The sequence below is a fragment of the Pimephales promelas genome, chromosome 22 (genome assembly GCF_988280905.1).
Source record: "Pimephales promelas chromosome 22, fPimPro1.hap1.1, whole genome shotgun sequence".
Lineage (NCBI taxonomy): Eukaryota > Metazoa > Chordata > Actinopteri > Cypriniformes > Leuciscidae > Pimephales > Pimephales promelas.
Window position 1 is genome coordinate 24,689,047 of NC_142790.1, and position 239,221 is coordinate 24,928,267.

Below are 239,221 nucleotides of genomic sequence, written 5' to 3' on the forward strand. Positions count from 1 at the left end.
TTTCAGAGGTGTTTGTAACTTCTTCATAAACATTGAGTCCACTGCTAACGCTGTCGAAGTTACGACAGACACGTAGCCACAGCTACATTTTAGCTAAGTTAAGTGATTACTGATTATCGTCGGTTGGAGATGAATGTAAATGTGCCAGTGCAGCAGTTACTTTAACGAGTACACAATCTAACCAAAAACACATCGATGAGGGAGTACCCATTTGCAACTATGAGTGTGGGCACTGTTAGCTAATGTGGATTAGCACATATTAGCCTGAAATACACCCACACCGCCCGCGGTTAACACACCTCAACGGTGGTGCTCAAGGTGCAGGCCAATTTCTCCTCATCCAGCGTGCTTTACACGTGTTTGTATTAACAGGAAAACTTTGTATTTGACTGTGGCACATTCACACATCTCACACCAACACACTTTGCAGTCATTCCAGTTGTTCCACTAATATTTTGGCAAGAGAGGTTAACTTACCAGTATTTTAGGCTATCTAACCATCACAATTAGTCAAAAGCTGTTTTATCATGGTAAAGCATAGTTAAGGCAATTATTCGGCATAGATCCTCTTTCACAAAATTGTATTTTATGCATTTGTATTTTACTCATAACCCAAATTTCATATTCATATTGCTCTGTAATTATTTGGTACAGATGTCTAACTTGATATATTTATATCAATTTTATGGATGCATTTAAAAAATATTTAAGAGAGAACAGTAGTAGACATGATGTTTCAGATTATTTTCAAAAATTCTGTGATGAACTAAAGTTAACCATTCTTGTCTTGTCCAGCAGGATAATCTTCATTTGTATTTTAAGTGCATTTTTTAATGGATTTTATCAGGCTTGTATTAAAAAGTCTAGATGTAAACTAACTTTATTTATTTTTATTGACAGATGGGATGGCCCTGTAAATTGTGCAACACTGTGGTACCAGGAAAGAGGGCCATTTTAAAGCATTATAGACTGCATCTATGTCTGCATGATGCAACATGAGCATCTATGTCTGCCGTGAGCCAGATGCAGTAGGAATCATCATTGAGGGAATACCAGTCCTTACCAATCTTGGAAACCTGGCCAAAGCATGCTGCTTCCTGCTTGGGTTGACATATGCACTTAATCTTGAGTATCCATCCAAGCTTTCCAAAACATTTGAGGTGTTTCAAACGCTTTTTGTGGGACTTGACACACTGCGCCCAAAACCAAGCCCCAAGTTCATGACCCTGAAAAACTGTCACTGCACTTGTGAACAGCTGTTTTCTTTGTCTGTTCAACATCATTGCAGATTGGACATAATGAGTGTTATGTCCAATATAACATTGGTCCAATATAACTGAATGGGACAATGGACATTCAGGGTGTTGTAATGGTTTATCCTTGTCATGTTTTATCTGCACAGGTCATACTTCCTAGTGTAAAAAAGTAATTATATTTTATACACACAAAAAAGACCTGCTGTTAAGCTGCTCTTTAAAAACTGGTCAGTAGGTGAGATCAATGAGATGTTTGACTAAAGATGTTTCAAAATATTCACACACGCTGTGAAGGTATTATGCCAAGTTGAGGTCAGATGGTCATGCTTGTGACCTGTAATGTTAGTGTTAAAATGTTTCAGTGTTGTGCTCACACAGTTCACTTCAAAATGAAAATTCTGTCATTTACTCACCCTCAAGTGGTTTTAAACCTGAATGAATTTCTTTTCTCTACAGGACACAAGGAAGATGTTTGAAGAATGTCAGTAACCAAACAGTTAACTGGACCCATTGACTTTCATATTAGAAAAAAATAAACATATTAGAAAAAAATAAAAAGACTACGGAAGTCAATGGGGTCCATTGACTTAACTGTTTGGTTACTGACATTCTTCAAACATCTTCCTTGTGTTCAGTAGAAGAAAGAAATTCATACAGCTTTAAAACAACTTGAGGGTGAGTAAATGAAGAGTTCAGATGCAAAAGCCTCTAAGTGCCATTTGAAATTTTCTTCTAGAATGATCATTTTTATCAAGCTTGTATATTTAAGTTCAGTGATTTCACTTAAATGGGAATGATAATTACCTATTAATTGTTATTTAAGTGAAATTACTGAACTTAAATATACAAGTTTGATAAAAATCATCATTAAAGAAGAAAATTTCAAATGGCATTTAGAGGCTTTTGCATCTGAACTCTTCAAATGATAACAGAATTTTCATTTTGAAGTGAACTATCCTTTTGAAGTGTTTTACTAACCTACTATTTACAAGCAGCTTGAAGCTGAGGTCATGTTTTGTTTAATACATGAATACAGAAGTTCTTGATTGGTTATACTATCCAGCTCATTCCCACTATTTGGATATGGCATGTGAATTGTTAGAAAAATAGCAAGTGCCTGTTAACTTGATATTAAAATGTTTTAATATTATGTATGTACACACAGTAAATACTGTGAAGGTGTTCTTCTAACCTGCACTTTATAAGTTGAGGTCATGCTTTTTTTTAATGCATGAATAGATGTTATTGATTAACACCATCCTGCTCATTTTGAATTGTTACTTAATTTTTAAAATTTTATAACATTATGTACACAGAACTGTACTGTGAAGGTGTTCCACTAACCTGCACTTTATTTGCTGAGGGCATGTTTTCTTGAATGCATTAATACCAATGTTTACTGTCCAGCTCATTGCTACTGTTTTGGATATGGAAATGATTTAATAAATGTTGGAAATTGACACAGAAGCATCTATTTATTTGAAGCTATTTACACTTTCAAAGCAAAGAAAGGGCAAGTTGATCAAAATTAATAAATCAGAACATTATCTACTTATTTTTTTCACTTAAAAGTTACCTATTTTAATTAAGTCTAATGTGTATAAAATGACATTTTCTACATTGATGGTACTCAATTTATTGGCTTTTTCTGAAAATGCTACTTAATATTTTTGCATACATTGAAATTCACATTATTAAGTTGAATTTACTCAAAATATCAGTTAGTTCACTAAACTTGAAAAAAATAGTTGGAAAATGTTGTCTTAATTTTATTGAGTTAGATCCAAGTAACAGTTTTAACAGTGTTTGACTGACTCCATTTTAACATTAAAGAGAGAACAGTTTCTGTCATTTTAGGGTGTCTGCATGGTAATCAGCTGCTAACACACACAAGCTGCTGAAACCCCGCCCTCTGCAGCAGCTCATTTGCATTTAAAGGGCCGGGCACAAAACGGCGTGTTTTTTGCAAACCCTCAAAAAGTGACAACTTTAACAGACCGTAAGTGTACAGACCGTTTAATAAGAAGATGCTTTATAAAGACGTTCACTTCGTGTATACAGGCGGCGCCATCGTTGGAAAACAGTCTCGATACGTCGGATAAGTTCAGAAGTTCGCTGAACTTCATACAGTTCAACACACTTGGCACATTGTTCAGGGATCGACTTGTCGAGACTGTTTTCCAAAGATGGCGCCGCCTGTATACTCGAAGTGGACTGTCTTTATAAAATATCTTATTAAACGGCCTGTACACTTACAAAGTTCTCATTGCTTTGTTTTGCATGCGTGGACCCTCATTATGTTACTATGTTAGTGTGGGGCTATTTTGAGCCTTGTTAGTGGTATTAATTTTTTTTTTTTGCTTACTCCATGCCCCGTTAGCGTTATAAGCTAAATATTTTTTTACATTCGATTACCATGAAAACAAATCCCAGAGAACGGTCAACTAGGTACCGATGTTTTATTAGACCAAAGGTTCATTTTGCGCCGGAGTTCTCCTTTAAATACAGGTAATAACCATGGCCGTGTCCAATGACATCTATACATGTTATGCATGATTAAGTGTGTACAGATACTTCTGAGGTCACTGTATATTTAAAGGTCATTACTGCAGAAATCTAGATGATTAGTTTCGCTCACAACTTTGTTTAAAATACTTCATTCATTATATGTTTTTAATTAGATTCAAGCTAACCTAACTAATGAAGTCATGCAGATAACTTCATGTAAACAAAATACAAACTTTAAAACAGTAATCACTTCTCAGGTGTTTATAAAAAAACACTTAATAAAGCACATTAATAACCCACCTACACCATTTTAAAGGCCATCCATCTACAGTCATTTCACTGAGAAGTACGGCAGAAACCTACACTTTAAAGTTAAGTTTCATTCTACTTCGATGTGGAGCTGAGAAAATGAGTTGAACCTTATCAGAAAAGGTTGGTTTTGAGTTTAAAATCGTTCGGGGAAGCCAAACAATCCAGAATCCAACCTACTGAATCCGTCCGTTTATGTACTGTATTGTCTGATTACAGTAATCTCCCCACAGCCTGTGTCTCTCACACACACTGTTATTATTTAAGACCCGCGGAGATAATAGCAGCCGTGCTCGGAAATGGCTGTGTACATCTTTCCTCCCGGGGGCCACTGGGGCTCCTAACCTGAGGGAGCAGGAGTGTTTTTCCTCCTCTCTATTGTGCTGTTTGTCTTCGGTGGTCTATCTCTCTGTCTATCTGACTGGGTCCCTGTTGAATAGGGTCAGAGGTTCCTTCAGCCTTTACCATTAATCACAGCCACAGAGCTGATATCTGGGAAGTGGGGGGAGGGGTGTCAATCTCGTTTCCTTTTCCTGAGAAAACACCGGCTGCTCGTCCCCTCCCGTGTCCCCCAAAATCCAGTCCAATCCAGCAGGTCAGGAGCGGATTTATCCCGCTAATGAATCCAACCTGAGCCCACAAATACAGGTAGCCTCACAGGTCACCAGCCAGTAATTGGATAAAGGATCATCATCAAAAGCTATTACCACTCATGGCCAAATAGGAGCACCATGGTCGGCCATTACAATGAGACGGGTATAATTAATCCACTGTGCTCTTCAGACACCCAAAAGAGCTCATTTTAATTCAACATCAAGGATTAATTCAACTAAAACACGCTGCAAGCTAAAAAACAAGAAAAGAATAGTATGTGTGCGATTAGACGTGTGGTCATGTGGAGATCAATGGAAAAGTAACTGTATTGGAGACTTTTTATATGGCATTTCTTTTTTTTCCTCCACACTTTAAACTGGAAAATGTAATTATATATGCAATATATAGGTGTGTTTGACCCCCCTTTGCTTTCAGAACTGCCTTAATTCAATGTGGCATTGATTCAACAAGGTGCTGAAAGCATTCTTTAGAAATATTGGCCGATATTGATAGGATAGCATCTTGCAGTTGATGGAGATTTGTGGGATGCACATCCATTCGTTCCACCACATCCCAAAGATGCTCTATTGGGTTGAGATCTGGTGACTGTGGGGGCCGTTTAGTACAGTGAACTCATTGTCATATTCAAGAAACCAATTTGAAATGATTCGAGCTTTGTGACATGGTGCATTATCCTGCTGGAAGTAGCCATCAGAGGATGGGTACATGGTGGTCATAAAGGGACGGACATGGTCAGAAACAATGCTCAGGTAGGCCGTGGCATTTAAACGATGCCCAATTGGCACTAACGGCCCTAAAGTGTGTCAAGAAAACATCCCCCACACCATTACACCACCACCACCAGCCTGCATAGTGGTAACAAGGTATGATGGACCCATGTTCTCAATCTGTTTACGCCAAATTCTGACTCTACCATCTGAATGTCTCAACAGAAATCGAGACTCATCAGACCAGGCAACATTTTTCCAGTCTTCAACTGTCCAATTTTGGTGAGCTCTTGCAAATTGTAGCCTCTTTTTCCTATTTGTAGTGGATATGAGTGGTACCCGGTGGGGTCTTCTGCTGTTGTAGCCCATCCGCCTCAAGGTTGTGTGTGTTGTAACTTCACAAATGCTTTGCTGCATACCTCGGTTGTAACGAGTGGTTATTTCAGTCAAAGTTGCTCTTCTATCCGCTTGAATCAGTCGGCCCATTCTCCTCTGACCTCTAGCATCAACAAGGCGTTTTCACCCACAGGACTGGAAATCCACAGAAACCCTAGAAATGGTTGTCCATTAATCGGACTATTTCTATTGTCGAAATTAACTCATTGAATCTCTGATCTATTTGTTTTGGTTAAAACGACTTTAGAGTGAGTAAACAATGACAGAATTTTAACTATTACTTTAAGCCCGATGATAGGCAGTCCAGACCGCGGTGTCCAAATCATATCACTATAACGTCCATAATCCTTATCTCGCAAAAAATCATGAAGCAGTAGGGCTCCAAATGCCTGGTTACATTTGATTACTTCAACAACTAATCTAAGAAATAATTAGTGTAGGTGAGGAGTATGTTTTGGGTCATGAGCAAAGCCAATCAGACAGGATGAACATCCATCCAATCGTGATGAGACAGAAAATGAGGTCACGATGGCGCAAACAATCGAAACAATTATTCTACAGCTGCTGATATTCCATCTTTTCTGAGCGCGATAAGAGGCCCCACATGAGGGTGGGTTTATTGATCTGGGTGGAGTGTGAGATGTCTGATCATTGCAATAGTCATTATGCATGGGCTGGTTTCCCCCCTGCACTTATTAAGCTGCTTCGTTTTCTACCCGTTTCCATCAGAGCTCATTAAAAAACAATGCGGAAGGCCTGCCTATCTCAGCGTGCTGGTTGACTGCACTATAAAAGTCAAGAACTCATCACTTCCAGTGCTGCGATAAGCCCACGGCACAAATTGAAACCGCTTTGATTAGGCCTTGTGGAAGGCTCTCTCTCTCCTTCTCTTTTTCCAGTGGGCTGCGTATCAAATCTCCCGAGGGTCGTCTGAGATGGATCCATGCCAATCCTTTGGCCACAAACTACTCAGGTCCTTTCAGAACATGACCTGTGGTGCACACACAAACTAACAGTGTGAGGTCCAGTCGTGGCGCCTAATGTATTCAAAAGCCCTCTGGCGGTGTGCTGTGTGCATACATTATCTGAGGTGAGGAAGTCAGACTGGATGTTGAATGTTGACGTCTTTGGATTTCTGGAGCCTAAGGGCTGCTCGGACTGACTTGATGTTGTAAACGCCTTAAAGACCTCCCAAACTTTCTCATGTCAAAGATGAATTTCTCTTTTCAAATTCTGAGGCTTTGCTTTTCCTTGTTGCATGGAACCGCACGTATTTGGCTAGAGGAAATTGCCCAATTTTGGGCCAAGCAGATTCACAGAGTTAAAAGCCTTCACAATCACCTCTATTAGCACCATAAACAATGTTTTGCTACACACTTCAAATACAAGATGTAATCAGATGAAATAACAGGTCAATTCACAAAGATCCCCAAAAAATGAGGTATGAGGGGGCAAGGTCATGGAGGGGTTTGAAGATAAGCAGAAGAATTTTGTAGTTGATCCAATAAGGAACAGGAAGCCAGTGTAAGGAGTGGTGTGATGTGGTCAGTTGAACTGGAGCTGGTGATAATACGAGTTCTGAAAGGACCTGTGAATTGTGTTGGGAGAGAAAGGGGCGGAGGTCAAAGTAAGCAGTCCTAGTGAAATTACTGATGTGGGGGCCAAAGGAAAGTCCACTGTCTAGAATGACGCCAAGACTTTTGACTTGGGAGGCGGTGGGAATCGGAGAGCCATCAACTGATATGGTGATGACTTTTGGAGAGTATGGCCTTTGAACCAATGAAAATATGCACCTCAATTGTAAAAAATATTGACATCAACCAATAAGATTGAATATCAAAAAAATATAGAATAAAGTCATAAACAGTGGATTTTTCCCCACATAAAGATAAAAAAGCATCTGAAACCAGCAAAGATGCATATATATATAGAGAGAGAGATAGAGAGAGAGATAGAGAGAGAGAGAGAGAGAGAGAGAGAGACTTTGTTTTTAATATTTTGTTGGTTCTCTTGTTTTTTGCATTTGTATATCATTTCTTTGTATGACATCCGGGCCAAAAAATTATGTCCGCACAATTTGGCATGTTTCATTGATTTGCGATATCCCAAATAAAACTATTAACGCCAATTTATTAAGGTTAGGATTTTTAGCCGTTGATCCGTTTCATTTTAATCTGCTTTAAATTAGAATTTAATAAATTATACCTTGTTTTATATTGTATAAATCAGCAGTTTTATATTGTATAAATGATTTATATTGTATTATTTACTTTTATTGTATTATTATATTGTATTATTACTTGTTTTATATTGTATAAATGATAGGGCAGATACATATTTTGTATAAATATGCAGCAGAGAAACTATTTAGGATTTATTGTTGTTTTGACAAGGTATAATTAGTTTTGAAAGGTATTATGGCTGCCAACTTGACCATGTGCAATTAATTTTCCTGAAATTCTTGAAATAAACGTTGCTTATTTAATTTCATTCAATATTTTGACTACTGAAACCTTTACCGAGAACTGTAATTTAAAAAAAAAAAAAACGGATGTATAATATAACTGCAAAACAAATTGAATGATGTGTGCAGCATAAACTCACACTGATTGTACAAAATGGTAGTGGGGGTGTCATAAAATGGTCTCCATGGTTACTACATTTTCCAAATAAAACGCATAAGTGCAGTAAAGCTTCCTCTGGGACTCTTGTCTTCCTGTTGTAGGCCCCAGACTGACAGCCCTTAAACACTCTGCATGCATTCATTTAGTTTTAGCATAATGCTCTTTTCTTTATTATTATCATGTAGAAGAGCACAATTACCTATTCCAGTGTGTGTGTGTTTTTATACTGATGTGTGTTTACCGTAAAATGTGTGTGGGAGAAGTGGTCCAGATGCAAATCATGCATGGGATTTGCATTTAAAACAGTTGCTGATAAACAAGCAATTTCACTTAAACCGAGGAGAAGACACAACATTACATGCACAGCTTTTCTCACTGCTCCAGATAGGGCAGATACATATTTTGTATAAATATGCAGTGACCCTAAAACCAATTTCAACACTTATGCCACTTAAAAATGGATGAATGTCTGCATTATGAAAGTGTGCTTGCTTCCGAGAAATGCCACATGGATTTATATAATTCAATGACATTTATATATTTTAAATGCGGCCTAAAGATTCAATAGCTTACAAATATTCCTGGTTTTCACAAACAAGCCTTAAAGGAATAGTACACCTAAAAATTTTTATTTGGTCATTAACCACCATCATGTCGTTCCAAACACATAAGACTTTTGTTTATCTTCAAAGATCTTTTTGATGAACTCTGAGAGCTTTCTACGCAACTACCAGGTTGACCATTAGAAAAGTTCATAAAGAGATCGTAAAACTAATCCAAATGAATTCATGCAGATTTATCTTCTAACTGGTCACTTTTAGACAAGCTTGTCATAACTGAGCCTTTAAAATACAGTAAGTGGGACTGAATCGGCAAACAGCTTTTCCAACATCATCAGCATTTGTAAACGATACAGTAGCAAACACATCCATGTCCGGTCAGGACCACCACTGACCCGCTAGCTAGAAACTTTCTAACTGTTAGCCTACTCCTTCCCATAGTTAGTTAATGTTACAGTTCTGCAATCTTGACAAGGCGTGGTACTTGGCACAGCTTGGCATCTTTTGGTATGTAAATGAAACAGACTGGAAGGATTGCAGGGGGTTTGAATCCCCCGCCAGACTCGACTGCCGCGGGCTGTTTGTATATCTGTTCAGCGCACTACAAGGGGCTTGTCTGGTTCCCTGCCAAACAGAAGCCCTGACAAAAAAAACCCCATAAATACAAACATACAGTATCTCTGTCGCCACACATACATTATTCAAAAGACTAGGGTGGCAAAACTCAATGGACCCCAAAATATAGTGTAATCATAGTCTAAAAACGCTGGACTGCTGAGAGATCAGTTAGAATTAAAACTGCTCTCAAAACTAGGCAAAATCAGATTCTCGTCTGTTAAGGAGGGAGATGTGTAAACTTACCCCAGAGGATGAGGTTATTCTGGGCCGCGAGTGGAGATTTCTTTCCCACACCTACTCACAGATATGAGGAGCCTCTGCTTCTCCGCTCTGGGGCTTCAAAAAGCTCTCACATGATTGACTTCATCACCTATATAGGCTACTGTGTAACTCTTTTAGTTTATTCTTAGCTAAAAACACTTAGTTCTTTCAAAAACATATGTCCTCATTAATGTATATTTACTTCGTTCAAGTACTAAAGTATTCTCGTGAGTGTATAATATGTTGTTGAAAATACATAGGCCTACGGGTAAGGGGTTCTAATGTCAGTCGCCATGTTGCCTCTCCATCTTGAAAGTACATTAGCCAAAGAGGGACATACCTACCTGTTAATTCAAGCTTCGCCTTTCGCGTTTATGTTTGAGTTAACACTCATGGACGAGGTCGAACTGGAAGCCACGTTAATCTTGGACTAGGAATTCGATATCGGAATTGATAGGAACAGAAACTAATTTTCACTGGATGGTATCATATATCGTTTTACCGCTATTTGGGGGTAAAATAAATCACTTAATAAAAAATTCCAAACCCGAACTCAGAACACTCTCGTCCCATACACCGCGCGACCCAGAGTGTGTCCGCAGGTGGAAAATAAGTTAACCATTGCAATAGGTTTCAGTAACCAAAACTTATCCCGTTTACGGATTTGCGAAATAACTTGTAGGCAAGACCCTATTGCCTTACACATCTCCCTCTATGACGGTGAGAGACACATTTTTACATTAAGCAGTAAATGAACCAAGAACATCTGAACTAACTTGAACGTTCACACATAACTTTACTATCGCAAAAACTTAAAGATCTAACTGAAATAACACATAAATCAACTCTCAATAAACAATTACCCATAATGCACGCAGCTCCTTGAAAAGCTAAAAAAAAATCACCCCTCTACTGCCTGCAGTACAGTAAAATTCCACAAGATGTCAGAATACACGTATCAAAATAGATACAACAGGTTTTCAAATAATACTATTTCTTAGAAACTCGTCTATCAAATATGATACGTGCTGCTTTAAAGTGTTAAGCCTTATCCGTTAAACCAGGGTAAATGTTAGTAGTTCAGCTACAGTTTTATTTAAAAATAGACGTAAAATGTAATTCGTACCATGCAAATATGGAATGTGATACTTGATATAAGTAATGGATTAAAATGGCGTACTGAATAAACTGTCCGCATGGATCCTGTTCTTTCCGACAACAAAGCACTAGAATGAGATGTAATCACGATTTGAGAAGAAGGACATTTCTGATACGTGAAGGCAACATTTAGTCTGCAAGTGCTTAGCTCTGATCTACCTAAATTTCAGTTATAGCTCCACAAACAAACCAATGGTTCATGGCTATTTCAAAGGAAGCTTAAAAAAGTTAGGCCTAAATGGTTAGGTCAATATCATCCTTAACTCTTTTAAATGATAAGTGACTTAGGAAATGGTCAGTTATTAATCATCATCACCGATGAACAGTAATGAAAGAAATTACAATTTGCATATATAGAAAAGTGCACCACCTGCTGGTGTGATCTAGAATGTGTCAGAAGTGAGAAGCAGACAGGCGCGTTTACTTGGAGTTTTAATTTGGTAAAGGTCAGATTTAAAACAACAAAAATGGGTTACAAATTGCATTTAGAGATTTTCTTTAGTCAGGAACACTCACTCGAAGAGCACAGTCAGCAATACATTAGCATACACACAGACAAAAAAGCAGTTTGCACAAAATAAATAACATCATTTTAAAATTGAACCTGACCACAGGATGAATATGGAAGAGTTGAAACACAATTGTATATGATTCATCAGATCAATTCATGACCAAACCGTTTCGCGAAGCTACAAACGCTCACAGCTGCCAATCGCTCTGCATATGAACTAAAACACTCAATAACTTTCCTTTGAAAGAGAAAAACAACCAGCAGATATGTTTAACCTCTGGGTAAGTTCAGATAGCTAGCTTTCAAGTTAATAACCATCACTCAAAGAGTAAAAAAGAGATGATTGTCAGCAATGAATTCAGAAACTTTATGAGCAGAAAAAAAACACTGATTTATTTCGCTCTGCAACAGAGGATATTAACAACCTGTATGTTTCTCGCTGTGCAGTTACTTGCGAGGATTCATGTTAAAGTCAGAACTCGAAGAAGTTGAGCAACAACCAATCTCAGAGAACGTAGAACACAGTTTCTAGTATTTTGGTACCAAAGTCTTATAGCGGTGCACAAATGATAAAACTGTGTTTCTACGACGTCCAGCGCCACCAGGCCACCTTCATCCGATCCCAGACGGCCCCCATAGAATCGATGGCCGGACGCACGTCCAGGATGGAGAACTGGAAGGTGTCTTTATCGAGGTCCCCGTCGTAGTAGTCAATGACATAGCGGACTTCCTTTCCGCACCGATCTACGATCCAATCGTGTCGGTCGAACGGCAATTCATATCTACAGGGAAAGATAGCGGAGAGAAATCAAGCACTCTGGAGTGTTTTAAACACAACATGAGAAGGATCCTCTGGGATTCACTTTTATATCTCACCCCATCCAGTGACGTATTCTGGCTCTGGGAGAAAACTCTTTGGCTTTGCCCCCGAATCTCTTCAGAGATGGACCGCATGGACACTCGCTGCCAGAAACAAACATGTGTTTGAAACTAACAGTAGTCTAGGGCGCTATGATCATTCTTGCATACTTGGCAATTTGTAAAAACAAAGCAGATCACGCTGCCAGTGACCATCAAATGACAAACAGAAGGCGACTAACACAATTATCACCTCGTTTATCTGGCAGCAACAGGGCTGCAGAGGTGATGATGCAGCTTTTATTCGTGTTAACAATATAAAGACAGCATTGGAACACATTGAAGTACAGCACAAAGTCTGTTATACTCACCAAGGCTGCATTTATTTGATCAAACTACTGCAAAAACACTGATATTGTTTCGAATAAAATTACTTTTCTATGGAAAATCATTTCTGCCATGGAATAAAGCATTTAATTTCAGCTTTTTACCTCACAATTCTGACTTTTTTTCCTCACAATTCAGTTTTTATCTCACAATTATGTCTGAATTGTGAGATAAAAAGTCAATTACCTTTTGTCATTTTGAGTTTATATCTGGCTTATGAGTTATTTTCTCAGAATTGTGAGATGTAAACTTTGATTTGCGAGGAAAAAAAGTCAAAATTGTGAGAATGATGTCCCTAGACTCTCACAAATATTTTTTCTCAGAATTGTGAGATATAAAGTTTGAATTAAAAATTCGTAATTACCTTTTTTTATTTTCGATTCCATGCCGCAAACAAGCTTCTATGCGTTTCTATTTTAATATTTTGATATATAATTTATTCCTGTGTTATTTTTTTTTTTTCAAGATTCTTTGATGAATATGAAGTTCAAAAGAACAACATTCATTTTGAAAAGTTTTGTAAAATTATAAATGTCTTTACGGTCACTATTGATCAGTTGAATGCATCCTTGCTGAATAAATGTATTAACTTATTTTAATTAAAAAAAAAATACAGTAATACAGCATTGCTCTCTGAATCAGACGGTAATGCCTAGTTCACACTACATGATTTTAAAATGTCGGGCTGAACTGTGCAGTTCACACTAAATGACTTGCTCTCAGTGAAATCATGAGTGTTCAAGTTGTTTAGCTGTTCACACCACACAACACAACGTGATTGATCCACAACAGGACGTAACTCACTACACAAGTTAACAACGCACTACACAGAGATACAACCACGATCGGATGATAAGAGCATATCATTTGTGACTCAATGAGAGCTGTTTCAGTACTATAGTACGGTCTAAATCCTGAAAATAATCAAACAAATAACGAGTTGACAAAAACACGATTCTATCTGGTCTAGAAACCATGTTTTGTCACGAAAAACCACGCAATAAAACGAACCAGAAATGACGCGAAACTGCAGAGAAGAACACAACACGCGAATATGGACGTCAGACAGAAACTAGTGCTGCACACTGTTTGCTCGACGATCTGCTCTGAGGAAAAAAAATGCAAAAAAGAAAAAGTAAGATTTACCTGGTGTCCTCAACCCATGCGTTGCTATGATTGGCTGTACTCATGACATCACTGAGATTGAGTCGCGCGACTGCTCGAGATATCTAGCATGCTAGATATTTTTCTGAGCTCGGTGACCTGTCTGCGAGCTGTCTGCGAGCTGTCTTTGATGCGTTGTTGGCTCTTTCACACTATCGGATTGGCGAGCGTTAATCGTCCGCTAATCGCCCGCGATTTGCACGCGATAACACCCTGACTTGTCGGCGACTCAACGATTTGCAAATCGGGCTTAAAATCACGTAGTGTGAACTAGGCTTAAAGTGATTTCAGTCACTGATCATGTGAAAATGAGAGTTGTGTTGCAGTCACCTGGCATGAAGGGCTTCCCACTTCAGGATCTCCTGCCAGGCTTGATCGTTGTTACGATTGTGGATCTGGATTATATTAGACATGTCTTTGGGTTCAAGACTGTCATCCTTCCAGCGCCACCTAGCAAAACAACAAATAGCAATTAACAGGAATTCATGACAACAAAAAATATATCAATATACATATTTTACACACACACACACACAAAACACATTATTTGTGCCTTTCCGAATACGGTATTAGGGTTCGGCTCCACCCCTAATACATACAGTATATACATAAATATATTATTTAAAAACTTTTTAGTAAATAAAAAAGTATGTTTATATATATATATATATATATATACACTTTTATTCAGCAAGGATGTATTCAATTAATCAAAATTGATACTTATAAAAATGATTTCTGATATTCAGTGATGACACTGAATACTGGACTAAAAGCAGCTTTGCAATCACACAAAATTACTTATTTTAAATTAATTAAATGAATATTTTAAAATATAATAAAATAGAAAAGTTATTTTAAATTGTAATAATATTTCACATTATTACAGTTTTTACGGTGTATTTCTTCAAATAAATGCAGCATCGTGTTATAATCTTATATAACCATAAGAGAGTTCAAACATTTTAACATTAAAATAAATGTTACTGAACCCAAACATTTGAATAGCATGCCAAACCATTACTGTTGTCTCTTTCTTGACATTGGAGAATAATGTACTATGTTTTCTATATGGGTAATCATGTTACAGCACTCACAGACTTCCTGAAACTAAGCTAAATGACATATCAGCTCTTCAAATCATAAACACAGTGTATCTAGTACTAAAACATGGATTTAGGAATCTTTATACAAGCGTATACTTCTGTACATAGTACAGCACGCCGAAACTCACCCCTTCCGCAGCATGGCATTCCAGAACATCTGTTCAGAAGGATAGACCCAGTTCTGGTCTGCGCCTGATCGAGGGATTTTAGACTCCTCTCTTTTGATGGACAAAGGGAATGGCTGGTCCGGGGCGGGCAACTGGTTTGGAGGGGGCATCTGTGGTACACAGAAAAGCAACATTAACACGCATAAGCCAAAAAAAAAAATTAATCTTATTCACGGAAGTGCCCAGCTCACCATATTTGTGGGATCGACGGCTCCTTCAGAAGCTCTCATGGGACATTCAACAAACTCGTACGCTCTTTCCTGGTGTGCTGGGCTGGCCGGAGTCGTCTGAGCCTGATGCATCGGGCACTCAGGAGGAGGAGAGCCTGGGTTTATATTGCAAATTAGTACATACAGTCCTCTGATATATAGCTCATGATTCCAGATGGATGGAGTTTGACTCACTTTTAGGGATCTCTTGATGCATGGGACACCCAGGGGGTGGGGTCGCCCCACCAAAATGAGCCGCTGACATTGCAGACTCTGCCCAGATATTGGGGGCAAGACTGGATACAGATGCACCCATGATGACAAACACCAGTGCTGAAGAGATTAAGGGCACCCTGTTACATCATTACTTGTGTTAAGCTGTTCAAAATATATATCACAGCACATAAATTTAAATATTTAAATAAATTGCTGAATAATGTTAAAGGGACAGTTCACATTGACTTTCATATTATTTTTCTTTAACACTATGGAAGTCAATGGGGTCCATCTACTGTTTGGTTACCCACATTCTTCAAAATATCTTCTTTTGTGTTCAACTGACGAAAGAAGTTCATACAGGTTTGGAACCAATTGAGGGTGAGTAAATGATGACATAATTTTCTTTATTTTTAGGTGAACTATACCTTTAATGGAATAGTTCACAGTCACACACACATTAAATTAATAGTTTATCCATACTTCTGACAAAAAAAAATGGTCATACAGTTTTCATAAAAAAGTCAAATTTGTGGGGTTTCAATATGTTCATCAAATTTAGCTTGTTGTTTTTAGTTATGAAAAGAAGTGACATTTGGAATTATGTATGTCAAACCTCACGTGATAGTTTGAAGTGTCATATTTGAATATAGGCAAAATATCTCTCATGCCATGCTATCATTTCAGAAGACTTATATTATAATATATATAATATAAGAATATTATATGGAATATTATATGGTACAAATGGTATAAACCATTATAGTGCTTTTTATGGCCAATTAGGAGCTGGTCACCACTTAATTTCATAGTTTGTAAAATAACATCGTAAATATTCTGTCATACACATTCAGAACAATATTCCAATGTTGTTTCGGGTGAACTATTATAAGTTAACGTTACCTTTCACTATTCTTAAAAGTGATCTTTAAGAGACAAAATGCTAAAATGTAGTAGTTACAAAATAAGTTATATAACATCATCCATACAGTCATGTAAAACAATGTTACTGAATACAAAATCACATATTCCACTACAAACTCTATTATAACAACCAGCTTTTTAAACATTACAATCTCGATTTGAGAGCATAACTCACCTTTCTGTGTCTCTTATGAGAGGATCGGACGCTCTGCAATGTCAACGTGCACCACTACTTCCGTTTCACCCAGCATGCAATGCGCGCGGGCGGGACGAAGGCTTAGCTCATGAATATTAATTAGTCAATGTCCATGATACATTTTTTTAAATAAGAAATAAGAAAACAATATATATATATATATATATATATATATATATATATATATATATATATTACAGTACGTACATTAATAAAACAATATGTGAAATATTTAAAAGCATAACTCTGAGATTTTAAAATCTCCATTTTGTGTGCTTTCTAGTGCACTAAAATTATGATTTTGTTTAAAAAGGAAAAGTGTTTAAAATATAGGAAACTGCATATTACTACAAACCGAACTGAAGAAGAATGGACATACAAAATGATTACGGATCAAAATGAGCATATTGCTTTATTGAGGCAAATGGCATAATTTCACAAATTAAGGTGAAAGAATAAACATCAACATAAACAACATCGTCGTTTCTCATGTACAACATGCACTTTCCTTCAGTATGTGGGACCATGATCCCTGTGGCCACTTTAAAAACATGTAAACATTTACATGGCAACCATTTCCTGTGACAGTATGGAACGTATCAGTAATAAAAACACATACAGTCATGATGCATCTCAACACATTTCATAAACTAAAAATAAATGCTGAATAGTGAGCGTTGAGAGCATTTCCCAAAAAATCATCACAACTGAAAAAGTACAATTCAATATTGTCTTCTTGGTAAAACAACGAACAAACTCTTGAATGACATCATAGATCAATCCTGTCAATGACCAGCAACAGGTCATTACAATGAATAAACGGCCTTCCCTTGTTTTCCTTTGCTTGCTTCATGTTATACTTGAAGTGTTAAAATGCATGTCTGTAGACCGAAAACGTACCGAAACTCTTTGTGTGTGACCACTTCCTTAGGCTAGCTACTTAATATGCAAAATTAAGAACAGACTTCAAAAAGCCATTCATACTTCTGACCTTTGGTTGCAACATTTGTCAAACTAAAAAGAAAAAACAATCAAAGTGATAATCATTCATCCTTTACATTAGTATACACTGAACCATGTGGTATAAAATGACACTAGAAGTAGTAAAGAAAAGATGTTTATTGAAGAAAATAAAAAGGCATTTTAAGTGATTGAATGCAAAGGCAAAAATCACAACATGGATTCCTGTATAACTCGTGCCAATAAAAGACCATTCTTCGTAGGTCTGTCTCTCAGAACAATGCATTTCAATATTCAAGTACCAAATTCAATGAAAACATGTTTCCACGCAAATCGATGCAAGCCATCTTTCAAAAATCAATAAAACTACTCATGCACTCACATCTGTGCCGCCACTGAATGCATGTGTTTACAGTATGATTAATCTACACTATATCTGTCTTACATAGTGACTATGAATATGAAAATGAATTCATATAGGTATCTCTGTATTGTGAATCTCTCATATGCTGTATATCTACTCAGATACATAGATTTTTATATCTTTCTGTTAAAAAATAATAAATATGTCATACAAACATTTCCATGCCTTCCCAGTGTACAACTGGATCAATAAATTAGGTACGATGCAGGAAAACTAATCGACACCGGCGTCGAGAACCCGAACATTCACGAGCTACGCAACCCAAAGCTCTTCTGAATTTCCTTTTAGAACCCATTTTTAAATCAAAATCGATAATTTACGATCATTATTAATCGAATATACTGTACACAAACGAAATTCAAAATTATTATTGTATGTTCAATAAAATTTCTATGTACAATGCAAACATTCAGAGAACAACATTGCCGCATGCAATTAACTGTACAGTGCGAACAAATCTTGACGTCTGTTTCGTGGAAACACAACGGAATCCGAACGGAATCTGGAGCGAGTGTAAACCGATTTCATTCTTAAAACAGTTTCGCAATGAGAAGAGTTCACTGCTCGTATCTGGTATACATAGAAAACATTTTGGCCATTGAAACCCACATCGACAGTCCATCATTTCCTCAGATAAAATAATCAAAGTACAGCATGGCGGTGGAGATTCGTCTCGAGTACACTGATCCCGGTCGCTGCTTTTCCTGGTTTAGTGCAGTGTAGTTGTGTGGCTGAAACGTTCACAGTCAATATACGCGGCTTTGAAGTAAACGTGAACATCAGGTGACCGCTTGGCCCCTCCGCACAATACAGTGATCGAGGGAGACGGACTGAACTTTGATGAATAAATAACGTGGTTTACCTGCCCACAGTTTGAAATTAGAAACGTACAGTAAAATACAGTTCAGCCGGTGCTCTTGTATCTGCTGTACGGTCTTAAATACAAACACAAACTAAAAGTGGGCGGCCAGTCTTTTCTGGTGTACTAGAATCTTTATTTGACACTTTGTCCGAGTTTTCAGGTCATAACTCTGAGAAATATTGCTCTGGGGTGGTTTTCATTCTCGACCGGTCACTATCATGCAATAGTGTCCACTCGCTTGAAGACCGCGACAACGACCCTGTTCGTGAACAAAATTCGAATGCCCTTCAGGCCCGTTTGCTCAATCGGTTTTTCCGTTCTCCTGGATCTCAGGTTTGAGCCTCCTGCTGGATTGCAGGACTTTGTAGCAGCCTCGGGCGATCTTATGCATCCACATGACGTTCATGATGTCCAGACAGATGCTGGAGAAGATCCAGGCGCTACGGCCACCGAAGGTGACCCTGTAGAAGGCCTCCGTGCCGTACACGGAGAACATCCGGCCGTAGTATACCGGCATGACGGCGATCCGCACCAGGAAAAACACGGCCGCCATCAGGACCCCGTTAGCCATGTTGGGCTTGGACACTTTGGGGTAACCTAACACTTCAAAGAACCAGCTGGAAAACACAGGTGAGCAGAGTGACATGTGGTAAAGTCACAACATTTCTGTCATTTCTTATTACTGACAGCATGAAATGGCATTTGATACATTTAAAGTTTTTCCCCTACAGTGGCTCAAACTGAACTTCCTCAAGCGACGAGAATACTTCTTGTGCACAAAAACAAACAAAAATAACCACTTTATTTCAACTATTCATTTCCTTCTCTGTGGGCCTCTAGTCAGTTAACGTAGTGTGATAGCGTAGAGCTAAGTCACACGTAGGCTCACTATGGGCTCTATGCACGGCGTTATTTCCGGTGAAGCATTAGGGATGCTCGATAACTTCCGCCGATCATAGAGTCCAATGCAATACAGAGAATTTATATTGAATTTTATACTCCATGGTTATACTAATGAAACGTTAGTCACAAAAACAGATAAAACAGACACCCCTCGTTGTGTTTATGCTTCTTTTTAAAATTATATTAAATAAACATAACTATATATAAAATTACATCTAAACGTATGTACGTTTCGTTTCAAAGACGGGAGGACAGTAAATATTGAAGACTCTGCCATAATCCCGTTTTCTCCGGTTTTCCTCCGCTTTAATCTACACAACCGGAAATGGACGAGCATCCTTACGTCAAATGCGGAACTTATGCGTGCATATAGCCCATTGGCCGTGTGGTCATGTGTATGATGCGTGTGACGTACAATAACAGAAGCTTACGCTGTTAAACTAGTAACCTCCTGACTCGAGGCAGAGAGAGAAGTAAATGAATAGTTGAAATAAAGTAGTAATTTTTGTTGTTTTTTGCGCACAAAAAGTGTTCTTGTCGTTTGATGAACTTAAGATTGAGTCACTTGGACTATTTTAACGATGTCTTTAATAACTTTTCGAGGCCGGCAAGTTTCAATCCCTCAGGAAGCCTATGGACTAGTATGGAGGAGTGATCCAGCTCTCAGATTTCATCAAAAATATCTTAATTTGTGTTCCGAAGATGAACTGAACAGGGTTGGAACAACATGAGGGTGAGTATATACTGACCGAATTTTCATTTTTGGGTGAATTATCCCTTTAAGCCAATAAGTGCTCCTCTGCCACTATCTACAGGTTATAGAGGTAATTTCATGTCTTTATTTTTAAATAAAAAGCATTTGTTGCCAAGTTTTGGTGTCCCAATATCTTGAAACTTTTAGTTTTGAAAATGGAGGCCATCTTTGATAGATGAACAAATAATATTTTTGGTCATCACATTAACAAACAAAAAAAATTTAAAACTGGAAAATATTTAGAGTGTTGGAAAAGCGTGAAGCACTTCAAGGCTTGAATTTCACTCTCAAAAGGTTTTACAAACCAAGAAAAAAAAGTCCTGCCGGTCCAGTCTGGAGCCCTAAAGTAGATTTAAGTTCTTAAAATCAATGCTACGCATACAGGGCCGTGCAGAGTGTTTCTCAGGGATAGGGGCACAAAAAAGTGGCGTCCATTACTAAGAAGTAATTCCAATATAACAATTATAACCAACCCTTGAGAAACCTCAACAAATGCATATGCATTATCATTGTTAATTTCACACTGAAACATTTTCCTTAAATTAAATTCCTTCAATTTCACACTTAAATTTTGTTTCCTTAAATTCCGTCAGGCGATTAATTATATTATAAGCTATTTATTTGGTTTACGTTCTGATCTCAGAAAAGTTTGCCGGTGTCGCGGCAGCAAGCTTTATGCATGCGCGCGCTTGAGCACTTCATTTATATTTTAAATGCTCATTATTATGGTTTAGTATTTCTCCCGACTAATCAACTAATGACTTAAGTGAACGACTACTAGTCAACTAGGCTAGTCGACCTTTATTCAGGAACATTTTCTGAAAGGGTAAAGAGTGTTAATTTAGATTTCCTGTTGCCTTTAATGGCATGTAGGCAACACTAAAAAGTTTGCATGTAAAATATTCTGAACTTTAATCAGCCAAATACCCACCGTTGGTTTACACACGGTGTGGAAAACTCTGCTAGCAGACGGAAGTTAGCAAAATAAGGCAACATTCCTTGACCCTGGAAACATAAGGCAAAGAACAAACAAACAATGACACAGACACGCGTTATATAGAAAGGCACAGGCTCATGAATCAGCTCCATGAACAATCCCAATCTCTCCTGCTGTCAGGTACCACAGTAATTGCTTGGGTGCTGAGTTATGAAACATCACTCTGACAGACATGAAAGAAAAGCAGAACACAGAAAGGTCTCTTTTTTTAATCAAATAATGTCTTTTAGTATTTACTGCCTATATTTAGAGTGCTATTTTTAGTGAATATGGCGAGAAGTTACTTGCATTGTGAGTAAAAATGATAGATTCATGATAATTACAGTGAATATGTTAATATATCAAATGTAATCATGTGGTAAAACTGAGTTTTTTGTTGATTTTGACCCTGTAACTGATATTTGTCCCTGGAAACAGATCTAACAAATTAAAAGTTGATTATAAAATCAGAAACCAAAACCTTGTGGTCAATAATAACAGTCAGCACTTCAAATAAGCCACATTATGTCCGGCACATACAGTCTGAGTCCAAATATCTGAGACCACTAGTGAAAATTCGATTTTAACTTATTCACTATAAATTATGTCAGATAATATTACTGAAATTATTATAATTATATTATTATATTATTATTATAAACAGTATTATACACATACATATAAATAAATAAAATAAGAATTTTTTTCAATTGAATTTAAAAAAGGTACATGATATGACATCACATAGGCACATTAGCGAATCTTTACAAAGTGGCATGCATAATAGTGTTTTTATTTATTTTCGTGGATCCGTGTGAACAGGAATCATTTCCACAACGTTGTCAACTGTACACGAAAAAAAGCAAAGGAAAAACCTCTCCGTTTTTAGTACATCTTTGTCATGTAAACGTATCCCTTAAAGGGATAGTTCACCAAAAAAAAAAAAAAAAATGAAAATTTGGTCATTTATTTACTCACCCTCAAGTTGTTCAAAACCTGTATGAAGTTCTTTCTTCAGTTGAACATAGGAAAATATATTTTGAAGAATGCAGGTAGCCAAACAGTTGCTGGACCCCATTGCCTTCCATAGTATGAAAAATAAAATACTATGGGGACCATAGTGTTGTGTTCAGAACAAATGGATACAGGTATGGAAGAACCTGAGAGTGAGTAAATGATGACAGAATTTTCATTTTCAGATTTGCAATGTGGTCTCAGACTTTTAGATCCCACTGTATCAGTGCAGCAATGGTCAGACTCAGCCATGCATGTTTTGTCAGAGAATGAAGCCTTTCCTTGAGTCTGTGCCAATGAAACATTTTCGCATCTCAGTAACACACTTACCTTGAAGGCTGCGATTAAAAAAAACACATTAGCATACTTACTGCAAAATGGACCACACATATCAATAAAATCATAAAATAATAATCAGGTTGACTAGCAGATGCATGCTGGTACCCCTAGGTACTGGTAAGTCCATACTGTAACTGGGCTTCAGTAACTGCTCAGAGTTCCATAACAGCAGAACAGCAGACAAGACAGGAGAGAGTCCATCTAGATCAGCCAAGCCTATAGCCCTCATCTCCTAACCCGACTAGAAGTGACACTGGTAGTTTTTGCATGAAGGGTTTTGCTGGTCAAAGGAAGTGAGGCTGCGTTATTCAAGAAGTCATGTTAGGTGGGACAGAGACAGACTGACAGACAGATTCTTGGAAAAAAAAAAAAAGGTGCAGAAAAAAAAATGCAAAAAGAACGAACGACAAAAGCAGCAACAACATTTAAGACTCGTTGGACATGCACTATGAGGAACAAATCGCACGACACACTGACAAATTAATTCAAAATACTAACGTTTGATAGACTGTTAAGGTAATGTGCCAGCGCTAAACATAGCGGATCGCTTTGCTCTTAATATGAAGCACAATTATTAAACGCTGAAAAGATTGAGGGGGTTTATTATGCTTTAATGCTCTAAAAAGAAGGCGAATATTATCATTTTGCCTGGGAAGTAATACGTAATAACAAAAAGACACTAAAAAGGTTCTGCTTTGAACACTAATAGCATTTCTAAACACAGTGAAACAATAACAACGAATGACATTTCGAACGACAGACTTGACTACTCAGTGAGACCCAACAGAGACTTCCAGATCTATACATCTATGATCATGTAATAATTTAGAAAAAGGCAGTCATAAAAGTGACCAGTGACAGTATGGTCTACATCCTGACAACAAAATGCACGTTCAGGTTTTGAGGCGATCCTCAGTTGCATTGAATCAAGGTAATTAAGGTATACAAGCAACAAAGCCAGGAATAAATATCATCAGTCGCTGCCCCAGATGCATATTTCGGAATCAGAGTTTTGTTTTTTTGGTGATTTTTTAGAAAATGTACACACTATTAAGCCACCAGATATCATTTGTCATGGTCATTCTACATAACGTGTGCCTTTTGAGTCTCTGTTGTTTAGTAATACATCAGTGGAATTTTAAATTATTGGTATTATCATCAAGGAAGATTACAGCTGATCCTAAGTAATAATACGCTACGGTATATAACAGTTGTTAACAATTCATGCGTTAGTGCACACAACGTGCAAGCATGACCAAGACAAATATATGTTAGTTATGTCAGGTCACTCTAAAAATGATATTAATGACTTGAACAAATAAAGGCTTATGCCAACTATATGCATATACTGTTTAGTGAAAAGATATCTGTCCTAATATTAGCATAATATATATATTTTTATATAAATGAACTTTCTAATACCTAAACTTTCTAATAATTATCTATATCCTGAAAGTGAGCTGTGCTTTGCAACACAAGTAATGGGGCTGACGCAATATGACAAAACAAGATCATTTCGATTAAAACGCATAGTGAAGTTGAGTATCTTCATTCATTTTAAAGGGAACAATCTAATTGTCACATCGCATCAACCCTGTTACCTTGCTGAAATGACAAATTAATATTAGGGCTGGCAAACCAAAATAAAAGTTTGTGTTTACATAATATATGTGGGTGCACTGTGTATAATTATTATTATTATTATTATTATTATAAATAAAATATTATTTACATATTATAAATAATTTATAAATAATTTATATATGATATAAATAAATACACACACATGCTTGTATATATTTAAGAAACATTTTCATGTATATAGATTTATATCTAATTTATATTATATATAAATATAAATGTTTTATATATAAATAATACTTTTTTCTAAAATATACATGCATGTGTGTGTATTTATATATATAAAATAATTATACACAGTGCACCCACATATATTATGTAAACACAAACTTTTATTTTGGATGCGATTAATCACGATTAATCGTTTCACAGCCCAAATTATTATATATCAATTTAGCTTGAAATGGCACAACACAATTTATTAACAATCTTTGTCTGATATACTGTTAAAAATATAAAAAATATTACTAAAGGCACCCATTTCACAGAATCACCTATGCCAAACAACTGAGCATCAACTGATGCCGTTTTAGGTGTTGTTTTCTTTCAAATTTCGATCAAAAAGCACAACGTGTGCAACAAGTTTCCCAGTTGTGCAACATTGTGTATCTAAATGCGTAGTTATTTAGAATTCAGTTGAGGACCAGATCAACCTGTTATTCTGCAAAACCTAAGTGTGGATTATCAATAATCTCGACACAGCCCAACAAACAAGTGCGTTCACGCTGTTACTCATCCTGCAGTTGAGATGTGGATGTTAGGTTTCAGAAGAGAGAGTTTTTAGGAGGAAGATCGGCTCAAAGCAGGGGAAGGTATCAGAGCATGCACACGGGAAACCCTCCAACGGCACCACAGGAGCAGCGAGCATCAACACATGCACACAATCCGGTGCAGTCTGGCCCGAGACCAAGACCGAGACCGGGCCACAACTGACCGCTGAGAGTGGGTCAGTGAGGTAGAAGAGGAGTTGAAGAGGAGAGAATGGACTTCTGCATAACCGTCAATGAGCATTCCATGCAAAAAATACCATCATCATCATCATCATCAGCTACAGAACTTGGTACCTAGAGGGTAACCGTACAACTGAACCAAGAGTGAACAGCAGTGGGTGGTGTAGTCTAGTGGTTAAAGATCTGGACATTTGGAGACCGTTTTAACAATAAACTAAGGATATAGTAAATAGGGATGAGCAAAAAATACAAGTTTCCTAGAAACTGTTTACATAAAATATGTTATTGTGCTGAGAACTAGATAAGAGCACAACAGAACAGGACAGACTGCATAACTTAAATTGCAAAAAAACTAACTCTTTAACAAATATAAGACATCAGCCTGAATGTGTTGTATGTAAAGGACAGCTGTACTGTGCAAACTAATAAAGATTTTTAAAAAAACCTCACCGAATCAACTAATTAGTTGGATTGCTCATCCCTAATTGCAAATATAAATAACTTTGCATACATTAGTAAGAAGAAACAAGGCCCTTATTTCTTCAGAGAAGGTCACAGCTTCAATATGGGGTCATACTTTGCTTTAAATATCCAAAGATCACTAAACCAGAATGAAAATGTGTGGTTATTTGAACAATAACTCCTGGACATTTAAGAAATATAATATGCAGTCAGCTAAATAAACCCTAGTACATTGATACGAGATTCCCTCGTTGTGGTTTCTGCTGTTCATTATCCTGCTTATTACTCTGCTCCTTGCATGCATAGATGAATAAATAAAGATTGGGGTTTAAATTATGTGGGAAAAAGAGAGACAGATTGTAATGAAACTAGCTCCTGGTGGCCTGCTCCTGTCATTATACAAATATATTTGCTGCAATTTGCCTGCGGTGCCACAGAAACGACCAATCAGAAGTATTCCAGTAAGCCAGCAGCTAACTTTCACTTTAAAGGGTTAGTCCACCCAAAAATTAAAATTCTGTCAGTAATTAATGGGTCGTCATCTCAGTTCGTGGTCCACACGGAAGACAATTAATAGTTAAATAAAGTCGTTATTTTGGGTATTTGCGCACAATAAATATTCTCATCGCTTGATGAGCCACTGTAGTCACTTGGACTATTTTAACAATGTCTGTACTAACTTTTCTAGGCCGGCAGATGCAATTACCTAGCAGCCAATGGAGTGAGGCCGCTTTCATATTTCATCAGAGATATCGAAAGTCTTACGACAAAAGGGTGAGTAATTACTGACAGAATTTTCATTTTTTGGGCGAACTATCCCTTTAACAATGTTGGAGGAGTGCTCTGAATGCTCAACGTGTGCTATACATTTTAAAAAGGTGACATGTGTAATAGTGAATGTAATGACACAAATGGGATAAATCCTTCTGAAGAAAATGACTTCCAGCAGAAATCTGTTCATTATGTTCCTCTGTTTATAGGGAACACAGAGCTTTCAGCACCAGCTGCACACCTGACACTACCACTGCTCACTCTTGGTTGTCTCTTTCCCATCTTGCCTGCATGTTCTGTTATGGGACAACAGGGAACTCACCAGTACAAAGTAGTAAGCATACAATGCCGCCAGGTGGTGGATTACAAAAAACTTGTCTCCTATTGCTCTCCAATAGTAAAATATAAGCAGCAGATCTGAAAAACACACAGAACAAAAAGGCGAGAAGAGTCAGAACTACTTTCAGGAATGGGAATTTGCCAGTTTTAAAAGTGACTTAATACATTCAAAGAGCTACTTTTCGGTTTCCATATGAGATTGTTTAATAAGATGGCCACATCTCACATTGACATTCATATAGGGACTTTTGAAGCACCAACAATTATGTCTCTGCTCATTTTAACCTTGTTTCAGAGCATTCCTTAATGGGATACAACACCCAAAAATTGCAATTCTGTTATTAATTACTCACCCTCATGTCATTCCAAACCTGTAAGACTTTCGTTCATCTTCGGAACACAAATGAAGATCTTTTAAATGAAATTTGAGAGATTTCTGTCCCTCCATTGACAGCATAAAACTAATCCATATGAATTAAATGGTTAAGTCCATATTTTCTGAAGAGACTCGATCGCTTTATATGATGAATAGATTGAATTTAGGCTTTTATTCACATATAAACATTCAACTCACACATCATTTGTGGTAAACGAAAGCTCGGACATGTTCGCTTGACATGCGAAAACCATTCCCGTGTTACGCTGGTTCGATTGAACTACTGTTCATGTTCGCTGATCAATGTTTAAATGCGAATAAAAGCCTAAATTAAATCTGTTCATCGTATAAAGTCATCAAGTTTCTTCAGAAAATTTGGAATGAACCGCTCCATTCATATGGATTAGTTTCACAATCTGTTTATGATCTGTTTATGAACTGTTTATGAAGTGGTAGTTGCGTTTGGAACGACATGAGGGTAATTAATGAAAGAATTTTATTTTTTGGGTGAAATATCCCTGTAAATCTCGACCAAGATCAGATAACTTTGATGGCCGTTTTTTTTTTTATATTTGGTTGATTATTTTTTTAATGCAAATCAACTTATATGCCCCTAACCCAGCATTAATCATAAGAATATAAGCATTTTCATAAATTGAAATAAATAAAACAGACTAAACGTAAAATACTTCATAATAAATGTATCATTTGAAATAAAAATTTAAAAAAACTTTACAATAATGTCTTGTTTCTTAAAATGAATCATCTAAAACCAGGTTAAAAAGGCCACATAGATGGTGAAATGTTCCTAGAGAGACATTTCTTTTGTGAAACTGGACTGACCAACAACTTAAAGGAGTAGTTCACTTTTTAAAAAAACTTTTGCTGATAATTTACTCACCCCCATGTCATCCAAGATGTCCATGTCTTTCTTTCTTCAACTGAAAAGAAATTAAGGTTTTTGATGAAAACATTCCAGGATTTTCTCCATATTATGGACTTCAATGGGAACCAAACGGTTCACGGTTCAAATGAGTTTCGGTGCAGCTTCAAAAGGCTTTAAATACCAAACGAAGAATAAGAGTCTTTTCTAGGACCCTTACGAGTCATGACTCGAAAAAAGATTTTGAACAGGAGAGTCACAAAAATGCATCACAGATTTTATTTATTTTTTCAAATGACCGAACATTTTGCTAGATAAGACCCTTATTCATCGTCTGGTGTCGTTTTTAAGCCCTTTGAAGCAGCAATGAAACTCATTTGGACCTTGAACCATTTGGTTACCATTGAAGTCCATTATATGGAATGTTTTCATCAAAAACCTTCATTTCTTTTCGACTGAAGAAAGAAAGAAAGACATGGACATCTTGGGTGAGTAAATTATCAGCAAAAGTTTTTTTAAAAGTGAACTACTCCTTTAAAAATGTATATCACATATCATTAAAAATATATCAGAAACTCCTAAAAATGCAATATGGGGCAAGAACAATGAATTTTCAAATCAACCTCTTATAAACAATTAAAAATATTCTGCATGTCTATGCACGATGATATGAGGATATGAGGCTCACCAGATATGAGGTAGCCTGTAGTAATGCTCACGTTTATCTTCACCAGAGTAGGATCTCCCCTGTTGTGGTAAAGATGAGAACAAGGCACTGAGATTACTGCAAGACCATGTTACAACAGTTACTGAAAGCGTCCTGCTAGTCTGTAAAGAGCGGTGCTTTCCCAGCATGCAGTGTGGCGGGTCGGTCTCGAGGGCAGGGCGCTCACCATACGGGGTCCCGATTGACGCCCTCATCGAAGAACAGGATGTAGAGGCAGAAAAGGCCGACCAACAGGGCGTGGAGCGTCGACACTGTCCTGCACACACACGCAAGGGAAAGGGTTTAATCACACATGATAGTGGGTTGCTTCTCCCGTTGAGCCGTGTCAAGTTGAAACAATCGAAACCGAGCAATTGACTGCTGTCAATCAACCAGATGCTGTGTGCCCTACATCTAAAGATCTCCTCCAGCTGGCTGCTCTCTTGACAGCCGCTGAAATGAGCAAATGATCACTGCTATCTTCCCTCAGTTTCTTTCTGCATACACAGACATTAGTCAATTTGAGTGACAGCTTACAACCTGCTCTCTGTAGGCTCTCCTGATAAGACATTTAACAGTGTCCACTGCAAATCCACTGACTATTTTCAACATACTGGCAGTTAAGAATGGCTCTTAGCCTATAATTTCACATTATTGTAACGGTGTATGTATAATTGTAATTTTACTGTAGTGTGATTCCTAAACAAACGACTCGGTTCTTCTCAGTGAATCAAAAAGCAGTTGCCTAAATGATTCCTGAGTCTGAGAGTCACTTCTTTTTAATGTCTCAGCAAAGTCCAATTCCTAAACGAATTACTCTTATGTTATGAGCCAGGTTTTTTTTTTAATAGAGAATCAAAAACATGCAGGTCATGCAGTGATTCTTTTCAGTGATTCAAAACAATAGGGTGCAACCAATTTGATTCTTCGACAAATGACTACTACAGAATGTAAATTTGTTTTGTGAATTTTAAAACACAGTGCAAACTGCTGTCAAAATGATTCATGAACATTAGTATTTCGAGTTCTTTTTAATGACTCAGAACAGTCAGGACTGAGTCACACAGTAAAGTTCAATTCATAAACAAACGACTCTTTGAGCTAGTTCTTTTTAGTGAATCAAAGCATACAGAGCATGCAAAGAGTCTTTATATTTGGTTGTTTTTACTTAAATAAAACCATACGGTGCAACCAGATATGAAACTGATTCCTGAACAAATAAATATTTTGAGTTCTTTTTTAGTGAATCAGAATTCCTAGCTGATTCCTAAACAAATGACTCTTTGAGCTAGTTCTTTTTAGTGAATCAAAACATACAGAGCATGCAGAGATTCTTTATATATTTGGTTGTTTTTACTTCATTAAAACCATACGGTGCAACCAGATATGTAAATGATTCCTGAACAAATGAGTATATCGAGTTTTGTTTAGTGAATCAAATTTTCCTAGCTGATTCCTAAACAAATGACTCTTACGAGCAAATCAAAGCCGGTTCTTTTAAGTGAATCAATCCATGTGCCTAAATGATTCCTGAATGAATGAGTCAGTTCTTTTTAGTGACTCAGAAACACACAGTGTGTGACCTGTACAGTCCATTTCCTAAATGAATGACTCCGAGGTAGTCCTTTTTAGTGAATCACAAACATACAGTGCATACAATGAGTCTTTTCAGTCAGTTGTTATTAATGAATCAGACCTGCACAGTGCAACCAGACATAATTCCTAAAAAAAAATGCAACTCTAACACTAGGTTCCCGAGAGGCTGGGCGACAGTGTTTTTTTTTGTTTTTTTGTTTTTTTACCCTTTCCCAAACCACATCTCAACCAAGATAAGTGTCTGATCTGGATCATGCGGTAGACCACAATACCCAGATAGCAAACTGACATTGAATCAACGTGGAAACATGACATCGAAACAACGTTGATCTGACATTGTTTTGCTCATCGAATTAACGTTGAACCAACGTCAGACGCGTCATTCTTTCAAAACTAACGTAAAATCAACTTGAAATCAACGCGTTGTTTCAACGTTATGAAAGCAAACCAATTTTCGATTTTCATTAGCTTTGAAGAATGCCGCGTCTGACGTGGGTTCAACGTTAATTCGATGAGCAAAATCAACGTTGTTTCAATGTCATGAGAGACGTCGTTTCCACGTTGATTCAATGTCAGTTTGCTGTCTGGGTACAAACTAAACGCGGACAAATTAAACAAGGATGTCTACATCCGATCTAAGTTAAGTATTTGAACGTTATCTTTAAAATCTCTAACGTAACGTCTAACGTTCGACGTACATTAGAAAACATTAACGTTAGCTTCTAGCTGCGTTGTACATCATGTCACTTAGCTTCGCTAACATATCTGTAAATAACCGAGGTAACAAATGTTAACAATGTCGTGCTGAATGATTCATGTAAATACCGTAGCACCAAACGGTGATGGCAACGAAATGCGGTTTATCACGTTTACACTGTGACGACCTGTACATTTTTGCCTGGAGCGGAAGCTTTTCATCGACCTTCTCAACAATAAAATTATTAATATAACCCTCAAATGCATAGTTAAGGCCCTTTAGGTGACTTCAAGATGATATATAATCTTTCTGTCTCCAAAAATCACCAATTGCCTCCTGTGAAGTGTCTCCTATTGTGACAGCTGCATAGCTCCCGCGCCCGAATGTTGACTGATTGTCTGAGTGAGTGGAGGGGGCGTGGCTTAGCCATAGGTCAATTCAATTCTTCTGCTTACGTTTAAGTCACTCAATGGTCTTGCCCCGGCCTATCTCTCTGACTTACTTTCTCCTCATACTCCCCCTCGAACTCTACGATCTTCTGGCTTCTATGTGAGCAGAGATTTCGTCTATCTTCTATGGGCGGCAGGTCTTTCTCTGTTATCGCCCCAAAGCTTTGGAACTCTCGAAAACCCAAAACACATTTGTTTAATCAGAATTTCAGTCATGGAAATGTTAATTTGACATAACTTAGGCTCCAATCATTTTTGCATCTCTACTCTAACTGTACACTAGGCTGTCTATAATTAATGTGTGTTGTCTTTGTTTCTATGTTTGTATTGCAAACGTAATGCGACTTGCAACTGCAATCGCTCATTACTTGGACTGGGCAAACGTCCATTGTCCATTTTTGTTGTATTTACTGTCATTGTGAAGCGTCCTTGAGCTTAGGAAAGGCGCTATATAAATTTAACTCATTATTATTATTATTAAAATCAACAAGCATTTCTTCATTACCTTGAGTTCCACTCGATCTTCTGTTTGTGGGTGAGTTTGAGGAAGCCAGGGCTGATTCTGGACGACACCCATGGGCTCACGCTGTGAAAGAGCCACTGAAAGGTGCAAAAACTCACCACCGAGATGAGCAGGATCAGCTGGCTGAAGGGGTCCATGGCCACCCGACCCCACTGGAACAAAAAGAGCATAGTAGACGTTTGAAGTCGCTTCAGAAAAAGACATGAACATCAACGTGCCGTTGAGATCACACGACGGAAAACACCAGCCAGGAGAAAGTAAATGTTTAACAGACATGCCCTCTGCCATTACGGTGTTAGTGAGGAAAACCAAATGAGGTGATATAAAGCCCAAGTCTCCATCTCACACTCCAGACTCAATCATTGGTTGATGATATTTACTGCAGCCAGGCGTGACGTAGGAGTTTGTTGACCATTCCAAAAGACTCCAAAATCTCAGATATTCTGGTTACACAACCGTTCTGTATATCAACAGTGGGCTTTTGTTAGTAATAAATGACAATACGCACATAATCCTTGATGGTAGCGCTGTATATACACATCATACTGACTGAGCTCAGATCTAAATGTCAGCCTTCTCCTAAAGGTGAAATCATACTGGTGTTTAAGAAAAAAAGCAGTTTGAACACTTCCTCTTTTAAGCCTGGCTCATTGTGCACCAGAAAAACAAGTCTGTCCCCTTTGAAGCTCATAAGGAAGCAGTGATCCATAATGATAATCCTTTGGCCAAAATAATCACAGCATTCCAGCTGGGTTTAGTAGGAGTAAATCGGCACAGAGTAAAAGACAGACACTGTATTCATGCTCACCTGAGCTATTCTCACTTCCTGTAACAAGAGTGTTTACTTTCTTCCATATATGGTGTGGTTCGGTAGAAATAAAAGCCACAGGGTCAACATTCAAATTGTCAGCTGGACTAAATCTAGTTACACCTTTCATTTGAGAACAAGTATTAAATTCACGGCATTAAGTGCGTGTTTGTGTGTTTTTAACCCTTGTGCATCAATTAAAAAAAAAGTTACACATAGGTACATGGAGGACAGAAATGTCTGTGTCATAAAAATGTGATGCTTCGGAGCACAGACTTAAGTTTGGTATCATTTTAAAGAAGACCCTTCGCAGATTATTGCTGAAGCAAAAAAATAATAATAAAAATTATATAGGTATAAATTTATGAAAATTATTTATAAAAATTTATATAAAGTATATATATTTTATAAATCAGGTTGAACTCAAAATGGCAATAAAATCAAAGCCATAAATCTAAAATGGTTGTGTTCCAAATTTGAGGATGATATCTCAAAAAATGAGCTTTCGGTAACAGTTTGTTTGGGCATAGTAACATGTTTTCCTCATTGGGTGCCAGCAAAAACCCACTGGTGCTCACAGTGATTGGATTTGTCTTACAAACACACACATATAGTAACCACACTCTGACATCCATACCAACACACCCACACAAATATCTTTGCATAAGTTATCCAGTTGGCTCTATAATATGCCGAACCAGAAAACAGGAAATAAAGTGATATTTGTTTTATAGGCCAAACCTAAAAAAAGGCACCATCTGAAAAAAAAAGTCAAAAATAAAATTTTGAAGCCTTGCCAACAGAATGAAAGCCTCTTAACAAAGAATGCATAATTTTATAGTTAACTGAACCGGGGATTAAAAATTGCAGTTTTAATGGTTCAATGGGGACATTTTTGTCCAAAAGGCGCTGAGAGGGAGTATTTTTTGTACCTAATGCAAAAAATATTTTTTTGAAAACGACGGATTTTTTGCAGTTAGCTTTAGCTGCCAAATTTTTTGCAGTTAGCTTTAACACAGGCAAAGTGATCAAAAAAAAACAAAACTGAAAAGGACAAAAATGTCCATAAGGATGCACAAGGGTTAATGTCACCTGGAAAAATGAAATTTGCTAATTTGATTCTACTGATTTTAAATATTTATTTGTATATTTATAACATACTGATTCAATATTTTTGCTGAAAAATACTGTGAAATAAACTGTTGTACACTAATACATAAGCCATACAAGGATGTCCTTGACAAATAAAAATTCTAAAATACTCTTGGAAGCAGCATTATTTTACAAGACATCTTCCACTGGCCATCTAAGTGCTCATAACATTTCCCGCTGATCTACTCTCATGACCTCTGGCCCATAATGGCTAATGGAAAACATGATTTGCACTCTTACCTAAGGCTACAAGTGTTCAAAGGACGATAGAAATATACAAAACATGAACCCTTTCAACTGAGAGTGTGGTGAAAAGAGTCTGACACAGATTTGAAAACCACAAAATTGCAGTTTTGTGGCTTTTAGACAAGGTGTTCTAGCTTTGAGGTCATTTACTCCGAAGAGTACTAAGTTCAGCAGAAATATTTATTTAAAATGTATTCTTTGAGACATTAATGATCCACCTTGTTCACATGTGCCATTTGGAACAGTGGTGTGCCATTTATTTGATAAGGTGCATTCATTGCATAAAGATTAGAGCCAGACCGATATATCAGCCGGCCGATATTATCGGCCGATATTAGGCATTTTCCATAATATCGGTATCGGCAGTTATAAATGGCCGATAAATTAATATTTAAAAAATAAAATAAAAATTAACAAAACACGCTTTAATCATCTCTCCTTGGTGTGTTATATTGAAAATTTATGTTTTACAATTTGCGATATGATGTTATCTATTGCTAAATTGTGGCTCATCATAGACTAGCTAACTACAAAGCTAGCTAATGCCACTATCATCAGTGGAAGACCGCCAACGTCAACATTAATGAGCTTGGAAATCACAATGGACTTTTTCTGCCTAAATAAAGTAATTATTACTGTATTTATAATTAGAATATCTCTAGTTACAGTCCCTGCATTGTAAAATGTAAGTTATAGTTGCGAGGAGTGAACATTTAGACATAGACAAAAAGTATAAAAACGTGTCTTGTGCAGAAAAGTTAGTTTTTCTTTTACACGTGTGTGAAATCCAAAAATATTTAATAAAAAAATAAAAAAATAAAGATAAAGATGTGGTGAGTGTCAAAATAAAGGTCCCTCATTTATATACATGTACTAAATTTGATTCTTGGGATTTTTAGAATTGATGTTGGTTCATAAAAATGAGAATCAATTTAAATCAAGAAATCATTTTTTTTCACCCAGCCCTAAATGTAGGCCCTTTTGTAGCAATACAAAAGCCAGTTGAAAACTGCAGAAGCATAAACAATAGAGTTGATAGTAAGCGAACATGATTCACTAACGATCTATATTTTAAAACATGGCCAAAGAACTGAATGAGATGTGCAGTGACGTCACATCAGCACATCTCCTCATGGGGTGATGGGAGTCAAAAAACAAGCTGTGACTAAATTTAGATGTTCTTTATGTTGCAATAGGCTCCATGCACACATGTCCACCCAGTCAGGGGGAGGGGTGGGGGTGGGGGTGGGGGTATTTACAGTCGCTATACAGGTTCACGCTGGTTGTGAAGGGCAGGCATCCAAAGAGGTCACAAAAAAATGTATAGCAATGGCTGTGACACAACAGGAAGTTCAGCAGTTCTTACAGATGAACACGTGGTGTGATAGCATGTCTTCTGCTGTGTGTGCATGTATCATAAAAAAAAACAGTAAAAGTCTTCAGTGGCGGAAAAGTGGGTAGATTGAGATGCTTTCCATTCAGATGTACAGGTTTATCATGAAGAAGGCAGATCATAGCATTGATAGAGCTGCATTGCTGCCATGCTTTAGTGAATGCATCATACTGTATATTAAGGAAAGCAGTGCCGCCTTATGAATGAAAGATTAGCTGAGCAAAGCAAAGCTCATACAGCAGCAGAACGGATCAAATGAATGCTTTAATAAATCCATGAGGAAACTGCAGAGCAAAAGTACATACATATACAAAATGATTCAAAAACTCATGATATTTGTAAAATTATGTTTGTCTTGAAAAGACGATAGAGGACATGGACATGTTTTACCATTGCCTGATGGTTGTACCACCAGACACCAAAACTTTTGTTGAAAAATGGCATTAAAGTTTTTTTGAAACAAAACATTACTACAAATATTGCATTTCTACGAGATTGTCAAGTGTTTTAAACTATGTACATTAAAAAAAAATCTCTTTTCATTTTTTATACACACGCGCACACAGCAGCTCCCAAAACTGAAAGTACACCAAATAAGGAAGAGCAGAATAAAAGACCCCAGTAGAAAGTTTATAGAAGTCAGAAACAGAGTTTAATGAAAAAAATCTCAAACACTTCCGCAAAACATGTGCTACAGTTAATATTTATTTATTAGATAAAGTAAAAGTTGATGTTTTCAAGTCACAAACCTAAACAAAATGTTTTCTTTCAAACTCATGCATCTTCAATACAGAGTCGACCATATATATCATATTTAAATGTTAAACTCAGACATTGGCCTTTAAATGTCATTTTAAAGCCTTCATTTGTCAAAGTCGGTCATTTAACTTCGACTGATATACTGCATTGAACCGCATAGCTTGTGTAACAAATGCACATATCTATATTTTGCTTAGCTTAGATGAGCATTTTATGAAGATGGGCGCGTGTCAAATATACATCTCCTGCAATTCAGCACTGACTATTTGATAACACATAATGGATCATTGCTATGAACGGAAATCGACTCGTGTTGTTGTTAACGTTACCCACATGCCTTTCTTTAGGCCATATCACACCGCAATGCTGGCTAAAACACAGCGCGTATGCCATAAAATATTGTTTGATATCATCATGCAATACGTATTAACCCATATGCTTACCTCTTATCAATCATCAATAGTGTCTGTTGGTTAGTTGTGCATGGTGTCTGAAAACATTGGGGTGATAAAAATCCGTGTTTTTATCCGTCAGTCAGTTTTTTCGATTCTCCTCTCTCCACGGCGATATGAAATGCATGATTTCATATCGAACAGAAACGAAAGGTCCTTATAATATTCTCAATCTACGATGTGTGAGGGTTTTATAAACGCGAGTCGGTGAGAACATGTTGAGGATGATTGAAACTCATGATGGCTGTATGTGGTAGTGGCGAAAGGATCCAATTTCAGCTTCATTCTTAAAGAGATATTCACACACACACAGGCTGCTTCTGGTGGGAATTTTGATTCATCAGTGAGTCGAATCTTTTGAATCCGACCAACAAGATTCGTTCGGATCGAGCCATGTAAAAGAAAAGATCGAGCTAGGGAATTTCTGCAGGATACGTGATCATACGTCGGTTACGAGTAACTGAATAATTCCCTCACTGATTCAAAAAAAAAAAAAAAAGAACCAACCACCTGACAGTTTAATGTAGCTAATGTTAACCAATAAACCTTGCTGGTTTCTTAAGTTTAATAATTAATCTGCTATGTCATGTTTATGACAGTTATCTTAGTAGTGTCAAGTTGTCACGACAAAGACACTGGCTCAGTTATGTCAGGCAGGTTATGATGTATTGGTTTATGTCAAGGTGACATAACAAAGACAAGATATCACTCAAACAATGTCATATTTGCATTAAAAATGACATAACTGAGCGAATAACACTTAATGACAGTTGTCACAAACATGCATAAAACTTCCTTCATATTCATAATATGTCATGATTATGAAGGTGTCATGTTATGCACACCCCTTCAAGTTAAGTGTTACCGATAATTGTATAAGTATTATGTATATAGGCTATTGTATACCGGTAAGTGGGTCTACTTTTATCAACCAAAAAATCTGATTTGGATAATCATCTAGAAAGATTTTAAGCTATATTATTTTTTCCCACAAAGCTAAAAATAGCTAGGTCAGAAATATATTTCATTGACACACCATCCATCAGTAGGATTACTCCTCTAATCACCATTCTCATTATTAACATATTTTAAGGATATTTTCTTTTTTCTTCTTTTTTTTCTTTCTTTCTTTTTTTTCTTTCTTTCTTTTTTTTTTTTTTTTTTTTTTTTTTTTGTCATTCATGATTTTTGGCCTACTGGAAATAGAGTGAAAAGGATTTCCCATGACTGTGCTTTCACCTATATTAAGCAGTCCCAGTGTCAGAAATGAAACATAAAGGCACAATGCTTGCTATAAAACACCTTTTTGTCACTTTTGGTGGCTTTATTTATGCCCTTGATCATTTCTGACCCATGCAAGCCACTTTACAAAAGACTAAACTGAGGGCAATTTTCCAGGTATTTTTCACCAACTTGGATTATGCTATAACTTGAAGTTGGGTATGTAACAGAGGCCGGCTAGTGAGAACGAAATCTCGCTTTTGGCGCTCTTTAGCTTCCTTGTTAGCTCGTAAGGGATTACACATTCAGACAAAGTTCACATTATATTGACCAAACAAACAGGTGGGATGTTCAAATGTTGACCCCTGCCATGTTAAACTAGGGCACTAGTACAGCTCTCACACTTGGCAGAATGTCCTTAACACACATGCCAAAGTTGCATCACACATGTTACCATATCAGGACAACAGACAGGTGCCAAACCATCATGACAGTCGCCAAGAGGCAGTCTATAAGCCACAATACATAGTTTTACCGTCTACGAGTTTTACAGACACCCAAACACGAATAATTGAAAGTGCAACTTCTTTACTGACCACCAGAGAGCAGTCAGTCTACAGTGGTGTGATTACCATTTTGAGCAGAACTAGAATAGCACAGATTTGATACGGCATTCTTATTTTCCACATTATCACGCAAATTATTACAGTAATCAGATTAATACAGTACATTTCATTTTCTTGTTGACTATCCAAAAAACTAATTTATGGTTCCAGGATTAATCATGCTGTTTAAATCCGCTCCATCATGATTTTCCTGCATGTGTGTCACTCTCCTCCCTCCACTTCATTAGGCCCCATGCGGAAAGGATTCCATTCTCCAGACCTTTTCCTGAGGAAATAGAGTGGGCTAACTTAGCTAACACGTACAGGAAAAATGAAACAGGCCTGACTAATAGGAATGTTCTTTGAGCTTTAATTTTTATTAATAGTCTGTGCTGTCTGCCAATGTACAATGTGAAATTTCTAGAACTCCAGCTGCCTGAAGACAATTATAAGTGTTGAGTTATGAGTTATAATTCTGGAATCAATTTTGGGGCCTCAGGAGGGAAACATTATGAGTGGATAGTGTTGTTGCATAAATCAGGCTCAATTTTATATTTCACCAGGACTGACTTGGTCATGTTAAAAAATACTTTTAATTTTTTTATTTCTATTTTAATTTAAAATATATATATATAGCCTAAATTACATTTGTTCATCATATCAAGTGACCGTAGCCTATCTCTTCAGAAAATATGGAATAAATCACTTAATTCATATGGATTACTTTTATGAACTCTTTATGAACTTTTTGAAGCGTATAAGTTTCAGTTCTCAGATTTCATCAAATTCATTTGTATTCTCAAGGTGAAGTAAAGTCTTACGGGTTTGGAACGACATGAGGGTGAGTAATTAATGACAGAATTTTCATTTTGGGGTGAACTATCCCTTTAAGGATGAGCACTAACAAATCAAAACTACTTCTGTTCAGTCTTGACAAACTCTAAGCAAAAACCAATTGTTTAACCAGAGGAACATTCCTCCCTCCAAGGAGAACAGGCGCACAGTTACAGACAGCCCTTGGTTAAGCACTCAAATACTGATGTGTGTGTAAAAGAAAGAGAGCAGTGGTTTATGCATTCATAGCAAGGTTATGTAATGTTCCAGAACCTTTGCATTACTTAGACCAGAGAGGTCTGGGCTCTTCAGCTGGATTCCTCTTCAATAAAGCCGTTCAAAATGGCTCTCATGCAACAGACTGGACTCTTTGGCAAGATGCCAGCCAGCCACCCAAAAAAATACAGTAGGAAGGTCTGTTTTTCTTCCAGTGGATTCACTGCCAAAGTGAACGGCCATTTCCTTTCTACCACCGTGTCTCAGAATTTGTTCACATGTGTGCTAGTCTTCCCTCTCGACGTGCGAGGACATTCCTCACTGGTTGGGGATTTATCTCAGAGTACTTTTATAGAAATTGAGAGCATGTCATAATCCCCAGGGCCATAAATGCCTGTGTTGTTGTAAATCTAAAGTTAATGCATCTGGAAATATGCTTCCATTGCTTTCAGATGACATCCACCAATGGGTTGCATCTAGAATCTTGGAAATCAACGTTCCAAATGGAACCGAAAAATGTTTTGTAGTCAGTAGATAACACTGTAAAAAAAATCAGGCCTACAGTAAAAATTATCAGTAACTTACTGGCAACAATTAGCCTGTAAGTTACTGTGAATACATTTTACAGTAAGGGTACTGTACTTCCATTTATAGTATTTTATGTATATACCTTGAAATCAAAAACATTAAACACTGTGATTTTAGTTTTATTTACAGTAACTTACTGGCTAATTGTTGCCAGTAACTTACTGGCTAATTGTTGCCAGTAAGTTACTGTGAATACATTTTACAGTAAGGGTACTGTACTTTCATTTACAGTATTTTATGTATATACGGTGAAATCAAAAACAATTAATCACTGATTTTAGTTGTATTTGCAGTAACTTACTGGCTAATTGTTGCCAGTAAGTTACCGTGAATACGTTTTACAGTAAGGGTACTGTACTTCCATTTACAGTATTTTATGTTTATACTGTGAAATCAAAAACAATTAAACACTGTGATTTTAATTGTATTTACTGTAACTTACTGGCTAATTGTTGCCAGTAAGTTATGAATTAGTTTTACAGTAAGGGTACCGTACTTTTATTTACAGAATTTTATGTATATACTGTGAAATCAAAAACAATTAATCACTGTGATTTTAGTTGTATTTGCAGTAACTTACTGGCTAATTGTTGCCAGTAAGTTACTGTGAATACGTTTTACAGTAAGGGCACTGTACTTCCATTTACAGTAGTTTATGTTTATACTGTGAAATCAAAAATTAAACACTGTGATTTTAGTTGTATTTACAGTAACTTACTGGCTAATTGTTGCCAGTAAGTTACTGTGAATATTTTTACAGTAAGGGTACTGTACTTCCATTTACAGTATTTTATGTATATACTGTAAAAATCAAAAACAATTAAATACTGTATAATTTCTCTTATGAATACTGTTCTTTCGAAAACCGTCTGAGCAGGAAATAACCAATCAATCAATATTTAAAGAAACTATAATGTAGGATCATGCAAGTTTTTAAAATTCTAAGAACCATTTAACTAAATAATCAATTTTCTTTCAATGAAAACTGTTCCTAAAAAAACATCTTTACAATTAATTTTGACTATTGCACTACAAGAAAAAACCTGATCCTCATCAGTATTTTTCTCGTTTTCTAGTACAAATATCTAAACATTCTTACAGTGTTTAGAAAGTAAACATGGTCAATTTATCGATTTCAAGCTTACCTAAACTGAAAGACATTTTATTAAATCTTCTTTTTTATATATATTTACATGTATATTCAAACATTACCCATGTGATCTCCACTGTATGGCCCCTGATGAAGTCCAGGATGATTATAATTCAGGCCTGTTGCTGTTTTCCGCCTGTTAATAGAACAAACTATTTGACTAATTGGTTGTAAAACAAAGGAAGTCTTACCTTCTCTTTTATAAGCTGACTAAATGTGAGAAGGTTCACATCATGCTGGAGAAATGTGGCCTTTATTGTTCAGAAGCTGATGTCATAAACTTAAAGTCCAGAAACCAGAAATGCTCTTACTTTGCTGTAAATTCACCTTCGTCTGCCTGGGCGTCACTACGAAAATGACTTTGGGCTTCATAAAGATAACATATGATTCTCAACTCAAATCCAGCTGTTTTAGATTAACGGGAGGTACTGTAACAGAAACTCCTTTTAATTAATAAAGAAAACCTTTGTGCATTCCAATATACAGCATGATTTTCCTTCTCTCCGCTAAGAAAAGATCCCTCCCTTTCAGAGTTGAGTGTCTGGGGGATGAATTGAGATGGCTAGGGGCCACTGGTTTGGATTTGAAAGCAGAAGAATCAATACTGAAGTCTTCGTTCTGAAAACCGTAGAGTCTGAGCGGCCAGGGAATGTGAGGGTTCTGCAGCAACAAACAAAAAAAATATCCACAGGCATGTGAGGAAGTCTCAGATGTCACAGACACATGGTTTCAGCTTGTATCCAGGGAAATTTAAACTGGGAGAGCTGCTATAAACCATCTGCGGTTCTCATTAAAGCCCACTTCTCAATCTTTCACCTACAATAATGATCGTAATAATGTGTAATATACATTTAAATTGATAAAATGGTTTGGTTAAAAGAAAACCGAGGCAATCTGAGCACAGACAAAACATTTTAAAGCATTTCTATAGACCAAACGCAGCCAGATTTGAGAAAAATGGGCAGCTTTGATCAGATTTTTTAGCTTGAACCAATTTCATATTGGGCCGGAGAGTCACAGAAACAAAGAATCTTCGCCCACGTATCCACACTGATCTTTCACCAGGCCTGTTTTCTCACCAGCGAGGATTGAAGTACATGGCGATCAGCAATTCCTCCAAGCGTGCTTGTCTGGATCAGTATATCTTTGTCCTTCATCCTCTCCCCCTCGGTTCATTCCAGAGCTGGTTGCAGTGAAATTGCTAATGAACTCCAGGCTGTTTCCACTTCTTTTATCCTTTATTGTTTTTGGGTCCACAACGTGCCTCTGACCACCTTTATTATATTTCATTTTGGGACATAAAATTCAGTAGACAGCTACTTTTATATGTAAAACGTACCGTTTAGCAAAGCTTATATCTTAGCTTTACATCATTTATAATCAGATACTATATTTTCATTATGGGTTTTGGTTTGCTATGCGTAGGAGTTCTGGTTGTTTTTGAAGTGTTCTAAATGGTTTTTGGTGCATTGCTATGTTCGAATAGATTTTAGTGTGTTGCTATGCAGATGACGTTACATGTTTAAAGGAGTAGTTCACTTTTCAAAAAACTTTTGCTGATAATTTACTCACCCCCATGTCATTCAAGATGTCCATGTCTTTCTTTCTTCAGTCGAAAAGAAATTAAGGTTTTTGATGAAAACATTCCAGGATTTTTCTCCATATAATGGACTTCAATGGGAACCAGTTTCAGTGCAGTCGGTTCAAAGGGCTTTAAGCGATTCCAGACGATGAATAAGGGTCTTATCAAGCGAAATGATCGCTCATTTAATAAATAAATAAAAACGTTTACGTTTTATACGCTCAAATGCTCGCCTTGCTCTGATCTGTGATGCGCGTTCGTGACTCTCCTGTTCGAACTCGTTCATCAAAATGAACAAATCTTTTTCCGAGTCAATTCGTTCCCTTCATACGTTGAATGAATCAAATGGAGTGGTTAAATCAAAAACCTTTCTTTTCGACTGAATAAAGAATGACATGGACATCTTGGATGACGTGGGGGTGAGTAAATTATCAGCAAAAGTTTTTTCAAAAGAGAACTACTCCTTTAAAAGGTTAGGTGCCCCAAAAAAATGAAAATTCTGTCATTAATTGTTCACCCTCATGTCGTTCCAAAGACTTTCATTTATCTTTGGAACACAAATGAAGATGTTTTTGATGAAATCTGAGAGCTTTCTGTCCCTCCATTGACAGCTACGCAACTACCACTTTCAAGCCCTATAGGTAGTAAAGACATAATAAGTAATTCACATGCTTAGTTTTTGAGTAATTAATGTAAGAATTTTCATTTTTAGGTGAACCCTTTAAGACTTAGTATTAGGGGTTTGTTTGAGCAATAATAATAGCGATGCTTGGCTTTACAAACACCACTAACTCATGACAAACTCTAAAGCTTTGGCACAGTGATGACTGCACATGGTTTTGGCCCCGGGCTCCTCAATAGCAGCATGACTCGGTATACAAAAGCTGCGGCACCGGTTAAGTTCACGTCTGCCTTTAAAGGCTTTCTGTGGTTGCTGGGGTAACAGTCTTTTTCGGACCTTCTCTATAATTGAGTCTTGCGTTTTTGTCCCGGATTCCACAGCCAGCACAAAGCACTGATTATGCCGGAGTAAGTTAGTCGGGAGGGGCAGGGGGCAGCCCTTGAGTGAATGCCATTGCTTTCTCATGAAGCCGATTGTCCTGTACGCACGGTTATACTTTTATATGGTCCTCCCCTCATGTGGACCCACTTATAGCAGTTTAACAAAGTTCACTGACGCCTAATTTTAGCACTAACATGCTACTTAAATTAGTAGACTCAGCTCTTCATTTATGACTGGAACCACGGGTGCTTTTCTGAAGCAATGAACTTATGCAATGAACATATTATTGGCCCAAATCACTATGGAATCTCAGAATGATCCAGAATACAACATGCACGTTATTTGATGCACATATAAATCCTCTTCTGCTCTTGATTCGAGCCTGCAGCCTCAATCCAGCTCAAACTAGTGCAATACTTCTGGAACCATTTTACCATTCCGTCATGTTTCGGTTGACCATGTGGGCCATGAGAATGGAGAAAGGTCACGGCATGGGAAGCGTAATTCAATTCAGTGGTGCACCAACCGTTCCAAATCCCTCCACAGACGTCTGAACTCGGTAAAGTCATCGAGTGCAGCATTTCATTCACTTAATTGAAGGTTTAGAATGTAGAGACGCAGAGCATTATTCCATAATTCCAACAAATGTTTTCAGTAATTCATTTAAATATATCACGTTCAAGCACAAAATACAGTCGTTCCACGAATTGCTGCACAGACACCGACTTGCTCTACTTTAGATTCTGGTTTTCACCACTTTGTGTGGTTATATAACCGTTTCCAGAAACTCTGGGCTATCGACACAAGGAGCAGCTTCCAAACGCCTCTGAGGCTAGCCTCAAAAACACAAGATTTATGGCTCCGCTGTGATATTCGGGCAGAGTCAGCGCACATCTGAGGCTCTGTGCCACTTCAATTCACCCTCATAAAAGATACAAGAGCAAAGAACCAAATAAAAATAAAAAAATCAGGACAGTTTCTGAAACCACACCTCTGACTGCTAGGAAAAAATGTCTCATTTAATCCTGATTAAACTGAAATCAATTAGGATTTATAGATTATCAAGCAGCTATTTTAAATTTAAATGCAATAATGGTCAAAACAATACACGTACATGGAGAACCTACGCTATCTCACGACCAATTCGTACGAGTGATTCAAAAGTGGCTAATTCATACGACCTCACTCGTATGAATTCGTACGATTCGTCTAAACCCACGTGACGGTTATGTTTAGGGGCGGGGTCAGGGGTAGGTCATTCGTACGAATTGGCTAATTCGTAAAATATGTACGATTTAACATAATCGTAATAATTCGTACGAGTGAGGTCGTACGAATTGTTACGAATTAGCCACCTCGTAAAATTCGTACGAATTCCCGTAAGATCGGGTTGGGAGAACCAAGTATTGAAGACATTTAATACTTTATCTATAACATAAAATTTATTCATAAAAGAACCATATAACAGAAGGTTTATAATGAAAAGCAGGGCAATAAATACAGTGGGAAAGATTTTTTTTTTTTTCCAAAATCATGGCACAAAAAAAAACTAAGCAATAGTGAAAAGTTTTTGGTCGTCCAGTCAGCTAATCTTTAAAATGCTAACATTTGTAGCTTGTAAAATTTCCAGGCAATTCAATGGAATGACTAAAGAAGGAATGTCTTCGGTCCATAGCAGTCTGTGAGAGCGGGATTTCAATGGTGGTTCTGTGATGCAAGGCCAAAATAAAACTCAAAAGACAAGGCATATGGCATAAAACAAAGAATCATACTGCAAAAACTAGGTAATTCTCTTTAGAGTTCTCCATACTTCATAAAAAACACTTGATAAAAGATCAGTTTCGCCATTGTTAATGTGGTCACATTAGCGATATGTCAGGGAAATTTTGCAGGCAAAAAAAGGTCCATTGTCTCTTGTCAATAGCGTAGCGATGTATAAAGCACCGCGTAAACAGAACTCATTTTCAAACCGAGCAGCTTAAGCACGAGTGAAATTTGCATGGGGGACCTTTTTTGCCCTCAAGCAAACCTCAAGAGGACTTCAATTGGAATGACTGGATTTCACCCGCAAAATTTCACTTGAGCTACGGTAAATGTGACCGCACCTCTAGGATGGCGGATTGTAGATTATATCTCACCACTCACGATCATTTTACCCAAACACATGCGCTGGGAGGGGAAGGGTAACTGTGAGAAGCAAAAGGAATTGCAAAAAAAAAAAAACTTGCTCTGTTGATATACATGGTTGGTGTTAATACTGCTTTGACTAACAGCGCAGCAGAGTTCTCTAGTAGTCGATACCCTGGTCATTGTAGTGCCCTCTGTACTCGTCGTGGTAATCGCCCTGGAACTCCTCCTCCTGATATTCAGCCTGATAGTCACTATCGCTGATTTCTGAGCCATTCGTGCCTGTGCCTTGGCTGCCATTGGCGTGGATCATGGGCTCCGTTGGGGTGGCGCAATACTTGGGGTCGTAAACCTGCCGTCCCAACCCGTACACGCTCATGCCCTTCTGAGAGGCCACCTTATTGGTTCCCATTTGCAATGAGATAGTGGAGTTGTCAACTGGTTGCAGAGCTGCCTTCTGGTCATAGATGTCCCTCCTGGTGCCTGGGGCGGACATACCAGCCTGGAGAGAGATAGACAAGAAAAACATGTCATTTTCGAGTTTCGACTTGACCTATTTGTGTGCTATCTTGTTGGTATGAGTCAATCTTTGGGAATACCTGGCTGGCTCCTTTATTGGTGCCCATTTGCAAACTGATGGTGGTCTGGTCGTAAGGTTTCTCTGTCTGTGTCTTAGGGTCGTAAAGATGTCTCCTGGTGCCGTAGGCAGTCATACCAGCCTGGCTTGCACATTTGTTGGTTCCCATCTAAAACGAAAGTCAGAAACACTTCAAAAATCACCTGTAGATGATCCTAGATCCTCTTCAATCAACCTTAATCTTTATGAGCTTGATTCTGGTTGTTTAGCTGTTTGATTCTAGATTTGGTTTAGTAATATAGAGTTTTAGGTTTAAACGCCACAATGGGCGATCCTTGATCCATCACTATTGTGGCCTTTAGTAGTCACCTAACCGGAGGTTATTCCAGTCGCTTTGTATAAAAGTCATGAATAAGTCATTCGTAATACGCCTTCCCTTAATGCCCTGTCACAAATCAACTGAGGGAACACTGTGGTCAGGCTTCCTTTAAAAACAATGTATGATATTCATCCAGGAAAAGTGCTTATAACCTGAAGTCCGATGACACACTGGCCAGCCTTCATTTTCTCCTCATCAAAATGTCTCTGCTGCTTGTCTGCGTATTTCACGCCAATGTCGACATTTGTTTCCATGCCTTTGGTCTTTGCCTGTTGAAAAAGAAATAAAACGTTTCATAGTTGCAAAATAATATGTCTAAAATGCCAATTTCTGGGTTTTACAGAATATTCAACAAGACTAAAATTTAGCAGAATTGAAGGACTAGTAGACGTACCATACTGGCCAAAGCGAGAAGTGTGGTCTGGACTTGCGTCAAGTTCCCGTTTTCGAAGAGGTCGTTGGCCTCAAAGATGTCGTTGGGCTTCAGCCCGTAGGCTAGGATGGCTTTGATGAAATTCCCAAGGTTCTCTAGCTGAGGGATTAATGGTAACAGTAAGGGTGTGTTTCTCAAAAAAATTAATGGTTACCTCATTTTAAGATAAAAGAGTTAGAGATGAATGGGTCCAATTTTTCTTATACCATAGGGTCTTTATACATTTGTTAGGAGCTTCTTCTTTGTGTGTCATGTTTTCTCAGCTCAGAGCTGCCTTTCCTACTATTTGCCAAGAATTTGATTCGAACACTGTGTTGTGACTTACCGTAAAACTTCAAATAATAGCCGAGTCCCAAATAGACGCCTGTCTCTTTTACACGCCTGGTGTGTCTGCAGGTTTGGGCAAATAGAGGCCGGGTCTGTTTTTTAATCGTTTTTTGGTGGCCGTCAACACAAATGTTTGCCCCAAAGCCTTTTTTGATCGGCAAGTGATGTCGAATAGAATGACTGCTGCGCTTGACAGAGAGCGCCCCGGCCGCTCTTGCTCTCTCTCTCCCTCATATTAACCAAAATCATATTCATATTAACCAAAATCAATTGACGCGATAGTAAAAGGTCGGAAGATTCACATGGAGCATTTGGAGATTTTTAGAGATTAGAGACTCTAGGCCTACTCAGTGAACAACATATCAACACTAAATAATAAAGGCCTGTCTCATAAAAACGCCTGTCTCAAATACAAGCCGGGAAAATAAAAGCCTGGGCTACTTTATTCTAAGTCACTTTGGAAGAAAAGCACTTCTCACTTTTTTAAAGGGACTGATGTGGATGAAAACAAAGAGCTCAAGAGTCTCTAAAACATTTACCTTATGCCAGTTTAACTGTGTATGGTTTATTTTCTTTATCGATCCAGGCTGAAGCTTGTTTATCAATCTGAAAAGAATAAAAATAGAATAATTTCAGTTCATTTCTTTTCCATATCCACCACATATATAAGCATCCTCTATAGGCACATTGAAGGTTAAGTGTGTAATTTCGGTGCTACTAGCATCACCAAACTGAATTAAGAAAATAATGATTGTTTCAAACTAGTTTTCTGCCATTGGTCAGTCAAACAGATAGTCCCACCCCTAAATTAATGTCATTGGTTGAGCCACTGTCATAACTTCTGGCCGGTACGCTCAAAAAGTCATATCACCTTGTGGCCTAAGACTGGTTGCCCACTGAAGTTAAGCAGGGCTGAGCCTGGATGGGAGACCTCCTGAGAAAACCAGGTTGCTGCTAAATGAGGTGTTAGTAAGGCCAGTAGGGGCGCTCACCCTGTGGTCTGTGTGGGTCCTAATGTCCCAGTATAGTGACTGGGACAAAAAGCACCGTCCTTGGATAAGACGTTAAACCGAGGTCCTGACACTCTGTGGTCATTAATAACCCCATGGCACTTCTTGTAAAAGAGTAGGGGTGTAACCCCAGTGCCTTGGCCACATTCCACCCATTGGCCCTTGCCAATCATGGCCTCCTAATAATCCCCCTCCACTTAATTGGCCCTATCACTATCTCTCCTCTCCACCTGTAGCTCCACTTTAGGATGATGCACACTGGTGGTGGTTGAGGAGAGCTCCTCTGATATGATTGTAAAGCACATATGAAAGGGCTATATAAATGCCTCATTCAAACAAGCAATGTTATGATAGTCTGACAAAGCCAATGTTTAGTAGGTTTAGCTGGTCAGACAGGTGGCCAGCTGAAAAGTGCCCAAAACCACTCTAAAAACTGACCAACTCTGAGAAAATCCAAGACCAGCAAACTAGCGTATGTTGTTTCGCAACTCACTCGCACAGTATGACGCCATCCTTAAGGCCTTTCTGAAAGCTGTCTCCGATCGGCATGCCAGTCACCTCCTCGATCCAGAAACGAAGCTCCTCCTCCTTCTGTAGGTCATATTTCTGTGCGATCTGAGGAGAAATAAGCCACTCGGTGATTTGGCCAATACACATCAGTCAGTTTATGAATCAAACCAGCTCTGCAGGATCATAGTTATGCATCCAAGACGATCTTACTTCAGATTCTATTCATGTGTCAGCCTGCATGCTTATCTCAACTACTGTAATGTCAATACACTTTGCTGACACTCGCACACATGTTTGACGTCAAAACACAGACGTCTTTGCCTTTTGAAAGCTGCATTAGAGCAAATGGAAAATCATCAAATGCAGCTTAATCAAATCAGATTGCCAATAAAACCTATTTTCTGGCTTTATGAATAGAACGGTTTGCCTTTAAAGCATGTGATGCAACACCGTCATGCGATTCCAACAGCAACAGAGCATAAAATCCCCACAAAGAGTCGCCCCATGAATCTATTCTGGCCGTTTCGCTCTTTCTCAGGACTTTTCTGACTGTAAATAGCAACGTTGACATGCTGACATTGAATAATGTACTCTGTACAACTACGACTAGCAATAGAATAAACCGGATTTTACAAAATGTCTGATTGGAATATGAGAGTTGTTAGCATCCTATGGCATTTGATGAGGTATTCGGAGGGGTTTTGAGTGCATTGCTATGGGGTTGCTAGATAATTGCTTACTCTCAAAAGAACCCATCCTTGTTTGGTATTCTGGACATAAATATGGCCTCAGTTGTCAATCCAGTAGGCAATAAAGTAAGTTTAATAGTAGGGTTTAGTAATTGGTTTATTCAAATAGCAAACCCCAAGTATGAGTAATAGTAAAAGCGAAGCATGCCGCAAGCACTTTCAATTAATACAGACCCTCAAAGTATGTTTTTCTTCATGAGTGCTATGCTAAACACTACTTCGGCTTCAAGTACAAATTTTCAAAAACAGATTACATGATTTTTATTCTGTTAATAAATAAAAAGGGCTTTAAATGCTTCAGTTTACACACTCACATTCAGATTAAACCCATTTAAAGAAGCTATTAATATGTGTTACAGGAAAGGGCTTTTATCACAGAGACTCCATTTCAAGTTCAGTGTTCAGGGTCAGACTGAACAAAGACAAAGCTAAATGTGGCCATCAAGACTGATCATGAAAGAGAGGGACAAAGAGACATAAAGTACAGGGAAAAGGGTGGAGAAGATATTCTCAGCAGTTGGCGTTGGACAGAGGCTCCTGGAGATCCTGGAGTCTCACTGTACAGCCAAAACATGATAAGAGCTTTCCTCGCGTCCTTCAAGAAGCAGTCTGCTATCTTAAACCTTATTTCCAGCACAAACGCAGTCCTAACCCTTCAGATTTTACACAGAAACTCTTCCTTAGTCATCTTAGTGTTTAGCTTTTGTTTTAGGTTCTATGCTAATTTCAAGACCTTCATTTCCTTCTCAGAAGTGGAGGGAAATGTGCGCCAACAACAGCAATATTTTTTTGGTCATGGTAATATTATGTTTTGGACAAACTGCAAAAAATGATTCTGTTTCTGTCAGGTAAAATATGTGGTTGGTAAGATTTTTTACTGTTTTTGAAAGCTTATTCTCACCAAGATTACAATTAATAACAATTTTCTATGTGAAAACATTTTAAAATGTCATTTATTCCAGTGATTTTCAGCATCATTACTCCAGTCTTCAGTGTCCCTTCAGAAATCATTTTATTATGCAGAGTTGAAACATTTATTATTATTATTATTAGAGATGCACCAAAATGAAAATTGTAAGCCGAAACCAAAACTGAAAATTCTAGATGCACTTGAAGGAAAAAAAGCTTTTTAAAAAATATGTATTTTATTTTAAATTAGCTTTGTATAACTGTATTAATATTAGAGTTGTTAAATGAAATTCAATCATTTTAATGATACTTTAAAAAATACAATCCAATAAATATAAAAAGTATCTAAAATCTAAATAATGAAGCCCTACAAAGAAAACATACGTTTTCTCTGGATTTTTTGAAGAATAGAACAGCATTTATTTATAATAGAATTTTTGGTTACTTTGTAAATATCTTTACTTATGATCAAATAGTAACATTAAAGATATTTGAATAAAAGTATTTATTTCCATCAAAATGTCTTACTGAACCCAATAATTGTTCAAGTAAACAAAATTAACATGAACTAGAGAATTTTATTTACATTTTTAAGGGATAAATCAGATGGAAATAGATCCTCAGGGAAATGATGTGGCACGTTTTCTGAACAAGTGCCATGAACACACTATGGTATTTGAATATGATACTAAACATTATGAAAGAGTGAACAATGTCTCAAAATGTGTTCAGAATCACCAAAGTGATTTCAGTATGATACAATAATGTTTCAGCTCTAGACTTTATGCCAACAACTGTCTCATTTGTGCCTATTTTTATTTCTCCTAAGGGATTTTAAGATATAGCTTGGGGCCCATAAACCTCCATAGAAGGTCGCAGAGCAAGCTGAAGATCAATAAGACATCCTCCCACACTAAAGCCCAGCAGTCAGAATGTGAGACCACTAGGAAAAAATGGTGTGTGGGGTGTTGTGGCAGTTCACTTGTGCAATTTGAGGTCAGCCGAGATGACTTTTCTCCTATAATGACAGACAAAAAACCTAAACCGTACACAGTCTCTCATCTTTGAAGAACTGCACAACTTTTGCTATGCTTCAAATAGTTCAAAAGAGCGCGGGATGATTTCAGATGTAGTGAGAGACAAAGAACGTTATATCTCTGATATAATGAACCATTGAATGGGGTGATTTATAGTGGACACAAATGGGAAAAATCAAAACTGACAAAAAGGAGGGGAGAGTTCCAGAGGAAAGATTGGAGAACCATGTGCCTGTCTTGTCCTTCCAGTCCACTGGGAAACCAGCCAGTGGTAGAAAAGGAAAAAAAAGAGAGAGAAAATGTGGAAAAGTGACCCTTGATGGAGATGTTGGAGGCATTTGCAGAAGAAGAACGTTCTGGAAGGTTGTGGGCTGATCCCGCTGGAGTCCGACCTCTACGTCTCCTCCCCCACTCATAATTCTGAGAGCTTACTGATGACGGCACAAAAACCGAGCAAACATTGTACTGAAAAAGGTCAGGAAGTGAAAGGGCTCTCAATGTGACACGATCAATTCGACACACAGCCCCTCAGAGATCGATAAAACAGTGATGACAACGGAGGGAGGAGAAGAGGGGTGACCTTTTCACCTTGATTTTTTAGTCTAACAACACATACAAACTATAGTTTAGCAACAAGAGAAATACATCTACAATCCTCATACCCAATCATATTTGTTTAAAAAATAAGCATAGTTTCTATTATCAAAGTCACTTTACGGAATGATTAAGAAATCTGCAAACTTTACTTTGCAAAAAAACTTGTTGGACAAAAGAACGCACTCACTTAACCTTCTTCTTCTCTGACTAATATTGAGTATTGTGCTGAAATCAATCATACATGCCCATTTATTTGCATTTGAACAACTAGTTCAGCCAGCATTAGGCAATATTTAACCATGTGCTCTGGAAACCGAGCGGAACAGACACTGAAAAAGAACTGCTTAAATCACAAAATGCAAGACAACATTCATCCTGAAATACAGTAGAAACTAGATTTTCACATTTTGTGTTGAACATGTGTGGAATATTCACATTTAGCAATGCTAGCGGCTATAGCCAGATGTTAGCTGAGTGGTTGCCAAGTTTGATTAACAAAAGCAGCCCAATTGCTATTCAAAACCAGCCACGGGAAAACCACGGCAAGATTGGTGATAGATTGTGCATTGCTAGGTGGTCGCTGGGTTGTTCTGAGGGGTTGATAAGTGGTTACTTACTGGCTTCAAATCAAAAGAGCCCACCTAACAAGATTGTTTTTATATATATATTTTTTATTGTTTTTATATATATTTATATGTAAAAAATATACCGCAATTCTAGTGCATTGCTAGTAGGTAATTGCTAGGGCGCTCTGATTGGAAGGTGAGAGTTGAGTGTAGAGCAGCACGATTATTTCTTAAAAGATTGCAATGTCGATTCAAACACTCACGCCACCTTATTCCTAAATGACAACGATTCGCTTGTGTCTATTAAACATTTGACAAAATCCCACCAGAACATTCAGATCTGCGTTGGCGCTGAGCCAGAGAGAGCAGTAGTCATGTATAGGTATGAAACAGCTTCACAAACAGACTTTAACCACATATGATTATTTCTGTTACAAATATTCATATCAAAAAAGTGCTGGGATAAATGTTTTTACTGATGTCTGCGGTAGCGAGCAAAATAGAGTAAATAACTTTTTGAGAGTAACTTGGCGCTTCATTGTATCAGTAACAAATAACTGTTAAAAATTAAGTTGCCATTGAATCATTCACTCAAGAGATTCGTTAAACGCAGATTCGATGAAACAAGTGAAGACTTTACGTGTGAGTCATTGAATCAATCATTAAAAAAACAAAAAAAACAAACAAACATTAATTTAAATTAATATCTTTAGCAGCACTTAACATTTTGCCAGAACTTCGAGAGGTTAGGGTTTGAAACAAAAAAATCGTGATTCTCAATTGATCCAGAATCATGCAGCTACTAGAGTGTTTGGATTGATTGCTCGCTTATTGCTGAATGTTCTGGTGGGATTTTGCTCAGTGCTTTCTAGACGGCAGTAAGTTAAAAGAACCCTTCCTAACTGGATTTTGTGAAGAAAATGGTTGCTAGTTGTTTGCTATGGTGTTTTGAGTTATTTCTAGGGTGCTGATAGCCTAGAAATCTAGACGTACCCTAGCGGCATCAAAAAATATTTTGCAGCCAGTGTGGTCTAGCAACTCTCCGTTGGCTTTCGAAGTGGAAAAACCAAACTCTGGTCAGGCCAATCACATCGTGTATAGAGCTGGTGGGCGGGCTTAACACAATGACGGCAGAGTTTTCCATAGGTGATTTCCCTGCTCTTTGAAAACAAACAAGACGCTGCTGGCGAACAGCGGTCCTTCGATTCGGCTTTGGCCGCGACTCTGGATGACTTGGAGTTGAGAGAACGTCACTTAAGTCATTCTTAAAAAAGGAAGATGTGTTCGGAGTTTTGATGACCGGATATGGCAAAAGTTTAATATATCAATAGCGCCGCTGGTGGAAAAACGCATGGGACTCACTCAGCCACAGCCATTCGTTGCTCTGGTTGGTTAGCGCTATCCTATGGCGTGCAGAGGGATATTGAAAGACAACCTTTTATCCCGCCCCTCCGAATGAGGTATGCCAATTGTGAGTTCCCAGACCTAACATCTTGATGTAGGTCTGGCTTGCCAGGCTAGGGTGCTGATGTATTTTGCATAGAAAATTAATAGCAATAAACCTTCTCCTCAATAAACTGTATGATTTTATATCGTTCATGCGTGCCATGGGATGAATTAAATACCAAGCAGTAATAATAATGATGACTTAATCAGCACCAAATATAAGACAATAGCTATGTTTCCAAAGTTGTGAATTTAACTTGGGAATATTGCATAAAACATTTGCCAATAAAGCAGCGTTTCCATCCAGTGAGTCGAAGAGAAAAAAAATAGCTAAATATCACTAAGAAAAGTAGAAGAAGCCACTGTATATGATAATTTCCATATATATTATATTACTTGTGTCTCAGAGCACGCAGACGAAACACAAAAAACTAATTTTGGAGGAAGATGCCTGCTGTTTGGGAATGCGGTCATGTAAGACAGTTTGACGACAGACTTTGCTCAGGCGTTTCAGAAAACAGCATTTCAGATGCTGAGCAAAAAGATCGGTCCACTGGTTAGTCCAGTTAAGCCGTCCCATTATGCAAAGTCACATGATTTATTTGATGCGGATCGAGGAATTTATTCTTCAAATGTGTTTCCATCATAGTTTATGCGCATGCTTTCTTATCAGATCAATTGCCTCCGACTGAAACAAACGCATACGTTTTTTATGCACATTTGTGCATGTTGGTGTTTCCATCCAGCATGTGATATCCCAAAATGTGCATAAAAATGAGTGGATGGAAACACAGAATAACACAAAAACCACAAAGCTCAAGCTCAAAGTGCAAAAAAAAAGGTTCAGCTAAAAGTTGTTGTCTGTGAACCTTCTTTGTGCACTCTAAAAGACTTTCAGACCTTGTATAAATGTTGATAAAGGCTTTTTAAAGATTTTTCTTTTCAATGTTTGCACTGTTATAAGATCCTGCTGTACAACAGATGCCAAACAATAGCCTCAGGAAAACACACTTTCCTGTTCTTCCTAAAATGGCAACACAGGGTTAAATCACTGTGGCCACACTTTGCAGAGCCTCGTCCAATCCTAGAAAATATTGCTGATCAGCACATCGCGGGGAATGTAATGGCCCCTCACTGGGCCGGCTGCCCATCAGCAGTCACAGTATGGCAGTAAAAGTGTTTTTACACCGAGGATCAAGATGGAATGTGGCATTAGAGAGCGACGGATCAAAGCCGTCAGGTTAACCTAGTCTGGGTTTACCCAAGAACCACCATGACCTCCCCATTCTGACCCACGGCCTCTACCAGGACACCGGTGCTTGAGCTATGGGATTGGGAACAGTAGCGTAATTCAAAACTGCAAGACGTATATGGACCCTAAGAAAGATACAGAATGAGATGAGAGCCAAGAATAATTAAAATGTACACTCTAAAAAATGCTGGGTTGTTTTAACCCAATTTTGGGTCAAATATGGAACAAACCCAGCCATTGGGTTACATTTTTAAATTACATTTAACCAAATGTTTGAGTTTGTCCATATTTGACCCAAAATTGACCCAGCATTTTTTTTTGTTCTGAGTGTATTAAACTCTGAAAAAGTTGTATCAAGGTCTGTTGAACCACATCCAAACATTTCAAGGGGAATTCCTGCATATTTAATGCTCTGACAAAATAAAAGTCTTGGAAGCAACATACAAGACAATGTACACTCTAAAAATGCTGGGTTGTTTTAATCCAACTTTGGGTCAAATATGGAGAAACCCAAATGTTGGGTTAAAAATGTAATTAAAAAATTTAACCCAATGGCTGGGTTTGTCCATATTTGACCCAAAGTTGGGTTAAAACAACCCAGCAGTTTTTAGAGCATATTAAACAAACTACTAAAATCAAAAACATTTCTATAGAACATTGCCTAAGGCTTCCAAAAGCTCACATTCAGGAAAGGCCGTTCTGCTATCCACTACCTGGGGGAAAACAACTCATATGATTAATATAATGTAACACGAATGGTCACAATAAAAATAGGTTGTTAAGTGACATCTTTTCCATGTGTAAAAATAAACCAGCCTGAACAATATCTTCATTGTGCAGATTTTAAACAGAGGATGATGCTTTGGCAACAACCCTGTAATGAACGACCCCTTGTGTCTGCTGTTACATAACCAGAGAGGGTCATTAATTTGATAGGTAACATCCCATAAAACATCCTATCCTATTATCTGATTTGTTGGTATTTTAAGGAATAATTCTATTTGACAAGGTGGCGTGATTCATTGACATTTACAGGCTGATGTACTGGGAGTCTAACATTTTTAAATCTCACTGCGAGCTTTGACTTTTCCAAAGTTCAGCTTGCAGGAAAACAAAGGCAGAAAACAGCTCTCGGTTTTCAGCAGAGCAAGAGTGCTGATGAAACTCAAGAAACGGGACAAACAAGTCTTTGGAAATCACATGACCTATAAAAGGTTTGAAACAAACATGGTTAAGAACGTTCTCGTAGTTCCAGGTTAATAGTGCTTGAAAGGTAGGTATTTATTACATGAAGAGCATAACAATGTTTGCTTATAAAAAGTGTATTGTTTATTCAAATGTGCATGCCAATCAGGTATAATGAGCCACTAGGATGCATTAAAGTGACAGTAAAGATATACACATCATGTTACAATAAAATGTGACACTGAAGTAATGATGCTGAAAATTCAGCTTTGCATCACAGCATTTAAATTGAAAACTGTATTAATTTCACAATATTACTGTTTTTCTGTATTTTGATCAAATAAATGCAGCCCAGATGAGCATAAGAGGCTTCTTTAAAAAAAAAAAAGGATTAACCTAAAACTTTATGTGCTGAAAAAAAGTGAAATGAATAACATGCTTTTGAAATAGAAGGATTTTACACATGCTGAATATGCTTTAAATCAACAAAGAGTCAACAAATTCTACTAGTACACACCAAGATCAACAGCTCTTTAAAAAAGGACCTGTAAGGATGCAAGGGACACTTTTCCTGTAGCCTTTCATTGTCCAGACAAGTAAAATGGAAAATAAGTCATGGATTAAGAGGGGAAATTGTGTAATGGAACTACTTTCCACTAGAAAATCAGTTGCAATTTTAGCCACATGCTTTTCATTTTACACATAAAGGACCCAAAAATTTGAATGCTGTCATCACTTACTCATTACTTTCATATGTCTTTCCAAACCTGTATGACTTCAGCTGCGGCACAAAAAAATGAATTTTTGAGCAACATCCTGGCTCCTCTTTACAATAATAATTTAAATTAGAGTTCTAAAATGGCAAGAAAGCAACATGAAAGTATCATGCGTGTTCTGTCTTCTGAAGAAATGATTGACGCCTTCATAAAAGTTTATTAATAAAAAGTAGCAATATGTGAATTATTTGAAGTTTTACAAAACAATTTTGATCCTTATTCACCGTCTGGTGTCGTTTAAAGCCCTTTGAACAGTTTGCACTGAAACTGTCTTTTGGACCTTGAACCGTTTGGTTACCAATAGAGTGCATTATATGGAGAAAATGCTGGAATGTTTTCATCAAAAACCTTAATTTCTTTTCGACTGAAGAAAGAAAGACATGGACATCTTGGATGACATGGGGGTGAGTAAATTATCAGCAAAAGTTTTTTTTTTTAAAGTGAACTACTCCTTTAAATATTTGTGTGTTTGTCACACAAAGATATAGTTTCAGAAGACCGGAAAGTTGATGAAAGGTCATAAGGGTTTGAAACATGAAATTACAAAATTATTTCTTGTAAAGCATCTGGCTGAAAAAGCAACATTGTTTCTTTGAGCTAAAGAGGTCATTATCACAATGCACACTTTGACAGTTCATAGCAATAAACTGAACTCTTCTGAATGGAACAGGATTATACACATCACAGCTGTTCCGGCAACGTCGTCACATTTTAGGAATGCTTAAAATTCCAAGATGAAATGCTTACTTCCGAAGGGGTTGGATGAAAGAAGGACAGATACCAACCAGGATTGCTCACTTCAGAGGTGAAATATTAAATTGTCTACCAAAAAAAAGATGTTTACTTTAATTGAACCCTTGAGCTGAAAGCTAAGATTACTTTATCTAAAGTAGCTCTTTAGCAATGATGATGTCATGCCTGAGAAATTTGCATGGCGGTGTCCTTCTTGACCCTGATTCACTGGCTTTACTATCTTTACACATAATCCTTCCTGTCTGATTAATATGAGGGATAATATCATGAATAAATCACTAGAAACAAGATTTTAAACATTCTCCATTATGTTTTCCCCAATTTACCCTCCTGTTACTTTTGATCGGGATGTTTTCACTCCAACAACTTGTTATATGACAGTCATATTACAAATCTAAAACATGGAGATGACCTCTGACCAGCTCATCTCTGAAATGGGCAATCTAAAATCAACTTGAGGAGAAAATGTCTCCTTTCTGATGTTGCATGTACTCATTTTTTTAATCAGAATTTTTTTTATTGGGGGATGCCTATTAGCACATTTTCCATTCTATTCTTAACTCAAAACACAATAGATAATATTAAACATTTAAATGAAATATTATTAACCTATTACGTATTATTAAATGTGCCATTATTCAAATTCACTAGGATTCAAACTCCACGTAACGTTCATGGCCATGCTTAAGTCTTACATAATAACACATTGGGCAAACAAAAAGATAGTTTAGCAAACTAAATACAAACAATAAAATACTTTTAAAGATATCCAACAGTAGTTTTCCCATCTTATGATACCACATCGTATAACCTGAACCACACATAACAAAAACGTATACATACATAGGGCCTAGGCTAAATGAACATTCAAAACAAAGAATAAAAGTTCAGTTTACCTTGTTTTTAACCTCCGCAGATAGCCCGTAGGCTGGTCCCTTGTTAAACTGGGTCATGATTCACTTTTTGAGTTTTCTCCTGAAGTCAATGAACTGGCCAACAGAGAATGAGAGAAGTAAAGTCCTAAAGCTGAAGTTAAATTCACAGTACAGATGATTCGGTGCTCCGTGTGAATGAATAATCCGCGCGCACAGTTAGTTTACACACACAACAGGCACTCTCTCGCTCGCGCAAAAACTTCCAGCTACTATCGCAGATTTGGGGGTGGAGCGAAGTGACTGACGCGCCTCTACAGCCAATCAGAAGCCTAGGCTCGTCTATTGTTTCCCTGGCTCTTGGTGGCCAAAGTTATAGATCACTTGGCAAAACCATTGACCGAGTTCCTGTTTGCTGGAAAACGGTCGCTTATCTCTACAACTGTATGGTGTAATAATCCTTTCTTTATCTTTTTCGACGTTTTTTTGTGCTAGTTTGATAACTAGCTACAATAACACTTTAAGCATTTTACTGTAACTTTTTAAACTAAAGTTAATTTGTGAGGTAAATTCATGTGAGGTGAATTCAGATATGACTATATTAAACTAAACGGAAACTATATTAATACAATTTATAAATGATGAGTTCAAAATTATTTATCAATAATACATATCAATTAAAAATAGTTAAAACCAATAATTTGTTTTAATATATATATATATATATATATATATATATAAATCATTTTATAAGATATTTCTAACTATTTGACTGTACACTGATCTGCTTATTGATGATTAATTAAACATTACATCATTTAATATTATATTACAACATAGGGCAAATTTATTAACAACAACAGAAGCTGACCAAGTGCTTTCTAGATAACAATGAAAAAAAAAAAAAAAAAAAAAAAATTAAGACACCAGTCTTGCCCTGTAACTATGGTACACAATTTTGACACTAAAAATGGTTGTGGTTTGTGTAAAGCATTGTTATCATTATTATTTCCTGAAGGGAATAAACCAGTTTTGATATTAAAAAAAGGCAGTAACAACAATTCATAACTAGAAATCAAACACACAACAGACACATACAGGCTCTATATGGATCCAATTTCTGCATTATCATTTTCCGTGTCATCTAGTATAGCTTTAAATAACCAGTTGACGCTTTGAGTGAAAAAACAATATCATGGAGGTGGTTTGTCAAAGGAGATCAGTATCTTTTGCTGTCACGTAACCTGTGCTGAATAAAGAAAACATGACGACATTTTTTCTAAGGTTGCTTTCTATTTGTGAATATTTCTAATCACTTACATATTTAAGATTAAGCAGAATAGCTGCCTGTTTGGAGGTGTTGTCCCTGACAATTTGATGCATTTTATCAGACATTGAAGGCCTGTTGCCAATTGAAATCAATTCCAACATAGAATAAAGAGCGAAACTGAGGGGACATTCTGCATGGTCAACTGGGAAAGATATTGATAAGAGCAGATTTATTATGTATACTAACCAGTCAGTCAATGAGAAATAAAACAGTTCCTATCAGGTCTTTCTTGATAAGAGTCTGTAATGGGCTATATGCACGCATAAGTTCCGCATTTGACGTAAGGATGCTCGTCCATTTCCGGTTGTGTAGATTAAAGCGGAGAAAAACCGGAGAAAACGGGATTATGGCAGAGTCTTCAATATTTACTGTCCTCCCGTCTTTGAAACGAAACGTACATACGTTTAGATGTAATTTTATATATAGTTATGTTTATTTAATATAATTTTAAAAAGAAGCATAAACACAACGAGGGGTGTCTGTTTTATCTGTTTTTGTGACTAACGTTTCATTAGTATAACCATGGAGTATAAAATTCAATATAAATTCTCGGTATTGCATTGGACTCTATGATCGGCGGAAGTTATCGAGCATCCCTAATGCTTCACCGGAAATACCGCCGTGCATAGAGCCCATATATGACTAGGTTAGTCAGCACGTTACTGTCTGCAAATCCAGGCGATAAGATGCACAGAATGCATATGAGCATGTTAAATGTTTTTTTTTTTTTTATTATATTTTTTTTTTATAAAGATTAGGATTTCAAACTCAATCTGGATTAGTTCTAAATTTACAATATAGTCTTTTATGTTTCTTTTAAACTAAATCACTTTTACTGTTGGCATTTGGTCTGTACCCCCTCTCCAAAAATGCACTTAACCTATTTCTCTGTGGGCAAAATAAATGTAATTTTAATTTCTGCATCCATACATCCATGCTCATAACCAAACTATACATTACATCACATACCCGACAGACATGTCTGATTGGATTGGATCATCCATTCACACATGTTCAGAATCGTCACAGTCGAGGATCTCTATGCTTAGAAGTAAATGACTAAGTTACCTGCATGAACTTGTCCTGGCAAACAAAAGAAACCATCAGGGTATGTTCTACCTCCTGCAACAGGTATAAGAGAGCCACAAAGAGTAACAGGAAATTACAGAGCATTAAATAAAATCAGTTTTTCCATCTCTTCTAAATGTTTAGTCTTAACTCACACAATTTCCGCTAAAACCAGCCACACGCCAGCACAGGAAGAGATCAACAATGAAGTACTGCTGAATAAAGTAGTGAGCTGGACAATATTACGCAAAATTAATATTGCAAAAAAATGTATATACAGTACATACACATGAGGTATGACAATCTAAACAAGTCAAACCTTTGAAAGGATCAAACCCAAGCCAATTATTATCTTTTCGTGCAGGGTTGGAAAATGCTGAAACTATGAATGGAATTAGAAGCACCTGCACATGTAGGTTTCGTTTGGTTGACTTTTCAAGGGCGTAAAAGGTAGAAAAGGTGTAATGTAGGATATTTCATCAGCCCATTGTGACTGTTTGGCATTAAAAAACAACAGAAAACACTGATGCCGTTGTCGTAGTTGTGTATTCAGCACATCAGTAACTGCATTGGAATGATTCGCATCAGCTTCACCGAACAGTATCAAAACGCATGTGATTCTCAGATGAATTCAAAACCGATATATCTTGCAAAAAGAAAACGAGGTTTTCTGTAAATGTTCTCCTCACACCAATCTCCCTAGGTAGATGGACTTCGGGTATTTGTCTTTCAGTGGTGCCCACTGTACAAAGAAGTAGTCAGAAAGGTAGTAGACGATCTTCCCAGATAGAGAGAGTGTCTCCACGCGACAGATGCTCTCCACATAGACGATCAGGACTCTTTTCAGGCCCAGGACGCCCAGGAGCAGCCCAGCGGCACACAGTGGGACACACGTCCCAGGACCGTTACACAGCACCTGAAACACACACAAAAAGATTTAATTAATTACCTGTAGTCAACGCATCATGACTGACAATGAACAATATTGTTTACAGCATTTGTTAATCCAGGTTTATGTTCATTTATAAATATACTCACTGCTCACTCACTGTTAATTCATGTTTGTTCATAATGCAATAGTCAGTGTTAATTCATATGATTTCAAATTAAACAACCAAACTAATTAAATGCTGTAAATAATATTGTTCATTATAAGTTCATCATTTTATTTATTAAATGTTACACAATGAAAATTAATAATGTCACATTTTTATATTTAGCAAGAATGCTATAAATTAATAAAAGGTGACGGTAAAGACATTTACGTTGTTACGAAAAAATTATTTTAAATAAATTTCTATCAAAGAATTAAGAAATAAAAATATTAAGCAGTTTTCAGAAAGTGTTTTCAACATTAATAGTGATAAGAAAGATAATTATTGAAAAGCATAGTGTTTCTTGAGCCCCAATAATATAAACGTATAATTAATATAACAATATAAACTTGAATTATTTAAAAATCCATAAAATTAAGATTTTAAAATGAAAAAATGTTAATGAGATTTTAAAGATAAAATATTTTAATACATTTTAAATAAATAAATACATGTAATAGTTAACATCTCAACTTTAACTCTTTATTATTTTGAACAGAAATGGGTTGTCACAGTTGTTTTCTTTTTATTTTACTGTTGTTTTGCTGCAATTGGAAGTGTTGCTTTTCTATACCGTATGCTATATAATCCCTATAAATGGAAAATAATGGTATTTTTATTATACATTTGTCTTCACATTTCAGGTAACCTTGTTGACACACACTTTGAGAAACACCATTCATTTGGGAATATACAAGTTTCTGTGAAGCTGCTTTTGGATTTTGGAAAGCAGTACACTGTAAAAAAATATTTTTGGTTTAACTTAAAAAAGTAAGTAACCTGGTTCCCTTAAAATTGTAAGTTCATTGAAATGGAAAAAGTGAGTTAAAACAATGAAGGAGATTGATTTAATCATCAGAAACTCAAAATAATAAGTTATCTGAACTAAATAAATTATTTAAGTTGATTTGACAGAAGAAAAATGTTGTGATAACAAATCTTAAAAATATTTTTTTACAGTGTATAATTAAAAAGAAACTGATTTGACTTAGGGTATAGGACACAAAAACAGAAAGACGCCTGCACAAAGTATACTTCTATACTTCAGTCCTCTGAGCTAGAGAAATATGAGCTTTCTGGTTCAAAACTGAAGACAGCGAGCGGCACAGGAAGGCGGTTAGACTTCGGTGGAGACGAGCCATGGGGTCTGGAGAAATCATCTTACACCGACTGCTCAGACACATTAACACTGGAAAAATCCAGCCTCCGTCTGCTCAGAGCCGAAACTGATACGACGCAGGAACCGAGGACAACGACCGAAGTGAGAACATCAGAGGTGAGGGACGCTTCAGTTCTTCCCCTTCAACTCATTTCTGTCTGCTTCAAGGTCCACTGGTGCTCGGATTCAGTTTACTGCCAGTTTCCAAACAGTCTAAAACACTCCATTTCCCATCCAGCACCTGGAGACAGATGAGCGATGGGGATGGGCACGGACGGACCACCAGGTGGGCGATCGGTCTCGGCCCGTGTTTACATTTCACACACACCTGTGAATTCACCTCGGGGGATGAGATCACTCTCACCCAACAGAGAGACGCTGACTTCAGCTCTGAAGGGCTGCTGGATTGTGTACAGAGATTGGTGAGTGTTTGCTATGGGAAAAGGCCAAACCGTCAGAGTGCTATTTGAGTCTGTCATCAGAGTGGTGCAAATTTAAATGGCCATTTTGTGAAACTTCAACACGACATAAATCAAACGTCAGAAAACTCAGGCTTTGGGCTGTTGGGCACTGAATGTGCGTAAGAAAACAGCTTGTTTTTCTCAAATCTCTTTATGGAATAAGGAGAAGAAAGCCTAAGAGTGAAAGCTGGATATGAGGCCCTCTCTTTTTAGCCTCTTCCGCATTTTCCCAAAAGAAACACTTGGCACTACCAATCATGAACTGAAACACTTAAGCTAAACATCACTGTTGACTCCAATAAAAATAAATCTAAACAAACATAGAAATAGCTGCATCAATAGTACAATCTAAAAACGTTTAGAGAATATTTGTGTGTGCTACGTATTGTTATTCTCATACTACAGTATGATGGAATTAGTAAAGCAAAAATGCAAAATATCTAACTCTATTTTTCTCAATATCAGCACAACTGGTGTAAAATATTTTGTGTAATCTGACTCTGCAGTGTCTACAGGTCGTAACAACAGGTCTTTAAATATATTAAACATTTTAGTACTAAAAAATGGATAAACGTATATTAAATAAATAAATAAATAAAAAAGAATACCAATCTTTTTAGATATTACTTTTTTATAATTACATAATACATATATTTATATATTTATTTACATTTCCAAAGCTCAAGATATATATATTTTTTTATAAAATATACTTAATTGCAGTAATGTAAATTAAATTATATATATATATGTGTGTGGTTATATATGTGTGTGGATAATATAAAATTTAAATAAAATAAAAAAAAATCTTAACAAATTACATAAGCTTGGGCCAGCATAAAAAATAAAAATAAACATTATTTTTGAGTCCTGAAATGTCTAATCAATCATAACCAAAACCACTAGTTCAAACCTTTCAACTTCACCACATAAAAACGGCATTAACTCGTACAAGCAGCGAGTCATACAATCAAAGTGAAAATCTTATGTGATCAATCAATATCTGTGCGTGTTTACTTCTGGAGTCATTGTTCCTGTGATGACATCACTGTGAGTCATATTTGTGTCACAGGTGCACAGACAGGCGAGGTCACCCGAGGGAAGCCGAACTACTGATGAGGTCATCCAGGTGAGGCCGGTTTATTACAGAGCAGCTCCAGGTGAGATTAAACTGTTACCAGGTTTTGTTACTTCTCTTCTCAGGCTTCTGATGAGTCAGCATAGACCAGACTAAAGGTGTCAGGTCTATAAATGACAGACAAGTTCAATCTGAGTTTTGTTAAACAGTAACAGACAAAAAGGTCAACAGAGTCTTATGATTTAACATGATGGGTGGATGGACTGATAGAAGGATGGATGGATGGATGGATGGATAGATGGATGGACGGACGGACTGATGGATGGATGGACCGATGGATGGACGGAAGAATGGATGGATGGATGGACCGATGGATGGATGGACGGATGGATGGATGGACCAATGGATGGATGGACGGATGGATGGATGGACCAATGGATGGATGGACGGATGGATGGACCGATGGATGGATGGACGGACGGATGGATGGACCGATGGATGGATGGACGGATGGATGGACTGATGGATGGACCGACGGATGGATGGACCGATGGAAGGATGGACGGATGGATGGATGGACGGACGGATGGATGGACGGACGGATGGATGGACCGATGGATGGATGGACGGATGGATGGATGGATGGATGGATGGACGGACTGATGGATGGACGGACGGATGGATGGATGGACAGATGGATGGATGGATGGATGGATGGACGGATGGACGGATGGATGGATGGATGGATGGACAGATGGATGGATGGATGGATGGATGGATGGATGGATGGATGGACGGATGGACGGACTGATGGATGGACGGACGGACCGATGGATGGATGGACGGACGGATGGATGGACGGATGGATGGATGGATGGACGGACTGATGGATGGATGGACCGATGGATGGACGGAAGAATGGATGGATGGATGGACGGACGGACCGATGGATGGACGGACGGATGGATGGATGGACGGACGGACCGATGGATGGACGGACGGATGGATGGATGCATGGACGGATGGATGGATGGATGGATGGACGGACAGACCGATGGATGGATGGATGGATGGATGGATGGATGGATGGATGGACAGACGGACGGACGGATGGATGGATGGACGGACGGATGGATGGATGCATGGACGGATGGATGGATGGATGGATGGATGGATGGACGGACAGACCGATGGATGGATGGATGGATGGACAGACGGACCGATGGATGGATGGACCGATGGATGGACGGAAGAATGGATGGATGGATGGACGGACGGATGGACAGATGGATGGATGGATGGACCGATGGATGGATGGATGGATGGATGGATGGACGGACAGACCGATGGATGGATGGATGGATGGACAGACGGACCGATGGATGGATGGACAGACGGACTGATGGATGGATGGACCGATGGATGGACGGAAGAATGGATGGATGGATGGACGGACGGATGGACAGATGGATGGATGGATGGACCGACGGACGAATGGATGGATGGACCGACCGATGTATGGACGGATGGATTAGGTAGACAATTTAAATATTTACTTTATTATTTACTAAATTTATTATTTTATATTATTTACAGAAGGAACTTGTCATTTTGTCATTTCACTTTGGTAAGTTTTGATATTGTATTTGTGAGGATTATACACCTACTGTTTGCTTACGAACATTATTTCAAGCAGATCCTATTTTATGATCTATCCATCACTGATTCTCATCAACCGATGGAGGAACATTAAATAAATAAAACATATGGAGCTCCGTCCACTGAGCTTTCCAAACCATTTCCAAATAAGGCTAAAATGAAACATATGGAGTGCTGGGGTGCACAAACAAAAAACCAATGTGCAGACTCAGAGGAACAGTGAGGAGTCTCTCAGGAATGTGTGGGACGTCCACCGCACAACATCCAGACCCCCGTTATTTGTTATTGTAAATCGTACAAACCCCCTCCCCCCCACACAAAACCTATTTAAATTCTTTAAATCGTTTTCCCGTATTCAGTCTCATTTAGGACTTGCGTCACAATTTGACTCGCTCATGAAACAGACTCCATTTTTCCGACAATCAGCACAATAGCAGAATAGTTCATTTGATCAAGTCAACAAGTTAAAATAGAAGCAAGTGTAATCTTGTCAAAGCGAGTGTAAGATGAAGAAAATAAAGAGCAGAAATCATAGCATTCAATCCTTAGAAGCGTCATCCTTTATGTTAACCAAAGAAAACATTTTTACTTTAATAATTATTTTGTGTGTGATTTGAGCTAAAGAAGCAAAGTATATAATTCAACTGTTGTCATTTTATTGCTGATTCTAAATAAACGGTCGAAATATATATATATATATATATAGCCCCGGCCCTTTTCAGAGCTGCGCTCGTTCGGTTCTCTCTTCCGGTTTGTATTTCCACAGAAGGTAAGATCTTACAGATTTATGAATGAACCTCTCGTTTTTAAAATCTTCCCGGTCGACTGACATCTGTTATGATATCCGCTTTAAACATTACAATGCTCATGATAACATTCACTAACTCTACAATAAGCAAATCCACTTCACCAGCTACATACTGGTCTTCGACAACGATGCCATAGAAATATACAGAGCTACTGAAAAAAAAAACTTCTAAACATGGATGCGAGCTTCTTTCTCTGGCCCATAAGGTTAACAGATTTCAGATTAAGATCTTACAGATTTCAGTCTAAAAATGAGCTTACTTGCATAGAAAATTGATTTGTAATGTCTTTAAAGAGACAGCTAATGAGCTAATATGTATGAATAATAATAGAAAAGTTATACAAATGTGAGCACTTCAGTCTAACTGACGTATTGATGATCTGAAACTGTAAATAACAGTGATCAGTAGTATTCACTATTAGCTGCTCTTCACGGCATGCAGAATCCCTGCCGCTTGGCTTGTGCTGACACATCTGGAGCTCATGAGTAGTATTGAGTAGCCATGACGCACTCATTTCCTTTTATGGCTAAAAGTGGACTGAATCCACCCCCTCTTCACCTCCGGATTTCAGACCTGACCCCCCATTTCCCCCAACTCCACTCTGGTATGTGGACGAACGGGCCTCAGCTCCTCACCCAAATGCTCAAGTTTGGTTAAAACAAACAGCTGACATTCGAGTCACGCTGAAGGACGCTCCCTCACCGCGCAGACACAATAGGGGTGCCGGACCCCCTAAAGGAGATCTTAGACATTGTTTGCTGGACTAAAAAGGAAATCCTGCTGTTGAAGTCCAATGGCGGATCAAAGGAAACCTGGTACTTATATTTTAATCACACATTACAAATAAACAACTGTAAGCATAAAATATATTTAAAACATATATTACGTTTTATACTTAAAACATAAATAAAAAATAAAAAAATCAACTCTGGAAATGCCATAATTGCCATATTTACATGTATAGACCATTTCACAAGATGTAAACAACACTGGTCCAGAAGCACTTCCTGTTTCAGTTTGTAACTGTTTTCTTTATTTCACATGTAAAGAAAACATCTTAAAGATGTTTGTTTAACTTTTTGATTCAGTTTTAAATGTTCTGTTGGTTGTATTTTATCCCAGCTTTTATGTAGTGTTTAAAAACTGAAACAGGAAGTGCTTCTGGACCAGTGTTGTTTACATCTTGTGAAATGGTCTATATTACATTTTATTATATAAATATTTTTTAATTTTAAAAAACATTTTTAACAACAATAATTGTGTCCAGATAGGGTAATTTGTACTGTTGAGACACGTGCTAATTGTAATTAATGAATCAGTGTTGTTATTAAACTAAAAGTTAGTTTTAACTTAAACTAAAAGTATTTTTTTAATTCATTAATTTAAATAAAGCTGAACTAAAATAAAATATAAAAAAACTTAAATGAAAATTTGAAATATTGCCATGGCAGCTCAAATTAATTGAACTAAAAATAAATGAAGGCTATCCAAAAATATATATATAAAAAAAAAAATTAATAAAAATGGCAAGATTACTAAAATTTTAACTAAAATGTAAATAAAATAATAAATTGAACTAACATTATAAAATAAACTAAAACTAATTCAAAATGCAAAAAATATATAATAACAATACTAAAATAACTATGCAATGAATGTCACAATGCAGAAAAATCTTAGCCATATATAATATATCATAAAAAATATATTACAAGTAAAAATAGAATATCAGTGTAGTTATTAAACTAAAAGTTAATTTTAACTAAAACTTAAAGTATATTTTAGATTCATTAATTGGAATAAAGCTGAACTAAAATAAAATACAAACAGTAGATGAAAACTTAAATGAAAATAAGAAATATTGCAAAGGCAGCTAAAATTACTTAATGTGACTTAAAATGAAATAAAAATAAATTAAGGCTATGCAAAAATATTATAAAAATGGCAAGATTACTAAAACTTTAACTAAAAGTAAAATAAAATAAAAATTGAACAAACTATGCAATGATAACTATGCAAATAAGTAAAAATAAAATAACTACGCAATGAATGTCACAATGCGGAAAAATCTTAGGCATATATAATATATTATTAAAAAAAAAATATATATATAAGTAAAGTATGCAATAAAAGAAATTTGTCTAATCTCTTTTACCATGAAACTAACATGACAACAGATCCAAGTCAAAAAAGGCCCCAATCATTCTTCAGTTTCCTAGAAATCTGTAAACCTCTTTCCCATTAAAAAAAAAACTCGTCTGAATGGAAAAGTGGGAAATGACGTCAGCACGAGGAGAGCGGGCTAATGAGAGCTTAACAGAACACTAGTGTGGTGGTCCGTGAGAGATCTGTCTGGTTAGCCCTGACCTTTGAGCTCTACTGCTCAAGCACTGCAGCGCGGGCCGCTTAGTCATGCTCCGCCTCCTCTCAGCTGGTCTCCACGGCAACACAGAAACCCGAAACTGCTTGGCTCCGAGTGAGAGGAGTCAGGCCGCTGGGCCAAGGAGCCAGTCAGGTCTCGCCACATCCTGAGAACAAGACCCCTCGGCTGCTCCGCTCACAACCCTTCATTACACAACCACAGGAGGAGGAGGAGAGAGAAAGAGAGAGAGAAAGGGGCTCTGGATTATGGATCATTCCTGAAAAAGGGCTTAAACGCTGCCCATCCCTCTCTTTTTTACTAAATCAACCCCCTCTCTTACTTTTTTTTATCTATCCCTGAGTGTTTTCCCAGCAGCTCTCTCTCTTTCTCTAGCTGAAGACAAGCAGAGAAACAGCAGGATTAGTGTTTGCTTATACAGCAGATATGTGATAGTCTTATCACCTGCTGAAGGAAAAAATGTCTTTATCACCTGCTTAAACATTCCCTCTGCTGCTGTGTGACATGTTTGTGTTAAAAATGTCATCATTTACTCACACTCGTGTTGTTTAAACCCGAATGACTTTCAAAAGAAGATTTTGTCCGAACAACATCGGAGCCTGTCCTAAAACACGTGTAAATCTTCTTTTGTGTTTCGCAGAACATAGAAAGTCTTACAAGTTTGGCATGAATAATGACAGAATTGTCATTTTTGGGTGAAATATCCCTTTAATATTTTGGTTAGGGATTTTAGGGCATTTCAGCGAAGCAGTTTCTTGTGCACTAGACAGAATCTGTGCTTGAGGAAAGCACCACAGATCTCACTCACAAACCTCTTATTAATGTCAACATGCAATGGCATATGAAACCAATTTTACGTCCGACGCATTTCAAAGTGAAATAGTACACTGCCCGACCCCAAAAAAGAGGAAATCGTAGCTGCTGACATGAAACCCCGCCCACTGCAGCAGCTCATTTGCATTTAAAGGGCCAGGCATAAAACGCTGCGTTTTTGCAAACCCTCATAAAGTGACAAATTTAACATGCTATATAAAAATATCTGGGGTATTTTGTGCTGAAACTTCACACACTCTGGGGACATCAGAGATTTATTTTACATATTGTGAAAATGGCATTTTACCACCCCTTAAAGAGTCTATGATCAGATCATCATTATTGCAGTGATTATTATGTTTAAAGCATGTACAATTTACAATATCATCACTTTATCATTGGTCAACGCAAGAGTCCAGCACTCTGTAAAGTCTCCTCCTGCACATCCCAAAGACTTTCACTGAATTTAAGGTCATGCTCCCTCACAACCATTCATTCACAATTTGAGCCTGATGAATCTTGACATTGTCATTCTGAAATATGGGCATGATGTGTCTTCCAACAAATCGCAAACACATTGCTTCTGTATTTCTCTGGTCAAACCATTCAGGAAAAGTACAGAATTTGGACTACGTTTCGCAGATGACATGACATATTTATAAAAAGCCGTTTTCCAAAACAGTGCACAGGATGTTTGAATTCTCAAGGTTATGGACGTTAATCTGAAGACACGGAGTTACAGAGATATGCTTTAGAAAGCACATTTAAAAAAGATTAACAATATGGTACAATAATAACACAGTATAATACATTTACATGTTACTTAAGCTGAATAATAACACTTACTTAACTAGTGTCTTCTGTAAAGCTGCTTACACCTGAACTGAACTTTTATCTTTTTTTGTGTTTATAATTGATGAACTTTGCAACATTGACAGCTATTGAACTAAACTGATACAACACTGAACTAAACGGAACAGAATGACACTATTGTCCAATACACTGTAAGTGTAAAAAATATTGATGGTTTAACTTAAAAAAGTAAGTAACCTGGTTGCCTTAAAATTTTAAGTTCATTGAACTGGAAAAAGTGAGTTAATACAATGAAGGAGATTAATTTAATCATCAGAAACTCAAAATGATATGTTATCTGAACTAAATAAATTATTTAAGTTGATTTGACAAAAGAAAAAATGTTGTGATTACTACACTGTAAAAATATTGTTGGTTTAACTTAAAGTAAGTAACCTGGGTTGCCTTAAAATTTTAAGTTAATTGAACTGGAAAAAGTGAGTTAATACAATGAAGGAGATTAATTTAACCATCAGAAACTCAAAATAATAAGTTATCTCAACTAAATAAATTATTATAAAGTTGATTTGACAAAAGAAAGTATGTTGTGATAACAAATCTTGAAAATATTTTTTACAGTGGGAGCTGCTAGAGATTAAATTAAAGTTGTTTTAATTGATTCATAATTTTACAACATTAACACTGTTATTTTCCCGTTTATTAATGGGAAGATACTTTGAAACAATCTGTACTGTATAAAGTGTTATATAAATAAATGTGACTTGTCTTTACTACTTAATAACATATTCGAATCTGGTAATGCAAACTAATATTCATCATATCCATAAGTATGTTTGCAAAATGTTTATACTTAAATTTGAATAAAAGGCTCAAATCATACTCAAAATAGAGCTGGGCTTAGGCATGATCTCATAAATATGTTATGATGTGCTATTTCTGGAGGGTGTTATACAGAATACGCTGCAGAAAAGAGGAAATGAATACTTAATGATGATATGAATGAGAGGTGAAGTTACCCACCATATCCGGCTGAAGCCTAAAGACCAACGGTACGGATGACATCAGAGCGTTCAGGGAGCTCAGAACGGAGGAACTCCATGACTGACGAACCTCCCGACTGCGAGGAATCCAGTGGACAGTGAACTGTGTACAGTAAATCAAGGAAAACATGACAAATGAGTGAGAATATAAGCAGAAAAACATTCCCACTAAATGAGGGAATATGATAAAGTTAATATCTATCTATCTATCTATCTATCTATCTATCTATCTATCTATCTATCATTTCAAATTCACAGTCATATAAACATAAATGAAAAGACAAAGGAATTGCTGCCATCTGCTGGTCAAAGTAAGACAAAACCAATGAGAACTTTAGAGTTCCACCGAAAAAAAGAGGTTTTTTGAAGTATAAATATGTTCAGTACAGATCCATCACTTATTCTGGAGTAATGTTGATGTCTTGATTGTCCAAAATGTGTTCTGTGATTTTTGGGTTTTATATGAATGACAAGAATCTAATCAAAGTAGTTTTGTATTAACCTCCTTTTATTAATTGGAAAGTTGTATATCCATAAATGTAAATATACAAAGAGTAAACCCCGCTTTGACATCTTCAAACAAGAACTGAAGGTGCACTTAAACACAATCTCAACATCTGTAAACAAGACAGCAATAAAAGCATCTAAAAATTTGTACCATGTTTATTATTCTTTCATTTTTGTGCCCCCACTTTTTTCTTTTTCTTTCTAAATAACTTTCAGTAGATAGACCAGGCTTCTTTATATCATTTTTCTTGTTAACTATTGACCTATAACTTGTTTATTGTCTGAAATTTTGTCTGTTTTTGTGTCTAACATTTAAAAAAAAAAAAAAACTATCACCTGAGAGGTTGAATCACTTTTCTTCCGCTCTGCTTCAAAAGTTCGGATCTTCTCTTCACTCATTTTGTCAGTGTCTGCGATCACATAATGTCGAGGGTTATACGACTGAGATAAACTCCCCAACAGACGGATGACTTCTGTTGTGTGTCCTCCTAGGTGAGACAGAAAAGAAACATTTAAAGTCAATAATATAATAATAATAATAAAGGATTATTGTTGAAATATATGCTAGTTGGCGAATAAAATAGATGTCACACCTTTATATTAATATCACAACATTAAGTTAAAATATACAAATGTAAAAATTAAATGGAAGGATGAATCTATATATCCATCTTCTATCTGTCACTATTTCTTTCAGCAACTTTTATCACATTAAAGTTGAGAATGGAATGATTTGCACACGTACAGCTGCTACGGAAAGTCATAGGGGACAAAAAATTACATTTACATTTTCACTGGCGTTTAGAAACATTGTAAATTATTTTTGGGTGAAATTAAATTGTGCTTATTCAGTTTTAAAGTACAAAAAAAGTAAAATACACAGTAAAATTGAAAGATTTGTAAAAAAAAAAAAAAAAAAAAAAAAAAAAATCACATAAGAGTGAGTTTCAAATAAATGATACTAACGTTCTTTCGTTTTGAGCTTATTTTCCAATCCCTTTAACTAACATCCCTCCTGCAGGAAGTGGCATAATATTGGAGGATAACAACAACACAAATGGATTTCATGATTTTTGTGATGTTTTATGGTATTAATTGCTATATTATTATGTTGCTGTCTATGCACGTACGCTGCTACGAAACAAACTACCCTCAAAAACAATAATGTTAATTGGTATATATATATATATACTTATATACTCACTGTAATAAACTATGCTATAATATTACACGCACAAATACATAAATACACATACATACTGTATAATATTTTACTCTGTAAATGCTGTTTGCAAGGTTGATTCTCACCTGATCCAGCCACCACCAGAACTGACACAGAACCCTTCTGTCCTGGTTTATATTCCGATCCATGTCGCAAAATCCCAAATAATCGTAAAATAAACACTATTATTAATACAACAGCAGTGAGAAGGACACCACTCACCACACCATACAGTAATGCCATCATTTACCGAACTAACGTTAAACGCTATCGGTTACTGTCTCAAAACGTTATTAGACTCATGTTCGTTAAGAAAGAACGCACATTTTTAATTTAAACTACTTTAAACTAAATCTGAAATAAGTGCTGTAGTTTTGGGGTTTTGAGAATGGAATGATTTGCACACGTACAGCTGCTACGGAAAGTCATAGGGGACAAAAAATTACATTTACATTTTCACTGGCGTTTAGAAACAGCGACGCCTACTGACCACTTGGATCAAATGACACAAAGTGTGTAAAGTATACGTGTTGTTGTTTTTTCTCTCCAAAGTTTATTATTTAGAGTATAAATAATTATTATGTATCCTTTTAGTCAAGTAAATATTTTCCGGTTTTATTTTTGAACGTCATTTCTGCACGAACCATGACGATTAGGCCTAACCAAACATAAACAATATTCTGCTTGGAATCTTTCCGATGAATGTAGCCTATTTATTTAAGCTTCCCTGAGGTTCTGTGGGAAGTTCTCGTGTTTGTTGTTGTCTCATGGAAATGGTCCTCGGTTGTTTTGTCTATGCTCTGGAAGTGCTTCAAAGCTCAACATGCCACTTGAATGTCTTGTAAACTGGCATGGCATAAATATTTACTAGTGTGAAATTATTTCTGCATAATTTAGACTCACAGCTCATTTTTAAATAAACGTTTCACTATTTGCTTCCTGCTGAGTTAGCGGTCTATTCTGTCATTTAAAGGTTTCATGATGAAACACCATGTTGGTTATTTGTCATTGTCAGTTTAATGGCTCGATTGGGCTGCGTTATTGTAATCAGATGAGACACAGTCTCAGTAAAAACTTTTCAGTCAGCCAGACCACCCGCAGCTGTAACTGTCTGCGATTTATAAAGGGAAAATCGTTAATTATCGTCTCACATTGTTCAACAATGGCTCTCAAGATGTCTTAAAACATGTTCAGGTCTCTTTTGTTTTTCAGTTTCTTCAAGTTTGCATGGTTTGAGATGATTTGGTGGGCTGTTGTGGCTCAGAGGAGTTGACTTTTCCCGACCAGGGCTGAAACATTACATTAGTGTTTTCTAGAATTTTACTGTCTATCTACTTGTGAATTTATTTATTATATCTGTATAAGTGAATAACGAGAATTTTGGATCATAATAGTTAAAATGAATTATGATTTATTATTAATGTTGTTGTTATTATTATTAAACAATACATATAACACATAAATACACAAATTAATTGTTGTTTTACCTTATACACCCAATTAGATGGCATTTAAGCTTACAAAAAATGAATATTCCAATAACATAAAAATAATTCTACAACATAGCTTCTTTTTATTTTCTGACATTATAATTTGCCAATAAATATAAGATCATAAATAAATAAATGCACAAATAGATTATTGTTTTCCATTGTTCACCCAACAACATTTATGATTACATTGAAATGTAAGCTTGAAGGACCAATACTTAAAAAAAATATGATACTAATTTTTAAATAATAATATTTATTATTATTATTTAACAATATATATAATGAAATAAATAAATGCACAATGCGATATGAAATATTTCCTTTTTCATCCAATATATATATATACGTATATAGACAATATATCATGATATTGGAAATTAAGCTTGAAGGATACAAAACATAATAATAATAATAATAATAATAATAATATGACAATAGTAAATTATTACTATGATTTAATATTATTATTATTAAGAAGAAAAATCATTATAGTCATGATATTAATAATTCTAATAATAATATCATTAAAACATTAATAATAATAACAAAAATAGTTTACCAAAATACAATAATAAATTATAATAAATGTTAAATAAATATATTTATTAACATAAATGCTAATTGTGTTTAAATGTTTTTATTCAGCAAAAGATCCCTTTTTTATACAAACAAAATAATACAAAACAATACAAAATGTAATCCAACCCATGCAATCCAAAAATGCCATCCAATGGTAAAAGCAGGTAATGAAGGCATAGTATTATTAATCACTAGCTTGCAGAAAAGAAATAAAAGATTCTCACAATTTTTTTTTTTTTTCAGAAGTGCTAATGGGACAAAATTTCTTCACTGAGGTTGTACTTTTGCTATTTTTTCCTCTCGTTTCCTCTCATTTGACTTGGCCAACAGATAATTGGCTCGAACTGAATATGCTTGGATTGAATTGCCTACGACCTGTTTAGAGAATCAGTCATGCTCTGATTAATAACTATGCAATGTTGTTGGTCAGACCTTCAATCAGGCATCAGCTCTTGGACTTTATTTGTCCAATGTATTTTCTGAGTCCAGCAAGATTCCCACAGCAATGCAGCCAACTGGCTTTTCTTTTTTAAAGGGTCATTCTCAGGGCATGAGGAATGTTAGCCTGTAATAATTCTCAAATGTACCACAAGGGGACAGACTGCACGGGGCATTTTGGTTCAAATTCCACAACATAAGCCTTTGGACTAAAATAGAGTCTCATGGCAATTAGAGGAAACATGCATTGCTTTGATGTTAAAGATCATTTATATATATATATATATAATCTCATATCTTCCTCTCTCCCAAAGTTTAATATCTGCTAAAAGCTTTTTATGTCCATGTGCCCTAATAAGGAATGCCTTACATCAATAACGAGAATGTACACACTGCTTGAGAGACTCTGAACTTTGCACCAGATTCCAGACAATTACCGTTTCCGTCATGCAAGGCTAACCATCACAACACGACACTTATGTACTTTATATCTCTCACTGACTTTACTCAATCATTTCTCCCTTACAACCTCTGTTCTCTGTCCAGAAGCACAGCAGCATCATTTGAACTAACATACTGTAGGGAAACTGGGGCTAGTTGTCACACAGTGACTGAGGTTTTGGGTTAAAATAAAGTCCATTTGTGTAAATGCTTGTTTTCTTTAGCAGTAGTTTCATATGTTAGTTTCTAACAACTTTTTTCACATGCAATGGAACATGGAACTTTTTTGATAAATTCTATTCTCCAGTCTAAAATTCTAGGGTCAAAGGGTCAACATAAATTTATCATAAATGTCAGGTGTCACTTTATTTGTCACACAATTTGTTATAGTTGACATTTTTTACACCTGGGGGGAGGGGGGGGGGGGGTTATAGTGTATGTATAGATATAGATATAGATAGCTAGATAGCTAGATAGCTAGCTAGCTAGCTAGCTAGATAGATAGATAGATAGATAGATAGATAGATAGATAGATAGATAGATAGATAGATAGATAGATAGATAGATAGATAGATAGATAGATAGATAGATAGATAGATAGATAGATAGATAGATAGATAGATAGATAGATCCTAGATAGTGTAAGTGTTAAAAAGCTTATTTGTAGCAAATACTTTAAAGTAAATATGCGTACAAACCTTAGTTTTAATAAAACAACCCCAACTATTCAACTAGCGTGACAACTAGCCTCAGCCTATTAAATCACAAAAATATGAAATATATTTATTTTCAATTTAATTTCAGAGCAGATCATTAATCAACTGTAATTCGAGACTCAGAAATGAATATGCTGAGATAGACTGGCAGATTAAACACCAAACCAGTTTCTCTGGATTTATACATGCCAAGATTCCTGTTGCAGGTTGCCATTATATTTGCACAAAGCTCCTATTGTAAGTGCATCTTGGCAAAAGCACTGCAGGGTGTATCCAGTCCTCGGGGAGCAATACTAAGCAGCGACCCTCCGAAATAACACACGGTTTCAAGAGTCAAAGGTGAGGATCGGGTGCCTGACAATGAACAAGTTTTAATTGCAATGGTATGAGTCAATCATTACCTGGCTCATTTGTTTCGGCTTTATTCATGTGAGTTTTGCTTTGACTGGCAGGATGGAGCAACTTTCAGGTTGACACACCTGTATGCTTTCTGCTGTGAGAGAGGGGTGACTGATGTTTCATATTGATAAAGGAGAAGTATCACGCCCAGCCTAGTCCCTCGCTTCTGTCATAATTCCTTTTAAGGAGTTTAGGATGTGGGCTTAAGTAGGTCACTCGCCGACCATGGATATGAGCTTAGAATCATTGCTAAAGGTCCCCATAAATGTGTTGACGAATTGGATTTAAACTAAGCAAACTAAAAACTGATAGGAAAGGATTTTCTGGCATTGCAACTCCCTATTGACCTATTAGTTCTTGTCAAAAAGTTTAGTTCATTAACTAATGTTAAGGTTTCAAGGTGTTGATGTCGTATTTATTGCATCATATTCAGTACAGACTCTAAACTTGCATTCAAAAATGTTCAGTTACTTAGTCATTCATAAACAGAATCAAACCACACAGCTAGATATTAATAAAAGGCTTAATTGCTTAATTAGAGATTGAGGACTGTAAGAAAAACACCTCCATATATGAACACAGTGAGGTGTCATTCTGAAGTGCTTCATTAATAGCTCTTTAATTACTCTTCAGTGTCAGTTCCCCACACACTCACATAAGCAAGCAGTGACTCCTCTTGGTCTCTCAGTCTAATAATGCTGCAGTGAGAACGGTGATGTCATGAACCGTCAGCAGCTCTGAGTGGACGGCTGATGACATGAACCGTGATGAAGAAGCTTCTGGAATGCAGTGACCCCCTGAGGCCGCCATCTTGTCCACGCCTGATAAAGATGTCACTCTTCAAACCCGTTCAGGATCGTGGTGTCTACTTTGGCACTTACCTGCCATTCAAGGATGTTGTTTAAGAGGTTTGTCCTTATCTAAGCTATTGTGAAACCAAGGCCAGTTCATATTTCCCTTTAGACGTTCCCCTTGAGGCCCCAGATGATTTTGGCTGAAATGAGGGATTCGGAGACTCCTTCACAGGAAACTGAAGAGATTTTGCAGGACCAGGGTCTGAAGTATTGTGAGAAAAAGCTGAACGCTGGACAGAAGTGATTTAGACATGAGCTCTAGAGACCACAGCAATTATGGCTACGTTCACACTGCAGGCTGAAACGACCTAATTCCGATTTTTTTGCCCCTATGCGACCTGTATCTGATTTTTTCATGACAGTCTGAACGACACAGATCCGATCTTTTCAAATGCGACCCAGGCCACTTGGGTATGTGGTCTAAATCCGATATGTATCCGATCTTTTGAAATGCGACTTCAATCTGAACGGCCAGGTCACATATATCCGACCCGCACGTCATTGCAAGCACCTGTAGCCAGCCAATACACGCTAACTCCAACGCGTTTCCTCACTGTTATGGGCCACTGCAGACGTGTCTCTTCCCCAGTGTTGTGCCTGAACGCGTTCAATGAACGATAGTGCATGAACGCGTTCATATTTTCGCGTATCATTCACGTTTGCCCGAAATAAACGTACTGTATTACTGCCTGATGAGCATTACTGTGAACACGTTCATTCTGGTGAACGTGCGCTCTCTGTCAGTATAACTTTGTACAGTAGGGTGCCAGATATAGAGCCTTCCAAGCGAAAACCTGGCTAAAACACATGTGAACATGCCTTAAAATGTAGCGAATAACCACCCAATCTGGCAACACCGCGGCCGCCGGTGACAAAGCAAGGAGCGCCGCGGACACGCACTATCAATTAAACGGGTTTTATGACGAGGTCGGTGAGGATCGGAAAAATCTTACATTTATGTGCAAACTGCCCGTCGATAAAATAATTATTGTCTGTGTTTGTATATGGGCTGTGGCAATAATAATAAAACAAAAGCTCGCAACCTATGAAAAAAAAGAACTATTCTGCAAACAACAAGTGACGTCTTGGACCGTTGATTACTCTTCTGCGCATGCGGGTCACTTCTGGGTCATTTCACGTTCACACAGGAGATCACAAAAGGTCGCATTTAATTGGAAATGTGAACGGCCTTGCAAAAAAATCGCATTTTTTCAAAAAATCGGAATTGAGCATTAAGCCCTGCAGTGTGAACGTAGCCAAAGTGAACGTGGCGTGTATGTTTACGCAAAAGTCATGATGTCATGTTGGATTCGTGGTTAGCTGGTTTAATGCTTCACACGGTTTTCTATGATTTTCCAGATATGAGAAGTACCCAAGCCGGCCACCCAGAATTTCCACACCAAAACCATATTTCTAGTTCTAGTAGTTTCATTACTATTTTTAACCATAAACTACAATGAACAGAATATTGAGTCACTCAAGGAGGAAAACAAACACCTCAATGTTATTCAGAGGCCCAAATGGAGCAAGTATATATAAGTTATTCTTACATTTTTTTATTAAAATCATGAAATATTTCACAGCTTAAAGTGTACCACAGAATAATATTGCCATAATATTGTGTAGAGATGTTTATTTGTCTTTGCTAATAAGCTGTACTAAATTAGTATTCAGGGTTAAGGATTTAAACTCCTATCCCTAAATATATATATGTATACAAACACACACACACACACACACACACACACACACACACACACACACACACACACACACACACACACACACACACACACACACACACAAAACAGATATAAAAAAAAACTTGTAGATTTACAGAACATCATAACAACCACCTAGCATTCACAACACCTTAACCAAGAAGAAAAGTTGCCAGCATGTGGTGGCCCGTCACAAAAATGATGTAAGAATTTATCTTTTGTATCTGATGGTTCAAGTCTAAGCATTTAAAGTTTATTTGAGTCAGAAAATTGAAACGCTGTCTGGAAAGCAGACACACAAAACAGTTAGGCTATAAAACACGTATAATTTATTTACGTATATTTAACAGGTTTAAAAAAATACCTTGTAGATTTACAGAACATCATAACAACCACCTAGAATTCAAAACACCTTAACCAAGAAGAAACGTTGGCAGCATGTGGTGGCCCGTCACAAAAATGATGTAAGAATTTATCTTTTGTATCTGATGTTTCAAGTCTAAACATTTAAAGTTTATTTGAGTCCGAAAATTGAAACGCTGTCTGGAAAGCAGATGATGACAAAGCAAGCTCCAAGAGGAATTCACAACTGAAGTGGAAGGATTTGACCCCTTTGGAGGCCCCTTTGAGCCCCAACACAGCCCACTAGCTCAGTGGATTTTCCCCTAAAGTTCCTCTAATCTCGCCATTTAATAAGCAGTCCAGACACATACCGCTTTGATGACAAAGACTATTAAAATGTTGGTTTAATTATTTCAGACTGACCTGTTTTGTGTTTGCTTAGCACCAACAACTTTCTTTATACCCTTTACTCAAAGTACAAAATGTCCAAGATTTGAAATGAACCGGTCACTATTTTTAAAGGCTTATTGCGGAGGGACCGCAGCTGTTTGTTACTCATGGAATGCCGCTCACCCCAGGAGAGCTACAGATCTGAACCTCTGGTCTGAAGGTCACTGTCAAACATTTTTTTTACGTTCCCAGATAAACATATTAATCAGGATAGGCTTTTTAAAATCGTGAACTGATGTAGGCTAGGCTACAGCCAATTTTGTGATGGTAGAATATGTCAGAGCTTATCTTAGTTTTGATAATCACTTTTGACTTCATCGTTGCACTTATCAATAGTCTGTTTCATATTGAAGCCAAATAAAATGTAATGTGCTCAGATTTCACACACCCGTCCAAAATACATCAGTAGCTGTCAAAATTAGTTATTTAAAAAATATATATATTTGCACATAATTCCCTGTGGGCACAGATAACACGTTAAATTCAGCTTTGATGAGGATACGTCTGGGTTCCTGTAATGAGTTGCTGAAACATGCTCTTATTTTGAATTTTCGAATTTAACAAGCGAGGACAAAACGGTCTGTTGTATAAAGTGAAGCGATATACTGTAACCTGTTGCAAATTCTGTGCTGAGAAACCTTTCTTCACGCATATTTCAACATTTTAACGATTGAAATTATTTCACTTCGACGTCGACACAGGACTATATTACATCGCGGACGTAGCCTATCGTCGTCATGGCTACCTGGCCTACTGTGTTCGTCTTGTTGCTTGGACTACTTTCAAAGATCCCTCCACTGCACACATTTTGATGATACATTATAAAAATTATTCCACATAATTTCTTGGATCGTTTGGGAACATTTTATTGATTTATTGATAATTCCCCCAAGCCCACCCCCAAATATTTTTGCGTAAGTCGTTTAAGTTAAGCTCACATAAAAGCATTGTGGTAAATGTGGCATATGTCCTGTAGACTATGAAAAATAACCATGATTTCCTAGAAGATATAGGCTACCGCTTGTTTAAAATTGTCTCAGACAATGGGAAAAGAAATTACCGTTATAACAATTCAAGGAAGTCAGACACTTGATCTTGATGAGGCAACTGTAAACCCCTGAAAGTTTCAACTAGCCTACTTCCACAATAACTTGAGGAGCTGTTGTGTGTTTTGGAACTTCCCCATCACTTATACTATAGGCATTCAGTCAAAATCAATCAATCAATCACTCTGTAATGTTCCATGCATGAATCTATTTCCCAGATGACAGCAAGTTCAGTGTTTTTACAAATGGTCTGACAAACTAAATAACAAGCCCATGTAAGCACAATGAGAATGTATTGTGTTATAATTAGCTGTGTGACTGGGATTAAAAGGGATGGACAAAACCGATCAATGATATTCATAATGATACCTCTTATCATAATAAACATTATATCAATAAAAAGCCATAATTAAAATCAGTTAGGCCTAATTTGTGTTTCCCCTTCATTAACAATAAAATATTACAATTTCTATATAGTTTAAATATATATCAAATTCCACAAAAAACTATTAGCCTAAAAATAAATGTAGCTATTTAGCTTCGGCATTATTTGGTGAAATGAAATAAGCTTTTTCAATTACTCTCTTTCATCAAGAACAGAAACCTTATTGATATATGTGCAGTGAAAAAAAAATAAGATTTTCACACATGCATAATACATTTCTAGTGCACTGAAAACTTGTGTGTGCGAACGTGTCACATTTATGGCTGTCTATGCACACACAACCTACAAACATACATTTTTCACTTTGAAGCTTATGATTCACAATGATTTTCATGCAAATGCATTCGAATAATAGGCCTATGTAACTAATAAACTGCATTGATCATATAGGTCACAAATATTGCTATTTCCTGATCAATCTGCCCATTCATATAATTAAGAGATTATGAAGAGAGCAAGATGTGTATCTTCTCAGTAGTTGTATAACATCCAGGCAGTGAGCCATGAGACGCATGGGAAGGCGTCTTCCTCCAATTAAACAAGAGACTCAGAGGGCCACTTAAGCCAGAGGTTTGTATTCCAGACCTGATCTTACTTTGCGTGCTTGGGTTTTCGGGAGTTACGACATATTTACACATCACTAAGAGGTGAACATGATACATCCTGAAACTTAGAGGTCAGAGAGTTGATTTGTCACCTTGTAAATTCTCATGTCTTTGGTTCAAAAGCACAGGCGGTAACATCAAGGTAGCAACTTTGAACCCAACAAGTCTACAAGTCTTGCTAACGTTGTGGCAAGGCTCTCTCAAAGTTATGAAAAAGCATTCTTTCTGTAATGTTAATAAAACATTCATTCAAATTAATCTGGTCTTCAAAAATGTTCTCAAAAAGTCAGCACAGCAAGTTTTTTTTTTTACTTAATGGGAATGTTAGCAAAATATATTTTTGTAAGCGGAGTAGATGCTTAACCTCACTGTAAAAAATGCCTGTGAAATCTACAGTTATTTACTGTAGATGTCACAGTAACAATACTGTAAAAGATTTTTACAGTAGAATATTGTAAAGTTTACAGTAAGACCTTAAAAATCACAGTAGTTCAAGCATTACAGTGGAAATCACAGTAGTCAAAGCATTACTGTAAAAAATCACAATACAGCCACTAAAGTACTGTAAATAGTAAAGTAAACTACTGTAATTTTCCTTTTTTTATCATATCTTTCTTTATAACCCTTGTGTTGTAACTTGTACTCTGATGCACCTGCTGCATGAGCTTTCTATATATATATATATATATATATATATATACTATATATAAAGAATTTAAATATCTTTTGTTTGTTTGTATTTGTGACTGTAAATGGGTGTTAACAGGGCATAAACATATTTAATCCTTATCTTAAACTTCTCCAAATTCTCCCCTAACAATATAGGCTTCATAAATGCATAATTTTTTGAGATATCATATAATCCTCTGATTTGAAATGAAGCATGACCATTGGTTATAAGTTGCAATAGTATTCACACTTTTCTATAAATATTAACACATGTAATAAATATATTCTTAATGTTGGTTGTTTTTATCTTTTAGCTTAACGTTATATACTTCAATATTAATAACATTTGATTAATCATGAGTTTTGAATTTGAGCCAAAACTCTCAAGCTTTCTAAGTATGTTTTGATTAATGCATCTATTCAGAATGAAGAAACCTTTTTATTATGTGTAGGTTATGTGTGCATTACTTTCCAAAATTGGGGCTGCCTGGTTAACTCATAAATACGTAACATGGGATTTTTATTTTACAAAAATCAGTGTTTTTATATGTATATATGTATTTTCGAAAGCAGGAGAGATAAATGTGCAAGTTTCCAGAGCTGTTTCTGAGCTGCAAGGCGAAATCAAAACGCCGTCAGAGTGGGCGGGGTTTAGGCAGTCAAAGCTAGAGTCTGTTAGAAAAAAGCGCGAAAGAAGCATTTGAATTAGTGATGGGAAGTCCGGTTCTTTTCCGCGAACCGGTTCTTTCGGACAGTTCGTTTTAATGAACCGGTTCAAAAAACCGGTTCACCAGTTCTTTTACGTCATCACGTAATGACGTCAATTCTATCATCCCGGCGGATAAAAATACTTCAAATTAAAGGCATTTGTAATCACAACTTCAGTTAAATAATAGTATGCATTGTCATAATCATCTTGGATAAGTTTCTTACATTTTGAAAACGAACCCTGCTGCAGCCTAGGCGATGTGCTAACGCGGATGTTTTACATGTTTTAAATATATAAAATGCATAAATGGTCTTCATCATTTTATTTGTTATTAAATAAACTTACATTTCGCCGATTCGCCCTCTCATTTAAGTCCTGGGTTCACCCGTACTACTGCGTGCTCATGTATCAGCACAGGATCAGCCGGCCGAAAGAAAGTTCTGTTCAGAGACGGTGCTATCACGCATGCGCAGTATCTCCAGCTCATCGGTTCTCCGTATCGAACGTGTCCGAAAGAAACAGTTCTCGGTTCTGTACTAGTGATTCAAGAACTGCAACAACCAGTTCTCGACTCGAGAACCATAGCTGTGTGCTGAGCTGAAACCTGAATATACAGCCGACAAAACTAAAAAATCGATGCATGTCTGTCTCCAATATAGCCTTCTGTAGCCTATACAGTATACATCATGTTTATAATGTGTTAACATAACGAATTAAACATATATGTTTAATTCGTTATGTTAACACATTATTTACTAAGCAGTGCACCAAACCTTGGCAAGAGTTTACATCAATGATTTATATTGTTACTTAGAAATTAAATGAGCTGTTCCTGAAAATATTATTTTAGTATAATAAATGTTTAGTAGTTAAACAGTTTTAGAATCCAATCATTATTTCCAATCGTTAAAATAATACAGTGATACAGTAATGTGATAAACATGTTTCCAAAATGTTTCATTTTGTTACACTTACTGATATGTTCAAGACATGGAAACGTACATTTCGTCCCTCAGAAAAAAAAATGCACGCATGCTCAGCTCATCAACTCATCAGTTCTCAATATGTCGAACGTGTCCGAAAGAAATTCTCGGTTCTGTACTGGTTATCCGACCGCTGTACCTGTATGTTCGGCAGTACACGCATGCGCAGTATCAGCTGCTCGTGCTCACTTCTCTCAGCACCAACATATGTCTCCGTTCAGTGAACTTTTTGAGTTACTGAATAAAATGTACTAATGGATATTGGTTTATTTCGATTCGGAGGGACTGTCAGGCATGTCTGAAAGTGAGTAACTTTAGTAACTTGTGGTTTAGCGCTGACGCAAGACGCGAACTGTTTCGAACGATTCAGTCCGATTTAGTGTACTGGTTCGACCGGTTCACTAAAAAGAACCGGTTCAAAAGAACGATTCGTTCACGAACCGGCCATCACTAATTTGAATTTCTGTTTCGTCGTCAGTGACAGAAAAGCTAAGTTAATAGTCGAATTTACGTTTTCGTAACAGCCTTTAACGTTAAGCTCCGTTAATAAGTCTAGTATTTTTCAAATGTGCGTTTCTTTATACACGGCTTTGTCTTGTGGTTGTAACGTTATTTATTTTGTTTTCGTCTTTGTGTTGATATCTTTCACTTTTTGCCTGAGAGGAATTCAGCGAAAACGTTTCCGTGAGAGCGCCGACGGAGACGTTTTTACAGCCTTTAAACGTTATTAGTATTAGTTAGCCAACAGTTTACCTAGTTATCGGTAGCTAGCTAGCCAGGAGAATATTTTTCCCCCACCCGTTGCCTCAGCCGGAGTTTCCATCTTGGGATCGCGGATCCTTCACCAACTGCTAATGGGGATTCGGGACTTCCAGAAAATCAGTAAGTTAAGTAACGTTAACTTTACGTACCATTTTACACCCCCCAACATAATGCAGGTTGACAAGCCTCCAATTGTTCAAGTAAATACAGGTTTGTTTGTGTCAGGTTTATGTTATTGGTGGTTGAGCATTTTTTCTTTAATAGACCTCACCTCACAATAATAACGTTAAGTTATAACATGGTGCTAACGTCTATCTCAATTATTGGTTAAATGCTGGGTAACTTAACAGTTAAAGTCACTGTTGTCCACTGTGTGAACAATATTTTAATTAAGAGAAAATTGATGTAACTTAGAGTGGTAATTGATAAAGTTATTGTGGTAAGTTACTTAGTTTTTTTATGAGTAAACATGCACAAACCTAAAGAGAAAAAAAAAGGCTCATTGCTTTCTTATCAACAATTTTTATAAAGCTTTTTCTATCCTAGTTAGTTACCTTCTTTCGAGTGACTCTTTATCTTTGCTGGCATAGGAGACTAACGGTACCACTCCCTCAGATGTAGAAGAGGCCCAGCTGTCTCCTCCCTATCACTCCAAGGATTATCATGCTTGGTAAGTTTCACATTCACTGTTAACAAATCCTTAATGTATTAACTTTATGCACAAGCAAAGCAACGTTTCTGGAAAACACTAGTGAATGCAGAGTTTGTGTCGTGCCATTCTCTGCACTAGTCAGCAGTCACTTCAAAAACTTAAGTTATGTGGAGTAAGTTACTCTCTTATTTTTAGTAGCCACCTATAATGTCGTGATTACTATTTCAGATTGCTTGCTATGCCTGTGTCACTCATTGTTTTTCTATCACCAAACCAGTAACTGCTATTTAAAATCCTTAAAATTCACCTCAAAATGAAAGTTTCCGAATAATTTACAAGATATCCATGTCTTTCTTTCCTTCCTCAATGAAAGAGAAATGACATTTTTGTAGGAAAACATTTCTAGATTTTTCTTTGAATAATGGGCTCCAGTAGTCCAACAATTGTAGATAAAAAGTATATAAATTATAATTTTTTTTTTTTCAGAAAATGACTGATCATTTCGCTAGATAAGACCCTAATCCTCAGCTGGGAACCTGTATAGTGCGTTGAAGTACTTCAAAGACCTTTGAAACTGCATTCATTTGGACTTTAAAACGTTGTTTACAATTGAAGCCCATTATCCAAAGAAAAATCAAGAAATGTTTTCGTCAAACTTAATTTCTCTTCCACTGAGGAAAGAAAGACATGGATATCTTGGATGGCATTAGGGTGAGTAAATTATTAGGAGATTTTCATTTTGAGGTGAACTAATCAATCCTTTAATCCACTGCTTCAAAGATATGTATGCTCCCTGCCCTGTTTTTACAATAATTTATGTGGAAAAAATCTTTTATTGAATGTATCGCTATGAAATATAATTTTTGTGATGACTCTTGTCTTTACTAAGGAGAGACTGCAAAAAAATGGATGCTGTCGATCAAGGGGAGGGTCGTAACCCCACCTGGTGCTCACATGGTGGACTTCACCACTGCCTTGGCCGCTCTCTTCGCCTGTTACGTATTCAACCTACAGTATTAGGTGGAAGCCAGCACAACACTGGAGTTTGATCAGAGGTATTTTTATATTAAATAATTTGATTGCAATGTAAAAGCACATTGACAATTGAAAAGCTGTTCAAAATCATCTTCTCCCTTTAAAATGTTATGTAATAGGTAGGGCCCTATGAAATCCATTTTATTTTTTCCCAAATTCCGTTTTATTTTTTCCCAAATTTCGTTTTTTCCGTTTTAATTTTAGGGAATTAGGTTTTTTTTTACCCTTGACTGTTATTTTAGTTGTAAAAAATAGTATGCTTTTAAAGTTAATGATAAAAATCTATTAAAAAAATAAAAATAAATTAGGAATGACCTTAAATTTATTGAGGTAATACAGACAATTACTCAGTAGCCTTTTCAGGACAAATACTGCATGATGCAACATAACACTGCACTCTTCAAGTAACAACAAAATATGGTTATGAGCTTTAAACTGTCCAGTAATATAAATTATATTAGTTTATAAGTTTAAATAAAGTCACACTCTGTCTCTCATGGAGTTCGCTTCGCCTTTGTCCAGTCCGGCGCCTCAGACAGACGTGGTGTGCACGTCGTGTGTATGTGTGTGTGTGTGTGTGTGTGTGTGTGTGTGAGAGAGACGCGTGAGTGAGAGAGAGACGGAGGGAGAGCGGGGAAATACAACTGAATGAATACGCTGCATGCTTTAAATAGTGTTAAAAACCGAAACGCAGTATGTGGCGGCGAATTAAGTGTGGGAAACACTGCATAAGTCACGTGCGAACTGCTCGGCACTGACGGCTTATACCGTTGAGTTTCTTAACTTTTAGTCGACGAAAGGAGAGCCGCTTCGCCATGCTTTCATTGTTTTGATTTCGTCATTGGAGCTGAAATGATGGGTTGGGGGGTTGAGTCGTCCAGATTTGCTTCCCCCGGTCTGCATTTTCAACAGACATACGTTCTTCTCCCACACAAAAACAGAATTTCAAACCAAATATGTAAAAATCCACGAAATTCCGCGTTAACACTAGATTCCGCGTTAATTGGCCAATTCCGCGATTCCGTCCGCGATTTCGTTATCGCGGAAATCATAGGGCTCTAAATAGGGCTGGGCGATATGTCTGAAAACTGTATCACGATATAAGTGTTTCATATTGGTTGATATCGACAATTATTGATATTTTTATGACCTATATATAAGGACCATGAGAAAAATATATTACATTTAAACATTTTTATTTTAAACCTAAAGGATTAGTTCACCTCAAAATGTAAATTTCCTTATAATTAACTCACCCCAATGGCATCCAAGATATCCATCTCTTTCTTTCTTCAGTGGAAAAGAATTTAAAGGAGAACTCCAGCGTAAAATGAACCGTTGGTCTAATAACACATTTTTACCTAGTCAGCCGTTCTCTGATATTTGTTTTCATGATAATCGAATGTAAAGAGTTTTATCTCTAAAAACTGTTTAGATTATAACGCTAGTATATGGGGACAAATAATAAGTAAGATCTATCGCTAGTTAATACCACTAACAAGGCTCAAAATAGCCCCACACTAACACCAAACGGCATTCGTGGTTCGACTTGTCGAGACTGTTTTCCCAAGATGGCTCCTGCCTGTATACGCGAAGTGGACTGTCTTGATAAAATATCTTCTTATTATACTGTCTGTACACTTACAAAGTTCTCAATGCTTCGTTTTGGATGTAGGGACCCTCATTATGTTACTATGTTAGTGTGGGGCTATTTTGAGCCTTGTTAGTGGTATTAACTAGCGATTTCTTTTTACTTAGTCAATGCCCCCATATACTAGCGTTATACACTAAACAGTTTTTAGAGATAAAACTCTTTACATTCGATTATCATAAAAACAAATCTCAGAGAATGGTCGACTAGGTACCAATATGTTATTAGACCAAAGGTTAATTTTGCACTGAAGTTCTCCTTTAAGAACTAATCCTTTAAAGGGAAAATTAAGCAGTCAATCAAGTTTACAAGATTTACTAGATGGATTTCCACTATAATCAACAATTATATAAGACACATGACAAATGTAAACATATAAAAGAAAAAAAGTAAAAACTTAATATCTTTCGCCGCCAGGGTGGCGCCATTGCGCAGTATTCTAACATGTGACGTAACGGGGTTGGTTGGCTTTAGTTAATAGGCTTTGGGCAGTGAATATCCCAACATCAAACTGTTTACACCACAGTGTTTTGACCGCGGACGACTAATGTTAGGTACAGTTATTAGACAAAAAGACAATGTCTAATGTTATGTTGACAATCTGCACTGTGTTCACGTGTTCAAACATTGTTCACGATGTCTGCCATCATATTCCCGTCTCGTCAACACCATGTAAGTTACGTTGCTATGTAGAGCAACACCATGTAAGTTACGTTGCTATGTAACCACCACCGGTGGTGGTTTGGGGCGAAGAGCGGGTTTGAAATGCTAACAGGTGTCAGTATGGCTGTTGAATTGCGATGCCCACTGTGTCAGAGTCCATCTGCTTTCAAGAGGTTGATCTTGACCATGCGTGGTCAATTCTGCATCACTGGCACGCACGTTTACCATGCTATACCATCTATACTAGTTAAAACTCATAAATAACTACAAATAACTAATGTTAGGGTAATCTGTTATGTTTTGTTGCGTGTTTCTTAAAAAAATAATAATAATATATATATATATATATATATATATATATATATATCGGCCGATATATAGGAATATCGGATTTTAAAACCAACAAATATTTGTAGCGGTATCGGCCTTCAAAATCCTTTATCAGTCGGGCTCTAGTTAAAATAACTGATCTGTCACGAGACGTCTGAATCGGTGTATAACAAATTGGTAACACTTTACAATATGGTTACATTTATTAAACTCTAGTTAACTACATTAGTTAACATTAACTATTAATAAACTGCACTTCTACAACATTTATTAAACTTTCTAAATGTTAATTTCACCATTTACTAGTAGCCTAAATTATTTAAATAAGTTGTATTTGTTAAAGGAACACTCCACTTTTGTTTTTTATTGGCTCTACAACTCTCCCAGAGTTAAACAGTTGAGTTTTACCGTTTTCGAAACCATTCAGTCGATTTAATGTGTTTTCTTCTTTAATTTCAGGGCTCCAAATAGGATTCTCTGTCTCCAAGGTCAAGGCATGCAAGAGGCCATAGACCTTTGCCAAGTGGCAGGGGAAGTTTATTTTCCTTTCTGTTTTAAATGTTCATGCAAATGTTAAATATATATTTTTTTAATGTTCAATGTTTTATTTTATTTCAATATTGCCATAATGTTATTTATTGCTCTTTAGAATGGGGTAATCAGTTATTTGCACAACTTCAAAGTAGTTAAATTTTTTGACTGTATTGTATCAATTTGCATTATTGTTCCATTATAGCAACTAGTCATACGGAACTAGTGAATGAACTAGTAACAGTTTGCTCTGTAACTTTACAAATCTTGTAATGAAATAGGCTCGTTGTATCAATTTGTATTAGCCTATTGTTCCGTCATAGCAACCTGTCATACAGAACTATTGAATGAACTAATAACAATTTGCTCTGTAACTTTAAAAAAACGTTTTGTAAAATTTTCTTCAGTCGTAAATTAAAGGAACACGACAACTTGTTGGGACTTTAGCATATTCACTGTATCCCCCAGAGTTAGATATATCTCGTGCATGCTGTAACTCTGTCTGACACACCCACCGCTAGCCTAGCTTAGCACAAAGACTGGGTCTAAATGGCTCCAACTAGCATACTAATCCCAATAAGTGACAAAATAACGCAAACATTTTCCTATTTACATGTTGTGATTTGTATAGTCACAGAGTGTACAAAAAATAAGGTCATATGTGACACAGCCATCTTTACCGTATAAATATTGGGAACTATATTCTCAGAAGGCGAAGCACTGCTACTTGGGCGGAGTGATAACCGCAGCACCCGAGACGCGTTATGGAGAGGAGCAGAGAGTTCGTTCAGAGTTGGAATAATAGAGTCAGCAATTACTAGATAGTGAAAGCATAGTTTACAATCATGGGTGTTCGCTGTATTGTAAAGAGCTGCGACAATAAATGGGAGACCAGGTAATGCCATGATGTTTCAAAGAATTCCGAACAAAAATGCATCCTGACTAATAAATATCACAGGTCAGCATTTTTGTTTGGAATTCTATGAAACATCATGGCATTACCTGGTCTCCCATTTATTGTCGCAGCTCTTTTAAAATACAGCGAACACCCATGATTGTAAACTATGCTTTCACTATCTAGTAATTGCTGACTCTATTAATCCAACTCTGAACGAACTCTCTGCTCCTCTCCACGGCGCGTCTCAGGTGCTGCGGTTATCACTAGCAGTGGTTCGCCTTCTGAGACTATAGTTCCCAATATGCGGTTAAATGATGGCTGTGTCTCATATGACCTTGTTATTTGTACACTCTGATTTATACAAATCACAACATAAATAGGAAAATGTTTGCGTTATTTTGTTACTTATTGGGATTAGTATGCTAGCTGGAGCCATTTACATCCAGTCTTTGTGCTAAGCTATAGGCTAGCGGTGGGTGTGTCAGACAGAGTTACAGCACGCATGGAGATGAAAAAGGTATGTAAGGATTTATCTAACTCTGGGGGATACGGTGAAAAAGCTAAAGTCCCAAAAAGTCGGAGTGTTCCTTTGAATATAGCAACAGTAGAATAAGCATGATAATAGACTTCACGCCATTAGACTATCTAAAGTTAACACTCCGCTGGGTGTTGTGGCCACATTACTTGCATAGAACGTGCATTAACTTTGGATGGTATAATGGCATGTTGTCCAATGTCCATTATCCCTTTGTTGTACCTGTTTTGTCATTTCTGTTCACCAAATCTTTTTAAATAAATAACTGTTAACAATTTTCTTATTGTCTGCAGTTGATTGCAATGTTTTAGAAAAATGGGTGTTTCTTTTAATGATGGCTAATATTAAATGATAGTGATATAGTATTTAAATTGTACAGTGAGAAACTGAATTTACAGTGCTTAACCGTTATCTACTGTTTATAGTACTGTGTTGCATACAATACATAAAAAACAGTGCTTAATGTTTTTTGTATGTAAATTAAATTGAAATTTTCTTCTACAGTAAAACAATGCTGTAAATACAACTAAAATCAAAATATTTCAATGTTTTTGATTTCACAGTGTTTACATAAAATACTGTGAAAAGTACACTACCCTTACTGTAAAACGTATTCACAGTAACTTACTGGCAACGATTAGCCAGTAAGTTACTGTAAATACAACTAAAATCACAGTATTTAATTGTTTTTGAATTCACAGTATAAACATAAAATACTGTAAATGGAAGTACAGTACCCTTACTGTAAAGAGAATTCACAGTAACTTACTGGCTAATCGTTGCCAGTAAGTTACTGTAAATTTTACAGTAAATTTTTTACAGTGCTGTGTCGCTTTTAATTTGAAACTTTATGAAAACTAAAGCTCAGTTGATAACAGGAGGTGTCTGGTTTGAACCCCACAGGGATCAAGTTTGGCTTTAAGCAAAGCTCTGATCAGACAATTGTCTGTGCAACTAGGCCGTCTGTTCCCACTGCGCGTTATATTTCATCTGTAGTAGCTGTAATGCATTGCCACTCAGCAAGAAAGTTCAGAGGAAAAGCCCACAGTAGCTGCATGTTGAATCTGGTCTGTTTTTGTACAATGAATCAGATTAACCCCCGCAAGGAACAATACATGCATATTTTCCCGATGTCTGCAATAAGTAAATAAGAACTGTGCATTCCTTATCAAGCGTGTCCAGCAAGCTACAGCGTGTTCTGAGAGAACATTGTGACATTAAAGCCGTTCTGATCTACTGTATCATGCGGAGTCACTGTAAAAGAATGTATTTTTTATTTGCTGTATAGGCTTCCCATCATGATGTTCATAGTTAATGTCTTTAAAGAAACAGTTCACCCTAAAATGAAATGTAAAAGAATCACTTATCCTCATGTCGGGACTCTCATCAGCACATTCATGAGAGAATTTCTGATGTCCGACTTGTGAAGCAGTCGATCCTTGTCATTGAATTGGTTGATCCAGGTCACAAAACTGAATGATTTGTTCACATATTGAACCAGTCAATCTGATTCTGATCCAGTATGACTTCAGAAGATTTTTATACTGACTGAACTGTGTGTGTGTGTGTGTTATAGATATCTATATAAAGGCTAGATGTGTCATGGCGGAGTATTTATCGTCAACACCATCTTGTCACAGACAGGCTTTCTGGCGGGCTCTGGTATCTGATGTAAGAAATACTCTTATCTCGTTGAAATCTTGACGGATTTACAAACGGTTTGGTTTCTTACAAACGTTATTAACGTGGCTATAATTCTGGATGATTATTTATTTATACACTTATTATTCATAAGTATGCAGTATCATAACTACATCACTGCCGTTAGATACAAACCAGACCGTTTGAAAATCGGTAGAAAATTGAGCAAGTTACGGTGATTTAAAAAGTACATGCACCATCAAAACAATGTTACCAGTGAGCGAGCTGCCTGTGACAAGATGGCCGCCAAGTGCTGACGTCAACCTCCATTGGCCAGCAGCGCGAACGACACATCTAGCCTTTATATACATATCTATGTGTGTTACACTGTTCGATGAAATCAATACTTGATTCTGATTGGTCAATCGTGCCATCTAGATGTTATTCCCCGAAATTGAAGCCATCAATATATGCTTGCTTGGAACGTTTTTTTTCCCTTCAGGGAGGTTATAAATTGTATAGGCTATATATATATATATATATATATATATATATATATATATATATATCCAGGGAGGATATATATATGAAGAGTTAAGATGCAAAAGCCTCTAAATGCCGTTTGAAATTTTCTTCTTTAATGATGATTTTTATCAAACTTGTATATTTAAGTTCAGTAATTTCACTTAAATAATAATTAATAGGTAATTATCATTGCCATTTAAGTGAAATCACTGAACTTAAATATACAAGCTTGATAAAAATGATCATTCTAGAAGAAAATTTCAAATGGCACTTAGAAGCTTTTTGCATCTGAACTCTTCATATATATATATATATATATATATATATATATATATATATATATATATATATATATATTCAAAATCAATATAGCAATATCAATATCCAAAATAAGCTAAACTATCCCTTTAATTTTAATGCATATTAGTGCATGGGAACAAACAAAGGTCATCAGAAGATTTCAGTAAAACTAGTCACATCTTATGGGTGTGAATTAGCATCATTAATTTGTTCATGATAATGACTCCTCGTCTTTTATTTCATGTTTAAATTTTTCCAAGCAGAAGTGCTATACGGTCATCGTTTTATGTTTGGTGGAGTAAGCTTTGCCATATTTAGGGGAGTGATATGTGTCAGTTCCGCTATATTAGACATTTAGTGTGTATTGAGTGTGTGTCTGACTCATGGCACTGCTGGAAAGCTTTGTCATTTGATAATTTGTTGTGATGTATTCTTGCACAGTCGCCTTTTTAGGATAATGTTTGGTTAGGTTGCAGCTTATCAATAGCCAGTGATATATAATATGTGTAAAATACTCAATTTGCACAGCAGTGATCACTCTCTAGGCACATAACAGCCATTTAACCATAAGACAAGTGTATTAGTGTAACATCAACAACACGTACATTGCTCATAGTCTACCTGCAGATGTTCATAGCTGTGTTTTGTCTTTTGCTCTCTGTAAACCATTATTTGTTATTGGCCTCCTAGAGGGAGCAGGCTAAGATCTGAAGCTTTTAACTTCTCTCCAAGATTCCCCAGGATTAGGAGATGAGGAAAGGAAGGTTAATCAAATAACAATGAAATTTCCTTGCTCATTAGCTCAAGTGCAGTCACAATGGCTGAGAAATGTGGACGTACCAGTAACTTCGGAGCCAAAGAAGCAGTTTTGCATTGTGCTCGGCTAGTGTTTCTCATGTTTTGTCCTTGTATTGTGGCATTTGGTCAGTACAGAATCGTTTCTGATTGAGGATGTTACACTCTAAAAATGCTGGGTTGTTTTAACCCAATTTTGGGTCAAATATGGACAAACCCGAAATGTTGGGTTAAAAATGTAATGTAAAAATTTAACCCAACGGCTGGGTTAGTCCATATTTGACCCAAAGTTGGGTTAAAACAACCCAGCATTTTTTAGAGTGTATATACTCTGTAGAAAAAGTCCTGCAGGGGATCAAACAAATATATACAAAAATAGGATTTGCTTTTAAAATATGAAAAATTATATTTAATCATTTTTTAATATATATATATGATTTCCGCTATAAGAAAAAGATTTCCTTAATGTTTTTTTTTTTTTATTCTATGAACACTGTTTTTTTTATTTTTACAGTGTTTACCACCATCGTTAATGGCAGCAATGTAATTGCTCTTGGTCGTAAACCAAAGTCCTCTAAAGTGTACAAATGCAGTCTGCCACAAGTCTAGCCACATGTAAAAGCATGCGGTCGGTACAGATGTTAGTTTTCTCGAGGGACCCGTGATGGGGTGCCTGTTTTGTTTCTGATCAGCCACTTACAGAGAAGTGAGTGCAGAATAACAGCCTAAAGGCTTTACTAACAAACAAAAGAGTTGTAGTGTGGGAAAAATGCGTCTGGACCTTCTAAAAATAACAAAAGCAGCTCTTTACATTTAAATAGGTTTTTTACCAAAAATTTTGCTTGAGCAATAATTTGGTCATGCATTCAAACATAAGTTATATCAGAGACTTTGTAAATAAATGTGAGATCAATGTACATCTCATGAAGCCAAACGCATGATCCTTTTTTTTAAATCCCCCAAAAATTAAATGAAAAAGTCATTCTCATGACCATGTTTTAATCCATTCCACAAAAAATTGAATTTAGAAAGGCCCAGCAATAACTGTCAATGTTGCATGTAAAGCCATGGATGAAGTAATAAATCAACATCTAAGGCATTTTAGCTACTCATCAACTACAGTGAGAACAGGGCACAGATTCAAGCCAAACTAAATATCTTTCTGATTTCAAGAGAATGCCAGTAAGATCATGCCAGCCTGCCAAGAATGATAATGGCAGGACCACATTCTTGCGCTTGTGATATTATGTTTCTCTTATACGCCTGAAGTACGTTTGTTAAGATTCATCTACTAACTTGAAAGAGCTGGTGAATGCCAGTTTGTGTTTATTCATTTTAAACCAAGCATTTAAATAACCTGTATTCTATGTTTATGTGAACCGTTGGGCGCTGAAAGACATTTTCTGAGAAGTCTTTCTTACTGAGCTATACATAAAGCTAAACATTGTTATATATATATATATATATATATATATATAGTAATATGGTGAAATCTTAATACAATTAAAAATAACTGTTTTTTATTTTAATATTTTTAAAAATGTAATTGATTCCTGTAATTTTTAGCGTCATAACTCCAGTCTTCAGTGTCACATGATCCTTCAGAAATCATTCTAATATGATAATACAGCTCAAGAAACATGTATTATTATTTTCATCAATGTTAAAAAAAGTTTTGCTGAATAATATTTTGGTGGAAACCGTGATAGTTTACCATTCAAAACATTGGGGAGTAAGAGAAAAATAAGAAAATAGTAATTTTAGTAATATTTTATACATCAAGGATACATTAAACTGATCAAAGGTGTCTGTAAAGACATTTATAATGTTACAAAAGATTTATTTCTCAAATAAGTGCTGTTCTTTTAAATTCCTATTCATATATATATATATATATATATCATCAGTTTCCGCAAAAAATATTAAGCTGCAAAAATTAAGATTTATATATCCTTCATATACATATCTTAAGATGGTAATGTGTCCATTAGTCTAGTAAAGTACTAATTTAAAGTTTACTAGTTTACTAATTAGTAAAGTCCACTTCGTAGGGCACTATTAAGTGATTTGGAACGCCTTCATCTGATAGTAGAAAGAATGTAAATCTGTTCACTTGTTATCTGTCCTGAGCCTGAAGATAAGAACAGAGCTGCTGTTCGCTGTTTGACTCCGAGCCCGCAGCTTTGAATGGAGTGAGTAATGTCTGTTCACATGTGCAACGATCCCAACAATTAACATAACTGTGAAAAAAATGCAGCTCTTGTTATTTATCACAGGCACTCCAGCCTCTATTTGGACTAATAGCATGAAGAGTTGATAGATGAGACCCAGAGTTAAACAGGAAGTTGCTTCCAGACCTGCTATAATGGTGCGAGTGATTACAACAAGATATGCCGTGTGAACCTTCAGCCGATGTCGAATTTCTGGAAGATTAATATGGTTGGGTTATATGACCTATATGGAATTATTTATTCATTGGCTGTGTATGCGTCTGGTGATTCAGGTTATCAGGTGTTTACTTTTTACTGTAAAAGCCTATCAAAAGTCACTAAAGTTTCAGGTTGTCTTCGTCATGTCCTTATCAGAACGGCACGGAAGTCTGATTAGGGATGACACGCGTGAATGAGAGTGTACCAACGTCTGGGTAAATCAAGTGTAGCCTGGACTGGAGACCGTCTCTCAAAACATAGGGGTTAAACTCACAGCAATATGTGCTTCATATTTTCTCTCCCAACTTTCCTCATGTGCCCACAAGAGTGTTAGCAAGAGTGTCATGAAGGCATGAAAAAAAAAGGCAGGAAGGCATTTGTTTCACTCCTAAAATATATAAAACATTAAATTCTTTGTAGGTTGAATATGAACCTGAGAAAAGGATGAAGGTGCAAGCCAACACGCACAAAAACCTTTTAACAAATCTGTCATCGGCCCAAGGGACTTTCCATTGATGCATGATTTATTGATCCTTAAATTAGGATGTTGTTTCCAATTCAGAGAGCAAATGCCATGGAAATACAGGAACATTCTGAAACAGGAACAATTTGGTTATGCAGTAAAGTTGACCTAATTTTCCAGCATGACTTTTGTTAAAGGAATACTTTATCCAAAAACACGCAGTCACAATTTACTCATGTTGTATCATCGACATCGTCCACGAAATCATGTTGATCCAAACCTATGGTGTTATTTAAAACTTTTTCTTTTTGGTTCTCCAAATCCTTCAAGATCTGAGACGCTATAAAGTCATTATAAATATCACCCTTCCCATATATTTTATATATTTAATTGGTGCTCATTCTCCATAATTTCATATTAAGATGCAGTCATAATGCTCAAATAAAATTATGTTAAGCAAAGTATTAATTTGAATACAAATCGATCATCTTCAAAAACATGTATTTTTCATTATTTCCATTGTTTTGATGCCTTAATTCACTTTACAAAATAATTGATTTGAGTTTTTAGAATTTTATCATAGTAATAATTTAGGTTATTAATATTACTAATAATTCATTTGTTGTCCTTTTTCCAGTAGTTTTATGTAGCAGCCTTTAAAAGGAAACACTTGCAGAAAGGTTATGTCACTCTGCAAAGGTCAAACAAAAAGCATTTTTTGGTTAATGTTTCTTAGATGTTTTCCTAAACCAATCATTTTTACAGTATAGGCTTGAATGTTTTCTTAAGCGGTGTGTGTGGGTTTTTACAGTGTTTAAATGAGTTCAGCCAAACAAACTCTGCCTATTGTTTCAGACCTCACATCCTCTCACAGGTTTCTCCAGGACATTTGAGATGATCTGGTTAATCAGAGAGGTCAGAAAACCCCCAGAGGAGAAATGGTTACTGCAGAGGAACAAAAATGGACTTCATTCACATGAGGACTACATGTGATAATCCCATTTCTGTTTTCTATTTATCCAAAACTCATTAGTTTTAATACTGGACATTTGGAGAAGTCGACTGTTTGTTCCATTTCCCATTAAATAATCTAAAGACTTGTATTATTAGTTCTGCATACTTTCAACAAACCCATAACCTTAAAGTCCCCATGAAATCAAAGCAATTGACATTTTTTGGCTCTATGTTATGTTAAAAAATACTTTAGCCTTAATCAACACGCTTGTGTGCTCCAAAACAATGACAAAATTCACATTTAGAAGATATAAGCATTCAAACCTTACAATCTCTCACTTCTGTCCAATCAAATGCTCTCTAGTGTCCCCGCCACCAAATGAAGCTGCTGCTAAAATTGGTCACTTGTTCACATATTTACTATTTTCTAATGGCACATAGTGCACTGTATAGGGAATAAGGAACGATTCAGACAGTGTAAATAGACTTCCTATTGGGACGTTTCATATTAGTGTTACTTCAAATTTTAAGGCAACCAGGTTACTTACTTTTTTAAGTTAAACCATCAATATTTTTTACAGTGCATGAAGTTGACGCTGACGTCATGAAAAAGATGCACAGATAAAAATGAATTGAGTTGATTTTTTTTAACTTATGTTAAACATGATAAAAGTCCACCACTCAGCTTATGCATCAACCTTATTGTTTAAATTTGTTTATTAAATTCATTTTTAAGCATTGAATTTCCCTGCACGCTTGAAAAGGGTGACGGAAAACTGTCTAAAACGATTCTCAAACAGGAAAGTGATGAGGCTTACAAGAAAACCTGTATTTTCCAGTCTGATCTTGACTCTTAGTGGTTTTGGGTGAGTTTCTCTGGAAGCGGTGAGTCCTGTGAGTGTTTTAACATGCAAAGCCACACGCGAGAGTGGGGTACCAGCTGCTCATTAGCATAAGGATCTGAATAGGCAAGATCCCTGCTGGCATTCGAGGTGCCAGCATCACATACACTTGAAACTGGGACAGAAATGAAGTCATACTTCCTGGAATACCAAATCATGAGCATGCCGTAATTGTTTTGTTTTGTCATGGTGGTCATCAGAGGGGCTTATGTCCATAATTAGTTGAAAGCCATTTACATGACACAATGCATGATTACATAATCGTTTCTGTCTCATCACTTCAAATTATGCCTTTATTTGTCAATAAAATAAAATAAAAAATAAAAAATTTCTTTCATTATTTTTCAGTGCACATATGTGTAAAGAGTGACTAAACACTTCAAATGATGTACTGGTCAGTTCAAAAGATCAGTTTGTGTTTAATGAAACACATGTGTTGGAAATTTTCATTATTTATTTTTATATCTGTCACTCTAAAACATGATGGGTTGTTTTAACCCAATTTTGGGTCAAATATGGACATCCCCAAACGTTGGGTTAAAAATGTCATTAAAAATATAACCCAATGGCTGGGTTTGTCCATATTTGACCGAAAGTTGGGGTGAAACAACCCAGCATTTTTTGAGTGACAGAAATTGACTTTCAAAAATAAACCAAATCTGAAAAAAAAAAAAAAATCAACATAAAGTATAAATTGTACATAGTGTGACATCTATCCCCAGCTTTCCAGTCACTATAAATATGATTTATGTGCACTATGGGTCAAGATTAAAATGTTATATTAATTCAATATCAGTGAACAATTATTAAATTGTTTCTCTGTGGCGGTTAATTTCAAAGCAACTGTAATAAACTATTAATAAACTAAACTAATACAGTTCAATAAATAAATGTTTAAATAAAATAATTAAAAACAAAGAAATGCATATTATTCTATAATTTAGTAATATATTAATTTCCTTTCAAACCCGCGTTATTTAAACGCCAATGCTCTTGTGTAATAGCAGTAATAGGCAACTGTGTCAATACGGAAATCCATATATGGTCAAATGCAAAAGCGGACAGACCCACTTGTTCTAGAGGGCGGGGCTTAATTAGTCTCACTCGGATCCCAACTGCTCTGACTGGGTTTGTTGCGCTCACACACACAATCAGGAGGACTTTATAAACCACTTGGGAGCAGGATACTCTATCATATTTTTATCTTACCTGGTTAAAGGAGTTTTATTTGGTCTACGCACTGTAGTTGGATTAGTATTGTCACCTTGGGACAACATGGAAAGCAACAGGCAAATGAAATTTCGCATGCTTGTATTGGTCCTGGTTTCATTTTTCACGAAGGCTTACGCCTCAGGTGAGTCTCTTACCTGTGACAATGAGTGAATTGAGTGAAATGAAATGTTATGTTGACCAGCTATTTAACAATTTCTAACTTTAGTTATGTGTTATTTAAAACAATCTAATTGATTCATTTGCTTTGCTCTTTTTATAGGCATCTTTCCAAAAGCACAGAGAGTTGCCTGGTCCTCTTTCAATTTTAAATCCATGTTAACATGGAGTCCAAAACCAACGAATTATTCCTACACTGTTGAATTTTTAGAGTAAGTCATGGTTTTTATTAAAATACCCTACAGTTTTTTGCCGGGTTGTTTATTATTACAGACATTGTTCTGCATGCAGTATTATAGGCTAGCTATCAAAAATATGCAGGAATTAGCAAAACCGGATTGAATTTAAAAATGGAATTTGTTACATCACATAAAAAGATATAGTCAAAACACAAAAGAGAAAATGGTCTAAATATTTTAGTCTCCCCAGTTTAATATAAAAGTGAAATGCACACTTTATGTACTGCAGGCCTATCTAATACTTAGATCATATTGATTCTGACCAATCAAGTCATAATTCATTGATTATCTCAAAAGGTTTCTCACTGTGTAATCTCAGCATGGCCATAAACCAATAAAAGTGTCTGGCGTATGGGCAATATAAGTGTATATTATAGATTTGTTCCCATCTATTTAACATGTCAAAATAATTTCTGCCTTATACTCAAATTTCTATCAATGTTCACCACTAATTTAATCAAAAGTGGACAAAAAAGTGAATTGGATTTAACTCTGCAGGTTTTTAAACAATTTTTTAGGGCAACGATTAAACTTACAATTTAAATGTCAGACACTCTTTAATTAATGTGTAACCCATAAAAACCTTTATGGAAACCCCCCCCCCCACACACACACACATTTAGTTAGATTTGGCAACTCTAGCATAGTTCCACACCCATGACTTGTTACAGCAGGCACCAACCTGTCACTGATTCTCATGTAATGTAATTTATTATATCCTAAAATTGTATTTACATGTATCTAAATGTCTGTGTAAATTATTGTAGACTGGGCCAGGACAGACAACGGACGCCACACTGTATCAAGTCTATGGAAACTGAATGCGACCTGACTGCAGAATTAACAAACCTAAAGGCCAGTTACAACGCCGACATCCTGTCTGAACCCATGCGGGGCGTCTCCTCGGATTTGGTTGAGTTCCCGCATGTCACTTCTGAGAGATTCTCCCCTTATTTTGACAGTCAGTATTCTCAACAACCAACTTTCCACTCTATTTAATGACATATTTAAAGATGAACCATTGCAAAGATCTTCTGCTTTGATTTTCTTTCAGCTGGCATTGGCAGACCAGAGTTTAAAATAGAAGTAAACAAAGACGAGAGGAAGACGACGCTGCTCGTAACGGATGTCCCCACAGCTCTCTTTAATGATCTTAATGAGAGACTGAATATTCGAGATGTTTTTGGGGACGACCTGCGTTATAAGGTTATCTACAGGAAAGCCAAGAGCACAGGAAAGGTTAGTGTTGTCTGTAAAATGTATTATCTTTCATCATTTGTTCTTTTCGGATCACTTTTGACACATTACAATTCAGATTTATACTATTTTAACTAAATAATGAACACAAAGTCATTTAACCGTTTTAGCACCTTGCATTATATATATATATATATATATATATATATATATATATATATATATATATATGTAATTTTTTTGTATATATATATTTATTACTCGCCATAATATAATAGTGCACAATATAGACATGTCAGCTACAAAAATATACTATAGTTACTATATATAACTATAGTTCTGCCAAATAATCTATACTACTCTTTAAAAGTTTCAGGCCAGTAAGATTTTTATTTATTTATTTATTTTTTGCTTGTTTTTTTAAATAAATAGATACTTTTATTCAACTAAGATGCATCAAATTGAGCAAAAGTAACAGTAAAGACAAATGTTACAAAAGAATAAATTAAATACATATTTTTCTCGATTCCATCAAACTCAAAGAATAAAAAATTTATCAAGATTTGCACAACAAATAAGCAGGCAGCAGCACAACTGATTTCAACTTAATAATAATAAAAATAATAAACATTTCTTAACCTGTAAACCATCATATTAGAATGATTTATGAAGGATCATGTGACACTGAAGACTGGAGGAATGATGCTTCAAATTCAGCTTTGTCATTACATGAATAAATTACATTTTGAAATAGAAAAGTGTTATTTTAAAATAAAAAAAATATTTCACAGTATTATTGTTTTACTCTATCTTGCTAATCAAATGAATGCAGCCTTATTTCAAACACTTTTTAATTTGTGAACATTACATGAGATCTACATGAGTTAACGTGAAGTTACAATGATTGTATTAACCAATGTTAACAAAGGTTAATAAATACTGTTGCAAGTCTATTGCTATGTGTTTAAACCTTACGTAATGGGACCTTATTACACTTTATTTTAAGGTGTCCACAGTAAAATAAAGTGTTACCTATATGATACACTCTCAGAAAAAAAAGGAACAAAAGCTGTCACTGGGGCTGTACCTTTTCAAAAGGTAAACTTTTGTCCATTTCAGGTGCTAATATGTACATTTCAGGTGTTAATATGTACATTTTTTGGTGCTAATATGTACATTTCAGGTGTTCATATGTACATTTTACGTGCTAATGTGTACATTTCAGGTGTTATTTTGTACATTTTAGGTGCTAAGATGTACATTTTGGGTGCTAATATGTACATTTCAGGTGTTGATATGTACATTTCAGGTGTTCATATGTACATTTTACGTGCTAATATGTACATTTTAGGTGATCATATGTCCATTTTAGGTGTTAATATGTACATTTCGGGTGTTAATACGTACATTTTAGGTGCTCATATGTACATTTTGGGTGTTGATTTGTACGTTTCAGGTGTTCATATGTACATTTTAGGTGCTAATATGTACCAGTATGGTACCAATATGCAGCCTTTAGGTACAAAAGTGTATCTTTTGAAAAGGTACAGCCCCAGTGACAGCTTTTGTACCTTTTTATCTGAGAGTGTACAGTACATTATATGTATTATACATAATTTTATGTGTTTACCTCCTCAGAAAGAGATGATCAGTAAAAGCAGCACCATTGAGCTGACAGATTTGGACCAAGGAGTGAGTTACTGTTTCAACATTCAGGTCTACATCCCCACCCGCGCTCTGGACAAACAACACGGGAAGCTCAGCCACATCCAGTGCTCTCCGGAAGATGGCACGTCATTCTTTGAAGGTAATGCTTTCACTCTTTAAATAACAACACTTAAAAATGGTCCTGTCAGGGATTTTCAGCACAACTATCCCAGCAAACGTTGGGAATTTTGTCTGATAGGGAATGAATCATTTTCCCAAAATAGACTCACTCCCCTGATCTGGACTCTCGCTGAAACGCATGTGCCTGGATAGCTGATATAGTATCATATCAGAGGATTATATGGACTCTATTAATGTGTGATTCACAGCGCTGAGACATTTTAATGCAACCCATAATTGATAAGAAATGTCTGTTGGGCGGATTATGATAGTAACTTGTCAATGAATCATATCAGCGTCTGGGGACCAATAGAACTGCAACATTTCTGTGGTGTCCAATTAAACTCATTTAATCTAGTGTTTGTGACCATAATGACGATGATGTAATGTTTTCGCAGAGTACGGCATAGGTGTCATCGCTGGAGCCATTTTGATTATCATTCTGGCAATAACAACAATCATTATTGTCATTGTGATGTGCTACAGGCGAAGAAAGCAACAGAAAAACACAGGAAAAGAGGGATTACCATTAAACGGCGTGTGAGGAATGTGGATGCTCTTTTTGGTACGTCTAAATTAGACCCTCCCTTATGAAGGGAGGATGGTGTGCCGTTTTTCTATTAAAAAATAGTGTTTCTGTGAAACTTCAAAATGCAGATATGTTAGACATATAATTTAGCAAGACAAGACCTTTATATTGTCAGGTGGCGGGTTATTTAGTCTGGCACTGAAGTGTACTGTATAAACTTTTTATAAGCACTGCCTCTTTCAGCTACTTGCTAACAAATGGAAACACTGTACGATTTAAGAGAGATTTTTTGTACGCTTTTGGGAGAATCAAAATCGGATATTATTTTATGGAATGAAAGAACTAATTTATTTTTTTTAGCTAAACTGTATTCGTTTTTAAAGTATTTTTGGTGTAATAGTGAAACGCTATTTTAATTTAGGTTTTATCACATTGCAACTGTACATGGCTAACCATTAATCAAAAAAATTATGTTATATCGGGGGTATTGTTGCCATTTTGGTGCATAAACTTTATGATTATGCTTTAGACCTGTGAATCCAGTGGGAATGGTACACACACAAATAAATATAGACATGTGGACTAATCAGCATTTAGATCTTTGCCTTTATATTTTCTAAGAACTTTTTATATAACAAAGAACATGTTATATATAGAAAGATCAAACTCAGACACAAAGATGTTAAATGGCTCAATGGCGCCCCCAATTGTCAGTTAGTAGAGTTACATTAAATGTGAATTAACTGACAGGTCCAAATTGTTTTGTGTGTGTGTATATGAAGAGTTCAGATGCAAAAGCCTCTAAGTGCCATTTGAAAATTTCTTCTAGAATGATCATTTTTATCAAGCTTGTATATTTAAGTTCAGTGATTTCATTTAAATGGCAATGATAATTACCTATTAATTGTTATTTAAGTGAAATTACTGAACTTAAATATACAAGTTTGACAAAAATTATCATTAAAGAAGAAAATTTCAAATGGCATTTAGAGGCTTTTGCATCTGAACTCTTCATATATACATTAGGGCTGTGAAACGATTAATCGCATCCAAAATAAAAGTTTGTGTTTACATAATATGTGGGTGCACTGTGTATAATTATTTTATATATATATATATATATATATATATATATATATATATAAAAATACACACACATGCTTGTATATATTTAAGAAATATTTTCATGTATTAGGATTTACATATAATTTATAATATATATATAAATGTAAATATTTTTTATATGTAAATTATATATTTTTCTTAAATATACCTGCATGTGTGTGTGTGTGTGTGTATATATACAAAGTGTGCCCAAATATATTATGTAAACACAAACCTTTATTTTGGATGCGATTAATTGCGATTAATCGTTTGACAGCCCTAATATATATATATATATAGGGTGTAACAATTTGTCATGTCACAATATATCGCAATACAAAAATGCAACAATATGTATCGTGGATAGTGACAATATGTTTTGTGTATAGTTTTATTTTTTTAAACCCAAAATAAAAATACTATGTGAGAAAAAAATGGAAGTTTTCAGAGTTTTAGTGTCCGTACTACATGAAACTACTATATAGAATGTATAATAATGCAATGGGGGAATATTTGCGGGTCTTGGTTATGCTAAATGTCTTATGTGACCAGTAAAAAAATGGGCAATATTGTTTTAAATATATCTAGTCGGCGACAGAGTGCAAGCATATTTGTCTAAAATAATTCTGTATTTTCAGCTTCAAAATTATGAATATTTTTATTCTAGTTTCACCGTTGTCTGGTGCATTGGATCCAAGAGTATTCATTTACACTCACAGTTTAATATACAAATTTAGCATTTTAAACAACAGTACATTTGTTTGTTTACCTTTTATCATATGTCTTGGTGTATCGCAATAGTGTCGTGAGTTCAGTATCGTGATATGCATCGAATCGAAAACATATTTGTTGTATTATTTAAAATAATTACAAATTTATTAAATGAGTCAGGAGTTCATTCAGTCACAACTCTGATGAACTGAGTTCAGTGAACAATTCATCAGACTGATTCAAATGGAAACTTATTCCTTCTGAAATCATATTACACTTTACTAAAAAGAACCAGTTCATTAATCTGACTACATTAATTGTGCTGCATGTTTTTGAAACCCAATTGGCTCAAATTATTCGCTAGTGAATCAGACAACATTGGTCGCATTGTATGTACAGTTTCTTTTGCATAACATCCAATAGAGACTGCAAACTTGCATTCGAAACTCTGATAAAATATGATTTTGCACATAAACGTAAAATAATTTTTTTTTGCAATAATCTCAGCAAATCACTTTTTATGAAATATAAATGTTTTATTTCGTTCACCGCAAACTAAACATGAATTTAAATAAAATATAAAACAGAATTAATAGTGCAATAAAAAAAGGACTTTCGCCAAAGTGACTGGTGTCTTCATTATGCTATAATAGCCGCTTTCTTAGGCCTCGTTTACACTACATGGTTCAAGTGACCCAAATCCGATTTTTTCCTCTCATGTGGCACAGATCGGATATGATCAGTGAACGAGTAAGCAGGAAAAAAAAACGCATGGATTCCGATTTTCTCAGATCGGATTCAGGCCTCATTCATATGTGGTAATAAATCGGATATGAATCGGATACGTGCATTTGCGTGTGCCATGTAAGCAGACAAATCGGATATTCCCCGGTAATGCGAGTCGTACGTCATTAAAAAGTGCGCGATGGATGAAAGGATACACACAGTCGAGCAATGCGGAGGTTTAATGTCTTTTGAGTGTTTGGGGTGAAGAGTGCAGGCAAAAATGCAGGGTTATTACAGAAATAAACCAATTTTTGAAGACATTTCACGAGATATGAGGCATCGTTTTAAGTGCTCGTGGCTACAGTGCCTCCCCTCTTTTTTTCTCTGCCGTACGAGACCAATGTTTTGATGACTTAGCCTATTGAAATATTGTGGAAAGAAAACACTGGATAATTTTATTCGCATCTGCATCCATTGAATTTCGTGCTGTTTTGCTTAATTTCATCAATTTCAGCAGTGTATAGTGTAAATGCAAAAATCGGATATGGGTCACTTTTAAAAGATGATGTAAGCGGGTCGTCAAAAAATCGGATTTGGGCATCAAGACCTGCAGTGTAAAGCCCTAGAGAAAGGGAACAAAAAAAGTCCTCGCTCTAGACTAGGTACTGAAATAGTTATAGGAACTAACGTTACGGTCTGAGGAACTAAAAAAATCCCCAATTTAGTCCGGTCGGAACACGAGAAAAAAAGGTTATAGGAACTGCAAAACAAGTCCCTCCGGTCGGAAAGCGGCTTACGATGTCAAAGTTGGACTTTGCGCTTAGGAACGGATGTCTGGTACACACACTTCCCGTCTGGCTGGATGTAACTTATCAACATCTCATTCGTACCGACCTCAAAGTACACAAACGCTCCTGTCGTCTTATTCACCATGTTGGAGAAAAGTTGCCAAGAGGACGGGAAGCTGTGCTTGTGGCCGGCGTAAATATCCTCTTCAACCCCAGTTCCGCTGACAACATACGAACTGCCGTCGTCTTCTCTGATGAACTGATGAAACAGAAATCATATTTATAGTGCCACTGCATGCTGATTGGTCAATACAGTAACAGCCATAATGCATGGAAGTCACTTAGAAGTCACTTTAATATAATACAATACAATATTTTATTAAAAAGCTGTTCCACCACGATAATGTGATGTTCAAGATACCGACCTGCAGACTGTGGTCATGACCACACAAATATAAAGAGACTCTGTACTTCTTCAGAAGGGGCCTGAGTTTGGATACCAGGCACTTAGTCGGCCCATGATGGCCAACGGACCAGACTGGATAGTGACCGGCCACTATGACGAAATCTGACCTGAGGATTAGAAACCAAACAAATGCATTTATTATAAAAGCATTTGATGAATATCAACTTTGTCATGTGGAAAACAGCTGTGAGTGCTTGCATGCGCATGCCGCTTTTATTCTCGCTGGGATTTTGACTGTGTTTTTCCGCTGCGCGTGTGAGGGCATGTGTGCGGCTTGAGTTTAGTTTTATCTGGATGCTAACAGTAAACACAATCCTCTCAGGCGCTTAACCTTTCGTCCTTTTTCAAGATCAGTTGGGAAGTGTTCCCTCGTAAGAATTGTGTTTTTAATTTATAAAACTGGGCAATTAAAAAAGGTTTGATGTACATTTATTAGCACTAAATATTTAAACTGTCCTTGTAGGAGTCAGAGCTGTAAGATTATTTAACCATGTAAAACTAAAGCTGAAATATGAAATAATGGTCACAAAAAAACATTTATTTTTTAAACGGAACAGTGTATTGAACCTTTAGACAAAATAATATACATCAGGCTTTTATGGCCCATAGGCTAATAGTATGACAGTGAGAGTCTCTAATATATAAATATATATATATATATATTTTTTTTTTATTCTGAGCAAAAATATGTGGTATAGATGTTATTTAAATGACCAAAAAGTAAAAATAAAGTCTGATTCCATGAAATAGAAATCAGTAAGATTATCATAACTGTATAAATATAGAGCATCTAAAAGGCACATGGTGGATGAAAAAATTAGAGATGGAGGGGGTAAAAAATGAGAAACTTTGCGTTCTCTCGCAAAACACAAAAGTGAGAACACAAAAAATATTGGCATATAATTATAATAATTTCTTCAGAATTCTATTTTCTCTTTAAGAGCTCCATTGTATAACTGACTACTTACAAAAAATGCATATCACTATCAGTTGTCACTCTATCTCGCAATAATATGTGTTAATAAGATGATATTTAAATGCTTATTTATGTTAAAGCTCTGTAGTTTTGATTATGGGGGCAAAATACAAAATGCAATGCAAGATTGAGAGACGTACAAATGAACAATCATCAAAAACCTGATGTATATTTGATACATTTTAGTCTAAAAAAATTCTTTCTCAAAACAAATATGCATGAAGTAAACCTAGAAGTTGCTTCTGTTCAGTAAATATTCATTAATAACAATATGAAATGTATTCTTACCTTTACTTATAAAAAAATTGTTATATATTCCTCAGCAAAAAGTCATGGACCACAATGTTTTACTAAAGTACTAAAGGTCCTCTGCTTGCAAAAAAGTATAAACTCCCAAACACTGATGACAGAACACATATTGTATTTTTTCAGTTAGGCCTTTATAGGGTTAAACGTTTCTTCTTTGTGTTTCACACAAAACATAGCAGCATTTATGTTGACAATAATGACAGAATTAACTGTTGGGTGACTTCGTCTTAAAGACTTGAAGTCATATTTTTAGAAAAGAGCGTTTTCCAGGTCGTATCAGGGATTTAAGAGAATGTGAGGGTGGATCTGAGGCGGTGAAAGAGAATAAGTGAAGGAATGTGACAATGGAGGAGTGAAAGGAGTGTGACAGGTCAGAGCCTTTAAAACATGCCCTAAAATTCCTGTTACAGGACTAATATTTGCTCAGTAAAAATCAAAACACTGGATTTCAGTGTTGTTTGTTCACCTATAATACATATTGTGCAAGTGTTTGCATTTGTGTGTTAATTAACTACTGTTGTACTAATATCTCACTTGGTATTTTGAAGTTTCTGCTCGATCCACTGTAGCTGTAGGTTAGCAGCAGCGTAGTCCTCGGGACCCACCGGGTAAAGCCCGTCATACGTGTTGCCACACAAAACCACCGTGTCGATCATCAGGACTGTGACGGACATGTTGCTGTGAGGAACCTTGAAGTTCAGCTCGTAATAGAGGTCGGGGTAGATCCTGCCAAACATTAACAGCAGCTCACTGTGGTCGCTCATGTTTACATTTCTTAATGCATAGATTTTGACCTTTGACCTCTGACTCACCATCTTTCAGATCTGTTTGAGTAGGCGATCTGGGCTGACACGTTTCCACGGTGATCGTGATTTCCTGCTACCAGGTACCATGGCACGTCCATCAGCGCGGGATGAGAGAACACCCTCTCATAGGTAGACTGAAGAATTATTAGAGCCTCATTAGAACATCATTTATATTTATGTATATTAAACATTATAATATTAAATTATATATAGAAATTATGTGTGTGTATATATATATATATATACACGCACACATACACACACCCACACATTTTATATATAATTGCATATGTAAATCTAAAGTATGATATATATATATATATATATATATATACACAGCTCTGTGTGTGTGTGTGTGTGTATATATCTGTGTGTATATATAATATACACACTTTATCAATGGACAATGACATAACCATCTGAAACCTCACTGTACCATGGCACTTTTTTGTAATATTTGTATTTATTTATTTGTGTATATATATATATATATATATATATATATATATATATATATATTAAATATTATAAATAAATAAAAGTAATCATTATTAATAAAATTTAATGTAATGTATATTTTGCTATTTAAGTAAAAGTAAGTAATTTTTTAAGAGATGTAAATGATTTGTGCATATAGTACATTGGTAGAAAGCACTTCAATTAACAATAACTTTATTTACACTGATGTAAATGTGGGGACAGGGAGCCAACCAGTTTTACTTGTGCTTACTTTGGTCCTACTTTGGTCCTAACAAGTAAACCAAATAAAATAGCATAAAATAAAACACCATGGTTCATTCATATGGAATCATTCAGTACTATATTACAGATTTTATCAATGGACAATGACATAACCATCTGAAACCTCACTGTACCATGGCACTTTTTTGAAATATTTGTATTTATTTTATAGTTTTTAAATGTGTTTAGGCCACTAATAACAATTACTGTAGTTGCATCAATATAAATATGGTGACAACAATGAGCCATCCAGTTTTATTTGTGGTATTTGAAGGCAAAAGCTTGAGTGTGTTCTGTTCCTCTACCACTAGAGGGATCTATTTATCTTTCACACACACACTATATCACATGTCCTGATGGTGTAAAGACTAAAGTACTCTGGACAAGGTCCCACTGTCTGTCTCAACCTAGTTACATCATCAAAACCAGACATCAAACCTTGAATTTACAGTATACTGTCTGAAATACATGTCAACCTGAGGAAACCTTGTATTTTACATGATGGATACCTCAAAACAAAAGATTTGTGCGCTTAAAGTCAACATGACATTGACAAATCATGTTCTTTTTTAAAGGAATATTGCAGTATTTATTATAAATTGTTTTTAGACCGCTATTTTTTTTTTTTTACTTTTTTTTTTATACCGCTATACACCGCTATTTTTTAACTCATGTACCCTCATAATCCTGAATCAAAATAACTTCCTCTCCCTCTTGCAGCAACAACAATTGATGTGATAATGTGTTAACTGGCATGAGGGCGGGGCAACCTGTCACTCACATGAGATCGACCAATAGCAAACTACAACCATCCAATCAATTCCAAATAGACAAAATCAAGTCCAGCCCACATATAGGGAAGACACAGTTTACGTTTCATGGCAACTTTAAGAAAGAAATGTAGGAGAGGAAACCTTAAAGCGGGTGTCATCTACATCCCTGACCCCATTGAAGTAGAAATGATCTCCAAGACTGAGGACAAAATCCAGACCTGAGCTCTCAGCAATTCTGCCCAGCTCGTTCGCTGTGTCCAACTCGTGTGGCGTGTAGTAGGGGTACAAAGGAAGTCCACCCCAATCTCCAATCCCAACAAACCTTAGAAAAGCTGGAGAGAAATAAGACTGATATCAAAGCACATTTACTGTACATGCTAGATCACATGGAAGATTCTCACTGAACCGGTTTGCACTAGTATACGATTATACTTCCTGATGTTTAAAAAAATTGTAATCATAGAGATGGTGGAAAAAATACATCAGAAATACTCTACCTTGTTCATTCGCCTGACATGGGCTGAATATCTGAAGGCAGGAGATAAGAAGGAAGGACAACCACGCCATTTCATGCCTTCTGATGGCTCATCTGATCCTGGAAACGGTCACAGTGTAAAGAGACACAGACACTGACAAGCCACAAACAGCTTAACACCTAAAAGGAAATAGATGTGGTTTTTATGACAAGCTTCCTGTTTTGAGTACCGAATGAAAGAGTGAAGCACATGATGCAGAGGGCAATGTTCAACAGTTTACACTGTAAACAAATGCATTTTATTATCAGCTATCAGAAAGAAGTGCTTAAAAATACAATAGCAATATTAGTAAAACTACTTATAATATATTAGTTGTTCCTGGTAATAAGAATTATTCATTTGCTACGAGTTGTTATTTTTAATTGTAATAAAATTTATAATTTTTTAATAACAAGATCAGCTACCAAAAGTGTATGTTAATAATTAAAAAAAATAAAAATAAAAATTATTATTTGTAACTGTAAAAATTATAACTGTAGTATTTTTAGATTTTTACTTATATTATCATTTCAAATAATTTTTAAGATAATGATTTTTTAATTACAACAAGAGTGCTTAATCATAACCACTAGTATGATTATAAATTAAATTTGTAATCATATAAAAATGTATTTTTCTTTATTAATGCTAACTATGATTTTAAATAAGAATATTAACCATTTTACTGCACTTACAACAGTGTGTCATATATATTATTAATAATAAATTGTTAAAAACATTATTAAAAACACGAGTGCTTAATAAAACAAATCATTAAACTGTTATTAATTAAAAAATAAATCATATCTACTTTTCATTTTTCAAATATAAAAATCATATCATTTTTATATATTTTAATAATAATCAATATTTCACATTTATAAAATCTTCAGTGTTACTATGACAACCACAGTTAATCTGATATTCTGTTTAGTGATCCATTTGTAATACACCAACCTTTCATATGATATCAAGCAGATGTGTGTGTTTTGCAAGGCTCTGGATAGAGTTAACAGTAGATCATTAACACACACTGAACAGCAAGTCATGCACACCCTACGCTACAAAACCATTGCAGTCTTGATGAAGTGCTTGTACCAAATGGTGATCCGGTACTAAAAAACATAATAATCCCAAAGACAAAAACTTTAAAATAAAAAAAATAAGATGGACGGTAGTTTAAAATATCAAACTGCACAATTCCTTAGTAGCTATTACCTTTGCCCAATAAGATGTCTGAGTTTGTGTTTTATCACCTTTGGCCAAGAACGGGTGACTTTAGGTAAAAATTCATTGTCGTGTGGAGGGTGAAAAGTCAAAGGAATGTCTAATCTAAATGACCTTTCACTCACATTCTATTATGTAAAAGATCAACATTCGTCTCTTCAAAGTTATCCTAAAGTAACCAGCCTCATAATGTGCAATAAACCAGTTCAAGGGAATTGACACACTCTCTCGACAGACTGATCTCATGAAGTAGCGTGTGTGACACGCCAATTCGTATTTCCATTTTTGGCGTGTTTTCAAGACGCATAATCGCTTTTCAGCGTGTTTTTGAACGCCGTTGACTTAACGTTTTATAAATATATGACTTGCCTCAACCCCGTCCCAAAACCTAACCGTCACTGGGGTTGATGGCATTTATGACTGTTCCCTTACCATCCTAGGTAAAAAAAAGATATGACTTACCTCAACCCCATCCCTAAACCTAACCGTCACTGGGGTTAATGGCATTTATGACTGGAGATTTGACGTCGTGTACAGACACGCGGAATGACGCGGACGTTAATGGCGCAAACACGCGGATACACGCGGATAGCTCAAAATGCGTAGAGATAACACGCCACTTGACTCGAAAGTGGCGTGTATGTTTACGCAAAAGTCATGATCGAAATCATCAACACAATCTACAACCGTTTCTTCAAGACAAAACAAAATGGCAGACTTCATAGTATCAATCTTTTTTTAATGAAAACTTACAGAAATGTGGTTCATTTGCTTGATGCGTGAAGTGCTACGACAATGACGTTTCATACAGTTCTTACGTGAGAAAGATTCCTTTCACATCAAGAAATGCCAACAAAGCTGGAGCAAACAAGTGCATAGGCAACCTCTCATCGAACAGTTGATTCCTGGTTTTCCCAAATCACCATGCCAGGTAAAGTGCACCAAAAAGCAACTCGCACACATCCAAGACGCCCAACCATGCTGCAGTGAACACTAAGGCCACTTAGTAGCTTAAAGAATTCATAATGAAGGTTTATCTGATGAGAAAAAGGCAATAATAGTTCTAACATATTAAACGTTCGGTTCAGTCCGCTGGCATTGATTTGTTTGACCCTATACAGACACATTTCATTTATTAAACAATTTAGTACACAGAAACAAGACGTATTTCCTTGATGTACGTTCTCATGCGTACTTAACGGATGTCCTTTAAATTGGACTGCTTAAATTACAAAATTATGTACAATCGTTGAGGACAAAAGTAGTGTTAATACATTTCTAAACACATTTTCATCCCATAAAGGTTATTGGTGATTAAAAACAAACTCCTAGATTAGGTTGGCATGTGACTCCTTCAGAAGTAAATAGCTAGGGCCCCTAACTAGGGCCGCTGATCGTTTAGTGCTGTCGCTCCTCTTTAAGAGCCAAACTCCACAGTTTCAGGGGTGATGAGTTTGAATTCATAGTTTCCTCTGCCGTCCATGTGGAGGTAGTGCTGTAAAGTAAAAAGGACAATTTGTGCTTAAAGGAGTAGTTCACTTTTAAAAAAACTTTAGCTGATTATTTACTCACCCCTATGTCATACAAGATGTCCTCGTCTTTCTTTCTTCAGTCGAAAAGAAATTAAGGTTTTTGATGAAAACATTCCAGGATTTTCTCCATATAATGGACTTCAATGGGAACCAAATGGTTGGTCCAAATGAGAGTTTCAATGTAGCTTCAAACGACACCAGACGATAATTAAGGGTTCTATCTAGCGAAACGATTGCTCATTTAAAAAATAAATAAAAAAGTTTAAGTTTTATAAGCACAAATGCTCGCCTTGCTCTGTTCTGTGATGAGTGTCCGTGACTCTCCTGTTCGAACTCGTTCATCAAAATGAACAAATCTATTTTCGAGTCATGACTCAAAGGGTCCTAAATAAGACCCTTATTCATCGTCTGGTGGTTAAAGGTTAAAGCCCTTTGAAGCTACATTGAAACACTCATTTGGACCTTGAACCGTTTGGTTCCCATTGAAGTGCATTATATGTAGAAAATCCTGGAATGTTTTCATCAAAAACCTTAATTTACATGGACATCTTGGATGACATGGGGGTGAGTAAATTATCAGAAAAAGTTTTTTTAAAAGTGAACAACTCCTTTAAAGTGTAAGGTCGGTAATCTTCAACTCGCTTTGTATCGTTACAATGTTGGTATGATCAATGTTCACAAGAAATTCATGCTTATTTGTCAGAAAAGTCGGCCGAATGAAGTAAAACCCACTTCAGGGCTTTCGTGAAAACTATATATTATTACATATAACATTTTTTTATCCCCACCCAAAGGCAGTCGGATCGACTGAGGGTTATTAAAAGAACAGATATTATAAGAGTAGGGTTATCAATGAAAATTGTATCGTATTTTACTCTACCCACAGCATTATGGTAAAAGTGGAACACTATGCCAACAGTTTTCCTTCTTGTACGAAATGGTGTTCTTCCAAATCAACTGATGAAATGGCAGTTTCTTTCAGTTTGTACTCCTCCATTGGCCTAAAACACAGTGTCATCCAGTTTGAAATGAGACTACAAACACCGAGGATTGTATCCTTCTCTGGAATCCTAACTCAAGCGCTCAATGTTTACTCTTTGAATACTTGCACCTGGGAACAATACAAGTCGACAGCATTGCATTGACTAAAAGTTTGCTAAGAAGTATTTCCTACTCAAACAAGGCACTATTTGGATACCTTGGATGGTAACATGCCCAGTGCATCATGGGTGTTGAAGTTTTCCTTACTATTTTCCTAACAAACTGTTCAAAGGGCTTTAAAAGATTCCAGACGATGAATAAGGGTCTTATCAAGCAAAACGATCGCTCATTTAATAAATAAATATCAAAGTTTAAGTTTTATAAGCTCAAATGGTCGCCTTGCTCTGTTCTGTGACGCACGTTTGTGACTCTCTTGTTCGAACTCGTTCATCAAAATGAACGAATCTTTTTCCCAGAGTCATTTGGTTCATTCAACGAACGGAACGAAACAAAAAAGATTCGGTCATTTTGATGAACGAGTTCGAACAGGAGAGTCACGAACGCCCATCACAGAACAGAGCAAGGCGACCATTTGAGCTTATAAAACTTAAACTTTGTTGTTATTTTTTTTTTTTAAATGAGCGATCGTTTCGCTTGATAAGGCCCTTATTCATCGTCTGAAAACGTTTAAAAGCTCTTTGAACCGTTTGCAGTTTGTACTGAAAGTGTCTTTTGGACTTTGAACCGTTTGGTTCCCACTGAAGTCCATTATATGGAGAAAAATGCTGGAATGTTTTCATCAAAAACCTTAATTTCTTTTCAACTGAAGATAGAAAGACATGGACATCTTGGATGACATGGGGGTGAGTAAATTATCAGCAAAAGTTTTTGAAAAGTGAACTATTCCTTTAATTGACAGCCATATTGTGTTGAAAGCTCATTTTGTCAGCCATGAAGTACGTTAATAAATATTGATCATGGAGCAGCATCACTGATCTTACCTCATGATGCTTCCACAGGGACTTTCTGTGTGAGACTGTGAAAAGGGTGATGCCAACCTGCCAATTAAAAAGAATAAACCACACAAGCAGAAACATTTCAGCAAAATGTTCTGAAATATGAAGGGGAAATTTCTTTAGGATAGAGAAATCTCTTCAACGCAGATGTGATGCGATGTCCGGTACCTTTCTGCAGTGACTGTAGATGAAATCCTCCACGTCTACGCTCACGGCACTGGTGCACTCATCCAGGATGGCAAACTGGGGCTTATGGTAGAAGAGCCTAGCCATCTATGCAAAAAAACATCACTTTATAAACCTTAAACATCTCTAAATTCTCATTTATAAACATTTAAATCTAATTTACTAACCCCAAAGAAATGCTAGTACAAATTTCTGACAAATTAGATTTCAGTGTGGGCGGGGCTACGCATTGGAAAATTACAAGTTGAGAACTCTTTAAAGAAAGATGTCATAAAAATTGTAGAGATTGTAGAATCTCTAATTTATTACCTCAATACTACGGTGAGGTAATTCTGACAGGATGTGCTCAGTCTAAGGGTGGTAGTGTAATAGTATTGTAAAACATCTGGGCTTGAGCGCAAATTCTTGTGCAGTGGCTCAAAACAGGATGTTAATGAGGTGAAAAACTCAGTAAGCAATCTCAGTGACTTCTGTAAGTCACTTTGCCTCACTGTATGTCAGACTTTGTTGAAAATGTCTTTGTTTACCGCCATTCTCTGCTTCTCTCCTCCACTGAGCACATCCATCCAGTCCTGAACCATGTCCCAGGATCCCTCTCTCTCCAAAATGTGTCCTAACTGGACATTATCCAGGTACTCCTTCAGCACCTGCCACAAAAAAACAGGACGATGGAATGAAAATGTTAAAAACTAGACATGGATCATTATAAACTTTTTAGAGCCGCAGGAATTTAGATTGTAAAAACTAGTTTACAGTACCTGGTCAGAGATGCCTTTCTTCTTTTGGTCCTCATGGGTGTCTGGGTAGATCACCTGATCCCTCAGTGTGCCAAGGGTCATGTACGGCCTCTGAAAGCAGACAAAAAAAGGGAAGTTATTCAGCTGTTGTGGTCCACTCAGATGTTCTGCTGAGAAAGGAGGGTTTTTTTTCACCTGAGGGACGTAGAAGAGCTTCCCCCTCTCTGGTTTCGTCAAACTCCCACCGAACAGTGGCCACAACTATAGAGAGAGACAGATTGAGAGGACAAAATGGAAGAGTTTCCACAGAGAGCCAAGAACAAGGGCAGAATTCCAGTCTGAGTAACACCGAAGTGCTCACCTCTCCAAGAACACGGAAAAGTGAACTCTTTCCACACCCATTGGGACCACACACCAAAACATTGGCTCCGGATTTCACCTTTGAAGAGCAATACAAAATGAGATGAGCACACATTTCAAACCAGACTAAAGAGGTAAACAAGGTAATTGTTAAATTAAGTTTACAAATAAGTTGCAATAGCAAAATATACAGTCACAATTATAAAAAAAAGTTGCAAATGGAAGAAAAAGTCACAATTGCGAGACGTGGTTCTAATTTAAGGTACAAAAAAGTTGCAAATGTAAGATATGAAATCATCTTGTGAATATAATGATTACAAGAAGAAACAATTACAAGAAAAAGTAAAAGTCGCAAGTACGAGAAAAGAAACAAGAAACAAAGCTGCAATAGTGAAAAATAGTCACAATTACAAGAAAAAGTTGCAATTACCAGAAAAGTTGCAAATGTGAGATGAAATCACACTGCGAGAAACAAAGTTGCAATATTGAAAAACAGTCGCAATTACAAGTAAAAGTCGCAATTACAAGAAAAGAAACAAGAAACAAAGATGCAATAGTGAAAAACAGTCGCAATTACAAGAAAGTTGCAATTACGAGAAAAGTTGCAAATGTGAAATGAAATCACACTGCGAGAAACAAAGTTGCAATAGTGAAAAACAGTCGCAATTACAAGAAAAGAAACAAAGATGCAATAGTGAAAAACAGTCGCAATAACAAGAAAAAGTTGCAATTATGAGAAAAGTTGCAAATGTGAAATGAAATCACACTGCGAGAAACAAAGTTGCAATATTGAAAAACAGTCGCAATTACAAGTAAAAGTCGCAATTACAAGAAAAGAAACAAGAAACAAAGATGCAATAGTGAAAAAGAGTCGCAATAACAAGAAAAAGTTGCAATTATGAGAAAAGTTGCAAATGTGAGATCAAATCACACTGCGAGAAACAAAGTTGCAATAGGGGAAAATTGCAAAAATCAACAATTGTAAAAATCTAAGTAGCAATTATGAGAAACAGTCGCAATTACAAGAAACAGTCACAATTTCGAGGCACAGAGATAATTAAAGTTGCAATTATGATAAAAGTTGCAAATGCAAGATATGAAATCATCTTGTGAATGAGTCGCAATTATGAGAAAAATTGCAAATGTGAGATATGAAATCACATTGCGAAAAACAAAGTTGCAATAAAAAAAAACGTGAAATTACAAAAAAAAAATATTATATGAAATCATGAAACGCAGTGACAATTAAAGGTGCAATTACAAAATTTTTTTACAAACACGAGATCATTAATCATCTCGTGAAACTCACAATTGCGATTGAAAGCAGCAATTATGAAAAACAGTCACAATTACAAGAAACAGGTCACAATTGTGAAATGCAAAGAGATGTAAAATTATTGGTGATCAAAATTGTGAGAGAAAAGTCATGAGCTGACAAAACTATCAAATCAAACCATGTAATAACCAAGTGGAACGCACCTCAAAGCTCAGATCTCTGATCAGAATGTCTCCATTAGGAGTAGCCAGGGGTGTGTGTTCAAACCTGATGAGAGATCGCACATTAAATTTATCATGACGGCGAAGCACTGAAATCGAGAGGACTGAGGGAAGCTGCTCTTACTTGATGATGTGGTCTACGTTGATGATTCTTCCACTTCCAGGGATCAGTGTGAGCTTTTCTGAAGTGTCTGCTCATGAAAATCATAAACAGTTAAAAAAAAAATCAACTACGTATCTCTCTAAACTTTGTTTTGGAGCTTGAGAGTTTCAGAAGCTTACCTTTCTCGGAATGAGACACCATGGTGCGTTCATATTTCCCAGAATTCAGCTCTTTCAGGACCCTCATGAGCTCAGTGATGCGAGCAGTGAAGCTGAAGGGAAAGACAAACTAGTTTTATAGCATGTACACAAAGTCATGTTTTTAATTAAAATTAACTTGATTAAACATGCTGATGCGACATGATGAGGACGTGTGAACTTTTACCCTGACAGACGTGTCATTTCTCTGCCTGCAAGGACGATTCTGCCCAACGCCTGCGACATACGCAGCAGCATACGCCCACTCTGGTAGTAGTCCTGCAAGAGAACATGGATAATCAAGCCCCGTTTCATGGATAATCAAGTTTTTCTCGGAAATAGGATGCATTGTGAATGCAATCAAGTGCTACTACGAACTACTGTGGGAATAATCAATGTCAGGTGTGAAGTTTTACCTCCAGTAGTTCAGCATGGGAGCTGTTCAGGTGTCGAGGGTGAGACAAATCGAGAAATGGACGACTCACCACTAAATACCCAACAACGGTCGCAAAATCTGGAACAAGAGAGAACAACTGTCATCTTTTAAAGTCCATGTTCATGTATATTTATATGTTATCTTGGTAAGATAATGAAACTTCCTCTTACACTTGGCGATAATGCTGTCCACCATACCCATGGAGAAACGGAAAAAGATAAAATTGTGCAGATGATCGACCTGCAAACAAACAGTTCAGCCAATAAAGTCAGATATCAAGATTAATGCCATGCAAACCTTCATTTTAAGGGTTTATAATCGGAGACATTCAGATTATAGGTCGATATTAGATTTCATTGTGGATGCTCATTAAAATCGATTTTGCATGATCACAAAGGTAAATGCTGAAAAAAACACTAATAATGTAATAACACTGCTAAATAATATAATACAATATTTTTCATAATGTACATACTAATGTTGTGAATCCTTAAACATCTGATTTTAGTTATAAGTAGTGCTGTTAAACCGATTAATCACGATTAATCGCATCTAACATAAAAGTTTGTAAATACTGTATATACACACACACTACACTGTATATATGTATTAATGCTGTCAAATCGATTAACATAAATGCATATCATTAAAAAAATATGGACATTAGTAATGTTGTAAAATCTGTAAAACAGTGTTTCTGATTTCTCAAGAGATATAATCCTACAGAGTTTGATTGAAAACAAAGCCGCAATAGCCTTGATATTTAAATTAATTCACAATACATTTTTAATTAAAAGAATTCATAAATAAATAAAATATACATATATAGTGCTGTCAAATCGATTAATCACATCTAACATAAAAGTTTGTAAATACTGTATATAATGTGTACACACACATACACTATACTGTATGTGTTAGTGCTGTCAAATCGATTAACATAAATGCATATCATGAAAATATGGACATTAGTAATGTTGTAAAATCTGTAAAACAGTGTTTCTCATTTCTCAAGTGTTGATTTTCAGGAAATAATCCTAGAGAGTTTGATTGAAAACAAAGCCGCAATAGCCTTAATATTTAAATGAATTCACAATACATATTTAATTAAATGAATTAATAAATAAATAAAATATAAATATATAGTGCTGTCAAATCGATTAATCACGATTAATCGCATCTAACATGAAAGTTTGTAAATACTGTATATAATGTGTACACACACACACACATATACACTATACTGTATATATGTATTAGTGCTGTCAAATCGATTAACATAAATGCATATCATGAAAATATGGACATAAGTAATGTTGTAAAATCTGTAAAACAACATTTCTGATTCTGAAGTGTTGATTTTCAGTAAATAATCCTACAGAGTTTGATTGAAAACAAAGCCGCAATAGCCTTAATATTTAAATTAAATCATAATACATATTTAATTAATTAATTACTTAATAATATATAGTGCTGTCAAATCGATTAATCGTGATTACTACAGCTCAGATTGATATGGTCACATACTCACCAGTTTCTTGAAGGTTGCATGAATGGTCTGTTTCTCCCTGACATTTCCATTGTAGAACGCAATCTCCTCACTGTAATACAAGTGTGCATCCAAATTTGAGCACAAACATTTACGGTAGACCAAACTATACCGTTAGATAGATACAACTAGGAAAGGTCACCTGTTTGTGATGAGACGAGAGTTGACGTATCGGTATTCTCCTTCGTACTTCTGTTCGGTCACCGTCATCTTCCCGATCGGCCTGCGCAGACGGGTCAGGAAGAGGCCGGAGATGAGTAGGTAAGCCATCATAGTCGCGGGACCCTGTGCAAAGAGACCAACAGATCTTCAAAATAAATATCCAGTGGCATTTATCCAAAGAAAAATTTGACATCGCCTTTCCTAAACTCACCTGAGCTCCGATTGCGGTTGTCAATTTGAATATGTACAAGCCGATATCCAACAGTGGCTGGAGAGGGGAGGGGGAAGAAAAAAAAAATAGTTAAAAAATCGTTGCAAACACAGTTTATCTAAATAAAAGAAACATCTGCTCTTGAAGGGAAATTAAACCTGTTATTTTAGACAAAAGCGTGTTGTACCTTGCTGAGGTTGGAGTAAAGCTCCACAACACTGTTACAGAACCTTTCCACATCCTGCGTCAGCAGCTGGTCAGCGTTAGCAATGCGGTTATCCAGGTTTCCCATTTTGTAGTACGTATATCCCCTAAGAACCCAAAGATAGTGACATTAGTAATTACATTTTCTTCAGATTATCATCAGTCCTATCACTCAGTGAGGTAAAGTTGACTCTCCTCAACAATCTGGTGTCCTTATTTACATTGGCTGATATTAGTTTAGTTACTTAAAGTATTTTTCATATACGTTTACATTACCTTTGTACAAAGTGGTCAGTTAATAGTTTTAAGACTAAAATTTTTAATTAATCTCAAATTGAAAGCATTTTAAATAATACATTAATTAATTTTTTTCACAAAAATGAAGATTTACACAGACGCATCAATTTTAATAAATCATAATTTAGTACATTAAAACAAAAGCATAATCCAGTATGAGCAAATATTATAAAAACGCACTGCTTGCGAAAATAGCATTATGCAGATTTTCCTTTTTGTAAAGAATATTTAAGTTGGAACATTAGTGCCTTTTAAACATACAGTCTTTATGGGAAATTACTATAAAGAGATTATATGTGAACAACAGGACCTTTTCAAAAATGCCGGAAAATCAGTTCTGACAGTTTGACAGTTATGAGAAGTCGTAACATTACCGGTATGATGCTGTGTGTGAACGTAAGAAGTTTGTTTTGGGGAAATCATATTTCTCTGTCTGAGCTATTTATGGTACATTCCACTGCTTTTAATGGTTTTTCTAGAAACATGTCCTAGACGAACACGGCGAAAAGACAGAATGCCTTTGCATGTTTGTGTGAACAGCACGTTTGTGCATTTACCGAAAAAGTCGTTTTGTAAATTTAATGCTAATTTACCGGCATTGCTGTGTGAAAGGGGCAAATGTCACGGCTGTGATGGGTCTTACTTCAGGTACTCATCGTAGAGATGTTTGGTTAGTCTCACGCGAAAGCACAGCTTCAGTTCATTCAAGCCCAACTTCAGGAAGTTGTTCACCAAGGCAATCTGAATGATTGAAATGAAACCATTGAAATGTTTCTAGCATGCAGCTCACTTACTGATATTAAACAAATGTCATAAAAGTGCTTTTGTCAACAGGAAGTACATGTTAAAGGAGGAGTTCACTTTTTTTTCAAAAAAAAACTTTTGCTGATAATTTACACACCCCCATGTCCAAGATTTGCGTGTTTTTATTTTTTCTTCAGTCGAAAAGAAATTAAGGTTTTTGATATTGTAATTTTATTTCTATAATAATGGTTTGCAGATTAATATTTTACCCTTTTTGTGTCCTGAAGTAATGACCCTATTTCTGTTTCAGTTCTATGAAAAGCAGTGGGCTTATTAAACAATGCTTAGAGAGCATTTGTGTGTGATTTGAGTTAAACTTAAAGAGAATGACTTGTTTAGTTGGCTCTAAGTTCATTAAAACCACTATTTCAAAAGCTGAACTGATTTTCTTTTTTTATATTATAGTAAGAATATGTATAACTCAATGTTTTAACTAATTTAAAAATCTGAATAATAGATCCAAACTTACTGATTAGCCGGAAAAATAATCGACGATTAGTCGATTAATCGTTCTAATAATCGTTAGATTAATCGATTATCAAAATAATTGTTTGTTGCAGCCCTTTGTTTGATAAAAATATTCCAGAATTTTTCTCCATATAATGGACTTCAATGGGAACCAAACGGTTCAAGGTCCAAATCAGAGTTTCAGTGCAGCTTCAAAGGGCTTTAAACGACACCAGACGATGAATAAGGGTCTTATCTAGCGAAATGACCGGTCATTTCAAAAATAAATAAAAAAGTTTAAGTTTTATAAGCACAAATGTTCGTCTTGCTCTGTTCTGTGATCCTGGAATGTTTTCATCAAAAACCGTAATTTCTTTTCGACTGAAGAAAGAAAGACATGGTTATCTTGGATGACATGGGGGTGAGTAAATTATTAGCAAAAGTTTTTTTTTTTAAAGTGAACTACTCCTTTAAGGTTGTTATTGGGAAGCAGTTTTAGTGTTGAATTCAACGATTAGACTGTCAATATTCTCAGAACTCCTCTGACTATTAACAATTACTACCGACTCTGATAAAAAGCAGAAACTTACAATTGGCATGGCCGTCATAAAGTTGAATAAATACTTCTTGAAACCTTCAGTGGATCGCCCAATGATTGCACTACAAACCACAACGTGCACACAAACATATGCAGACATGGTCAGAGTTAATGCAGAAGGGAATAAACACACATCCAGCCATTTTTTTTTTCTTCATGAAACACTAAATGAATGCAAATTCTTTTTAAGGAAGCACACATTTGTAGGCCAGAGGAGATCTGAAAAGTGAGCATGTGAGGAAACACAATGGACAGGTTCAGTGATGTAAATTACATGATGCCACCACATCTGTAACAATACATTATTTCACAGCACATGAACATACAGTAAATTACCAAAGGAATGACAGTCAGGTAGGAATAAAAGTGCCACTTGAACAATTTGATACATCTGCTAATGATTCCACTGTCAAAGATTTAAAAATACAAAACAAAAAAACAATATTTATCTGGGTTCCTGGCATATATTTGACAGCACTAACAAATTTGAAGTCCAGATCTACGCAATACCTTTCAATCATAGTGCCGTTCTGAATCATCCAGACGTCGCAATAGGTCCGAGTCACAAGCATCACTGCGATCAGGAGCAGGTACCATGTCTGTGACACACACACACACACACACACACAATAATGAACTGAAATAATTTACTTATATTTAGCAGATTTACTCACATTATTATTTAAAGGTTTGGAGTTGGTTACATTACTCCAGTCTTCAGTGTCACATGATCATTCAGAAATCATTTCTTGCTGCTCAAGAAACATTTCGTAGCCATTACATGGGGCACATTAAAGTAGGTTACAACTCTCACTTCTTTACACAGCAATCTCGGCACCATAATCCCGAGGATCCGTGCAATCCGGATGAAAAAAACCTTGTCAACAGCGGCTCTTTCTTTCTTGCCATCTTTCTGTTGGTTTTAAAGCACAAATGTTGAAAGTCAAAGGCAACTCATGGAATATAGTCTCACTCAGCCAGACCTTGAACTAAAGATCATGATGGACACCTAATAAGTAATAATAAACATGAATAGTGGAAATCTGTAGAGACTGCAGTGCAGAATAAAAGTACAGACAGTTCTATTCAAGGATATTCAATACCTCAATTAAAACTCTGATCCTTAATCACTAAACCCAAGTAAAAGACACATGTGGTTCTCTCACCTCACTGTTCAGATCATTGGGAGAACCCTTCTTCCTGTTGAGAATGATGAAATAGATCACAAACAATAGTAGATGATTAGGTCTAATCAAATTGAATATGAAGTGTTACAGAAATATAGTGCATTTATTTATTTTTTTGGTGAAAAGTATACTAATATTCAGAAAGTTTGAGCATAAATCTTTTTTTATATAATGCAAACTGTGGCATCAATTGTCCAAAGAACAATGTCCTTTATGAATGAGCCCTTTGTTGGACAGTGAGACTGCAACAATTAATAATCTTGTTCAATAAACTTATTCATCTTTATTTAAATGATTGAGTTTCAATATTTAAGAATGATATAGACTGCGTCTTAAACCCTACAGAGCTTCCTGCCTATACAGTACATTTGGAGCATGGCAGTTATATTAGAATTTGACACATGGCCATTAAACTACCGGTACAGTAAATTTGCTGGGGTCACTCTGACAGTGAACTCAGAATGCATTAGACACTTTATGTGCGTTTTTGCATACCTGTTAAGTCCAGCGGATCTTCTTCTCTGCTTTAGGAAGTATAAAAGGAGTAGGACACCGCCAGCTACAGCGGAGTTCTTCGCTGTCAAGTACTTACTGACGGCCGCCATGTTTCCTACTGAGACAGTCAGGAGAACAGCGCCACACACAAACCCGGAAGAGAGAGAGAGTGAGAGAGAGAGAGAGAGAGAGAGAGAGAGAGAGAGAGAGAGAGAGAGAGAGTGAGAGAGAGAGAGAGAGAGAGAGAGAGAGAGAGAGAGAGAGAGAGAGAGAGAGAGAGAGAGAGAGAGAGAGAGAGAGAGAGAGAGAGAGAGAGCCCTACCGGCTACCTTACTCATGATGACCTCATCATCACACCATCATCATGAAGTGACCGTGTTTAACCCTTTTTTACAGTCTATGGTTCATGAAACCGTACATATTATTGACATGCGGGAGATAAAGCCTAATGAATTAATTACCATGTTAAAGTAACAGTGTTACTCGGAAATTACAGATTCTAATTCTCTTTAGTAGATTTCCCTTTCAAGAGTTTCAAAGTATGATGATCGATCCACAAATAAACACTACCTTGGGTTTAAACAAAACACCTTAAAAAGACAGAAGAAAAAGACAGAAAAAGATCTTCATAGCTTGCCTTTCCTAGTACTAAACTGAATAACATAGTTTTCCATTTTTGAAAGGCAAAGCTATAGGCTACAAAGAAAATTGTTGTATGTTGTTGGAAAAATGTATAAATGCATTTTAATTTTTAATGGGCCTCTCGTTATCATGCTTTAAATAACCAAAGTTGACATATCATCATTATATGTCTGCAATTAAATTTGTAAATATTATATATCTGATTAGTAATGTTACTTAGCCTACTCTAGAAAATAGTAGCGTACAACGTAAATCCAAATATGGGTTTGAACAATTAATTGTTGCTTTGTATGCAAAAACTTTTTTAAAATTGAGACAAAACCTTTCCAATTTTATTCATAATATCTTAAATATGTTACAAAATATACATTAGGCCTACAACTGGATAGGAGTAAAAATTGACCCACAGCTAACACGAACGTAAACACATGACTACTTTTGAACATATAGTGGCCTATTTCATAGCATGCGATTTTTTAAAAATAAAAACAACCATTTAGACCAAATCTAGACATAAAAATGTAAAGGCTATTACATAAAAAAAAAAAAAAAAAAACATCTTTCCGCTTTGTACCAGATGCGGAAGTGACGCACGGTGCGGCCAGGGCTCGCTGCTGTGCGTAGCGTTCGCTCCGACGTAGAGCGCGAGACAGACAACATCATCAGACGCGAGCGAAATACTGGATTAATTCGCAAGCTACAAAAACAACCAGCGACCGTACGTACCCACAGTCACTATCCGATTAATATGCATAGCTTTAGCTGCCCACTTGTGCGAGATTTAGTTTTGGGAAAATAAGCGGATGGATTGAGGAGTGGGGCATGTAACGTTAACGTTAGTGAATTGGGATAAAGTGGGGATGCGAGATGCTGCTGTTGGCCTGTAACACCGAGCCGCTGCGCTGCGTCCTGCGTGCACAATGTCACGTCTATTATTATGATGTGTTTGCGCATAAAAGCACGGTCGTCATATGCAGTGATGCTAAAAGCTAGCCTTTTATCCTTGCATGTAAAATATTAATTGGCCGACCGGTAGAGTCAGTTTACAATCGGGACTTCAGGCTAAATTGAAAACCACACTTGTGTTTCAGAGGAGGCACGAATACGATGCGTTATGCACATTTGCTTTGAATCTGTTTTTTAACCCCCTCTGCAATTACACGTCGGTGAATGTTTTAAATCTCATATCTCGGATGAATTCGACGTTGCATGTGACATTGGCACGCGATTTAACACGTTCCTTTTCATAATCTCGACAATTTCTTGATAGGCCATTGAGTAACACATGATCTTATCTTTTAACATGTTAATAAACTCATGCAATCCATTCAAAATCTGTGAAAATATGTGTGGCTTTGTGTTTCCAGACATCAATTTGATTGACAGGTCTAGAGAGGATGGCTTGTGGTGTATAGAGGAACTGAATTCATTAAAATACCTGTTTCACATGATAAAACTGAACCTTGGCAAAGCTTTTTTTTCTTTGTTCTTACCAATACTGATATGTATTATATTGTATCCAATAGCCAGTATGGATAACTATTTTAATAATTTCTTAAACATCCACGTATGAGACACATCATGGCCATATTCCAGGATGACAATGTGAAGATTCATCAGGCTCAAATTGCATTTTCACACATGAATTGGCTCTGAGTCCAGACCTTAAATTCAGGGAAAGTCTTTGGGATTTGCTGGAGGAGAGCGCTGGACTCTTGCATTGTCAATTCAAGATCTTGACCAAAAAATGTATGCACCTCTTGATTGAAATAACATCACAACATTTATTTCAATCAATAGGTGCATACATTTTGTGGCCTGTAATTTTTCAAAAGAAAAGTGAACCACAATACAACTGTCAAGTAATAGGTCATTGTTTGGTTGAATGTAATTTTTTCTACTTCCTTCCTCTTTAAAGGTGCAGAACGATAAACACCATGAACCCTGTTTATAACCCTGCGTCAACAGGGGTTCCTTATGCCAACCCTAAAGGAATAGGATACCCAGGTAACCAGAGATGAGCTCTGTCTCACTTGCATGCAATCGATAGGAAACGTTTGCAGTTTTCGCACTATATACAATTAAGTTCCAGCACATTGTCTTTGTTGTTATTGTGTATTGCTGTGATTTTTATTCATTTATTTATTTCTCCAGCGGGATTTCCTGTGGGTTATGCAGCGGCAGCTCCAGCGTACTCCCCCAGCATGTACCCTGGTGCTACTCCAGCCTTTCCTACAGGTAAGAGAAGTCCAAACTCGTTCAACTAGGGCTGTCAAACGATTAATCGCATCCAAAATAAAAGTTTGTGTTTACATAATATATGTGGGTGCACTGTGTATAATTATTTTGTATATATGTATAAATGCACACACATGCATGTATATTTAAGAACAAAATATTATTTATATATAAAATATTTATATTTATATATAATAAAAATTATATATACATCTATACAGTATATACATGAAAATATTTCTTAAATATATACAAGCATGTGTGTGTATTTATATATATATAAAATAATTATACACAATGCACCCATATATATTATGTAAACACAAACTTTTATTTTGGATGCGATTAATCGTGCCCTGCATTCAACTTTACAGTGTTTTTGAGCCAAAACACAGCTGTTAATAATGCAATGAGTTATAACAGGGCTCTCCTTTGCTCAGCCAAGAAATATTTCCATAGGTTTTGATTTTTGCTGTTTTAAGAAGCTAGAAAGTAGAGTTCTTGGAGTTTGTTTTTAATTATTTTTCTTTAGCGTTTTGTGTTATTATATATCTCAACAGTACAGCATAAAGACAGTCAACTTGAAATGACATGCACTGCCCATTTTGCTTTCATAATATTTAGTGATGCACCAAAATTATTCTTTTTTTTTCCATCTAAGTTTTCATTTAGAGAAGTTGAAAATCAAATGTTTTTAATAATCAATTTACTAATCAAATGTATTTAATAATAAATAGTCAAATAAAAACTGTTGTAACAGTTTTATATCAACTTTCTAATTATAGGCCTATGAATATGTTTCTACTCCAGTTTATTGTTGAAATATAAATATTTAAATGGTGGCTGTAAAAAAAATCTTGCTTTCATGACATTTATTCAAACATATATTAAATAATAAAGGCAATAGGTGATGTAATAAATAATATAATGAATATGTAATATAGTGCAGTCAAAACAACATTTCATTTGAATTTTCTTTTTTAAATTGACAGAATCAGGCTTGGACTTTTTCATTTTAAAAGTAACAAAGCATATTGCCATCATTGGATGGTAGGTATGCTATAAATAATGTTAAGTTTTGTTCACTCATCATCTGAAAACAGCATATACTAAAAGATCCCAGTTCATCAAAATGAAGATTGATTAAAATCGACAGATCGTTATTGTCAATCTAGCTCTAGCTGATCCACATTGGGTTCACGAAATAGACTCTGAAACAGTCAACACACACCATCGGAGAAGCGCTAAATCATGACACACATGCTGATTTTTGGACCGGATGAATATTTTTGTTTGCCAGAATTTTGGTGCATCACTACTACAAAATTGGGTGGTACTTCATTGTATCCATCTACTTTTATTCATAGGGTCATGTGTGATGCTCACTTTTTCTATTTTCTTTACCTCTTTAAATGCATTGTCATCCTTACAGGTTATGCTCCCGGGACCCCTTTCAAAATGTCCTGCTCCCCAACAACAGGTGCTGTACCCCCCTATTCCTCATCACCCAACCCCTACTCTGCTGCCGTCTACCCTGTGAGAAGTCCCTACCCCCAGCAGAACCCCTACGCACAGGTAAGGCGATGTAACCATGAAATAAAAATTTACAATTCTTATTTTTATGGAATTTTTCAGTATTTTTAAAGAATGATTTATCAGTATTTAAAAAGAAAAATTCTAAATAACTTCCCCTCCCTCTTGCAACGATTTCTCTGATGACGTGTTTACCGGTACGAGGGGGGGACAACCTGTCACTCACATGACATCACAGTAATAGCAAATGACAACCATCCAATCAACCCCCAAAGGACAAAATCAAGTCCCATCCTAATTTTTTTACTTGTTTGACAAGTCGTTTTACTCAGATTTATTGGTCAATAGGAAAAAAAATGGTATCGCAAATGTTGTTTCATGCTGAGTAATGTCAACCCTGGCCTGTATTTTAAGATGTTAGATGTTCTTTCCACAGCAGCAAGGCACTTACTACACACAGCCCCTTTACGCAGCGCCGCCGCATGTCATTCATCATACAACGGTGGTCCAGCCCAACGGCATGCCGGCGGCCATGTATGCCCCTCAAATTCCCCCACCCCGTCCTAATGGAGTCGCCATGGGAATGGTTGGAGGCACCACCATGGCGATGTCAGCTGGTGAGTCTCATGGAAATAATCAATGGAAATTCATCTAATTGAACAAAAAAGGGTGAACATATTTTTTTCCTTCGCAGGGACGTTATTAACCACTCACTCTCCAACTCCGGTCGCGCCCCACCCCTCAATGCCCACGTACCGCCAGCCCGCCACTCCTACCTACAGTTACGTGCCGCCGCAGTGGTGAACACGACACTGTGAGTGCAAATCCCACGTTTACCAACTCTTAAGGTGCGCTCACATGTGTGTTCGAATTGGGTTGACTGACAGACAGCTGCTTAGTTTAAAAGTGATTCCTGTGTGAGCTTTTCTTCATACATTACTACTAGGGCTGGGTAATAAATATCGATTTCTCGATATTAATCGATTCTCATTTTTACGAACCGATATCGATTCTTAAATCTCAAGAATCGATTAGTCATCCTGTTTCATTTGAATGAATGGAAACATTGTCTCGCGGCTGCGCGCATCCAAAAAATCGCAATAATCTTTGTCCTTTGTTACTATTGATATGAAACAAAGTTTCAATTTTCAAATCACGTCCATTTTCTTTAGAAATTCAAAAACATAAATAACGTTTTGGCGCTGTGGAGTGAGATCGCTCTGGCGCAGCTCAAGAGAAGCAGCACCGCTGATCTCTCTTCCGGGTTAATAATACCAGTTACAGCGTGAAATAAACATGAATGAGCATCTGAAAGTGTGTTAAAAGTTAGAGTACAACTTATCGAAATCTGTATCATGTCACATTGATTCACTCAATCAGCGTTTCAACCGTGGAAAGACGTCATATTTACCTCAGAAAACCCACATAAACTCGTTAGTCAGCTAAAAAAAATAACTCTATAGGAGCATTTTGCTAAATATACACTATATTACATGTTCATTATAATCTTAATGTTCTTCAATATTGAATGCATATTTGAATAAATCTGGCAAATTTTTATGACAGCCACCATTTAAATGTTTGTATTTCATATAATCTTCCTATTATAAAAATAAATAAAAGTGTAATTTAAGTGTTTCTATAGCTACAAAACACCTTCATATTAGGCTAATGAAGCCTAAAGGCTACAACTAGACTCCCATAGTTTACAGCATTAGTTAAGAGATTTGATTTCCTTGAGAAAATTTGCCATTTGTTGTAACTGATATCCAAAATAATCAATATTGAATCGGAATCGAAATCGAATCGAATTGCAAGCTTGTGAATCAAAATCTAATCGAATTGTGAAATTTGTGTCAATACCCAGCCCTAATTACTACACTATTTAAAATAGATACATTTTGCCTGTAAAATTTGCTAATGTGATCACACCTTTTTTGAGTTTATCAGGAGTTCTCGACTCTGTCCCTCGAGATCCATTTTCCTCCAGAGTTTACTTCTGACCTTCATTAAACTCACCTTTCTACAACTTTCTAGTAATCCTGAAGACTTTGATTGGCTTATTCAGGTTTGTTTGGCCTCGTTTACACCTGGTATTGAGATGTTTTTTACAATCGCATCACAAGTAGATTAGGGAGACAGTCAGTCATTCGACCACGTGTTTACGACCACGGGCGAATGCGTTTTTGACTACCTCTGGAAGTGTTTGAAAGTGGACAAGCTCAAAGTGTTTTAGACCCTGTTTACACCTGTATTTAGCACAGTCCACTTGTGATCCGATCAACCGAAACGCATCTTAATACCAGGTGTTAACAGGGACTTTGATTAGGGTTGGAGATAAACTGCACAGGAAAAATGGATCTCGAGGGCCAGAGTTGAGAATCCCTGGTGTATACACTTAACAAAATGACATGATGATGTTGTCCCTATTTGAAATAATTGTCTTTTTGTCATCTTTAGGTCAAAAGATGGTAGTTATGCATTCTCACTGTCCAGTATTTTACAATTGGAGCTGACACTACAAGTGCTATCAGAAAGTTGCTCTTCCTTCCAAACATAATGTGAATCCGACTCCAGTTGGAAGATGAAAGGAAAGAGTATCTTCCCAGTTCGGCTCTGTTACAACTTCCCATCTTTCACTCATTCTACGACATATCTCACGGCCGAAGAACAGACTCTTCATGCTGAATTGTGTTGTGTGAACTGTCTTGCAGTTTTTAGCTAACTCTTTAATTGGTGAAACTGGAAAGGGAGTTGGAATTAGTTTTAATTGGAATACCTATTGAATGCATGTATATATTTAAAAAAAAAAAAAGGCAAAAAGAGACATAAAGTAATAATTCCATCAGCAATGGCTCATTCTACCACATATGACAGATGCAAAACCATCAGCAGTTATCTCAAGCAAAAATCCAAAGGGATTGGGAGAAAAACAACTGTACATTAAATGCAATGTCTTAATTGTTATTTCATACAAGATATTAATAACGTTAGCATTTAAAATAACTTTTTTTTTGTTTGTTATTTTTCCTGGTTTTAATTTGGGTATTTGTAACTGCAGGCATGGTTCGTCTTCTCTGGGTGACGGTGTGTTTGTTACTGCTTTGCCCCGCTTGAAGACGAACCCTTAGGGTTTGTGCCTCCGCTTCATATGCCTGTTTTTAGTTGATAAGTTTTATCACTCTACACGCTCTCGCTGCAGTTAATTGTTGCACTAATTGCCTGTGTGTGTACATAAATTGGTTGATTGAGCTGTATTGGTGCTGAGAGCATGCATACTCATTTGTGTACCTCTGGCTTGGTTTTCTTAACTTTTAAAATTTGACCGAAAAAAATTACATTGGAATCGCACTGAGTTTGCGAAATTTTAAGTGGTAAATTGTTTATGTGCTTAATTCAAGAAAAAAAAAAGCTCAATTAAGTTGATTTGATAACACTACTGGTGGTTACCTTTGAGGAGAGGTGAATTTGAATTTAGTTATTATTGACCCAAATCTCTACATTGCTTGTTTCCTCAAGATTACACAGTATGTAACTGAATTTCATTGTCTTTTTACTTTAAACATTGCCTATGTCACTTCGGTTAAAGAATGTTTTGTAATGTTTAATGTGTTTTTGTTTTGTATTTTCAAAAAAGACCAACAAATAAATACAATAATAAATTACGAGTTTTCTACTTTTACTTTTGATGTGTTCGATAATTAAGGTTCTTATAAAGAACCCCTATCAAATGCCCTTTTTGAAGGACAATTCATCAAATCTGTCTAAAATGTTGTGAATTTAAAAAAAATAATTGTCTAGTAGTCAAACATGATTGGAGAGAACATGGACCGATTCGAGAACGTGATTTATTCCAACTTCAATCACTGGATATCGCCATTAGTCCATCCATCAATTAACTCTATTCGTATAATAGAAAACATTCAAGACAATGGTTTATTCTGTTTTGGACTTACTTGATTAAATTTCTAAAAAATTGTAGTGCAGGTAACGTTAATATAGTTTTACTGCGCGCGACTCAACTTTTAAACATTTTGAGCTCGCGCTTGACCGAACAAAGCAAACCGCTCGCGTCGCCTCACCGTGGACTCGACGACGGATTTGTGTATACAAACTACTTTCTCATAAAAAAGAAGGTAAGAAATTATTTTAAACTAACGTTACAATATTAGAAGACATTCGACGAATACGTTAGCTTTTCTGTCCCGTGACCCATTTTAAAACATTTAAAGTAACGTTACATCACAAATTTGTTGTGAGAGGAATAACGTTACGTTATCTTCTAACACAACATTTACTGCGAAACATAAGTTAGCCAGTTTAAACATTCAGTTCAATTCATCGATACTCCTCACAACTTATAATATTTATTTATAAATTACATCCTAATTTAGGCTGAATCTCTGTTCAAACCACTATGGTTAACATTATGTTTTGTATATTGTTCTATTATTATTATTTGTTTATTAATTGATCTGAGAAATGTGCTCTTTTTATCTCTTTAGTGTAAAGCAGTAGGCTATGGATGCAGCTGATGGAAGTAAAAAAATCACTCCGTCTGCAGAAGATGCTCAGGTAAAGTTAACTGAATTCTAACAGTTACCGTTACAACCAAAGAAGGTAACAAGTCACTTCCCGTTGCTACAACTTAAAAGTCACCGTCTGCCATAACTTAAGGGATTTTAGTTTAAATTAAAGGGTAATTTTGTGTCCAAAATTTAGGGTTTGTCCTAGATGACGCACTATGCACTTATACAACGTATGCTGTGTACTCAATATGTAATGTTAGTGTATGTTACAAGGTTGTGTCATTCAACATTGGAGTCTTTCTTCAGCAGCGTTGTTGGTTCCAGAAGTAACGTTAACGTTAAGCTGTATTTTGCCATTCTTTTTCCCCTCATAAGGATTTGTAAAAAGTCTTAGTTAAAGAGTTATAAGCCATGAACCAAGTCAGCTATGGGGTGAATCATAACATTAGAAACTTTGATTTGAAGCAAAAACAAAACTAGCAGATCATCTGGGGACTTTTTGCCTTCTTTTTATGAGTACTCTGATTTCAGACATACTTGTCACATACTGTTTTTTCGCCGTTTTCGGATTGCAGCCCAAGTCTATTCAGTATGTACATTTTAGGCAGACCCATAGACCACAATGCAACACGATTGAGACGTCACAGTAGATATTATTTTGACATACATTCAACTGTGTGGTAATACTCTACCTTAAGCTGACTTTTTAGTTTTACACATTTATAGTGTCACTCTAGTCTAGGGCATTCCATTTATTGTAAACACATTGCAAGGGTTACGCCAGTAGAGGGCGCTCGTGCAATTTGAACAATAATGTACATCCGAGTGAACGAGTTGGAGGGAAGTTAGCACGGAAGGGCTTAATAAATGGACATAAATGCAGTGTAAACACTACTCGCACTACTACAATACTACAAAACTGCTCAGAATAGTGCACAAGTACTCGAATTTGGGATGCACCACCTACCACCTCTGGTCACAGGGGTTCCCTTTAAAAGTCAACTGATTATTTTTAATTGTGCACAGTCTCCTCTGAACAGCTTCACTGTTATGTAGTGTCTCTGAGTGACTGAGTAAGACTGTGGGTTCAGACGTTTGTGACTGTGATCTGGTCGCGCATGTAGGTGGCAGGTGGAAAAAAGCGTAGGAATGACCTTTTCTGATTTGGAAAATCATATGTGTGTGTGATCTAAACCTCACAGATTACTGTAAGTATTCATCACAAGATCACCATAAGGTCCTTCTTGTAGCCTATATGTAATATACATATATGTCAAGTAGAATTCAGGGATTCAGAAAAGTTTTTAAGGAATAGTTAATAAAAAAAAAAGTATTCTGATGATTTACGTTTTAATAATCAAAACCCTATTTCTACTCAGGCATCATCAGTAATTTTTAAAGATGAAAACCCTGACGGGGATCTCCCAGACTCTTCCACCAGTACAGATCTGAGTGATGGTCTAAAAGGTGAAGATGACGCTGAGGCATCCTCAAGAAATCTTTTCAGCAACACCAATGCAGGCCCTTTCAGTGAGGCCTTTCAAAAGCATTTCCCATGCACAGTGGCCCCAAAACCTATTTAGACACTTTTGGACACACTCTTTAGTTTCACTTTAATGTTTAACAACCAGAAAGTTTTCAAATGCTTTTTGCAATTTTAAATCTGTTTTATTATTTAAAACTCAGCAAACCTAAGTATGTGAATGCACAGCCTTGTCCTCATGTGACTTTTCTTTGTTTTATTATTCTGAAGTGTCAATCAACCAGAGCGGCAGTGTCCAATTGATCCCCTGTCATCAGAGATATGAAACCTTCACTTCATGGCCTAGGTCTCCCATAATGCAGTATGCTGTCCACTCCAGCAATGGCACCTACCTTGTGTCTGAAAAAAAGGGCCAAGGTAATGATGTTGTCATTTATTTCATTCATTTGGATTATACTCATTTTGTTATAATACCATATAGACAAAACTAAGTATTATGGAAGTGAATGGCACCTTAGATTTTGAAGTCCAAAAGAGCGCAACCATCCGTCCATCATAAAAGTAATTCATACAGCGCCAATCGATTAATAAAGGGTCAGACGCACTCGGGCCAGAGGTCACTCTTGTGCCCGAACTGGACTCACATACGGCCGTTACCAGAAGCCAGTGATTATAGTTTATAAAGTTCTAAATATGGATATTTTTCGCTTTTCTTCAGAAGGCCTTCCTTAACCTCCTGGAGCCTTATAGATTATTTTTATGATGCTTTTTGGAGCTTCAAATTCTCAGGGTCTTTTCACTGCCATTATAAAACTTGGGTAATTCTTATAAGAACATAGTGAGAATGATACCTTTTTTTTTTACCATTAATATTATTTTTGTTTGCCTTTGACATTGGCATTATTTCCATTACAATTAAGTAACGAGAATAGTTTTGCAAAAAAAAATCTTAGTTTTCCTAAAAAATAGGTTTAATTATTTTTTTATATACAGTTTAGAAGTTTGGAGTTAATAATATTTTTTAATGTTTTAGAAAGAAGCCTCTTGCTTCTTAAGAAAGATTATCTTGAAATAAAATATTGTTGTTTATTTCTGTGACGGCAAAGCTAATATTTAAGCAGCCATTCCTCCAGTCTTCAGTGTCACATGATCCTTCAAAAATCATTCTATGCTGATTTTTTTTTTTTTTTTTTTTTTGTAACAGTGTAAAAGTCTTCTGTGTTGCCTTTGATCAATTTAATGTGTCATCTTTATGCCCCAACAATTTGTATGGTATTTTATTTATTTCTTTTTTATTTTTGGGTGAAATGATCAGTATGTTCCTGACAGGTTTCATGCAATTCACAGCCTTACAAAGACCTTTTGTGCATAAATTCATGTCAGCACTGCTTGCTTGAAATGAAAAGCAGGCTTTCCAAAACAATTTCACATTTCTGTTAAAACCATAATAGAAAACACAATCTAGAGACAGTCTTATACATAAAAAAACTGCCTTTGCTTCTATACTCTGCTTCGGTCCGCTTCACTGTCTGATGTGTGACGACAGACGGGGGTGGGGGAAGGAAGGGCTGGCTCTGCTAGCCACTGCGTTACTGACATCAGGAGGCCAATGATGTCATAGTGATGTCAATGGCCCTGACAGTGACTGCACACTTAGCTTGTGGTTTGGGCATTATTGCATGCTGACAGCTGAGAGAGACAGACTTGCTTTCAGCTCACTATATGGCTGTAACTGGAGATGAGACAGAATCAGGTACGTTGGCTGTTTCTTGTGGTAATTTTGCTCTTTTCACCGCGTTTAACAATACATTTAAAGATTGCATTTAAAATACCTCCGTTTATTTTATCCTCGTTTTTATCCTCTGGATTTGGTTGTGTAATTTTAAATTTGATTTGACAGTGTTCAAAAAATATGAACAGACAATCAATATTTCAAATGCTCAAACAAAACTTTGAAGTTTTGATAGAGACACACACAGAGATGGTACTAAGAAAATGATGTAGGATTTTCTTGGGTATCGAATCTGTTTTCTTATTATATTCTTCGTATGAGTCATCTCTACAGCATGCAACAGGCTAAAAATTAAATTTTCAAATAAGTGATTTTACTGCTCCCTGTTGAGTCCCTCTGTTACCCTTACTTGTTTCTTTCAGCACCACTGTTGCTCTCTCTCTCTCTCTCTCTCTGAAACGCATGAATGTGCTGCCCACTCACAGTGCAGCTGACGTCATCTTGTTTCCTGGAATTGAACACCAGCAGGGAAATGTAAATGCTGAACAGAAAATAAGATGTACATTGACGTCAGTTCAGAGTCATGCTGTGAATACAAGCAGCTCCTTTTTTGCGAGAGCAAGACTTCTAAATTAATCATCTTTTAGACTGTGCCACAGTCTCCAAGGAGACGACAAGAAGCAGAGACGTAAAGATGTGTTGTTTATTTTGCTTTTTAATTGTTCATTGTTCAATTCAAATGTATTTGTTCAGCGCTTTTCACAATACATATTGTTTCAAAGCTGCTTTAAAAGTGCATTTCAGAAATGTACACCGCTTTGTAAATTTATTTAATTGGTTTCAATGAAGAGAGATCAAAAAGTAAGAACTTTCTGTCATGCAAGTCTCCCATGTGACCTGCTGCTTGGTGTGATATGTGACTGTGACCACATAGTTTTGCGGCTTTTAGTGGAAATTGATTCACTCTGCTTTCAAAAGAGCATGATGGGTGCATGTTGCAATATGCACCACAGATATGTAGGAGACTTTACTGGTGTGAAATCCAGTTTATAACCTCACCATGAGTAGATCTGTTTACAGTCTAACACTGTGACATACTCAGCGGCAACACAATGTGTTTGCTGATCTCTAGTGGGTATTAATTCAATGCCTGTGGACCTTTGATTCTGTTGATCCTCAGACCTGTTTAGTAGCATGGTGATATTCATGGACTCATGCTATCAGGCTCTATTGTAGAAATTCTCAATATGAATACAACCTACTAAATCTGACTTCTTCACCACGGACAATTTAAACAACTTTCATTTGTTAATAATAATAATAACTGAAGATAATTCCCTGAATACTTACAATCCAATCCAATACTTCCCTGAAGGATGGTGACGGCATCTTTAGCATCTATACACTCCGTCCTTCTCAGGTGTCTGACACAGGATCATTTAATGCTAAGAGTATTACAGCCTCACCCTGAGGTCGGCTCTATAATCTTTTAGAATATACTTGCCATGACTCCCAAGTTGCTCTTTGCAGGAATGAAGTTTAATTCACAGTCAGATCACTGTGATTGTCACAACAACCAAGTGAGTCTCCTGGACCTGAATAGAAAGATACATGTACATTTAAATCATACATTTGAGTAAAAATCAATGTCACTCAAGTCTTCTTCACTGTGATTTGTGACAGTAATTGGTTTGTAATGATCTAAAATAATCATATGACTGATAGTTTTACTATGTTAAGCACTTTTTGGGTAAGTATATATGGTCTTTAACCTGAGCATCCATCTGTCTGCATTTCTCTGTACATTTATTGTTGAAAATACCCATTACATAAAATATTTCTAACACAACTCCATGTCAGTATAATCTATATAAATGATAATAAGATATATAAATTATATCTATTTATGCTTAAAGTTATGCATGTAAGAATATGGAGATGTGTTTGCATTCATTCTTTCTATTTTAAATTTGAGACAAGTACCATGACAAATATATTCAATTTCAAATTAACCACTGATTGTTTTATCATGGAGATTAGCAATTGCAACTCTCTCAACCACAATGACATCTAAATGTCACCACTGGTATGCTAGTAGAGTTTGTCTTGATAATATCCACCCTCTAGCTGTCATAGGGATAAAGTCATTAATCTCTGCTCGACCTAATTGACATGTTTGTTGCAAACCATCAGGGGTCCCACTCATCCTGGTAAACCTTGAATTTTATAATTTTTTTTAAGAGGAAACTTACCTAGAATAAATGTCCTGGAAATGAATTAGTTGTTTTTGTTGAAAGTTTAACTTTGCTAAAGTTTCTTTTCAGATTTATTTATTTTTGTATTGCATACACAGTGCTTTTGTATAAAAACAATAACTCACTCATTATCTTGGTTATAAAGTGGGCACAAAAAAGCTTTAGAACACTTCTTTTTGTGAAATATTTTGTTTGAAATCTTGAATTAAAATGGTTTACAAATGTTTCATATTTTGCCTAATATGCTTATGTGTTCATAGCGTGCCATTAGTGTCCAAATGAAGAGTTCAGATGCAAAAGCCTCTAAATGCCATTTGAAATTTTCTTCTTTAATGATGATTTTTATCAAACTTGTATATTTAAGTTCAATAATTTCACTTAAATAACAATTAATAGGTAATTATCATTGCCATTTAAGTGAAATTATTGAACTTAAATATACAAGTTTGATACAAATCATCATTAAAGAAGAAAATTTTAAATGGCATTTAGAGGCTTTTGCATCTGAACTCTTCAAATACACTCTGAGACCTCTGTATATAACCAGAATAGCAGTAATGCCCAGCACAGCCATAACAATAACCACAACAATGTACTGTTATTGCTTAAATAAACAATAAAGGTGACCTGGGACCAATGTGAGAGAGAGATTTGGGTCATATGTTGTAAATAGTTGTATTCATTTGTAAAGAAAACATACAGTTTATTGATTATTATAAATATGAAAATGAAATATCATTTTTGTGCCTAATAAAAATATTAGCAGGGTCATAAACTCACTTGCCAGCAAATAAAAATATTCTTGTTTGTGCCAACATGTCAAGTAAATGTTTTCTAATAAAAATCTTTGAAAAGACCTGTTCCTCTATAAACGGATGTGTGTGTGTTTTTACAGCCACTCCTGGAGGTATGTCTGCATATCAGGTTTCCTCTCCGGTGTCTGGTCTTTCCCAGGTGAATGACAGCTCATCCGGGTCTCTTCCCAGCCCTCAGCAGCTGGCTGAGGACGTGTCACGCAAGAGGGAACACCGGCTGATGAAAAACAGGTAATGCCCAGGCATCCTTCCCCATTCCAGGAGAACCACCACTGTTTTCTGAGCATGAAATCATTATATCAGCCTATTCTTTTTGCATGATTTTACAAGCAGCTTTTCTGTCTTGGTGTGTTGCTTGGTCTTTCCATCAGCTCTTTCTGCATCTGAGGCCTCACAAGTTCTTCTGTTGCATCCATTGGCCTGCTTTCAGCTTTCATGCTTGTTTCAGCTTGGGTTTGAAAGTGATGTCTCGGTGTGTGGAGCATGTGCTAAAGGCCTTTGTTGTGCATTTAATGGAATCATTTGCGCTGCCCATGCACATCTTGTATACCAGTACTCACAACTCCAGCTTTCCTGGTTTGGACTTAATTTGCGTTTCCATGCTTGCCATGATGATATTCTGCATTTCTGACTTGCATGAAGTGGGACCTGTAAACAAAATGTAAGATTTACAGGATTCATGCTCACAGAGCCTCTCTGTTGTTGCTTCCAGGGAAGCTGCCCGGGAATGCCGGCGGAAGAAGAAAGAATATGTCAAATGTCTCGAGAACCGAGTTGCCGTGCTTGAAAAACAAAACAAGATGCTCATTGAAGAACTCAAGGCTCTTAAAGACCTATACTGTCACAAAACCGAATAACAGTCCATTGCAAGCCGAACACTAAAGACTATGTCGTTTACAGAGCTGCAACAAATTGGCAAACGAGCTTTTCACACAGTGTCTAGACACCGCTCGTAATATTCGATAAGATGACAGCTGCATGGTTGTGTTGTCCCGCGTGCGAAAGATGGTGACGTGTGCATGTGTTTGCTGGAGGCCCGAGGCGGCTCCAGAGACAGTCAATGTGGTGTGTTGCCCGTGTTGCTTGTGCTTTTTGCAGGAGGGCGGCCAAAGAGTACAGGCGCAGGCAGAAGGAATATGTGCGGAGCTTAGAGTCACGCATCGCCATGATGGAGAACCAGAATCAGAAAATGACGGAAGAGCTGGACAGTCTAAAGGAATTATACTCTGGGAAGTCTCATTCATCTTAGTGGCATACTACTGCTGCTATCTGTTTGTTTTCGGTTCCTGTTTTACTGTATAATATTGTTGTCATATGTGTGTTTTCTATCTTTTGTGAAAATTGAACAGCAGACCAGCACTGCCTATGCTCATTAGGCTTTTTAAAAAAATTATATTGATATTGTAAATTATATATTTCAAATGTTTCAAATCTACTTTAAGATAATTTTTTTTTATTCATAAATACTCCAGTTCCAAAATGATTATAGCTAGTGTATACTTGCTGTAATAAATGTAATAAAAAGAGATATGTTGCTTAGATAAACTGATGAGTTTTTGTGTTTATTGCTGATTATGGCATTTTAATAAAGTTCAGTCACTTTTAAAAACAACGTAACTAAATAAATCAAATACTTAAAACGATTAAAGATTGTTTGTAACAAGTAGAGTAGATCAGCACAGGTTTATCTGTTTTTCTGTCCGAAATATATATGGTACTTAGTTTTTGTTTAAATGATTTATCCCTGTAACAATTTCTTCCCCCAATACTGAATTACTTTGCTTGCTTTCAAGATATTTCTGGAATGATGTCAAATTAGTTGTTACCGCCTGAAATCACATAACCTACCTACTGCTCACGGTCTAATTTGAATTGAAGAAGTAAGACTAATTACTACTGCAAAACATTGCTGAATCCAAACCCACTACTTTTACTTTGTGGAGACACTCCTACTGACGAGCTGTCACAGGCCTAAGGTCACAGTCGGTTCCTACTCTACCGCGCATGCGCAGTATTGCCAGCAGGGCGGATCAACGGTCCCAGTCCCACTCCCTCAAGTACGGATCAAAACAGTCCAACTACGGCTTGCATTTAGGGTCTGGGGACTCGGTTGTTCTTCTAAACATTTATAACAGCCAGCCTCACATCGTCGAGGAGGTTGAGACACAAGGAAAGAGAAACCAGACTAAACCAAAAACTATTAACTCTGTAACGTTACACAGTCAGACACCAACAACCCCGAGGTAAGTTGAGCTATTCAGGCTATTTTCATGGCTCAAAATCGAGATCCTCTTGGTACAGTATTGTAGTGAGCGCAATTATTTCCGTAGCAACATGAGTATTGCATAATGTAAGAAGAGACGTCATTGTAAACATAAATGTGTCTCTAGCTGATCCATATCTAGCTAACGTTATACCGTATGTAGCAAAATCAAAACTGCTTTAGTTTAACGTTACATTAGTTTAATAGATGAGGAACGTTAGCGCAGTAACGTTAACCTTTTTTATTATTATCTGCCACCTTTTTTTATTCATGCTCTAATTTTATTCTAGTTTTAGTTATTTTAGATCAATTATGTATTTTTACATGAAGATAATCAAACTTTAGTTCATTTAGTAGCGTAGTCGACATCACTTCATGAAAATCAGCAAATAGCTGAAATAAAATATGTTTCTTGTTTTTAATATTTTATTTTAATATTTAATTTCAAGTAACAATGCCTAAAGCTATTTGTGAGAAGTACGTTAAGTTACTTTGGAGTTCATTTTGGCTAGTACATACCATGGTATAATGTTACCTACTTAGTGTTAGAAAACATGGTATATTGCGATCTGGTACCCTACTTTAGTTTACTGTAAGGATAAATACATTTTATCACTTAATGAGCATCTATTAAAAGTCGTGAACATCAATGATCTGTGATGAGATCTGACATGAGATGACTGATTGCTCAAATTTTCCATTCAAGAGCCTCCATTGCTCCTCACACACCTCCTCTCATGCTTAAAGAGATAGTTTCTATATCTATAACACTTTATATTATAGATATATTGTGATATTTGGTTACCACAATAAGTTGGGTTATGTCATGTGTGACTTGTAATGTTAGAGTGCAAATGAGATGTTATGACCTCAATCAAAGTATGCTAGCAGAGAGAATGCAAACTACCACTATCAGTTCAAATTAAACATCTATTTGCAACTAAACAACAACAGCAACACTGAATGCATCCTTTATTGATTCTAAACTATATTCACATTGTCATTATTTTGCTACATAACCAGTTGGATTATAAAAGAATGTGTTCTGACAAGTCAGATTCATTCAAACAAACACGTGGCCTCAGCATGGGAAACTAAAACTGCACTTATACTCAAGCCAGAGTTTCAGACTCATTATCCAACCCCTGTACATGTCTAGGTGCTAAAAACTAGCCTCAAAACATTAAGGAGGCTTAAATGATGTTTGACCTTATACATATTGCTTTTTGGCCTATTTATGTAGTGGTTATAGAGGCAACATCGTGTTATAGAGCACAAAGGGAAATACAGAAACCACTGGAATGTTCCTAATTTGACTTTTTGCCAGTTTTGTGGCTTAAACATCCTTTTTATCACACATGCTTTCAGTTCCCATGGCACATTCATCAAGTCCTATGGCAACTCAGTGTGTGTCCAAGGTGGAGCTGACGGTCTCCTGTGACAACCTGCTGGATATGGATGTGGGGTCCAAATCCGACCCGCTGTGTGTCCTGCTCAATGCATCTGGAAACCAGTGGTTTGAAGTCAGTCGACTTGTTGTGCAAATTGTTCAAATGTCTATATTTAATGAATATTTAAAAATAGTTTTTGTTTCCGTAGGTCGCTAGAACTGAGAGGATTAACAACTGCCTGAACCCAAAATTTGCCAAGAAGTTTGTCGTTGATTACTACTTTGAGATCGTTCAGAAACTCAAATTTGCAGTTTATGATATTGATAATAAAACCATCGATTTAAGTGATGACGACTTCCTGGGCGAGTTTGAGTGCTCGTTGGGTCAGGTAAGACATCCAAGCATTCATGTTTTAATTATTTTTTAACATTGTCTAATGTGTTTTTCCCCCTTTTTTTCAATTTTTGTACAGATTGTTTCCAGTTGCAAGCTGACGAGACCTTTGGTGCTGAAGAACAAAAAACCTGCTGGAAAGGGAACAATTACGGTGACTGTTCTTGATATTTAACATCATATTCACAAGGACTAGTTTTTCAGGATTCTTTGATAAATAGAAAGTTCAAAAGAAATCAAGCTTAGCATTAAACTAAGAACAGAACCATACCGCCAGTCCAAACTGTATGTCACTTTTCACTTTTGATGAATTTAATGCTTCCTTATGAACAAAAGTATTAATTAAAAAAAAAATGCTGACCTTTTGAATGGTACTTTATGGATTTGTCCATATGATCACCATCGTGTTGTAACAGCAAATATTTGATCACTTTAGATCAGTGCAGAGGAAATCAAGGACAACAGAGTTGTGAATTTTGAGGTGGAGGCCAGAAAATTAGACAAAAAGGTAAGACGTGAGTTTGTAAATTCTCTTTACTTTTAAATGATAAAATGATTTCGATGTCTAAATGTGGGATTTGTTGCAGGATTTCCTTGGAAAATCAGACCCGTACCTGGAATTTTACAGGCAGACGGAAACAGGCTGGCAGCTTGCTCACAGAACTGAGGTGCATTGTGTGTTTGTATGTAGATGTACACAAAATAATCGGTCAGGATAACTATCCTATGTGTGCAGTGCAGGCTGATAGTCATGTTTGTTACTTATTTTTCCTGGTGAAAGTGTCTTGCCTCAGGCTATAATGCAAATCGATTTTTCAAATTTGCAAATTCATCTATGGTAGCTTAATATTATAATATTGACGACATGGCTATTATCTACCAACAAACATTTAATTGAATTAGCATATCCATTAGGTAAAACAGTAACCAATAGGTTAACGTTACTATAAAGACGCTGGCTTGTAGACGTGAGCTACGCAATCTTTTGACGTTTGAAAAAAAATAAAGCCCCTGACACTATATTCATAAGACATGCTGAAATATATGCCAATGTACCTGGGATGAAGACATTTCACACACAACACTGGAGTCCGCCCAAGATGTGTGAACTCCTTCCTTCTGCAGAGTTCAGGGGTATCGCTTGTCAACAAATGCACGCGTGTATTCCCTAGTAGTGTAACCATGACAGATTTTACAACAGTAGTAGAAGACAATATTGTTTTCCAACTGTAAGGGGACCCCAAGAGCAAAATTTCAAAAATAACATAATGCTGCTTTAATAAATCAGTTTGAGATGCATTATTTTTGCTAAATTACATTGATCTAAGGACTAATTAAAATGTTTCTCCGATATTTTGGTTTATTTCCAGATTCTTACGTACTAGGGCACGCACGCACATGCACACTCTTAAAAACGGTGCTTTAAATCTCTTGACAAACTAAAAAATGTAAATAAAAATTGCATGTATTTGAAATGAAATGTATAGATTGCACTGAATGTCAGCTTGCTTATTTTTTTCCAAGATAAGGATTTAAGTCAATGCAACAAAACCACGGGTCGAAAGCTGTCGTCACAACCACACAACTTTGTGATGCTGCTTGCGAATGTACATTGGAACTATGGTTTCTGGAAACACTGACTCGTTTCAACGTTGCTTGCGACTCGTTGACTCGTTTCAACGTTGGCTAATGATGTTTTGAGGAAACACACCCCAGAGCATTACTGACAGACTGGGAAAAGAGGTGCTGCAACAATGTCAAATATGTGAAAAAGAATGAGGTTTTGAACATTCAAGCATGAAAACCTATTCTAGTAGACCACAAAATAAAATCAACACTTTGAAAGAGGCATAATAGGCCCCCTTCAGTTCAAAGTCCTTGAATGGTTGTTGTTAATGTTTATTGCGAGTGTTTATGGTTCTCTTTCATACCAGGTGGTGAAGTATAACTTGAATCCTTGCTGGAGGCCTTTTAAAGTCCCTCTACGGTCTCTTTGTGCCGGGGACATGGAGAAACCAATCAAGGTAGAGTCTGCGTTTATTGGTAAATATTTTTTAATGTCAAAAAGGCTCCCTGTTGCTAACACTAGTGTCATATGAAATGCTGGCCTCTTAGATGAATATTCTGTAATTGTTCTGGCTTAATTGCACAGGCTGTACAACTCTGGCTTTGCTTTGGCTTGTCAGACAGAGGTTTTTTTTGGTGGCTTACAATCAGTGTTTTTGATTTTTCTTGCAAAAGCGTCTTAATGGGAAACTCACTGTCAGGATACAAGAAGGTATTTTTCATCAGAATGTCTGATTCATAAATGTGTGTGTCTCTGAATAGCTGCTAGTGTGTCTTTCATAGATCAGTAGAAGGGAGCTATCCTGTCAAACTGTTGTTTCCTGAATGAGGTCATTTCATGTGGGAACTCTTTATCTACTAGTGGAAAAAATGGCATTTGTATCGGAAAATTTGAAACAAAATTTGACTTACATTTTCATTTGAAAGGTTTATGCTGAACTTAAAGAAACACAACCAATTAACATTTATGCTATGGAATAAAAAAGGTAATTGCGACTTTTAAAAAAAGTCAAAATTGTGAGATATGAAGCCGCAATTATGTTTTTTCTCACAATTTTAAGTTTGAAAAACTTCAGAATTCAGAATTACCTTTTTTAGTTTTTTATTCCCTGGTGAAAACAAGCGTCCATAATACCCAAATGGTTCAAATAAGATAAAATAAGAATAAAAGGTGAATTAATAGGACTGAAGTGAAGCGAAGGCCAAATATCGCAACCCATACTCGGAATTTGTCCTCTGTGTTTAACCTGTCCATGTTAGTGCACACACATTGAGTATTGAACAAATACACACACACTGCAAACCATGGACACAGTATTTAGAATCAAACCCGCAACCTTCGATTAACAAGTCTGACTCTCTAACTATCAGGCCACAGCAGTAAAATAACGGACAGAAAGTGGAGGGTCAAAGACAATTTTTCTGGATATGTTTAAGTCATTGAAAAAAGTACATGAACAGGAAAAGCATTTTAGTATAATTTCGGTCAAATTAATTTATTTATTATAACTCATTCAAATGAAATGGTGATGAATGGTATATGTGAATTTGCTGATAGAAAAGCAAAATTAATTAAATAGAATCTATAAATATATGGAACATATGAAATAATATTATTAAAATAATACTAATAGTTTGAAAAAATAAATAGTGTATAATTGTATTTATTTAAATGTTATATTTGACTAATAAACGTTAAACAGTTACTGTAAATTGAAATTCATATGATATAACTGCATTCACAATACTGTTAATTACTGTATAGCAAGTCATGTACAAATTACGCAATTTCCTCAGAAAGACTCGCTGTTCTACAAAAGGATTTAGAGAAAAATGCTGCTTTTTCTAATCTTATGTAGACAACAGTGGAGATGGCCGTCTATAACATCTTTCATACATTTATTCACTTAGGCCCTGTTTACACCTGGGATTAGTGTTGGTCGATCAGATCACAAGTGGACGAGGGGGCGATATCGACTTCAAACCAAATTTGGGTCTTCGGCTGACAAAGTTTAAATCCTGTCTGGCTATTGCGTTACCCACAATGTTTACCCGTCAGGTCAGTAGGCGGAGAGTAGGTGGTATTTTGTGTCGGTTTGAACGCATTTGACCACATGATCGTTTTCCCTTCGTAAGCAATCTGACTTTTCGCTCAAAACGTTTTAAACCCCATCTACACCCATATTCAGCGTCGTCTACTTGTGATCCGATTGCCCAGAACACATCTTAATACCAGATTTAAGCAGGGTCATCGAGCTAACCTGTTTGGTGTGCTGTTTTGCTGGTGTCTAACTAGTTTTTGAAAATGAAGAGAAGTGAGCGACCCATAGATCTGTGCTCATCTATGGTTCTTCATTTAGTGGGCTTTTTTGCATGACCTCTCTCAATTCAATTCAATTCCCTTCTCTTTTATTCTCCAATATCATTCACCTAAAATCATGCTGTATTTTTCAACCCCCTTTTTAGGTTGAATGTTACGATTATGACAACGATGGATCTCATGATTTGATAGGGATTTTTGAGACCAATATGAAGCGTCTTCAAGGGGCCACCCGCACAGCTCCGGTGGGTCATCCTGAACACACTTTTGATTTCCGTACCCGATGAATGTGTGAAGGTTTCTGAACTTTGTCTCCCGCAGGCCGAGTTTGACTGTATAAACAGTAAGAAGAAACAGAAGAAGAAGAATTATAAGAACTCTGGAGTTGTGAGTGTGAAAGTTTGTCAGGTATGGTGACATTTCAAGCATACTCGTCTGATTTCATTTTAAACATTTCGTACACGACATTATACTGCAGAACGCTTCTGGACATGTTTGTTTGATGTCTCAGATTACCAAGGAATACACCTTTCTAGATTACATCATGGGAGGCTGCCAGATAAATTTCATTGTAAGTTCTACATCAGTTCTACAGAAAGTATAACTTTAGCTATTAACATCTGTATGTTGCTTTATATTTTCATATAAATATGAGAAATGTATTTTCCAATTAAAATGTTGGAACAATATAAATGTGTTATTTATTATGAAAACAACATTAATAATAATAATAATTCATTACATTTATATAGTGCTTTTCTCGACACTCAAAGCGCTTTACATAGAGAGGAGAGGGGAATCTCCTCAACCACCATCAGTCTAAATTACCAATAACCACCAATAATACTAAATTACTCAAATAAAAGACATTTGACATTTTTTATATTTTATTTAGTATTGTTTATCATATATATATATATATATATAAAGACAAACTTTTGCATAGAATTATATTTGTTTGTATTATGTCTCTATGAATTATATTCCGTCATGTTGAGCTATATTATAAAATTATTATATATATATATATATATATATATATATATATGATAAAAACTGTATAAATGATAAAAACAGTAATACTACTAAATGACTAAAATAAAATATATTTGACAGTTTTTTATATTTTTATTTTATTTCATATTTATAAAAAGGCATTAAGGCAAACATTTGCATAGAATTATATTTGTTTGTATTAGGTCTCTATGAATTATATTCCTTCATGTTGAGCTATATTATTAAAACAATTATTAAAAAAAAGAAAAAAATACAGGATATATGATTAAAAACTGTATAAATTATAAAAACAGTAATACTACTAAATGACTAAAATAAAATATATTTGACATTTTATATTTTTATTTTATTTATCATATATATATATATATATATATATATATATATATATATATATATATATATATATATATAAATGCATACAATTATAGTTGCATGAATTATGTCTCTATGAATTATATTCCTTTATGTTGGAGCTACATATTATAAATATGATTTTCTTTTAATTATATATATATATATATATATATATGATAACTCTATACATTATAAAAACAGTAATAATACTAAATTTAAATATAAATACTTCTTTATTTGTTATTTATTGTATTTTTGATGTACAAAAAGACAGGATTTTTTGCGAAGACTTATATTTGTATGTACTATATCTTGATGAATTCTATTCCTTGATGTTGAGCGAGGTTACTCGTGTCATACCCATGTGGTCCACATCTCCTCCAGGTGGGCATTGACTTCACAGGGTCAAATGGTGACCCCAGGTTTCCTGATTCCTTACATCACATCAGTCCTCAAGGTGTGAATGAATATCTCTCAGCCATCTGGTCAGTTGGCCTGGTGGTTCAGGACTATGACAGGTACAAGGCTGTCAGTTAAATATTTTAATTCACCCTACATTAAAATCAACAACATATGCCTCATGCTTTTTTTCATATCCTATAGTGACAAAATGTTTCCTGCTTTTGGATTTGGCGCCCAAATTCCTCCTACATGGCAGGTAAATGAAAGTACTGTACATCTGCTGTTATTACTGTGACAAACTCCCAGAAGCCTCAGTTTAGTATTGTTTTTTTCCCCAGGTGTCGCACGAGTTTCCTCTCAACTTCAATCCTGCAAATCCATTCTGTGCAGGTATGTTACAGTAACAAAATCAGTTTTCAACCCTCTGGAGGACCAAGAAAGCGATTGACATAACAAGAAATGGCGTGTGTGATCTGTTCCCGTAGGTGTGGAGGGAGTGGTGGAGGCCTACAGGATGTGCCTACCTCAGGTCAAACTTTACGGCCCTACGAACTTCTCTCCGATTATTAACCACGTGGCTCGTTTCGCACAGCAGGCTTTACAGCAGAAGACGGCGTCGGTGAGCTTCAAGCCAAACTCAAACGTGTGATCCGCTGGTTCTTTGATGCCTCTCTGACTCCGCCCCCTGTCCGTTTCAGCAATACTACGTCCTGCTGATCATCACGGATGGAGTGATCACAGACATGGATCAGACGCGCACGGCCATAGTCGCCGCCTCACGCTTGCCCATGTCGATCATCATCGTGGGCGTAGGCAAAGCCGACTTCACAGACATGGAGATTCTGGACGGAGATGACGGACGCCTGAAGTCGATCACGGGAGAAGCGGCTGTGCGTGACATCGTGCAGTTTGTGCCCTTCAGGAATTTCCAGAACGTGAGTGGAAAACTGGTTTGAGGAGATTTGTGCACAAACTATTTTGCGCTAGCTTTGCTTTGTTTCGCTTTTTTTCTTTTGGGGTCAAACTCAAGCAGCTTTTGGTGTTTTCTTAGGGATTCTTTTTCAGATCTACACTACCGTTCAAAGGTTTCGGGTCAGTAAAATGCTCTTATGCAAGCCGGCATTTATTTGATAAAAATTCAGTAGAACAGTGTTATTATGAAATTTATTGCAATATAAAATAACTGTTTTCTATTTGATTATATATATATATATATATATATATATATTTTTTTTTTTTTTTTTTTTTTATTGCAGAACTTATACAAAAATACCAACACAGGGAAGTAAGGCAAGGTGTACAAACAAACAAACAATAGTACCTAACAGAAAATAAGCATCCTGGGTATGCATACATCAAATTATGTAATACATAAAAAAAAAAAGATCTATTTGATTATATTTTAAAGTGTAATTGATTCCTGTGATGCAAAGCTGAATTTCAGCATCATCACTTCAGTCTTCAGTGTCACATGATCCTTCAGAAATCATTCTAATATGATGATTTGATGCTCAAGAAACATTTCTTAATTAGCTTTTCTGAAACAGTTGTGTTTTTGTAACAAATGTTTTTTCGTTACTTTTGATAAATTTGATGCATCCGTGCTGAATAAAAGTGTTTTTTATTTATTTATTTTTTATAAATCTTACTGGCTTCAAACTTTTTTTTTTATTTTGAACGGTAGTGTACATTATTATGTTTTTGGCTGCATAGGATTTTTAACATTGTTGAAAATGAACTAATTGGAGTATTATTTCATCTTTAGCAGTGATACTCCAATAATGTTTATATGTTCATTTTTGTGATCTAAACATATAAAAATATAAACGTGATATGCTTATTTCCAACATTTTTTATTTATTTAATTTTTTTGCTTATTCATGGTGGTCATCGCAAGGAATATATCAATTCAGGTTCTAGATCAATTCAGCAATAATGGGTTTTTAATGATTCATGTTTGGGGAAAAAATTCAATTCAGTTGCCAAGTGATTCGATAATTTTCTATAAAGTTAATAAATATGAAATAGTTCTTGCAAAAGGTATATATTTTAGAAGTTGCACATTTAAAAACAGCAGAAACAAACAAAAGATGTAACATCTCATTTATCAATTTATTTTTATAAAATATGTGTCTAAGATGAACTAGCTAAAGTGTTGCGCTGTGTGTCTTTGATTCATTTGGCTTATAAAAATCATTCGTTCAGGAATTAGACTGCATTCATTGGCGATCAGTTCAAAATCGGTGGATAATGTCGAAGAACATTAATGGAACCAACCGTCTTTCATAATTCTTTATAGCAGTAGACACTGAGCAGAGCAGAACTCAAGACAAAGTAGTGTTTTAGTCCCTTAAAGGAATAGTTCACTTTTAAGAAAACTTTTGCTGATAATTTACTCACCCCCATGTCATCCAAGATGTCCATGTCTTTCTTCAGTCGTAAAGAAATTAAGGTTTTTGATGAAAACATTCCAGGATTTTTCTCCATATAATGGACTTTAATGGGAACCAAACGGTTCAAGGGCCAAAAGACACTTTCAGTACAAACTGCAAACTGTTTAAAGGACTTTAAACGATTCCAGACGATGAATAAGGGTCTTATCAAGTGAAACGATCACTCATTTAAAAACAAACAAAAAAGTTTAAGTGACTCGTTCGTGACTCTCCTGTTCGAACTCGTTTATCAAAATAAACAAATCTTTTTTCATGTCATTTGGTTCATTCAACGAACGAAATGAACGAATTGACTCCAGAAAAGATTTGTTCATTTTGATGAACGAGTTCGAACAGGAGAGTCACAAACGAGCATCACAGAACAGCGCAAGGCGACCATTTGAGCTTATAAAACAAACTTTTTTTTTTTTTAAATGAGCGATCGTTTCGCTTGGTAAGACCCTTATTCATCGTCTTGAATCGTTTAAAGCCCTTTGAACAGTTTGCACTGAAACTGTCTTTTGGACCTTGAACCGTTTGGTTCCCATTGAAGTGCATTATATGGAGAAAAATCCTGTAATGTTTTCATCAAAAACCTTAATTTCTTTGCGACTGAAGAAAGAATGACATGGACATCTTGGATGACATGGGGTTGAGTAAATTATCAGCAAAAGTTTTATAAAGTGAACTACTCCTTTAATACCTATAGCATGTAATGGCTTGTAGCGTCTCACCTGTACCTTTGTGTCCATTTCATTTCAGGCCTCAAGGGAAATGCTTGCCCAATCTGTACTTGCAGAATTACCACAACAAGTCACATCCTACTTCAGCTATATAAACCTGCCGCCTCCACACGAGCCAATAAACTCATAGACATGTAGGGCTCTCTTCTTTATCTGCACCTGACCTCTGCCATGCACCTCTCTGTGTGAATGTTTTTAATGCACACCAGCACTCCTCAAAGCATTCGGCTGTCAGACAGGATGTTGTATTTTCTCAAACTCATCTGTGTTATTGAAAGTAGCCATCATTGTTGCAGGATTAGTGGTCACGGATGCCATATTTGTCCTGAAACGGCATCACAAAGGACGGACGTTGAAAGATAGTGAAATGCAAGGCATGGGGGGTTTCTAAAGCATGATGAATTTATGTCGTATTACAAATGTGGAAGTATTAGTTTCTATAGACACAGCTCACGTCTGTCTGTTTGGCTGCCCTTACTTTGTTAGCTAAACTATACTTTGGTTTTGGACCTATTGGATTAATACTATTGCACATTCATTGGTTTAATACTATTACTTTGAGTTAGGGAGTAATCCCTAACCAGTGTTATTATTGGTAAAAAGTGAAGCAATATCCATTAGCATGACAAACAGGTTCATTTCATCATGACATGACTGCTGCATAAGGTTATTTATGTTGTCTGGCCTTTCTTGTTACCATCTCAAACCATACTCTGCTGCTCATAAAAGGAAAATACCATGACTAATGTTTCTCTCCCCTCTCTCTCTCTGTAGTCTCCCAGAGAGGAGCTCGCTAAGTGTGTTCTGGCTGAGGTTCCTGGTCAGATCGTCACCTTTTTTAACATGATGAAGATTCTACCTCCGAACTCAAACACCCAAGTGGATGCTCCAAATTAGCCGACACACTGAAGGTCATGTTGCCAACAACTAAACATCATCATCATCACCACCATAATGTTAACCTAACTTTAGGCTTTCTTGAAGAGATTTACCACTTGGTTTGAAAATCAGTTTTAAATTAGTTTTTTTTAACAAAATCGTTGTATATTTATTTGTTTTCATGTGCCAAATTATCTTGAAATGGTCTATTATTTTTGTTTGTAAAACTAATTATCTTACTATAAATGAAAACTATCAGTTACTGGAAAACTCCCTTAAAATTAGGGAAAATAATTGTTAGTGTTGTTGGTGGGATAACCAAATACAGTGGCGATACGCAGGCATTTTAAAGTTTATTTCCAGTCATTCCTGCTAACTATATAACAATACAGTCAGTTTACAGTCAGCATTATTATGTCTTTAAATTTGTCATTTTTCATTATCATGTACCTTATCATATTTTTTATATTTGTATAGGATTTTTTAATCAGTGCCTCGCAAAGCTTATGCATAATGTCATATTGGTCATGCTAATGTATCAATATGACATTGCATTAATCATGCAGTGTATATAACGTATAATGTGCCTGATCATTTAAGTTGCAGTGCCTATACAAAAAAATGGAGATTATATGGCAGCTTACATGCCAAGTTTGACTGTTGACCAGAATGCACTTAAAACTTTAGACACAGAGTAATGGTGATTAAATATAAATCTGCATGTACAGAAAGTTAGAAATACTGACATCTGGATGGGTCAATGATCCTGTCAAGTGCCTGAAAACGTAAGTTTAATAATAATAAATATAGCTGCGAGCTGCAATTATCGGCGTTCAAATGCTTTAAGACCATCTATGCTGTTAGGGTCTAGGCCAACCAGAAATGTAGAGCTGACAGCATGATGACATAAAATATCCATGACGGAGAATATGTTATAACGTATACAAAAAAAGAATGAAAGGCTTGAACAATAATACTTAATACAAGCTTGCTTGGACACACACATTTTGTTGTACATATAGATATTTGAAATAAATCTTAGGCAATTAAAGGTGCATTGCAAATTTCCTCTGTATAACACAATTTTCAGGGTTCACATTAATCATTGTGGCACAATTGTCAAAACTGAGAGCTCAGTACAAATTAAGTGATAAACTCTGACAAAATATGATTATTTGTTGCAGATTTAGATATTTAAAAAAAAAAGGCTTATTCGACATTTTAATGACGTAATTTTCAGGTCTTGTTGCAATCGTAATGTGGAAATTTTGGAAAAACTACCTTAAATGAACAATTGAAGTGGAAATTTAACTAGTTTAGTGACTAAAATGAGCCAATGATTGGCCCTCTACTGCCATCTGATGGTTTAATGGCAATTTAAGGGAATATAACACTATAATCATATAGGAACATTGTAATTTTCATGTTTCAAACTGTTATAGAGGCATATTTTGCTTGATCTGCCTGAAATTTTAAATGCTTGTTTAGAGTCATATGTCACATGAACTTATTTTCAAGAAGAGCTGAGCATTTCTTGAAGAGATATGGGCTTTCAGGGACACTTGGTCAAAGACACATTTGAAAATGACCTTGTTATAGCCATCCAAATGCAAAAGTTGAACATTATTCAATAATTATTGATCCAGAGAATTGTACTGTATTGGTTTTATTCAGATTGAGCAAAAATCTAGGACTAGTTCGCAAAAGTAGGTTTTTAACATAATCACGAATATTTAATGAATGTTTTGTTTGACAGCGGTGGTTCGTGAAGAAAAGTTGTTCAGTATGAGGAGATCTATCAAATGATATGTATATTGTGTGGATGTGGGAAACACCAGGTGATTACAGAGGTATAAAACTCACTAGTGCCAACTAGTGGCCAATTTCTTATTCTCAAAATTCTTATAGATCTCTAGGGCCATGAATTGAACATGTCCATCGAGCCATTTAGTAAAAGTGGCTCCACACATAACACATATTATTCTACGCCCCTTAGCAACCGTGAATCAAAATTTCGAGAATCTTTCTGCGTTGTTTTGATTCCAATCGGGCGAAAAACCTTTCGCAAAAGTAGGTTTTTGACAAAATTCAAAAGCGGAAAAATTTCCTGGCAGAAATCAAATCGGAGATTTACGTTTTGTTATATCCTATCATAGACTGTAAAAAAGATGGACGACGCCCATTCGCTCTCTTCCATTGGTCAGAAGTGAAACCGCCAGTGTCCCGATATGGCGGTGACATCTTGGAACTTGAGTCTGCGCAGTAGCGATTTCGGGACCAGACATGCGCAGTCATGAGCAGGAAATAAAGGCCCCGCCCTCACTCTCGCAGAATCTAGAATTTAAATAGTACGATACGATATGATAATTTAAACCTTTGATCCCTGTTGTGCCCCCTATTGGCCAGTCAGGGTCATACCTTGTCCCAAATTGAGGCCTACCATCTGGTCAAGATTCATGTCTCTACGCCTACGTTTTTCGGCAGAAGAAGAATAATAAAAATCCTTCCAGTTACAATAGAGTTTCAGCACTATGTGCTTGAAACCCTAATAATAAGAATATCTGAAACGATAATCAGCTTTTTAACTGTTTAAGATGCAAGTTCATTTTACATTTAATCACAATGTCTGTACCAGTCCATTGTGCGCAATTAGCGCTGAGAGAATTGTATTAGATCATCTTAATTGTATTTAATCAAAGCATTTTTTTGTTCGTCAGATATCTTTGTGTCGGCATTATATAGGCCATCATAATAGTACAATGTAAAGTGTCAACTCAGTGCAAAAAGTGTCATGTGTTTTGCTGATGTACGTGTCTTGCGTCTGTGGGCCTGTAGCATGCCTTGTTCCACATACAGTAAATAAAACTCTGAAAAGCACCATTGTTTTATTTTTTTTTTCAATATTATTGAGATGAAAAGGATAAAGAATCAAGTTGACACTAAAATATTACATAATTTTTATTGTTTTATATAAAAAAAAGTTGAACTATTTACAGTATATGAAGGCTCATCCACCATGACTCTGCTTACAGTGTTGAACCGGTTGAGTAATATGTCCAAAATTATAGTTGAAAAGAGTCTGTCACAAAACCTGAAACCACTAACAAAGTCAGTATTTACAGTTTTTTTCAATCATATTTTTGTAGATGTGAATCCAATCACAACCAGCGGTAAAACATCAGAGGAGATGGATGAATGAGAGATGGATAAATTTGATAACGTAATGGATGGATGGATGCTACTGTATATGGATGAATGAATGGATAGATGAATACATTGATGGATGATGTAATCGACGAGTGGATGGATGGATATATGAATGAATGATAAAATGGTGGATGGATTGATGGATGATGTAATGGATGGATGAATGATGTAATAGACGAATGGATGAATGAATGATAAAATGGTGGATGGATTGATGGATGATGGATGAATGATGTAATAGATGAATGGATGAATAAATGATGAAATGGTGGATGGATTGATGGATGATGTAATTGATGAATAGATGAATGATAAAATGGATGGATAGATGTAATTGACAAATGGATGGATGGATGGATGATGAAATGAATAGATGGATGAATGATGAAATTGATAGATGTATCATGTAATAGATAGATAGATAGATAGATAGATAGATAGATAGATAGATAGATAGATAGATAGATAGATAGATAGATAGATAGATAGATAGATAGATAGATGCAATTCATGGATGGATGGATGGATGGATTTCTTATCCGTTTTTTTCTGCTGCTGCTTGAGCCTGCTTTAAAGAGAAATGTTATTCAGATCTCTAAATTATTAGTATGATTTGTAAGAATTGTTGCAGTTTTAATCATTCAAATTCCACGTGCTAAATCCAAACCTTTAGCAAATCCACTGACATACACACACTGCATTATAACTCTGACCAGATCATCACATACCTTGAGTTTGTCCAGAAAACCTCCTTTCCCGAAGCCTCCAAAAGCACGTAACATTTTGGGAGTGGGAGGTTTTGCTCCGAACATAGCCAGTCCTTTCTTCCTTTCTCCTTCATCTTTTACAGGAGCAGTTTTACCTTTGGCCTTCATCAGTTTCCTGAACAGAGAATGAATCGTCCCCTATTGTAGCCGTTGCATTTGAAATCTGTTCGTGAAGAAAAGGACTGACTGTGACTCACCGTCCCTTCTTGGCCAGCACCTTCTGAGACTCGGGATAGTGGACCAGGATGTCATTGAGATCTTTCTTATCCAGTACGAAGAGGTTAGCGAATCCATGAGCCGCTACATTTGCTGTCCTTCTGTTGCCTCCATCTTTTGCTGACTGTAAGAGACTGAAAAAATGAATTTCCATTTTTAGAGTCTTGCTTTATCACTTAATCACTGTACACTACCGTATATAGATGTCGTCTGTCCCAGTACCTGATCTCCCCGAACACACAGCCTGCTTTTAATGTCACGAACACAATCGTATTGTCCGGCCCACCGATGACCTGCACCGCTCCGGCCTTAATAATGTACATTTCTCTCCCAATGTCACCCTACAGCAATGGAGAACATATGCCCATGAAGTAAGGAATAATTGACGACGTTGAAATAGTTGAAAAATCACGACGCAAAGCATTATTTTTCGAATAATTCATCCGCCCGGAGTCAATTCTGCTATTACGGTTAACTACTATATGGAACTGTAATGCGGTCAAACCTGCCTGGAACTACTTTAACCATACGTTTCCCTGAAAATAATTGCACACATTTAAGCGTTCAACAGCCCCGTAATATAAAACATAATATCAGATACAAGAACGATTATATCTGATGTTCTCACCTTCTTGCACACAAAGTCTCCTGGCAGGTACACAATGGATTTCAGACGTAATAACATGTCCACAAGCATCTGGTTGTCACAGCCCTGGAAAAAATATGTTTAAAACAGCAAAAACGAATATGGATTTACTTCATCAAAATGCAGCAGAATAGAAACTGCTGGCAGCAGTAGGAAGCAATAGTTTTTTTTTCCTTCCACAAATCTTCAGTATAGAGCCTCAACAGATGAATGCAGTCTTTACCTTGAAGAGGTCGATCTTCTGGAAGGTGGCGAGGTTGATATCCACAGCGATGGCTGTTCTCATCACCAGAGGCATCTGTTCCAGTAGCTCAGACTCATCTGAGGAAACATTGGAGATTTTTGCAGCTGATCCAGAAAAATAGCTACTACCTCTATTAATTGAGATGTACATTAAGCACTTACCCAGCATGCCCTGGGAATCCCAGGTGTAGTTGTACCAGGTGCGTACTCTGTTCTGCACCAGTTTTGGAATGGTGTAGGTGTTCATATACGCCACACAGCAGTCCATGGAAGCGCGGAAGTAGGTCTGACCCGCCGTAGCCGCTCCAATGACATCTCTCATCTGAATTTAAACAGATTTAGATCATGTAAACAACTTCCAGTCACGTGACGTTATTAATCTGGGTCATCCCCTCTTCTAAGAACGTTTGGCTAAGGTTCCCGATCAGGTCTATGAAAGCTCAAAACGTCCAGTTTTTAAATGTTTTTTTTCTTGGTAATAGGAACGGTATAGGAAATATTTAATTTTATCATTTTGCAAACACGGGAATGTTACTTTCAATGTTATTTGAACATCCTAAAATGAGTAGTAACATAAAAAAAGGGTTAGACAAACATATAACCAAAACATTCCAGAAAAAAAAAAGGTCAATGTTTTGAGATATAATTAAAGATCAGATAACTTTGAATGAATGTTCTATTAACATTACTGGAAGAAGATTTGTTCATAATTTTAAGAGAACCTTGCCAAAACTTTAGGAAAGTTCAAAGTTCTCACCTGTCCAATCAAGCTAGAGAAGACGAAGACTCCCGTGAAGAAGTTCACCAGCTGGAAGATGATCTCGAAGAGTGTGTGGGGCTCAGGAAGACCTCCGATAGTGATCAGCGTACGCGTAGCAAAATAATAACAGCGGAGATACCTTGGCATAGAAAAATGACAAAATGAACAGTGCAATGTTTATATATATATATTAATATTTTATTTTGAATGTATTTAATTGTATTTATTTATTCTGTTTTAATTATACAAAAACAATATATATATATATATACATATATATATAGTTTTTGTATATATTATATTAAACAGTATATATATATATATATATAGCATATAACATATATATATATATATATATATATTAAACAGTATATAACAATTTAACTTAATATGTAATTTCATTTATTTTTATTTATAAATACTTATTTGGAAATAATGTCAAAAAAAAAAGGTCATACGCATTTCCTTTTCCATTATATGTCCATTTCGTGCTGCCCAGCCCCTCGTATTCGGATGCTACATAGTAAAGGCAGGCGTTGATATGGAGGCAGTAGAGCAGATATCCAGTAGTGCGTCCAACTCTGAAAAAAGGCCAGCATCACTATTATTATTATTATTATTATTCATACAATCAGGTATAGGTTTGAACACATTAACCCTTGCCATTTGTTCAATACTGTTTTGGTCACTAATGATAATGCTTGGCAAGAGGTGTGCTGTTACTTTTCTTAGTCAGACTTATCAATTTCACCTGGTGGGTGATAAAATGGGGGGATTTGTCCTTACACATATCGGAGGAGGACCCATATCTAGACACCCGAATATCATAGAGACTTGTTGGGACAGGATAGTAAGCAACAACATCGCAACACCCTTAAAAACAATAATTGCATATAGAAATCAAATATTTTCAGACATACCTCCAGATATACGCCTTAGTCATGATGCTTTCCAGACGATCGCTGAACTCAAAAAAGGATTGATACTAAAAAAAAAAAAAAAGAATATGCACATTATACAGAGCTCATTACACACCACACAGGGGGCCATTTTCCCTGAAGAGATTCTCACTAATGGGAAATCTCTGTCATCATCAAGTCGTTTGGCAACATTAGCTTCAAAATTTGATATGGAAATTCAAGTAATCTGAGGGGGAGGTAGACTATCAGTTGGAATCAGAAACAGCTCATCCCATAGTTTTGGATTCAAAACAGTTACGAAGCTGCTTATTCGACAGAAGGACAGTAACTTCTGGTTCAGAAGGTTTATTTGCAGAGTTGTGGAGGAAATACTGGATCCTCAGAGCTTTGAGAAAGGAACAATGCAGCTGTACAGAGTCAGAAATGAGCTCAACCAATATCTCCACGAATAGCAGATTAACCTCCAACACGTTTACACTATAGCCAGCCTTCTTCTCTACAGGGATGGATTGTTTCGGGACACTTATTAATTGGGCTGAAGCAATGAGAAAAGATAGGGAACCCTAGTAGCGAGAACCCTTCACTCCCGCATGACAATGGAGGACATTGCTGTTTTGGTCACAATTCGTCCCTGGCACTGATGGACTTCAGTTAGATGCGTGGTTTTAGTCTGCCAAGGTCATTTCATTAAGTTGACTTGAGGTATTTTGATATGTAAGATGTGTGTGTGGATCAAGTTAACCACACCTTGGCTAGCTCCACATGTTGAGTCATCTCAAATAAAGGCAACTACACTCTCAGAAAAAAGGTACAAAAGCGGTCACTGGGGTTGTACCTTTTCAAAAGGTAAACTTTTGTGCCCAAAGGATGCATATTGGTACCTTAGTGGTATATTAGCACCTTAAATGTACATATTAGTACCTAAAATGGACATATTCGCACCTAAAATGTACATATTAAGACCTAAAATGTACTTATTAGCACCTTAAATGTATATATTAGCACCTAAAATGGACATATTAAGACCTAAAATGTACTTATTAGCACCTAAAATGTATATATTAGCACCTAAAATGGACAAAAGTGTACTTTTTGAAATGGTACAGCCTCAGTGACAGCTTTTGTACCTTTTTTTCTGAGAATGTAATAGAACTTAGTGCATTATATAGACATTATATATACACACACACACACACACACATACATACATATATAAATGAAGTTGAATAACTGACCCGAAAAAAACGGTTCATCCTAAAGAATGAGTTAAACCCAAAGTGGAAACACAGCAAGTCAAATGGTATGATGCTTATCAGGTCTGTCTGTTGAGAGAAAATAAAATCATTTTATATACTAATTAACATATAGTAATTAATTATTTGTATTATTTTTTTTACACACCTGATATCTGGTAGATTCTCTGTAGTTCTGTTTTGTCATTATTCTGTCTTTCTGAGGAAAAACATTTGTTTGAGTTGAAATCCTAATGTCGCGATTTGAAAGGTGTAAGGCGCAGTCGATAAAAAGACTTACTATGATGTCTCCTGCTTTCACAAACTGTAAGCGTGTCTGAAACATGGTGATGTCTATGATGTTCACCAGGTCTGCCAGGACATCGAAAAAGATCCAGAAGGGGATTGACTCAGGCGTGTGGTACGGGAAACACAAACGTGCCGTGGCGAGCCAAACATTATAGTTGAAAGCGATGGTGACGACACAAAGCCATTTAATATACCGCCGATCTGATGAGAGAAAATCGTATTTCGGCCAATGTTTTATACTTTAAAAGCCATCTTCTGTAGTTCTCATAGTGTCCTACCTGTGAAAGGGTCAATGGTTGTCCCCAAATATGAGTCCATCTTGTCTTCGAAAGGTTTGAGAAGTGTGTCTATGCATGTGCATTTGATTTTAGGGCAGATAGCTTCGGCCTCCTCCTTATCAGCCTGCTCCTTCTCAGCTTTCAGCTTTTCCTCTTTCTCCTTCTTTTCTTTCTCCTCTTTTTCTTTCTTCGCAGCAGCTCTCTTAGCATCATCCTCTTTTTTCTTCTGCTCAGCCTCTTCTCGCTGTATTCTCTCCGCTTCCTGCTTTCTGTTCCAGTCGTCCTTTCGATAAACCGGTGCTGGAAATCAAGTTCAGAAACAGATGGATTAAAACCAGATCGTTTTTCATGATTTTGCTGGACAGAACTGGTCATTTATGGTCATTTGATAGTCCAAGCTGGTCTAGATGGTTGATCAGAAGGACTAGCGGCTGGTTTTCACTTGGTAGACAATTCTTTTCCACTTAAAGGAGTAGTTCACTTTCAAAAAAACTGTTGCTGATAATTTACTCACCCCCATGTCATCTAAGATGTCCTCGTCTTTCTTTCTTCAGTCGAAAAGAAATGAAGGTTTTTGATGAAAACATTCCAGGATTTTCTCCATATAATGCACTTCAATGGGAACCAAACAAGGTCAAGGTCCAAATGAGAGTTTCAGTGTAAACTGTTCAAAGGGCTTTAAACGAATTCAGACGATGAATAAGGGTCTAATCTAGGACCCTTCGAGTCATGACTCAAAAAAAGATTCATTCATTTTGATGAACGAGTTCGAACAGGAGAGTCACGAACGTGCATCACAGATCAGAGCAAGGCGAGCATTTGTGCGTCTAAAACTTAAACTTTTTTATTTATTTTTTAAATGACCGACCATTTCAAAAGATAGGACGCTTATTCATCGTTTGGTGTCGTTTAAAGCCCTTTGAACAGTTTGCACTGAAACACTATTTTGCACCTTGAACTGTTTGGTTCCCATTGAAGTCCATTATATGGAGAAAATCATGGAATGTTTTCATCAAAAACCTTAATCTCTTTTCGACTGAAGAAAGAAAGACATGGACATCTTGGATGAAATTGGGGTGAGTAAATAATTTTTATTTATTTTTTTAAAGTGAACTACTCCTTTAAGCTGGGATGACCGGGTTTTTCCAGCAGGATGAATGAGTCAAACTGTTTAAATTCACCATGAAATTAAAACTGACAATCCTTATTTTTTATGGAACATTGCAGTATTTTTTTTATAAATAATTTGTGCTTCGTAACCTTTAATCAAAATAACTTCCCTTCCCTCTTGCATTGACTTCTCTGATGACGTGTTTCCTGGCACGAGGGCGGGGCAACCTGTCACTCACATAAGGTTGACCAATAGCAAACCACAAACATCCAACAGTCCAATCAATTCCCAATGGACAAAATCAAGTCCTGCCTTTTCTTTCGAGAAGCCATTTTAATTGGACATATGTCATAATTTAGAAAAAAAAGACTATTGCAACTTCCGTTTCAAGCTGACTTTAAGAATACAAGCTCCTTGAGAAACAGAGAAATGAGAAACACCAGCTAGATCATTTCTTTATCTTTATTCATACTCACTGACGGGTGGGCTGCGCTCTGGGGACGAGGCATAGGGGTCAATCACTTTCTCCTTATAAAGCTCCGTCCTCTCGCGGAGTTTCTTCACAACATCTCGCAGCTGGTCGTCAGAGTATCTGTTGATGACGATGGGTGGAGTAGGTGGTGGAGGTGCTCCTTCCTCACTACATGAAGAAAGAGACAGGAATGTAGGCTTAAATAAAAAATCCCTAGTTGTAGAAGTGGTAATGGTGGCGGTGGTTTTAGAAGAAGTAGACAAAGTCGTGAAGATATAGGTTTCCTGTTCTAAATCTGAAAGCTTGATTAATCAAGAATATTTTAGTCAAGTCAAATGTATGATTTTGTATAGGGCAATACACGATTTTTAAAGCAGCTTTACAGAAAATCATTATTTCAAAAGAGGGAAACACGCACAACCACAGCCAACAAATCTATTCTGAGCAGTTCCTCTACTCACAGCCTCAGTCAAACATTAGCAGGCGAACTTACTGTAGATGACACCTTGTACTAGTATTCACAATCTTTAATTCTGAAGACATGTCAGTTGTGGTTGTTCTTGATGAGCTGATGCTATCCTGTTTATTGCAGTTAGCTAAAATGGGCCCATATGGTAAATTTAGTCTTACTCAAGACATTAGGATCATCACATACAGCACTGTGACTGGAAAATGGGGACTGCTTAGTGCTAAGAATAGCTATGTACTGACACAAAAAAACAAAATAACAGTATAAAACAGAAACTTCTGTTTCCCCGTGAGACCGTTCCCATGATCTTCTTAAGTCACAAATACAGCAGATCCCCTAATCTCCTTTCAGCTACTTTTGGAGTCACACGCTGCACATCCATACAAGCCAACAGTGATACGATAAAGGGCCAAAAGTCACATATTTCAATTGACCCATTCAAAAAAAAAAAGTCTAAAATAATAAAAAAGCCACTATATATCTTAAAAAAAAAGAAAAAAAGTTGCTTTTTGTATTTTAAGAGTAAAATGCTTGAGAGTCTATGATTGGATCATTATTGCAGTTATTTTTATGTTTCTGCATGTTATCTGTTTAGCAACAGTTCTTCTAACACTAATCCAAACTCATTTACAGGTTGTCTAAACTCTTACCCCTCTGCAGCTTCTGCTCCAGGATTGGCTGGATCTGCAGATTTGGCCTCTGGTTTAGGGGGCTCTGGAGCAGGAGTCGGAGCAGGAGCCGGTTCTTAAAAAGTACAGACCTGAATTAGACGTTTTGAGATACTGAATATTTGATATTGCTAATGTCGAATATCTGCTAATTTCTTGATTTGCACATCAAGATAAAACACCTAACAACAGTATATGTGTATGTGTTTGCACACTTTACATGTTAAAGGAGTGATGAACGAATTAACAAATCTTTTTCCGAGTCAATTCGTTCATTTCGTTCGTTGAATGAACCAAATGACATGAAAAAAGATTTGTTCATTTTGATGAACGAGTTCGAACAGGAGAGTCATGAACGCGCATCACAGAACAGAGCAAGGCGACCATTTGAGCTTATAAAACTTAAACTTTTTTTTTTTTAATGAGCGATCATTTCACTTGATAAGACCCTTATTCATCGTCTGGAATTGTTTAAAACCCTTTGAACAGTTTGCACTGAAACTGTCTTTTGGACCTTGAACCGTTTGGTGCCCAGTAAAGTGCATTATATGGAGAAAAATCCTGGAATGTTTTCATCAAAAACCCTAATTTCTTTCTTTTCTTTTTTTTTGACAGAAGAAAGTATGACATGGACATCTTGGATGACATGGGGGTGAGTAATTTATCAGCAACATTTTTTTTTAAAGTGAACTACTCCTTTAAGACTCCTTTTTAAGCCTCAGCTTTTCCTGACATCCTAGTTAACTACTAAAGCATTCTAATACTTTTTTTATGATGATACTGTACATTATGCATTTTCATTCAAATATTGATGGATCAAGAAAATATTAATCATACCTATAAAACAGTCGCTCTTAAACAAAAATGTACACAGTGAATTGTAGTTTCCCTTAATGGAACATCATGAAGACTCACCAGCAGGCTTTTCCTCCTCCTTTTTCTCCTCATCTTTCTTTGCATCTGACTTTTCCTCCTGTGAACACCAGAGAAAGATCTTTCTTTTTTTTCCCTCACAACTCATTGAAACTTCAGTAGCCTGATGTTGACCTACAGTAGCGGTTTCATTTATTAATATATGACAATAGCTGACAAATAATACATGTAAGTAAATATCCACCAGTTACTTTTTTTTTTTTTACAAGATTTTAGATTTTAAAAAAGTCAAATATAATTTTTTTTATTACATTTGATATTTTTCCACAATTCACACACAGTCTTTTGGTATGGCAAATAATGTATAAATGTATACAAATATTCTACAAATTATTATGGGGTCACAAACTCTAGATGCATTAAAAAAAATAATAGAAAAGAATGAAAGGAGTCCACTGTATAATTTACCTTGTAATCTTCTTTAACGTAGGTCATAAATAAATACATATATTTTAGTATATTCAAATAATGAAGATTTATGTACTTATAAGTGTACTTAAGTACATTTTTAATTACATTTATGTACTTATAAGTATGCATACATGTACTTATAAGGCTTGTATGTGATGAGATAGTTATGGAGAGCTAAATGTTGGTAAGAATGTGATTGTGTATTATTGTGACATAATGCTAAATGCTGTTTGTACTGTTTGTTCTCAGGACCCCCTCGAAAACGAGATGTTACATCTCAAGGGGCTATCCTTCGAATAAATTTCAAATGCTATGCTCTAAATATTTTGGATTTGTCTCTTAAACTAGTTGCAAAGTTAAAGTAAAGCACTGTCCAGACAACATCTCACAAGATTTCCTTTTTAAAGTGTAATTATCACACAATCTCCAAAAGATAACTGGCTCTTTTACATAAAATAGATGAATGGCTCGGGATCCTACCATTCACATGAAAGTCAAAAACATTATTAAGTAAATCTCCATAGCTTATTCAAATCACATATTCATTAAACCAAGCTCTCGTTGAGCTGTGCGTGAAGGATGATGGCGTTGTTGATGTGCTAAAGCCAGCTGGTCATACCTTAATCGGACCAGCAGATGCTGGGGTCGGAGCCGGAGCCGATCCCGGAGCCGGTGCTGGTGTCTGTGGTCCTGGGACCTGAGCTACTACTGCCACAGTATTGGGCCAAAAAATCTTTTTCAACGTGCTAAACATGGTTGTTGCACTGCTCGAAATCACATTCCGATTTATCCCTCGGCTCCTTAACCAACTGTCGCTGATTTGTGAACTCCGACCTGCTCAATTAATTCTTAGAGCCCTATTAATTCCTTCTTAGAACCAGCCCATTTCCCATGGTTCACCACAGTTTGACTGACCTATCACAGGCCTTCTCACTTGCAGTCATCCAGTCACAACCCTTCCCTTAAAATTACACGTAGAGGGTGTTGCAAAGGGCCACCTCTTTTTGTAAAGCCAAGATAACATGCAATGACTTTTGATTGAGATGTAAGATATTTGCTTTTTTCAAAGTGTGCTAGACAAGTCTTTAATAGTGAGGTCAGACTGACAGGCTATTCTGGAGCTGTGAGCTATTCTTTCTCTGTACTGTATTTTTGCTCTGGGTTCACATTTAGAATGACCACTTAGTTAATTAAAACTCTCAATGTCCCTGCCAGACTAAAGAGATTAACTGTGAGATCTCACGGCAGACTGACTCGACTACTAATCCTTGGCTAAACGAGAGCACATGTGAACTCTCAAGTATAAATACTTGATAGATTATATGTTATATGTAGTGTTATTACATTTTTTGTGCATTGAGAAACTCAATATGCTTCAGAAATGAGGTCCAATGTACTATGGAATTTAAAAAATTATTTTTTATTTAGGTTCCAGTACAAAATAGTCTACAAACATACTGTTGTGGAAGGATGGTCGCAATCTCAATGCATGTATAAAGCATATTAGCTCTTTGGGTTTGAAAAAAGTGCATTACAAATAAAATGTTTTATTATTATTATTATTATGTATCACTATTAACTGGACAAGTACTGCAGTTGGCAGGGAAAGGAGCTCCTTTTCAAAACTTTTAGAGACATATAAAAATATTTATTTAGTAAAATACATGACAGTAGATGATTTCAAAATGAACTAAAAATCCTCAAAGATAAATATTTAATGGATTTCGTGTGATTATTGACGTTCTTATGAAGCTGCAGTCTAAAAAAAAAATAGATAGAAAGATAGAAAGAAACCAAAATGTAACCAAGCTGCAACATTTTTATTTAGTATACACTACCACTCAAAAGTTTGGGGTCAGTAAGATGCTTTTGGAAAAAAAAAATCTACAAATACACAGTAAAAGTAAAAACATTAATATATTATTACATTTTAAAATAACTTTTTTTATTTCTAGTTTCAGTCATTTATATTTATGAAAAGCTGTATTTTCAACATCATTACTCCAGTCTTCAGTGTCACATGATCCTTCACAAATCATTCTAATATACTGGTTTGCTGCCCAAGAAACATTTATTATTATTATCAGTGTTGAAAACAGCTTAATATTTCCGTAAAAAAAACTGAATTTTGATGAAAAGAACGTTCAAAAGAACAGCATTTATTTTACTTTGATCAGTTTAACGAAAAATCTTACCGACCCCAAACTTTAACATATATTTATATATCTGAGAATGTCTTACCTTAAGTCTGTCCATAAAGCCTTTTTTGGAGAACGGACCTCCTGTAAAAGCACGCAACATTTTTGGAGTTGGAGGTTTTTGTCCAAACTGAGTCAGTCCTTTTTTCTTCTCCTCGTCGGCTTTAGCAGCAGGAGGTGGACCCTTGGCTTTCAGCAGTTTTCTGTGAAGAGTGTTAACTGGTATTTAAGATTTCAACGTTGGTAGTACATTTTAGTTCATGTACACTCTTAGAAGAAAAGGTTCTATATAGAACCTTTAAGGTTCTATCAGCGCTACGTATTTGGAACCCCTAAAAGGTTGTATACACTCTTAAAAAGGGTTCCTCTGGGTTCTATATAGAACCCTGGGGTTCCGTACTTGGCCAATAGAACCTTTTACCAAAAAAAAATGGTTCTATATGGAACCATTTTGGAGTTCCATATATGAAGCGGGGGATGGAACCATTTCTGGTTCCAAATAGAACCATTTCTTCTAAGAGTGATAGGCTAGCAATGAGACCACACCCCTCTCGCCTAGATTATAACACCAACACATCTACTCCAGCCGGAATAACATTTAACTCAAACAGAGAAATTTCAAGCAGGCTGAGAGATATTTGAGATTGTGATTCTTGAGATTCGTGTTCTTTTAAATGAATCAATCAAACCCTTTCAGTAAGAACTGCCCTTTCAGTAAGTAAGGTGTGTTCTCATTTACTGGTGGTCTTTAAAATTTCACAGCCAAAACCCAGTCAGAAATCATCGCGGTCTTAAGTTTTGTGTCAAGGTGAAAAAGTTGTTCAAGTTCTGACCAACAGAAAGCTGCAGGGGTTGAAAGAAACCATATTTACCGAACCTTGTTTTAAAAAGAATATTTTAAACGATTATCTATCTTGTTTTAAGGATATTTAGACAAATGACAAAAAAAAATGTTTTACTGCTCATCTACATGAACTTCTGCTTAACAGAATAATGTGACATAACTCACCGTCCTTTCCTGGCCAGCACTTTCTGAGACTCGGGGTAGTGAATCAAGATGTCATTGAGATCTTTCTTGTCCAGTACAAAGAGATTAGCGAATCCATGAGCCGCTACATTAGCAGTTCTTCTGTTTCCACCATTGGCTGAAGATTGTAGCAGACTGGGGATGATTATAAAAACACATGATATGTCACATTCATGACGTGTAGCTGTAAAAGCAGATTCTCATTTGAATACCTCACCTGATCTCCCCGAACACACAGCCTGCCTTTAGAGTCACGAACACAATCGTATTGTCCGGCCCACCGATGACCTGCACCGCTCCGGCCTTAATAATGTACATTTCCTTTCCGATGTCACCCTGTGGAGAACCAGGTGTGTGAGGACTTGATGTTTTTGGTGTATATGCATAAATAAAGGGCAATAAAGCTCACCTTCTTGCACACAAAGTCTCCAGGCAAGTACACAATGGACTTCAGCCTCAATAACATGTCCACCAGCATCTGGTTGTCACAACCCTGTTTCAAAAAAACTGCAGAAACATCAACCAACTGACCATGTGGAGCAGATCACTGTCCCTTTCCTTCTCTAAATCAAGCCCACCTTGAAAAGGTCGATCTTTTGGAAAGTGACGAGGTTGATATCCACAGCGATGGCTGTTCTCATCACCAGAGGCATCTGTTCTAGTAGCTCAGACTCATCTGAGGGGAAAAAAAGATCCTTAAATCAGAAGGACCCCGCTGTCATTGCTACTCATTTCAGATCATTTTAAATTTAAGCTAAGATTTTACCCAGCATGCCCTGGGAATCCCAGGTGTAGTTGTACCAGGTGCGTACTCTGGTTTGAACCAGCCTGGGGATGCGGTTTGACACCATGTACGCCACACAAGAGTCCATAGATGCACGGAAGTAGGTCTGGCCGGCAGTTGCTGCTCCAATGACATCTCTCATCTGTAACGCCAAAGATTGAAGGGATAGTTCACCCAATAATGACTCAACCTCAACTTTTTCCAAACCTGTATGAATTTATTTTGAAGAATATGGGTAAGCAAGCAGTTGATGGACCCCATTGGACCAAAAATACTATGGATGTCAATGGGGCTCATCAACTGTTTGGTCACCCATATTCATTAAAATGTATTATTTTGTGTTCAGCAGCAGAAAGAAATTCATACAGGTTTGGAACAACTTAAGGTTGAGGAATTTTCCTTTTGGGGTGAACTATCCCTTTAACGTCTATACTGTAGGCCTACATCTGATAGGGATGCACCAATATTAACATTTTAACTAAACGTTTCCGATAAAATTTCATGTTATGGTCGATAACTGATGAAAGACCTATATTAAAATTATATACTATTTTGTCAAATTAAATTCAAAATACAATACTAAAAAACTAAAATCAACCGTCTGAAATGCTACAAATGAATTTAGGCTTCACAACATATGATATACGGCATTAAAAATGGATATTCATTTGTATTAATAAAAAAAAATGTTTTATTAGTTTAAATATGTATTTTGAAAAATGGTCAATTTTTATTTTTTAATAGAAATGGTTCCATCCCCTGCTTCATATATGGAACTCCAAAATGGTTCTATATAGAACCATTTTTTTGGTAAAAGGTTCTATTGACCAAGTATGGAACCCCAGGGTTCTCTATAGAACCCAGAGGAACCCTTTTTTTAAGAGTGTATAGAACCTTTTAGGGGTTCCAAATACGTAGCACTGATAGAACCTTTTAAGGTTCTATATAGAACATTTTCTGGTGACTTTAAATAGAATATTGCAGTATTCATTATAAATTATTTATCCTTGCTATCAAAGTGCCCCCATAATAATCTATAATTAAAATAACCTTCCCTCCCTCTTTTAACGACTTCTCTTCTCTGATGAAGCGTTTACTCATGTGAGGGCGGGGCAAACTGTCACTGTCACAGAAAACAATCCAATCAGTTCCTGATGTCCAAAATTAAGTCCTGCCCTACATGTATTTGTGTTCGAAAAGCCATTTCACTCGGATATAGTCATAATAGCCAAGAAAAGACTATCACAACATATCTCCAATATCAATATCCAATATGAGCTCATATATACACAAACAAACAAACAAATAAATCTCAATATTGTGTGCATCCCTAACATCTGGTAAAGATGTGGCACTATATACCTAAGCTTACTAAGCCAACAGGAACACCATAACAATAAATCAACATGGTTACTGAAGGAAGAATAGGTAGAGCTGAATACTATTATGATTGGCTGCCTGGGATTAAGGGGAGGAGCTCATGATGTTTACATCATCACATCAAATACCTGTCCAATCAAACTTGAGAAGACAAAGACACCAACGAAAAAGTTTATTAACTGAAAGGAAATCTCAAAGACTGTGTGAGGCTCAGGCAAGCCACCAATGTTGATCAGAGTCCGCACAGCAAAATAATAACAGCGCAAGTACCTGTGAAAGAGAAAAAGAGAGATAAAGTTAGTGGCTTCTTCAGTCGCTAAAGAATAAAAATATCTTGCATTTGTATCTGAATCAGTATTAGAGATTCAAACGTATTACAACAACGTCAAAACAGCAGACATCAAACACTGAGCAAAGCCAAGGCCAAGCGGGGGTTGTTAGAGCCTCAAAAGTAAGAAGAAGAAAAAAACAAAAACAATAGAGCACTTCAGGGGCATAAGCTTTACAGACAAAAGCTTTGGAGACGAAATGTCTACCTGGCCAAGAATGATGGACAAAAATAGGGCACCAAAAAAATAGTTGGTCATCTGAAAGATCTGACCGAACATGGTCTCAGGGAAAGGAAGTTCTGCGATCATCAGGAGGGATTTCTCCGCATAGAAGAAACAGCTCAGGTAGCTACGAGAATATGAAAACCCCCCAAAACCTGCAATTACTGCAAACTACATTTTGCAATTAAATTCTTAAACTTGAACTGTAAATGGAAGGAAGGAAAAAATAACATTAAATTGTCATTTCAAACTCATTTAAAGGTAATGCATGTTTTGTGTTAAGTTTTTTTTTACCTTAAAAAGGGATTGTTCACTTTGAAATAATTTTTTGGTATGTTTTAGCTTACCTCAAGGGCATCCAAGATGTAGGTGTCTTTGTTTCCACAGTATTTTAAATTTTGATATCTGTCGGTCATATAATGGAGGTCTATGGTCACCACCTCAAAGAGCGTGCACAGAGAAGTCCACATTAAACGGGATTTAATGACTCATAAATATAAGTACACACTGATGGCCTAAGACACAAAACGAGCGGTTTGTGTGAGAAAATGAACAGTATTTCTATCGTTTTCACTTCTTGTAACCAACAATATAAATACTGTTCGTTTTCTCACACAAACCGCTCGTTTCATGTCTTAGGCCATCAATGTGTACTTACATTTACGAGTAATTAAATCGTATTTAATTTGGACTTCTTTGTGCATGCTCTTTGAGGTGGTGACCATAGACCTCCATTACATGACTAATAGACACGAACGGTTTGACCTAAAAATATCAGAATTGAAACTACCGTGAAAACAAAGACACCTACATCTTGGATGCCCTTGAGGTAAGCTAAAACATACCAAAAAATTATTTCAAAGTGAACTATCCCTTTAAATACTTAGTTCTTTGTATGACAGATTTAAGTACTTTGTTCAATGAATGACAGATGGGGAGAGAGTGTTTGGGAAACCTCTTTGAATCATCTTTATTTTTGCCTTTTTGTTGTACTGCCACACACACTTTACCTTTAAAAAATAGACAAATCTGCATATTCTGAATGAATCAGAAGGGTATATGGAATTACATACGCGCTGCCATTTCCACTGTAGACCCATTTGGTCTTGCCGATCCCCTGGTAGTCAGATGCCACATAGTAAATAGAAGCGTTGATGTGGAGAATAAACAACAGGTATCCAATAGTGCGAATTACTCTTAAAAAGAGCATAAGAGAATTGTGGTTACAATGATTTATTTAATTAAGAACATCTTTTACATTTCACTGCAGTTCCTGAATTTCAATTTAGAGAGCAAACAGGATGTAGAATTTAAAATTTGAATTTGAGGAGGAAGAATTATAATGGAAACAAGTTAAAACAGAGTTGTGCGTTTCATTTACTTGTTAAAAATGTTTTTGGGCCATGGTGAAATAATACACAATGCTCTAATTTTCCTCAAAATCTTTAAAAAGGAGCAAAACATTCAATTTTTTTTAATGAAATGTAGTCATTTTGTAAATTGTATTTTTTTCCCCCATCCCTGCTAGAGCAAGATCAACTCTTAACTAGTAAAGACGTGGTTACACACCTCCAGATGTACGCTTTGGTCATTATACCTTCAAGACGGTCACTGAACTCAAAAAAAGATTCAAACTTTAAGGAGAAAATGTAAACAAAACAAAGAAATATAATCAGTTCATGAATAATTAGGCATCTCATAGCCAATAACACAAAACACAATCATTTATAAAATCCGCAGTGTTCATTATTACCTTCATCAAACGATTGATCCTGAAGAAGGACTTGTATCCAAACAGAAAACATAACAGGTCCGAAGGCAGGACGGATATTAGATCATTCTGAAATGACAGGAAATCATAAATAAATACTTTGTGGCTTTTTACAGGGAGATAAATTTATATTTTAAAGATGACCGTCAAATAAAATATCTGCAATACCTGAAATCTTGCTGATTCCCTATATTTCATTTTAATCACAACTCTGTCGTACTGAAAGAAAATTATGAAATAAAATAAAAAATGTTAGAGCACTTACAATAGAAGTCTATGGGGCAATAATACGTATTAAATGTTGCTTTATATAAAATAATTAAGCATAAATATATCCACCTGTTTCCAGGGGGCGCTACTGTAAAATATAAAGTGGGTGCAACTTCCAGGCAGGCGGCGGAAGTACAGTAGCATACCAATGGTATTTTGTGTGCTACTGTATTTGGCGAAGAGGCTAGGTGTTTTTCGGATAATGTTTTACAATTTAAACTAAGTCGTAAACCTTAAATAGAGATCGTTACGGAGCTCAGGGACAACAAAGTGCCGTTTACGGTTGTACTTAGTCCTATAACCGGACTAAACTAATTCAGTGGCAAATTTTTATTATCCAACAATCTTGGACTAAAGATTTTAAGTGAAGGCTACTGTAAAGCAACATATTCAGAACACGAATGACACACAGTAAACATTTCATAGTATATATAATATAATATATAGGCTATATTTCTCACGTCTGTGAGGCATATTTCGGTTCATTTATGAGACGAGCTGCAGTTCAAGCGCCGGCGCCTCCGTGTCTTGATTAAAATCTGCTATATCTTGTATTAAAGAACTCATCAACGGTATTTTTGTATTTTCATTGCATTTTTAATTGATACAAATTAAATAATACATTTTAGTATAAATATTAATGATTAATCGATAGTCGAATGAATGAATGAGTGTCACGTCTCGCTTGTTTAAGACACGCCCACTTTTGACGCAAGGCCTCATGGGACGTAGGAAACGTGTGGATATTTTCCAGAAATGACAGTAAACATAAAATGAAACTATCAATAAAGTGTGTTAAAAATAAATGTTTTCTTACAATAATGTCTCCTCCCTTACAAAACTGCAGTCGAGGCTGGAAAACAATCATGTCGATGACATAGATGATGTCAGCAATGATGTCCAAGGTGAACCACAATGGAATGACCTCCGGGTCATGATATGGGAAGGCCATACGGACTGGTATGAACCACAGGTTATAGTTAAAGGCAATGGTCACCACGCTTAGCCAAGTGATATACCTGCGGTCTAATGGAAATCACACGAAAAATGTAAAAAATCGGAACATTTTAATACTTTCGTCTTTTGGGCAAACGTAATTTTGTATTCTTATTCCATGTTTGTGAGGAGTAACCTGTGAAAGGATCGATGGAGCCGCCCAGTCTTTTGTCCACTATGTCCTCGATGGGCTTCAGAAGGAAATCTACAAAGGTGCATTCGATTTTTGGGCAGATGGACTTGTCCTCTTTGGCTCCCTCCTCTTTCTTCTGGTCATCCTTCTTCTCCTCCTTTTTATCTTCTTTCTTTTCCTCAGCTTTTTCTTTTTTCTTCTCCTCCTCCTCTTTCTTCTTCCTTTCCGCCTCCTCTTTCTTTTTCCTCTCCTCCTCCTCTTTTCTTTTCTTGTCCTCCTCTTCTTTTCGTTTCCTCTCCTCCTCTTTCTTCAGGTAGTCGTCTTTTCTCAGGACAGGTGCTAGAACAAGCACAAAATAACTGGTGTGTTATATTTAAGTATTGGTGAATCTCATGCCATGCTATAATGTGGCAATATGTAACATTTACGAATCATTCAACTGTAGTAGTGATTAATTGCAGAGGCATTGATTTGTACTCACTGACAGGTGGGCTGTGCTCTGGGGAGGATGCATAGGGGTCAATGACCTTTTCTTTATACTGATCAGTCCGTTGGCGGTACCGCTGAACAATCTCGATGAGTTGAGCATCAAGAAGCTCACTTATCACAATGGGCCGGGATTCGGGGGCAGGGGCCACCTCACTTTAACAATCACATAATGAATGACAAGAAGGTGAAATTATTAATGTATTAAAATTATAAGTAACTGCCACTATTACATAAAAATTACAAATTTACATCTGAAAATTGTCACACTTTCACCTCAGTGAAAAACAGAATTATGCTAATGGCCTTAATGGAAGTCTATGGGGCAAAGCTAACTTATTCTAGGATTTTTTTTCTGGGAAGTAGAGATTTAAACCTTGTGTTATTTTAATAGTGTTTTATATTAATTCCTCAAAGCAAAAATAAATGTTATATAGGCTATGCTGTGTAGCGACCTTACGATATGACCAACGTAACCTTAATCGAATGAACTTCCGGTTAATTTTCTTCGGTAACGTAAACAGGATGAGTTGATGAGTTTGATGACAGAAATTGTAATGACTGATTTAAAATAAATATTAGTAAAAGTGAGTACAATTATCAGTTTCATTTTAACACTTATAATGCTCACGTTTTTGTAAGCCGTGAATGAATTAATTCTACAAAATGTGTTGTTTGAGGTGTGAAGCCGTCTACATGCTTTTAATTACGTATTTTTACGTTGACCCATAAGCTTCCATTGGATCCGTGTAAACACGACTTTAGTTTCTTCATACAAACTAAGTGGACTGTGAGATCACCCGAGTTGAAAGGCAGCATATGTCAGCATGTAGGTCAACTAAACAATGATCAACGTGATGTTTACAGGAGCTGCAACTGTTGATCCATATTTAGCCTGTATATGCCGACCTCTACTGGTCATAACGGAGCATTACAACGTGGGCGGTTGAAGAACCATGTCTCTTATTATGCGTGTTATAATTATTGAAAATAAATCAGTCTAATTTAAATTCAGTTCCAGTGAATGTGAATATAATTTGAGGATCATATCCATCATAAAACCACTATGGCATTTCCTCATTTTGGTGTCAACGTTATTTTTGTTCTCTAAACTTAAGTAGCTCAAGATACCAAACACACCGCAAATCTTTTAATCTCCTCTCAGCTCATGGTCTCATAATCTTGCCTCTATTGGACACTCTTGGTTCTAATGTGTGCACAGGCAACTCACTCTCATGCTGTTCTGTCAATTACTGTGAGTCCTTTTCAAAACAAAGAGAGCCTGGTTAATTAGCCTTTATTAATGAAAGCTTATCAATCGCACTCAGGACATCAAGAGTGTCTCTTGGCACTTGCATAGCAAAAACAATGATTTATATAGCCTAAGTGAATGAAAACAAAATCTACCCTGTTTACTCTTGCCGTTATATTAAAAACCTTTTGACCAAATTGTTACTGGATTTATCAGATAAAATGTTTCTAGTAATTTACCCTTCAGCAGGTGGCTGGCCATTGGCTGGGTCTGCAGGTTTTTCCTCTGGTTTGGGGGCCGTTGCTGGTGCTGCGGTCGGGGCCGTCGGTTCTGGAGCCGGGGCTGTCGGTTTCGCAGCTGGTTCTGCTGCTGGAGCTGGAGCTGGAGCTGGGCCTATGAGGTATTTAGAAGCCATTACAAACATTACTGCTAAACAACCTGTGACAGACTGTAAGAATTATTTCAAATGCCTCTCATCTGGAACATATCTTCTGCAGGTGCTCAAGCAATGAATAATGAGATAATTTAGAGGATAATTACAATGATAACAGACGACTTACCAGGGCCTTCATCATCTTTCTTGTCTTGATTTTCCTTGTCTGCAGGTTTTTCTTCCTGCTGGGTGCAGAGATTGATCATTATCCCAGAGCGGTTTTGCAGTTATGAAAACATTCTCATAAATGACATATGATGGCTTCCATTATTTTAAATTACTCAAGCACCTTAAGCTATAACTTTTACATTTTTAAATGATGTTAGAACACTGTTGGTGCTTTACATGGTGTTTCACATAATAGCAAAGCACCACCAAACATGTTTATAAAGTTAAGCAATGTATATAAAAATATACAGTAATTGTAATATTGTAAAACTGTTACATAATCATATTTCATAATAAAATGATTTTAAAACAACACATCTATATATGTACATATGACAAAAAAAATGTATTAAACATTTAGACATACACTACAGATTATCTATACAATAGCCTACTTGAAAATTATACATGTATAGATTTTATATTAAACGCTTCAGTAAATGTGCTATATACCGAAATACATTTAAAAATGTAATAAATAAGCAGCATAAGAAGCATTTATCATTATTTGTGAGCAAAAACATTTTAATTAATAGCTAGAATGCCCACTTACTTTGGCAGGAGCCGGGACAGGAGCTGGGACAGGAGCCGGTGCAGGGGCTGAGGCCGGGGTGGGACCCACAGTTGGACCCCCGAAGATCTTCTTCAGCTTGCTGAACATGGCAGCAGCGTCCGATGAGATCGCTGTTGTGTTTATCCTTCTGCAACCACTGCCCCAGTCCTTCTAATGTTGCTGCCTGATGCAATTAGCACTTTTAGACCACTAATACCCATCTGCAAACAGACCTCAGAAGTGAGTCGAGGCCACAAATCATCTCAGTGTCTGTCATCTGCAGACCGCGTCCCAAACAATGCATGCCTACAGACACAAATTTGATACATGTTTTAATATTTCATCAACTAGTTATTATACTATTTTATAAAGTTATAAAATATGGAAAAAGTCATACAAAAGGGAAGTAAAAGTGCTTGTTTCTGGTCAGTTTAAACCATATAGTTTGATTCACAGTATGTTTCCCAGTAGTGTTCGCAGCCTTTTTAAGTCTCCATACAGTTCAGAGAATATCAGTAAATTGCTATAGCTTTGAGCAGATTTCACTGGTGGACCCGTGAGCTGTTCTGCTGGATTAGTTCGGCTCATATGGAGCGATGGACCACTTACTTAATTAAACCTTAAAGCTTTTAGTTCAGCTGAGGGGATTTACTGTTGTGGTTTCATAGGGAACAGACAAGGCTAACAAGAAGAAGGAAAGATGTCTTTGATCTCACAGGCCTTCCATCTCTTTATTCTTTCCCCTTTTCTAATTTAGAATAGAGACATGTTCATTTTATGTTTCTACGGGCTTAAAAAGAATAGAATAGTTGATCACCTTCTATTATTTAAGGACAGCCTATATGTTGTTGTTGGTTGTCATTAACCAAATATGATTAAAACGTTTTTAAATTCTAGTTTAAAATGTCAAATGTGTTATTTTAGTAATATTTATATAGTCTTTATTAATATTTTGAACTAGCTTATATTTTTATATATCAGTTTTCGTTTTGATTTGAATTTTCATTTATTGATTAGAAATTTTGTAAAATAGTCATTTTGTTTTTGTTCCTTTTAAATATTACACTTTGGGGTTTATTTATCTTTATTTGCTACTTAGACTCAAATGTCAAAGTAACATTTCAAATTTTCCCTTAGTTTCATCTAATATATATATCAGCATTCTTTTAATTAACAAAAATGTTTTTAATATTTTTAGTTAATAATAATGTGTTTGATTTTGATTTGACTGTTTCGCACGTTACTTTACGCCAGTGGGTGGCGACAAACTACCGTCTTTATTAGCGAGTCATTAAATCATATTCAACAGAATTGATCACAAACACTGAATCATTTCGAAACTATACTGTCCTTATGAGTGACTCAACGAGTCATTCATTCAAGCGGTTCGTTCAAAATCATTTGATTCGAGATTCGACACGCAACGACTCTGTTCCTGTTTGGCTTCTTTTGGAAGTAGATGTGTTGGCTCAGCAAATATAGACAAACTAACTTGAACTATTTGTGTCCGAAATATAAGTTACTCAATATGAACTTCTTGTTTACTGAGTTGTTGGTCCACTTATAGGCTACCTCATTAACTTGCTAAATTTGAGGTGTCAACAGTTGTCGCTTTTTTATTTGCGTGTGGAAGCGTAACTGTTACCATCCCAATAAGAGACAAATGATTAACTTGCACGTTTTATTAATGATGTTTTACCACGAATACCTGTCTGTAATATGAGTAGACAAGGCTGTTGCCATGACGCACAGGAACAGGCCAAACATGTCTCAATGTTGAAACGTCTTGTTATCGTTTGCTGCAATGACACTTCAAACAGTCATGCAGCGATACCAACATACAGGTACAGACATTTCATATCACATGCTTAATAATGTAGTTAGTTGAGTCAGTTGTATTGTACATATCATATCATAGACCGTTAGTTCATAGGCTCCTGGGATCACTCCCTTTTGTAAACGACAAGGCCATTCTGCATAGACCAGAATCTTAAACAACTTGAGGTTGAGGAAATGATGACATAGGACTTTTTGGGAGAACTATCCCTTTAAATCATTATTGCAGTAAATTGTGTTAAAATAACTTGCATCCTAATTTTAAAAGTGTTTTACTAGGTGTTTAAAATCCGCGTATTAAACCATGTTTAGAAATGTATACACATTTGTGTAATTCTAACAGTTTTACATAATCCTTGTGACAAGCCCTGATCTTCACAAAATAGGATTGAAAATTTGTATTGGTTGTTACAGCTTTCACACTTGCATTACAGCTGAGCAAAGACTCCCAGACATCGACTACACACAGCTGGCACAGCTAAACAAGCTAAATGAAAGGTGGGAATGGTCATTAATCTTGTAAATTCATTTTTTTGTCATTTCCGAATGTATTAGATGCTTGTGAATTTATTAAACTAGTGTTTTTTAATATACCATTCACAGTCTCGCTTCTCTTCACAGTATCAGTTCTACTGAAGAGGCCCATAAACAATTCATGAAACTTTATCAAGGAATATTTCTGCGCCCTAAGTCATCTTTACCCAGAATACAATTCAAGAGTAAGATGTGAGTAACTATTTCTTTAATATTTTAAAAATGACTAATTACTACAAATTACTAATTGGTAATCACAGTACATATCATGAGATCAAACCACTGAATATTAAATAAAAAGGGACCTGTAATATAAACTCGCAATTTTGAGAAAAAAAGTTTTTTTTTTTAATTGTAAGATTTTTATTTATTTATTTATTTTTTGCAGTAGTGGAAACAAGCTTCCATACCATTCCTAGTAACTCTGTCTAAAATAAAATGTAACTCATGTCTGTTTAGTTTCAGTGAGCTGTTCACGATCAGTGTCAGGTAATGCCGTAATCCTCTTACCTGGAGAAGTAGTTTATTCAGCTGCAAAACTTAGTAGTAAACACTGTAGCAAAGAAAACTTAGTAAAGCTCAGAATTAGATTAGATTATAAATTAAACAGTGATCCACATAGGTCAAATGTAATCAATTTAAATATGCTTTTTAAACACATGAAAGTAAGCTATTTGATTTGGGACTGTATTTCTATGTAATGTCCCTTACAGGGCCTGAAGTTAACTTTTTCGAATTTTTTTGTTAAAAAATTCCTCATAAAGGTGAAGAATCCCCCCCCCCCCCCCCCCCCATAACTCTATAATAACTCTAAAAACATACATTTTTTATTCATTCATGTTGACACACACAACATATATATATACCATTTTGCAAGATGTAAACAACACTGGTCCAGAAACACTTCCTGTTTCAGTTTGTAACTGAATATAAATGAATATGAGAACACCCAATATACATAAACAAACACCTCAAATAATACTATCAAATGACTTCACTTTATATACTTCTTATAAACAAACAAAAGAAAAGAAAGCAAAATAGTCCTTGGAGTTCCCCTGGAGAAGAAAGAGGTGTTGTGCCTAATTTCCACCCCCTGCCAAATTATTACCCCCCTCGTTGAAGTCAGTACCTGATTGCCTAATCCCAACCCCGCCCCTAATCCTACACCCTCGCCTATGGTTGTGGCCCGATCATCGGCCGGAACCATATAAATACGTCCAATGTTTCCGCACGAACCCCTTTTGATGATGCACCAGCTGAGCTCGCACGGGACCCGTATCAAACAAACAAACAAAAACGGTAAGAATAAACTAAATGTTAAAGAGTGTGCGCACTTAACTCCAAGCGAAAGTTTAAATAAAGTTTTTTAAACCAAAATAATGTTGTTGTGTATTCTTTACTGTAAACAAATTCCATTAAATAAAAACTCAAAATGACCTGACCCAGGCTCACCAACATCCGCCACAGACACGTAGGCAAACAGCTTTTAGTTACAGCGTTCAGGAACCGTTAACTATGAACTAAATTAATATTGTTATTACTGGTAGAGTTACCGGGTACTGGACATTTTCTCACCGGTTCCCAACTCCCAACATGCACAGTTGCACACACAGCTGTGCAACTGTCATTGTACTGTAGCCTACGTCATCACTACATTATCTCATCCCATCTCACCAACAGTTTAATACTCGCACATCCAAACGTAGTCAGAAAAGGGCCGCATCTTCTTTCTGATCGCATGAACGCTACGAAACACCAGTCGCTGTCATAAATCAGCCGCTCATGAACATTGCCATTGTCGCCAATTGTCCACTTTCTATTAAAATATCTTTTACTTTTCTCACTGATTTCACATGACCCTACACAAATTATTATAATATGATGCTCAAGAAACATTTATGATTATTATTCATGTTGAAAACAGTTTTTACATTTATATTTCAGGATTCTTTCATGAATAGAAAGTTCAAAAAAACAGAATTGATCTGAAATGGGAAGCTAATGTAACATTAATCACTACCATTCAAAAGTTTGGGGTCAGTAAGAATTTATTTTTTTATTTTTTGGGGAAAAAAATTAGAAAATTCTTTTATTCATTAAGGATGACTTAAATTGATCAAAAGTTATTGTAAACGCATTTTAATGTTAGAAAAGATTATATTTTAAATAAATGCTGTTCTTTTGAACTTTCTATTCATCATAGAATTTTTTTTTGGGGGGGGATGGTACACGACTGTTTTCAACATTGAAAATAATAATTTATGTTTTTTGAGTGTAAAATCAGCATATTAGAATGATTTCTGAAGGATCATGTGACACTGAAAACTTATGTGTAATCAGCAACAGTAATGATGTTGAAAATTCAGCTTTCAAATTACATTTTAAAATATATTAAAATAGAAAAGTCATTTTAAATTTTCATAATATTTCACAATATTACAGTTTGTCATTTTTTTTTTCATCAAATATAGCAGCCTTGGTAAGCAGAAGAGACTTCATTTAAAAAAAAATCTTACTGATCTAAAACTTTTGATCGATATATATATATAAGTTTTTATTTTGGCAGGTTGGCAGGAAGAAAGTACTTTAGTACACACCGGTTTTAGCACTGCAAAGTGAAGTGAGTCAGTGAATGTTTCATGTTTTGCTCTGAAACTGGCAGATATATGCATTCAGTTCATATATATATATATATATATATATATAATCGTAATATTACAACTGAATTTATTCATATTACAACTATATGAGTAATGTTTTTTTTTGCATGTTGGGGATGAAAAACTTTGTTGCAATGTATTAATCTGTAACTTTACTGTGATCAGGAGCAGTTTTAGGCGCTACGTCAAACTTGCATCATTCTAAAAATTGCCCATGTGTCCTTTTGGAAAGTCACATCGTGTAGAGTGAAAGTCACAACAGGAAGTGTTTTCTAAAAGACATGTGGGCCGCACCCCTGCAGAGATGTGACGCAGAAACCGAGGAGCTGTCAGTCATTTCAATCTCACTCTAGTCCCACTCAGAGATGTTCTGAGTAATGTTCTCAGTCTTCTCAACAGCCTGCTGGAGCAGCAAAAATGAATGTTCTTGCGGGTAGTGACATATGAGTCATGGCTCTAATTGGCTGGAATATAGATCTGCTCCCAGTTGGAATCGTGAGTCTTGAATAGCGTTGACAAAGAAGGGTTATTTAAGGATTGGTAAAAGTGAAAAATGGCGAGTGATTGTCTTGTAAATCAACTTTGTGACTGTGGTTAAGGTAATCCTGACTGAACGCACTGCTTAATATATAATGTATAATACTGCAGGTTTTAGTTCTGCTGTTTATCAAAAGTTTGGACACACCTACACATTCTTTATTATTACTTTTACCACAGTTTAGAAACATATAAAGCCATTAAAACTATAAAATCAGACAAATCAGGGTATGGATATTAGCTTATAAGTCATATTGGTTAGACTTTACTTGAAGAATTTATGCATTATAAACAAGGGTGCACAAAAATTGTGTGAATGTGTGGCCAAAATAAAAAAATGTGGGTAATTTGCATACTGCTCATTTGTGTACCAACATAGTTGACAGGTTTTAATGCACATCGTTTTAGATCGACACTGTAATACTGTAAAAGATTTCCATTTGAACTGAATGCATATATCTGCCTGTTTCAGAGCAAAACATGAAACATTCACTGACTCACTTCACTTTGCAGTGCTAAAACCGGTGTGTACTAAAGTACTTTCTTCCTGGCAACCTGCCAAAATAAAAGCTTTCTGATTTTAGTTTCGAAAATGTCAAACTCGTATAAAAAAAAAAAATTAAAAAAGGCAAATGTAAATATTAGCGTATTTTTTTAAAGTATATTATAAAATAATTGTATTTTAATTTAATACATTTTTTATTTTAAAATATAATCGTATTCTCAGTTTATTTAGTTTATAAAGCAAACTAAATAAAATTCAGTAATACTATTATTCATTATTTTATTTTTTATAGTTATATTTAATGTGTCACATGTGCAGTGTGAGCACCAAATCGAATCTCCAGGTACTCTCATGAGAACCAGACAGAAAAACGTGTGTGCACTCCTCTTTATAAAAGTATTTTTAATGCATTAATTATGCCTTGTAATGCACCTTATAATGCACTGTATGGTCTTATGAATATTTGTGGCCACAGAGTTAATGCATTATAATCTTTGGAAACACTTTAGTTTAGGGTCCAATTTTCACTATTACTAGTTGCTAATTAGCATGCTTCTTATAAGATATTGGTGGTTTATTAGTACTTATAAAGTACATATTAATGCCTGCCCTACATGGCCATATTCTACATCCCTTAATCCAACCCAATATCTACCTTACTAACTATAAATAAACCGTAATTAGGAGTTAGAGGCGAAAGTCGTTGTATAGTGAGAATTGGACCCTGAACTAAAGTGTGACTAAATAGAACATGTATTTAGAAAGTATAATGCAATAAAACATGCCAAACAACCAATTTTAGATGTAATCAGGAATCTGCAAATATTATAATGCATGTTAACTTTGGTTACAATTCTTTATAAATTATAACACGCATTATACTTAAGGCTTTTGTGAAGCATTACCATAATATCTCCATCTGCATGTTTGAAGTCTTGTCATGCAATCACTTATAGTAAAAGACAACCTCTTTTTTAATTTCTTGCAGCCCAACAGTGTTAAACTACACTTTGTCATGAATATCCTCATTTATTACACTGGCAAGTGATGGGTAAAAACTTTATGAGAATCATCTGATCTTCTCTATTCCTCTTGGCAGCCAACCTCCAGTGAAGCTGAGAGTATATGAGTCTGTCCAGGAGGTCAGCAGACATCAGCCACATGGAAAACTGGCTCAGGATTCATTTATGAACCATGTGATCAAAGCCCTGAAGAAATTGTGAGTATGACTAATGGTTCTTTGTGGGTTGTTTAAAGGCCCTCTGGACATATTGATGATACAAATGACTGATATAAAATACTCATTTATATGGTTTGTCAGACCTGATGTGAAGCTGCTGGGGTGTAGTCTGTCAAAAAAGTCACAGTTAAAGGGATAGTTCACCCAAAAATGAAAATTAGCCCACGGTTTACTCACCCTCAAGGTGTATATGACATCCTTCTTTCAGACGAATACAATCGGAGTTATATTAAAAAAATATTAAGGCCTTTATTAACCCCCCTGAGCCCTGTGGAGCACTTTTATGACGGATAGATGCACTTTTATGGACTTCAAAACAGAGCTTGGAAGAGCCAGGACATTTTTTAATATAACCCGGATTGTATTGTCTGAAAGAAGAATGTCATATACACCTAGGATGACTTGAGGGTGAGTAAATCATGGGCTAATTTTCATTTTTGGGTGAACTATCTATCCCTTTAACCACAGAAATAAAAAAGTGCAGTTAAATAAATAATTCTCCTGCAGTTCTCATTATTTTACTGCAAATTTTCCAAATGCAAAACAAAATCTATTCCCAGCTGTATTGTGTCCAAACAGAACGACTCTCATTACTGCATTATACAGTAATTAGAAGAAACACAGATGAGAATTAGAAACACCCATATGTATTGTGCTAATGAGAATTGTTGAATGTGTCTATTGACTACATTCATTCACTCTCAACCAGTTTATTATTATTAGACCGACACTGTTTGTATTTTCTAACATAAGTGATAAAACTGACATCGCACTGTCCAGCATCCAGGGCTTCCATCTACCAACAGAGGGCAGTGTATCACCTTTTCAGCGTGTCAAACAATCATTGCTCAGGGCCACATGTATCCCACAATTTCTTTGGATAATATTTGAAGCGACAGTTTTAATTAGTTTTAGCCGTATTAAATCTTTGGCAAATTAAAATCGTAGCTTTCATGAAAAAATGAAGACGGCATTTTGGAGATTTCACTGTTGAATGACATCTGGTAACACTTCATTAAGAGCATAATAGAGGATGGGACTAATCTCCTGCCCTCTCTGCCATTATCTTATAGCGTTATCTTAATTCATATCAATAGGCCCTGTTTCACTTTCCTGCTTACACTGTTCATTTGTGAGAATAGAGAGGGAGAGAGAACAATGTAGCTTTCTTTTGTTGAGCAGTGCAGGATTGTGGGATTGGAATATCCAAATAGCTTTTCCTCTTCTTATATGTTTCTTGTAGGTGTTTGGATATCGTTCCTTGTGATATATTTCCCCTCATTTATTTGCTGAACTTCCCAGGGATAATGGATTTGTTTTTTATGGTTATTTTTGAGCTTTGTAGGACAGATAGACACCAGAGACACTGGAAAGAGAATATGGAGATCTTTCAGTGGAGGATCAGAGCATGGTTGGTGTGAAAAATTAATATGAACTAGATTTTTATATGTTCTGTTGAGAGAGGCCAACTCTAGGATTCTATGATAATTTGCTCCCCATATACTGAATGGCACAGATTACACTTTTAATGTCCATTACGGTTCAGAATTCTAGGGTTGGTAATTTCTTTTACTGTTTTTGAAAGAATTTCCTCATGCTCACCATAGCTGCATTTATTTGATCAAAATACAGTAAAAGATAATATTGTTATATTAACTGTTTTTGCCATTTTACTGTATTTTTGATCAAATAATTGCAGCTTTGGTGCGCTTAAGAGACTTATTCCAGAAAATACAAAAACTCTTGTTGATCACAAAATTGTTGATGGTATTGTATTTTAAATTTTTAATTTATTTCTGTGATGCAAAGCTGAATTTTCAGCATCATTACTTTAGTCTTAAAGGGATAATTCACTTTGAAATTAATTTTTGATATGTTTTAGCTTACCTCAAGGTCATCCAATAATATGTAGGTGTCTTTGTTTCCACAGTAGTTTCAATTTTGATATTTTTAGGTCAAACTTTTCTTGTCTGTCAGTCATATAATGGAGGTCTATGGTCACCACCTCAAAGAGCATTCTTCCTTAATGTTTTATTTTTTTTCTTGTATGCCCTCATCTCTCTTTCCTTCTCTCTTTTTTTTCTTTAGGACTAATGTAAAATAATGTTGTTTCTTTTCATATCTCCTCTCTTAATGTATTTGGTATCATAATGTCTCCTTGTTTTGATAGATTGTTTACTGCTTGTATGTCTTGACTTGTTCTGTTTATTAACATTCCATTAATAATAATAATAAAAAAAGAGATGCGTGTGTATGTCACTCATTGTTTACACTGAGATTATGGAAGTTTTACCTTTCACTGTGAAGATCTAAACATATTTAGATATATCGAAATTGTCTTCCATTGTGATTTCCTGTATATCTAAATATGTAGGAGATCCCCATAGACCTCCATTATATGACTCACAGACAAGAACGGTTTGACCTAAAAATATCAAAATTGAAAATACTTTGGAAACAAAGACGACCTTAAGGTAACATATCAAAAATTAATTTCAAAGTAAATTCTCACATGATCCTTCAGAAATCATTCTTATGTACTTAATTAGTGCTCAAGAAACATCTCTTAGCAATGTTGAAATCAGTTGTACTGCTTAATATTGTTGTGGAAATCAGTTTCTCTCAGCATACTTTGATGAACAAAGTTCAAAAGAACAACATTTCAATTAGAAATCTTTGTAACATTATAAACGCCTGTCACTTTTGATTAATTGAATGCACCAAATTTAATACATGAGAGTTTTTAAAACCACTAAGCATTAGCAAGCGCCACCATCCCATAGGAGAAGCTTGTACCAGTGCACCATGGTAAAACATAATCAGCGTGAATTCTGAGCACTCAGTGTGTGATAGATGGACTGTGCCTTAGGCGGAGTTAATGGAGGCAGATGGCAAAGCATTTCTTCTGGATTGCTTCACTACTTTGATGTGCTTTGCATGCTTAGTTATAACAAGGGAGCATTTGTGCTTTAATGTGCCATATTACAACTGAGTAGCATGCATCACATACAGAGAGAGGTTCACGCATGGGCAGTTGGAAGCAAAACTTCCCGTGATGCCGGTTTTGCATTTGTAGTGACATTACCTACGGGGTTTTGCGATGCCCTTGTAGACGGTTCTTAATGCTTTTTCATGTCATCACGTTTTTTTCCCCCCTTCCAGCTCAGTGTCTGGATATCTGGGTCGTGTATGCCAATTGCCACCGGGGGAATATGTTTGAAAGATGTGAGCTGGATAAGAGAAATAGGTCACGATTCTATTCGATTTGGGAGACTGAATCGTCTCATCCCTGTGATGTTCCGCCTTGTGACATTCAGCGGACTATATTGTGAACGAACCTCAGCCATGTGGAAATGAGATTAGAAAGGGGAAAAGAATCGCAAGCCCACAGCGATAGACACTCGACGGTGCCACAGGAAGCACTATCAAATGACGAATGAGTTTGCTTTAAAGGTAAACAAAATAAACCATTTGGTTTAAAGTCAACAAGAAATCTGACATTGCTTTTCTTATTGTGCACGATTCTTTAGTGCATGTTATTATTATTTTTTTAATGAAAAAAGCTTGTCTTTCAAGCTTTTCAAATGCAATAATAAATGCAATAATTGTTTTGATTTTGAGTGATATGCTCTTACATTTCAACACTCCCATTTTATAGCCATATTCCAATCCATTCCAGATAGATAAATCAAAGATCCAGCCTATGTTTTTCTCATAGAATTTGCTGTTTTATTGTTAGTTCATGCTAGCCTGACTTCGTCATACTCATATTCTTGTTGGAATATGAGTCTGAAACTGCTACGTTGGGCTTTGATTATGAGGCGTGCCAGGAAAAAAAACCTCTGCACTCAATTGGATAGTCTGTAAACATACAACCAATCAGAGCTACGCAGTAAGTGAACTACTTTGCATACAGTTGTCAATTACAGAACGTAGCCTAACTTTACTTATTTTAGAAGTTAAATAACAAGTGTTGCTTCTTTTACTTACTCCTCCATGAGTGCGACCAAAGGAGAAACCACAACGACCACAGGCTTTTCGTTACGTCCCATCTTCTTAGCGACCGTCAGAGCCAGCTGATAAGTTACACTTTTACCAAATCATGAAGGACGGCAAAATCGGCAAATCCCTTGATTGCAGTTTTCTGTTTGTCTATTAAGATTAATGTGCTGTCGATTTATTTTACAACAGACTCTATACATCTCAATTTTCCAGCTGCAGTCATCTCTGAGGGAAACCAGTTAAGCGCTCTTTGATAACGTGATGATTACGTCCTTGCAGATCACCTGTCCATCATCGTATAAAGCCCGCCCTGGCAATTTGATTGGCCCGATCATTTTTTGCCTGATCATGATTACTCCTCAATGGATCGAGTCCAGACCGAACTTCCCGACCAAAAAATGTTGTGGGCGGAGTTCGGGCTGGCATCCAGGCTAAGTCCAAGCTGCTAGTTATCGGAACTACCCGTACACCTTTTGTCCCAAAAAGCCATTTGTCTTTGCTGCATCAAAGCTCATATAAACATACTCGCAAATATTTTATTGTAGTACGTGTTTTGCCAGTGGCAGCTTTAACTTTATTTATATTTGATAAATGTTTTATTATTATTAATAATAATAATCATTAATATACATACAAGCTTGGGATAGTCATTACGCTCTAAAATACGCTGGGTTGTTATAACCCAATTTTGGGTAAAATATAGACAAACCCAGCCATTGGGTTACATTTTTAAATTACATTTGGTAAGTTTGTCCATATTTTACCCAAAATTGGGTTAAAACAACCCAGCATTTTTTAGAGTGTAGTGAAGGGTTTGAGACTGTACTTATTGTAGTGCCATGAGGCAATCAAGCATTGCTGTGATGTAATTTTCTAGTGGTTTTACAGTGATTAGTCACTTGACATTTGTGGCTCAGCCGATTGGCTCGGGGAAAAAAACCCAAAAACTAGTGGATGTGAAACTGAGCGCCACCCGTGAGAAAAGATGTCAGATTTCAAATTGCATCATTCCAGGGTGTGAATATAAATGATTAGTTTTCTTTATTATAAATGAAGAGTTCAGATGCAAAAGCCTCTAAGTGCCATTTGAAATTTTCTTCTAGAATGATCATTTTTATCAAGCTTGTATATTTAAGTTCAGTGATTTCACTTAAATGGCAATGATAATTACCTATTAATTGTTATTTAAGTGAAATTACTCAACTTAAATATACAAGTTTGATAAAAATAATCATTTAAGAAGAACATTTCAAATGGCATTTAGAGGCTTTTGCATCTGAACTCTTCAAATATTCTTCAATGTTGAATATCCTCAGAAATATGCAGATTACAGAAGTAAAATGCGCTTTGTTTTGACTTTAATGTGGACAATGTAATGATCTTGATCTTGATTTGAAGGTTTGAAGGTCATCCGATGACCTGGTGTGTGTGCATACACTAACTTCTATGTACACAGTCTAGTATGTCTTTACAACTGCTCTTGTCATAAAGCCAGTTTTCCTCATCCGGGTCTCATGGGGAGCTGGACCAACTGTGCTGGCAACTTACACACACACACACACACACACATACACTCATACACATACTTCCTGCTCTCACACGCTGTTCCCGTGAGAGCTTGTCTCTCTGCCAGCTCTGGAGGCAGGAAGTGCTTGGCTTCCCCCCATGCTGGCTTTGCCCATGTAGCTCCACGTCCAGGAGTCCATTGCAACAGTCAGAGCAGGGCAGCGACGGGGGGAGGGTTGCTCCAGGAACCAGCGGAAGACGTTCAGCTTATTTAATGAAGGAAGCCAGCCAGCACAACCTGCTTTGTGTGCACTTTCTGACTGTATTTTTTTTTTTTTTTTATAGTTCATGTATTTATTTTGCTCTGTGTCTCAGGGCTCTGACCCCTTCTCAACACTTCACCCTTTCCCACAATCCTCCTCTGTGTTTCCTGGGGATATGTGTTGGATAGAGAGAAACACTTTGACCCAGAAGAGATTTCAGTGTTACCTGTAAAAATAGAGACATATGTGGATAACATTTATCTATATTCTACTATTATATTAAAAACACAATTTCACATCTGTTACCATCTATATATTACGCCAACAGGCGTAATTATCATCTAGTGCAGTTCAGATGTGTAAATCACGTGAAGTGTTTAGTTTTATGGTGTTTTCTTAGAGTTTGGACCATTTGGAAAGCTCTTGGGCTTATGTGTGTGGAGCGAACGATTGGCTGTGTTCCCTATCAGCCTACAGGTCTAAACCACTGATGTATATGCTGTTTAAGATCTTATGGAAACGGCCAAATGAAAGGAGAGAAAGAAGCCTGCTAAACTTTGAACCTTTTTTGTATCTTCTTGGTGGTTGGGGGTGATATTTGAATTCACTTCTTTTTTGATAATTTGTATTTAAATTAGGATTATTTTCTGATTTGCAGTCTATATTAAATGTCCAGTTCAAGGTCTTCAATTGAACTCAATGGACATTCAAATATATTTAAAAAAAAAAAAAAAAAACGGATATTATGTGGCTTTTAATTAATTCAGCTCAATAGTGTCTGGTGTAGTTTATTGGAAAACCCATGTCAAATGAGTTTAAGGTATTAAATGGTTTGTTGCTTGTCCCAACTGGTCTAACCTGCTTCTACCAGGTCAAAATGTCTATCCCAGTCTGAATAGTTTCTCTACCTGTGCCAGAAAATACTTTCTTCTCACTTTGCTGTGGATCAGTTTGGTCTTTCACAAGACATTCATGATCAGATATTTAATATGTTGGCGCTTTTAGAAACTAGAAAACCCAGGATTGTATTACTTTTCTTCACAGTGGGAAAGGAGCACCAGAGAGAAATTAACCAGACTGTATTTTTTCTGGAATTATGACCAGCAGCATCAGGTGCTTTTCACAAATGGTATCGCTGACGGTTCTGAGTGATGGAGTCAGGGGATAAGTGCACTGGTAAATCTCTTTACTGGAGGAGTGAGGTTTCTTTCTAAAGAAACTCTGAATATAACAACAGCTGCAGTGGAAACTTCATCATCATCATCGGAGAGGTCGAATGGGATTGGGAAGAAGGGAAAGTCCAGTTCTGGGCTGGTCAGTCAAGGCTCGGTGCTTTGGACCAGACTCCCTTGTTGTCAGACTTGAGAGAAAAACTAACACCTAAAGGATTTATTTGTCCCAAAGCTGAGTAAATGAACTCGTTGACTTAGCTAGCTTTAATATAAACCAGGTATTGTCTGTTTCTATGCTCCTACTTAGTAGACTGGCCTGATTTTTGCTTCTCATATTTATCCCACTGTCATCATATTTGAGCACAAGATACCAAAGTCTGTTAAAGGTCAAATATGATCTCAGATCTTTTTTATGTACTCAGATTCAAGATCAAATTATTTGTGCTTAGCAATTTATGTTGTTTTTATAGCTAAAATTTTGACTAATTTGTTTCTGTTTTTATTTATATAAGGAATCATCTGAGGGAAAGTTGTCCCTTTTTTGGCTCGGTATGTGTAATGGTGTAATAAATATGACTAAAGTACATAACAAAATTACTTAAGCTAAAATTAAATTGAATAAAAATGAATTTTAAATATTAATAAATACTATACTTTTATATAAATAATACTAAAATAACACTGGACCTGAACCAAACTGGTAATTTAGGAGAATCTACATGATAAATGTTTTTTTTTTTTTTTTGGTTACCCGACAAAGGTTTATTTATTGTATTTTTGTACTGGGCAAGTCCATTAAGTCTTTCTGAGATATGAAAAAGCAACCTTTAAGCAATTATATTTTACTTTGAGATTTGTTGGTGAGTGTTTGGCCCAAACAAATGCAAAGCAGAAAGCTGCACGCTTGTCTTCATGTTTTTATAGCAGAAATTTGGAAGAATGATTGATCCCTACAGGGTGCCACTGACAAACCTCCTCACTGTGCCCGAAATGTTTATGAGATGCAATATCAAGTTTGAAAATGTGTTGTTGTTTTTTCAAACAATGATTTTAGTTTTTCCATTTAACAGAATCTCCTGCTAGGCGTGTGAAATGGTTTTGTTTTCACAGAGTTGTGTTTTGGTCCAAAAAACGTTCACAGTTTTGATGACATACACACGTGTTGGCTGTGGAGTCTTGTTTAACAGCTCTGACAGTTATAATTTGCGCTTGAGCTCTGTTTTGTCAGGATTCGGGACTTTGGCTGTTAGTGGGAGAACCTCAGAACCAGCTGTGAAACTGAGACATCTAAGATCTGCTACACATGAGGAAACAGATCACTTCTTCTCTGTCTCTCTCACACGTCCATGGCAGCCAAGCTCTGGTTGGTGGATTTCAATTAAGCCAAGTCACACCAACTATCTGTATTGTAAATACTTGTTTAGTTCTCTCGAACTTGGTAGTTCAGTTTTGTTTGACTAGCATAACCAATAAGGGTGCATCTTCTACACTGTAAAAAAATATTGATGGTTTAACTTAAAAAAGTAAGTAACCTGGTTGCCTTAAAATTTTAAGTTCATTGAACTGGAAAAAGTGAGTTAATACAATTAAGGAGAATAATTTAATCATCAGAAACTCAAAATTATATGTTATCTGAACTAAATATATTATTTAAGTTGATTTGACAAAAGAAAAAATGTTGTGATTACTACACTGTAAAAATATTGTTGGTTTAACTTAAAAAAGTAAGTAACCTGGTTGCCTTAAAATTTTAAGTTGATTGAACTGGAAAAAGTGAGTTAATACTGTACAATGGAGGAGATTAATTTAATAATCAGAAACTCAAAATAATAAATTATCTCAACTAAATGAATTATTATAAAGTTGATTTGACAAAAGAAAATATGTTGTGATAACAAATCTTGAAAATATTTTTTACAGTATTTTTTTTTACAAAATCTTGGTAACAACATTGGACCCCATTGACTTTCATTGTATGGACAAAAACAAGACATTTTACAAAATATCTCTCTTCTGTGCTCCACGGGAAAAAAGAAAGTCATACATGATACAAACATGTATGACTTTCTTTTTTCCCGTGGAGCACAGAAGAAGATGTTTTGTAAAATTTCTTGTTTTTGTCCATACAATGAAAGTCAATGGGGTCCAATGTTGTTACTAATATTTTCTAGCTTTAAGACAAACCGGAACTAACCAGAATAAACCAACTTAGACCGCCATTTTTCTGGTCTCTTTCAGCAGGGATGTAAGACTGCTGCAATGTGATGTGCATGATGGATGTGGCATTGGAGATTTCCGATAAAACAGATATAGTGATTGCTGGATTTTAAATAGGTTGTCGATTCTGACTTTCTTGGTGGTATAAAGCTAAATATTTTTCTTTCTCTAAATTCTGTCTTGACTTTTTGCCTCCTATTTTACTTGAGCTCTAGAAAAGTGAAGACAATTTAAGGAAAGACAGTGGAGGTTATCAGCAATGAGATTTGCACGTTCAGATCGAATTGATTACCCGGAGAAGGTTTCCCTTTTATCTTCAAAGTAAAGTGGCACTTAGAATTTGAATTAAGTTTGCTGGCCATTCTAACCCCAAAACAGCTTTGTGGCTTTAACTTTGAGATAGCCCTTATCGATGTACCTCTTTCTCAGTGATTTATGTCAGGGGCTGCTCTCGGTTTAGTGGCAATTTTCCCGGTGCATTCTCTGGAGATAGTTCGCAGGAAAGTATTTGGTGGCTGATAAGATAGTGTTGTAAAGGCGGCCTGCTCCACAGATAAGGACCATTAGAGTTATTTGTTGAAAGACAAAGCCTCTCGCTGTCTGACAGACCTGTGAAAGCGGCTGGCCACTGAAACCTCTCTGATGCGGCTGTAATTATCTCCCGAACTGAGCAGCACAAACATGTAGAATGGTCCTTAACCCTTCTCACAGGAGGTGAAATTGAGTGTCTTTGCTGTAGGATCTTGTTTGGTTGAGGTTATTGTTGTTCATTCTCTGCTTTGATAAAAAGGGTAATTTTATGAAACGCTTGCCATTTGCAATTTGGTAAGGCTTTTTTTAAAATACTTTTTTGTAAGATTTGATTTAAATAATAATTTAAAGGTTAGTTGACCCGATCTGTCAATCATCCCTTATGTCGTTCCAAACCCGTAAGATGTTTGTTAGTTTTTTAATTACAAATGAAGATATTTGTAATGAAATCGGAGAGATTTCTTTCTCCATTGACTGTCAATACACTGCCACTACTTTGATGCTTTAAAAAGATCGTAAAACTAATCCATATGAATTGAGCAGTCTAGTCTAAATTTTCTGAAGTGACTCAATCGCTTTATATTATGAACAGATTTAAGTATTTTATTCACATATTAACATTGATCAGCGAACATAAACAGAAGCGTAACTTACTAGCTTGACTGAGAGAACCAACCTCTTATAAAAGCACAAACGTTCACAACATCATTGGTTGTTGCACGTCAAGCATGATCGAGCTTCCTCTGACGTTGATTTATGTTATATATGTGAATAAAAGGCTCAATTAAATGTTCTTTAGAATTTGTATTAAGTTTGCTGGCCATTCTGACCCCAAAAACAGCTTTTTTTTAAAGAACTTTTTGAAGTGTCAAAGCGGTAGTTGTGTAGAGGGACAGAAAGCTCTCAGATTTAACTAAACATATCTTCATTGGTGTTCTGAAGATAAACGAAAGTCTTACAGGTTTGGAATGACATGAGGATGAGTAATTAATGACAGAATTACATTTTTTTGGGTGATCTATCCCTTCAAGTGTAAATCATTTCCATTGTTCATTAGATGTTAGTACATTTTAGGACACAATAATGTCTAAAAATCACAAGTTTTTCAGTTAAAGTTGATGCTGTAATGCTGATCTTTCCACAAATCCAAAATTTATTGAAAGTAAAGGCTAATTTCTAGCTTTTTCTTTCCTTAAAATGTGCATAATTGCAGCTAAGAGAAACAGAGAGCAAAAATGCATTGCATGATGAAAAGTAATATAATTAAACAAATTAAAACGACTAGATATGTGGTGATGTGTTTTAGAAAGTGACTATTTATACTGTAAAAGTTAGTATCAACTACTATTTGTGTTGGGAATTTTTTACACATTTATGAATAATACAAATGGCACTTATTTTGTACAATGGGACTCTTGGGATTTCAATAGTTCAATAGTTCGAAATCGTTCCTGTTTTATTCTCTCCTTCACTTCTGCTGTTTTTATTCAGCACCACAGTCTCTGTACCGCAATCAGCAGATATTCTCACCAAAAAAAAGTTAAATTCATTTTTTCCCCATTCATTCAGTGATAAGTTCCCTCCAGTTAATTAGAATCTTATGGAGGGATTAAAGCTTGCAATTATTATTATTATCTACAGAGAATTCATAATTAATGGAAGTATATGGAAATGTCAACGAGGATCCTGGAATTGAGCCAGAGACCATTTCCTAGTCAGTATCGGTTTGCAAAATTTCAACATAGAAAATGGTTTTCAGGTTTAATTTGGCCTTTGACAAGAAATGCTGTTGTTTTGCAACAATGCACTTTTATTAAAGTAAAGTAACATTTTATTCAGGTTTGAAGAAAAAAGGATGAAAGAAAAGCTGGCGAGATGGATATCTGACTGGTTGGACTTCAGTGCCGTTTTCTAAGACTAAGAATCAAAGAGAGATCTGATCTGACTTACAAAGCTGATGGCTTTAGTTTCATTCACAATACATTAACCCGTTCTTACATTAACCACAATACATTAAAGTCGGCATGAAATTAATGAATGCATCTAATATTGTGGGTGTTTATTATAAATGATTTATCTGTGCACTTCATTATTTTTTTTTTTTAATTCATGTACCTTTATAATCTTTAATCGAATACTTTACCCTTCCCTCCCCCATCGAAACGACCTCTCTTCTATTTCGATCACGTGGGAAAGGGTGCGACCAGATCCGATGAGGGTATGGCAATCGGTGAAGCGCATTCAAATCTGCCTCCATTTTGTTTCAACGATCCAATAAATTACCGAAGGACGAAATCAAGCCCTGCCCTACATTTTTGTCTAATTTCAGAAGCCGTTTCACTCGGATATACGTCACAACAAGGAAAAATGACAATCTCAACTTCCGTTTAACGCCGACTTTAACATTCTCTGTATCAGAATTGATACAAATCTCACCTCACCACCCGCAATACCTGGTAAAACTCACTTTTCTGATTAATATAACGTTAATTGGCTCAAAAAAATTTTTTTGGAAGTGATTGGATGTTAACAGCAAGTAGCTTTTCTGTATATTTATTTATTTTTTTAACTTAATTTTTCTGTAAAGATGATTTTGTTATCATCTCTCTTTTTTATATGTGGATTTTGTATGTAAACCCAAAAAAATGTGTCATCCTGTGGGTGTCTTATTTTTCATTTCAAGGAAAACCCTGCTAAAGTGCGTTATCAGCCAGACCAACATGAAATATACAGATTGTTTTGAGCTAAAAATGCAAAAAAGAGCTTTACTTCCACAAAATAGCTGTGTTACCAAGATTACTGTACCTTTTCTAAAAGACTGACTGAACATAGAAGCGGTTTTCTCATTTTGAAGTGAAGTTCATCAACATATCTTCGTAATTTTCATTTAAAACCAACTAATTTGGTACCATCTTTCGAATCAGCTTGTTCTTTAGAAACCAGGAAGATCAAAACTTTACATAATGTCTCTTAATGACCTAAAATGTTTAACTCAGGTGACCTGACATGAACATTGGCCTTTTCTTATCCATAGATAGATGATGTTACTGCTAATTGTATCTTTTAACAGGCAGTTCTGCTCTCACTCCAAAAATGACCCACAGTATAAAATATGATATCCCATTATCTTAACTGCACAATGTGTTTCTTTTTACCCACATAGTGCTTTGGCAGGTCGATGGGGAATTACAAACGTGCTGCAGAGAGGATGTTTTGTGAACCCTGAAATTAAGGCTGCGAAACGTTCCTGTAAATTGTACACTCACGCTTCTACATCTCTGCTATTGCTGTTAGGACTAAGCTCTGCCATCTGTGTAGTGTTTTACAGCAAATGCATTTGAGTTTATTGATTTGTAGTCTGGAGTGTATCAAAGATTTAAAAAAAAGTAGCTGTATAATGCATTTGAGATGCTTGAAACTCTTTGGTGAGTCATTTTTTGTTGTGTAGTACTGTTTGACCTCAAATCAATAAGCTTTTGTAGTAATTTTTGGAAGGTAAACAGACTTTCAGAAATATGTTTGCTTAAGGGGTGATTAACAGTTAACACACTTTTGATAGTATGCTTTTTGATAGTATGCTGATTTTTAACGGATGGAATTAGTTAAACAGATTGATAATATCGTGAAATATTACAGAATTCCTCAAATACATTACTTATATTTACTGATGTTAGTGCTGTGTTACTGTTAGTGCTTCCAGGGGGATGGTGTGACTCATGAAATACATATACTTAGATAGTTAAATATTTTGTACAATATTTCAAGATTTCAGAAAGTCTAATAACAGGATTGTTTTCTTGTTATTGGCATGGGAAGGCTGGTGGATGTCAATCACACTTTAGAGATGGAATATTCCAATACAAGGCCGAAGCCGGCTCTGAGACTGACACTGATTTACTGAACACACAAGCACACGCAAGCGCTCACAAAGGATTGATTGGTGGATTTGACCTTCATCCAGCATAAGCAAACTCGTGCGCGCACCGTCTATTGGCATTGTGATAACTCACTCATGCTGGCAGCTGTGTGGTCTTGATGGCTAAACTCCTCCCCGGCTATTGCGCTTGAGATTGTATCTCTTGGATGCCCCTGGAACTAGACGCCTCGCTAAAACCAGCATGATCACTCTCTAAGACACCAGTTTTCCCTTAAGAATTAGCTTTAAACTTAATAACATGATGCAGAGGGTTTTCTTAATAGCAAGCGTTCAGGTTTCATTATCTGAGTTGGTGCCTGTAGGACAGAAAGGGTGTACAAGATTAAGGAGTTTTTTGTTTGGGTTGCAGGGGTTTGTCTAGGACACACACTTACTTTTAATGCAGATGAGACTAGACTTTGAGTCAGTTTATCTTTTAAAGAATGTCTTTAATGGACACCGAATGTGCGATTTAATAGCTGCAGGTCGCTAAATCGCTGTTTTTTTGGTCATTAGTAGCTGTTGCTAGTAGACTGCAGTGCTCAAGTGTATCGAGATGAATCAGTTGAGCATGATGACTAGAGAGTGAAGCTCATATAACTCGTAAGCTATTATGATCAACTAGTTAATGCGGATAGTTTAAATTGAAGAGTTCAGATGCAAAAGCCTCTAAGTGCCATTTGAAATTTTCTTCTAGAATGATCATTTTTTTCAAGCTTGTATATTTAAGTTCATTAATTTCACTTAAATGGGGATGAAGATTACCTATGAATTGTCATTTAAGTGAAATTACTGAAATTAAAATATACAAGCTTGAAAAAAAATGATCATTCTAGAAGAAAATTTCAAATGGCACTTAGAGGCTTTTGCATCTGAACTCTTCAATTTATATTCATTTAGTTTTTATATTTTACTACTTGACAGTTCATAACATATAACAAAACATAACATCTTATGTCATCACCACATGTCATGACCCGGCTCAGAGGATAAGACAAAAAAGAGGGATGCGAGAATTTAATCAAAATATAACCAATTTATTTACCAAAAAAACCCACAATTAAACACAAAATGTGTTTTTATTCCATTGAATAGAGTTTGGTGTTTATTCTCCTGAAAAATGAATTTGTTATACTTTGTGTGTTTTGCAGCCCCAGTGAGAGATCCCAGTCAGAGCATCATGTCATTTATAAACTGCTGAAGGGAATCGAGAGTCTGACCTCACAGCTGGGCTTGCAGGAGCTGAAACAGATTAGTACCGTCACCACCGTTGAGACCTGGGACCGCGGACAGATCAGTGAGATACACACACAAACAGTCACATACAATCATTTTTTAAAGAATATCCTGGCCATGATTTATATAAAGTATAATAGAAGGACAAAAGAGCACCAAAAGAAGTATCATAAAAGGAGTTAATTTGATCCATGCACTATATTCAGAGTCTTCTGAACTCATACAATAGCTTTGTGTGAAAAACCATTTCAAATTTAAGCAGTTATTGCATAGTAGCCTATTAGCAAGCAAAGCAAAAGCAAGCAAATTTTATTTATATAGCACTTTTCCAAACAGATGAATGCAGTTCAAAGTGCTTTACAGACAAAACAAGTACAAAATGCAGGTAAAGAACAATAAAAATTAATAAAAAATGCATACATATACACATACATACATATACACATATATACAGACACATGAAGGATTTATTAGTATAAAATAATAAAATAAAAATTCAATTAGAAACATTGTAGAATATTGTAGCGACTAAACGCAGCATCACCGAACCAAATATTAAATTTGTATTAGTATTAAGTACTATGCTTAGAAGTAAAATATTAACCCAAGACTTGGTATAACACATGCTAATGACTAACTAATGCTTTAATAGGACAATGTTTTGGAATTTATTTTGGAATTCCCATCTAGCGGTGAAAATGTATTTTGCATTCAAACGAATTGTGCTCTACAGCGCCTCCAGTGCCTAGCTTTTTCAAATGCGCGTTGCATCTACGGTAGCCATTATGTACCAAAAAGCTATGACATGATGTCTTCTAATAGCACTTCGATTGTTCCTTCAGGTGAACAGGTTTTGTTATTTCAAACAAACAGCAACTTGACACAACGAACAAAACAAACAGTATGAATTACTGGCTGTGAAAAACATGAACTATTGTAATAAGTAGTTATGCCTTCTTTATTCGTTATATTTTCTGAAGTCCATGCATTGTTACAGTAGATATCATCAACCTTTAGCTATAAATTATAAAGTACACAACTTGTAATTAAGACAGTAACATTGCCTTACCTGTCAAGAAGAAAGCAGGACTTCTGAACTCTTTCTCCTGCGTTAGCTCTATCCACCTAGAAAAACCCGTCCCATGTATATAAAGATTATAAATTCTTCGTTTATGAGGATAAGTCAGATAATTGGCAGAGGTATTTGTACACCATTGAGGACATATTTATGAATAAAAATATTGATTTTAAATAGTAACATACAAAAAAAGTACACATTGTCCCTTTAAGAGTGTAGAAAACCACATGGCTGTTTGACAGGGATTGACTTAGTGTCATCTGGAGATGATTTAATCATTTTCATTGGTGGATGAAAATCATTTTCATCCACCATTTGTGCTTTTGTACAATGGCAGATGAGAATTTACCACACTCATTTTATAAATGAATTGTACATCTTTAAAAGTTTTCCTTTTTCTAGCTTAGCAGGTTTTTTAGATTAAGAACAATTTATTCATGATATAGGCTTCATAGCTTCTTCGGATACATAGCCTTGCTAGTTATTTGGCTTTGAAATCACTCTCCAAAGAAGATTCTCTCTTTCAAAACTGTTAGTTTTATATATTAAATATCAGTGGCTTCATGCAGCACGATCTATCAAGACAAATCGAACACATCTTTCATCGACATCATTTTTCAGTCTTGCCTTTGAATATTGTCAAGTGTTTGGATGCGTTTCCAAAAGGTTGAGAGCCCAGCCCCTCGTGCTTGATTTTCTATCGACGTGTCCATTCGTCTGCTAATCTGTGCTCAATAACAGCCACATGTTCTTTCAGGGCCACTAAGCAAAAACATAAAGAAAAGACAATTTGATGCAAGTATGAATTCGTGCCTCCAATCTGATGGTTACCATTTTGCAAACGTCTGGTGTTTCGGAGATGGAGAGTTCTTTATTGATTCGTCTGGAGTGGTGGTAATGGCTGTGGCGTGTTGTATGTCACAGATGGAGGGGGGAAGGGGTTTGTTATGGATGCAAGTTTTAGCTGCAGATGATTACAGAGCATAAACACTGTGATTTGCTGTTGATAGCCGTCTGTGCCAGGCTGAAAAGTTTGCGTGTGAGGAGTGAGAGATGTCTGCTTTTCTTAGCGTATATTGAGGGTTTGCTTTCAGCGAGCAGGTTTTCATCTAATTCAGATCTTTGTGTCAAGGTGATTTATTTGTCTTAAGATATAGATAGATGACTGGAGGATATAAAAACTGCTCATTCCATAGTGTCTGCATATATCAAAAGTTCAGATGCAAAAGCCTCTAAGTGCCATTTGAAATTTTCTTCTAGAATGATGATTTTTTTATCAAGCTTATATATTTAAGTTCAGCAATTACACTTAGATTGCAAATGACAATTTCCTATTAATTGTCATTAAAGTGAAATTACTGATCTTAAATATTAGGCCTGTCAAACGATTAATCGCATCCAAAATAAAAGTTTGTGTGTACATAATATATGTGGGTGCACTGTGTATAATTATTTTATATATATAAATACACACACATGCTTGTATATTTAGGGAAAAAAAATATTTATTTATAAAATAATTATATTTATATATAATAAAAATTATATATAAATCTATATAAAGTAAATACATGAAAATATTTCTTAAATATATACAAGCATTTGTGTGTGTATTTATATATATAAAATAATTATACACAGTGCACCCACATATATTATGCAAACACAAACTTTTATTTTGGATGCGATTAATCGCTATTAATCGTTTGACAGCCCTATTAAATATACAAGATAAAAATGATCATTCTGGAAGAAAATTTCAAATGGCACTTGGAGGCTTTTGCATCTGAACTCTTCATATACGTATTCCTCAAAAGAAGTTTGAGTTTTTCACAGATTTGTGTTATAGTTTGCACGGAGATGATAATGTATCGTTTTCAAAAGGCCCACAAAATGCCATTGTTTTATAAATGATCGGCCAAGAAGCATAAAAAGTTTTCTCTTTTTAGTTGAAAATGGCTCCTAAATTTGAAATTCACTGCAACAGTAGCAGAGCGAATTGCTCATTTAAATGCTGTTGTTTGGGTTTATTTCACACAAAGTTGAATGCAAGAAAACCCATCAGCCAGCATCCATTTTTACATTCACTCATTTTTTAGGATGAGATTGACTCCAAGCGACTGTATCTCTATTTTTGTTTTCCGTTCTGAATCATTGTAGTTTGTGGAATCTACATCTATTCTACATGTACATTATTTCTGCATATAACAGACACAGTGAGAAGATTCAGTCAGCCTCTTTCCCACCTGAATAATAGCGTAAAGTGTTTTGAACCAAAACAGAGTTTTCAAATTGAGTATGTTGTCTTCTTCCTTATCTCTCCCTTCTTTCTTTCTGATTACAGTTTTCGGACATAATGGATTTTTCCTCATTCTGAAGGGCTCAGTGAAACCGTTCAGACATGAAACCATTAAAGAGGATCAGGCAGCCTCTACGGTAGAAAATGACACTACTTGGCTATCAGTTCTTAAGTTTAAATTGGCCTTCTGCTTTACCTAACCTTAAAAAAACATTACCATGCCTACTTTGGCAATTGTTGCTGACTACCATATTCTCTGGCATTCTTTTGCTTTTTTCTAATTACAGCCATGGCCAAAAGTATTAACAGTGACATCACAAATGACATCATCATTTGTGTTTTGCAAAGTTTGCTGCTTTAGTATTCTTAGATTTTTAGTAGATTATTTTTCACATGATATGTAGTTATGAAGCTTGTCAAATCTAGAAACAGTAACTAAACTGTTGCAGGGTGAATTAAGTAAATAAGTAGATAATGTCCCTGAGTTCTGTCCTCTTGAACAACATTTTGTAAAGCTTTTCATACAGTGTACTGGATTTGTTCTAGATTGCAGTGGGAGGTTCATTTGGATCCTGTGAACCTGTAAATGCTATAGATGGAGATGGCAACATCCAGTGTGTGCTGACACTCGAGACCTGCGAGATTCTCAAAATATCTCACTCTGGATACGAGAAAGTAAAAAAGGTGCTGCAGCGGGATACATCATATGGCTAATGTCCTTTAATGTCCGGCTAATAACACAGAAGGCTAATGTCCTTTGATAACTATAAGCTAGGGATGTACTGATATTTTACTTTAGCATGTGTTTTTAATATGTTATTGCTGAGAAATAAAGATTACATTTCACTATATTTTTTTACATTTTACGAAACAATAATATGTAAAAATAGGTCAAAGGGGCATGCACAATTAAATATCCAATTCCAATACCAGCAAATTCACAAAATTTCTAATAACGGCCAATAACTGATATGGGAGAGATATATTGTACATCCCTAGCTACTGTATGTTTTTTTAAAATTGTACCATCAATGGCCCTGTTTACACCTGGTATTAAGATGCGTATTAAAATTTTGGTTTCTTTACAAACTTTGTTAGTTGTTCACAAAGCTAAACACTGCCTGTTACCGTGTGGACTGCAAACCCTTTTCACTTTAAACAGTGAGACAAGCAGAAGAAATAATGACTTCAAACAACCTTTTGCTGGAAATACCCTCAAACAAATGTGTGTTTCAGTCTCTGGTGTGAAAAGATGGAATCTTCTAGAAAATGATCTAAAATGTTGTTCAAATATCTTACAATTTAAAAATAATTATAAACAAAAGATACTTAAAGTCTATAAAGAAGAATGTGAAAACTAATAGAATTATTACAATAATTATGCTTTCGTTGCTATTTTGGCTGTTGGATCTGTCATTATTTTATCCTTGTTGGTTTTTGTTTATCTAGTATCATGTAAGCAGAATTAGTATTAATAGATAATAATAATAATATTAATTATAATAATAATAGACAAAGAGAGAAAAATGTGTTATAATTGAAGGTAGATTATATCTGGTTTGGGCTTGTCGTATATGTATGTGTATGTGCATGTGTATATATATATTTTTCTTTTTATTTAAGTTTTCTGTTGTTTGTCATTTTATGTTGGTGAGGTCATCTTATTTGTGAATCTTGTTTATAGGAATGGGGTAGGAGCTTATAAGATTTTTTTCTTCATCCTACTCCTGTTCTTTTCTTTGTCATGGAATGTACTTTTTGTTGGTTTGATTTGTTAAATTGTTCTTGTGGTATTTCGTGTTGCATTACCATGAAAAGAGAGAATAGAAAATAAATGAAATGAAATGAAAATTAAGTGGACGGCGCTAAATACAGATGAAAAACAGGGTCTAAAATGTTTTAACTTGACCAATTTTGACCACTTCCAGTCAAAAACGCATTCGACCAACACTCATGTGGTCGAATGTGTTTGAAAGCCACAAAAGACACCCTACTCTTCGTCTACTCTAGGCTAGCCAGACGGGATTTAAACTTTGTCAGGCCCAGTTTGGTTTGAAGTCGAAAAACATCCCAAGCACACAATGTTCGCTCACCATTCTTGTTTCTAACACACACTCACAGCGTTCGGCGTGGTCCTGCGGCTGTCAGAGACGAAAAAAAACGCTTCTGCTCTCCGTATTTTTTCTCGTCATCTCCGGTCATGTTCATATGTGAATTGCGTGAGCTTACTTCGTGCATTAGATCAGAAGATCTGAAAAAGCCAATAGATTAACCTGCCCATAGACACTTCCCTCTGAGAAATCACAACATTGGTTTAAAGTGTACAAAAGAGACGTACTTAAAGGGATACTCCACTTTTTTTTGGAAATAGGCTCATTTTAACACCCCCCCCCCCCCCCCCCCAGAGTTAAACAGTTGAGTTTTACCGTTTTCGAATGCATTCAGACGATTTTCTGATATTTAGAAGAATATCAGTAACCAGACGGTTTCTGGTCTCATTGACTTCCTTAGTATAAAAAATATACTATGGAAGTCAATGAGACCAGAAACCGTCTGGTTACTGATATTCTTCAAAATATCAGAAAATCGGCTGAATGGATTCGAAAACGGTAAAACTCAACTGTTTAAGTCTGGGGGAGTTGTAAAATGAGCCTATTTCCAAAAAAAGTGTAGTATCCCTTAAAACACCAGGTGTAAATGGGACTGTGTGTCTCTCATCTACTTGTGATTCGAAGCGAACAACCAAAATCTTAATGCCATGTGTAAAGAGCTTTAATGAGACAATGTACTCTATTGTTATTTGTAGGACATCCTGGCACAGGACCATCATGTTAAAATGTCTTTGATCCAAAGTTGCCAGCTGTACCTTCACTGGCCAAAGCTCTCCATCAACCACCTGGTCGACAGCATTCAGCTAAAAACATTCCCGGCTAATCAAGGTAAGTGGGTGTCTTGATTGAATATGTTCTGACACAATGAATCACAGCAGCCTCTAACACGCTTTAGTTTAGTTTTGTTCTGTTGACTGATGCTTAGCACCTGGATGGCATAATGGTTTTCCTCACTTAGTACGACACTTAACACGTTTGCCCCTAAATAAATGTGTTTATGGATGGAGAGCACTCGAATATGATTAGAGGAAAAATACAAGCTGCTACCATTACCCCACACAGCTGACTTTAATTACCAGGACGGCTGCTTTTACACTTCATTTGGGAAATATTCGAAACCCAGATATTCATTTAGGTGCGTATGTTTATGTGTGTCAATGCAGGAGTGCTCAAATGTCTGATTTCACTCAACTTGAGCTGTGTGAGACATAAAAACATTTTGAATGCAGTCTCTCATATATATATATATATATATATATATACACACGAGAATGAATCTGAATTGAACACAAAATCTGGTAGGCTGTTCAATCTCAGTTCCTGTCCTGGAGCTGACATCAGGCATATGGTGTGTTGCATTGAGATATTGGGCGGAGATCAGCTATCATGGCTGAAATCTTTATTTAGTTGCTGTAATCTCCTCTTCTGTGGCTGCATCCCATTATCCATATCCTCCCTCCAATTATACGTCTTCATTTGGATCTTCCTTTTTAATGAAAGGCTTCAGCTTTTAAGTACAAAGTAAATCTGTTTTCTTTCAAGACACTTCTAAGTGAGATCATTCCAAGCTAGACCACAACTTTGTATGGGCTTTTGTGCACTTAAACACAAAAATCAGGGTTCATAGATTAGATCATACACTAGTATCTAATTCGTGTGTTTGTGTGTGACCCCTAAAATATCTAATACAATAATATTTATGTATTTAATATGATATGATTTTATTGAAAATTATTACATTTGAACAAATTACTTGCATAACTATTGTTTAGAGAACCAATGTGACTGCGCTGGGGTTTTGGTCCTTGCAGAATGAAACCTGGTTGTGTGTGCATGTATGAGCGCTCGCTGTTTATCGGGCCCGGCCGAGGGTTGGGCTATCATATCATGGCTGTTCTTTATCAGACGGAGAGAGAGAGACCTATGGAACGAGACGTGATTAGAGAGGAAAACAGGTGTGTGGGAGAGGAGATTGATTGGCTCTTATCTGAGTGTGCAGCCGACAGCTGATGGATGTGCGAGAGCCACGATTATTTCAGATGGCAGAGGGGTGGCTATTCTTGAACCAACTTCATCAGGAAATGCTGTATTTCATCCAACAGGCATCATCAACATTGTCGCTTGGCATAATAAAACTTTTTTTTGTGAATAAATACACTAGGCATGTCAATTGATTACAGATCAAACCGAATCAAGTGCATGTTGATTAAAATAAAATAGTGATCATAAGTAATGGCTCGTCAATATTTGCGAAATGAAGATAATTCATACGTTGTGGAAGATTAATGATTAATTCTACAGACATTTTTGGCCATTGCTTAATGCGTTGTTAGAGTTAAAAAAGTTTTTTTTTTTTTTTTTTTTTTTAAGCATGAGACTCTATTCCTAATCGGTTCCCGCTCTGATGGGTTGGAAATTTCTAATTTTTTTAAAACACGTTTTTTAAACATTATTATTATTATTATTATTATATTTTGTATTAGTTTTATTTAATAGTATTATTAATATAATTTTTTCATGTTACTTAACAAAATATTTTTAATATTTTTATTAGTAATTAACCATACTAAATTGTGTTAAATTGACAGCTCTAAAAAGTATTTGTCATCAAACTGTATGGAGTGAGGAAACTCTTTAAAACATTTTGCTGTCGTGTTTAGTTTATTTTACAGATCAAGGTATGCCCCTATAATGCTTTTTCGGAAATTAGTATCACCTTTTATATACTAAGTAATATAGCTTTTTGTGAATGTAAAAGTTCTGCAAAGTTTCAAAGGTCAAAGTGCATGATAAATGGAGTTATTGTCTCACAAAACAGATTCTAAACTGCATGCAACGAGTCGTTAGTTATTCCTGTCTTTCTTCCTGCTTGAACCTATGTAGGTTTGTTACAAATTTGCATAATGGCAACCTATGATCATCATTGGAAAGGAAAAGGTTTGAGAGACTGAATCTTTATCGAACCGTTTCAGACACTGCAAAAAGAGGTGATGCTGCAATGTACTTTATAATATGAAAAATATGAGGGTTTTTTTTTACCTTGGATGCACGTAAACCTATTGCAGGAGACCTCCAAAACAGAATTAGGATCTTTTAAAATCTTAATAGGGGAACTTTAAAGCTCAGCGGAGGCTCTGGAGTGTCTCATGTGTATTTGTGTGTGTGTTTGGACGTGATGGCGCGGTGTGTCGTCCTTCTCTTTTACACTTTCATTGCACACTGTTCAGCACCTTGGATAGCAGCACAACACGTGACCACGGCTAACAGGTGTGAGAATGACGATAGTTCACACGTGAACATGATGAACTCAGCGTCCCAGTTCGGGGATCATGCAGACCAGGAAACCCCTAATGGGCTTTCCCTTTGGATGACTCCTTGTGGACCAAACTTGACCACCTAACAATCCATGACCACCCTGCATTATCAAAGCCACTGTCCTCACTTGAACTTCTCCTCACTTGTCCTCACTTGAACTGTCCTCACTATGACTGTGATGTATAACCTAACAGCCTTGATCCAGAGGCCATTGCACTTCCCTGTTCAGCTGTCTGACTCTTAAGGTCGGCTAAACCACAAACAATCTCTTTTCCATTACAGCCTTCTTAGTGGTACCCGACTGCACTTATTTCTGTACTTGTTTAAGAAAAAAGCGTGAATCATTTGTTGTGATATTGGGTGCCAGTGTATGTATTTGTTTTTGTGTAGAGAGATTGTTAAAAGTGATCCAGAGAGTGGAATAGTTACTGGGCAGTGTGGACAGATGCTTATTGATGCATCTCCACACTATCTATAGTTGCGTCATCTGATTTTTGCCCTCTGTAAGAATGGTCTCATGTCTATTTCTCCCTTCCCCATTTTTTTTAATTCTGCACTTAAACAAACATGTCATTGAATATGAGAAGTGAAATCAGTCTTGCTACTCAAAACATCTCAGTTTGCCTCTCTAGAGACATGAGCTGTGAACTGTAATATCTTCTGTTCTACAGCAGGATAATGTCAAACTATGGCTATGAATCCAGTCAGGTCCAAGTTTTTCTAGCCATCTTTGCATCATGTTCCATGGCTGGACTTGCAGTCCAAATATCCAGTCCAGCATGACTGTTTTTGATTATCTGAGCAGAAGTTTACTGATATTTTGCTGTTTGGCCCACCCAGTCAGAGAATATTCAATGATGACGTCAATGTTCATGCTAACATTTAACCATCCAATTAACCATTGCTTTTCTGTAGATCAGTTAACAGTTTTATCACTTCCAATTCCAAGTTTTATGCCATAAGAACGCTACCATTCAAAGGTTTGGGGTCAATCTATTTATTTATTTATTTATTTTTTTACATTTTTTAAAAAAATAATCGCTTATTCTCACCAAGGCTGCATTTATTTGATCAAGTAAAAACAGTAATATTGTGAAATTATTACAATTTAAAATAACTGTGTTATATGAGAATACATTTTAAAATGTAATTTATTCCTGTGTTCATTCCTAAGCTGAATTTTCAGCATCATTACTCCAGTCTTCAGTGTCACATGATCCTTTAGAAATCATTACAATGCTGATTTGCTGATCAAGAAACATTTTTAATTATTATGCATATTGTTGTTTGGATTATTTGATGAACAGGCAATTCAAAAGAACAGCATATTTATTTGAAATGTATATTTTTGTCACCTTTGATCAATGTTATGCATCCTTGCTGAATAAAATTATTAGTTTCTTAAAAAACATCTTAATGACTTTTGAATGGTTTGTGCATATATATATATTAGGGCTGTGCAAAAGTTAATTGCGATTAATCGCATCCAAAATAAAAGTCTGTGTTTACATAGTATATTTGTGTGTGCTGTATATAATTATTTTGTATATATAAATACACACACACGCATGTATATGTTTAAGAAAATGTGTTATTCCTATATAAAATATTTATATTTATATAATATAGATTATGTATTTATATATATATACAGAATTTAAGTGCAAATAATTCTTAAATATATACATGCATGCATAGGTATTTATATATACAAAATAATTATATACAGCACACTCAAATATATTATGTAAAACAGACTTTTATTTTGGATGTGATTAATCGCAATTAACTTTTGCACAGCCCTAATATATATATATATATATATATATATAGTTAAAACATAAAAAGTCTTACCGATCTAAAACTTTTGACCGGTAGTATAGACTTTTTATGTGCATATATATATATATATATATATATATACATATATATATATATGGATTTTCTGTTTTTTTGTTGTTGTTTTTTTTAAGTAATCCATAGTAGCCTATTGTTTTGTTGATACATGGTAAGCTGTCCACGTTTTCTAAGGGCATATGGGCCATAATTATCCTTTTCCACTCCTGTCAATGATGGTGAATTGAGAACTTTTACCACCATGAATATTTCTTACTGGTCACGAAACTGTATTTTGCATAATTTTTTATTAAAATTCCAAAATATTTTGGGATTTTAAAGTGATACTGCCGACATAGGGAAAGGAAGAGTATAGTTACGTTACAAAGCAACAGTTTTCTGCGGTTCCACGGGACTAATTGTGTTGTGCAGTACAGAAATGCAGAACTCTGGATGTTAATGCCCTGTGGGAGGAGGCGTGACTGCAGTGTGTTCATCTAAGAAGACAAACGGCGTGTACCAGAGCCTGCTGTGATTTCCCAAGTGATCCAGACATTTGCTTTTTAATGGCTTGCGAAGACATGCGGAGTGGGCGAATAATATACCAACGGCAGTTTTGCTATGAAAAGAGGGAGAGTGTGAAGGATGAGATTAAAAACTTTGCGTTGAATCACGACTTCCTCCTGCCTCGAACACTTCTGAAGTGGAGGCCTGGGTTCTGTCAGCGGCCAGACAAATGGACTCTGCTTGTCCCGCTCCCTGCTTCCACTGAGATGGGATTTACCTGTCAAGGCTGATATACAGTGTTTCCCTCCTGATGTTAAAGGCTCACTGTAAATCAATTTAATCCTCACCTCCACAAACCAACCTCAGGTTTGTCACAATAAGAAATAATCCACCGCTTTTGGGGATGCTGCCAAAACATAGATTACTATGTCGTAAACAGTCTGTATCTTTTTTTTTTGTTATTCTTTCCTGCCTGTGTCTCTTCTGGTTTACATTGAGATGCATTTATTACGGTGGGGAATACCTTTGCTTTTCCATGGCACCTGATGCAATGAGCGACAAACAATTAAGGGTGCATTCACACTGGCATTTTCCTTCATCTTGCGTCATCACAAACGTGCACGGTCGTAATAAAAAAACAGGACGCGAGTCAATATATTGTATTTTTTATTAATCTGGTGCTATTATGCACAGCAGAGTTAATGACATTTTGCTGTATGTGCGTTGCATGAAGCAATCCAATAATGAAGAAAAATATATTAAAATTTGATGATATTTTCATCCATTTATTGCTATGGAAATGAAAGTCAAGTTGAGCGCATTGTTTTGTGGGGTTCATCAGTGCACTCTGGTTGCATAATGCACATTTTGGCAAATAGTATTCAGGTGCTCCGTATATACCAAAGTGTGCGACTGTGTGCCACATGCATTCTGGATATTGTTAAGAAACACAGAAAGCTTGGAACTATATTATTCAGAGTCAGACCATACTTTTACTTTTTATAATCTTCTTGACTGTTTAAACATTTAAAATATATTCATTTTTATTCAGCAAGAATGCATTAAAGGGTTAGTTCACCCCAAAATGAAAATTAAGTCATTAATTACTCACCCCCATGCTGCACCAACCCCGTAAGACCTTCGTTCATCTTCGGAACACAAATAAAGATATTTTTGATTGAATCTGAGAGCTAGATCAGTCCTACATAGGATGCCTAAGGGACTGGCTCTTGACGGCCCATAAAGTCATTAAAGAAAAGGTTTAAATATTCCATGTGCCTACAGCGGCTCAATTATAAGTTTATCAAGCGACGAGAATACTTTTTGTGCGAAAAAAACATAAATAACGACTTAATTCGACTATTATATTACTTCCTTATGGGCGCATGCGCGAGAACTGAGACGAGGATGTTCTTCTCCTTCGACTACTTTTTGTTACCGGCTGCTCACCGCTTAGGAGTATTACTGCCACCTACCGTATAAGATGATGATCCATATATAAGGCGCTCCGGATTATAAGGAACACTGTCATTTTTTTTTAGAAGATTAAAGGCTTTTAAGTGCACCTTATAGTGCGGAAAATACGCTAATTGAAAAGCGTATGTACAGCGCGCATCTTCCTCTGTTTGTAAACAGAAAGTTTTGCGCTTCCAGCTATATCAGCACATCATCTTATACGGTAGGGGGCGCTAATACTCCTAAGCGGTGAGCAGCCGGTAACAAAAAGTAGTCGAAGGAGAAGAACGTCCTCGTCTCAGTTCTCGCGCATGCGCCCACAAGGAAGTAATAGAATAGTCGAATTAAGTCGTTATTTATGTTTTTTCGCACAAAAAGTATTCTCGCCGCTTGATAAACATATAATTGAGCCGCTGTAGGCACATGGAATATTTAAACCTTTTCTTTAATGACTTTATGGGCCGTCAAGAGCCAGTCCCTTAGGCATCCTATGTAGGACTGATCTAGCTCTCAGATTCAATCAAAATTATCTTTATTTGTGTTCCGAAGATGAACGAAGGTATTACGGGGTTGGTACAGCATGGGGGTGAGTAATTAATGACTTAATTTTCATTTTGGGGTGAACTAACCCTTTAAAGTCATCAAAAGTGATGGTAAAACATTTATAATGTTAGAAAAGATTTCTGTTTCTCATAAATGCTGTCTATTCGCCAAATAATCCTGAAAAAAAATGTTTACCACAAAAATATTAAGAAGCACTGTTTTCAACAGCACTGGATGATTGCCATCACAGAAATAATTTACATTTTAAAATATTTAAAAAAAATGAAGTTTCTAATATTTCATAATATTACTGTTTTTGCATTTTTTTTGCAAGCAAATGCAGCCTTGAAAACATTTCATTTTTTAAAAAAAATAAAAAAAACAATGACCTCACACTTGTTTTGAAATAGTTTATTGATTACAAGTTTAGTTGTTTCCTGCTTAAGCAAATTCTCATTATTCTTATCTGTATTTACAGTGCTGGTGAAGGAGGGAAAGATCTGTCCATTTGTGGCCTTTATTGGACGTGGAGAATGTAACATCCTTCAGGACGTGGGGTCGTTGAAAAAAACAGTTGACAAAAAGGTTTCAGAACGAGCTTGATGCTTCCATATGCACAGCATATTTCATACTTAAGTAAAATAAGTAAAATGCATGAACTTGATGTTTCTTTTCAGTCACAAATGATAGTGTTTAATGCATTTTTGTTCAGTGAAAAAGAGCAAAACTCTGTGATTTGCAGGGCTGCAGGATCAGATTCGTGCTGATTGGTAAACTAGGTCCAAAGCAGTCATTTGGAGAGGTCAGCATCCTATTGAACCAGCCCTCCCCTTGTACTGTTATCACTGCCACTGAAGTTCATGGTGGAATCATTCAACCGGAGTGTCTTAAAGGTCAGTCGCGACACTTTACTGCTGTCTACCTGCACAGAGTAGGATAACCATGACATTACACCTCAGAGATAATAGCTTTAAACCGGCGTGCTCGCAGTAACACACATTAAGGCATGTGTTTTGTATTCAGTTGGTAATCTGAATGAGGTTTATTTACCCCTGCACAGGTCTGGACTCAGTGACCACCTCTCTTATACTGCAGACTGCGCAACCAATGTGTGGAAAGCTCAGTGAGGTAAGAATTTATTTGAAAAGCCTTTATGAATTGTGAATTTATATTGAATTGGCCACATCCCCAAGGATCTTGAGGATGAATTTAAATTAGAATGGTCACACAACAAAGTAGTTTCATTTGTATCATTTCCTAAAAAGTAGAGCGTTCTGGAAACTGAAATGTTCTTCCTTGCATAGACCATAAAATGCAAGTTGCAGACATTCTGTAAGGTTGTTTTACCTTGAGGGCTGTTTGCTGCTTTTTGTTTCCCATGTATGTTTTTCTTTGTGTAGGAGGAAGTCATGAAGGAGTTCCTGACACAGGAGAGGATGAAGAAATGGGAACATGAGAAGGTTGTTCACTTATTCATTTTTCTTTTTGACCCTGTAACCCAAAAATGCTATGTGTGTCCTCCTTTAGGGTGTGTTGTTCATGGAGAATGCCCAGCGGAGTGAATTATAGTGCCTAACCCTTCTGGAACACTCCAAATTCTCCAAACAACGCTCCAAAAAAAAAAAACTGAAATCAAGCAGTGAGTTCATGAGATGTATAAGCTGTACTTACTCCCAGACACCCGTTCAACTTTGACTTTGTTCTCAGAGACTCCAGACTTTGCCGTCTCTGTGTTCGCGTGCCAATTTGCCAAGCGAGAGAGACCCACACGCTCTGATATTTCACAGCATGGTCTGGTCCTCTCTGGTAAACACAAAATGCATTTGAAACGCTTTGAATTTTGATGTTGTAAACCATGACTCAAGTGACTATAGTTATTGCTGTATCGCTTTTACCTTGGTATGCATTTCCACACAGCGAAAATGAGAAGCACTGCTTTACAATATTTATTCATGAGAACGACAGAAAAACATGGAGATGGTCCCAGACAAGTTATTAAGGGGTATAATGTGAAGCAGAGTTTCTGCATTAATTCTTTTTTAATAAAAACGATCTATTATGTATGTTAGTTTGCCTCTCTTAAAATTTTTAACTGAATTATTAAGTTATATTAATATGAAGCTATTTTTACAAAGTATTTTTTGTTTGCATCCAATTTAAAAATAGAAAGTAATCAAAAGAGATTAAGTACCTTAGCCTGGTAATACCAAACTCTGCTACTTCGCTTTGCTTTGTAGACAGAGTCTGGCATGGCATAATTGAAAAGTGTTATCTTTCTCACGGGGGGGGCACTTGTCTGAAGTATAAAATCATTGGTTACCCGTAAGCCAATCACATAACGTCTGGTTATGATGTGATATTTGCCAGCTCAGCTGCAACGAACTTCCACTGTAAACACACGTATGATGCGAAAACGAAACCATCGAGCGAAGTACTGGAGTGAACATGGCTGACTGAGTTTTGCTGCCTCCTTAACCTGATCCTCCATGAGTGCAACCAAGGTGGACACAATCACAACTATCGCCTTGCCGCCATTTTGCCTCCCCAGTTTCTCGCTGCGATCGGTAATAGTTGATAAATTAAACTATTCTTGTTCGCGCTTCAGTTTGCAAATGCCGAGAATATTTTCCACAACAGAGCGAATTACATCCCGTGTCTCCATATCCACGGTCGTTTTCGATTTCCCCAATCTTAAAGGGATAGTTCACCCAAAAATGAAAATTCTGTCAGTAATTACTCACCCTCATGTTGTTCCAACCCCGTAAGACCTTTGTTCATCTTCGGAACATGAATTAAGATATTTTTGATGAAATCTATCTGAGAGAAATCTATTTTTGATGAAATCAATTGTTGCTTGATAAAGTTAAGATTGAGCCACTGTAGTCACTTGGACTATTTTAACGACGGGACTCATTTTTTTTACCCGGAACTTCATTTAGACCCTGGTTCCTGCGGTGTAAACACACCAAGTACCACCCCAAAGTTCCTAGTTCCTGGGGAAAGTTCCTGCGGTGGAAACGCGGCTCTTGTCAGGCTAGAAGTACCTGTCAGTTATAAAGGATTTTATTCACTGGATTATCCCATAATAGGGCCTTCAACATGGTTATTTATTATAGAAACCTTCTTTTTATTATTAATTTCCTGTGGAAATGTCCTATATCATTAATCGTGACACTCAAATATTCCTCTCTGGCAAGCAGGTTTCCTTGATTCCACGGCCTAGTGGAGATCATCTGTATGTGTGTGTGTGTGGTCCATGGAGCTCCCAGCGCTTATAAACACAAGAGACTGGTGCTTTGTGCGTGTGTGTAAACATTTCCCAACGAAGTGCTCTGATCCTCAGAAGCGCTCACTAGAAATGTTTTTCAGATGGACCTATATCGTTCACAGTATATAACTGTGCCATCTGGAGCTCCTGTTCAAGTGTAGCTTTAAAGTTACAGTTATGTGCTTGATAGATAGATAGATAGATAGATAGATAGATAGATAGATAGATAGATAGATAGATAGATAGATAGATAGATTGATAGATAGATAGATAGATAGATAGATAGATAGATAGATAGATAGATAGATAGATAGATAGATAGATAGATAGATAGATAGATAGATAGATAGATAGATAGAATGTATCAAACTTCATTATCTTCATCAAAAATGATGAACTGGATAAAAAATTTTTATATATTTTTTATTATATGTATCATTTAATTTTACGTGATTTGTGATATTTTGTCATTTTATTAGTTTGTAACATTTATTTTCTACGTTTTTTAAGCATTTAAAGTTTTGAAATTTTTTAAAAATTTAAAATTTAAATTTAAAAATTTAAATTTTTTGTATTTGTAGTAGGTTTTTTTTGCATCAGTTTCAGTATTTGCCTTGGTGCAAGTACTTGGTATCAGAGAAAAAAACAAAGTAAGTGGTGTTGTAGTGCAATGGGTTGTGGGCAATATTAGATGTTTAAATTTTACTTTTTTAAATTTAAATTTGAATTTAATGGACTGGTGCTGAGTGGTAAGGCACTTTGTATTTCATTGCTGTGGTATTCTGTACTAATATGCATATGACAATAAACTTGAACTTGAACTATTAGACAAATAAGGATGCCTACTACAAAATACCACCACAATATCTAATATGTCATCTAGGCATATTTCTATGATGCACACACTATTCCTGATCTCATGTTTTTGTTCAGATGGAAAGCGATTTAGGATGCAGTTGTTCTTTGTATCTTCCATATAGTACTGAACGTACTTCTTGACTGACTTTGAATGAGATCCAGCCTTTCTAAACTCCCTGGAGTCATGTAACCTCACCCCACTCTTCTCCCCGTGCGCATTCACACCTGTTTCTCATTCTCTCATCATTACACTCAACGAACAGCATATACTAGGCCAACAGAAACACACCCTTTATTAAAACACACATACACATGTTTCTGACTGTTTTTGCGATGTGATTTGGAGCTTGTATCATCTGTTCCCAGTGTAGTTTGCCTTCCATCAAGGGTACCAGGCAGGAAAAATAGGTTAATGTGAATAGTCGCTGGTCTTCAGCAGCCAGTGATTATTCAGTTTAATGGTTAATCTGACAGATAAGCTATTAAAGGAGTAGTTCACTTTAAAAAAAAAAAGAACTTTTGAAAGAAATTAAGGTTTTTGTTGAAAACATTCCAGGATTTTTTCCATATAATGCACTTCATTGGGGTCCAAACGGTTCCAAATGAGAGTTTCAGTGCAGTTTCAAAGGGCTTTAAACGACACCAGACGAGCGAAACGATCGGTCATTTCAAAAATAAATAAAAAAGTTTGTTTTATAAGCACAAATGCTCGCCTTGCTCTGTTCTGTGACGCGCGTTCGTGACTCTCCTGTTCGAACTCGTTCATCAAAATGAACGAATCTTTTTTTCGAGTCATTGGGTTCATTCAACGAACGAAATGACTTGAAAAAAAGATTCGTTAATTTTGATGAACGAGTTTGAACAGGAGAGTCACGAACATGCAGTTTCCCATTAGTTTTCTTTCTTTCTTTATTTATTTTTTAGATTAATTATTTTTTACAGTTTTACAGATAAAAAAAACAAGTCAGGAAAAGAAAGCATGCGTCATTAAGTAGTTAAATTAGTGTGTAAGCATATGTGCGGCAAAATACTTTTTAAGTGGGATACATGTCTTCAGTAATATAAAAAATTGGAATGTCTATTAATTAATTTAATTATACATATTACAAATATGACTGGATTACAAATAGTCACATGATCCTTCAGAAATCATTCTGATAAGAAAGATTTATTATTATTATCAATATTGAAAACAGTTGTACCGCTTAAATTTTTTTTTGAAAAATTTGATACTTTTTATAAGGATTTTTTGATGAATAGAAAGTTTTTAATGAATAAAATTAATAGATTTTCAAAATGGGCATTGTTCAATGAGCTATTGCTTAAGCAAGACACTTAACCTCAGTTAATTCTAGGTTGACTTTCACTGCAATAAGTGTACTGTCTGTGAGTGACTTTGATGGTTTCTCATTATATACTTTATTGGATTATGTTCACAGAGTACCTCTGGAGTCTCTGTTTAGAAATACGAGTATGAAACACAGTTCTGAATGAACTCAAACATGCCTGTGAGCTTTGAGATGTAGGAAAACAATAGACATAAATTAATGAACAGTGAACATAAATCATGCAAACTCCTCAGGGCGAATTGAGTGTGTTTTTACTGTCTGTTTAAGATGTGCATGTTTTTGTTTAACCTTTTTTGGCCATGTAGCATAAAGCAAACAATACTATTATAGCCAGATAATGTACAAAATATGTATAAACACCAGCGGCTTGTAAACAGTCGGTCTCTGGACGGACTCATTTGTCTTCAAGCAGACACAGTAAATCTCTGCAATCTGTGTCATGTATTTAGGGGTGTCAGACGAGAGGTTTTTAAAATGACTTATGGGCTTGATACTAAACACATGGCACTGTACAAATTATGCTGATGGAAAATAGAAACAATCCTGTTGTTGGAGTTGATTCATACTTTATTGCTGAAATAACAAAGGAAAGGAGGATGATGGGGAAAAAGAATAGCACAATAAAATGATCAGAAAAGACAACTGTAAAGACATCTCCTGCCCAAAACACACCTCAGAGCCAGTGTGACCTTAGTTGTGACTGACCAGGGGCCGTAGCTGGGGTATCCGGGGCCCCGGTGCAGGTTGTTGTTGTTGACCATCTGATCCATATTGCAAATTTTGCTCATTGAAATATACACGTTCACAATGTACCGGATTGATATGAGTGCTTTGAAAGATACTAGAGTTTTGTTTGAGCACTTGGTAGCATGTCAACTCGATATCCACAAGTAGAAATGTTAAATAGTTTTTTAGTGTTTCATGTAGTTTTTCATTCTATTATTTGCTAGTTTGGTGCTATATTGATTTCTTAACTAGCTTGTAGACTTGCTTGACCTGCAATTTTTACCACCACCACCATACCAGCATAAGTCAACTTTGACCAATATGGAAATTCATTTGGTTTTTTATTATGCATCTGGTTACATTACACCGGACACGAGCGACACGATGCGACAAAAGACAGAGATGCGGCAGAATGCGACACGACAAATCCCAGGCAGTAAACTGATACCCCGCTCTATTTCTGTTGAAATCCAAGAGCTTGCACTACTTTTCACCCGAAGGTCGCGGCACGACAATGGTCGCATAGACATGGTGTTAAGTGGCCTTTTTCTTCTATTTACCAAATTGATTGGTACTGGTCATTTTTGGCCACTGAGCCTTTGCCATTGGCCTTTTTTGAGCTGATTAGACATTGTTCTGCTTGAAACTCATTCATTTCTTCTGACTAGGGTTGACAAGCCTCATTGCGCAAACTGTATGTCCTATCAAAGGGTTTTTAAATATACAACCTTTGTGAAAGTACAATACATGATCTGTAGTATTATGACGGCATCAGAATTGATATATTCTCTCTCTCTGTCTTTGTCTCTCCCTCAGAGCAAGATACTTTCCGATGCTTTGTTTTATAATGGTGTACACCCAGGAAGAGGCAAATGGACTTTTAACAGAGGACCAAGAGGAGAAACTTGGAAATACAAGAAGTCCATATGAAGTTCAGCAGATAAACATACACAAATATGGTTTATTGGTTAATTTGGTACATATAGAAGCTTAAATTCTTGCCCTGACATGAATCCAGCGTTGTCCTTAGAGCATTTGTGCTTTTTTGTAAAGTTTATGACAGCATGAAAACTGTCATTCTCTCCGCTCTCATACTTTCCGTCATCGCTGCATATAATACTACTTTTATGGATGCCTAGTCATATCTGATGCCTTCATGAAGAAAACTAGGCTTCTGAGCACATTCAGAGGCCTGTCCAAATTGTTATCTTCTGTTTTTGCTGGAAGTGGTTTTCTGGATCCCACAGCTGACACCCGCTCCACAGACACAGATACTGAGAAACAGATCTCAAGGAGTTTATTCCCTCCACCACAGCATTGTAATCCTTCACCTTCTTCTTTTTCAAAAGCATTTCGATTTTTGACAGTATGCAGGGTTTGTCTGCGTACAGCTGCCTAGTGGGATTGAAAGTACGGACACACGAGGATGCAATTAAACTCACTTGAATCGACAAAATGGGATGATCCCCAGGTGCGTTTACTTAGCCTAGTCAAGGGTGATTCAAACCTGTGGGTGGCTGCAAAGATCTAGCCACCTCACTGACTTCTGCTGACGTCTCTACTTTTCATACGAAGCATTGTCCTCCTACTGTCACAGCTTCTCAAGTCAGTGAAAAAAGGGCAAATAAGGCCTTCAGACGATTGCCGTTTACCCCAAGCATGTGTGAATGCATTTCAGCCCTGAAGTGAATATTTGGAGACAAGCTCTGAAATCATAATGTAAGCAAGTGAAAAAGTATTGCAAACATCAACATATTTAGTAACGACTACAAAATGATCTTAAATTATTGCGTCGTGTCAACTAGACTGCCATGTCTTGGATGCATGCTATAAACTTTATTTAGCAATTTAGTTCTTAAGCTGAATACTGCCTTGTGTCAACTCATGTCTGACGGGCCTTAAATTAATAAATCTGTATGGAAACTCCAAGCCTAGATTACTTTAAGTTTGTTTGGGTTCAGGGAACTTTAACTGCCCCCATTGGGGATGGCTAATCTCAGTTTCCTGAAGGAAAACAGCCATTCTAATTCTTTTTATAACTATAAACTCTTATTTAGTCTACGTCTGTCCTTAGATGATTGTCTCCAACCTTAGATGACTGAGCTTGCAGGGTTTTCTGAGCTTGCAGGACTGAATGTAAACTAATGTTTGTGGTTGATTGATTGGTTTTGATCATTCTGACGGCTTAATTATATTAAGTAAATCCAGACAAAACATACACTAAACAGGTCATATTAAACGTCTCAACCGGATGCTAGATGTTTTGGGATTTTATTGTTTTAAGTTTGTTTTCTAAGTCTTCTGTCATGGTTTTGATTCGCTAATAAACTAATACTCTTGCAGGTGAACATATTTTGCCATTTATGGCAATTTGTTTGGGAAAAGGTCACGTGACAACCACAGAGAACAGATGTTAGAGACGATGCGAGGAATGTTTGCAGATGTGCTTCAATGACCTCTGAACTATCCCTTGTACCTCCTACCAAGGTATTTGCACAGTACTCCAAGATACTTCCAAGAATATTTTGATATTAATTTTGTCCTTTTTATAAGTGCATTGTATAAATCTAAAACAAAATCAAGGTATTACCATGCTACCATGTTCAAAACTATGGTTTTTGGTAGGGATGCATTGCACGATATATCGGCCACATTATCGGTATCGGCCGATATATGATAAATTTTAATGTTATCATTATCAACCCAACAAGAACATTTAGCCGATATCTAAAAGCCGATAAATAATGTATTATATCCTTCAGCTGAGACACTTTAGATGCACACTGTTCAACATGATGCTTTTAAATTGCTTCAAATCCTATTGAAATCACTTTAAAAAAGGAAAATCCAGTTAAAGTGCAAAATGTGCAGCGCAACATTAAAATAAGAACATCATAATTGTGTTTGTATCTTGGCTTTTAATGAGGAGACTTTTATAATCAGGCTCTCAAAAATTGTCTAATAATGTGGATTTAGATTTATCGGCCAATACATCGGTTATCGGCTTTCAAATATAAAGATTATCGGTTATCGGTATCGGCCAAAATTGTCATATTGGTAGATCCCTAGTTTTTGATACTCTTAGGGACAGTCAAAGAATAGAAATTTTTTTTTTGGCACATTTTTAATAGTAGTAATGTGATTTTTGAACATCCTTGGGATACCATGTAAATACTTAGTGTACATGTGTTTCAGTAGCATAATACTGTATGGCCATTATAGTATTATTGTTACAGTATTTTTTTTTGTAAGAAATGGTACTGTCCACTGTAAAAAAATATTTTCAAGATTTGTTATCACAACATATTTTCTTTTGTCAAATCAACTTTATAATAATTTATTTTCTGATGATTAAATCATTCTCCTTCATGGTATTAACTCACTTTTTCCAGTTCAATGAACTTAAAATTTTAAGACAACCAGGTTACTTACTTTTTTAAGTTAAACCAACAATATTTTTTTACATTGTGGTAAATGTCCAAAAACCAGGGTATTACCATAGTATCATGTCCAAAACTATGGGTACATAATACTCAATTTGAACGTCAAGGAATGCTATAGTAAATCTCTAAACGCATAGTATTGTTATAATATATATTCAAAAAGCCTTGGTAGTACCATAAATCTCCAAAACTAAAGGTATGAATCCAAAAACCTCATCAAAAATTGTGTTTCCAAAGTATATATCAAAGTATTCAAGACATGATATTACCATAGTGAATCTCCAAAGACGTAGTTTAAATTCAAAAAGTCATGGTACTGTAAATCTCCAAAGACATACAATTTCTAAATTACAGTATGTATCCAAAAAGCTGTGGCAGCACCGAGGTACTTTGTCCTCTTTGTGTCTGTGAACTGAACAGTTGCGAATGCTAAACATCAGTTGCATGAATTCTCCTCATAGCAACTGAAATGTGCCGTAGGTGTTTTACAATGTTCAGCTTCATTTACCGCAGGTCTCATGACCTCATAACTAATGTTTGCCAAACAACAGGAAGCCGATATTTCGCAGACACAAACACACATGAACGCACCCGGTGACATCCACCATTGTTTTCCCTCTGCCTGACATGAACGGAAATAGTAATGGATAAACAATGCAATTATCCTGGCGCTGTGCCCGTCTCCCTCCAGACCAAAACCTCTGTAGCCTGCAGAACATCCATCATGCTGCCTCCACCATCACTGCAAATACCTCGCATTCAAATACAGGAAAGACGCGGCGAATCCATCTCCCCGTCCTCCCCAGACCATTAGATGCTTATCATCTATGTCTAGAAGTCTCACGCCATTTGTTATATTTGAATACATGTCGTCAGCCATTGTTTCGCATCTCTTTTCTCTTGAAACGCAAAGATTAGTTCAGAGTTCAGATTAAAGACAATACAAGGCTTTCTTTAGTGTCCTTAAATTGGGAAAGTAATGATTGAACGTAAATTAATAATGTCGGGCACTTTTGTGGTTTTCACTCGTCTTGATTACTGTCCCCATCTGTTCTGGTCATATAAAGTTCAGATGCGCGTCATCGGGGAATGTTGAGACCTCCTGTAATTTTAGATTCGGTCTCTGTTTGATGTCATATGATGTGCTGTCACTCATCTGTACCGTCCGTCAATAAAGAAAAGAAAAAAAGAGTCGTGTTTTCACATTGATTTAACTTTATCGCACTTAAACTCAGGGTTAGCTAGCATTTACATGAATAAGTGTGAAGGCATTGTCAGAGATTTTTGACTGCAAAACTGTTTTCAGCATTTATAATAATAATACATGTTTCTTGAACACCTAATCAGTATATTAAAATAATTAATGAAGGATCATGTGACATTGAAGACTGAGAGTTCAGCTTTGCCATTATAGAAATAAATTACATTTTAAAATGTTAAAACAGAAAAAAAATTGTTTGTTGTGGGAATATTTTTCAATGTGCATGTGTTTACTTCATTTTTTATCAAATGAATGCAATCTTATCAAATGAAGTGTGCATAAAAGAACCAAAAAAAAAAAAACTCTTACAACTTTTGAACATAGTGTACTGTATATTAGCATTTAAATGTATTTAGCATTTCTTATTTGAGAACATATATGGTTGGATTTATCTCAGATGAGAACATTAACAGACTTAAAATACCTTATAATTGCCTTTGAGGTCCATATCTGTTAGCTTTGAGGTCATGTATGTGCTAGTGTGCTCCTAAATGCTGATGAGATTTTTTTTAAATAATTTTTTGTTGCAAATTTACAGATTTAAAACGTACATTTGTTCTATGATGATGATATTTATAATGACTCTGTCCAATTGCATGCTCAGTAGAATGTGAATGCCCCTCCCCCTCATACCACTCGCAAAAAAGTAGCAAATCATGTTTTATAGCTGATATTAAGTCATTTACATTGTGTTCAACTAAAAACACACTTTGTCTAATGCGTTTGGCCATTCATTTACACGACAATGCATTTGTGGGGCCTGAAAACAGAAGCTTTTGAAATCACGTTTCAAAATGTTCTTTTATTGTCTCCATTTAAACAACAAAAGCGTGAATTTGTGAAACATTGAAGTCACGCATGCGTATTATGTGTTCAGTCCTAGTTTTTTTTGTTTTTTTTTTTTACAAAGTGACGTCGCCAACTACTGGCCTGGCAGCAAAATACAGCAGTTTTTGTCATTTCCGCGGATCAGTGTGATTAACGGAGATCATTTTGACAACGTTGTCATCTTTATGCGAAAAAAAGCAACGTAAAAACTTTTCATCGCTACGTTGTCGTGTCAGCGTACTCTAAATCTGATTGGCTTATATTGAATAAAAGGGGCAGGCTATTAGATAAGTGTCAACACAGAAAAGAAAAGTGGCATTGTGTCACAGACAAAAGTTCCCAATTCGATATTTTCTTTGTTCATTAAGTCTGGAAATGCAAAGTCAGGCAGTCATTTAAGAGCTTGGATGAGAAGCAGTGGGTAATGCGCCAGGGCTTACAAATTAGAAAAGGACAGAGCGAGATTGATTTACCAGCAGCCCCACAGTTCAGATCCATCGAAGGATTCAAAAATAATTGAAAATTTAGAGAAACAAAGTAAGACAAATCCTAATAACCCGCCTTTATGCTAATTTTCTCCATACACATTTATTGTTGTCCCTCTAAGTCAATAAATAGCAAGAAGAGGAGGGGAAGTAATGTAGAATTAGCTTAGGATAAAGAAGTGTTCGCTTTCACTCTTGGCTCCTTTCCTACATTTTATAGTCTCTGGTGATTCTTCACTGGAAATATACTTTAATCTCAAACCTAATTTTGTTCCCGTGCAGGAAACATCCCTCGGGTTGTGCAAGCTACAGTCAGATTAAACTAGCTTGAAGCAAACAAGCCATCAGATTTAAGTCAAATTATTTACTCTTTCTTGTTTAGCTTTATTAGTGGTTCTTGATAAGGGAACTAACACTATTTTTATTAAGGTTAGGGATTTAAACAAACCTTTAAACTTCAATGCATAATTCATCATACACTGTGTGTGCTATACAGTCACAAAGGACACGTAATATTATGTGGCTTATTGACTGAGGTTATGATTTTACAATTCAAAGCAGTTTGATTTATGGTTTTCATTTTAAATATTGTAGACTTTACTGCAGTATTGTAATTGTTAACTAATTAAAATATTAAACATTTTTGTAACTGAAATAAAGCTGAAATAAAATACAAAAATTACATGAAAATATTAGAATAAGTATTAAAATAAAATAAAAAAACCTGAAAATAAAATAACGCTTTGGTATATAGAACTGGTATATATAATAGAATTAAAAAATGTAACTGAAAAATGAAAATCTAACAATAAACGTATTGGTAACACTTTAGTTTAGGGTCCAGTTCTCACTATTAACTATTAGCAGGTATATTACTCGGATATTGGCTGTTTATTAGTACTTATAAAGCACATAGTAATGACCTATTCTGAACATCCTTATTCTACATCCCTTTATAAATATCTAAACTTAACAACTACCTTACTAATTAATAAGCAGTGGCAAAAGTCATAGTTAATAATTAGTTAATAGTGAGAATTGGACCTTAATCTAAAATGTGATCAAAGTATGTATTAATGCATATATATATAAACAATACTGTACTGAAAAAGCTCTTCAATATGGAAAACAATGTGGAAGCAGTTAATGTGTTTTTATCTGAGCTTAAATATCTGTGTCTGTTCTGTTATCTGGTCTGTTAAATATCTGTTCTGTGTCTCTAACCACATCCTTCTCCAGTCTGACAGATGCAGGACTCGACTCTCCGGAGAGCGTGTTGTCGGCAGGACAGTTTGTCACTCTGCACTTCTTCACGGATCAGGTGTTCTCTCCTGAAGGAAGATGTCTGGTCAATAATACCTCACTGTTGCTTCCATTAAAGGCATGTGTCCAGCAGTGATTCAGGTAAGAGTGCCAACAAAGCCCGAAAGACCTCTATGATCTACTCAGCCGATATATTTGCGTTATATATGTACATTTAAAATGAGCATATAATCTCCCAGGAACATTGAATTATATAATTCATTTTCAGTAGTTTCGGTTCCTTTCAGCTTAAAGGGACACTCCACCCATTTGCATTAAGCTTTCCATTGTTAGAAACCCAGTCATACTATTGAATGGTCGTGCAACACCCTCTCATTTTCCCCTGAGACGAGAGAAATCTGCTATTTACCCTTTTCACTTCCTCCTACAATGACCCAAAAATCGTCATTTTATGTCATTGTAGGAGGAAGTGTAAGAGGGGGGATTTCTGTAGAGACTACAAGCACTAGATCCCACCCTTTCAAACCCGCCCATTGGGGGTTGGGCCTAATGCGCTAACAGACCAATCACAGATCAGTGCCAGTGCATTTGATTTCACCGGCAGAAACTTTTTGAAAATATGGACGAAGGTACTGAATACGCAGACGGATGCATTATGGAGGATTGGGATTACACATAGTGTCAGCCATCTTTTTTGGTAGCTAAGCTAGCAGGCTCTTGTTCTGTGGAGAAAGCCGAGTAGTAACGTAGGGGTTAACGTCCTATTTTTCCCGGACATGTCTGGCCGTCGATGTCCGGGATTCAGCTTTTGCTTTCTGTAGTCGCCATTCATTGTTTACATGTAAAGCTTTTCTTTCAATCTAACTGAATTCATTCCGATTGGTGAATCTGAATGTAGTGTTTACATGAACGCTAAACAAGTGATCGGATGATGTGCGTTTTAACATTGCTAAGAAAATTCGGTGAAAGATACGAGACCGGTGTGTCTCACAGGTGTCGCTCATCGGTAATCACGCCACCGGCCTCGCGCCGTTCTCCCGCGGCCCTCACTCGTCCCGCTCGCCACAGTAAACATGATGAATGGCGACTGTAGAACGCAAAAGTCGAATTTTGGGCGATCTCGAAACACATTTTCGGGCAGACTCATCACGGAGACTCACTAGTAACATTAGCCTAGACTTGTTGTTTAACTTCTGGGCTCTATAGGCGTGGCCTCCTAGGGAAGCAAAGCAAGTGCATTCTGGGAGTTGTTGTCTTTCATCCTCATAAGCCAAAAATAAATTTTCTGGCTTTTCTCAGTCTAGAAAGCTCCAAATTCAAATAAAAATAATTTCACATTTCTTCTACATAAATTACCCATTTTAAATACACATTCATCTTTTCAGAGGTGCAATGACCCTTTAATAAGACTGCTAAGTAAGGCATACAGTTCTGCATTGTGGGATTTGTATATTGTTTTGTATATATACAAAATCAATATATCAATATATATTTTGTATATTGTACTATTCTTTTCTGTATATGTAGTTTGCACATTATACTGTTCTGGTGTCATACTACATTTGCAAATCGTTTTCTGTACTAAAATGTGTGCAGTAGTCATACTGGAAAAATAGTATGAGTAGAACGGCAGTATATCATTCCAGTTGTTCCCTCAGCGCACATAATATGTAGCAACTCCCATCATCGTCCTCTCAAAAACAGCCCACCATAGTGCACCTCATGCATGCACTCATGGTGTTATAGTTTCACTGGAGGAGAGTCACAATATTGGGTTTATGGCAACAGTGGCGAGGCTCAATGGGCACCAGGTGCGGCTCATCACAAGTTGCCAGCAATGTTCCATTTACGCGCGTCTACCCTTAACCACTGTTGCGGGCCTGGACACTAGCCAGCATCAGGAGGGCCGCGGGATGATTATTGGAGACATGGAGATTCCACTGTCGCAGGTGTTCGAAGCAGGAGGAGTGGTGTGATAAAGGATTACTTTCCAAGAATGAAAATGAAAGGAGAGGATCACACACTCCCCTCCCTTCAAAGCCTGTCTTTTTTCATGTATTATCTCTCAAAATGTTTCCAGAATTCGTTTTTCTACTGTGCATTTTGTTCTTTTGTGGACTGATGAGGTTTAGATTAAGCCAAGACACCTCAGGTAGAATAATAATAATATTAAAAAACACACACACACAATTGATATCACCCCAAGTTGACCTCCCAAGTTGGTTGATTACATTAAAGGGACTATGTGTAACTTTTTATGTAATTTATAATTTAAAATCAATATTTTTATTCATAAATATGTCCTCAATGGTGTACAAATACCTCTGCCAATTATCTGACTTATCATCGTAAACGAAGAATTTATTATATGTATATACATGGGATGGGTAGGTCAACGGAGGCTTCCATGTAGTTCCGCCATCTTGAAAAACTACAATAGCAGAGAGGGACAAAAAGTACTAGGACGAAGCGTTTCCACAATGCGTGTTCGTTCAGAGCCAGCGTGACGTAAGTGAAAGTCCAAAAATATGCTCACCCGAAGAAACACTCGACGAAGTGCTAATCCTGTCATAGCTTTTTGGTACATAATGGTTACCGTAGTTGCAACGCGCATTTGAAAACGTAAGGCGCTGGAGAGCACAATTCGTTTGAATGCAAAATACATTTTCACTGCTAGATGACAGCAATTCCTACACAGTGTCCCTTTAAGAATTTTTGAAAAGTTTTCTGAAACGCTGTGTTTAAATATGCAAATGATGCATGATCTAATTAAATATGTGATTATGTGCATGCAGCAAACTGAAATCAGAACATTGGTTAAAGCCAGGTTCAAAATTCTTTTGATATATTAGAGTTGAGTTTTTACAGAGGGTATTTTGAAAAGCTTTTTATTATTCCATAAATCCGACAGTACTGTCAACAGCCAGAGGAAAAAAATGTCACCATGTTTTTAGTAATGAAATGTCTCAAATCAGACAAATGCTATATGAACAAACAAACCCCTCTGTGAAATCCTTCAGAATATAGATAGGAAGAATAAATCTGTAGCTTTGTTTAAGTGATGTGGAGATTTCTGGCTCAGTGCAGGAGAAAAAGCTCATTTTGAGGAAATGGATTAAAAGTATTGTAATAGAAAGATCCAAATAAGATGGTGTAATAAAATAAACCCTTTTAATAAAATAAACACAAGTGCTTTCGGATGTTTTCTTCTTACTAGTCTAAAACAACAATTCATGATAAGCCAAATAGCTCAAAATTGACCAGTGCATGAAAAAATATGCACAATTTTTCTTTCTGTCTTGCCATAATTAGGATCAAATTGCATGTCTTTAAAGGGGATGCCCATTTTTACAAGATATAATATAAGTCTCAGGTGTCCTCAGAATCATAATGTGTGAATTTTCAGCTCAAAGTAGCACATATATCATTTATAATAACATGTTGTAAATGCCTATTTTGAGTGGAAGCAAAAACATGCTGTTTTCATGCATGTTAAATGCAAATGAGCTGCTGCAAGAAATTGCATGTGTATTTTAGATCTGTGGATTTTTACCACAACAGGGTGGTTGTAAGCTACACTACGGACACATAATTCGAACAATATTGTTTCAAAAACAATATAAAACTGAATTTTGCATAATGGAATATATATATATATATATATATATATAGTTAATAATAGTTACTGCAAAAAATGCTGGGTTGTTTCAACCCAAATTTGGGTGAAATATGGACAAACCCAAATGTTAGGTTAAAAAATGAAATAGAACAAAATTTACAGTTGGAAGTGAAATTTGAAGTTGGGTTAAAATTGAAATTTCATTTTTAACCCAACATTTGTTTTTGTCCATATTTTACCCAAATTTGGGTTAGAACAACCCAACATTGTTTAGAGTGTGCATTTAAAAGGAGGGCTGACACGAGTCCTTGACTTTGACAAACTAACTCTGAACAATTAGCTTCAAATAACTAAACAGCCATTTTTTAGTCTTTAGTGTATTTATCTCCTCTCTTGGGGTTTTTCTTATACAGTATAGACCTTCATAAATGATAACTAGAATGGTGTTTTGTCCAGTAATTATTTATAATTAGCTGAGATGCTGCAATGAATCAGTTGTTGGAAACCCAAGCCAATTTTAAGCACTTTGTCAAGAGACCAGAGCATGCATGTGCTAATAATTCTGACCTAATTCTGCCGTTCGCTGCATTGCATGAGGTCATCCACGACAAATGGGGATCTGCTGTCCCTATGGCAACCAAGGACAAATTGCTCTTTAATGTAAACATGCAGTATTTGTTTGCAATTGGTCCACGAGAGAGAGCGCGAGAGAGATAAAGACCTTGAAGCGCTTTGAATGTTTTTTCTGTGATTGGCTGGAGCCTTGCAAAGGCTTGCATTTAGTTGCTTTTACAAACTTATTGTACACCAGGTACAACATTTGAGACAGACACTTTTTGATCTTCTACATCCCAACTCTGGGAAGCTCATTTTATCTCAAATATTTTATGCTCACCAAGGCTGCATTTATTTGATCAAACTTACTGCAAAAGCATTAATACTATGGAATATTGTTGCAATTTAAAGCATTCTATTTTAAGATAACGTTATTTTTAAAATGTCTTCGTGTGAGTTTTTCAGCATCGTTACTCCAGTCTTCAGTGTCACATGATCCTTCAGAAATCATTCTAATATTTAACATTTATTATTTTTATCAATGTTTAAAACAGTTCATATTTTTGTGCTTCAAGCAGTGTTGTAGTACTCGAGACTCGGACACGTCTCGGACTCGGTCTCGAGACCATATTTTAATGGTCTTGGTCTTGTCATGGACTCGTGTGCATTTGGACTCGGAATTGACTCGTACTCGAACATTTTTTTTTTTAGGACTCGGAATTATTCCCGAGTCCACTCGAGTTCAATTAAAAATATTTTTCATGATTATTAATGTATGTTAATAAAATATTTCTTTAAATTGATTGACACGCCCAGTGATTGGTGATTTTCTAGTGCGCAATTGCGCATGACAAATTGTAATAAAATTACTTTTAACACCACCTACTATGTGGCCTTTTTTACCCTAAACTGATTATATTTTTTAAACTCTAAGTAAATTCAGTAAAAAAAAAAAAAAAAAGGATTTCTCTAAGTAAATAAAAGTAAATTAGGTAATCAACCCTCACTGGTCTCGGACTCGACTCTCTATGGACTCGGTCTTGACTCGGACTCGACTCTCTCTGGTCTCGGTGTCGACTCGGACTCGAGTGAGGTGGTCTCGACTACAACACTGGCTTCAAGACTTCAAAAGTACAGTGTTCATTTAAAATCTTTTGTAATATTATATACGTAATCTCTGTCGCCTGATCAATTTAATGCAAACTTGCTAAATAAAAGTATTTTTTTAAAAGACTTTAATCTTACTGACCCCAATAATTATAATTTGTTTTCACTATGTACAGTAAAGTTTAAACCAGATTGAGAAGTCTGAATTTGGCGTGCAGGAAAAATAAACAATGAAACACAATCATTTTTGTATGGGGTGAAACGGGGTGAAATGTTTGGGAAACGCTGTGATGTTTCTGTACTCTCTTGAAGCCCAGTTGAAGATTAGCCACCTGTTAGAGATCCAACTCTCTGTCTCTCTCCCTTCGGGTTGAACCGGGCCAGAACTCGACCCTGCCTCTCTTTAACATCCAGATCTGTCAGTGAGCTCATCTTTGGCTTTCATCTGTGTGCTCAGCACCACTCGCTTCTAAAACAACCCCGCACATCTGGCGAGATATAAAATCCCATCTATAAATCTCATAGGAAAAAGAATGGACTTTATAAGATACTGTACCAGTTTATATGAGATGCTGTAAAGCTTATACTCCTCACTCTTTTGCCAGAACCTTTAAACCTCCCGTTATGCAGCCATCTGCACTCCACACACTGTACTAACCCACTAACCACTAGCTTCACACATTGTATAACAGACTACCCTCAAATAATACACTTCACCCTTAAACCCTACAATCAGATATAGCATGCTAGAATAGTAGAAGTATGCAGTATGAATTTTGTGCACAGTATATGACAATTTTCTATCTGCTTTGAAACCTTGAAAGCTTTTCTTTTAATAATATTTCACAATATAACTATATTTACTGTATTTTTGATCAAATAAATGCAGCCTCAGTGGGCATAAGAGCCTTCTTCTCCTTTTAAATATCTTATCGATCTCAAACGGTATTATTGCTCAGAATGTTGAAAGCTTTCAAATACATATTTAAAAAGTGGAAAGTATCTATGACTATAAAGTAGTGTATTAGTTTAATGTTGCCTGGCAAATAAATAGAGGCTGCAATGTCAAATTACATGTTTACAATTTTGTTGTATTGACATATGAAATATGTTCATTAAAATATTGTTTTATCCATGTGCTTATTGGATGATCAGTGTAAATTTTTTTTTTCTATCATTCTGTAATTATTCAATTAACTGTACTGTTCTCATTCACACTCCAGGTCTCCCTGACGTCACATGTGGCTCTGTGGCTGATTTTCAGCTTCAAACACGAGGGCATCAAGTTGATTTAAAGTGCCGGGAGTCTGCGAGCAGCTGGCCAGTTGTATTCAGACAATCAATCCATCTGCCAGCCAATCCCAGCGAATCTAACCGGCAGCGCGGGGGCGCTTTGTGCCGCCCGTGAAGGTTTGTTCCACAACATTACGCTCCCCTTTAAGAGATGAATGCATGCGAGAGACATTTATCCAGAAGGGAAGACGTGAAATGAAATGCATGATGTTGTATCCTCAAAACACCATACTGAGTTTCATCCATATCTGTCTTTACTTTCCCTTTTTTCCTTACTTCCTTTGCTTAACGAACAAAGGAAAGTTATTGAAGGAAGTCTACGGACTGAAAAAGTTTCACATATGCTCTATTTAGTCATGCATTTCCATATCAGTCATGATATGACTATGACACCCCGATCATCAAACACAGCACCTGTCCTGACTCATTTAGACGAAACTCACGTCAAGCTGTAGAAATTTTGAAAGTGCCAAATCAAAATGTGACATTAAAACAGCTTACAGTCACATTATATAAGGCTCCTCACAAATGTCAGAGCTGCAATAACCCAGAGCTCTAATTTGTCCTTCTTAAGGTCAGCAGGTGTGCATAAATTTCTTCCGCTTGTTCAGAATGATCGATACCTCCATT

General features: G+C 36.1%; 13 protein-coding genes and 3 long non-coding RNA genes across 27 annotated transcripts; 7 read left to right on the top strand and 9 right to left on the bottom strand.

The window, feature by feature from the left end:
• Positions 1–11,427: 11,427 nt before the first annotated feature.
• hccsb (holocytochrome c synthase b) lies at positions 11,428–16,821 on the bottom strand. 2 transcript variants are annotated; one of them, XM_039685177.2, is made up of 7 exons: positions 16,730–16,821; positions 15,610–15,747; positions 15,397–15,530; positions 15,167–15,315; positions 14,263–14,382; positions 12,400–12,486; positions 11,428–12,305 (listed from the first exon to the last, which is right to left on the bottom strand). In XM_039685177.2, exons 2-7 carry the CDS (start codon positions 15,728–15,730, stop codon positions 12,107–12,109), a joined length of 810 nt encoding a protein of 269 aa, XP_039541111.2. In that variant the 5' UTR covers positions 15,731–15,747; positions 16,730–16,821; the 3' UTR covers positions 11,428–12,106. The 2 variants fall into 2 exon arrangements, with proteins under 2 accessions (XP_039541111.2, XP_088981870.1); XM_089125744.1 differs by lacking the exon at positions 16,730–16,821 and having other exon boundaries at positions 15,610–15,767.
• Positions 16,822–19,107: 2,286 nt separating this feature from the next.
• On the bottom strand, positions 19,108–37,428 carry tlcd4a (TLC domain containing 4a). Of its 2 annotated transcripts, XM_039684666.2 has the most exons (7): positions 37,177–37,428; positions 32,358–32,527; positions 29,298–29,387; positions 29,093–29,151; positions 27,129–27,223; positions 21,585–21,658; positions 19,108–19,613 (listed from the first exon to the last, which is right to left on the bottom strand). In XM_039684666.2, the coding sequence occupies exons 2-7, from the start codon at positions 32,510–32,512 to the stop codon at positions 19,298–19,300; spliced, it is 789 nt and encodes a 262-aa protein (XP_039540600.2). In that variant the 5' UTR covers positions 32,513–32,527; positions 37,177–37,428; the 3' UTR covers positions 19,108–19,297. The 2 variants fall into 2 exon arrangements, with proteins under 2 accessions (XP_039540600.2, XP_088982129.1); XM_089126003.1 differs by lacking the exon at positions 27,129–27,223 and having other exon boundaries at positions 29,124–29,151; positions 37,177–37,318.
• Positions 37,429–38,387: 959 nt separating this feature from the next.
• LOC120488421 (uncharacterized) lies at positions 38,388–43,388 on the bottom strand. The gene is made up of 3 exons (XR_005624616.2): positions 42,111–43,388; positions 41,862–41,935; positions 38,388–39,297 (listed from the first exon to the last, which is right to left on the bottom strand). It is a non-coding gene; the product is annotated as an uncharacterized LOC120488421 (long non-coding RNA).
• A 2,419-nt stretch (positions 43,389–45,807) lies between these two features.
• On the bottom strand, positions 45,808–60,126 carry cnn3a (calponin 3, acidic a). The gene is made up of 7 exons (XM_039684907.2): positions 59,914–60,126; positions 49,731–49,852; positions 48,767–48,833; positions 47,862–47,999; positions 47,620–47,736; positions 47,111–47,257; positions 45,808–47,013 (listed from the first exon to the last, which is right to left on the bottom strand). The coding sequence occupies exons 1-7, from the start codon at positions 59,968–59,970 to the stop codon at positions 46,672–46,674; spliced, it is 990 nt and encodes a 329-aa protein (XP_039540841.1). The 5' UTR covers positions 59,971–60,126; the 3' UTR covers positions 45,808–46,671.
• On the bottom strand, positions 60,001–75,752 carry alg14 (ALG14 UDP-N-acetylglucosaminyltransferase subunit). The gene is made up of 4 exons (XM_039685147.2): positions 75,409–75,752; positions 74,437–74,588; positions 73,574–73,696; positions 60,001–63,203 (listed from the first exon to the last, which is right to left on the bottom strand). The coding sequence occupies exons 1-4, from the start codon at positions 75,566–75,568 to the stop codon at positions 62,973–62,975; spliced, it is 666 nt and encodes a 221-aa protein (XP_039541081.2). The 5' UTR covers positions 75,569–75,752; the 3' UTR covers positions 60,001–62,972.
• Positions 75,753–87,671: 11,919 nt separating this feature from the next.
• LOC120471078 (uncharacterized) lies at positions 87,672–94,546 on the top strand. 2 transcript variants are annotated; one of them, XR_016149214.1, is made up of 4 exons: positions 87,672–88,094; positions 88,565–88,644; positions 89,516–89,681; positions 92,765–94,546. It is a non-coding gene; the product is annotated as an uncharacterized LOC120471078 (long non-coding RNA). The 2 variants fall into 2 exon arrangements; XR_016149212.1 differs by having other exon boundaries at positions 88,590–88,644.
• Positions 94,547–103,402: 8,856 nt separating this feature from the next.
• Positions 103,403–108,051, top strand: f3a (coagulation factor III, tissue factor a). The gene is made up of 6 exons (XM_039684978.2): positions 103,403–103,632; positions 103,771–103,879; positions 104,674–104,867; positions 104,961–105,145; positions 106,742–106,910; positions 107,329–108,051. Exons 1-6 carry the CDS (start codon positions 103,554–103,556, stop codon positions 107,472–107,474), a joined length of 882 nt encoding a protein of 293 aa, XP_039540912.2. The 5' UTR covers positions 103,403–103,553; the 3' UTR covers positions 107,475–108,051.
• Positions 108,052–110,568: 2,517 nt separating this feature from the next.
• acp5b (acid phosphatase 5, tartrate resistant b) lies at positions 110,569–115,529 on the bottom strand. Its single transcript, XM_039684977.2, has 6 exons — positions 115,357–115,529; positions 115,001–115,191; positions 113,352–113,479; positions 113,074–113,265; positions 111,214–111,361; positions 110,569–111,047 (listed from the first exon to the last, which is right to left on the bottom strand). Exons 1-6 carry the CDS (start codon positions 115,424–115,426, stop codon positions 110,802–110,804), a joined length of 975 nt encoding a protein of 324 aa, XP_039540911.1. The 5' UTR covers positions 115,427–115,529; the 3' UTR covers positions 110,569–110,801.
• A 1,794-nt stretch (positions 115,530–117,323) lies between these two features.
• Positions 117,324–129,760, bottom strand: abcd3a (ATP binding cassette subfamily D member 3a). The gene is made up of 23 exons (XM_039684976.2): positions 129,601–129,760; positions 129,085–129,118; positions 128,733–128,831; positions 128,429–128,517; positions 127,911–127,980; positions 126,713–126,810; positions 125,756–125,879; positions 125,569–125,625; positions 125,338–125,480; positions 125,178–125,247; positions 123,817–123,886; positions 123,627–123,724; positions 123,398–123,489; positions 123,193–123,284; positions 123,035–123,101; positions 122,893–122,956; positions 121,415–121,492; positions 121,249–121,314; positions 121,075–121,164; positions 120,844–120,963; positions 120,299–120,403; positions 120,116–120,172; positions 117,324–118,096 (listed from the first exon to the last, which is right to left on the bottom strand). The coding sequence occupies exons 1-23, from the start codon at positions 129,708–129,710 to the stop codon at positions 118,019–118,021; spliced, it is 1,971 nt and encodes a 656-aa protein (XP_039540910.1). The 5' UTR covers positions 129,711–129,760; the 3' UTR covers positions 117,324–118,018.
• Positions 129,761–130,801: 1,041 nt separating this feature from the next.
• On the top strand, positions 130,802–137,678 carry fam168b (family with sequence similarity 168 member B). Of its 4 annotated transcripts, none has more exons than XM_039685079.2 (7): positions 130,802–130,960; positions 132,161–132,249; positions 132,397–132,480; positions 133,913–134,055; positions 134,435–134,630; positions 134,708–134,861; positions 136,474–137,678. In XM_039685079.2, exons 2-6 carry the CDS (start codon positions 132,180–132,182, stop codon positions 134,815–134,817), a joined length of 603 nt encoding a protein of 200 aa, XP_039541013.2. In that variant the 5' UTR covers positions 130,802–130,960; positions 132,161–132,179; the 3' UTR covers positions 134,818–134,861; positions 136,474–137,678. The 4 variants fall into 4 exon arrangements, with proteins under 4 accessions (XP_039541013.2, XP_039541012.2, XP_039541015.2 ...); XM_039685078.2 differs by having other exon boundaries at positions 134,708–134,827; XM_039685081.2 differs by having other exon boundaries at positions 134,453–134,630; positions 134,708–134,827.
• An 818-nt stretch (positions 137,679–138,496) lies between these two features.
• On the top strand, positions 138,497–140,436 carry LOC148969623 (uncharacterized). 2 transcript variants are annotated; one of them, XR_016149362.1, is made up of 3 exons: positions 138,497–138,588; positions 139,922–140,009; positions 140,296–140,436. It is a non-coding gene; the product is annotated as an uncharacterized LOC148969623 (long non-coding RNA). The 2 variants fall into 2 exon arrangements; XR_016149361.1 differs by lacking the exon at positions 138,497–138,588 and adding an exon at positions 139,366–139,750.
• Positions 140,437–141,642: 1,206 nt separating this feature from the next.
• On the top strand, positions 141,643–145,851 carry cremb (cAMP responsive element modulator b). Of its 2 annotated transcripts, none has more exons than XM_039685163.2 (3): positions 141,643–141,778; positions 144,908–145,058; positions 145,540–145,851. In XM_039685163.2, the coding sequence occupies exons 1-3, from the start codon at positions 141,748–141,750 to the stop codon at positions 145,682–145,684; spliced, it is 327 nt and encodes a 108-aa protein (XP_039541097.1). In that variant the 5' UTR covers positions 141,643–141,747; the 3' UTR covers positions 145,685–145,851. The 2 variants fall into 2 exon arrangements, with proteins under 2 accessions (XP_039541097.1, XP_088981967.1); XM_089125841.1 differs by lacking the exon at positions 141,643–141,778 and adding an exon at positions 141,830–142,445.
• A 998-nt stretch (positions 145,852–146,849) lies between these two features.
• On the top strand, positions 146,850–158,621 carry cpne3 (copine 3). The gene is made up of 17 exons (XM_039684702.2): positions 146,850–147,070; positions 148,459–148,613; positions 148,690–148,869; positions 148,954–149,028; positions 149,311–149,382; positions 149,462–149,542; positions 150,809–150,898; positions 152,907–153,005; positions 153,082–153,168; positions 153,272–153,331; positions 154,519–154,652; positions 154,738–154,792; positions 154,875–154,926; positions 155,022–155,155; positions 155,235–155,471; positions 157,731–157,845; positions 158,486–158,621. Exons 2-16 carry the CDS (start codon positions 148,464–148,466, stop codon positions 157,839–157,841), a joined length of 1,617 nt encoding a protein of 538 aa, XP_039540636.2. The 5' UTR covers positions 146,850–147,070; positions 148,459–148,463; the 3' UTR covers positions 157,842–157,845; positions 158,486–158,621.
• A 3,603-nt stretch (positions 158,622–162,224) lies between these two features.
• cngb3.1 (cyclic nucleotide gated channel subunit beta 3, tandem duplicate 1) lies at positions 162,225–172,469 on the bottom strand. Of its 3 annotated transcripts, none has more exons than XM_089125840.1 (18): positions 171,852–172,469; positions 170,804–170,861; positions 169,871–169,964; positions 168,756–168,919; positions 167,169–167,468; positions 166,883–167,091; positions 166,751–166,801; positions 166,585–166,671; positions 165,350–165,414; positions 164,888–165,010; positions 164,427–164,568; positions 163,832–163,991; positions 163,650–163,747; positions 163,409–163,492; positions 163,003–163,121; positions 162,762–162,914; positions 162,526–162,679; positions 162,225–162,362 (listed from the first exon to the last, which is right to left on the bottom strand). In XM_089125840.1, the coding sequence occupies exons 1-18, from the start codon at positions 171,984–171,986 to the stop codon at positions 162,333–162,335; spliced, it is 2,226 nt and encodes a 741-aa protein (XP_088981966.1). In that variant the 5' UTR covers positions 171,987–172,469; the 3' UTR covers positions 162,225–162,332. The 3 variants fall into 3 exon arrangements, with proteins under 3 accessions (XP_088981966.1, XP_088981965.1, XP_088981964.1); XM_089125839.1 differs by having other exon boundaries at positions 162,225–162,365; XM_089125838.1 differs by having other exon boundaries at positions 162,277–162,679.
• Positions 172,470–172,834: 365 nt separating this feature from the next.
• On the bottom strand, positions 172,835–183,847 carry cngb3.2 (cyclic nucleotide gated channel subunit beta 3, tandem duplicate 2). Of its 2 annotated transcripts, none has more exons than XM_039684968.2 (18): positions 183,235–183,847; positions 182,641–182,695; positions 182,320–182,473; positions 180,824–180,984; positions 180,346–180,681; positions 180,031–180,239; positions 179,112–179,162; positions 178,926–179,012; positions 178,742–178,806; positions 178,246–178,368; positions 177,158–177,299; positions 175,224–175,383; positions 175,036–175,133; positions 174,867–174,950; positions 174,675–174,793; positions 174,440–174,592; positions 173,474–173,633; positions 172,835–172,991 (listed from the first exon to the last, which is right to left on the bottom strand). In XM_039684968.2, the coding sequence occupies exons 1-18, from the start codon at positions 183,340–183,342 to the stop codon at positions 172,977–172,979; spliced, it is 2,280 nt and encodes a 759-aa protein (XP_039540902.2). In that variant the 5' UTR covers positions 183,343–183,847; the 3' UTR covers positions 172,835–172,976. The 2 variants fall into 2 exon arrangements, with proteins under 2 accessions (XP_039540902.2, XP_088981962.1); XM_089125836.1 differs by having other exon boundaries at positions 172,836–172,991; positions 182,641–182,698; positions 183,235–183,846.
• A 1,638-nt stretch (positions 183,848–185,485) lies between these two features.
• cnbd1 (cyclic nucleotide binding domain containing 1) lies at positions 185,486–221,117 on the top strand. Its single transcript, XM_089125715.1, has 12 exons — positions 185,486–185,568; positions 185,692–185,796; positions 190,409–190,528; positions 205,308–205,453; positions 208,815–208,906; positions 209,316–209,453; positions 211,576–211,708; positions 219,015–219,121; positions 219,279–219,429; positions 219,597–219,664; positions 219,937–219,996; positions 220,064–221,117. Exons 2-12 carry the CDS (start codon positions 185,726–185,728, stop codon positions 220,103–220,105), a joined length of 1,128 nt encoding a protein of 375 aa, XP_088981841.1. The 5' UTR covers positions 185,486–185,568; positions 185,692–185,725; the 3' UTR covers positions 220,106–221,117.
• The last annotated feature ends 18,104 nt before the right edge of the window (positions 221,118–239,221 follow it).

Bases quoted from the DNA above. Each gene is read 5' to 3' on its own strand.
- hccsb (XM_039685177.2), bottom strand. From the start codon at position 15,730: ATGGGTGCATCTGTATCCAGTCTTGCCCCCAATATCTGGGCAGAGTCT. The intron at 15,316-15,396 runs GTGAGCTGGGCA...TGTGTACCACAG, and splicing joins CCGTCGATCCCACAAATATG to ATGCCCCCTCCAAACCAGTT. The intron at 14,383-15,166 runs GTGAGTTTCGGC...TTGTTTTGCTAG, and splicing joins AATGCCATGCTGCGGAAGGG to GTGGCGCTGGAAGGATGACA.
- tlcd4a (XM_039684666.2), bottom strand. From the start codon at position 32,512: ATGGACCCCTTCAGCCAGCTGATCCTGCTCATCTCGGTGGTGAGTTTT. The intron at 29,152-29,297 runs GTGAGCGCCCTG...TTACCACAACAG, and splicing joins GTCAATCGGGACCCCGTATG to GGGAGATCCTACTCTGGTGA. The intron at 21,659-27,128 runs GTGAGTTCCCTG...TTATGTTTCCAG, and splicing joins ATGCTTACTACTTTGTACTG to GGTCAAGGAATGTTGCCTTA.
- cnn3a (XM_039684907.2), bottom strand. From the start codon at position 59,970: ATGACCCAGTTTAACAAGGGACCAGCCTACGGGCTATCTGCGGAGGTT. The intron at 49,853-59,913 runs GTAAACTGAACT...ATTTCTCCTCAG, and splicing joins CTGCGGAGGTTAAAAACAAG to ATCGCACAGAAATATGACCT. The intron at 48,834-49,730 runs GTGAGTTGCGAA...TATTCTTTTCAG, and splicing joins GATGGCGTCATACTGTGCGA to ATTGATAAACAAGCTTCAGC.
- alg14 (XM_039685147.2), bottom strand. From the start codon at position 75,568: ATGATGGCATTACTGTATGGTGTGGTGAGTGGTGTCCTTCTCACTGCT. The intron at 73,697-74,436 runs GTGATAGTTTTT...TACTGTACACAG, and splicing joins AAAGTGATTCAACCTCTCAG to TTCACTGTCCACTGGATTCC. The intron at 63,204-73,573 runs GTGGGTAACTTC...TGTGTGTTTCAG, and splicing joins TTAGGCTTCAGCCGGATATG to GTGCTGTGTAACGGTCCTGG.
- f3a (XM_039684978.2), top strand. From the start codon at position 103,554: ATGGAAAGCAACAGGCAAATGAAATTTCGCATGCTTGTATTGGTCCTG. The intron at 103,633-103,770 runs GTGAGTCTCTTA...CTCTTTTTATAG, and splicing joins CACGAAGGCTTACGCCTCAG to GCATCTTTCCAAAAGCACAG. The intron at 105,146-106,741 runs GTTAGTGTTGTC...TTACCTCCTCAG, and splicing joins AAGCCAAGAGCACAGGAAAG to AAAGAGATGATCAGTAAAAG.
- acp5b (XM_039684977.2), bottom strand. From the start codon at position 115,426: ATGGCGTGGTTGTCCTTCCTTCTTATCTCCTGCCTTCAGATATTCAGC. The intron at 115,192-115,356 runs GTAGAGTATTTC...ATTTCTCTCCAG, and splicing joins ATGTCAGGCGAATGAACAAG to CTTTTCTAAGGTTTGTTGGG. The intron at 113,480-115,000 runs GTTTCCTCTCCT...ATAATTCTTCAG, and splicing joins TAGATGACACCCGCTTTAAG to TCTACCTATGAGAGGGTGTT.
- abcd3a (XM_039684976.2), bottom strand. From the start codon at position 129,710: ATGGCGGCCGTCAGTAAGTACTTGACAGCGAAGAACTCCGCTGTAGCT. The intron at 125,626-125,755 runs GTACAACACGCT...TCCCCTCTCCAG, and splicing joins TTTACTCCAACCTCAGCAAG to CCACTGTTGGATATCGGCTT. The intron at 122,957-123,034 runs GTAAGAGCAGCT...ATCTCTCATCAG, and splicing joins AACGTAGACCACATCATCAA to GTTTGAACACACACCCCTGG.
- fam168b (XM_039685079.2), top strand. From the start codon at position 132,180: ATGAACCCTGTTTATAACCCTGCGTCAACAGGGGTTCCTTATGCCAAC. The intron at 132,250-132,396 runs GTAACCAGAGAT...TTATTTCTCCAG, and splicing joins TAAAGGAATAGGATACCCAG to CGGGATTTCCTGTGGGTTAT. The intron at 134,631-134,707 runs GTGAGTCTCATG...TTTCCTTCGCAG, and splicing joins CACCATGGCGATGTCAGCTG to GGACGTTATTAACCACTCAC.
- cremb (XM_039685163.2), top strand. From the start codon at position 141,748: ATGGCTGTAACTGGAGATGAGACAGAATCAG. The intron at 141,779-144,907 runs GTACGTTGGCTG...GTGTTTTTACAG, and splicing joins TGGAGATGAGACAGAATCAG to CCACTCCTGGAGGTATGTCT. The intron at 145,059-145,539 runs GTAATGCCCAGG...TGTTGCTTCCAG, and splicing joins CACCGGCTGATGAAAAACAG to GGAAGCTGCCCGGGAATGCC.
- cpne3 (XM_039684702.2), top strand. From the start codon at position 148,464: ATGGCACATTCATCAAGTCCTATGGCAACTCAGTGTGTGTCCAAGGTG. The intron at 150,899-152,906 runs GTAGAGTCTGCG...CCCCCTTTTTAG, and splicing joins ACATGGAGAAACCAATCAAG to GTTGAATGTTACGATTATGA. The intron at 154,793-154,874 runs GTAAATGAAAGT...TTTTTTCCCCAG, and splicing joins AAATTCCTCCTACATGGCAG to GTGTCGCACGAGTTTCCTCT.
- cngb3.1 (XM_089125838.1), bottom strand. From the start codon at position 171,986: ATGTTTAGCACGTTGAAAAAGATTTTTTGGCCCAATACTGTGGCAGTA. The intron at 163,992-164,426 runs GTGAGAACTTTG...GTTTAAATTCAG, and splicing joins TCTCTAGCTTGATTGGACAG to ATGAGAGATGTCATTGGAGC. The intron at 163,493-163,649 runs GTAAAGACTGCA...TATTTTTTCCAG, and splicing joins AGAAGATCGACCTCTTCAAG to GGCTGTGACAACCAGATGCT.
- cngb3.2 (XM_089125836.1), bottom strand. From the start codon at position 183,342: ATGTTCAGCAAGCTGAAGAAGATCTTCGGGGGTCCAACTGTGGGTCCC. The intron at 178,369-178,741 runs GTGTGTAACCAC...GCTCTTTTTAAG, and splicing joins ACCAAAGCGTACATCTGGAG to AGTAATTCGCACTATTGGAT. The intron at 174,951-175,035 runs GTGGGCTTGATT...TTTTTGAAACAG, and splicing joins AAAAGATCGACCTTTTCAAG to GGTTGTGACAACCAGATGCT.
- cnbd1 (XM_089125715.1), top strand. From the start codon at position 185,726: ATGAAACTTTATCAAGGAATATTTCTGCGCCCTAAGTCATCTTTACCC. The intron at 211,709-219,014 runs GTAAGTGGGTGT...CTGTATTTACAG, and splicing joins AACATTCCCGGCTAATCAAG to TGCTGGTGAAGGAGGGAAAG. The intron at 219,122-219,278 runs GTTTCAGAACGA...TGTGATTTGCAG, and splicing joins AAAAAACAGTTGACAAAAAG to GGCTGCAGGATCAGATTCGT.